Source organism: Eschrichtius robustus, chromosome 4 (assembly GCF_028021215.1).
Source record: "Eschrichtius robustus isolate mEscRob2 chromosome 4, mEscRob2.pri, whole genome shotgun sequence".
Lineage (NCBI taxonomy): Eukaryota > Metazoa > Chordata > Mammalia > Artiodactyla > Eschrichtiidae > Eschrichtius > Eschrichtius robustus.
The window spans coordinates 88,199,837-88,488,194 of NC_090827.1; the positions used below are offsets into that span (position 1 = coordinate 88,199,837).

Consider the following 288,358-nt stretch of genomic DNA (forward strand, 5'->3'; position numbering starts at 1 on the left):
ATGTCTTTATAAATTAAAAAAAGATAAATGAAGAAATATATAACACTGAAACATTGAATAATTGTTTGGGTGGAAACATTGAATCATTTCCAGTTTAATTTATACATTTAATGCACTTTTAACCAAAGTCCTCTAATCCCAAATTTTACTTCAACAAAATTATTGTGGAAGTTCACTTAAAGAATAAATAGGCAATCATTTAAAAAAAAACTGAAAAAGAAAATAGTGAAGCTGTTTACTACCTTCAGATATAAAAACATTAAAAAATAATTTAGGGAGCATTGTCTGCAATAAGAATAAATAAAAAGAAATATTACAGACTCTATAGCCTCCAAATAACCTTGAAAAAAGTTAAAGTTTTAAATATTTGAAGCATCACATACTAATGAGAAGCAGAGTGGTTAATAGTTTGGCCCCTGGAATTAGACTGCCAGTCATACAGCTGTGTGACTGGGGACAAGTTCTTTCACCTTTCTGCTCCTCAGTTTCCTCTCATGTAAGATAAGGCATAATAATAGTATCGACTGCCTGAATTATTGTGAGGATTAAATGAGTTAATACATGTAAAGCACTTCGAACAGATACTGACACATACATAGTAAGTGCTCAGTGAACATTACTTATTTTTATGTGAAAGGGAAGGATTATTCAGGAAGTGGCGCTAGGATTTAGCATAAGAGACACTAAGTTCTGGCTCCTGCCTACATTTTTAGCTTCATTTCTCATCCGTTAACCACAAGTAACCCCCTTCCCTGCAGCCATAACAAATAACCTCTAAATAGCTGTGCACACATTGATCAGCCCCATCCCTGTGCCTTGGTACATGTGCTCTCTGCATAGGATGTGTTCTCCCCCCACTTCAACTAGCTCATGTCTACCTGTTTTTCAAAATTTCAGTACCTCCTCTGGAAAGCCTTTCTGACTCCCCAGTTTGATTTTATTTATTTTTAAATTTAGATTTTAAAAAGTTTTTAGTTTATCAGTCCTCTTGTGAAAAATCTTCACAATCGCTGCAGATATAGTCACTGCAGAATCTACTCCACCTGTGTCCAATCTCCAGTTCACATTTTGCCAGCCTTAACATTGGCCTTACAGTCCCCTGACTTTTCTTTATTCTGTTCTTGCATTCCTTTTGCTGTTTTCTTGAGGTATGCTTCTTCTCGTACAGGCCACGTCTTGGAAGTCTATGTCTGGGTTCATTTTTTTGGATGTAATCTAAGGAACTGTAAATCAGCTGTCTTGTTACCACCAAAATAGGTTCTGAATCCAAATACAAAGATGACATCTGGTGTGGTCTTGTACATTTTAGCTAGTTTTTCTCGAATTTCTGTCTTAGGTACTGTTGTGTTCCCAGGAAGAAGGACGTCAGTGACCAGTTGTTTCTGCTGAAGTAGTCATTTGGTCATGAACTTCCTGGTCCAGATAGTTGCAGTGTCATTCATGATGGCAGTTGATCCTCAGGCAGCCAGGGAGTGAAAAAAGCTAGTTTGAGATGATTTAGATGGATATTCTCTGTGTCCCCATGGCAGCCCATGCTTTTGCTGTTTTGACACTTAACATACAATACATTTATTTGTATCCTCTGTTTGACTGTCATCTCTCTCTCTTTTAAAAATAAGGACCGTTACTGTTTGGTTCCCTGTTGAATAACTGGGGCCTAAAGTATATGCTGAATGAAGGAATGTACCTATGGTAAACTATGTATACCTCTATCACATAATCCGGGAATTGTTTGTCTCCCTTACTAGACTGTAAGAATATCTCTTATCTAAATTTTTATCATCACTTATCAGAGTAAATGCTTAATCACTGTCTGTTAAATGAATGGAGTTGACGCAGTTAATTCCCTATTTTAAAATAAAAATTTTCCAGGTTTGGGACTTCCCTGGTGGTCCAGTGGCTAAGACTCCATGCATCCACTGCAGGGGGTGCAGATTTGATCCCTGGTCGGGGGACTAAGATCCCGCATGCTGTGCGGCGTGCCAAAAAAAAAAAATTTCCAGGTTTATTGAGATTTAATTGACATATAACATCATTTTAGTTTGAGGTATACAACATAATGATTTGATATATATGTATATATTATGAAATGATTACTAAAAATAAAAAAAATTAATGTAATAATTTGCACCCTCACAAACATATTTATTTCAAAAATATATAGCCACAGACATTTAAGATGGTAAATTTTATGTAATGCGTATTTTACCACAATTTTAAAAAAGTATATATATAGGGAATTCCTTGACAGTCCAGTGGTTAGGACTCTGTACTTTCACTGCTGAGGGCTCAGTTTCAATCCCTGGATGGGGAAATAAGATCCCACAAGCCACGTGGCACAGCCAAAAAAAAAAAAAAAAAAAAAATATATATATATATATATAGAGAGAGAGAGACAGAGAGAGAGAGAGAAAGAGAGAGCCACAGAACTCTAGAAGAAAACGAAGTAAATATGAAATTATATAAATACATATTTTGTATGATCTTATGTATATATGATCACATATAATTTATAATTAAAATATTTGAAAAAATAAAAATTGGAAGACTAATAACAAACTTGAAAAAGGAGCAGATCTAGAAAGAAAATGGCTAACTTTTTATTATATAAAAATCAATCAATCGCAAATCAATATGAAAAATACTCTAAATCAAATAAATGGACAAACAACATGAATGAAAAATATACAAAAGAGGACTGTGTAGCTAATGAAAAAAATTTAAATGACCAGTAATTAAAAACACATACAAAAATAACTATATAATATTTTCTTGTATAAAATTAGCAAAAATAAATATCAGTAATGAAAATCAGTGTTGATGAGATTGTAGGACGTTGCTGATTAGAATATAAATTTGTACAATACTCATGGAAAGCAATTTTTCAATATATCATGAACCTTAGATTTTGTCATATCTTTTAATCTAATAACTTCTGAAATGTATCATAATAAGTTATTACCAATATAAAAATGCTATATGTGCAAATATTTTTATAGCAGCATTATTTATGACAGAAGGAAATTAAAAATAATTTAAGGATTCATTCATAAGAGAATAATTACCTAAAGCATGAAATATTCATTTGGTGAAATGTTGTAGAGTTGTTAACATTTTCAAAGAATATATAGTAACATTAAAATGTTGAAGATAAAAAACTAACTGAAAAAATCCAGATAATAAATTGAATAATGGTATGATTATAATGATGTGATAAAAGCTATAACCAATACATAGAATTATAAGAAAATACCCACATTTTACCATATTGTGTTTGGATGGTGAAAAATAGGTTATAATTATTTCCTTTATTTTATATATTAAAAATTTTTACTTTTAATAACAAAAATGAACATTAAAAAGTCAATATTAGATATAAAACTTTATTGATGAGAAATTAGATAGTTTCCTGCTAAGATTAGGAACAAGGCAAGGATTCCTACTCTCACCACTTCTGTTCAACATCATACTAGAAGTCCTAGCTAATGTAACAAGACAAGAAAAGGAAATAAAAATTATACAGATCAGGAAGCAAGAAATAAGACGATCTTTGTAGACGATGATCATTGTCAATGTAGGAAATCCCAAAGAGTTAACCAAACAAAACAAAAAAAAAATTCTGGAACTAGTAAGCAACTATATATCAAGGTTGTAAAGTACAGTTTAATATACAAAAATCAATTGTTTTCTTATTTACCAGCAGTGGACAATTGGAATTTGAAATTAAAAAGATAATACCATTTACATTAGCACCAAATAAAGTTAAATACTTAGGTATAAATCTAACAAAATATGTGCAAGATCTATATGAGGAAAATTACAAAACTCTGATGAAAGAAATCAGAAAGATCTAAATAAATGGAGAGAGATTCCATGTACATGGATAGGAAAATTAAATATTATCAAGATGTGAGTTCTCTGTAACTTGATCTATAGATTCAATGCAATCCCTAAAAATCCCAGCCAGGTATTTTTATGGATATTGACAAATTGATCCTAAAGTTTATATAGAAAGGCAAAAGACCCAGAATAGCCAACATAATATTAAAGGACAATCCAAGGACTGATGATACTTGACTTTAAGACTTTCTCTAGGGACTTCCCTGGTGGTCCAGTGAGTAAGACTATGCGCTGCCAATGCAGGGGGCCTGAATTCGATCCCTGGTTGGAGAACTAGTTCCCACATGCCTGCCACAACTAAGAGTTTGCATGCCACAGCTAAAGGTCCCACATGCCACAGCGAGGATCCTGTGTGCCACAACTAAGACCTGGCACAGCCAAAATAAATAAATAAATATTAAAAAAAAAACAACTTTCTCTTAAGCTACAGCAATCAAGACAGTGTGGTATTAGGAAAAGACACACAGAGAAATGGTACAAAATAGAGAGCCCAGAAATACACCCCCATAAATATGGTCAGTTGATCTTTTTTTTTTTTTTTTAATTTATTTATTTATTTATTTATGGCTGTGTTGGGTCTTCGTTTCTGTGCGAGGGCTTTCTCTAGTTGTGGCAAGCGGGGGCCACTCTTCATCGCGGTGCGCGGGCCTCTCACTATCGCGGCCTCTCTTGTTGCGGACCACAGGCTCCAGACGCGCAGGCTCAGTAATTGTGACTCACGGGCCCAGTTGCTCCGTGGCATGTGGGATCTTCCCAGACCAGTGCCCGAACCCGTGTCCCCTGCATTGGCAGGCAGATTCTCAACCACTGCGCCACCAGGGAAGCCCTGGTCAGTTGATCTTTGACAGAGGAGCAAAAGCAATTCAATGGAGTAAGGATAGCCTTTTCAACAAATGTTGCTGGAACAACTGGACACCCACTTGCAAAAAAGTGAATCTAGTTAAAGACTTTACACACTTCACAAAAATTAACTCAAAGTGAATCACAGACCTAAATATAAAGTGAAAAACTATAAAACTTCTAGAAGATAACATAGAAGAAAATCTAGGAGACCTTGGGTTTGACAATGACTTGTTAGATATAACACCAAAAACATGACCCAACAAAGAAAAAAAATTGACAAGTTGAACTTCATTTAAAACAAAACAAAACAAAACAAAACAAAAACCAAAAAACCAAAAGCTTCTGCTCTGCAAAAGACATTGTTAAGAGAAGGAAAAGATTATCCACACATTAGGAGAAAATCTGTGCAAAACAGATAAACATCAATAAAGCACTAGTATCCAAAATGTACAAAGAACTCTAAAATTCAACAAAAACAATAATAAAAAAATCCAATTAAAAGGATGCAAAAAATCTGAACAAACATCTCAGCAAAGAAAATATACAGATGGCAAATAAGTATATGAAAAGATACTCCGCATTATATGTCATTAGGGAATTGCAAATTAAAACAATGAGATACTGGTACATACCTATTAGAATGGTCAAAATCCAAAACACTGACAACACCAAATGCTGACAAGGTTGTGGAACAACAGAAACTCTTATTTATTGTTGGTGAGACTGCAAAAACTTATGGACGATTTGGAAGGCGGCTTGGAAATTTCTTACAAAACTACTTATAAGTTTCTTACAAAACATACTCTTATCACACTATCCAGCAATCATACTCCTTGGTATTTCCCCAATGAATTGAAAATTTATGTCCACACAAAAACCTGCACATGAATGTTTGTAGAAGCTTTATTCATAATTGCCAAAACTTGGAAGCAACCAACATGTCATTTAATAGGTGAGTGGATAAACAAAGCTGTGTCATATCCATACAATGGAATATTATTCAGTGATAAGAAGAAATGAGGTATTAAGCCAGGAAAAGACATGGAGGAGCCTTAAATGTACATTACTAAGTGAAAGAAACCAATCTGAAAAGGCTACATACTGTATGATTCAAACTATAATATATGTTAAGCTGTAAAAAGATCAGTGGTCCCCAAGTACTGGGAGAGGAAGGGATGAATAGATGGATCACAGGGGATTTTTGGGGCAGTGAAAGGAATATTTTGTAGGATAGTGTAATGTTGGACCCATTAATCAAAATCCTTAGCATGTACAACACAAAGAGTGAACCCTGGGACTTCCCTGGTGGCACAGTGGTTAAGAATCCACCTGCCAATGCAGGGGACATGGGTTCGAGCCCTGGTTCAGGAAGATCCCACATGACACGGAGCAACTAAGCCCATGTGCCACAACTACTGAGCCTGCGCTCTAGAGTCCATGAGCCACAACTACTGAGCCTGCGTGCCACAACTACGCTCATGTGCCTAGAGCCCGTGCTTCACAACAAGAGAAGCCACCACAATGAGAAGACCGCGCACTGCAAGGAAGACTAACCCCTGCTCAACACAACTAGAGATAGCCCGCATACAGCAACGAAGACCCAACACAGCCAAAATAAATAAATAAATAAATTAATTAATTAAAAAAAAGAGTGAACCCTAATGTAAACTATGAACTTTAGTTAGTAATATATCAATATTGGCCTACCAATTGTAACAAATATACCACACTAATGCAAGATGTTAAAAATAGGGGAAATGTGGGGGGAGGGAGTGAAGGAGTGTATGGAAACTATAATTGCTCAATAAAAGTCTTTTAATTAAAAAAAGTTAATTGAAAAAGGCTAAGTTTTGAAATGTGTACTGAGTATTTTTTAAAATTTATTTTTATTTAACTACAGTTGATTTACAATATTGTCTTAGTTTCAGGTGTACAGCTTCAAATTCTTTTCCATTATAGTATATTACAAGATATTGAATATAGTTCCTGTGCTAAAAAGTAAATCTTTGTTGTTTATCTATTTTATATATAGTGGTATGTATCTGTTAATCCCTTACTCCTAATTTATCCCACCCCTTCCCCTTTCCCTTTGGTAACCATAGGTTTGTTTTCTATGTCTGTGAGTCTGTTTCTGTTTTGTAAATAAGTTCATTTGTGTCATAGTGTAGACTCCACAAATAAGTGATATCATATGGTATTTGTCTTTCTCTTTCTGACTTACTTTACTTAGCATGATAATCTCTAGGTCCGTCTATGTTTCTGCAAATGGTAGTGTTTCATTCTTTTTTTTTATGGCTGAGTAATATTCTATTATATATATATACTATAGTATATATTACTATATATATTATACATACTATTACATAGTACATAATATATACATTATATATATAATGGAATATATATATATCACATCTTCTTTATCCATTCATCTGTTGATGGGGCACTTAGGTTGCTTCAATGTCTTGGCTTTTTTTTTTTTTTTTAAAGAATGAAAGAGAGGGTGCTGGCCATGGCTGCAGCGTCCCTCGTATCCACTTTGGCCACCCTGCTGCTCCAGCCCGGTGCAGAGCTGTTGCCTCCACCATCGCCCCTTCCACCTCTTGGCAGTTCGAAATGAAGCTGTTGTCATTTCTGGGAGGAAACTTGCCAAGCAGATCAAGCAGGAAGTGCAGCAGGAGGTGGAAGAGTGGGTGGCGTCAGGCAACAAACGGCCGCACCTGAGCGTGGTTCTGGTTGGCGAGAATTCCACAAGTCACTCCTCTGTCCTCCACAAAACCAGAGCAGCTGCTGATGTGGGAATCAACCGTGAGACAATTGTGAAACCAGCTTCAATTTCAGAGGAAGAACTGTTGAATTTAATCAATAAACTAAATAATGATGATAATGTAGATGGCCTCCTTGTTCAGCTGCCTCTTCCAGAGCACATTGATGAGAGAAAGATCTGCAGTGCTGTTTCTCCAGACAAAGATGGTGATGGCTTTCATGTAATTAACGTAGGGCGAATGTGTTTGGACCAGAATTCCATGTTACCAGCTACTCCATGGGGTGTGTAGGAAATAATTAAGCAAACTGGCATTCCAACCCTAGGGAAGAATGTGGGTGTGGGTGGAAGGTTAAAAAATGTTGGAATGCCCATTGCAGTGTTACTACACACCGAAGGGGTGCACGAACATCCTGGAGGTGAAGCTGCTGTCACAAGTTCTCATCCATACACTCCCAAGGAGCAGCTGAAGAAACATACAGCTCTTGCAGATATTGTGGTCTCCGCTGCAGGCATTCCAAATCTGATCACAGCCAATATGATTAAGGAAGGAGCAGCTGTCATTGATGTGGGAATAAATAGAATTCAAGATCCCATAACTGCTAAACCCAAGTTGGTTGGAGATGTGGATTTTGAAGGAGTCAGGAAGAAAGCCGGTTACATCACTCCAGTCCCTGGGGGGTGTTGGTCCCATGACAGTGACAATGCTAATGAAGAATACCATTACTGCTGCAAAAAAAGTGCTGAGGCTTGAAGAGTGGGAAGTACTGAAGTCTAAGGAGCTTGGAGTAGCAAGTAATTAACTATTGTGTCTTCTGTGTCATGCACAGCACTCCAAGCTAGTTCACGAGGAAAACCAGGCCGATAGAAATGCAATATTTATTCTACTTAAATGGTTTAAAACAATGCTTTGCATTTATTTGTAAGCTTAAATGGGCGGGTGTTTGCACACATAGCTCTGCAGTTACCCACCAGGGAGCACGCCACTATCGTGCGGGGTCATGCGATCCAGCCGAGAGAAGCCATTAACCTATTGATTAACAGGCGGACACTGTCACATTGAGAATGGCTGCCTAACTTTGTCAAGCCACTTCAGTTAAAATTTGTCTTTTTTAGGAGGGCAGCTATGCTCACCACTATACCACCAACGCTGCACAAATTTGTCTTTTCTACGATTGCATTTCCCAAGTGCTATTCCAATAATGAGTTGATGCTCACTTTAGGTTCCAAACCTTTTGAGTTCCACTGGTCAAGCCAAAGGAAAAATGTTGCAAGAGAAAACTAGGGAAAAGGTAAGAAGAAAGAAATGATGGTAATTGAGTAGAAAAAAATTACCCTAATTTAATATATGTATTGATTGATAGCCAGAAGAAAAACTACATGTTAATAGTCTCTTAAGCTGTCATTTTGTAGCTTAGTCATTGGGAAAATGTTTGGGGTTGTTTCATTTGCCATTAGCCCTCGTTTTATGTTCGTTACCATTCCTGAGGTCTCCCCATTTTAGTTTTCTAGGATTGACAGTCTTATTTTATAAATTATTCATGTATGTTGTCATACTTGACTTTCCTACATACTTCAACTTCATTGTCAAATTTTTATACTGTTGGGGGTGTCTGTATGGTTTCTTTAGTGTATCTTGAAACCTGTATTTGGACAACATAACTTGGGCTTGATGATCATTAGGGCAGCTTGTATAAGTATGCAACTTACTTTTCCACCAAAGAACTGTCAACAGCTGCCAGCTTTTCTCTGATGCACCTGTTGGCTTTCCTCGATTGATTTTTGAGAACTTGAGTTAATACTGAATTTAATCAGACTTTCTGATTAAAGGACTTTTTTGCTTCATTTTGTTTTTTTAAATAAAACACTCTGACTGGTATAGAATGAAAAAAATAAGAATGAAAGAAAAAAACACATATGAAGAAATTTTATGATGACAATGACTTAATACTGAGATTAAAAATTTCTAAATATTTATGAAAACAGACTATGAATTCATGAAGTATTTATCATGACTTAGTGAATCAGGATAGGGCATCATCTTTCCTAAACAATTATCAAATATTTATTCAATATTTTACTCATAAAATGACCCATCTTAGGTCCTAGGAGAGAACTATATATATGTCCCTGCCCTCAAAGAGTATACAGTTTAGTCAAGGAAAAAACATAATAAAAACCATAAAATGTCTAAGAATATAAATAGCGTCTGCCAAGTACCAGGTAAGTGGGACAGATATACACACTCTAGGAATTCTACATTCAAAACATCACTTCATAATGCTTTGTACAAATGACAGAATTTTACAGCTGGAAGGGTCTTTAGAGATCATCTAGGTAAGCCCTTTATTTTATAGATGAGCGTTTTGGGACCAAGATACTAGAGGCCAGAATTCATCACTTAATCATTCATCTATTCATTCAACAAATCTTTGTTGACTATCGCCTATGGATCAAGCACTTTGCTGGAGGCTGGAATTTAAAACTGAAGATGTCACAGTATTCATAAATCTTATAGGTTTGTGGCCACCTGTAGAGGAAGGGCTGGCTGGAAAATCTATTCTCTATATTCAATGCTGTGGAAGGGAGAGCACACATTTTGGTGTTTAGCTAGCATCCTCTGCCACAGGAGAGTGCCCTGATCAGATCTGCACTCTAGGAGAATCACTCTGGCAGGGACTGGGTAATCCTGGGGGCAGGGATATTGGTTAAGAGGCTCTTCCGTTAATCTGAGTGAAAAATGATTTGGCTTGAACAAAGGTAGTAGTAGTGTAGGTGGCGAGAAACAGACAAGTTCAAGAACTAGTTAGAAGGGCTTCCCTGGTGGCGCAGTGGTTAAGAATCCGCCTGCCAATGCAGGGGACACGGGTTCGAGCCCTGGTCCGGGAAGATCCCACATGACGCGGAGCGGCTGGGCCCGTGTGTCACAACTACTGAGCCTGTGCTCTAGAGCCCACGAGCCACAGCTACTGAGCCCGTGTGCCACAACTACTGAAGCCCACGCGCCTAGAGCCGGTGCTCCACAACAGGAGAGGCCACCGCAATGAGAAGCCCGAGCACCAAAACGAAGGGTAGCCCCCGCTCGCCGCAACTAGAGAAAGCCCGTGCGCAACCGCGAAGACCCAACACAACCAAAAAAAAAAAAAAAAAAAAAGAACTAGTTAGAAGATAATATCGACAGGCCTCAATAATCAATTGGATGTTGAGACTGAGTTTAGGAGAAGGAGCCAATGGTGACCCAGAGTTCTGATTTGGGCAACTGGGTAAAACAGAATACAGAAGACTTTGGAAAGAAGATGGTGTTTTAAACATTTTGAGTTTGAGGTATGAGATATCTGATGACCAGGTAGTATTTGAGACTAAAGTTTGAGGAAAGATTTTTTCTGAAGGTATAGATGTGGGCATTATCAGTATATAAACAATAGGTGAAGTTTTAGAAATGAATGGAGATGCATCACACAAGAAGAAGTGAAAAAGTAGTTTTTCTCAAGCCTTTAAAAACATTTTTATTGTGGTAAAATATATGTAACATGAAATTTACCATTTTAACCATTTTTAGATGTACAGTTCAGTGGCATTAAGTGCATTCACATTGTTGTGCCACCATCATCATCACCCATCTCCAGAATTCGGTCATCTTCCCAAACTGAAACTCTGTACCCATTCAACAATAACCCCCCGTTTTCCCCTCCCCTGAGCCTCCAGTAATCAACAATCTACTTTCTGCATCTCTATGAATTTGACTTCTCCAGGTATCTCACATAAATAGAATCACACTATACCTGTCCTTTTGTGTTTGTCTTATTTCACTTAGCATTACGTTTTCATAACGGTTCATCCATTTGTAACATGTGTCAGAATTTAATTCCCTTCTAAGGCTGAATAATATTCCATTGTGTGGCTATACCACATTTTGTTTATCCATTCATCCATTGATGAACATTTGGGTTGTTTCTAGCTTTTGCTTATTGTGAATAACGCTGCTATGAAATGAGTATATAAATACCTGTTAGAGTCCGTGCTTTCAATTCTTTGGAGTGTATACCCAGAAGTGGAACTGCTGGATCATATGGAAATTCTATGTTTAATTTTTTGAGGAATTTCTGTACTGTTTTCCACATTCTCAATTTTTGCTATGCATCAGAATCACCTCTTTTTTTTTAAAATTTATTAATTAATTTATTTATTTATGGCTGTGTTGGGTCTTCGTTTCTATGCAAGGGCTTTCTCTAGCTGTGGCAAGCGGGGGCCACTCTTCATCGCGGTGCGCGGGCCTCTCACTGTCGCGGCCTCTTGTTGCGGAGCACAGGCTCCAGATGCGCAGGCTCAGTAGTTGTGGCGCACGGGCTTAGTTGCTCCGCGGCATGTGGGATCTTCCCAGACCAGGGCTCGAACCCGTGTCCCCTGCATTGGCAGGCAGATTCTCAACCACTGCGCCACCAGGGAAGCCCCAGAATCACCTCTTGAGTTTTAAAAAATACATATGCTCAATCTCCACCCCTGGAGACTGATTCAGAAGATCTGAATAGACACCTGACTTCCGTTTCTTTTCAGAATTCAAATTCTTTAAAATACTAGAAACAAATTATTAAGAGGTGATTTTAAAAGAGTAAAAATAAAAGAATATGGAGCAAAAAGCTGAAGTCCCCCCTGTTAACATTTGGAGTCTATCTTTACACACACATACACACACACACACACTTTTTGTACTTTTAAAAACCATAAATATGATCACACACCATACACAGTATACTACAACATGCTCTATTTTCTTTTAAATAAATTTATTTATTTTCTTTTATTTATTTTTGGCTGAGTTGTGTCTTCGTTACTGTGCGCGTGCTTTCTCTAGTTGCAGCGAGCGGGGGCTACCCTTCGCTGTGGTGCGCGGGCTTCTCACTGCGGTGGCCTCTCCCGCTGCGGAGCACGGGCTCAAAGCGTGCAGGCTTCAACAGTTGTGGCTGCAGGCTCTAGAGCGCAGGCTCAGTAGTTGTGGCGCACGGGCTTAGTTGCTCCGCGGCATGTGGGATCTAACCCCGACCAGGGCTCGAACCCAGTCCCCTGCACTGGCAGGTGGATTCTCAACCACTGCGCCACCAGGGAAGCCCTCTATTTTCTTAATAATTTATTCTGAAGCTCTTCCTATGTCAGTACACATGAATCTAGCTAAGTGGTTTCCAATAGATGCATAATATTCCATGGCATATATGCACCTATATATTTTATTTATTTAACTATTTATGAACTGGTAAACATTTAAGTTTTTCCATTTTTTCTATTACAAACAATTCTGCAATTAATAACCTTGAATCCATAACTTTGCATATGTGGGAGATACAAGAGATTGCTAAAACTGGAATTGTTGGGTTAAAGAGTATGTACATTTTCTATGTTCAGGGATATTTCCCAACTGCCTTCAGAAAGGCAGTAGATACTTTCAAGCTCCTACCATTAGTGCATGAGGGCCATTTTTCCCTATTTTCCTCAGTATTGGGTATTATCAATAGTTCTCTTTTTTGTCAATATGGTAAAAAATGTCATTTCATTTTTGTATTCATTTGGGTTTCATATTTTTATTGGTCCTTTGAATTTCTTCTTCTGTGAGTTACCTTTTCATCTCCTTTGTTTACTTTCTGATTTTTTCTTTTTCTAAAGAATTAGAGGAGGAAGCTCATTATATATAAAGTATTAAATCCCTTGTCTGATGTATATGTTGCAAATATTTTCTCCCAACGATCTAAGTCTTTTTAAAAACAGCTTTATTGAGATATAACCCCCATACCATACAATTCATCCACTAAAAATATACAATTCAACAGTTTTTAGTGTATTCAGAGTTGTGCAACCATTACCACAATCGATTTCAGAATATTACTGAACTTTGCTTTAAAATATTTACGTGTGCAAAAGGCTTTCACTTTGTACAATCAAATTATTCATTTCCTTTTGGGTTTCTGGGCCAGGAAAGCAGTCCCCACTCCAAAATTGTAAAGGTATTCTCCTATATATTGTTTTTAGTCCTTTTATAGTTTTGTTTTTCATGTGTGATCTTCTTAAAATTAATTTTTATTTTTATTAGGTATTTACTCCCCCATCCCCTCCCCCACTTTCAACTCTGTAGCTGTTCGTCTAGAATTTGTACATCACCACATTTGTATTTTGCATAATACTCAGGTACTGCTATCTTTCAATTTATTAATTTTAGACTATCTATTGATATCCTTTCATGGTAGATAAAGATTTAGGTTTCTGGTATCACCATTTTCTGTTGGTTAAAAAAATTACCTTTTTGTTAAATTGATATCTAGAGTTTACATTATTTTTTACATAAATATTATTCATTGCTGAGTACTGTAGTATACTATAATTATGTTCTCTCCCTTTCTTTTTGTTTTTCTTGTCGGTTAATAATTGCCTTGTTTTTCATTTGCTTAGTTGTCTGTACCTATTGCCAAGTTCCCACACCTGCCAATAGCTCTTAGTACAAGGTCAATCTCTTCTATTATTAGTTTCAATCTTTTTTCTTGGAGTTACTCCTCCTGCAGACCTTTGTTCCCCTCTATCTACTGATGCTCTGGGCCTGCTCCATTCTGCCTATTTGTCATTTTGGGACTTCCCTTTGCTGACAACTTAGGAATTCCTTTACCTTTTCCTAGTTTGGATTCCATTACATGAATCTCATTCTTTCATTTTTCCTGGTTTATCCCTTCCTTGTCATGGAGTAAATGTCCCAGTAGCTTTGTCCAGAGGGCACAGTGATGACAGCCCTTGCTATGCCTGTCTCCTAAGTGACACTGCTGCAGTCTGGACAGCTTGCCCTCTCTCTACACCTGGGGCACACCTGGGGATTCCCCTCCCTTTTCTTTTTCTGTGCTGGATTGCCTTTTTCTTTACCTGATATCTTCTTTTTTGTTTGCCCCCTCATTTTGATGAAGCACAGTTTCTAGTAGTTTCCTGAAAAAAGGTACAGAGGGAATATATTTTGGAGGACGGGAGGGGGGATTACATGTCTTTTCCCACAAACATTTGTTTGGTTGTTTGGCTGGTTTTAGACTTCTAGGTTGGGGATCATTTTCATATAAACTTTCGAAAGGAGACAGAGGTGATGCTTCCTGTGGTGGTAGAAGCTGATGGGCCACTTCTAGTACCACTAGTAGTTGAAGCAGCCAGCTCCACGTTCCCCGGACTGACTCCAAATTCCTAAGTGTGGGAGGCCTTGGCAGTGGCAGTGGTCATGAAAGCAGCAACAGTAGTTGCAGTTTCCAAGTGTGACCTTAAAGCCAAAAGTCTAGTGATGAAGCCAAAAGTCTAGTGGTGGTGTCTGGCTTCATTTCTTAAACCCCTGCCCCTCCAACAGATTAAGTACTAAATTCCTGTAAAAAACCAAAACAATACTCTTTTCTGAATGAAATATCCAGAGTGATTTCTGCTTCCTATACTGTTGGTCAATAGATGAAATGTTCCTCTCTGTGATTATGTCTGTAAATACTCCATACATAGCTGTGCTGTATTCTGAATCGCTAGTTATTGGGAACCTAAATCTGTTTTTTGTTGTTTTTTGCTGACTCTCACTCATGGTGCTGGTGTTTGGTCATCTTTGATTGTGAGTAGAGGCTTTGCCGTGGTGAGGGGGTGAACTGTACAGATAGTTGAGGGAAGAGCACTCGGCAGAGAGTGAGTAGAGAGTGAAACGTCCTTGAAGCAGAAGCATGTCTGGCACCTTCAAGAAATAATGAAGAGGTCAGTGTGGCTGAGGTGGAATGACTGAGAGTAGTAGGCAGTAAGTATAGAGAGGTAATAGGGCCAGATGGCACAGGGGAACAGGGAGGAATTTGTCTTATACCTTTAATGAGAAGAGGAGCACTAGAGAGTTTTCAGCAGAGAGTGACACGATCTAACTCACATTTGAAAAGAATCAGTCTGGATGCTGGGTTCAGGGTGTACTGTGAGGGGAACAAAAGCTGAATCAGGGCAATCAGTCAAGAGACGATAACCAGGTGAGAGCTGATGGTGGCTTGGACCTGCATGGTACTGGTAGACATAGTGAGATTTGTTAGGTTCTGGTTATGTTGTGAAGGTAGTACCAACAGAATTTGCTGATGGCTTGGATATGAGTGTCTGTGTGTCTGTGTGTGTGTGTGTGTGTGTGTGTGTGTGTGAGAGACAGAGAGAGAGAGACAGAGAGACAGAGAGACAGAGAGAGACAAAGTAGGATTGCTTCAAAAATTTTTGGCCTGAGCAAATGGTAGGATGCTATCAGTTGAGATGCAGGTTTGTGAGGGAAGATTAGGAGTTTAGTTTTGGACAGAGTAACTTTGATATGTCTATTAGACAGCCAAGTGGAGATGTGAAGTTGGAAAATGGATACATAAATCTGAAGTTTACAGGAAAAATCAGCAGTTGATAGAAATTTGGAAGTGTCAGTATTTATATAGTATGTAAGTCTATGAGATTGGATGAAATCACCAGGCAGTGAGTATAGAAACAAGCCCTAGGGTAATCAAATATTAAAAGGACAGAAAATTAGGAGCAATGAACATAAGAGTCTGAGGACTGACTACTGAAGAAAGAAGAAAACTAGGAGACTACAGATGTCCTTGAAACAAAGTGAAGAAAGTATTTCATCAAGAAATACTTCTCATGAAGAAATGTTTTGTTGAAATCATAAATATTTAAGTTCCAGGTTATTAATAATTTATTAATTATACCTTCAAGTTTTTTTTAAACAAATGATCTTCTTAAAAATTTCATTAAGCTTCATAGCCATGTTATACATTACTTGGACATAAATACAAATTTTCTAATTTCTTTGTTCATGACTATTTCTTTCATTCCAAGTCTAAAAGACATCTCAGATTTAACATGTCCAAAAACCAAATTCTTGTTTCCTACCTCCAATCCTGTTTGTTTAACAGCACAGCCATCTACTTTGGGGTCATCTTTTTTTTTTTTTTTTTTTTTTTTACTTAAAAATAGTTATAGGAAAGTTGCAAAAAGAGTACAGAGAGTTCACACGCATCCTTCACTCAGTTTTGCTTCATATTAACTTATTATAATCACTTGCAATGATCAAAACTGGGATACTATGATATGCTACTATTTACTAAAGTACGGATCTTATTCAAATTTTACCTTATTTCCTTCTAACGTCCTCTCTGTCCAGGAAGCCACATTGCATTTAGTTACTGTGTACTTTTAGTCCTCTCCAATCTGTGACAGTTCCTCCATCTTTCATGACCTTGCTTTCATGACGTTTCATGACTGTTGCTGAATCCTGGTCAGTTAATTTGTAGATGGTCTCTCAGTTTTGGTCTGTTTGATGTTTTCTCATGATCAGATTTAGATTATGCACCCATGGTGGAAGAAGGGAAAAGAGGTGAAATTCAACTACAGTAATGGTTTCAACATACAGTAATGTTAGGTTTTTGCAAATCATACTCTTAGACTAAAATAAACATTTCCTGAAAAATGTCTAGGGCATCCCAGGTATTAGTGATACGCTGTATTTACTTTGCCAGTTATAACGCTTCCCACCATCCCAGAGCTAATGATAATATTTATATAAAGGCATCAAACTAGGTATAATATTTTAAAATATAGAGTCCAAAGCACCTGACTTTGTCTTAAAGCAAGGTTAGCTCTTCCTATAGGAAGTAGCAATTTAAATGTATATGTTAAAAGTATTGTTTATATCCTTTTTGTGGCAATAAATCGTACTTCATATGAATAAGATTTTGCTGTATATTTTATGGAAGATGAGAATTTATGGGAATTCCTTTTTCACGCATCTTTTCTATTCTGACTTGTGTTCATTTACAAGATTTTTTTTTTTTACCTCTAATATACACTACTCTGTATAAACAGTGATTACATTCAATTCTGTTTAAACTGCATGTTGAGAAAGATGACCCGTGAGATTTCCATGGAAGTTCAAAAATGTTTTTATTGCAAACTTTGTTGAAATATGAATAACAATTCTAGGTGTATCTTATTATAGAAGCTCAGATTCTCAAGAGTCTTAAAGGTCTATAATATCCAAGTATGTGGTCATTCTTACTATAGCTGCAGTTCTCAAATAACTTATTGTAATTTCCTTTATTTGCTATGCCTCACATTATTCCTATGAAACAACAAAAAATTCTAGAATTACTTTGATTTGTAGGACTTGGAGAATGAAAGATTATCCTAATCGTAAAATCTACCATCGCTACAAAATACTGTTGGCATTCCTGTTACTCTGTCTATAAACACCTTTCAAATTGCCAATGAATATTTTAGGGAATTAATTCACAATTTGAGATACATTACATATATAATCAAATGTGTATGTCAATAGTAAAGTTATATGTTTTTTGTTAAATTTACTTTTTTAAATGTAAATGTTTCTTCTAACTTAAGTGAAGAGACATTTATTAATGTAACAAACTTTATTATTTGTAAAATATCATCAGTCAAGTTTATATAAATTTAGATTACTCAAGCATAATCATATTAATGATTGATCATATTAATATGATTAATATGATAATCTTAATTCATCCAAGAATTAAGATAAATGACATAGTGCCTAATTTCTTAAGTCCACTTTAATGGTGACAGATTATGACTTAATGATTATGTTCATAAATGGATTACAAGGTCAACATCATTGTTCTGGATCTCTGCAGGTATCACAAACACAGAAAAGGACAAGCTGCCTAACGGATTGTTTTCTATAAGGAAAATGTTCCAAAAAACCCTGACAAAGCAGGACATGCTAATATTTATCCAGAGGGCAGAAAGTCACATTTGTTGTTGCACAGTGAAAATTCGATTGATTTCTGCTGATTTATGAAAGTCTATGTGAAAGACAATGTAACTATTGTGCTCTTGAAAAGCATTTCCAAGTGACTCCAAGTAAAGAGTTATTCCCATCACACAGGTAGGTTAACTAAGGCACAGGCATTAATGCTGAGAATTTATACTGCCCTTTGCAATTGTTTTTCACTTATATATGGCAGTAGTTAGATTATAAAGAATGACCAAAATTCAAGTCATGCACTTTCTAACACACAGCTTTTAAGTCATTTTGGGGAGGGCAATGATTTAACTCCCTGTATATGTTATGGAAAGAGAACCAATTATTATTCGCTTAATCCAACTATTCACACGTTTAGAAACATACTAGTAGAGATGTCACTGTCAATATTCTAACTTTTCAGGTAAAGAGTTCTTCAGGGAATGTCAATAATTCTTCTACCAGTGATATATCCCTAAGTGGAGGAGGGAAAGAGATCCCTAACTTTCACAAAATTGGCTTTGTTGACAGTTTTGCTTGAAGCCCTTTCTTTTAAGGATTAAGAGAAGGCCAGTGAGCATCAGGTGATCAGATCCAATACATAATATATCCCTTAAAATGGGTCTTCTCTGTGATAGGTCTCAAACCATTATTAAAAGAAAAAAATGTTTAAAAAAATATTTTAGGCTTTTGAAGATGCTCTTAATTCTGGAAACTGCAGTGTTTGTTCAATTGCTGTGTTATCTGTTACCAGTGTTACTCTACAAATGAATTATTGGTCTTATTTATTCATCAGCTGGTTTCAGAAACATTTATACCAAGAAGAGCTGAACTAAGGAAAGCATGACTAAGGAAAACATGAGCAGACAGTTTTTATGAAAATACTTTCAAGAAAACATGCAAAGAATCTTTGTTAGCTAATGTTTTACATCACTGATAAATGACTTTCTGGGCCTCTCTAAAAAAACTATCTAAAAATCAACAGCCCTAGTTTGTTGTATTCTTCCTTTGTGTATCCTCAGTTTCTTGGAGATGCATTATTGTAGTCTTTCAGTTAATAGTGAGAGATGGGGGACTTCCCTGGTGGTCCAGTGGTTAAGACTCTGCACTTCCACTGCAGGGGGCACAGGTTCCATCGCTGGTCGGGGAGTTAATACCGCTTGGCGCAGCCAAAAAAAAAAACCCCTGAGAGATGGGAGTAGTTATGACCTATTATCATTTTATTCTCATTGTCGAAGAAAGGCCACATAGAGATGGAAAGGGCACACAGGCTGGTCTTTTGCCTGGAATAAATTCAAACTAGACACTGTTATAGAATGGTGCCCTGTAAAGGTTAAAATCCAGATGCAGTTATTATGCAGAAACAAACCTAACAGGAGACTCTGCTGCTCTCCTACAGACAAATTAAAAAAAAATCATGTTTGGGAATCTTTTTAGCACACTTCAAATTTCTCTGCCATGGGAAACAAAAGAGAATCATATTTTGCCACAAAACACATAGCAATCTTTTTTTTTCTTTTTTTGGCCATAAAATACAAAGTGTAAAATGATGGGATCATAGCAATCTTTTGGCTTAAAGTCTCATGAAGCCTTTCTTTATAGCACTTACCCTTATCTGAAAGTACAGAATTTATTTTTGTCTACTTACTTATTTTTCTCTTTTCCTCAGAAATATGAACTTTAGGGAAGCTCGGACTGTCTGTCTTGTTTACTATGGTTTCCCAGCATGCACATAAAAAAGTGCTGACACACAGTAGATGTTCAATAAATATTTGTTGAATGATGCATCAAAATCACCACAGTGGAGAAAATAAGCATGAATATTCTGTTCCTGCTTATTTTTTGGTTACACTTTGGGTTCTTTAAAACATTTCTGTTTATCTATTACTTTACAACAATCTACCCCAAACTTAGTACCTTAAAAGAACAATAATTTTATTATGCTCACACTACTGTGGGTCAGAGAATTTAGGCAAGCCTTGACTAGGTGATTTTTCTGCTCTACGTAGTGCTGACTGGGGTCACTTAGTGGAATTCCACTAGTAGCTGGTATGGTGGGTCCAAGATGGTTTCACTTACAAGCCTGGTACCTGGTGGAGATGGCTGTAAGCCTGGGCTCAACTGGCCCCTTCTCCTGCTTTACATGGTGGCTCAGGGCTTCAAGAGAGCAAGATGAGAGTTGCTGGTCCTCTTAAAGCTTACATTTGGAACTGTCATAGCATCATTTCCACCATATTCTTAGATCAAATCAGTCACAGGCCAGCCCACGTTTGGGGAGAAGTTTCAAAGCATATACAGCCATTTTAAATCTGGAACATTTAAAAAAAATTTTATTTTATTTATTTATTTATTTATGGCTGTGTTGGGTCTCTGTTGCTGTGCACGGACTTTCTCTAGTTGCAGCGCGTGGGGGCTACTCCTCGCTGCAGTGCGCAGGCCTCTCACTGCGGCGGCCCCGCCTGTCGTGGAGCACGGGCTCCAGGCGCCCGGGCCCCAGCAGTTATGGCATGCGGGCTCAGTAGTTGTGGCTCACGGGCTCAGTAGTTGTGGTGCACAGGCCTAGCCTCTCCGCGGCATGTGAGATCCTCCCGGACCAGGGCTCAAACCCATGTCCCCTGCATTGGCAGGCGGATTCCTAACCACTGCACCACCAGGGAAGTCCTGGTACATTTCTGAGATAGAATATTTCCAAGTAAATGTTCCTAAAGAAAACAATCCAATGTCACGGAGCAACTAAGCCCGTGTGCCACAATTACTGAGCCTGTGCTTTAGAGCCCACGCACCACAACTACTGAAGCCTGTGGGCCTAGAACCTGTGCTCTGCAACAAGAGAAGCCACTGCAATGAGAAGCCCATTCACTGCAGTGAAGAGTAGTCCCCGCTCACCACAACTAGAGAAGACCCTTGTGCAGCAACAAAGACCAACGCAGCCAAAAATAAATAAATAAATAAATAAACAAATACACAAATAAATAAATAAATAAATTTATTGAGGAAAAAAAAAAAACAATCCAACAAATTCAGTTCAGTATCTTTCTGGAAGTTACAGTCTTCTGACTTAATTCTCACCTGAATTCAAGGAAGTCTTCAAAATACTAAAAAAGGAATGAAAAAGTTTAAAGTAGTATAATGTAAAAGATATGTAAAACATTTAATATACATCTTATTTGCTTATTTACAACACAATGAACATTGTAAATTGGTTTAGGTTCTCTGAAGTTATAGGCAAAAATTTATGTGATGTGTCTGCTATGTACAGTTTTCTGGGGAGTAGCTTCATAGCTTATTGATTTCTCAAAGGATCTAATGACTCCCCTCCTCCCCAATCAAGTATTTCCCTGAGTAAAATTATGGTGTAGATAAGTTCTTTTTTGGAAACATCTCCCTTGATAATACCTAGCCTTGTGTAATAATAATGATAATAGCTGACTTAAAAAAAAAATTATTATCTGCTTATGTGCCAGGAACAGTTTCATAACCTTATGAAGAACATAGTACTATTATCCTTGTTTTACAGTTGAGGAAACTGAGGCATAGTAACTTGCCCATGGTTACACAATTAGCATGTGGTGGGGCTAGGAACCCTAGCATATTGGCTTCAGAGAGTCCCATGCAATGAGGCCCTGTTCATGAGCTATAGTTTACTCCTTTGTAAATTGGGGACAATAATAGTAGCCAGTGTCATTGTGGGTATTAGATGAGTTAAACTGGGATAGTCCATAGCTGCATGCCTGGCACATACTACAGTGGGCAGTTAATAAATAGGAGCTCTCCATGCTTAGCCTCTGTTTTATTCCTGAAGTCTTTGCTATCTTTCACTGTAGCGATATGGGTGTGATAAAATGCAAGACGGAACAGGGGGTGGGTGGTTAAGTATTTGAAAGTCTAGGGCCAAAGCTGGAGATATTGCTCTTCCCATTAAACTCTTTAAGGCCTCATGTTTTCTCTTAAAATTGTATGCAAATGTCACATGCTATTCCACAGTTCAATTGCTTATCTATTAATATAAAACTTGTTTACTCCAAAGCTTTCGGGATCATTGTTCTTCTACGGAGAAGATGTACCTTATTTATGCCTTGGTTTCACACACACCCCTTTGAGGGACTCAGCCACGCAGGTTTGGGAATTTGGAGGCCTAGATTCCCAGCTAGGACCCTTAGCTTGTTTGGGCCTTATATTTTTCATTTATAAAATGGTGTGGGTAGTAATGACTATTTTACCAAAGTCTTTTTTGCCCTGGAATTATACAACATAAAATTGTCCTAAAAGTGTTTTCAAACTGTGGGTCTCCATTTAAAAGTAGGCGAAAAGACCAATTCGATTGGTCAAACATTAAAAAAAAAAAAAAATCAGGGTAAGTACTGTTTGGTGAAATTTTTGTTTCAGAATAGATATTAAAATGTAATATGTGAAACGTACACCTAAAAGGTGTCTTACTGCGGCTGGTAATAGAAACATTTTAAAGCTACATTTAAAGGAGCAGCAATGCATCCTCTAAACGTGCCCGCCCTCGGGGGAAATCAATCTCGAAACCTCCCCACTTGAGAGCCCCCTAGAGAAGCGGAAGACGCAAATCTGGGTGCGGCCCTGGGCCCCGCCTCTCCTCGCGATTGCGGCGGCCCGCGGGTCTCGGGGGCTGCACCTGGGCCCACGTGGCGTCTCCCGCCTCCCGCCTCCCGGCCCCGGCCTGGGCCCACAGGAAGCTGCGCACCTCCTGACGTCATCACAGGGCGTCGCTGCCTCGACCTCCTTCCACTTCGCGGGAGAAGTTGTTGGCGCGAATGGATCCCGAGCCGCGGTAACGGATTCCCCAGCCGGCCGGCCTGCCCGCCCGCGCCTTCATCCGTGGGCTGCAATGGTGAGCCCCCGGGGGAGGCTATGCGGCCAGGGGGCTGGGGAGAGTTTGCAGGCTGGGCGTGGACCTGGCATTCCTGGCATGGAGGGTCGGGGAGGACCGCGATGCGTGGCTTCGGAGGGGAGCGAAGGCAAGAAAGGGGCCACAAACTGGGCACTGGTCTCACAGCTTTCCTTGCACCGCGGGCTTCAGCTCTCAGCCGCAGCCAGCGCGCAGGGCTATTCGTGCTGCGCAGCAGTTTTAACTTTTTTCCACTCTTGGGGGAAGGGAGAAAGGAAGGGAGTAATGAAGGTGATTTTGGGGGCTCAGCGGTACAGTTGCTTTTCCTGTTCAGTGTTGCCTCGAACCTCGGTTTGAGTCCTGCCTAAAGCGTTGATTTCAGGCCTTGGGTCTCGAAGGAGAAGAATGTCACAGACTTTCCTTTCTAGTGAAAAAGTTGTCTTAGGCCTTCAACTTTCATCATTAACAGCTCTGCGAAATGCTCATCACAGAGCCGTTTTGAAATCGATGGCATGGGAAGGATGTTTTATTTTGTTTAGATGAGTTCATAGAAATCAAAGGGATAACACGGTTTACCAGGAAAAAAACAAAGCAAAAAACCTGGTAGAAACAGCTGTAATACATTTGACAGCTGTCATCGCTTATCACCTGATGTTAAAAAAATCTTAAAAAAAAACCCCTCGGTGCATAATTCTGCATAAATCCTTTAAATAGAGAGTGAAATAATTATGCAGCCGTCAAAACAGACATTTACACTGGAATGGCAATAGATACAAGTATGTGTTTGAAATATTTTAATTTAAAGGACAATTTATGATGGTCCATTAAGCCAGAATCTACTTAATAATCAGACATAATTTTTTCAGTCATTTTATCTTCAATCAGCTTATTTGTCTGTCACAATGCCAACATTCTGAGCTGTGTGTGTGGAATTTTATGCCAAATTGGGAAACCTTACAGCCCTTCGTGTTTCTTCTCAGAGAAGGATGAAATGATGATAATAGCCACCTTGTAACAAGTATCTTCTTCAGGTGGATATGCAGGCTGTTTGTTTTACATGCCTTTCTTCATTTAAACCTCACAGCAATCCAGTTTTACAGATGGCAAAGGAGACTTTTAGAGTTTGAACAATTTGTGATATGACTAATAAATGGTTGAGCTAGAATTAGAACCTAGGTTTTTCTGACCACTACATTATACCACCTCCCTATAATTATCATAATTGCATTTTGGACTTAAGGCACTATGGTAATTGTGTAAAGTTCATGAGATTTGGAGTCTTGAAGGTGAGAGTGAGGCAATGTTTTGGTTTTGCTCTGCCATTTAATGGTTAAGTGGTTTTGATTAAGTAAATATCTTAACTTTAACCTCTTAAATCCTCTGTTTCCTTACTTGTAAAAGGGGGGAAATATAGCTGCCTTAAGTGATTGTCTTGAGGATTAAACACGATAATAAATGTAAAGCTTCTATTCTGTTGCCTGGCATGTGGTAGGAAATATACAACTACATTACTAATGATCTAATTTTCTCAGGAAGGACTCTGTGGAACATTACAAAGAGTTTAAGGGACATCAAAGATGCCTCTGATGTTGTCAGTTATGGTGAACAACAGCTTATATAGTCAACTTTTGATTATTCACTTACTTTGAATGATTGGTTCTTTTCCCTCTGAGTACTCCTGTTCATAGTGCATATGAAAAATGAAGCCCTTCTCAGAAAAGAAGTGGGGAAAAGGTTCTATAAAGTACATAAGAGTTTTGGATTATATTAGTGTTTAATTTAGTCCTTCTGTCTTGTAGTACAAAAATTAGCAGAATCCTAGACCAGAATTCTGTTCAACCTATGTTTATTGAACACCTATGCACAAGTTATATTGTACAGTAGTTCTTAACTTTTGCTTGGGTCACAGCTTTCTTTGATGTTGTGGTGAATGGTATGCAAGTTTTCTGCCCACAGAAATACATATGGATACATACCATTTTAGGGGATTCACATATTTTCTGAAGCCCTTCTACAGGTGCAAGGTTAGCAACTCTTGCCCTTGGAGCTGCATCTTTTTCTCAGATCTTTTCCAATTAAAGTTATCAAAGGAATAAAACACTATATATATCCACAAAATGGAATACTATGCAGCCACTAAAAAAGAGAAAACTTTATGCCCTGATGTGAAACAGTTGCCAAGATAAGTGAAAAAAGAAGGTGCAGGACTATATGTAAAGTATGCTACCACTTTATGTAGAAAAGGAGAGAAAAGAATATGCATATTTTACCTGAAGATGTGAAGGATACACAAGGAACTAACTGATAACATTTGGTGCCTCCAAAGATGGGAGATGTGTGTCTGAGAGGCAGGGTGGGAGGGAGACGTTTTACCCTTTTGAGTTTTTGAACCACGTGAATATAATGTCTGTTAAAGGAATCTAAATGAAATTAAAATAAACAGAATAAACAGTAGCCATGTAAATGATTTGAATTGCTACGAGGATTTAATTATTTGCTCAAAATGTGAATAAAACTTGAAAGATGCCGTTTTTAAGAAATCAACATATATAATTCATTGGCTGGCACAGTTATTTATTGAAAATATGCATAAGTTTGAATTAAACATGCATGAGACATAAGGGAAAGCCTTTTTGAAGAGCTGTCAAAGAGAGTCTGACTACATCTAAGCTGCTTCATTGCAGCATTCTGGGGGAGACCTTTCACATTGTAGTTTACTATGTGAATGCTCTCCCGGGGCAGTGTTGTCACCCTTTTATAATGTGTTGGCTTTTCGTTGCTGCGCGCGGGCTTTCTCTAGTTGCGGCAAGCGGGGGTTACTCTTTGTTGCGGTGCGCGGGCTTCTCATTGCGGTGGCTTCTTTTGTGGGGGAGCACGGGCTCTAGGCGCGCGGGCTTCAGTAGTTGTGGCACCTGGGCTCAGTAGCTGTGGCTTGCGGGCTCTAGAGTGCAGGCTCAGTAGTTGTGGCGCACGGGCTACAGTAGTTGTGGCACACGGGCTACAGTAGTTGTGGTGCACGGGCTCTAGAGCGCCGGCTCAGTAGTTGTGGAGCACGGGCTTAGTTGCTCCGTGGCATGTGGGATCTTCCCGGACCAGGGCTCGAACCCATGTCCCCTGTATTGGCAGGCGGATTCTTAACCACTGCGCCACCAGGGAAGTCCTGGAATTGTTTTCTTAATTTCACTTCTGGATTGTTCATTGCAAAAGTATAGAAATATAATTGGTTTTAGTATATTGATCTTGTGTGTCATGCAACCTTGGAGAACTCATTTCGTAGTTCTAATAGTTTTTTTAGTGAATTCCTTAGGATTTTCTCTATTTAAGATCATTTCATCGGCAAATAAAGATAATTTTTCTTCTTCCTGTCCAATCTAGGTGCCCCTTTTATAATTTATTTTTTTCCTAATTAGTTTTTTTTTTTTTGCCACAGTGTTGAATAGGAGTAGCAAGAAGGATCTGTATTTTTCCTGACCTTAAGGGACTACAGTCCAACAACTTACCTGTTGTTTTTAAAGTATAATATAATTTTAACTGTTTTAAAATTATTTCATTTCATTTGTCTCTTCTGTGCTGCTATCAATATACAATATTAGTCAGATGTATAATTTTGCATTTAAGTGGTTTTAAAGATAAAAGATTTTTACATTTGGATAGGTTTTGTGAAGTGTGTTGGTGATAATCAATTTCTGCTTGTGGATTTGGTGGAGGACTTAAAAATATTAATCAGAAATATTTATATTTCTTTACTTTCAAAATAGAGAAGTAAAGCCAAAATGTAATATTTTGGCAGCTACCCCACAGAGCACTGCAGTACTTATTTTGCATAAAATCCTGTACTCTTCAAAGTAAGTGAACACAGTGGCATGATTTGCTTTCTCTTTGCATTTTTGGTAGGCACATATAACTTGTTGGTTGGTTGAGCCCATCAGCAGTGAAAAAAAGTTATTAGAGCTGTTTGGTTATACTTCAAAATAGATATATATCAGCTTTTGTACTTTGACTTTTTAAAGTTAAAAGGTCATTATGATGGCTTACTTTGTGCAGGTTTAGGAGTATTTACTGCAAAAGAAATTTTTTTTTAAATCTCTGTTAATAGATTTATAATCAACCAAGTTAGAAAATTCTAAAAAATGCATGATTTTTTTGAGTACCAGCGAGGTCTGGTACTTTGTCTTGACTTATGCATATTAAAATTGCATTTGGGTTGCCTGATAGGCGATGCTTCTCCTTAATAGTGTTGTAGAATTGTTAGTTACACCTTACGGTAGGAGAGTGCAATAAATCTTTTTTTTTTTTTTTTTTTTTGCTTACACTTAAGAGCATTTAAATTTCAAAACTTTTACTGGAAAATGCCTTGTTGTCATTCACAGTTTTTTCATCTGTCAATTAAAGTTAAAGAATGTCATAGATTTGTTCTGTGGATTAAATTAATTTTTTTAAGTGTTTAAATCATTGTCTGGCACAGAGTAAGTCCTATTTAAGGGTTTGTTAAAAAAGTAAATAAATGAAGCCCTAAATCAGGGCATTGGCAACAGAAATAGAGGAAAGAAAACAGCAGTATTTGGGAGATTAGGTTGGGTTGGTTGATTAGGTGGAGGGTCAGAATGAGGAGGAAAAACAGCGCTCATTTTTCTGTTTTCGGTGAATGGTGGTGCTATGCATTGAGGTGGGAAATAAAGAGAGAGAAGCAAGCCTCCAAAATATGGGCTTAGTTTTGGATATTATGAGTTGGAGGCACCTTTGGGGCATTTGGTAGAGGTGGAGATGACAGACTATTGGCTACATGGATATGGAGCTCAGAGGTCTTGAGTCGAGACAAGATTTAGGAAGTAGCAGTGTGTTTTTAAGTGGTACTGATATTGGGCTTCCCTGGTGGCGCTCGCCGCAACTAGAGAAAGCCCTCGCACAGAAACGAAGACCCAACACAGCCAAAAATAAATAAATAAATAAATAAATAAGTGGTACTGACATTGAGATGGATGTGAGTTAGCTTGTGCAGTGTGAATATGTGAATCAGAAGTTTTTAACTTAAGGTTCATGGAGAGCCATTAATAGCCTTCAGAAAAAAGCCCTGAAGAAGAGGAAGTATTATACTAAAAGTGAAAGTGTTTTGCTTTTTGTAGCCACAATGTTGTAATATGACAAGAGAGTACCATATGGTAGAAGTAATAATACACAGTAAGTGTTAATTTAATACCCACTTAAAGTTTCTTAAAACAAAGTGCAATAGGTAAAGTGATGGCAAAAAATTAATCTCAAGTAAAGATTATTTTAATACACAATCTTTAAAAACAAATTTACCATGAATTTCATTTTACATAATTAAGAACTTCTCTTTCTGAGCCCAGGTGTGAAGGTCAGTGACCTTAGGAATAACCACTCATGTGTTTAACCATTATTAATTAAGCATCTGCTTATCTGAGGTGCTGGCCCTGTACTTGAGATACAGAGGTGAGTAAGCTAGACAGGCCTGCTGTATGGAACTTACAGCAATGTTTTCAAACTCAGATTTCTATGACTGTCAAAAGTATCTCCTGCTAATCATTTTGGGACCCATTTCAGGTGTTGCTTCTTTTGGTAAACTGTCCCTGAGGCTCTCTGTGTTAGGTGCTCCTGGTGCTCTTACAGTTTTGTGACTTAGCTCTGTCTTAGCACTGTTTTGTATTTAATTCTTTATATACTAATTTGTCTCCCAGGTAGCCTCATGAGGGCATTTTCCTGTTTGTGTCCTAAGTGTCTGCCTGTAATCACACAAGGATCAAATGTATCAGGAATAATGAGAATGGAAAGGCCATATTGCTAGTTGTGGAGTATGGCTACTTTTGCATAGATCCTTAGAATTATGGTAAAACTATGAGGGGGCGGTCATGGTCAAGTAGAGAACTATGAAAGGGATTTGGAGTCAGAGGACCAGGTTCCATTCTGTTGTGCCATCTCTTCTAATCCCCACAGGAATCCTGTGGAGTAAGTGGCATTATGAGGAAACTAAGGGCCAGAGAAGTTAAGTAATTCATCCCAAGTGTCTGGAAGTAGGTGGCAAAACTGACAAAAAGCTTTTTTTTGTCTGACTTAATTCCACTTACTTACCTATAAAATGGAGATAAATCATTCTATTTGCCTTTATACCTCACAGAATCATCAGAAGAGATAAATCTCTATGTCCAGTAGCTGTAAGTAAAAGCGTGAAAAACTTACTTGTTACTATTAGCTGTGTGTGCTAAAATTTGTTTTAATTTTTATGTGATTTTTGCCTAAATCTTTTGCCTTATTTGAACTGACCTGTTCACTTAGTAACTATTAAAAAAGAAAGTAAGAAGAGTGAATTACTACTCTCTTTTGGTTCCCGAAATAAAACTATTTCTTTTACCATTTACTTTAGAAATGAAATTACGGGGACAAAGGGTATGCACATTTAAAATTTTGATAGATATTGTTGGATTGTCTTGGAAAGGTTATACCAATTTTTACTTTTATTAGCAGTGTAGTATGTGAGCATGTTTCCCCACAACTTTGACATATCTGGGCATTATCAATCTTTTAACGCTTAGGGAAGTATAATCAAGTTCTAATTTATCTGTTTATTATTTGTGAAGTTGAGCATCTTTTGTTACGTTTGTTGGTTATTTGCATTTCTTTATAATTTGTCTACTGGTAGCTTTTACTCATTTTTCTACTGGGTTATTTTTTATTGATTTGTAGGAGCCTTCTTATATATAACATGTTGTAGATATTTTCTGTTAGTTGCTTATATTTTAACTTTGTTTATGGCATCTTTTGTTTTATTTTTATGCAGTCAAATCTGTCTTTCTTTATGGGTGGCTTCTAGCCTTGATGTTCTGCTTGGAAGGACTTCCTGTTGCTAAGATGATAAAAGTAAACTTAAAAATTTGTTCCTTTTTCTATTCATATACTCAGCAAGAATTATTCCGCGCAGTTAAGAGTGATGTCTAGATCCATTACTTGGGAGTTTGATTAGTCACTAGTCTTCGAAGACCTGGAATACCAGACAGGGAATGTTAATTAAGAGTAAGGTGAAGTCACACTATAAATTAAAGTCAAATTGGTGACCTTTGGCTCTTAAATGTTCATACACCAGATGGCTGCTCACACTGGAGATAATCCCTAAAAAGGTGTGAGTATAGAATCGCTTTCATTCTGATGTAAATTCTTTTCCGAAAGTTTAGATTTTTAATGTATATTGAGTTAGATCAGGATGCTGTAATTTAATTGTTCAGCTGCCATCAGAGTATAAGGGCATGGGGAGTGGAAGAGTAGGGTGAATAAAGGGAAGAGAAAAGAAAAGGGTTGTGAATAGGAAGAATTACTTAGGGAGGAAAGGTTGCAACAATGCTAAGGATTGGCAGTATGGAACAGGCAAAAATCAGAGAGCTCAACGTTACCAACAATTCCATTTCCTGAATTGTATTTTGTTTTCTTTCTCTTGCTTTTTTAAGTATTTGTGGTTCCAACACAGATGGAAAACCACCATTGACTTTAAGCTGATTATTAATATTTAGTTTTGATATTTCCATGGTGCATGTGTGCTGTGTGTGTGTGTGTGTGTGTGTATGTGTTTGTATGTGTTTTAAAAATCACCACTGTTTGAATGAAGACTCACTTGGTAATTTCAAAAATGAAACTCCAATGTGAAACTCTCATTTCCTCCAGAAGCAATAAAGTAAGTAGTTGTTAGCCTCAAACTCAATTCTTTGCAAATTATAGGGAAGACTGCGGCTTTCTGACTTTCTTATTCATATATCTTTTCTTTAGCACCTGACACAAATGTCTCAGTTTCATAGCTGAGGTATCCATTCTGCAAACAGTATTTTTTAGACTTAGATTTTATTAGGATGGATTTGTGACTTTTTTATATTAAGAAATTTACAAAAGAGGGTATAAAACTAGGGAAGTCTGTAACCTTTCAAAAAAAATTTAACATGTCTGTGTACCTCATTTATCTGTTTTCTTTATTGCCTTAACCACAAAGCTGTGTGTGTGTGTATGTCTTTCTATAACACACTTGTTTGGGATTTTTGACATTTTAAGGGTTTGACAATTACTGCGAGGATCTAGGAGAAAAATTGTTACCTTTCTTACACTTGGTAAAGTACTTTTAACAGGCATTTTCCTCACTACAATAGAGATAGGTTGGAACAGGTTAAAAGAATTGAAGACTCAGGCTTATGACCATTAAGGATAGGAATAGGGAAAACAGTACAACAGGCTCTTGAGCCCATCCTTTGGAATTCAGATCCTAAATTCTCACTATTCTTTGTTCCTTATACCCTTGCCTGTGAGCAGAGACAACTGTAAATGGAGATGTTTCAGTGACATGAAGGGATAATAGTTCATAAATGAGGGAGAAGGGAAGCTTTTTACTGAGCCAATATTGTGACAGATGCATGATTAATCCTCATAAAGTGTAGGGAGTATTAGTCTCACTTTACTGATGAGAAAACAGATTAAAGTAACTTGCTCAGGGTCACCCAGCTAGAAAGCACTAGAGCAGAGATTCATACCAGAGGTTTCTCATTCTAAGGTCCGTTCCCTTTTCTCTATACCACAGTTTCTTCAAAGCTAAAATCTAAAAGGGTAGGGAAGAGTATGTATGCAAAGGATAAGAAAGGTGAGTGATATTAATTGTAAATTACATTGTAAATGTTTCAGTATGATTAATTTGATTCTGTTGTTTAACACGGGGTAGAGTAATTGAAGAAAGTATTGTAGTCAAAATTTTTTCTTCAGAATTTGGAAAAATCATGTAAAGGAAAATAATTTCAAGGTTCTTAGTTATTAAGGTCTTAAATGATCAGGGTTCTGAGAGTTATTCTTCTCTCAAACTGGAGTATAAATCCCATAGGTGGGACTTCCCTGGTGGCACCGTGGATAAGACTCCGTGCTCTCAGTGCAGGGGGACCGGGTTCGATCCCTGGTCAGGGAACTAGATCCCACATGCATGCCGTAACTAAGGAGCCCTGGAGGTGCAACTAAGGAGCCTGCCTGCTGCAACTAAGACCCAGCATAACCAAATAAATAAATAAATAAATAAATATTAAAAACAAAATCCCATAGGCAAGGATTATGTTCTTCAACTCTTTGTCTTTTCACCTGCTATGCCTGAGATGATGGGGTGTGTGCATGCATGATCAATAAATGCTTGTTACTTACCCCTTTAGTAGTTGTGCTGTCGTTAGGAAAAATTTCCTTTGTTTATTTTTGCCCTGTTTTTGGCCAGATTCTGAGAATTAATATTACTTTTCATTAGGCACATTATTTTTTTAATCTTTTTTTTTGGGGGGGTGATGCACACCACGTGGCTTGCGGGATCTTAGTTCCCCGACCAGGGATTGAACCCGGGCCCTCAGCAGTGAAAGTGAGGAGTCCTAACCACTGGACCGCCAGGGAAGTTCCCGGACACATTATTTTTAACTGAGGTAATTTTATCAGTTAACTTTTGCATATAGAAAGAATGCTGCTGCACACATGGAACTCTCTCATTATGAAGAAATTACCTAGAGTAAACCAGTGTGTGTGGAGAGTTGTTCCTTTTTACAATTGAAATTAGAATTTTGTGCAGTTAATGTTTGTTTATGATTCTCCTTTTTTGCTTCTAGGATATTCGAAAATTCTTTGGGGTTATACCAAGTGGAAAGAAAGTTGTAAGTGAAACAGCAAAGAAGAATGAGAAAACTAAGTCTGCTGAAGAAACTATAAAAGCAAAGAAAGGAATAAAGGAAATCAAGGTCAGTTTTCCAGATACAATATTGAATTGTATAAAATAAACTCAGTTCTGAGATTTGATTTATTTGGAGCCTTGAGTAAATATAGATTTCAACTCATTTAGCAGAGGAAGAAGAAAATAATAAGGTATTACTTATTTCTGGTTAATATATCTTACTGCATTCATAGCTTGGTGTTTTCCTTCACTAGACATGGAACCCTTTTTAGTTGTTAAAACTGTGTTTTAAGACCAAAATTTGCTTATAAAGACAGGAGTGCCAGGTGAATGGTATTGGGCTTCTGGTGAGGGAAGGCTTTGGAGGAAAGCTTTATTCTTTTTCCTGTCCTCCTTGGGCCTCAGAGAAGTTAAGATACAGCGTCACTATGAAAAGCAGACAATGACTACGATAGTGTATTTGAGTTAATATTGTTCCACTTTGTGTAAAATGTAAGAATTCTGCAACTCTACAGGTCTGTTTACCACCACCCCATCCTTTATGCCCTAATTGGCATATGTATTATATCGACATATATTAATACTCCACATTCAGTGTAATAATTATTGCTGTAAACTGACATTATTTTGAAGAAGTTAAAAGAGGAAAATTGATTTGTAACCACGTGTGGTGATGGATGTTAATGACTTGTCATGATCATTTTGCAATATATACAAATATCAAATCTTCATGTTATACACCTGAAACTAATATAATGTTACATGTCAATTATTTCTCAATAAAAACTTACCTTAAATTAATAAGATAAACAAAATTAAACATTTTAAAAATATGTAAGATTAAAATTATAAACAAATACATATAATAATTTAAAATAAGCAAAGCATCAAAATCATCAATAAATTATAATTTACACACATAAATAATTTTTTTTTATTTCTTAGGTGAGACTAAAATAAAAACCTCAGTTTTCTGCTCTGCAAAAAAAAAAAAAAAAGAGGAGAATTGATCTTTTGTACTTAACTATGTATTTGCTGCTTCTAGTGCTTTTCATTTCTTACTGAAGATCTGAATTTCCATCTAATATAATTTTCTTTAAACCTGAAGAATTTTTTTAAGCATTTCTTGTAGAGTAGGTCTGTTGGCAATGAATCCTGTAAGTTTTTGTTTATCTAAAATGTCTTTATTTTGCCTTCATTCTTGAAGGATATTTTTGCTGGATATAGAGTTTTGGATTGACAGTTTGTTTCAGCACTTAAAAATGTCCCATTCTTTTTTTGGCCTCCATTTTTCCTGGTGAGATGTTAGCAGTCATGTTGTATTCTCTTGTACGTAATGTATTATTTTTCTCATGCTGCTTTAAAAGATTTTCTCTTTATCTTTGGTTTCAGCTTTGCCCATGGTGTACCTGTGTGTGATTTTCTTGTGTTTATACTGTTTAGGGTTTCTGAGATTCTTGACTCTGTAAATTTATATCTTTCTTCAAATTTGGGAACTTTTGCCATTATTTCTTCAAATATATTTCTGCCGCATTCTCTCTCTCCTCTTCTTATGGGATTCCAATTATATACACATTAGAATTTTGGAATTGCGGGACTTCCCTGGTGGTCCAGTGGGTAAGACTCCATGCTCCCAGTGCAGGGGGCCCGGGTTGATCCCTGGTCTGGGAACTAGATCCTGCGTGCATGCCACAACTAAGAGTTTGCATGCTGTAACAAAGAAGTCCTCATGCTGCAACTAAAGATCCCGTGTGCCGCAGCTAAGACCTGGTGCAGCCAAAATAAATAAATAAATATGTAAAAAAAAAAAGAATTTTGGAATTGCATCACAGATCATTGCAGCTTATTCATTTTTATTCTTTTTTTCCTCTGTACTTCAGATTGGATAATTTCTCTATTACTATCCTCAAGTTTTTTGACTTTTTTGTCATCTCCAATTTGCTATTAAGCCTATGCAGTGAATATTTTGTTTTAAGTATTGTATTTTTCAGTTCTAGTATTGCCTACTAATTCTAACGTCTGGATTCATCTCAGTTTAGTGCCTTTTATCTTGAGTCTGTGGGTCATGTATTAGTCAGTTTGGGCTACCATAAAATACCATAGACTGGCTGACTTAAAACAACAGGAATTTATTTTCTTACAGTTCTGGAAGCTAGAAGTCTATGATTAAGGTTCCAGTCAATTCAGTTTCTCTCGAGAACTCTCTTTCTGGTTTGCAGATGGCTCCCTTCTTGCTGAGTCTTCACATAGCCTTTCCTTGGTGTGAGCACGTGGGGAGAGAGGTTGAGAGACAGAGTGAGTGAGTGTATGCACGTGAGTTCTCTGGTTTCTCTTCTTATAAGGACACTTATAAGTGTCAGATCAGGGCTCTACCCTTATGACTTCATTTAACCTTAATTACCTCCTTAGAGACTCCATCTCCAAACACAGCCATACTGGGGGTTAGGGATTCAATCTATGAATTTTGGGGGGATACAAGCATTCATTCCATAATATTCTGCCAATGGTCCCCCAAAATTCATGTCCTTTTTGCATGCAAAATACATTTATTCCATTCTAAAGCCCCCCAAAGTCTTAATTCAGTGCATCACCAGTTCTAAAGTCTGAAGTCCAAAGGCTTATCTAAGTATCATCTAAATCATATATGGGTGAGACTTGAGGTATGATGCACCCTGAGACAAAATTCTTCTCCAGCTGTGAACCTGTGAAACCAGACAAAGTATGCGCTTCCAAAATATAATAGTAAGACAGGCATAGAATACACATTCCCATTTCAAAAGGGAGAAATCAGAAGAAAGAAGGGGGTGACAGGTGCCAAGCAAGTCTAGAACCTAGCAAGGCAAATTCTATTTGATCTTGTTTGATGAAATATCTGGGCACCTTGTGGCCCAGTCAGGTTGACAGATAAAAGTAACCATCGCAGGTCACATTTCCTATTTCTTTGTACATCTGGTTATTTTGGATTTACCTTGCATAGTGTGAACTTTACAATGTAGGAACTTTGGATTCTGTTATTTCCTCCAAAGGGTGTTAATTTTTTTAGTTTAGCAGGCAGTTAACTTGCCTGAACTCAAACTCCAAACTCCTGTCCACTCTGTTATGGGCAGCATCTGAAATCTTTGTTCAATTTTTTTTAACCTTAGCTGGGCACTTCGAGTTTTTGTGTGCATATATAGTTCAGGAGACAGGCACAGATTTGGGCTAAGTTTATTGACAGAATTTGGAACACCCCTTCTGTGGCTCTCTCCCTCCTGGGATACCCCTTTCTCTCACTTTTGAGTTATTGTCATTGTTTCTAACCCTGTCCTCTAGTCTGGTGGTGTATTTGAATTACAGTGGTTTATTCATCTCATTTTCTTCCAAGCTAGTTGATTGTGCTTAAGTTTTTGAAGTTTTATTATAATGTATAGAAACATATTTCTACCTTGTAATTGATTATAGTCATTTTTTTTGCTGTCTGCTTTCTTGATTTTTGGGGGGGGAAATTTGAATGTGTTAGAAATGTGATGTATAACTACAAAATATTAGTAATACCTTATGAATATGTTAGAAATGTGTATATAACTAAAAAATATAAATATTAATACCCTTTGCCTTGGTTTTATTTAGTTTTCCACCAGGCAATGAGTAGTGATAGGCCCACAACTCCTTAGCTTTTATTTCTGTCTCAATTTTTCATTTTCAGGAAGCACTTGCCTTGTAATATCTGATATCCTTTTACTCTTTGTTATACATAGGTTAGTGTTGAAAGTGGAAATGAATAATAATATAGCCTTTTCTACAATCCTGCCTTTGCCATCTGATGCAATTATTATCCGGCTTATTCTCTCCCCTGCTGCTTCCCGCCCCCCCCCCAAGTTTTATTGAGAAATAATTGACATACACCACTGTATAAGTTTGAGGTGTACAGCATGATGGTTTGACTTACATATATTATGAAATGATTACCACAGTGATTACCACATGTGGGTGCAGATACCTTTTCAAGTTAGTGTTTTTGTTTCCTTTGGTTATGTTCTCAGAAGTGGAATTGCTGGGTCATATGGTAGTTAGTTCTATTTTAAAGTTTTTGAGGAACCTCCATACTGTTTTCTGTAGTGGCTGCACTGATTACAGTCCCACCAACGATGCACAAGGGTTCCCTTTTCTCCGCACCCACACCAGCATTTGTTATCTCTTATCTTTTTGATGATGGGTCTGGCCTGTTCTTTAGCATAATTCGGGCATTACTGACATTTGGGGCAGGATAATTCTTCGTTGTGGAGGACTGTCCTGTGCATTGAAGGATGTTTAGTAGTATCCCTCGTCTACCCACTATATGCCAGTAACACCCTCACCCCAGTTACGACAAGCAGAAATGTTTCCTGGGAGGGCAGCGTTCCTCCAGTTGTGAACTATTGCGCCCAAATCTAATGAGGAAAAAACAGCTAAGTTATATGGGCTTCTCTGTGTTCTAATTATACTGTGATGTTTATAGGTAAATAGTTCTTGTAAAGAAGATGACTTCAAGCAGAAGCAACCAAACAAGAAAAAGAGGATCATCTATGATTCAGGTAATATTTCTTTTGAGGAGCTTTCAAGTTTACAGACTATTTTATATCTGTTAGAACAGGGTTTTCCAGACTGACGTTCTGAGACACACAGCTCTCTGTGATGTTAACAGGTGCTGTGAGAAGAGGGCTCTATGTTCAAGTAAAGTTGAAAACAACTTTATTATACTACAGAATTTATCAGAGCCGAAATATGTTAATATATTAAAGTTTTGTTCGGGAGGGGAGATAGTATATACAGCGTGTCTGAAACTTACTTTGAATATGGTATACTTATTTTTTAAAATATTCATATTAACTTCTCTTTCAGCTGAGGTTCTTAGAAACTGAATTTGAAAAATAGTGCCATAAAATGTTGCTTCAGAAACAAAGATCTAAAATATAATTTTTGTGCTTTTGATCTGGTCCTTTTTTGTTGCAGTTAGAAAGGAACAAACACAATTTAAAAACTTTGAATATACAGTTGACCCTTGAATAATGCAAGGGTTGGGTCTTCAACCCCCCTTGTAGTTGAAAATCTGCATATAACTTTTGACTCCCTGCAAAACTTAAGTACTAATAGCCTACTGCTGATCAGAAGCCTTGTCAATAACATAAAAAGTCACTTAATACATATTTTGTATGTTATATATATTTTTTACTATATTCTTACAATAAAGTAAGCTAGAGAAAAGAAAGTGTTATTAAGAGAATCTTAAGGCAGAGAAAATACCTTTACAGTACTGTACTGTATTTATTGATACTGTAAGTTTATGTCATCTGTTTACAAGATGAATCATCTCTCAGTACCTACATCAGTATCGTCTAATATGATACAAAAGACTGTAGATGTTATATGTATTACTAACACTAGACATCAAAAATGAAAAGGTAATGTGAAAAGGAAGTTAGTATTTATTTACAGATATAACGATTCATGCATTGATAATGAAGAAGCAGCAGTATGATTGCTTTATGGTAGCCTAGTGTTATTGATACAATTGCTTCATGATAGCCTAGCCTATGCACTAATGAATGAATCTGTTATAAAATTTTGGCATACAGTATTAGTCATATTCATAATACAGTATTGGAAACATTGTTACATTAAAAAAAAACTCACCTGTGATGATAGATAGGCTGATATGCAGTTTCTCCAGTTACAGAGAGGCATACTGTATAGTAATGTAATTCTTTGAAAGCAAAGTTATAAAACAAAACTAACACATTAATTTTATATTAAAGATCACCTTATACCTATGTAGGGATAGACTAGTATCTACATATATTTTATGCATTCATAACATACTTTTTTCTTAACTTTTTCGATATTTCTAGGCTACGTGGTTTGTCTCTTTTTTCAAATTGTTGCAAATCTCCAAAAGTTTTTCCAACGTATTTATTGAAAAAAATCTGTGTATAAGTAGACATGTGCAATTCAAACCCATGTTCAAGGATCAACTGTACTTTTAAGATAGGGAACATACATTTTTATGCATGCCTTTTATGATATGTTAAAATAATGGTAGAACTCAGGAAGTTTTAGGTTTTGCTTTTTTTGGAGAAGATCTATTTGGTATGAATTCTTAAAATTAGAAATGTAACCTAAGGAAGCATTTATAGATTGTCAGGATTTTGACAGTGACAGCAAAGATTCTCACTCATTTTCTAAAAGTACTTGAGTGTTTATCGTGAGTCTTTTACTGCTGTATAGAATTGTAAAGAATTTGAAATAAGTACATATCACCATTCCCCAGGAGTTTCCATCTTTTGGGAAAGTGGAAATTTAATTGTTTGATACATTTTAGAACAGTATGAGACAGGATTTAAAAATGCATGGTGAGGGCTTCCCTGGTGGCGCAGTGGTTGAGAATCCGCCTGCCAATGCAGGGGACACGGGTTCGAGCCCTGATCTGGGAAGATCCCACATGCCGCAGAGCAACTGGGCCCGTGAGCCACAACTACTGAGTCTGCGCTTCTGGAGCTTGTGCTCCGCAACAAGAGAGGCCGCGATAGTGAGAGGCCCACGCACCGCGATGATGAGTGGCCCCCACTTGCCGCAACTAGAGAAAGCCCTCGCACAGAAACGAAGACCCAACACAGCCAAAATAAATAAATAAATAAATAAATAAATAAAAATAAAGGAATTCCTTTTTAAAAAAAAAAAAATGCATGGTGAGAGGAAGAGGAAGAACACTAAAGTTTCTGAAACTCCTCTATTGTGTACCAGACGTATACGAGGTATTTATACTTTGTCTTGATTTATATTTAAGTGCTCTGGGTGATTAGATTGTGGTAGACAGAATAATGGCCCCCAAAGATGTCCACACCCTAGTTAATAGAACCTGTGTATATGTTAGGTACATGGCAAAAAGGAATTAAAATTGTAGGTGACATTAAGGTTGATAATCAGATGACCTTAAAGTAGGGAGATTATCTAGATGGGCCCAATGCGGTCACAAAGAAGAGGAAGGCAGAAGAAGAGATTTAGAGAGAGATTGACTATGGAAGAAGGTTAGAGAATTAGAGAGATGGCAGCATGAGAAGGACTTTGCCTAATGTTGCAGGCTTTGAAGATGGAGGAAGTGGGGGCCATGAGCTAAGGAATGCTAGCAGTCACTAGAAACTAGAATGGTGAGGAAATGGATTCTTCCCTATAGTATCCAGAAAGGATCACAGCCTTCCTGATGCTTGATTTTAGCCCAGTGAGACCCAAATTGGATTGCCAACCTCCAGAACTGTGAGATAATACATTTGTGTTGGTTTGTTGTTTTTTTTGGCTGCTTCATGCGTCATGTGAGATCTTAGTTCCCTGACCAGGGATAGAACCCGTGACCCCTGCAGTGGAAGCATGGAGTCCTAACCACCGGACCGCCGGGGAATTCCCCATTTGTGTTGTTTTAAGCCACTAAGTTTGTGGTGATTTGTCACAGCAGCAACAGAAAAGTAATACAAAGGCTTAACACTGGATAGAAGGCAACCTATGAGAATTTATAAAAGAGATTTGCCTTGAAAAGGGTCTTGAGGAATTGGTTAATAATAACCACTTTGAGGGGATTCCGTGGTGGTCCAGTGGTTAGGACTTGGTGCTTTTACTGCTGTGGGCCGGGGTTAACTAAGATCCCGAAAGATGCATGGCACAGCCAAAAAACAAACAAACAAAAAAACCCACTTTAAAAACACACTATATTATACTATTTCTTTTCAAAGTTTTAATTTTCCTGTCATTTAGATTCAGAATCAGAGGAGACAGTGCAGGTAAAAAACTCCAAAAAGCGACCAGAAAAATTGCCACTGTCTTCTAAACCTGCTAAAATTCGACACCAGGATCCTGTTACATACATTTCAGAAACAGGTAAGGGTACTGAATATGTTTATTGTTTTAGAAAAAAGTGCAGTGTGTGTTATGTTCTTGAGCTTCTCGTTGGTATCTAAATGTACCTCCTTCACTTTGAACTGAATTTCTGTTGCCTTTTTTGGTTTGTTGAATTATATTTACCAGGGGAAGGCTGTGATTATCTTTGGCATTTTCTGTGAGTTAAGGGCCAATTACAGGGGAATTGGTTCTTAGAATTTTTTTAAAGTGCTGTATATTGAAGCATATATGTTGAAGCTCTGTCTTGAATCATATATTCAAATATTATTGGGTTGTTTTAAAACTTTTTAATGTAAGTTTTTTTATCTTGGGTGTTAAAGTCATAACAATCTTAAGTATATAATGACCATTCATATTTGTGCTTTATAATCTAGCACAGGTGTGACCTAAATTCCTTATATTCTCTGGTGACACAAAAGATTTTAGCATTGGCTTTTAAAAAAAATAATTGTCAGTGTATTTATATTTATTTGAGCTGTTTTGACTGGTCAAAAAATAAGACATTTATAAATGTACACTAATCTTAAGATTTCATAGTATAAATAATTGTTTCATAGATAGTATTCTTTTATGGTGAGGAGCCCTGAATTATATTGTCATCTTAGGAAAAAAACTTAGATGGGTGCATTATAAAGTCATTTAGATTTTACCATTGTTAACTCCTAGAGGAGACCATCTTCAAATTCACAGAACCTGTTTTATCAGTTCCTATATAGAAATGCTTAAAGGGGCCATGAGAGCATCTGATACCTCACTGGTTTGTTCATCTTAAGGAAAACCTCTGACACCATTATTTTTAGCACTCTGCTACTTGTATTGCTAGTGAAGTGAATACACCTGGTTTGAAGAGACAGGGTAAAAACCACAATTATTTTGACACAGCATGTTACAACTTAACATTCAACAGACATTTATTGATTGTCTTTTCCGTCCTAGATACTAGGTGCTGGGGGTACAAAGATGATTAAAGACTCCTAGGTACTATAGGAATTGCCTGAGGCTGCAATATGCAATAGTCAGGGAGAGGGCTTGATGGAGAGGGTAAGATTTGATCTAACCCTTGACAGATGAGCCCGTGATGGAGGGAAAGAACATGTCTGGTTAATAAGATGGGATTATTTAAAGCACAGCATCCAGCACAAGGCTTGATGTATTCCCAGGACACTGAAGAGATTGCTTGCCCACATGATGAGGAATAATGAGAGGTAATGAAGCCAGTTTAGGGAAGATCTTGAAAGCTAGGTAGAGGAATTCCACATAGCAGGGAAAAGGGAACCATTAAAGTTTTTGAACAGTTATAGAATGATGAAAATAGTATTTAAGAGTGATTGCTAGTATTTAAGGTGGGAAGGAGAATAGAAAAATCATAATTGGGGAGGCTGAGGCATTTATGGTAATCTACGAGAGTGAAGTAATGAGAGTCTTAAAAGTTAGCAATAGTTAGGGACTGATCTGTAAACATTTTGGGAGATGAGTTATAGGTTAGGTTTTTGGATTACCTGTGGGCTTCATTCAGCCATGCTATCTATGGTTTACTATTAGGATAATTGGAGAGCTGATGTTATTAGCATGCTTACATATAAAATTTTTTTATTTTTTAACATCAGCTTTACTGAGATATAATACACCTTTAATGGTTTTTTAATATAATTTTTTAAAATTTGTTTTATTTATTTTTGACTGTGTTGGGTCTTTGTTGCTACATGCGGGCTTTCTCTAGTTGTGGCAAGCGGGGGCTACTCTTTGTTGCGGTGCGCTGGCTTCTCATTGCAGTGGCTTCTCTTGTTGCGAAGCACGGGCTCTAGGCGCGCGGGCATCAATAGTTGTGGCGCGTGGGCTCAATAGTTGTGGCTCGCGGGCTCTAGAGCGCGGGCTCAGTAGTTGTGGCGCACAGGCTTAGTTGCTCTGCGGCATGTGGGATCTTCCCGGACCAGGGCTCAAACCTGTGTCCCCTGCAGATTCTTTTTTTTTTTTTTTAATAAATTTATTTACTTATTTATTTATTTTTGGCTGCGTCGGGTCTTCGTTGCTGCGCACGGGCTTTCTCTAGTTGCGGTGAGTGGGGGCTACTCTTCGTTGTGGTGCGCGGGCTTCTCATTGTTGTGGCTTCTCTTGTTGCGGAGCATGGGCTCTAGGCGCGCAGGCTTCAGTAGTTGTGGCACGTGGGCTCAGTAGTTGTGGCTCGCGGGCTCTAGAGCTCAGGCTCAGTAGTTGTGGCGCACGGGCTTAGTTGCTCTGCGGCATGTGGGATCTTCCCAGGCCAGGGCTCGAACCTGTCTCCCTTGCATTGGCAGGCAGATTCTCAACCACTGCGCCACCAGGGAAGCCCCCCTTGCAGATTCTTAACCACTGAACCACCAGGGAAGCCCCACCTTTAATGTTTTAATGTTATTGGAATTTGCTTACATGTATGGGCTGTTACTTGAGAGTATGAAGGTACTCATGGTAGATAAATTGGTCAGTAAGTAGGGAATGAAACAGGAAAGAGGTCCTTGTGTTGTAGAAGGAAGCTGAGACTGGAAGGTCAGAAGCCCTGCCTGGAGGGTACATCCTTGGTTCCCATCTAACAGCTGTGTGACTGGGCTAAAGGGCAGTGAGTCTGTCTCCCTTTCTGTAAAGCAGAAACACTAATTGAATAGGCTAGTTGGGAAAACTTAATGGGATGATGCGTATGAAAGGGCCAGACCCAGTGCCTGAAACAGATAAATAACAGGCTGTCAAAAGGAAAACATAAAAATGAAAGAAGCCCACAGATGAAGCTTTGTAGGCTCTCTGAAACATTTACGTATTTGATAAAGTTGTTCAAATGACCAAGGAGAAAATCTAAGTGACATGAACATATTTTCTGTAAAATTTTTTGTAAGCTGAGATAAATTTCTTCATTATGGCCTGTGGCAGATTGACTCTTGAACCTTTCTATTCTGTTGCTAAATATCTGCTCAGGCACGTTGTGCAAATGCGCTCTTCCATTAAAAGGCTCCCTCTTACATCTGGCCACCTTTGTCAAGTTTTGAATATGTGGGAGGGATACTAAAACCAGTATGGTGATAGGTTTATTATGTAACCGAAGGTGGTGTGATCAAGCTTTCCAGTGACACCCTGAAAACGTCAAAGTTAGTGTGCAGACAGCGATGGCCTTCAACTGTGGATCAAGGCTATCGTTATCTTGTGACTTTAGGTACACAGAAGGGTCAAACAATTTAAGCTCTGATCACAGGTTTTCTTAAACACGGGACTGTTTATTTCAGACCAGGTATTTTCGAATGTTATTTTCTGAAGAGATAACTATCATCTTATCTGAAATTTTTATGACCATTAGACAGTAGTTATATCACCCTGCCAAGGGTATATACATGTGAAAGTGAATGTTGTCGTCTTGTCTTAGCAAAAAATCTTGGGGTACAGTATATCTATCTCATATGATGTTCAGTATTACATAGTATTCTGCTTTTTCCTGGATTTGAGATGCAGGAAAGAAGTTAGCTGTTTTTTTGCCTGTTTTATCTTCTCATAATTTTTTATGCCTTGGAATGATAGGTGAATGGGAGAAAAGCCCTTTTCCTTCCCATCATAAAAGAGAATGAGACTGTTAAAAAGAAGTCTGCAATAAAATTAGCATAATAAAATCAGAAATATGATGAGTTTCAAAAAAAGAAAAGTGCAGATTCTTGAAATTAATAAACTAACTAGAAATTTCTTGACCATAAAATAATTTTTATTCTTTTTTTTTAAAGCCAAAACTACATACAAATTTTCAATGCTGGTTATGAATAAGTATTCATATTGTAGAAATAAATATTTATCAGTATATTGGGACTTGCCTGGCGGTCCAGTGGTTAAGACTTCATGCTTCCAATTCTGGGGGCATGGGTTCGATCCCTGGTCAGGGAACTAAGATCCCACATGCCACGTGGCCAAAAAAAAAAAACCACAACAACAATTTGTCAGTATAAGGTTAAATAAAATATTTGTGGTAATAAAATTGTACTTTTTTTTTGGAGTTTGGAGCTTCTTGTGGAACAGGATTATATGATATGATTCAGTTTTAAAAACCTGTCAATTCCAAAAGAAACAATTTTCTTTACTATTCCATATTTTATCTTTTATAAACCAACTTTTTTTTTTCCTTACAGCCTAGCATGTGTAGTGTTTAAGAGCATGAGCTCTTGAGTAAAACCTCCTGCCTGGGTTAAACCTTCATTTACCTTCCCTGTGTCTTAGTTTCCTTGTTTGTAAAATGGGGGTATTACTAGTGCCTACATCAGAGGCCTTTGTGCTTGATCAAATGAGATAATGCTTGAAAAGCAATTAAAATAGGGTCTGGCACATTACTGAAAGCTCAGTAAGTATTAACTGTTATTATTATATTTTGACCTGATCGTATACCTACATCTGCCTTTAAGATTATGCTAAAGACATTTGCTTTTGCTTAGATACTTAGGGTTTTTTTTGATTATATAACTGTGCTTTAGAAATTTAGAAATTGTATTTGACCCACTTATGTTATAGATGTTCTTTGTCCAGTATGGGAACTACTACATGTGGCTTTTGAGCGCTTGAAATATGATTAGCCCAAATTGAGAATGTTTTATGTGTGAAGTATAGATTTCAAAGACTTACTACAAAAAAAGGATAAATTATCTTATTAATAATTTTTTAGCATTGATTACATGTTGAAATAATCTGAATATGTTGGGATAAATGAAATATTAAAATTAATTTCATCTGTTTCTTTTTCCTTTTTTAAAATGTGGCTTGCATTTTATTCCTGTTGCACAGTGCTTTATAAACAATGAGAAACATATTTAGGAAATAACCTTACTTTATTTATTTATTTTTAAATATTTATTTATTTATTTACTTTGGGTGTACCAGGTCTTAGCTGCGCCATGCGGGCCCTTAGTTGTGGCCTGCGGACTTCTTAGTTGTGGCATGCATGTGGGATCTAGTTCCCCGACCAGGGATTGAACCTGGGCCCCCTGTGTTGGGAGTGCAGTCTTACCCACTGGACCACCAAGGAAGTCTTGGAAATAACCTTACTTTAGAAAATAACCTACTAAGCAACTATACTCCAATAAAAATTAATTTAAAAAAAGGTTAAAAAAGAAAAGAAAATACCCTACTTAACCTCCTTCAGGTGCTTTTGTTTGTACTATTACACAGTTCTTCGGGCTGTATTATTATACAGATCTTTAGGCTTATCATTTAGCTCCATGACACACTTTTCATCATCACTTTGTTTGATTAAATTTGTCTTCTATTACGTATTGATTTTTTTAAAGATTTTTTTGATGCAGACTATTTTTAAAGTCTTTATTGGATTTGTTACAATATTGCTTCTGTTTTATGTTTTGGTTTTTTGACCACGAGGCATGTGAGATCTTAGCTCCCCGACCAGGGATCGAACCTGCACCCCCTGCATTGGAAGGCAAAGTCTTAACCACTGGACTGCCAGGGAAGTCCCTTACTGATTTTTAAAGTACTTTAACTACATTAGTTTCCCATATTACAGGAAAAGGAAAAAAATTGCTTATACATATCTTCATAGCTAACCATTGACTGTAGTAAAATGTTCTTGTAGGTTGGTAAAAATCCAAATACCTGTTGTACTGGGTAAATATGTTTACTTTTAGTTGTTTAATGAAGTGAGAGACCTTGAGTTTTGTTTGACACAGATGACCTTTTATTATGCAGTTTCATCAGGGGCTGCTTGTGTTTGGTTGAAATGGTGGGGATTTTCCCTATCTTGAGAATGACGGGTAATTTTAAAAAAATTTTTATTGGAGTACAGTTGATTTACAATGTTGTGTTAGTTTCACGTGTACAGCAAGTGAATATATGCGCATATATATATATATATCTCTACTCATTTTTAGATTCTTTTCCCATATAGGTCATAACAGAGTATTGAGTCAAGTTCCCTGTGCTATACAGTAGGTCCTTATTAGTTACATAGTAGTGTGTGTATGTCAATCCCAATCTCCCAATTATCCCCTCCCCACTTCCCCCCTGGGTAACCATAAGTTTGTTTTCTACATCTGTGACTGTTTTTCTGTTTTGTAAATAAGTTCATCTGTACCATTTTTTTGGATTCCACATATAAGCGATATCATGTGATATTTGTCTTTGTCTGACTTACTTCACTCAGTATGACAATCTCTGGGTCCATCCGTGTTGTGGCAAATGGCATTATTTCATTCTTTGTTATGACTGCATAGTATTCCATTGTAAATATGTACCACACCTTTTTATCCACTCCTCTGTCAGTGGACATTTAGGTTGCTTCCATGTCTTAGCTATTGTAAATAATGCTGCAGTGAACATTGGGGTGCATGTATCTTTTCAAATTGTGGTTTTCTCCAGATATATGCCCAGGAGTGGGATTGCCAGATGATATGGTAGTTTTATATGTAATTTTTTAAGGAAACTCCATACTGTTCTCCATAATGGTTGTACCAGTTTACATTCCCACCAACAGTGTAGGAGAGTTTCCTTTTCTCCACACCCTCTCCATCTCTCTACCCCCCTCTTCAGCATTTGTTATTTGTAGACTTTTTAATGATGGCCATTCTGACTGGTGTGAGGTGGTACTTCATTGTAGTTTTGATTTGCATTTCTCTAGTAATTAGTGATGTTGAGCATCTTTTCATGTGATTTTTGGCCCTCTGTATGTCTTCTTTGGAGAAAAGTCTATTTAGATCTTCTGCCGATGTTCTGATTGGGTTGTTTGGGTTTTTTTTTTACATTAAAAAATGTACAAACAGGAGCTGTTTGTATATTTTGGAGATAATCTCTTGTTTGTTGCTTCATTTACAAATATTTTCTCCCATTCTGTGGGTTGTTATGACTGGTAATTTTTATTGAGCATATAATTCCAGAGGCTGATAGTGTTCTTGAAGTTATAATTATTTTGGGGACATTAAGTGGGAAAAAATTGGGAATGTAGTGTTCTCCAGGTTACCATGTAATATCAGTGACTTGTGACTCGGGAAAATAGCAGCAGAAAATATTATTGGGGAATGTGTGTACTAATTTTCAGTGACATATAGCTTTGTGTACCAGACAAATAGGAATAGATTTCTGTATAGGATAGAGAACTTCTCTTAGATATTTTCAGGGAAACCCAGTGTGACTGAGACAGAGAATTTCCTTGAAGTGAGAGGAAACCTAAGAACTGTGTATTATATTTCTTTCATTATACTTGTTCAAAAATTAATATGGATTTAAAATCAATATTAATTAAAAAAATTAATACTATTAATATTTATAGTCTTTATAAGACTATAAAAGAAACTAAGTTTAGATTTTTGAGGATGAGTATTTAGATTAATATTATTCAGAATTACCTAAGTAACACATTTTCACTGAAAAAGAAACAATTCAGATAAAAAATGTTCCATTCCTTCATCCATCCCTTTTGCCTTACATAGCTATATAAATTAAAAAAATATATATACACACACATATATATTTACATATATACACGTATTTGAGAGTGGCATCTTGTAACATTTCTGCAGCTTGCTTTTTCATAACTGAATGTCTCCTTCCCTTCCTCCTTCCTTCTCTCCTTTTCTCCCCCCCCCCACCCCCCAGCCTCTCTTTCTTTCAATACAGAAAAGATTCCTATCTCATTCTTTTAAACTTCTGCATAGTAAATTTTAATAGTATGCATTTAATTTTTCTCATACTCTTATTTTGGATATTGGATTATTGATGTGAACATACTTGTTTATGCTTCATTGTAATAGAACATATTTAACTATCAATAAGTGGACAATTCACAATGAAGAATATTATCACTTAAAAGAGAATAGAATTTCTTGAGGTTAAGTGGCATTTGTTTTAAGGGTGTAGTTTATTCACCTGTATTATGGAGAATAGAAGGGTGTTCCACTTTGTGCTTCTCAGGTTCAGAAAAGGGACTTTATGTTTATCCTTATTAAATTTTTTTTCTGAAAATTTTTTCTGAAACTCTTACGTTTTTATCTTGTTAGATTCCAGGCTTTTGTGTTCTGATTCTGTCATCTATTTTTTTTTTTAATTTTACATTTTAATACTTTCATTTAACAATATTAAATTCTCACTGATTTATTTATTTAACAAACACGATTGTTCACTGTTTGTGCCCAACAGCATACTGGACAATCTATGAAATAGATAAGAGAATAAAGCTCAGTCCTGTTTTCAAGGGCTTAAACTCTACTGGGGAGATAAGCCTTTTACATAAAAATTGTAATACAAGGAAACAATTAACAGTGATAAAAATATCTTCCAAGGATATTTGGGCATAAGAGAGGTAACTTTTATTTTGGAAGTTCAGGAAACATTTCCTGGGAGAGAGAGAAATTTGAGATAAACGTCAGAGGTTTTGGTAGGATTTAACATGGAGATTTAGGTACTGTGTATACTAGAAAGGAGAATAATGTGAAGTTTGGAAATCAGTAGTGCTATTTCATATGCATTATTCATTACTTTCTAACTTATAGAAAGAGAAAATCTACTTTAAAAAATTCAATTTATAAACTTTCACAGATTTACTTACACCAGATTAATACTACCTAGTATTGTATTGTCCCTTGTATTTTCTTAATTACAGATCATCTGTGTAGGAATCCCTTACTTTACTTGAAACCTCTGTGTCCACGTGAAAGGCAGAGAGAATTCGACCTTAATAATGTTAACATAAATTTTGTCTTGTATACTATTATAAATTTTTTTCAAAACACTTTTAGACTGACTTCATGGAATGGAATAACATTATTTATTATATGGCTTATATTTCCTATCTGTCTCATTTGATCTTCAAAACTACCTAATATTAGGGCTGACTTACCTTAAGAAAACTTACTCTCAAAGAAGCAGTTTTCAATCTAAGGTTGCACAAAGCTTCAGTGTGAAAGAATCCTATAGTTCTTTGGATGCCCCTCATCCACTTATTTTTTATATCATCTGATTTCATATCTTCTACAAATTTGATAAACCTATCTATGTATTTCTTTCTGAATCATTAGTAAAATTGTTTAGTATTAAGGGGCATGTAAAGAAACCTTTTTCAAAATTGACGTGATCGAATATCAGCATCCTGGATACAGCTTTTCAGTTTCTTCTGAAGAGCTTTTCAATTAGTTATGAATCTCAGAAACCACTGTTACGTATCTTGTATTTCTCCATCTTGCCATAAATCAGTGCTTCTTAATCAAGAGTGATTTTGCCTTCCAGCAAAAAATCTGGCATATCTGGAGTGCTATTTTTGGTCATCGCAACTGGCGGATGCTGCGGCATCTAGTTGGTAGAGGCCAGAGTTGCTACTAAACATCCTACAGTGCACCAGAGAGCCCCCTGCAAGAATTATTTGGCTCAAAATGTCAGTAATGCAGAGGTTAAAAACCCTGCCATAGCCTATCGGAAGACAATTTGGTAGGTGCTTTGTTACAGTCCAGACATCCCTGTTTCTAATATTCATCTCATCTACTAGTCCTGTAACTCAAAGAATAAATGATGGCTCAGGCCAGCATAGTTTAATCTCAGTGAATCTCTGTCTGCTTCTGTTAAATACTCTCTTTTTGGTTTTTGTTTGTTTGTTTGTTTTTTATTTTAATTTTTTATTGAAGTATAGTTGATTTATAACGTGTTAATTTCTGCTATACAGCAAAGTAATTCAGTTACACATATATGTACATTCTTTTTCATATTCTTTTCCATTATGGTTTATCATAGGATATTGAATATAGCTTACTGTGCTATACAGTAGGACCTTGTTGTTTATCTATTCTATATATAATAGTTTGCATCTGCTAACCCCAAACTCCCGCTCCATCCCTCCGTCACCCCGCTCCCCCTTGGCAACAAGTCTGTTCTCTGTGTCTGTGAGTCTGTTTCTGTTTTGTAGATGAGTTCATTTGTGTCATGTTTTAGATTCCACATATAAGTGGTATCATATGGTATTTGTCTTCTCTTTCTGACTTACTTCAGTTAATATGATAACCTCTAGTTGCATCCATGTTGCTGCAAATGGCATTATTTCATTCTTTTTTATGGCTGAGTAGTATTCCATTGTGTATATGTACCACATCTTTATCCATTCATCTGTCGATGGACATTTAAGTTGTTTCCGTGTCTTGGCTATTGTGAATAGTGCTGCTATGAACATTGGGGTGCATGTATCTTTCTGAATTATAGTTTTGTCCAGATATATGCCGAATAGTGGGATTGCTGGGTCATAGGGTAGTCCTACTTTTAGTTTTCTGAGGAACCTCCATGCTCTTTTCTATAGTGGTTGCACCAACTTACATTCCCACCAGTAGTGTAGGAGGGTTCCCTTTTCTCCACCCCCTCTTCAGCATTTGTTATTTGTTGACTTTTTAATGATGGCCATTCTGACTGGTGTGAGGTGATATCTCATTGTAGTTTTGATTTGCATTTCTCTAATAATTAGCCATCTTGAGCATCTTTTCATGTGACTGTTGGCCATCTGTAAATACTCTCTTTTTGCCCTGCTCTTGATATTGTTGTGTAGAATTGTTACCAAACCTTTCTCCTTCTATATTTCTGTAGCTGGGGATCTGCCTTTCTCTTTTTGACAATTAGGACTCCATTTCTCCTCTTTAATCTTTAGAGACTTCTTCCATTTTATATGATGATTCAAGGTCACTGATATCCTTTAGCAATTTCATTCCCAAATTCATTTTGACTAAAGCATCATTATAAGAGCTAGATGCTTTTTTATAGTCTTTTTTCCCTAGTTTGCTCTTCAGTCCCCTTTCAGTAGTGCCTATTATGAGACCTGAAAAAAAATTCAGTGGCATATGAAGAGGGAGAACTGAAAAGGACGTAGTGAATAATGAAGCACTAGAGTATCTGGAATGATTATTGAGTGTCTGAAACATCTTTGAAAATGAACAGACTGTTGTTTTCTGGTGACACATATTTTGTTGTCAGGTACTTGTGAAAGTATGAGAGATACAGGATTGTACTCCAGAATGCTAAGGAAGTAGGATTATGTTATGAAAATGTCATTAAGCACTAATAAAACAATATACAGGTGAGTTATACTTGGTCTTAGCATATAAACCAGCGTTGTTATGTCCTCTCATGTGCGGGGAAGTGGAATGTGAATGGAAGTGGAGAATTGCATTGCTGAACCACTCCCTTAACTCTTCCGGTCAGTCGAGTTTTCCTTCTATTGCCCGTTTCATGCTTTAGCGTTGTACGAAGCTCTGGATAATGTACCTGTGGCTAGTTGTGTAAGCCCTCCCTCCCCTAACCCTGAACCTCCTTTTTCTTTTCCTAATTGGTGCAGTGGAGATGGAGGAAGGAGGCGAGTAAGTAGTAAAATATTCCACTTTCTTCTCCTGCGTTGTTTTCTTAGTAATTGAAACCAGCTGTGACTTTCCATGGACTGTTATTCCTGCTCTGGGGAGGACTCTATATGGTAGATGACATCACAGCACAAGCCAGTACTTTTTTCTCTTAATGATAAATATCATTACTTACCTACCTCACTAGACCTCACGAATTATTGAATAATTTTATTCTTAAAATATAACTGACTCCATTTGATTCTAAGAGGATTTATTAGTAAAGAATCATGATATCTCTAAATTTCTTGATTAAGGATGAGCAGGCTCAGTTTTATTTCATTATACTGAAATATATCTGATTCACCACGTAAATCATTCAGTGATTCACCCCAGAATGTCTGATTCTCACACCCTATAAGTGGTGCAAAGATGACATGTGTAGTTTCTCTTCCGTCTACTTAATTAACAAATGTTTATTGAAGACTTGGAATATGCATGAACCTTTCTCTATGTCCACAACCAAAATGACAGTTTGGATTTTTGACTCAAGGAAGTATTGAAAAGGAACTTAGTAGAAAAAGGCTCTAAAGACTCAGATTCCCTTTTTAGTTTCTGACTTGTTGCAAAATAAATTCTTTTTAATCTCTGTAACCAGATTCTCTCGGATGGTCTCCATTAATTTGGTTTCTGTGTGTTTCACACTGAAGGAAAAAAATCAGAATCCCAAACTCTCAGCAGTAGGAACTTCAGAATTAGATTTTTTTAGAGACCTGCACATTATTTTCTTGCTCTATCATTTGTTATCCTTTTAAATAAATGAATGTATCTAACTCAGAGTGGCAAAGCAATCTTCTCTTCCAGGCAATTCCTCTGCTGTATGTTGGATAATGCTAGTTTACGTGGTGATTCTTACCACATTTGAGGTTATGTTGTATATAAATAAAAATAAATGGTGTTTTTATAAGGAGTCAGATATCCTGAGGGGAGATTCTAAGTGTTCAGTTGCCCATGATTTTCAACTAGGTCACAGAAATCTGACTTAGACCTGTTTATCATTATTTTAAGTTAATGCCAAGAAGAGAACACAGTTTTGCCCTTGGCTTCTGACAAGGCAGAACAAATTTAGGCTCATTACAAAACAAGAACAAATGTTAAAAAAGAAAAACAACCATAACTTTATTTGGGATGTTCCATCTCTACACACTGTGTAGAATTGTAAAATATTTATTTTACATAAGGATGGTCACAGCCTTATAGTTACAGGTCCATGTAACTATAAGGACTATGGAGAAGTTCACAAATCACAGGACACTAAATGAGCATTAAATCAAGCAAGTCAATATTTTTTTTCCTTTTTGCATAACTGTATTTCACTAGAATTGGTCCTGCTTTCCAGGGGGACTTGGAGAACCATTTATTTTGTGGTTAGTAGAGAACAAAGGACCTTGTATACAATTTTTACTTAGTACAGTGAAAGCATACTTGAAATTTCATGCAGAATATTTCCATATTTTTTCTTGAAAATTACATTTTTACTCAATATTTATGAAAATGTTTATAAAATTATGTCTATGTTTAGATGTAGTATATTTTTGGGATCTGTAGCTTGAAGACATTGTTAACTTTAAACCCATTGTAAAAAGATCTCTAGTAGAGAAGGCTTTGGAAAGAAGCTCTCTTTTAGGAGTGATGTTTAAGGCTAACCTAAAGAACAAAGTGATGCATTTTTGGTTTTTTGCCAGTTTAATTTTACTGTTTTCATAATTTTTTTTTGAGCTTTGAAATTTGGGCTTAATTTTTTTTGACTGCATGAATTCATTGTATGACTAGATCACAATGTATATAGCCCTTCCAGTTTTAATTATTTTTGTTGCCTACATTTTTAATGTTCTTACTAGTGTGATGAATATATTTGTATATAAATGTTTGTCATCACCTCTCATTATCTCTAAGAATTACTATGCTAAAGGTTATGAACTTCTTTAAGGTTCTAGATATATTTTGCCAAATTGCTTTCTAGAAAAGTCATACTATTGGGTTGACCAAAAAGTTCATTCGGGTTTTTCGTAAGGTGTTATGGAAAAACCCAAACGAACTTTTTTGGCTAACCCAGTAGTTTACACTTTCATAGTTAGTGTTTATATTAGTACAGACTTATCACATTCTCACCAGTATTGAGTACAGTAGCTACAAAATCTATGTGACTATCCACAGATTTTTCAGAATTATAGAAGGGAAAATCTTAAAAGAGTTTGTCTGGTCCAACATTTTGCAGAGGACAACGAATCCCAGATAATTAATTAAAATAACAATAGAAAGTCGAAGTCAGGTTAGCATTTTAGTTTTCTGGACTTTTGGTTCAGTATTGTTTTCACCAGAGAATACTGCTTTATTGTTTATTGAATGTTTATTATAACATGGCGAGGTACTATACTGGGCACTTTGATTTTTAAAAATCTAATCTTTCCAATAACCCAAATGGTGAGTGGTTTGAAACTTTACCATTTGTAGGGAAGAGGAGCTAAAGAAGAAAACGAAGGCAGTCTTCAAACACTGAATGTGAAAAAAGATTAATTAAGGAAAATAGGTGGAATTCACAGGGAAGTGTTTTGGCTTAATATAAGGAAGAACTTTTCTAAAGAGTACGGTAGTGCTGTTCACCAAAGAAAGAGGAGGTCACGTTGAATTACACTGCTCAATTTTGAAAGTATTTAAGCCCAGTCTGCATTTGCCAGGAATGTGGAAAATGGAATCCATGTATGGAATAAGAGAACTAGTCGACTAAAGATAATGCATTATAAAGAATGTGGTAGAGTACCTGGCATGGAGTTTAATGCTCAATAATGATAACTATTATAAACTAATTATATCATAAATTAGATAAAAAGATACCATGAAGTCCCTGAAGCTAGTGACAGAATAAGCAGAGAGGCTAATAAATAATGAAAGAAGTAAGCAAAGAAAAATGGAGAGGAGGGAGAAACTAAAGCCAAACCTTTTCTGTCTCAGAAAGCCAAGGGGACAGAGTTTCTAGGAGATAGTCAATTTGTTGTAAAATATGAGACGTAGGTTAAAAAGAAAGAGAAGTGTAATATACAGATGAAAAAGATATGATGAAAGAAATGAAAAATCACCCAGAATCCCCTATCCAGAGATAAAAGTTGGTAACATTTTATTCTTTTCAGATCTTTGAACGTGAATTTAAAAGCATATCTATAAATACATAGATGGGTAGATTTAGATATATCACTAAACATCTTGTAATATCTCTTTTATCACTTAATACACATACGAATATCTTGATGTCAGTAAATATGGATATGCATTATAATTTTCGGTTGTTGCATAATTCATTACATGGTTGAACATAATAGTAGGTATTCAGGTTATTTGTTTTCCCACTTTATAAACAATGTTCACTTATTTCTATCTTTGGTGCAACTGTCATAGTTGAGGCTGTCTTTTTTGTCTAAACTGTATTAGTCCCTTAATTTTTCCTTCATCTTTTCTTGCCCTCTTGCAGTCTGTTCTCCATACTTTTGAATGGACAAATGCCATGATAAGCATTTTTGTACATATATCTTTGTGTACGTGTTCATTTGTTTTGTTTTTTTTGGCCTCGGTGTGCAGCATGTGGGATCTTCGTTCCCCGACCAGGGATCAAACCTGCGCCCCCTGCAGTGGAAGCACGGGGTCTTACCCACTGGACCACCATGGAAGTCCCTGTTTTAATTTATTTATTTACGTTAAATTTTATTTATTTAATTTATTTATTTTTGGCTGCGTTGGGCCTTTGTTGCAGTGCGCGGGCTTCTCATTTTGGTGGCTTCTCTTTTTGCAGAGCCCAGGCTCTAAGCCCGTGGGCTTTAGTAGTTGTGGCTCGCGGGGTCTAGAGTGCAGGCTCATTAGTTGTGGTGCACGGGCTTAGTTGCCCCGCAGCATGTGGGATCTTCCTGGACCAGGGCTCGAACCCGTGTCCCCTGCATTGGCAGGCGGATTCCTAACCACTGCGCCACCAGGGAAGACCCCCCCTGTTTTGTTTTTAGACTAATTAGTTAGAAGTGGAATTGCTGGGACTTTCCTGGTGGTCCAGTGGGTAAGACTCTGTGCTCCCAATTCAGGGGGCCCGGGTTGGATCCCTGGTCAGGGAACTAGATGCCACCTGCATGCTGCAACTAAAGATCCTGCGTGCCGCAATGAAGATCCTGCGTGCCGCAATGAAGATCCTGCGTGTAGCAACTGAGACCCGGTGCGGCCAAAGTAAAAAAAAATTAAAAAAAGAAGTGGAATTGCTGGGTCCAACTAATGGGTATGCATATGTGAGGTTTTGATACATGTTGCAAGATTGCCCCCTGTAAAGATTTTTTTTAATTTACTATTTTAAAATACTATTGCGTATGTAAAGGTCCCATTTCCCTACACCCTTGCCAACAATCTTTTTAATCTGGTAGTCTTAGAAATTCTTGATCTCACTAAATTTCATGCTCATCTGTTACCTGTGAATATTTATGAGATTGCTGGAGAAAGTGTTAAGCTAGGGATTGCAAATATCTACAATACCATTGTTTCCCTTTCTGAGTCTATACCAAATATCAGTGATTGATCTTGTTTGAGTTAATTGCTTAAGGACAATTACAATATTTTATATACTAAGGAAGTTCTTGAGTGAAGGGGAAGAACTATAACAGAAAAACATAGTGGTTGACTTGGTCCATTCAGTTCTGGGATTTTCTGTCATACTGCTTGTACACATGGTTAGGGGTAGTGGAAATGGAATGTTACTGCTTTTGGCATTTTTAAAGTGAGGGAAAAACTAGTAGAAGACTGTCATTTTGCAGATACAATTTAATTTTGTTCTTTCTCCATTAAGGAAATCCTTCCTCCCCAGAAGTACAGTTGTTGAATTCAAAACAAACCAAGTAAAAATTATAAAATTTAATAAGCTCTCAGATAAGATCGGAAGTCTTGTCTTATATATACTAGATCTGCTTTTAACTTTGCACTTACTGCCTAAGGAGATATATTGGATATCTATACTTAGGAGGTTCCAGTTTTGTGGCTTTCTTATTTTATTTTATTTTTATTAAAACCAGGATATCAGCAATGTTGTTATTATTTTTAAAAATAAATAAATTTATTTATTTATTTATTTAGGGCTCCATTGGGTCTTCGTTGCTGCACGTGGGCTTTCTCTATTTGCGGCAAGCAGGGGCTACTCTTCATTGCTGTGTGCGGGCTTCTCGTTGTAGTGGCTTCTCTTGTTGCGGAGCACGAGCTCTAGGTGCGCAGGCTCAGTAGTTGTGGCTCGCGGGCTCTAGAGCGCAGGCTTAGTAGTTGTAGCGCACGAACTTAGTAGCTCCATGTCATGTGGGATCTTCCCGGACCAGGGATTGAACCTGTGTCCCCTACATTGGCAGGAGGATTCTTAACCAGTGCGCCACCAGGGAAGTCCCAGCAATGTTAATTTTGTTTTGAATCTTCTTTTAAGGGCATTTCGTATAATTTGTTTTGACTGCTAAGGTAGAATAGTTTGTTGTTGAATGCTACTGGTTTGGTTATGCTACAGCTTAACTGTGTCTAGGGATTTAAAATAGACAAACCTTAAATTATAAAAAATTGGATTTCAATAATATAACAATTCATTATGTTGTTATCTTAGAGAAGAGGGAAGGAGTTTCAGATTATATTATCAATGGTTACTAGGATGGTTATGAGTGATTTATGTGGCTATCGTACCTAAGTGGGATGGGGATAATGTCACCTAACCTTTGCAGAACCATCTGAATCAGATGGCAGAGGCAGAGAAGGACTGGTTGTCATGTAGGAAGAACAGATATATGAGTGACTAAACTTAGTCTGTTGACTCTTGTCAATACATGGATTGAAATCTGGTAAGTGTATCAAGCCTTGGATGTGCTTAGAAGGATTGATGAATGAATTTTTAATTTAATCTTGAAGGTAGATTGGCTATAGTTGAAGATAAGAAAACAAGTATGCTTTAACTAAAATTTTTGGTTGCAGGTTAAGAAGAAAACCTAGCTTGTTGTAAGCAAAATGGAATTTATTAGAAGGCCATTGCTGAATGTCATTGCATGCAAAAATAAACCTTTAGCACCTTAGTTTAAACACATTAGTTCAGCAAACTGATCAAGGGTAAGATTCGCCCCACCTTGTTCAAGTGCCCACTCCTGGTCCGGTTTGTGATGGCAAGGGATATGGAACCATCTAATAAATATATCTGTGGTTATTGGAGGCCCCTGGAGGGTGGAGTGGGGTGTAAGTCCTTAGGGAAAGTAGGCTTATAGTGAACTGTATGGACATCCTCAGAGGTGTCTACTCTGCTCTTGCTTTAAATAGTGGATTACTTTTTACATTTAGTACTCAGAAACCTGTAAGAGTTATTTATGCTTTGTAAAGTTTATAGTTTAATTTTAATATAAATATAATAATTAGAGAGTCAGACTAAATTCTTCTTGATTTTTACATATCTTGGATACTTTTTTGTTTGAGATGGCAGCACCTAGGAACAGCACAGTGCTTGGCACGTATGACCCTTAGCAAATACTAGTAGTTGAATGAGTACTTGAGAGGAGGTAAAGACCCATTCATATGTGGCCTTGAATACCAAACATATAAAGTGAACCCTCCCTCGCCCACAGTGACCTGACCTAGTCTTCACGACTGCCTTTTAGATTTTTCTTTTTATTGGATTTCTTTTGTTATTAGGCCAAAGTAAAAAGCTTTTTATCTTGTGAATCACTGAATCAAACAAAAAAGTTTACTGAGGCCCTTTTGAGGTGCATTTTTGGGGTCTTTAATTATCTATGCATTGTCATGAATGCTTAGAAAGACTTTTAAAACCAGATGTTCAATGGAAACTTTTTGGTAAGAAAATGTTATAAGACAAAGTGTTTAAAGTCTTCAATGAATAGTTAGATATTGCTAGATAGTACACCTTCGATGTATAGCTAGACTCTGACAACTTCTTAACACCTCTGCAAATACCACCCTAGTCCAAGGCTTCAGCATTTCTTCTGGAACTATGTAGAATAGCTCCCTAAATGGTCTCCCTGCATTCGCTTTTATCCCTTGACAGTGTGTTCTCCAAAGGACGTGACTTAAGTTGGATGACGCACAACTCTGCTGAAAATTCTCTGGTGGATTCCCATTCTAAAATAAAACCTAAAATTCCTTCTGTGATCTACAGAGTTCTATGGGATTTGGCCTCTACCTCTCTCACCTTAACTCTTGTGGTGTACCCACTTCATTCTGCTGCAGTCACAGGAACCTCCAAGCACACTCAGTTTAAGGCTTTTGCACTTGTAGTTTTCATTGCCTGAACATTCTTGCCTGAGGTAACTTCATTTCAGGGCTCTCTTCAAATGTGGCTTATCAAGAAGCTTTCCCTGACTACCCTATCTAAAAGAGCCCCTTCATCACTCTCTAATTCTTTCATTCTGTCTTACTTTTCTTCATAGCACTTATAACTTGACAGTATATGTTTATTTCTGTATCTGTTTCCTCTTCTAGGTTCCAAGCTTCATGAGGGCAGGGATTTTGTCTTTTTTATTCACTGCTGTATCCTCAGTGCCTAGCACATAATGGATGCTCAGTAATTATTTGTTGAATACATGAGTAAATATACACATTTGTGTACTCTGGGTAGTAACTGGGGGAGATGGTGTATTACAGACCTGGCACTGGTAAATGTGAGGATAACTGTTGAATTTAGGAGATAGGAAGAAAAGAAAATCATTAGCATCCCATAGCACTTGTGTATTTTTTATAAAGTTGGTGGAAGTGGTTGCTTTTGTAATTAGAATTGATATTTTATCAAGCCATATCTGGTCATATTTCATTTAAGATGAAGAAGATGACTTTGTGTGTAAGAAGGCAGCCTCTAAGTCAAAAGAGAATGGAGGATCTCCAAATAGTTATCTTGGAGCATCAAACATGAAAAAGAATGAAGAAAACACTAAGACACTAAACACTAAGAATAAGCCTTTGTCACCGATGAAACTTACCCCCACATCAGTGCTTGATTATTTTGGAACGGCAAGTGTCCAAAGATCGGATAAGAAGATGGTGGCAAGCAGAAGAAAAGAGGTGAGTGTTCTACAGGCAAGCAGGAATGTTCAGGATTTGTACCCGTTCAGTTATTAATAAGAGGTGAAATTGGATTTTATGAATAGACCAACATTTTATTGATGAAAACAATTTTCCTATGATTATGGGTAAAATGTATTGCTATTATGTTGGAGGACGACCAAGTTAGAATATCACACATTTAAGTTTTTAATATTTGAAAGTGAGAAAAGATCATTTAAATCATAAGAATGAATTGTGATTCTTAGAATTTAAATACTCAGAATGCAAACTCATTTTACTCTTGACCTCAGACAACATAATTGTTCCCAAATGAGGTCATGAACACATAACTTAGAATAGAGCCTCCCTATGCTGTACTTGTGACCTTCTCTATTTTGGCTGATGTTGGCTTCATCTTTTCCTGGACATTTAGGAAACAAATACAGATAAGTTAGTGAAAGTAGTTCCCTGCGTGGAAGCCTGCCGAGCAGTGTGTGTGTTGATTTCTTTAGTACCTCCGTTAGACAATGTAATCTTTCTCATATATTGGTGTGCCAATGTTCTGGACTACTTCTGAAGCCAAGACGTTAGTCTCTAGGGTTTTGGGGGGTACTTCTTTTGAACATTTCAATAGAATTAAGTGAGAATCATCTGTCTGTAGGATATTTGCTTGTTAAGAAATTGGATGTGGTCACGGAGTAGCCATGAACATAATTTTTTGGCTGCTGTGCATGGAGTCTATTTCATAACTGATACATTTATCTCTCATTGGTGTATTTATTCAGCTAGTTAAGAAAAAGCACCTTACTTTGAACTTAAGGTTTATGCTGATCTTGCTTGATTTTCCTTGAAATATAGCCTTCACAAAATGCAGATGATTCCAGATTAAATGATGAAGCCATCGCCAAGCAATTACAACTTGATGAAGATGCAGAGGTATTAGCATTTTCTTTAGATATCATTAGCAGCTTGATGTTGTCACTTGCTATTTAGTCTACCCAGGCAGACAATTAAGATAGTTCTAGTTTCATTTTGGATTGAGCCTCATTGTAAGAGTTATGTGTAAAATAAGTTAAAATCTAATACTATATGAAAATCTAAGTTTATGTAAAAGATAGATGATGAGAGCAGAGGATAACTAAAGATTTATTATTAGATTTCTTTGAATGGAAGCCTCCTTTAGATAGTTAAAATAATTTAACTTGGTCATATCTCTTCTCTTTCCACTCTGGGCAATCTCATCTACTCCTGTGGCTTTAAGTACTATGCATATGCTGGTGATCTCTAAATCTATCTTCAGTTCAGAGTGCCCTTTGTAGTGAACCTGTTATATTCATTCAGTAAGTATTTATCGAGCACTTACTGAGTGCGTGGCACACTTCTAGGTGTTAAGGATACCAAAATTAAAAAAAAAAAAAAAGATCATTATAAATGCTATGAGGAAAAGTAAAGGAATGATCAGTGGTGTTATGAGTGTTCTATTTGAAATACAGGGGTTAGGAAAACCCCTCTGAGGAAGTGACATTGGGGCACATAATTCATGATAATGGTGAGCCATGGGGCTTCCTTCTACCTGGAGGAAGATTTCCTCTAAACATAGAGAATAGCAGGTGTAAGCATCCTGAGGTAGTAATGTTTGAGTTTGATGAGTTTGGAAGAAATGGCCAGCAGCAAATCCTGTTATGTCATGACTGGTCTTTGGTACCTACCGGAAGGACTTGGGATGGTAAGGAGTTTGGATTTTCGTCTCTGTGAGATGAGAAGCCATTGGAGTATTGAATAGAGAAATGACATGACTTTTGATGGATCTTAAAAGAAAATTATTCTGGCTGCTGTGAAGCTAAAGAAACCATGGTGGGCAAGATCAAAAGCAGATCATTTTGGAGACTGTTACGGTAGGGGAGGTGAGAGAAGATGTCGGCTTGTACCAGGATGGGGGTAATGGAAGAGGTAGTGAGAAGTGGTCATCATCTGTATATGCTTTGAAGGTGCAACCTTCAAGTTGTTGCAGATAGACTGGACGTAAGGTATGAGGGAAAGAGAAGATTCAAAGATGACTCCATGTTTTTCGGCTTGAGCAACTGGGTGAATGGTGATATCATTTATTAAGACTGGAACACTGGTACAGGGATATCAAGAATTCTGTTTTGCACATAAGTTTGAGATGCCTAATAGGCTTCCAAATGGAGATGCAGAGTGGGTAGTTGGGTAGAGGAATCTGGAGCTCAGGGGAGAGGTCTAAGCTGAAGATATTTATTTGGGATCATTAACATTTGAATGGTATTAAAACCAGTGTAACTAGATGAGATCATGGGGAGAGAATGTAAACAGAAAAGAAGTCTCAGGATTGAGCTCTGGGGCACTGTTAACAATGAGAGGTCAGGAAGAGAAGGATGATCTAGCAGAAGAGATTTAAAGAAAGTGGCTAGTGAAGTAGGACAATCAGGAAAGCTTGGTATTTAATTTTAATTTATTTATTTATCTTTTTTAACATCTTTATTGGAGTATAATTGCTTTACAATGGTGTATTTGTTTCTGCTTTATAACAAAGTGAATCAGTTATACATATACATATGTTCCCATATCTCTTCCCTCTTGCATCTCCCTCCCTCCCACCCTCCCTATCCCACCCCTCTAGGTGGTCACAAAGCACCGAGCTGATCTCCCTGTGCTATGCAGCTGCTTCCCACTAGCTATCTGATTTACGTTTGGTAGTGTATATATGTCCATGCCACTCTCTCACTTTGTCACAGCTTACCCTTCCCCCTCCCCATATCCTCAAGTCCATTCTCTAGTAGGTCTGTGTCTTTATTCCCGTCTTACCACTAGGTTCTTCATGACTTTTTTTTTTTTCCTTAGATTCCATATATATGTGTTAGCATACTGTATTTGTTTTTCTCTTTCTGACTTACTTCACTCTGTATGACAGACTCTAACTCCATCCACCTCACTACAAATAACTCAATTTCGTTTCTTTTTATGGCTGAGTAATATTCCATTGTATATATGTGCCACATCTTCTTTATCTATTCATCCGATGATGGACACTTAGGTTGCTTCCATGTCCTGGCTATTGTAAATAGAGCTGCAATGAACATTTTGGTACATGACTCTTTTTGAATTATGGTTTTCTCAGGGTATATGCCCAGTAGTGGGATTGCTGGGTCGTATGGTAGTTCTATTTTTAGTTTTTTAAGGAACCTCCATACTGTTCTCCATAGTGGCTGTATCAATTTACATTCCCACCAGCAGTGCAAGAGTGTTCCCTTTTCTCCACAACCTCTCCAGCATTTATTGTTTCTAGATTTTTTGATGATGGCCATTCTGACCGGTGTGAGATGATATCTCATTGTAGTTTTGATTTGCATTTCTCTAATGATTAATGATGTTGAGCATTCTTTCATGTGTTTGTTGGCAATCTGTATATCTTCTTTGGAGAAATGTCTATTTAGGTCTTCTGCCCATTTTTGGATTGGGTTGTTTGTTTTTTTGTTATTGAGCTGCATGAGCTGCTTGTAAATTTTGGAGATTAATCCTTTGTCAGTTGCTTCATTTGCAAATATTTTCTCCCATTCTGAGGGTTGTCTTTTGGTCTTGTTTATGGTTTCCTTTGCTGTGCAAAAGCTTTTAAGTTTCATTAGGTCCCATTTGTTTATTTTTGTTTTTATTTCCATTTCTCTAGGAGCTGGGTCAAAAAGGATCTTGCTGTGATTTATGTCATGGAGTGTTCTGCCTACGTTTTCCTCTAAGAGTTTTATAGTGTCTGGCCTTACATTTAGGTCTTTAATCCATTTGGAGTTTATTTTTGTGTATGGTGTTAGGGAGTGTTCTAATTTCATACTTTTACATGTACCTGTCCAGTTTTCCCAGGACCACTTATTGAAGAGGCTGTCTTTTCTCCACTGTATATGCTTGCCTACTTTATCAAAGATAAGGTGACCATATGTGCATGGGTTTATCTCTGGGCTTTCTATCCTGTTCCATTGAGCTATAGTTATGTTTTTGTGCCAGTAGCATACTGTCTTGATTACTGTAGCTTTGTAGTATAGTCTGAAGTCAGGGAGCCTGATTCCTCCAGCTCCTTTTTTCGTTCTCAAGATTGCTTTGGCTATTCGGGGTCTTTTGTGTTTCCATACAAATTGTGAAATTTTTTGTTGTAGTTCTGTGAAAAATGCCAGTGGTAGTTTGAAAGGGATTGCATTGAATCTGTAGATTGCTTTGGGTAGTAGAGTCATTTTCACAATGTTGATTCTTCCAATCCAAGAACATGGTATATCTCTCCAGGAACACTCCCCAACTCATTCTATGAGGCCACCATCACCCTGGTACCAAAACCAGACAAAGATGTCACAAAGAAAGAAAACTACAGGCCAATATCACTGATGAACATAGATGCAAAAATCCTCAACAAAATACTAGCAAACAGAATCCAACAGCACATTAAAAGGATCATACACCATGATCAAGTGGGGTTTATCCCAGGAATGCAAGGATTCTTCAATATACACAAATCAATCAACGTGATACACTATATTAACAAATTGAAGGAGAAAAACCATATGATCATCTCAATAGATGCAGAGAAAGCTTTCGACAAAATTCAACACCCATTTATGATAAAAGCCCTGCAGAAAGTAGGCATAGAGGGAACTTTCCTCAACATAATATAGGCCATATATGACAAACCCACAGCCAACATTGTCCTCAATGGTGAAAAACTGAAACCGTTTCCACTAAGATCAGGAACAAGACAGGGTTGCCCACTCTCACCACTATTATTCAACATAGTTTTGGAAGTTTTAGCCACAGCAGTCAGAGAAGAAAAGGAAATAAAAGGAATCCAAATCGGAAAAGAAGAAGTAAAGCTGTCACTGTTTGCAGATGACATGATACTATACGTAGAGAATCCTAAAGATGCTACCAGAAAACTCCTAGAGCTAATCAGTGAATTTGGTAAAGTAGCAGGATACAAAATTAATGCACAGAAATCTCTTGCATTCCTATACACTAATGATGAAAAATCTGAAAGTGAAATTAAGAAAACACTCCCATTTACCATTGCAACAAAAAGAATAAAATATCTAGGAATAAACCTACCTAAGGAGACAAAAGACCTGTATGCAGAAAATTATAAGACACTGATGAAAGCTTGGTATTTTATGTAAGCCAAGTGAAGAAGGTATTTCAAGGGGGAGTGATCGTCTCTGTCAGAGGCTCCAGACCTTGGTTCCTGCTGTTTGAACGTCCTTCCTGTTTATTAGCTTAAGTGTCACTTTCTCATATTCCCTAAACTATGTTAGAAATCCCTTCTGTATGCCCTGTAGCTACTATTAACGTTTATTTGTGTCTTCTTAAATTGCTATTTCAGTGTCTTGCTGTATGTAGACTTTAAACTCTACCTCCCAGGGCTGTTTATGTCTCAACTATTGTGACATCAGTGTTCATCTTAGTGCTTGGCAAAGAAGAGGCTCTTTTTTTTTTTTTTTTAAACATCTTTATTGGAGTATAATTGCTTTACAATGGTGTGTTAGTTTCTGCTTTATAACAAAGTGAATCAGCTCTACATATACAAAGATGAGGCTCCTGATAACAATTGTTGTGAGAGAACAGTATTCTAGTCTTCTGAAATATACTGACTGTTCACGTTTTATTAATTTGGCAGTTTATAGTATGTGTTTTCAAAATCTTTTTCCATCTTATTGACGACACTGAATTTTATAAACTACATACAGATATCCACATGACTCAGGGTAGGACAGATGGCCTAGGTAAAATCATGAAGTGATTTTTTTAGGGACCTGACTTCTTATCTGTCTGAAATACTGGAGGCTTACCCTATCCTTTCCAAACCAGGTGTGGCACTTTGTATCACAATCCTCTGTTTTCCCATTTCTATCACATTCTTTCAGTATCCTGTTTGGGTAACTTATTAGTCTGATGAAGGACTTTCAGAGTGTTAATAACTGACTGATGGTGTCTTTCCTGATTATCCCTCTAAGAGCATCTATTTCCTTTTTCCCCCCTCACTTTCACCTTTTGGTTTATTCATTTAGTGAATGTGTGCCCAGAATCTAACATGCAAGTCAGTATGTTAAACACTATCTGCTGTGCTAAACATTGTATTAAAATATAAGACTTTTGGTCACATGATGCCATAATTACCAGTAATGAATTTCTAATGGAAGTATTTAAATTTCTTCTGTCTTCTAAAACATCTAGAATCCTCTTTACTAGAAGTATACTACCTAGTGTGAAATTTTAGAAAAATGGTGTAAAGTTCAACCAGAAATCCTTGCAGGACCACTGGAAGTTTAGAGTTTGAAGGACCTTTATATGATGAAGATTTTCATATTGTTTTTAGAAATTAGATGTGTAATTCAGTTATGGTGAAGAAATTATTAGGCAATAGAGAGTATATTGATGTGCATCTGTCTGGCTTGCTTATAGTTCTTTGTAGCTTGAGTTAGTTCATTTTATAGACAAGAGGAGGCTTGGTTACTGAGCTCTTATCAGGCTTATACCAGTTTCTAAACCTTTTCTTTTGGATTGGGTGGATTTTGAGGTCCTTTCCTTTGTTGGAATAATAGATTGTATTAGGCCATTTTATCAGGGAGCATAAAACCGTTTAGTTTATAATGAGAAATATATTCTACTTCCACACGTTCTCTCTGGAAGAGCTCCATTTTACTGAAAGTAAAAATATTTGGAAATAACAGCCAGGTGACTAGAATGTTTGCGTGTTACATTAGCATTTTAGGAAAACTTCTGATATAATGACTTAAATTTTCAAAAGTCAGGACAGATAAATTACTACTGTGTTGTACCCCTTAAACTAATATGCTATTGTTAAGTCTACTATACTTCAATTTAAAAAAAATCAGAACAGATACATTTGAATTAGTAATTGAAAATAGAAGTTTGATGAGATAGTTGCATTAGTATGTATCTTACTGTGTGTGCAAAGAAGGTATATAATTTTCTTGGTTTATAGATTCAATTCTATGTGTGCCCCCCCATCCCCCACAAGGCTGTTGTTTTTCTGTTAGGATAATGATTCTCTCCTGAACTCTTTTTACAGTTTAAAATTAATAGAGATGAGAGATCTGTAAGTGTTGCATTGGGACCATTAAGAAAAAGCTAAAGACTTGGAACTTTATGCTCAATTTATCTATCATGCCTGCAAAACTAGAGATATATGTTCTGCAGTCTAATTTGGCTTAGCGAAACAAACTTGTGATACTCAGCTATTAAGTGAAAAAATGTCCTAGTTACTTTCTGGAAAATGTTTTTCCAGTTTCTTTTAAGTATCATGAACCACACATTTTAAAACTTTTCATTTACAAAAAAGAAAAAAAGCAGCTCACTGTGTTGACGCTTTTTACAGCTAGAGAGACAACTGCATGAAGATGAAGAGTTTGCCAGAACATTAGCCATGTTGGATGAAGAACCCAAGACCAAAAAGGTGGTGTTTTACCAGGCTGTTTGCACTCTGAATATACAGTACAGATCAGTGTTCCCTTTCAGACCTGTGTAGTCTAGGCTCTGGAGATATAACCATGAATAACTCTTCTAGAGAGAAGCTAAATTATTTTCATTTATAAAAATGTTTTTGGAGAAGCTCATTGAGAAACTTCTTCTTCCTAAAGGAAGGTTGATAGAGCCAAAGCCAACCAAAACCCTTCTTCACAAAACAACAAGTTGTAGCTTTTACTTACTCTCTGTCACAAAGGGGTTCTCATGTACTTGTTCAGAGAATAACACTTATAAAGATTCCGATGGAATCTAAAGTTTAATAACTTTAATATTAATTACTGTCTTTTTAAAAACATAATTTTGCTGTCTCTAGTTAGCTAACTTTAAGATCTGTATTAGGACAGTCTCAAATAATAATGAGTGTATTTTTGGGAATCTCTAAAAGCATCAAGATTTTTTTCTTTAAGCACTTGATCTCCAAAAAATTAGCCTTATTTCTGTTGAATCACATTCTGTTAATATTGTCATGATCAATATCTGACTATTTTAAAAGATTTTACAGCAGGCAGGTGTAAGACAATAGGGTATGGTGGGGACTTTGTTATTTGAAAAGGCTTACTTCATCTAAAGGCATTTAAATTAGAATTATTTAAAAAAAATGCTGTGTCATGCACCCCAATTTGTGACCTCTTTGTAAAATGGAGAGTTTTAAAGGAACAGTGAAGAGAATGGACAATTTTTTCTCTTGAGAAAATACTCTTTATTTTTCTTTTGATCTTTAGATTGTTTTTAATTTAGTCTTTTGGGTTTAGATTTTAGTTTTTAACTGCATAATGCTAACAATTTGAGAATGGAGATGAAACCAGCAGAAACAGGGCTTTCATTTTCAGACTCACAAGTGGGGAACAACTGGCACAATTTTTTATAGATGTATTTTATATACCCTTTCATCTGTTTCCTCATCTGTAAAATTAAAAGTAATAAAACATGTTTCATTTGCCCCAGAAATTTTGTGTATGAATGAATGAAAATTTATTGTATTGTTCCTCTACTTTGGAAGATGACCCTTAATCTTTGGTTGATTTTAACAACATATTTTTTTTTTTTTTAATTTTTATTTATTTATGGCTGTGTTGGGTCCTCATCTCTGCGCGAGGGCTCTCTCCAGCTGCGGCAAGCGGGGGCCGCTTCTCATCACGGTGCGCGGGCCTCCCACTGTCGCGGCCTCTCCCGTTGTGGAGCACAGGCTCCAGACGCGCAGGCTCAGTAACTGTGGCTCACGGGCCCAGTTGCTCCGCGGCACGTGGGATCCTCCCAGACCAGGGCGCGAACCCGTGTCCCCTGCACCGGCAGGCAGCTTCTCAACCACTGCGCCACCAGGGAAGCCCTAACAACATATTTTGTAGTAATAGTTTTCCTGTTGTTTGTCACATTTGACTCCTTTTACGTTTTCTTAGGCTCAAAAGGACCCAGGAGAGAGAGAGACGTTTTCATCTGTACAAGCCAGTTTATATAAAGCAGAAAAACCTAAATATCCTCATAAAGGTAAAACTAGCAGAAGAAAGTAAGCTGGAACATTTATCTTTATCGAAGAAAATTCATGTAACCATTTTTAAACGTTCTGTTCAGTAATTACCTGGTATTCTTAGATAGATATTTCATAGGAGTGCTGGAGCGTGTTCTACTTAGATACCTAGGAAGCTGTTTGGATATTAGTTGGTGTAGAATGCCTGTCTGCTCTGATTGTGAGAAATGTATCATAGCTCTTGGCTTCATGTTTATTTCCAAGTGTAGTGCAACTGTGTGGACTTCAATACATGAAGACAAAGGACTAGCTGTTTCAGGCTCATAGAGTTGGCTCATAGTTGTCCAGGTCATCTGAAGCTCTTCTGCTGGTTGTCTGTAGGTTTTAGTTTTTTTTTTTAGTGGTTCTGATATCTAACCATCTGTTAATATAGATGGGCTTAATCTTATAAGTATGTCTCTGTTCATATAATTTTAGTCTTGAAATCCCAAGATTCTTTCAGACTTTATTACAAACAGAATTTTTTATGTGACATATTTTAATTAGCAACTTTTCTCTGTGTGAATTTCAGATCATTGACATTTAATCTGTGGAATAAAGTCCATGTTCTCAGATGTAGTTTACCATATTATTTCAATTAGTGAGTAATTTATATTTAAAAAGGCAGATCCCTTAATTTGAACTGGTTATACAAAGAAGTAATATACAGATGTTTAATTTTTAAAAATAAATGTTCTGTATAGACTGAAGAACTAAAATCTTAATGTGCATGTTATGAAGTCACCATATGACGTTGTGTCCTACTAAGACTATTCAGTTGAAAAATGAAAAAATAATCTTGATATTGGGTATCATTTTCCAAAAACAACAATCATAATCTTTTCTTTCTTCCTAATAAAAACAGAACAATTTTCAGATAACAGAAAGAACTGCAGTCCTAAGAAGCAAACTAAATGTGAAAGTTCAAAAGAATCTCAGCAACATTCCAGGTCATCCACTCATAAAATAGGAGAAACTTCTTCTCCAAAAACCAGTTCCAAGCTGACACTTTTGAAAAAAAAAGAAGAAAGTTCTAATAAAGAAACAGAGCCTATGGCCTCAAAAAGAAAAGAAAATGCCATTGAGTTAAAAGAGACAAGAACTCCGAAGAAAATCAAAAGTTCTCCAGCTAAAAAAGAGGTATAAATTTTCTAAAAGCATATCATTTGGGGGCTGTGTGTTGATCTTGGTTTGATTGTTTTCAAGTTTTATTTCTAACTTTATAAGTCATTATAGTACTTTTTTTTTTTTAAATAAATTTATTTATTTATTTATTTTTGGCTGCGTTGGGTCTTTGTTGCTGCACGCAGGCTTTCTCTAGTTGTGGCGAGCAGGGGCTACTCTTCGTTGCGGTGCATGGGCTCCTCATTGTGGTGGCTTCTCTTGTTGCGGAGCATGGGCTCTAGGCGCACAGGCTTCAGTAGCTGTGGCATGTGGGCTCAGTAGTTGTGGCTCGCGGGTTCTAGAGCGTAGGCTCAGTAGCTGTGGCACATGGGCTTAGTTGCTCCGCGGCATGTGGGATCTTCCCGGACCAGGGCTTGAACCTGTTTCCCCTGCATTGGCAGGCGGATTCTTAACCACTGTGCCACCAGGAAAGTCCCCCTTTTCGTTTTTTTTGCTTGGGGCTAGCAACTTGGCTTATACACCCAGTCTACCCTGAGGTATGTGCCTTTAGAGAGTCAAAAGGTTTGAGAAGGGCTGATGGCAGGGATATTTATAAGCCAGGCACGTGTAAATTGGGGAGTACCTCTGTAGCTAAAATTGTTAATATCAGGATCAAACACTGAAGTGACTTAATGTTTATTTATTGATATGTATTTTTAATTTTACATTAAATTTGCATGACTTTATTCAATTTCCTCTCCCTCTCCCCGAAGTCTATAAGTCCTGAAGATTCTGAAAAGAGACGCACTAATTATCAAGCTTATCGAAGCTACTTAAATCGAGAAGGTCCCAAAGCTCTGGGCTCCAAAGAGATACCGAAGGTAAGAGTACTGAGAGGATATGTCATGGCCTCTGGTCTGTGGGTCCATGTATGTATTTACTATGTTTACAGTAGCAGAGAATTAATAATTAAAAATGAACAGAAAAGCCTTAGTCACCATCTTTACGAATTAGGAGATAGGCTGTGGCAGTCACAAGATTCATGCTCTTTGCCTTCATGGTGCTTATGGTCTAACTCAGGAAAGAGACATTAAGTAAATTATTATTTAATTATAATTGTGATATGTGCCATAAGGGAAAAATCCGAGGTTCTTTTAGGGGGTGTGACAGAGGAACCTGGCCCTAAGAGGAGTTGTAAGTGGGGAAAAGTATGACCAGATTTACATTTCAAGGAGAGCACTCTGGCTGCTGAATATAGAGTGCAGTGGAGGGGGAGGAATAAATATAGGGAGATCAATTAGGAGAGATAGTGAGAAATAATAGTGACTTGTCTAGGCTAGTAGCGGTGAAAGGGCTGAGAAGTGAAGTAGCTTCGATGGAAAAGGCAAAATCTGTAGGACTTGGCTCTCTTTGGCACGTGTCTTTTGTATTATCAAGTTAACTTTCCAATCAAGAGATTATGTGCTGTTGCCTTTAAGTTGCTCGCAGGTTGTTAGATTTACTATCATAGGGTAAACAGCCAGAGAGAAGGGCAGGAGCTCAAACTTGTTTAGTTTTTTCAGAATTGAAACTTTCATTTTTTAACAATAGCAAGATATTCTGTAGGTGCATTGCATCTGGTTGTTAAAGTTTTACAAGTTAACTAGTAGTTTAAATATTTAAAAAAATGAGAATGGTATGAATGGATAATTTTAATACACTTTCCTAACCACATTGGACGTATATTTTTTATTGCTGGTTTTATAAGTTTATTAAATGTTAACCTACATAAGAATTTCTCAGGATTTAATTTGTTCCTGCTTATTTGCTGTAAATTTCCTGTAAACTTTTTCATGCTGAGATTATTTATGATGTCGAATGAGAAAAATCAACTTCCTGCAGCTTTGATGCCAAATATTTCTTTGGAAAGCTGTCATGTAATTTCCTCTCTGCTTGAACACTTTGGTTTTTAGGGAGCTGAAAATTGCTTGGAAGGCCTTACATTTGTAATCACAGGAGTGCTGGAGTCCATTGAACGAGATGAGGCCAAGTCTCTAATTGAGCGTTATGGGGGAAAAGTAACAGGAAATGTCAGCAAGAAAACAAACTACCTTGTCATGGGTCGTGACAGTGGTCAGTCCAAGAGTGATAAGGTGGGTACTGCTGTGTTCTCAGCACAGTGAAGTAGCCTGCTTGCCTTGGCAGGCTCTTCATGTGACCATATGTAGTAATGTCCTTTACACAGAGTGAGATGAAGGAAAAAAATGGAAAAATAATTTCTTCATTATTTCTTCTCCACAGAAATGTTGTTTGGCTTTGACCCTGGGATTTTGGTTTTCTAGTTGAAGGCACAGTTCCTATTTACTTGGCTTTCTTAGTGTAGTATTCTAGTCAAAATCTTTTTTTGAAGGTAGAAGCAAATGCAGTTTTCCTCTTTTTCTAGTCCTAAGTATTCCTATATATGCTGCTGTGGACTCCATCTTAAGTTTTTTAACTGGAAGATCTTTTTATTGGAAGGTCTGTTGCATTTAATTCCAAGTAATAGAATACCTGACTAACTGTGGTTTTGACAAATAGCTGCTTATTTCCTTACCTTATGAGAATTCCAGAGGCAGGCAGTTGCGGGGGATGGTTCAGCACCTCGGTGACGTAGCTAGACTTAGTGCCATCCTCCACTTCTGTCTTCATGCACGTTGCCTTGTGTTGCAAGGTAGCTGCCACTCTCAAGTTCACATGTAAGGCAGGAGATAGGGAGCAGTGACAAGATGTCATACTAGCTGTGACTGACCTTATAAGAGTTTTCCTGGAAACACCTCTTACAGAATTCCACTTAAGTCTCATTGGCCGGAGCTGTCACATGGCCATTCACAGCTACACGAGAGGTTGGGGAGGATGAGGACTTTTCCGATTCTCAGACCAATCATAAGTCATCACTTGGAGATGGACACATTGGAGTTCTGTTAGCAGGGATAAGGTGGAGGAGAATGTCTGCCAGCCGATATGGCTTTGACCCTAGTGGCTTTGACCTTTGTAGGGCAGAGGGAAAGGTAAAGCAATCCACAGAAGTGGCAGTGTGATACCTCAGGTGCCAACCCACCACTCTTAGAGGAGGTATCTGTTATTTTCTTTCTTTTTAATGGTACTTTTTCATGAACATGGTTTTAGAAAATATTCCAGTGTTATCTAATTTACAAATGTGGTTTTTCACCTTCTGACAAGCCTGAGAATCATATTTTTTTTTTTACAGAAAGTAATGGTTTCAATGATTTGCATTTTTAATTAATAGGCAGCAGCCTTGGGAACAAAAATTATTGATGAAGATGGCCTATTGAATCTGATTCGAACTATGCCAGGCAAGAAGTCCAAGTATGAAATAGCAGCTGAAGCTGAGGTTTGTATACAATGAACTTGACTTATTTAAGTTGGTGTATAGCAACTTCCCTGTTTCACAGAGACATTTCTTGGGTGGATGAAGGTCTGTGGGCTAAAAAATTAACTTTTCCCTCTACCACAAATGAACTTACCTTATTTCCTTTTGAGTGGTGGACTCTGCTGTAGGCTGTTGTCTTTGATGTATTTCCTTACCTTTTTCAAAGGAGTATGAGGAGGGAGAGGGGACCTTGTATTGCACTTACCATATCTACTTAAACCATCCATATTTTCCATATTCTTGCAATAACATTGTGCAAAGGTTCTTGCTTAAGAGTTCTTTGAAGGATATACTATAGGTATCAGCATGATAATATTTTCATTTAGAACTATATTAGGACTTTTCCAGTTGTGACAGAAACCAAGCCGATATTAGCTTTAGCAAAAAGGGAAAAATTTTGACTCACATAACTAAACTCTGGGCAGTCGGATGTAGGAACTACTGCATGTACAGACTGCAGTGCTTTTAGGACCCTTTCAGTTTCTGTCTCTTTACTTCTCCTAGTGTTAGCTTTATTCATTTCCACTGTATACAGGTCTTTTCCATGTGTAGGACACAGGGGTGCCAGCAGCCCAAGTTTAATGTCCCCAGCTCTGTCACCCAAGTGGTGAGGTGGTCTTCCGATTTATTCCAGTTAGAAAAATCTTGGGGAATGATTTGGATTAGCCTGTCATCAGTGTCCCCTAATGTTGACAGCTTACATAGCCGTAATACAGTTATCAAAACCAGGAGGTTAACATTCATGCCATGCTGTTAACTTCACAATTCCCGCCCGTTATCCTTAGGATCCCACACTGCACTGAATTGTGTCTTCTTAGTCTCCTCCAATCTATGATAGTTCCTCAAGTCTTTCCTTGTCTTTTTATGACCTTGGTTTGATGAGTACTAGTCAGTTGTTTTGTAGAATGTCTCTCAGTTTGGGTTGTTGATGTTTTCTCATGGTTAGATTGAGGTTATGCATTTTTGGCAAAGAAGACCACATAAGTGATACTCTGTCCTCCTCAGTGCATCGTATCAGCTGTGCATGATGTCGATGTGTCTTATTACTGGTGATGTTAACCTCTGTTACTTGGTTAAGATGATTTCTGCCTGGTTTTCCCACCGGTGAAGTGACAGTTTTTCCCCTTTGTAATTGATAAATATCTTGGGGAGATACTTTAATACCTTGTTTTTCCTCAAACATTCACCCACTAATTTTAGCACCCACTCACTGGTAAAGAGGCACTTTTTTTTTATTGAGACATTATTCACACATCATAAAATTCACCCTTTTAAAATGTATGTTAGTGGTTTTTAGTATATTCACAAGACTGTGCAGCTGTCACCACTGTCTATTCCAGAACATTTTCATCACTCCCCACAGAAACGCTGCACCCATTAGCAGTCACTCTTCATACCCACCCCTGGCAACCACTACTCTACTTTCTGTCTATGTATTTGCCTGTTCTGGAAATTTTCTATAAAGGGAAACATGGAATAATGTGGTCTTTTTTTCTGGCTTTTTTCACTTAGCATCGTGTTTTCAAGGTTCACCTATGTTGAAGTATAAATCAGTGCTTCACTCCTTTTTATTGGTGATTAGTATTCCATTGTGTGGATATACCACATTTTGTTTATTTGTTCATCTGTTGATGGCCATTTTGGGTTGTTTCCATTTTTTGGCTATAATAATATAATTATTTGTATATATAAAATATAATAATTCTGCTATGAACATTTGTGTACGAGTTTTTGTGGAGGAATTAAATATTAACTAGTCAGAAAACAAATTCTTAATCCTTTACCTTTTTTAAAACTGATTTTATAATACTTATTACTTTCAAAAAACTAATATCTTCTCATTTTAAAAATTGTATTTGGGTACTTTTTGGTGTGCTGTTAATTTTTTTAAAGTTTGGAAGATGGGGATTTCCACAAACAGCAGGGTCCATTGTGAAAAGACAGACCCAGGTTGGGTAGCTCATTTGGATATCTCAGATTGCCCTCTAGAGTACATTTAGAAGGATGGAAATTCTCTATATCTCATCAGGTTTCTTTTTTCCTCCAATTTTTAAGATGAAGAAAGAAAAATCCAAATTGGAAAGAACACCCCAAAAAAATGACCAAGGAAAACGAAAAATTAGTCCAACTAAGAAGGAATCAGAATCTAAAAAGTGCAAACTGACTCCCAAAAAGGAAAGCTCTATAAAGTCAATAAAAAAGGAAACAAGTATGTTTCAGAGAGGCCTGCACTTCAAGGAGCAGGTGGCTGAGGAAACAAATGGTGACAGCTGGGCTAGGAACTTGGCTGATGACAGCAGTGAAAACAAAGTGGAAAATTTGCTCTGGGTGGATAAATATAAGCCAGCCTCGCTCAAGACCATAATTGGACAGCAAGGTGACCAGAGCTGTGCCAACAAACTCCTACGCTGGCTCCAAAACTGGCACAAGAGTCCATCCGAAGATAAGAAACACGGTGATTTTACAGCTTCATTCATTTTTCTGTGTGTCTGTCACCATGTCATTGCTCAGTGACACATGTGTTAGGAAGTGTAGGAGTTGGTTCATTGATCTCTCAGCAAGCATTTATTGAGAGCCTGCTCTGAGCCTAAGTGCTGTACTAGACCGCAGGAGTGCTATTGTGAACAAAACACAGTCCCCTTTAAGGCACTCCCGGTCAGTGAGGGAGACGTAGATAAACCAGTAATTAAAATGTATTGTGCTAAGTACTGTTACAGGGTTAAGTATAGGGTCCTCGGGGGTGGAAGTGTGTGGTCAGGGATTCCCATCCCTAGAGGAAGAGATATCTAAGCTAAGACTTGGAAACTAAGAAGGAGTTAGCTAAGTGAAGGGAGGGAGGGGAGTGTCAGGTGGGAGAGCATACATGTACCAAGGTCCGAGACATGTGAGAGCAAGACCCCTGAGAGGGCCAGAGAGACTCGGGAGGAAAGGTGCAAATAAAAAGCTGAGGCACGCTTACGGAGTAGGCAGCCTGAAAATCCCAGTAGCATGTTTGCTTTTGGTAGGCACCGAAAATGAACAGTCACAATATATATTTAAGGTCCAAAGTATTTATTATTGGAACTGAAGTTTCCAATCACGAATGTTAGTAGTGTTGTCTTGAGCTCCAGCCACAGCCCTGGGTGATACTGTGTGAGAAATAAGAAGGAAAAATTTAGTGAGCATCATAGTGAACTCCCAAAGCAATGACTGGGTTATTAATGTCTAGGTGGTCACTAGACATTGGCCAACAATGCCAGTTTATTTTATTTATAACAGTTAGATAATATAATTGTAATAATACAGGGTTAAACTTAAGCTGACCCCTTTTCTCTTTCCAAAACCAAATAGAAGGTGGTATAAGTGCTTTGTGTACCTAGAGAAGACTTAAGGCTTCGGGTGAACTATAGTCCGTTTTCCCATGCCTGAAGTAGGTTTAACCATCTCTCTCTCAGTCCTTGTATATGAATTGAGAACCCATTATGTGCCAGGTCCCCACGTGATAAGGGGAGGAGTTGAGCTGGGCAGGATAGTTGCAGATACAGCATCTTCAATTCATTCTTTTTGTGATCATGTAGGTGACTGTGCTTGTTAGTATTTACTGAGACATGCCAGGCTCTGTGCTCAGCATGTCCGTCCTCACAACATGCCCACCAGACGCATTACTATTGTTACCCTCATTTTACAAAGGAGGAAACAGATACAGCGGGGTTACGTCACTTCTGAAGTTCTCCCAGCTGGTGAGCGGTAGAGTTAGGATCAGAGCCCAGGCAGTCTGCTCCAGGACCTGTGCTTTTGTAGGAAAGGAAACTCATTAGATTATTGTTTCAAATCAGGGTTTTAAAGTTAGTTATAGTGTTTCATTTTGAGTGGAGGTGAGGTAGGGAGTAGAATTTCACTAAATGCTCTGGAAACTGTTGTTTATACTTTGTAAAAAATATTCTGCAAATTTCGAACTAAACTGGAGGTGCTCCTGATGCTAACTTTATGCAGCTATTCCTGCCATTCCTGCATTTCTCTTAGGTAGTAGAGGTTAACATTCTGGAACTTCTTTTTTCCTAGCAGCAAAGTTTGGTAAATTTGCTGGCAAAGATGATGGCTCCAGTTTTAAAGCTGCATTGCTCTCAGGCCCTCCCGGTGTTGGCAAAACAACCACAGCTTCTCTGGTTTGTCAGGTGGGTATTCTGTCATTACTTTTCTAAAATCAAACCTCTAGAATTTGCTTTGGTTCTGGGCATATTTGTCATTTTCACCCTTTTTTTAATATTGGTTATTATAATAATAGGTGATATTCACTTGTGTGCCAGACAGTGTGCAAATAAGCCCTTGGGTGTATAATCTTATAGATAATATGTCTTACAGACTCTTATAGATACAGATATCTTATATACCCTTGTAGGAAGAATTCTGTGTACTGAATATAGATACTGTTGCCATCCTCATGTGACAAATGAAACAGGCTTATAGAGGAGGGTGGTGGCACGGTGTGAACCCAGGTAGTCTACCTCTTCACTGCTATGGGATCCTGCCTTTGCTCATGTTGTCTCTACAGCTGCCATATCTCTGGACAATGAGAGGATGAGGCACTAGAGCCAACCAGGGCTCATGTATCAGGATGGTATGAAACGATACATGATATAGTATCAGCATAATAAAATGAGAGGTTTTAAACTTACTTTAAATTTATTGCTGGATTGGGACTGCCCTGGTGGTGCAGTGGTTAAGACTCCATGCTCCCAACGCATGGGGCCCGGGTTTGATCCCTGGTCAGGTAACTAGATCCCACATACATGCCGCAACTAAAGAGTTCACATGCCACAACTAAGGAGCCTGCGTGCCACAACTAAGACTCGGTGCAACCAAATAAATAAATAAATATATATTAAAAAAATTTATTGCTGGATTTCCCAACCCTCTGTTGGATAGGCTGGTGGTTTCGTTTAGTCTTTGTTGTATGGACCAGACCATAAATTTTTAGTTGGTGTAATAACTATATATTTTCTACTCTATTATTTAACATTTAAAAAAACAAAAATTTTTTTCCCTAGTCTCTACAATTGTGAAGATGGCTCTTATTTTCCCTTTATTATTATCATTACTTTTTTTGGGAATTAAATTATGGTCTTTCATAATGCCTTATGATCAACATAATGATCAATTTTGGGAAATAAGTCCAAATTACTTTTCACAATTTGAGAGGAAGATTGTGTATAGGGATAGTTTGACAAAGAATGATTTAACTCTATAGTTTATCTTAAAGAGTCAATAATTACTTTTTGGTATCTTAATAAAGATTAATTCTAGATCTAGTATTGAAATTTTAGGATGGTTATATTTAATTCTTTTGGGGACTTTAAGAAGCAAACTTATTAAAATTGCTTATGTTCAAATATACTCTTCCAGATTAGTGATATGTCAGCTAAGGTTTTAAGACCAAACTTGTGTCTGTTTACGTGTGTGTGGTATGTTATGCATATGATATTTTAAAAAATCTCTTAATAATGTGAGGCATATTATAGTTAATCTTATTGTCTGTTAGTATCCTACTTTATCTTTGCACCCATGGTTACTTATGTGACTTCTCTACCCTCTTTCTTCCTTAATTGCCTTGTTTTTTGGGGGTGAGTTATTAATTTGTATTGTGATAGTAATGGTGTCCAACATTTTGATTAGGAATTGGGATATAGCTACGTGGAACTGAATGCAAGTGACACTCGGAGTAAGAACAGTTTGAAGGAGATTGTTGCTGAATCGCTGAATAATACCAGCATCAAAGGCTTTTATTCAAGTACGTGGATTTTTAAACTGGTTTTTTGGGTGAGGGGGGGAGAGGTTATGTAAGAAAAACAGGTTAATTTCAATGTTCAGTAACCAGTATTGCACATCACTATGTGCCAGGCACCCTTCTAAGTCCTAGGGCTAATGAGAGAATAAGAAAAGCCTCTGACATAATTCTGATAGAACAGTAGTTAACTTTCTTTTTGGGTCAGGTCTTAGTGGTTTCTGAGAATGTGATAAAAATGTATATGTGGACATATTTATGCAGATTTTGGAGGATTCAAAAGTGAATCCTGTGAAGAGAGAAAGTTGATGAATAATACAGTGCGATGAGAGAGGAGATAAAGGCTGTAGGTGAAGGAATGATTCTATTTGAGACATCGGGGAAAACTACCAGTAAAAGGGTGACGTTTGTTCAAAGGGTCTTGAAGAATGAGAAAGAGAATAGTTTGTGGGTGGAAGAGGTTATTTCAGGCAAAGGTGGTAGAGGAGGAGAAAGGACATAGTGTGAAAGTGCCACTGTGTTTCAGGTTGTAGCTAGTGGTCTGGCGTGGCCAGAGTTTATGCGGAAAATAAGATACCCAAATTACAGACTATACTGCATATTTAGAATCTATGGTATATTGCATGGTCACCTGAACGGTAGAAGATGATAAAAAGAATTTGCTCAGGAAACGTCACTCTTATACATGATTGGTGGGAGTATAAATTGGTACAGTTCTGGAGAGCAATCTGACAGTATTGCTCAAAGTTAAATTATACATACCCTTTAACCCAGAAAATCCAATTCCTGGAATTTAGCAACCGTTATACTTGTATATATGCAAAATGACATATATGTGTAGGGGTATTCATTGCACACGATTCATAATAGCAAAAGATTGAAGGCATTTCATATTTTATCAGTGGAAAGAGGTTAATTATGATGTATGTGTAAAATGGAACATTTAAATAGCCTTTAATAAATGAGGTGTTCTGTATGTGCAGATACGGAACAGATCACAAAAACATATTAAATGATAAAACCAAGGTATATATTTTTATGTACACGTTTTTAATATGTATAGAATGTCTCTTAAGGGATATACGTACAGGAGACTGTTCCCACTGTTTGCCTCTAGAAACTGTGTATCCTAGGGGACAGAGGTGGGAAAGAATTTCTTTTCACTGCTTACTCTTGTGCCTTTTGAATTTCACGCCATGGACCTGTGTTACATAGATACATTTTTAAAGCAGCTGTGTTTGAACAATTGTGATTTTGTTTGTGTCCCATCCCATTGCTTCTCAACATGGGGTAGGCGGAGCAGCCCATTCAGTAGGCACAAAACATGCTCTCATCATGGATGAAGTAGATGGCATGGCCGGCAATGAGGACAGGGGAGGAATTCAGGTAATGAAAGCACCGTATTTTTGAAGTTATACTGTTGATTTTTATTTAAAAAAAAAAAAAAATTTAAAGAACTAATTATCATGCTGTGATATTTACAGCAATTCAGGCATGTTGCTGAGGAGGTTTTAAAACCTAAAATACATACGTTGTGTGGTATTTTGTTGTTCTTTTATAAATTTTTTATGTTGCAAATTTGCCTTTCAGGAATTAATTGGCCTGATAAAACATACAAAAATTCCCATTATTTGTATGTGCAATGATAGAAATCATCCCAAGATTCGATCTTTGGTTCATTATTGTTTTGATCTTCGTTTTCAAAGACCTCGGGTTGAACAAATTAAGGTATGATAATTGGAATATTTTTCTCCATCACACTATCCTATATATTTTTGGGTCAGTGTTTTTTTTTGTTTTTTTTTTTTTTTTCATTTTAAAACCTCGACAATATATTGTGTTGTCTAGGGTATGGGAAAGGGTATTTTCATATGTTAATGACAGATGTATAAATGAGTACAATTTGGGGAGGGACTATAGCTATTACAGTTTTAACATAAACGTAACTTTTGAACCAGTGCTTCAAGTTCTGAGCTTTTTTTTTTTTTTAAAATTATTATTTATTTATTTATTTTTGGCTGTGTTGGGTCTTCATTTCTGTGCGAGGGCTTTCTCCAGTTGCGGCAAGCGGGGGCCAGTCTTCATCGTGGTGCGCGGGTCTCTCACTATCGTGGCCTCTCTTATTGCAGAGCACAGGCTCCAAACGCGCAGGCTCAGTAGTTGTGGCTCACGGGCCTAGTTGCTCCGCGGCATGTGGGATCTTCCCAGACCAGGGCTCGAACCCATGTCCCCTGCATCAGCAGGCAGATTCTCAAACACTGCGCCACCAGGGAAGCCCAAGTTCTGAGCTTTATCACAGCATATACACAGAGAAAATATGATTTCTTTTTTTGTTTGTTTGTATTTATACTGCAGGTTCTCATTAGTCATCAATTTTATACACATGAGTGTATACATGTCAATCCCAATCAACCAATTCAGCACACCACCATCCCCACCCCACCGCGGTTTTCCCCCCTTGGTGTCCGTACGTTTGTTCTCTACATCTGTGTCTCAACTTCTGCCCTGCAAACCGGCTCATCTGTAACATTTTTCTAGGTTCCACATACATGCGTTAATATATGATATTTGTTTTTCTCTTTCTGACTTACTTCACTCTGTATGAAAGTCTCTAGATCCATCCACGTCTCAACAAATGACTCAATTTCGTTCCTTTTTATGGCTGAGTAATATTCCATTGTATATATGTACCACAACTTCTTTATCCATTCGTCTGTCGATGGGCATTTAGGTTGCTTCCATGACCTGGCTATTGTAAATAGTGCTGCAATGAACACTAGGGTGCATGTGTCTTTTTGAATTACGGTTTTCTCTGGGTATATGCCCAGTGGTGGGATTGCTGGATCATATGGTAATTCTATTTTTAGTTTTTTAAGGAACCTCCATACTGTTCTCCACAGTGGCTATATCAATTTACATTCCCACCAACAGTGCAAGAGGGTTCCCTTTTCTCCACACCCTCTCCAGCATTTGTTGTTCGTAGACTTTCTGATGATGCCCATTCTAACTAGTGTGAGGTGATACCTCATTGTAGTTTTGATTTGCATTTCTCTAATAATTAGTGATGTTGAGCATCTTTTCATGTGCTTCTTGGCCATCTGTAGGTCTTCTTTGGAGAAATGTCTATTTAGGTCTTCTGCCCATTTTTGGATTGGGTTGTTTGTTTCTTTAATATTGAGCTGCATGAGCTGTGTATATATTTTGGAGATTAATCCTTTGTCCGTTGATTCGTTTGCAAATATTTTCTCCCATTCTGAGGGTTGTCTTTTCGTCTTGTTTATGGTTTCCTTTGCTGTGCAAAAGCTTTGAAGTTTCATTAGGTCCCATTTGTTTATTTTTGTTTTTATTTCCATTACTCTAGGAGGCGGATCAAAAATCTTGCTGTGATTTATGTCAGAGAGTGTTCTTCCTATGTTTTCCTCTAAGAGTTTTATAGTGTCCGGTCTTACATTTAGGTCTTGAATCCATTTTGAGTTTATTTTTGTGTATGGTGTTAGGGAGTGTTCTAATTTCATTCTTTTACATGTAGCTGTCCAGTTTTCCCAGCACCACTTATTGAAGAGACTGTCTTTTCTCCATTGTATATCCTTGCCTCCTTTGTCATAGATTAGTTGACCATAGGTGTGTGGGTTTATCTCTGGGCTTTCTATCTTGTTCCATTGATCTATTTTTCTGTTTTGTGCCAGTACCACACTGTCTTGATTACTGTAGCTTTGTAGTATAGTCTGAAGTCAGGGAGTCTCATTCCTCCAGCTCCATTTTTTTCCCTCAAGACTGCCTAGGCTATTCGGGGTCTTTTGTGTCTCCATACAAATTTTAAGATTATTTGTTCTAGTTCCGTAAAAAATGCCATTGGTAATTTTTTTTTTTTAATTTTTTATTTATTATTTATTTATTATTTTTATTTTTGGCTGTGTTGGGTTCCCGTCTCTGTGCGAGGGCCCCCCCCAGCCGCGGCGAGTGGGGGCCACTCTTCACCGCGGTGCGCGGGCCTCTCACCATCGCGGCCTCCCCTGTTGAGGAGCAGAGGCCCCAGACACTCAGGCTCAGTTGTTGTGGCTCACGGGCCCAGCCGCTCCGCGGCACGCAGGATCCTCCCAGACCAGGGCTCGAACCCGCGTCCCCCGCACTGGCAGGCAGACTCCCAACAACTGCGCCACCAGGGAAGCCCCAGCCATTGGTAATTTGATAGGGATTGCATTGAATCTGTAGATTGCTTTGGGTAGTATAGTCATTTTCACAATGTTGATTCTTCCAATCCAAGAACATGGTATATCTCTCCATCTGTTGGTATCATCTTTAATTTCTTTCATCAGTGTCTCATAGTTTTCTGCATACAGGTCTTTTGTCTCCCTAGGTAGGTTTATTCCTAGGTATTTTATTCTTTTTGTTGCAATGGTAAATGGGAGTGTTTCCATAATTTCTCTTTCAGATTTTTCATCATTAGTGTATAGGAATGCAAGAGATTTCTGTGCATTAATTTTGTATCCTGCAACTTTACCAAATTCATTGATTAGCTCTAGTAGTTTTCTGGTGGCATTTTTAGGATTCTCTATGTATAGTATCTTGTCATCTGCAAACAGTGACAGTTTTATTTCTTCTTTTCCAATTTATATTCCTTTTATTTCTTTTTCTTCTCTGATTGCCGTGGCTAGAACTTCCAAAACTATGTTGCATAGTAGTGGTGAGAGTGGACATCCTTGTCTCATTCCTGATCTTAGAGGAAAGGCTTTCAGTTTTTCACCATTGAGAATGATGCTTGCTGTGGGTTTGTTGTATATGGTCTTTATTATGTTGAGGTAGGTTCCCCCTGTGCCCACTTACTGGAGAGTTTTTATCATAAATGGGTGTTGAATTTTGTCCAAAGCTTTTTTCTGCATCTATTGAGCTGATCATATGGTTTTTATTCTTCACTTTGTTAATATGGTGTATCACATTGATTGATTTGCATATATTGAAGAATCCTTGCATCCCTGGGATAAATCCCACTTGATCGTGGTGTATGATCCTTGTAATGTGTTGTTGGATTCTGTTTGCTAGTATTTTGTTAAGGATTTTTGCATCTATATTCATCAGTGATATTGGTCTGTAATTTTCATTTTTGTAGTATCTTTGTCTGGTTTTGGTATCAGGTTGATGGTGGCCTCATAGAATGAGTTTGGGAGTGTTCCTTCCTCTGCAATTTTTTGGAAGAGTTTGAGAAGGATAGGTGTTAGCTCTTCTCTAAATGTGTGATAGAATTCACCTGTGAAGCCATCTGGTCCTGGACTTTTGTTTTTTGGAAGATTTTTAATCACAGTTTCAATTTCATTACTTGTGATTGGTCTGTTCATATTTTCTATTTCTTCCTGGTTCAGTCTTGGAAGGTTATACCTTTCTATGAATTTGTCCATTTCTTCCAAGTTGTCCATTTTATTGACGTAGTGTTGCTTGTAATAGACTCTTAGGATGCTTTGCATTTCTGCAGTGTGTGTTGTAACGTCTCCTTTTTCATTTCTAATTTTATTGATTTGAGTCCTCTCCCTCTTTTTCTTGATGAGTCTGGCTAATGGTTTATCAATTTTGTTTTATCTTCTCACAGAACCAGCTTTTAGTTTTATTGATCTTTGCTGTTGTTTTCTTTGTTTCTATTTCATTTATTTCTGCTCTGATCTTTATGATTTCTTTCCTTCTGCTAACTTTGGGTTTTGTTTGTTCTTCTTTCCCTAGTTCCTTGAGGTGTAAGGTTAGATTGTTTTGAGATTTTTCTTGTTTCTTGAGGTAGGCTTGTATAGCTATAAACTTCCCTCTTAGAACTGCTTTTGCTGCATCCCATAGGTTTTGGATCGTCGTGTTTTCATTGTCATTTGTCTCTAGGTATTTTTTGATTTCCTCTTTGATTTCTTCAGTGATCTCTTGGTTATTTAGTCACGTATTGTTTAGCCTCCATGTGTTTGTGTTTTTTACATTTTTTCCCCTGTAATTCATTTCTAATCTCATAGCGTTGTGGTCAGAAAAGATGCTTGATATGATTTCAGTTTTCTTAAATTTACTGAGGCTTGATTTGTGACCCAAGATGTGATCTATCCTGGAGAATGTTCCGTGTGCACTTGAGAAGAAAGTGTAATCTGCTGTTTTTGGATGGAATGTCCTATAAATATCAATTAAATCTATCTGGTCCTTTGTGTCAATTAAAGCTTGTGTTTCCTTATTTATTTTGTTTGGATGATCTGTCCATTGGTGTAAGTGAGGTGTTAAAGTCCCCCACTATTATTGTGTTACTGTCACTTTCCTCTTTTATAGCTGTTAGCAGTTGTCTTTTGTATTGAGGTGCTCCTATGTTGGGTGCATATATATTTAAAATTGTAATATCTTCTTGGATTGATCCCTTGATCATTATGTAGTGTCCTTCCTTGTCTCTTGTAACATTCTTTATTTTAAAGTCTATTTTATCTGATATGAGTATTGCTACTCCAGCTTTCTTTTGATTTCTATTGGCATGGAATATCTTTTTCCATCCTTTCACTTTCAGTCTGTATGTGTCCCTAGGTCTGAAGTGGGTCTCTTGTAGATAGCATATATACGGGTCTTGTTTTTGTATCCATTTAGCCAGTCTGTGTCTTTTGGTGGGAGCATTTAATCCATTTACATTTAAGGTAATTATCGATATGTATGTTCCTGTTCCCATTTTCTTAAATGTTTGGGTTTGTTATTGTAGGTCCTTTTCTTCTCTTGTGTTTCCCACTTAGAGAAATTCCTTTAGCATTTGTTATAGAGCTGGTTTGGTGGTGCTGAATTCTCTTAGCTTTTGCTTGTCTGTAAAGCTTTTGATTTCTCCATCGAATCTGAATGAGATCTTTGCCGGGTAGAGTAATCTTGGTTGTAGGTTCTTCCCTTTCATCACTTTAAGTATATCATGCCACTCCCTTCTGGCTTGTAGAGTTTCTGCTGAGAAATCAGCTGTTAACCTTATGGGAGTTCCCTTGTATGTTATTTGTCGTTTTTCCCTTGCTGCTTTCAATAATTTTTCTTTGTCTTTAATTTTTGCCACTTTGATTACTATGTGTCTCGGTGTGTTTCTCCTTGGGTTTATCCTATATGGGATTCACACTTCCTGGACTTGGGTGGCTATTTCCTTTACCATGTTAGGGAAGTTTTCGACTATAATCTCTTCAAATATTTTCTCTGGTCCTTTCTCTCTCTCTTCTCCTTCTGAGACCCCTATAATGCGAATGTTGTTGTGTTTAATGTTGTCCCAGTGGTCTCTTAGGCTGTCTTCATTTCTTTTCATTCTTTTTCTTTATTCTATTCTGCAGCAGTGAATTCCACCATTCTGTCTTCCAGGTCACTTATCCATTCTTCTGCCTCAGTTATTCTGCTATTGATTCCTTCTAGTGTAGTTTTCATTTCAGTTATTGTCTTGTTCATCTCTGTTTGTTTGTTCTTTAATTCTTCTAGGTCTTTGTTAAACATTTCTTGCATCTTCTCGATCTTTGCCTCTATTCTTTTTCCACCGTCCTGGATGATCTTCACTATCATTATTCTGAATTCTTTTTCTGGAAGGTTGCCTATCTCCACTTCATTTAGTTGTTTTTCTGGGGTTTTATCTTGTTCCTTCATCTGGTATATAGCCCTCTGCCTTTTCGTCTTGTCTATCTTTCTGTGAATGAAAATATGATTTCTGGGATATATGAGGCTTGGGAAAGGTAATATCCAAGATCCACAGCGGCTCTTCAGTTCCACAATTCTACAAGCTCATGAAGATTGGAAGTGTGGGCAGAGCCTCATCATAAAGAGGAAATCTTTTCAGATGAAAGCTTTGTAGAAAAATGCCCCATAAGATCTCCAATCTTCAAAGCTTGGAGACTGAAACTTATAATGTTCCTTGGGAAAGTGTCATTTTATTTTTTAAGTGTTTTCTGGGTCAGTTTTTAAAAGTACCTGATAAATATTTTTTTAAAATCTGATTATATGAATTAAAAAAAAATCATTGAAGATTCATTCCCCTTTGTCAATTTCAGGGTGCTATGATGTCTATTGCATTTAAAGAGGGTTTAAAGATCCCCCCTCCAGCTATGAATGAAATAATTTTGGGTGCCAATCAAGATATCAGACAGGTAAATTAGATATATATTATATAACATTGATGATTATTTTGAATGGATGCCTTCAGTGTTTTGGGGATGGGGATTGGCAGTATTTTCCTGTCTTAAGAGTGTCTTACTTGTGTTTCTTTCAGGTTTTACACAATCTGAGTATGTGGTGTGCACGAAGTAAAGCACTAACCTATGACCAGGCTAAGGCTGATTCTCATAGAGCCAAAAAGGATATCAAATTGGTAAAATAAATTTCCACTTCTTAAGTGCCAAAGCCCTTCTTTTCCTGTCAGTATTAATTTTTTTTTTTTTTTTTTTTTAATGATATTCTTGTCTGCTTACATTCTTTTTATGTATGTATGTATGGCTGTGTTGGGTCTTCGTTTCTGTGCGAGGGCTTTCTCTAGTTGTGGCAAGCGGGGGCCACTCTTCATCGCGGTGCGCTGGCCTCTCACTATCGCGGCCTCTCGTTGCGGAGCACAGGCTCCAGACGCGCAGGCTCAGTAATTGTGGCTCATGGGCCGAGTTCCTCCGCGGCATGTGGGATCTTCCCAGACCAGGGCTCGAACCCGCGTCTCTTGCATTGGCAGGCAGATTCTCAACCACTGCGCCACCAGGGAAGCCCCAGTATTAATTTAATTGAAATAGTTCTTATAGTTCCTTGAGACACCTATGGAACCTATGGATATTTATAGTAAGAGATATAGACAGCTGCTAAAAGTGTTTCTAATTCAAATGAATTTTTCCTTAAGGACTGTCAATGTAATTGTAAATTTTGAGAAAGGGAAATTTTATGCCTCAGTAGTTATGAAATGGCCTTTCTAGAGTCCCTTATGTATGGATTTCATGTTTTGAATGGTTTTGGAACTGTTCAGAATAATCTTGTTTCAGTTGGCTTATAGTTTAAATGACCTCTCTGAAACTAGAGGTCTGTATCAATTATCTCTGTGTTGTTTCACCTAGTCACCAGTCAGAATTTATTATTACTGTTAGAGCAATGATTAAACAGTATTTTTCCCCTCCCTTCCTCTTTTTAAAAAATTAGTAAACATTTTCAGAGCCATTTTAGGTTCACAGCAAAATCGAGATTGCCTGCATATCCCCCTGTATAATGTCCCCCACTGTCAACACCCACCACCAGAGCGGCATATTTGTTACAATTGATGACCTACACTGACAGACCATTATCACCCACAGTCCATAGTTTAACATTAGGGTTTGCTCTTGGTGGTGTACATTCTATGTATGGGTTTTGACAAATATGTAGTGGCCTTTATCCACCATTGTAGTATCATACAGAATACTTTCATTGCCCTAAAAATCCTCTTTGCTTTGCCTGTTCATCCCTCCCTTCCCCCAGCCCCTGGTAACCACTAATCTTTTTACTGTCTCCATAGTTTCACCTTTTTCAGAATGTCATATAGTTGGAGTCGTATAGTATGTCATCTTTTCAGATTGGCTTCTTTCACTTAGTAATATATGTTTAAGGTTTCTCCATATCTTTTCATGGCTTTGTAAGTCATTTCTTTTTATGTGGATATGTTTTCAGTTCACTCGGGTAAATACCAAGGAGCGGAGTTGTTGGATGGTATGTTAAGAATATATTTAGTTTTGTAAGAAACTACCGATCTGTCTTCCAAAGTGACTGTACCATCTTGCACTCCTACCAGCAGTGAAAGAGAGTTTCTGTTGCTACACATCTTAGCTAGCATTTGGCATTGTCAGTGTTTTGGATATTGGTCATTCTACTAGGTATGTCCTCTCTTTTTAGGGCCCATTTGATGTTGCCCGGAAAGTGTTTGTAACTGGAGAGGAGACTGCTCATATGTCACTTGTGGACAAATTAGATCTCTTTTTTTATGATTATTCAATAGCACCCCTCTTTGTCCAGGAGAACTACATACATGTGAAGCCTGTAGCCGCAGGGTGAGTGTTCAGAGCTAGTGAGGGGTAGAATTAGTACCCCTCCCAGCCCTACAAAGGCCAGATACCTGGGAGGGAGGGGTGTGGAGTGTGGACAGTGGTGTAATTCGGACTGGTTTATTCCTGCAGGGGTGACATGAAAAAGCACTTGATGCTTTTAAGCAGAGCAGCAGACAGCATATCTGATGGTGACCTAGTGGACCGTCAGATCCGGAATAAGCAAAACTGGAGTCTTCTGCCCACACAGGTAAGCATAGGGCTTTCCTTAAAGCGCAGACCCTGCTTTAGTTAGAACAAAATAGCTTTTAGCTCCTGTAATTATTTGAATTACCAGATAAACATTATGGCTCTTAATGGCAAAAAATATAATATGTTATAGATTAAAGTACCTTGTGGTCACTATTGTCTATTTCTTAATCTACTCTTATTTTTCAACGTTTTTAATGTAAATGGACATACGGAAATAGGAATGTCAGAGTTTGATCTTAACTAAGATGTGAGTCAAGAGTTTCATTTGCTCTCTTTTACCTTAAGAATCCATTTCTTTTTTGTCATTCTTGGCTCTCCCAGATTGTTACTAAGTAGCTCATCCCTGAAGAAATGCAACCAGGGCAGGTCCGCAGCCAGTTTTCTGACATATGAATTCTGATTTTCTTTATTCTTCCTTGCTACAGAGGCAGCTTTGTATTGGGTACTTTATTTAGGTTGATATCTTTTACTCAAAACAGAGTTTTGCAGACTTTCGTAATTAAGACTGGTTATTTATTCTTGAGTTTTGCATATTTATGTAATATTGACCTAACAAGCAAGGGACTTCTGGAGGTCTACTCTTCTTTTACAGATTCCTTTCTCTTACATTTTAAAAGTGTTCATTTTTTTTTTATACCTAGTAATTATACCTATGAGAATTTATCCTGAAGAAATAATGTTAAACACAGGAAGAGCTTAATGTGCAAAAATACTTCCTAAAGCAGGGGTCCCCAGCCTTTTTGGCACCAGGGACCAGTTTCATGGAAGACAGTTTTCCCACGGATGGTGGTGGTGGGTGGGGGATGGTTTTGGGATGATTTAAGCGCATTACATTTATTGTGCACTTTATTTCTATTATTATTACATTGTAATATATAATGGAATAATTATACAACTCACCATAATGCAGAATCAGTGGGAGCCTTAAGCTTGTTTTCCTGCAGCTAGACGGTCCCATCTGGGGGTGATGGGACCGCCTCAGCTCCACTTCAGATCATCAGGCATTAGATTCTCATAAGGAGCACGCAACCTAGATCCCTCGCGTGCACAGTTCACAGTAGGGTTCAAGCTCCTATGAGAATCTAATGCCACCACTGATCTGACAGGAGGTGGAGCTCAGGCGGTAATGCGAGTGATGGGGAGCGGCTGTAAATACAGATGAAGCTTTGCTCGCTTGCCCGCCGCTCACCTCCTGCTGTGCAGCCCGGTTCCTACGGATACCGGTGCGTGGCTTGGGGCTTGGGGACCCCTGCCCTAAAGCATTAATTTTGATAGCAAGAAGTGGGAGAAAATCTCCATGTTCAGCAATAGGAGTCTGATTAATTATGGTAAATCCTCTTGATGGAACATTATGCAGCCTTTAAAATTACTTGTAAAGATGATCTAATATAAAAAATACTTATGAGAGAATATTATTAGAACAAAGCAGGATACAAGATTTATGTGTAATTCGAACCTTTAAAAAAGTGAAAACCCTGGGACTTCCTTGGTGGCGCGGTGGTTAAGAATCCACCTGCCAATGCAGGGGACACGGGTTCGAGCCCTGGTCCGGGAAGATAACACATGCCACGGAGAACTAAGCCTGTTCGCCACAACTACTGAGCCTGTGCTCTAGAGCCCATGAGCCACAACTACTGAGCCTGCATGCCACAACTACTGAAGCCCACACACCTAGAGCCCATGCTCCACAACAAGAGAAGCCACTGCAATGAGAAGCCCGCACACCGCAATGAAGAGTAGCCCACGCTCACCGCAACTAGAGAAAGCCCACAATGAAGACCTAACACAGCCCAAAATAAATAAATTTATATATATAAAAAAAGGTAAAAACCCTGGATATAAAAGATATCCAAGGATACCTTTAAAAAAAACTTTTCTCAAGTGCCAGTTTACTTGATTCCCTAATTAGATTTTCCATGCTTTGATCCACCTGGTTTATTGATACCTTATGTTGAAGACAGTCATATTCCTCTTAAACAGTTTTTTCTATAACACTGGCATTGTGAGGTAACTGGTGTATGTTGAGATCAGTTGGCTGAGTCTGGGTTGGCAAGATGATCTGTGAGGGCCATAACATGTTTGGGACCAAGGCATTTACTGCAATTAATTGTTTTCTCAAGTTGAAGTTTCCCACACCAACAGATGAGAGAGAGAGGGAAGGGGCCTATCTTGGAATTAGGTACCAGGGGCAATGTTACTGCATTTTCCGGAGACTGCTTGGAAGCCAACAGCTGCTAAAGAAGCAACTTAACTCAGTACTGAATTTAACTTGTGGACTGCAATTAATTTTTTCAGGCCATTTATGCCAGTGTTCTTCCTGGAGAGTTAATGAGGGGGTACATGACCCAGTTTCCTACCTTCCCAAGTTGGTTGGGGAAGCACTCATCTATGGGCAAACACGATCGTATTGTTCAGGACCTAGCACTGCATATGAGTCTCAGGTAAGCGGGGTATTACTCTATGTGTGGCATTTTATCAGGGTCGTATATTTAGCCTTTAATAAGGGTAGCATGAGTCACAAAGATTTGTGTTTTAGTTTTGATTTCATTACTAACTAGATAAATGAACATGGATAAGTTCATGGCCCTGAGTTTTATTATCTGTAATTAGTATGACACTCGTTTTATCACTTAAAAGGATACTTTGGAGAATAAAGCCAGATGGTAGATGTGCCATAATGTTAAGATAAGTTTTAAAGCTATATAAATCTGAGGTAGTGCTATTATTTATTGTTATTGTGACTATGCCTATTACTAGTAGGCATACATAATATCTTGGCCTCCAAATAAATTAGTAGGAAAAAGGGAACTATTTAAGTAAATGAACTAATTTTTGCCTCCTATCCTAATAGTAAACTGACCTAGTCATTTGGGACAGGGGGATACAGTTTAGCATATTACAGAAGGTGGATACTCAGATGATTGAAAACCAGTATCTTTGGAGAAGTTTAAGGAAGTTCAAAAATTCTTATTATTTGGTTAAATTTTTTACAGTTTAGAAACTTAGAAATGTGCTTGCACACAAATATTAAGTGAACTTTAGGGATTCGTTTTTAACCATGAAGAACTACTTAAGCAATCTTATTTTCCTTTCTAGTCCCTGGAGAGAATATTAATATTAGTCTAACCTTAACTTTTGTTTAAAACTGAACTGAGATGTTCCTTTCTTCTGTTCCTGTAGAATTCTGCTTCCTACTATGATCCCTCTTCGTAGCCTATGGTGTGGGTCTTAATTTTTTGCTACCCCATGTTAGTTTTTCTATTGCTGCTGTAGCAAATTGCCAAAATTTACTGGCTTAAAACAAGACAAATTTATTTCCATCTTGAGATGGGAAGATTACCCTGGATTATCTGGATGGGCCCAATGTAATCATAAGTGTTTTTACAAAAAAAAAATAAATAAAAAGAGTGGTGGAGGTAGGCAGCAGCTGCGCTCCCACTGCTGGCTTTGAAGATGGACAAAGCAACCATGAGCCAAGAGATACAGGTGGCCTCTAGAAGCTTGAAAGGGCTCTTTTCCCCTGCTCTTCTCATTGCTCAAGCTGAAGGCCTGCCTTTCAGCTCCTTTCCTATTCCCTGCCCACCACTTTTTCAAGGTGACGTATCACTTTGCCCTGGGGTGTGCCTCTTTGATGCTTCCACTATATTTGTGTAGATACGTTGGTATGTATCCATTACCCTAGTGGTGTAGTGCTAAGCTTTCCCTACACCGGCTGTTCCTTAGTAAGCATTCCATTAAACATTATTAAAAGTGGATTAAACTCCAGCAAACTATGAGTTGGTGGTAGTTTGCCATTGATTACAGTGTATCTCTTTTGTTTTGGTTTAAGAACTTACTCCAGCAAAAGGACTGTAAACGTGGATTATCTGTCACATATAAGGGATGCACTTGTACAGCCCTTGACCTCACAAGGGATAGAAGGAGTACAGGATGTTGTTGCTCTTATGGACACGTATTATTTGATGAAAGAAGACTTTGAGAATATCATGGAAATTAGCAGCTGGGGAGACAGACCTAGTCCCTTCTCCAAGCTGGATCCCAAGGTAAGCTGTGTACCCCACTGGTTCTTCATCACTTTGTAATTACCGTGTACTAGGAGTACTTCAGAGATGTTTTAGATGCTTTGAAAAGTTTAATTTCTTTTCTTAAATGCTTTTTGCTTATGGTCTGTGCTTTCCAAAGATACTATTTGAGTACAATATTAAGAGTAGACTTTGGGATTTGACTTTTATAATTTATAGTTTTATCTTTGCCTTATCCTGCGTGGAAAAGCAAGGTGTGAAATCTGAGGAGCAAATGTAGATGTATTCCTTACAAGGGTAGGCAGATGAGCCTGGGGAAGTAAAAGTGAGGTGGTGGTAATGCATTATGAAAAGAAGTGTTTACTGGCTGAGCATTTTTAGACTTTTTCTAGTCTGCCTAATCTGTGTTTTAGTGTATTTATTACAGTTGGACAATCTATTATGTAGTAATGTATCCCCTACTTTATATAGTGAACATGAAAAAACTAAAGTGACATAAATGAGTTTGTGATATCTAATATGTCACCCTTGTGCTTGTTTACTTGGTGCTGTTCTAGAAGCATGTTCTCTGTGGCTTGCCTTCTCTAGAATTTTGACCTGACTACGGGTATGACTATAGGTAAATTCTCACAACAGACATCCATTGTTAGAATTTGTGGACTAATTCTACAGTTAGGTTTAGAAGCTTGAGGTTAAGGCTTTTCAAGTTACTTAGTATTTTGAAATAGCCTATTTTTGTGGTAACAGTAATTTATATATTTTGTGGTAATTAAAGGACAACTTTAACTTGTACTTTATTGTAAGCCTTTTTTGATTTATTGGCTCACTGACTAACTTCGCTTGTCACTTTGTAGAACTGCAGAGAACACTGAATAGAAAAAATTGATGACTTAGAGTGACTTTTTTTTTTTTTTTTTAAGTTTATTTATTTATTTACTTTTGGCTGTGTTGGGTCTTTGTTGCTGCGCGCGGGCTTTCTCTAGTTGAGGTGAGCGGGGGCTACTCTTCGTTGCGGTGCACAGGCTTCTCATTGCAGTGGCTTCTCTTGTTGCAGAGCATGGGCTCTAGGCGCACGGGCTTCAGTAGTTGTGGCACAAGGGCTCAGTAGTTGTGGCTCGTGGGCTCTAGAGCGCAGGCTCAGTAGTTGTGGCACACGGGCTTAGTTGCTCCGCGGCATGTGGGATCTTCCCGGACCAAGGCTCGAACCCATGTCTCCTGCACTGGCAGGCGGATTCTCAACCGCTGCGCCACCAGGGAAGCACCCACTTAGAGTGACTTTTAAAAATCTGCCTAATGTTCCCAAATACTGATTCTTACTTTTTGAGTCATGGCTCTATTAAGAATGTCATGAAAAATATGGAACTTCTCCATAGGAAAATGCATATAGATATACTTACATGTACATGCATACATATTTTACAAACAATTTCAAGGGGCTCCTAGGGTCTCTCAGAGCCTCTAGGCCTACAGAGTTTAAAGGGGTTGTTTGGCAGTTAGAGTTTTAAAAACCTCCCTCTATTCCTTTTGTGTAGGTGAAAGCAGCCTTCACAAGAGCTTACAATAAGGAAGTCCACCTTATTCCGTATTCACTCCAGGCAGTAAAGATACACAGACACAGCACAGGCCCAGCGCTGGATTCTGAATACAATGAAGAGTTAAATGAAGATGACTCTCAATCTGATGAGAAAGACCAGGATACTTTGGAAACTGATGCTATGATCAAGGTAGTATTTTCATCTGCAAATAGGAGAAGCTATGGTACTCCCTCAAAATAGCTTATCTTCTGTATAACTTGCCTTTTGAAATTATTCAGAGCCTGTTTAGCAAGTAACAGAGGAAGCCAAAAATACTTTTTTTTGTGTTCATCACAGTTCCGAGGGTGAAGAAGGTGTAGATTTCATTCTTATAAACAGTCAGCTTCTTGTAACAGTGGAAGAGCAAGACAGCAAAAAAAATAGGCCATCATATTGATGGTCATATGCTCTGTTGGAAAAAGGACTATTTTTTTTTATTTGCCATTGGTGTGTGCTTTACCCACAGACACATTTTCATAGCATAATCAAGAAAAGCATTTTGAATGAAACCATTTCTCCTTTCTGTTATTGATTTTTTGCTACAGCTGTTGAACTGCCCATAGAAGTTTCCCAGGGCAAAACATCCTCATCTTTTGCTAGGAAGGATTAAAATCATTTATGGTGTCAGCCCCCTGTTTACCATTGGCTGAGGCAAAGGAATCTAGTTTGTATCCTCTTCTGTCCTGAGTGTGTGCGCGTTTATCATTCTTGCCCCTCGATTCTGTTTTGTATGTGCAGGGGTGGGAATAGTGGCCTTCTCCAGTGTGGCTCTCTCTAGTCTTGTGCAGACGTAAGAAGTCTACTCCCTCCCCTGCTCAAACTGAGTGTGTTTGGATCTCTAATCTGAAACTGAAAGAAAAGGAAATTCTTCATGAAAACATTACCGTGTGTGTAAATTATCTCTTGCTTATTTTGCCTTTCCTAAATATATCGGTGTTCTGGGGAACATATCCTAGTTCTAGAGTCTAAATAGCTTTCCAATAGTTCAGAGCTACAGCTAGCCAGTTGTTATTAGTAAGCTCATCGGGGGTAGCCGTAGTTCAAGATCTAGGTGTTTGCAACCTTTCTTCTTTATTAAGTTGCAGGTAAAGATTTGATTTATTGTAGAGATGAACTTATTTCATTTACTCATAAACACAGCTACTAACTATTTTGTGCATCTTTCCCTCCCAACAGAAAAAGACAAAATCTTCAAAGCCTTCAAAATCAGAAAAAGAGTCCAGAAAAGGAAAAGGAAAAAGTTCAAAGAAATGAAACCATTTTTCACTTCTGACCGCTACTTTTTACTCAACCTGCTGACCAGTCTAGCTGGTCTTAGAGAATGCCTTGTTTTTCCAAAGGAACCATGTTTTAGTGTAATGGGGCAACCTCATGGTCCCATTACAAATAAACGGTGGTACAGCTAGAAGGATGTAAACAGTAGGCTGATGTACACCTCTTATAGAGGTTGATAGGACTGCTTGGGTCCTCCACTGTCCCCTGTCAATCTAATGAGATTGTACTTCAAAATGACTGTATATTCAGAATTAGAAACTACATGTGGGCTTTGGAGTCAGATTTTTTTTTAGTTAACAGTAATATGTCTGGGAACAGAGGTACTAAGGCGGCTTTTGTAGGCTTAAGAATTTATCCTAAGGGCCATTATAGGAGCAATGCCGATTTTTAAAAAAGAGTAGTTAGTTACTATTATGTGGAGAAATTTTGTAAATAAATCAAAATACAAAACAATCACCACCTAGAACTGGTTATTCTTTGTACATTGTCAAATATCTTGCAAAATAGAAATTAGAAATAAAAATGTTTCACATGATACATGTACAAATTCTTAAGATTGTCATCTTGTACAGTAAGATACTATGTTGGTATATTTTTTCCTTATTAATTTGCAAATGATTGGATACAAAAGCTAACTGTATTCCTACTAACCTGTTCTGTGAAACATAACTTTGGCAGTTGAAGAGTCAGAACTCTGTAATTCCCAAGTTCATTACCCCTATGAGTGTCAACCACACCTCTGGTGTGAACAGAATTTCGTGGAGAGGCCTGTTTGTTATTATTAGAGGGTATTGTGGCTGCAGAAAGATTGTCAGACGTTCCTAGCCTTCCAGAGTTTCAACTCATTAGTTTAAAACCAGTGGGGCCTAGGCTGGGTCAAACTCTTATCCTCACTCTGGTTTGGGACTAAATGAACACTGGCTTTTGTTTACTTTGTCCCTGAGGGATCCAGTTCTGTCCTGACAGATTCCACAAACCCTACTGGAACTTCAGATTGTACCTGTAACTGCTTGTTGAGGGGCCTGAGGCTGTGGAACTAGTCTGGAATTTGGGTGTCTAGCAATTTCTTTAATCTTGTCAGTAAATGCTCAAGGGTATGTGCTGCTTCTTCGAGGTATGTGCTAAAAGGAATGTAAAATCAGGATTCTGTTCCCTGCCTTTAAGGAACTGATAGTCTTGTTTGGGAGGTGAGAGGAAGGTCTTGAGACATTTAAAATGTATTTACCGGTGTGTAAAATGTCTTTCATGTAGATTAAGTTCATTATGGGAATAAAATGTTGCCTTAAGCCTTTGCCTACTAAGCCACGTCCCTCTCTTTGTTAAAAGCCCTGCTTGAAACTTCTGCTTCAGTGAAGATTTTCTTGATTGACGACTGCCTCACCTCACCAGTGGGGTGAGCATAAATTTCTTATGTGTATTTTTCCATTTCTATTGCTTTTTGATATGCAAGTCACATCTGCCTACTTGCTCTATGCTTCCCAGGAAAGGGACTGTAATCTCCTTGCAGCCAGAACAACAGATAGTGTCCTTTACTTGTTCATTATGATTTGGAGCAACCAGTAAATCCTTATTGGAGCCACTGGATGCCTCACATCATCCTTGCAGCATAAAACTGTATACATGCTTTCTTTGCGATCCATTGAGTCTTGGCCATTTGGTAGTCTATAACAAACTACTACTTTATTACTAATACTACTTCATCCTTCATTTTTTAAGTTTTATCAATCAGTGTATTATTTACAGCAACATTATTGGGCCTCTTGAAGTTATTATTAATAAGGAGCACATAGTTATGTGTACTAGGAGGAGTATCTTCCTAAATAAGTTCTGGTACAATTATGCTCATTAGTGAATGTCTAAGGCCCATAACTAACTCCCAAAATATAATGTGCTTACCCTTACAGATCCCAAGTGCCTATGGCTCTTATTATTCCTGTAACCTTACAACATCCCTCAAGTGATAACACAAAACAAAGGGACCACGGGTGGGTTTAATGGTAATGACTTGTATCACTTACTTAGGAAGGCCAGGGCCTCTAGCCAGCCTTTGGGAAGGAAAAACATAAAGCTGGAGGCATGCATACGGATACCTGGATGCTGTAAAACTTTATTGGCACTTTGGGTCCTACCCTAGGCTTCTAGGTACCTCTGTAATGCTCAGAATGCTGGTGGCTATACTGTAAAATCATATCATCTGATGATACACTCAGAGTTAGGCTACATGATTCTGTCAGCTGCTCAGACTTTGGTACTTTGGCTTTGGATGGCAAGGAAGCATATATACTGATATGTATAGTATTGGGTGTGTGTGACATGGGAAAGGAACCCTCCGACCACCTTGGGGAAGATTCTGAATAATGTACGTCTTCAGGGGAAGTCAAATGATTTAATCTTGTGACAGGAATTCCATACTACGTAGTTAGTATGATGACTCAAGAAACATAAGCTTATAGTGTCATTCTTTAAAAATGCTGATTTTACTGATTTTTGATGTTTTTATTCTCAGACTGATTCTGCTAAATAGCCTTGATTTGTGTAAGCCTCTCACTCACTTCGAACTTTTTAACACTGTTAATATCTGTGCGGCCCAAACTTCACGGTATGGTTTAAAGCTATCTTCCTTTATTTCTTTTTCTGTCTTTAAGTCTGGGAAAACATTACAAATATCTCATCAATAAGTTTATTTTAAAGTAGGTGTTTCAAAATAGAAAAAAGATATCAAAAAGCTGAATATTTACAGTTATGTCATAGGTTACTATTAACAGTATAGAGCATAGAATATGTAAGACTCAGAAGAGGAAACATACAGAGTATAATAAACAGCATGTTACGTGTCACTGTTTGTTTGTTTGCCACTCTACAGCGGTTGAAAGTGGTGACCTTGTTTTTTCTGTATTCAGGAAGGACCATCTTGAAATCTGCCAGGGGTAGAAACACAGCCTCCTGTGGAAAAATGGTATCTCCTCAGGACCATAATACCTCGAAAGGACAACAAACTAAAAAACAAACACCCATCTGCTTTTAGAAGGGTTTCACGTAACTACTAGCATTTAGTAATAAAGCCAAGCATAATAAAGCAGATATTAGTTTTGCTCATTTCTGGAATGTGGGGCAGGATCACTACATTCAAGTAAGAAAGAAATTTCCAGTCTGTAATTGAGTCTCAGTCTTGGCTTTTCCGCCGACTAAAACTGTATGGGCAAGCTGCTGAACCTCTGTATATAAAGTGAGGATGATGATAAGAGCCACCTTACTGAGAAGGATGAGAAAGTGCAAAGTTAGTGCTCAGCAACTCAACCCAAAGAGGCCCATACCAAGACAAGTGATAATTAAACTGCCAGAAGTTAAAGACAAGAAGACAGTCTTAAAAGCAGCAAAAGAAAACAGCTTGTTATGTACAGGGGAACCCCCTCCCCCCCCCCCCCCCATAAGACTGTCAGCAGATTCTTCTTCTGGCAGAAACTTCGCAGGCTTGAAGAGAGTGGCCTGCTGATACAGTCAAAGTGCTGAAAGAATAAAACTGCCAACCAAGAATATTCTACCTGGGAAAGCCATCCTTCAAAATTGAAGGAGTGAGGAAGAAGTTTTCCAGGCAAGGAAAAGCTAAAGAGGTTCATCATCACTAGACTGGCCTTACAAGAAATGTTAAAGGGACTTACTTACTTCTTTAAGCTGAAACACAAGGGCACTAATTAATAATATGAAAATATATGAAATTGTAAATCTCAAAGGTAAAGTTTAATACATAAATTCAGAATAATCTAATGTTGTAATGGTTGGTAGGTACTTATAAATCTAGAGTGAAAGTTAAAAGACAAAATAGTAAAAATAACTATAATAATTTGTTAATGGATACACAAGATAAAAAGATATAAATTGTGACATCACAAACAATGTGGATGGTGAGAGTAAAAATGCATTTGAACTTAAGTTGTTATCAACTTCAAACAGGCTGTTGTATTTTATGTAAGTCTCGTGGTATCCACAAAGCGAAACCTATGGTAGACAAAAGAGAAAGGACTCTATCTAAGCATATGACTACAGAAAATTGTCAGATCACAAAAAGAGAAAAAGGAGCAAGAAAAGAAGAAAGGAACAAAGGAATTACAAAACAGCAGAAAACAATGAACAAAATGGCAGCAAGTCCCTACTACTTTAAATATAATTATAAATTCTCTGATCAAAAGACAGAATGGATAAAACCCAAGATCCATCTATATGCTGCCTGCAAGAGACTCACTCAGCTTTAAGGACACACAGACTGAAAGTGAAGGAATGGAAAAAGATATGCCATGCTAATGGAAACCAAAAGAAAGCTGGAGTAGCTATACTTAGACAAAATAGACTTTAAAACAAAGACTGTAAGAAGGGACAAAGAAGGCCATTATATAATGATAAAGGGATCAATCCACAAGAGGATATAACGTTTGTAAGTATTTTTTATTTACATTAGCAGCACCTAAATATAAGCAAATATTTATTAACATATCTAAAGGGAGAAAGAGCAATACAGTAATAGGAGGGGACTTCATTACCCCACTTTCATCAGTGAATAGATTTTCATTTGACAGAAAACCAATAAGGAAACACTGGTCTTAAATGACATGTTAGACCAGATGGACTTAACGCATTTACAGAACATTCCATCCCAAAGCAGGAGAATACACATTCTTCTCAAGCACACATGGAACATTTCTCCAGGATAGATCATACGTAAGGCCACGAAACAAGTCTTAATAAATTTAGAAGACTGAAATCATATCAAGCATCTTTTCTGACCACAAAAGTATGAAACTACAAATCAATTACAAGAAGAAAACTGGAAAATTCACAAATACGTGGAGATTCAAACATGCTACTCAACAACCGCTGGGTCAAAGAAGAAATCAAAAGAGAAATAAAAGAAATACCTGACACATGAAAATGGAAATAGAGTTGGCCCTCCATATCTGTGGGTTCCATATCCACAGATCCAACCAACCATGGATCAAAAGATTCAGGAAAAAAAAAAGTACCAGAAAGTTCCAAAAAGCAAAACTTGAATTTGCTACATGCTGGCAACTATTTACATAGCATTTACATTGTATTAGGTAATGTAGGTAATCTAGAGATGATTTAAAGTATACGGGAAGATGTGCATAGGTCATATTCAAATACTACACCATTATATATAAGGGACATGAGCATCCGTGGATGTTGGTGTCCACTAGGGATCCTGGAACCAATCCCCCACGAATACTGAGGTACAGCTATACAGCACACCAAATCTTCTGGGATGCAACAAAAACAGTTTCTAAGAAGGAAGCTCATAACAATAAACAAACACCTGCATTAAGAAACAAGAAGGATCTCAAATAAACTTCACACCTTAAGGAACTAGAAAAAGAACAAGCTAAGCCCAAAGTTAGTAGAGGAAGGAAATCTCAAAGAGCAGAAATAAATGAAATGGAGACTAAAAAGACAATAGAAAAAAAGTTCAATAAAACTAATAGCTATTTTTTTTCCCCCAAAAGATAGATAAATAGACAAACCTTTAGCTAGAATCACCAAGAAAAGGGACTCAAAATCAGAAATGAAAGAGGAGATTATTACATTCGATACCACAGAAATACAAAAGAGACTACTACGAAATACTATAATGCCAGCAAAATGGACAACCTAGAAGAAACGGATAAATTCCTAGAAACATACAACCTTCTAATACTGAATCATGAAGAAATAGAAAATTAGACCAATTACTATCAAGGAGATTGAATCAGTAATCAAAAACAACCTGACAAACAAAAATCCAGGACCAGATGGCTTCACTGGTTAATTCTACCAAACACTTAGAGAAGAATTAATACCAATCCTTCTCAAACTTTTCCAAAAAAACAGAAGAGGAAACACTTCCAAACTCATTCCATGAGGCCAGCATTACTCTGATACCAAAACCAGACAAAGAAGCTACAAGAAAGAAAATTACAGGCCAATATCTCTGATGAACACGGTTGCAAAAACCCTCAACAAAATATTAGCAAACTGAATTCAATAATACATTAAAGGAATCACACACCATAATCAAGTGGGATTTATTGGAGGAATGCAAGGATAGTCTAACAGCCAGAAATCAATCAAGATGATACACCACATTAACAAAATGAAGGATAAAAATCACATGATCATCTTGATATAGAAAAAGCGTCTGACAAAATTCAACATCTGCTCATGATAAAAACTTTCACAAAAGTGGGTATAGAGGGAACATACCTCAACATCATAAAGGCCATATAGGACAAGCCCACAGCTATCACACTCAATGGTGAAAAGCTGAAAGCTTTTCCTCGAAGATCAGGAATAAGACAAGGATGTCACTCTTGCCTTCAGGCGAGAAAAAGAAATAAAAGGCATTCAGATAGGAAAGGAGTAAGTTAAACTGTCGCTGTTTGCAGATGACATATTATATATAGGGAACCCTGAAGACCACCAAAAAAGCTGTTAGAACTAATAAATTCAGCAAAATTGCAGGATACAAAATCAATATACAAAAATCTGTTGTTATCTAATAATGAACTATCAGAAAGAGAAATTAAGAAAACAATCTTATTTACAATTGCATCAAAAAGAATACAATACCTAGGAGTGAATTTAACCGAGGAGGTGAAAGACCTGTGCACTGAAAAACTATAAGACACTGATGAAAGAAACTGAAGATATAAATAAATGGAAAGATTTTCTATGCTTATGGATTGGAAGAATTAATATTGTTAAAGTGTCCACACTACCCAAAGCAATCTACAGATTCAATGCAATTCCTGTCAATTTCCAATGGCATTTTTCACAGAAATAGAACAAACAATCCTAGTATTTGTATGTAACGACAAAGACACTGAACAGCCAAAAAGCAATGTTGAGAAAGAACAAAGCTGGAAGCACCACATTTCCTGATTTCAAACTATATTATGCAGCTATAGTAATCAAAACAGTATGGTATCAGTATAAAAACAGACACACAGATTCATGGAAGAGAATGGAGAGCCCAGAAATAAACCTGTGCACATATGGTCAACTTATGACAAAGAAGCCAAGAATATACAATGGGGAAAGGCAGTCTCTTAAATAAATGGTGTTGGGAAAACTGGACAGCCACGTGCAAGAGAATGAAACTGGATCACTGTCTTACACCATACACAAAAATTAACTCAAAATGGATTAAAGTCTTGAACATAAGGCCTGACAACATAAAACTCTTAGACGAAACCATAGAGAGTAAGCTCCTTGACATTGGTCTTGGCAATGTATTTTTGTATGTGACACCAAAAGCAAAGGCAACAAAGCAAATATAAACAAGTGAGACTACATCAATCTAAGAAGTTGCCATCAACAAAATGAAAAGGCAACCTATGGAATGGGAGAAATATTTGCAAATCATACATCTGATAATTTGGGTTAATATACAAAATATATAAAGAACTCATACAACTCAATAGAAAAAAACATCCAATTAAAAAAATGCGCAAAGGCTCTGAATAGACATTTTTCCAAAGAAAACATACATATGGTCAATACGTACATGAAAAGGTGCTCAGCATCACTAATCAGGGAAATGCAAATCAAAACCACGATGAGATATCACCTCACACCTGTTAGAATGGCTATTATCAAAATGACAAGAAATAACAAGTCTTGGCAAGGATATGGAGAAAAGGTATCCATTGTGCACTGTTGGTGGGCATGTAAATTGATGCAGCCATTATGGAAAACACTATAGAGATTCCTCAAAAAGTTAAAAATAGAACTACCATATGTTCCAGCAATTCTACTTCTGTGTATTTATCTGAAGGAAACAAAATCACTACCTTGAAAAGGTATCTGCACCCCAGTGTTCATTACAGCATTATTTACAATAGCCAAGACATGGAAATGACCTAAGTGTCCACTAATACTGGATAAAGAAAATGGCACTGGATAAAGAATATGTGGTGTATATGTATACATGTGTATAAACATATAAAAAAGAAGGAAATACTGCCATTTGTACCAACATGGATGGACCTTGAGGGCATTATGGTAAATGAAATAAGAGACAGATACTATATGATCTCACTTACATGTTTAATTAAAAAAAAAAAACCCCACTGAACTCATAGATACAGAACAATTTGTTGGTTGCCAGAGGATGGGGGTGGGCAGAATGAAGGTGGTCAAAAGGTATAAAATTCCAATTACAAGTTAAGTCCTGGGGATGTAATATACAGCATGGCGATTACAGTTAACAACACTGTATACTTGGAAGTTGCTAAGAGAATAGATGTTAAAAGTTCTCAATTAAAAAAAAATTGTAACTGTGTGGTGATGGATGTTAACTAAATTACTGTGGTAATCATTTCACGGTGTAAACATATATCAAATCATTATGTTGTACACCTAAAACTAATACAAGGTGATAATTATACCTCAAAAAAAAGTTGTGAAATATTAAATGTATATTGTTTTAAGATGCTAAATATGTCATAATATGTGGCAACAGAAAAATAAACATATCCCAATCATAATTTGAGCAAGATTTTAAAACAGAATTTGACAAACTGATTCTAAAATTTTAGAGAGAAATGGAGAGAAGTAAGAGTAGTCAAAACAGTCTTGGAAAAAATGACAAAGTTGTAGAATCCACAATACCTGGCTTTAAGATATGCTATAACGTCACAGTAATGAAGACAGTATAGTGTAAAAATAGGGGACAAATAGAGCAATGGAAAAGAAGAGAGGGTCCAGAAGTAGACCCATTTTTAAAACCCAGCTGATTTTCAACAAAGGCATGCAAGCAGTTCAATGGGGAAAGGAAAGACTTCTCAACAAATGGTGTTGGAAGACTGGATATCTACTTAAGGGGGAAAAGAATCTCAATCCCCACCTCATACTGTAAACAAAAATAACTTCAAGATGGATCACAGACCCAGAGCTTCTAGAAGAAAACATAGGCGAATATGCTCCTGACTTTTGAGTAGGCAAAAATTTTCTTAGACACAGAAAGTAATAATAAAACAATGATAAATTATAATTCATCAGAATCAAAATCTGCTCATCAAAAGACCATTAAGGTATATGTATAACTGATTCACTTTGCTGTACACCTGAAACTAACACATTGTATAGTTGATAAATCAACTATATTCCCCCCCCCCCCAAAAAAAAAGACCATTAAGAAAAAGAAGTGGGAAGCCACAGAGTGGGAGAAAATATCGGCAAAATAAATCTAAGATTTAGATCTAGAATATACAAATAAAGAACCTTTGTAACAATAATAAGACAATACCCAGTAATAATAGGAAAGGAACAGTCTTTTCAACAAATGGTGCTGAGACACCTGGTCATCCACACACAAAAGGAAATTGGGTCCCTACCTCACATCATACACAAAAATTAAATGGATCAAAGACGTTAAGTATAAGAGCAGCAACTATAAAACTCTTAGAATGAAACGTAAGTGTCAATCTTTGTGACGCTGGGTTAAGCAGTGGTTTCTTAGACATGACACCAAGAACACAAGCAGCCAAAGGAAAAAAAATAAATTGGACTTCATCAAAATAATAAAAACTTCTGTACATCAAAGGATGCTATGAAGAAAGTAAAAAAATACTTCCACAGAATAGGATATTTGCACATCATGTATCTGATAGAGGACTTGTACCTAGAATATATTAAGGATTCTTACAACTCGATAAAAAGACAAAATATCCAGTTAAAAAAATGGGTAAAGGACTTGAAGACAGTTATCTAAAGAAGATACACAAATGGCCGACAAGCACGTGAAAAGATGCTCAACATCATTATCATTAGAGAAATGCACATCAAAACCACAATGCGATACTACTTCACACCTACTAGGATGGTTATAATCAAACATGCAGACAACAGCAAGTGTTGGTGAGGATGTGGGAAGACTAGAACCCTTGGGTGCTGCTGGCAGGAATGTGAGAGACTGCAGGTGCTATAGAAAGCAGTTTGGAGTCCGAGGAACAGCCAAGAGGCCAGTGGGGCTGCAGCGTAGTGAGCAGAGGAGGAGGCTGGGGCCAGTTCATGTCGAGTCTTTTAGGCTCTTTATTTTTGCAGGTGCAATAAAAAGTCCCCCTGAGGAAGGGAACCAGATACACTGCAGGGGGACTGAGAGGACTTGCCCATGGACTGGGGATTGGTGGTGTCCACATTTCCATCCTGATCAGCTGGTAGGATGGAGCTGCTGTTTACTGATGGAGTGAAGATTGTGAGAACAGGTTTCGTGTGAAAACCTAGGGTTTCGTTTTAACTATGTTTAGTGCTGCGTCAGGGACTAATCTTACTTTTTCCTTTTAATTAAAGAATCTTAAAATTAAAGAGTTTTTGGCAGGGGCTTTTGGCTTTCCACCTGGAGACTATGTTTCCCTGCCTCTGCTTGCAGTATGTGTGGCCCTATGAGTAAATTCTTGCCAATGGAGTGAGAGTGGAAGGGGTATTGTGCTGCTTCCATGCAACAAAAATGACACTTGGAAAGAAAAAGAAATGGGGATTTTTCAAGCCTCTGGAAGCAAAAATTTTTACAATATATTCTCCTGAATTATAGAACTCAAAAACCCCACTGTTAATAGCTAGCTACAGTTTTAATGGACTGGTTAAAAAGAAGCCCATGTGATTTGATAATATACGTTTTGGTTGGAATCCATGATGCTGCTTGGCCAAATAACCTTTGTCACCATGGAGACTGTACAACCTGCGTTTTAGCTTTTTTTTTTTAAGTACATCAAAGGTTTGTTTCAAACCTGACAAGTTTTGTTTGTTCAAATCTGACAAGTTACATGACGCACAAAAAGGAGCCAATGGCAAAACACACTGTAAAGCTGTGTCCACCCCGTGGATCTCGTGCCCTGGGAAGGTAAGTGGATGGTCTGGCACTTACCTGCACATGCCACTCACTGCTCCACTTCTGTCCGCAGGTACTGGGTACAGTCTGAGATTTTTTTCAGCTGAGCAAAGTTTAATCTTTCTGAACACATAGGACATGTGCTTTCAGTGTTTAACATGCTGTTTGGAGAGGAAAGACAGAGTAGATTAAATATTCCTTTACTTTTGGGTTATTGTGATGTGAAAAGCAACTATTCCTTTCTACTTCTTAGTACATGTTCATCATGAGAATTAAGAATTAGGAATATTCAGTCTCATGTGAAATCCCCTTTAAGGAAAATGTTCTCAAAGATCACAGAAGGTTCTTCCAAGAAGACAATTTGAGTCTTTAGAGATTTTTAAGAACATGAACAAATAAAGAGACCTCAGTATAAAAGTGGTTGAATAAAAGGCCTATTATTCGATAAATCTGTATGGCTGAGTGAAATGATGCGCACTTACATCTTGAATTCTGAATACAGTGCAGGGAAGTCGCAATGTGGACACACTGTCCAATCATCCTTTAACATATGTCGACCCTGGAAACAGTACATTGAAGAATAAAATTCATCTTTATTTTTAAAACTCCCCCCATTATTCAATCAGAATACATGGTTACAGTTAAAAGCCAGATCTCTAAATTATGAAATTATTGATATTTCACATAGGTGGGTAATTGATTAGAAAGAAATGGCATCAAAAGGACTAAAGCCAAATTTATCAGATTCATGTATAAAGAGAATAATCTTCAATATTGTGACATTACCTAGATTTATTTTCCTTTAAAATAAAGCTTATGTTAGCCTAGTGATGAACAAATAATCTGATATTTTAAAATTTTCTAATAATAGGTCTTAATATTAAAGTGTATAATAAAAGCCATCACTTATTAAGTGCTACAGCATGCCGGGAATTGTGTTAAGGCTTCAAACATGTCCTCTCGTCAACCTGCAGTTTACCTCAATAGGCAGGTACTGTTAACCGATGGACCTAGCAAGGTAAAAGCAAATCGCACCAGGTTATGTAACCAGTAAGTGGCAGAAAGACGATCTAAGCCTAGGACCATCTGATCCCCAAGTGTGTGCTCTCCTGCCCCACAGTGCCTTCCTAATACTCACTTAGGTTATTATGTGAGTATTATGTGAGTGCCTTGAGTGTAACTTTCAACTTTGTTGACCATGAAATTGTATGCTAAATGTTGCAGGAAATTTGAGGGATAAGATTATTTCAGAAGTGAAGAAAGTATTGACACACAACAAGTATTCAAATGGGCTATAGATATATATGCAAAGAAAGGGAAATGATGATAAAGAAACTTACTGTTGCAATGCAATATGGGATGTTATTTTTACATCCAGGACAGAGAAGTTCACACTCTGGGAGAAGAAATTCGCAGAATGGACATGGGGTTGTGGCCTCTTCTGTCTCGGATGTATCAGGTCTCCTGTGAGGAAGAATCACATGAAATGCACCTACTTCTTCATAGTCAGACTCTGAGACTAGAGATACACGCCCCGGCCCACGGAGGAGCGAGAGGAATGAGGACTGCTCAGACTAGCATTCCATGGCCACCTCTGGGAGCTGGAGTTCACAGCACATTACGTGGGAGAAAACACGGGTGGGTCTGGCTGTCTCGTGTCTTCCTTGCCACTGGAGTAGTGAGCTTGCTACTTCTCTGTCTTTCCCTTTGTGTACTGAAGTCGTAAAGGCTGTCCAGGGCTGTGCAGCACAACTTTCTGTGACAATGGCACTGTTCTAATTCTGCGCTCTCCAATACGGTAGCTGTGAGCCACATGGAGCTCAAAGCACTTGAAATATGGATAGTGTGAGGAACTAAGTTTTACATTTTATTCACTTTTAATTAATTTAAGTTTAAATAGCCACATGCAGCCAGCAGATACCGTATTAGACCTCATAGCTAAGAGTACTCTTGCATGGGGAGAGAATAACCAGCGCCTCTTCAAGCTGGCACCTAGGCTGGTGTGGCACGAAACTGGGGGATAAATGTGCTCTAGCTTTTTCTCCCCACCTCACTCTCCCCGATGGCAGGTATGTTGGCTCGGACTGATTTGGTCTGAAGCTACTTAGGCGTATCAGCTTTGAAAAAAAAGGGGAGTGTTCCATGTAGCCCCTCTCCAGGTTAGAGTTCTCTGCCATGAGCCGAGCTAACAATAAGTAATATTTGCTTCCCTTTGCCATTACTGGTGTAGCCATCTCCCTTGGCTGAGATGAGAGAGTTCTGGGTCAAGATTCAGGTACACCTGAGTTCCCTGGTCAAAATGGGACTAACAGGTACCCCAGATGTCATCGCTATGAACAAGTGGTAGTACAGAACTACTACAGGATTGCAGTTAATTTTTCCTTTTGTAAAGATGAATGCTACTTTCTCCTAGTTTTCCTGTTGAAAACCAGGCTTTCTGAAGTGAGGATATGCCTTATGTGCCTTTGGAGCTACACAGGATTTCGAAATGGAGTCTCTTTTGGCAATAGGCAGTATAATTACCAAGTTTCTTACACTGAGAAATATCCACTCTTTGTCTGTCTGTGGCAGACACGCTGTTTGCTGCCTCCCTAATGGCCATCTTTTCCTTCTTCCTTGCCAACAGAACTTGGTTTTTACTCAGCAGTATGCTTTTCAGCTAGAGGTAGCCACGCGGCTGAGTAGTGAGATGTAAATGCAAGTCCTGGGGGTGGTGTCCTTCCTAACTAAAAAGGCAAAAGACCTTTTCATCTTTTAATTTCCCTCCTTCTTCCTGCGTTGAATGGGGTACATGATGTCACCCCACCATGACAACCACCACTGTGCAGCCATGAGGAGGAAACCTCTGTGCTCTGGATGGTAAAGCCAAAAGGCAGAGGGATCGGCCCTTGGTGACATCGGGACACGGCACCACCAGCCCTGGACTACGACACCTTGTGCATGAGTCAGATAAGTCAGATAAAGCCGTCGTTGGGTTTCCAGGTGCTGGTAGCTGAATACAATCCTAATTGCTACCCCCAATCTGTGTTCTTGTTCAGCCCACAAAATAGCAGCTACGTTCTGAAAGATACACTTGTGAAGTGCGATTAGATGGTAGAAACAGCTGTCGCCGCCTACCTGACCATTGCCTCGATCTTCTTTTTGTATTTGACATCTATCTTGTTGCGGTACTCGGGCCTCATCAACATGGCTGCAAAGCTGAAGGCAGAGTTCTTCAGGCCGGCCCTGTGACACTCGATCACGGTAGACGTCAGGATCGGCACGATGTCTGCAACGCAAACAGGAGCAGGAAGAGCACGTTGCCTCTGCTGGCGTGACGCCAGGATTGCACCTCTCTAAATTCGCTTTTTCTGACCAAGAACCAGAAATGGACTGTTTAACGAGGAAAGGGCACAGCAGTGGAGTCAGGTAACTGCTCACTGCAGTGTCTTTCCCCTGATGATACTGCGTTTTGCCTGTAACACCAGGACCCACACTCCCTTGCGGTAACCTTTTGCGTGCGTCCTTCCCTGCCTCTGAGAGAGTTTTGCATTTGACAGGACTGCTCATGAATGGGTGGGGAGATTAACAATTTCATGCATTAACCTCTCTGCGTGCACCTGTTTCTTCAGGACAGATACCTAAAAGTCAGATTACTGGCTCAAAGAACGTGACTTTAAAGAAAAAATACTCCTAGCACAAATTGCCAAACTGCTTTCTAGAAAGGCCACAACAATGTCCATTCCCACCAGCAGTCATGAGAATGCCTGTCCTATCACACCCTTTGCCGGCATGCTGTACAATTATTTTAGTCTTTTTCATGTAACAAAAAAGAACACATTTAGAGAACAGGGGTTGGTGAATTATGACCTGTGAGCTAAATCTGGCCCTCTGTTTCTGTACGGCCCATTTGCTAAGAAAAGACTTTTACATTTTTAAACGACTGGAAAAAAAATCAAAATGAGAAGAATATTTTGTGACATGAGAAAGGTTTATGAGGTTCAAATGTTAGTGTCCAAAAGAGTAAAGTTCTGTCGGAACAGCCACGCTCATCCGTTTATGTACGGGTCACGCCGAAACGGCGGAGTCGAATAGTTGCAGCAGAGACACGTGGCCCACAAAGCCCCGAACGTTCGACATCTGACCCTTTACAGAAAACGTTTGTTGACCCCGTCATGGAATGTGACAAAATCTAATCACCGAAAAATGTTATAATGACATGTCTTTTAGAATACTGGGAACTTTTTCAGAGGCAATGGTCTACAATGGTTGAGAACACAGAGTCAGACTTACTGGCTGACAGTATGGTCTTGGGCAAGTGTTACCTCACTTCTTTTGCCCCAGTTTGCTTATCTGTAAAATAGGGAAAATAACAATAGGCCACTTGTGTGCAATCTTGAGACTGTTTTCCTTAGAAGGATCTGCCTGAAACTGGGATCTGGGAACTTGGATTTTGGGAGAGTTCCCGCCATTTCCAGAACTGAGAAGAGTGGCTGCCTGTGCCTGACCTTTTTGTACAAACAATAGGGTTTATGCGGAGCACCTGCTTTCTGGGAGTCTGAAAACTTGGTACAGGCCAAGCAGGGGGTGCTGACGTGGCCAGCTCCCCAAGACCACCCCTGGGTACCGAGTCTCTCACAAGCACCCTGTAGATACCACCTTCCACGTGCTGCCCGGAGGTGCTGAGTGTGTCCCGTGCGACTTCACTGCGGGGCAGGGGGGTGGCAGGGGGGCTGTGGACGCTCACCCCTGACTCCGGGCCCCCCCCGCACCTTTCCCCGCTGCCGATTTTGCTTTGTATCCTTTCCCTGTAATAAATCTTACCTTTAGCACTACTGTATGTTGAGTTATGTGAGTTCCCCTCGTGATTTATCACACCTGGGGGTGGTCTTGGGGACGGACGCCGGTTACACCGCTTCACGGGGTTGTTGTGAGGATTAAATGAGTTACTACGTGTAGAGGACAGCGGCTGGCAGAGTTAGTGAGGAGGATCTCGTCATGCTACAGTCAGGCAGAAATGGGGACCACGGGCTCCTCTCAGTACTCACGTGACGGAAATTTGCTGATGTTGTTGGCCACCCGGATAAGCATACGTGCCCCTTTCATATGATTTCCATTTTTAACGTGAATCTGAAATAAATGATAAATTTTACTCTTCTTAGAGACTTTAACCCTAATCCATGTTTCATTCACCCAAATAAACAACTCCTTGATTGTGACCCTGAACGGGTGGTCACAGGCTCCTTGCAGCCTTACTTTAATGCCACTTGGGGTTTCTCCCTTACCCTCCTTCCAGCAGCTGCGACTTGGCCCCCTGGCGTCACCGGCCTCACCCCTGCTCTACACTCTGCTTTTTACTTTGCCTGAGACCACTCAACATGAGTTCAAATCCCTGGTCCATCTCTTACTGGCCATTATGGGGGGACTAACAAGTTGTTGTGAGACCTGAAAGCTGAGTTCTGAGTTAGGCAGGCGAGAGGATGAGTTGCTATAGGAAGAGGGCGCTGCCTGTGTAAGGGAAGGGGCAACGATGGCTGGAGGGGCCTGAGCTTAGGTAAGTACGAGTGGGATCTGTGATGAAAGGAGGGGGTCCACTTAGGATGACATGAGGCTGGGGAGTCGGCAGGGCCGGACCACAATGTCACTACTGTCGTCCAGTGAGAGGAGGCGGTCCACAGAGGGCAGGCAGTGGGGATGGAGAGAAGTAGACAGACGAGGAGTCAGAACTGATGATATTTGGTGAGAAGGTGAAGGGTGAGTACAAAATAACTCCCAGGCATAACATCCATCCGGTCTAAGCACGTGGATGATGATATAATTTACTGAGCACTGCAACGTAATTCATAAATATTAACTGAATCTAAAGTCACCCTCCACTGACTCCCTGGGCCTCAGACTGCCCGGCTCAGCCACCCATGTGCAAAGGCCCCAGGCTGTCCTTCAGCCAAAGTCCCTGTCTCAGCTCTGGGGAGGAAGCATCCACCAAAGCCAGGTCTCCATTTCCCCTGAAATGTGGCTGACTTTCTCCAGTCCTTTGTGTCAAAGAGGGCTGTGACATTTTTACATCAATTCTTATTTGATAAGGTCTAATAGTTTCCCTTTTGATACCACAAGCAGTTAAAAATCTTGAAAATATCTGGTGCTTGAGTAAGAGGCTAGAGCGGAGGGGAAAAGTCACATGGGTGCTCTTCAGTGGAAGGGGAAGAGATGTCTGGTCCAGTGGAAGTGATGGGCCAGCTCTTAGGGCCGGAGGAAAAGAAAAAGACTCGAGAACCATCCCTGTGGCTTTTGGTGGAAGAAAGCCCTGGTCCTGGAGCGCTTCTTACAGCAATCCCTACTTTTGTTCCCATCTTCCACTAACTTGTTTCTACCCTCCCCTCCACCCCTAAAAGCTGGATTCTGTGCCCCCAGCACATTGGCACCAGCACTGATGTCTGAAGCTGAGAAAGTCCTCCCTCCCCCTTTCTATTCCTTTCTGTACGAGAGAAGGGACCCCCTGCGGCTCCGAAGGGAAATGCACTCCTGGTGATTGCAAGTTGGAATTCTAAGTTTTCTCTTACAATCAGGACTATAGACCTATGGGGCCTAAAATGGCAGCCACTAGTCACATGTGGCTACTTAAATAAAAATTAAGATTATGTAAAACTTAAAGTTTAGTTTATCAGTTGCACTATCTGTATTTCAAGTGCTCCACAGCCAGGCTAGTGGATACAGAACACTTCTAGCACTGCAGAAAGTTCTATTGGGCAGTGCTGTTATGGACCATAATTAGGATCTAAACCATTCATAACGTGATTGCTGTAACCTAGAAAACTTCAAAATTGCATAAGCTCTTATGGTCTGGCCTGAAAACTGACTTAGCATTAATATGGGAAGATGTACTTTGACATAAATGAAAATTTGGAAAAGTATGTAAGTTGGCATCTACCTGTATTTTTACAAAGATATGTGTCTGTATATAAATATGTGTGTGTGTGTATATACATATATATATGTGTGTGTGTGTATATATATATACACACATATAACATTTATGTAAATTATAAATAGAAGTATTTCAGGTTTGCATGTTCTATTTTGTTTTTATTGAAAATCACTGATTAAAAAATATCAGTGATTTTTATGGACATAAATATATTCCTAATGTAAAAAAAAAGGGTGCACACATGTATTTTAGAAATATGGAGGATATATACAACACAGTGTTAACAATTGTTATATCTGGTGATGGATTTAAAGGGGGCAAGTTATTTCTTCATTATACTTTTCTATATTCTCTAAATTTTCTCAGTGAATATCTATTTTATATTCAGATGAAAACTAAATAGTATTAAAACACAGTAGAATTGTATAAAATCCACTATTCTAGAATTAATAAACTTAGGAAGCTCTGGTTAAACAAAAATGTTTTCTGTAAATCTTTTTTTGACCAAGTAATACATTTATATGCTTCAAAATCAAAACAGTATAAAAAGATATACTATATGGAGAAACCTGTTCTTCCTCTTCTCCCCTGACTGGGTTTGGTGCCACGCCTCCTCTGCCCCATGCCTTGATCCTTTTAGGAAACTATTTTTCCTAGGTTTTTTTTAAAGTATATTTCTAATTTTATTTGCAATGAAAAAAATATATATTTTTCTGCCTTTTGGTACACAAAAGGCAGCATATTGTATAATTATTCTGTATCTTGCTTTTTCGGTTAATGCTACAGAGATCTAGGAAATGGCTCTAATCCAATGGAGAGGTGCCCAGAAGGAAAGCCCTTCAGGTGATTAGCGCACCTGGCAGACTGGGTCCCAAGTCACTCAAAGGGCCTCACCTTCACTAGTATGTAACTGTGCAGAATCATGAGGTTGGTGGCCATCTCAGAGGGAATTTTGATCTTCTGAGATTTAAGTTCTGCATACATGCTGAAGAGAACGTCATGTGCATTCCGATAGTTTCCTTGAAAAGAGGTGGTAAGATGACATTACTGCAAAGGATGAAATCTGAGGACCTTCTATGGGCCACCATTTTACAGGTGGATTTTGTTAATCATTAAGTTACTAAGTAATAAAGAATGACATTTAATTCCATATTTTCCAAAAGTGTATTCCATATTTATGAACATCTAAAAGAATCAGCTTGCAAAAATTAGTGAAGATGTCAGACTAATTCTGACTTTTTCAATGAGTATTTACAGAGCATAGACATGAACAGAACCATTCTAGAGATTCTATAAACAGTTCCTGCGTGTTATAAAGAACTAGGTCAATAAGAATACCACACCATCTTCCACCTTGTAATATGTTTTATATTGTTAAGGCCAAATACCTGGGATGGAAAGAAAGTGTAGTGAAAGTGCAGGGGGGTCTGTGGGCTGGAGAGGTCAGAGAAGTCGCCATCCAGGAGACAGAACTGTGAGGAGGAGAGGAACTAGCACCTAACATGAGAAGGCTTCGCTGGAGCTGTTCTGTGATGGTGAATTATTTCACTTCCCTGAAGCCCAGAAATGGCCATCCGCCTAGCCTTTTGGGTTCAAAGCAAGCCTAGACTAGAAATGGACAGAGAAGGGGCTGGAGCTGGCTTCTACTGCTTGTTTGGGGAGAAAAGCATGCCTACTGGGGACCTACCTGCAGACTGCTCTTCCCTGGCAATGATGATGGCAGTCCGGGCGGCTTCTCGGTACTGCTTCAGGGCCATGTACAATCGGAACAGGTACTTGGCATCCTGACGTACAAGCCGTTAGAGAAACATCACTTTCTGCATTTGCTAAGTGGAGAAACATCTAAAATTTTGCATTTCAGTTAGAATCACATTCACTTTCCAGTAACTGAGGGTTGAAATTGTTTTCTTTAAAGCCAACAAAGAATTATTTATCAAGTATTTATTCGGGGTTTAATATGTGCCAGGTAAGTATTCTAAGTATCCTTAGAAGTAATAACTCGGTTAAATCCTCATACCCTCCCTGGGAGGAAGGTGCGATTCTGTACTAATTTCATTGATTGGAAACTGAAACACAGCAGCACCTCTCTAGAGCCAGGATCTGAACCGCAGTGGTCTGGCTTCAGAGTCTGCGTGCTAACCCAAGTCCACAGAGTTCTCTCTCGTGTGCTTCAAACGGAAAGGTGCTCTTATACAATGTACCAACTTCGCAAGATTTCGAAAATTTTTACACCTATATAAATTTTTCTGGCCTATAAAATTTTCTTTGGCCCATTTTCCATTCCTATGTTAACTCTAAACAATTTCACATACTTGATGCTGGTTTGCTGATTATTAGAATAAGTGGACATAAGGTGAGGTGGTTTGGCACAGTTTAAGGGCCTGTGCCCTTTGGCAGATTAACTTAGCCTCCCTGGGTCTCAGTGTCTTTATCTGTAAAATACAGAAAATGGACTCAGGGATCAGGATGGCTACAATCCTCTCCAGCTATGACATTCCAGCACCTTGTATCCAAATCACTTACAACTGACCCTTGAACAGTGCTGGGGTTAGGGGACGCCGACCTCCACGCAGTTGAAAATCAGTGTTTAATTTATAGTCACCCTTCTGTATCTGCAGTTCCTCTGTATCCTCGGATTCAACCAACCTGAGATCGGGTAGTACTATAGTATTTACTACTGAAAAAAATCTGTGTATAAGCGGACCTGTGCAGTTCACACCCGTGTTGTTCAAGGGTCAACTGTACTCGAGTTTCCTTCACAAGCAGATCCCCTTAAAACACCAAAGCAAAAGTGAAAAAAAAGGCTCTAGGGGCATTCTGAAAGGAGTCTGTCCTCGTTAGGACTGAGAGAAGACCAACTTCTGCACAAAATCCAAGAGTCACCTATTTCGAAAACATGTTCTTAATGATTTATTTCTATTTTATATTTTCAGTGAGTTACTTTTACGGTAAATAGGATTTTTATTAAGTCCCCAAATTTCTGAAATATGAACAAAGTAAACTGATTTTTAGGGATTAGTGCTAACTCATGGTTTTAATAATCATTTTCATAGTTCCTAGAATAAATAAAACTCTATAACATTTGAGAAAAATTGTGGGTGGTGAGGATTGTTACCCAGAAGGGCGTGGCTATTTCACAGGGGGCAATGCCAATATCAAAGAGTGAATGTACACAATATCTAAAATTCAGGGTCTGCCTAGATGACCTAAAGCTGCACCCAGAAAGAAAATTTTTTACATCTATGATGCAAAAGTCCTAACAGATAAAAACAGAATAAAGTAAAACCATAACTAAGATACTTGAGAATCTCAGTGGCGAAAACACTTTTAGTACCTTAGGCATGCCGTCACTCTCCCCCATAAGGTGGTCTATCAGTTGACTGGTCAGCAGTTCATCTTTGGCCTGACCAACCTGTTTAGGAAGAGAAAGAAACAATAAGTCCAGCATCTTAAACTTAGGAAGGGGTGGTCGTGGATGGCGCGGGGGGGAGGACAAATAATCTACTGAGGAGACGAAATTTAAAAATTGTGGAAAAATACCTATAGTCAAGTGCCTGAAACATGATGTAAGCTCAGGGTATGTCTTCATTCATTTGTAGAGTCTCCATTAATAAAAATCCATCCTTAGAAGCTATAGCTTTTCTAAGTTACCGTATCAAAATACTGTGGTATTTTTTTTACACACAGAGAGAATGTACTTCTTGGATGTTTCAATAAAAACTTTCTTAAGATAAGTGACTGTGACATGGAGAGAGTGCCATCTTGAGCACAGGAGCTGGACCTTGTACAACAATATACCACCAAGTGCCTCATCTCCAGCAGCTCCCTGAGAAAAGGTGCTTGCATATGGCTACGTGTAATTTAAAGTAGAAATAAAAGTACGGCCAGAGGATCCCAGAAGAGGGCAGGCAGCTGGAAATGTGGGGTGGAGTTCTGGAGAGGACTTTGGCCTGGAAATCTGGATTTGAGAGTCATCTCCATAAAGCTCCGAGTTAAATCACTGCCGTGTTGGGCGGTGTTGATCAGGGAAATTATTTATCAAATTGGAGGACGGAAATGTTATTAGATTTAGATAGTAGGAATAGTTACTGACAAGATTAGGAGGCTTAAGAGTCTTGTGTCTATAAAAAAGAGGTGAGCCAGGAACCCAACTGGAGCTCAGCCAAGGAGAAGGAACACTGAACAGCGCAGTCACATTAGCGATACAGTGAGAAAAGCTACCGGAAAAGGAAGGAAACTCATTAGGGACAGAGCAACATGTGGCCTAGCTTGCCACCCCTCCGGGAAAGTGTAAGGAAAAGTTCGGAAGTTCTTTGTGCAGGAGAGGAAGGATGAGATCAGTAGACTTGAGCACAGAAGAGGTGGCCGTGAACCTGTGGGGACAGAGGCTCTCGGGCTGCAGAATTTCTACACGCTCCACTGACCGTGGTGGTCCCCGGTGTAGGAAAGCTAAGCTTTGACCAATCTGTTGCCTCTGCTCTCGCCACTGCTCTAAGGAAGGAAGAGAAGGTAGAGCTCATCACCTCGACGGCTTTTGTGCGTGGCTTTGGGTGAATAAGCCCGTACGGAGAAATGGTTAAAGCAAGGGCTTTGGGGTCAGCCTGCCTGAGGTCAAAAGATAACCTGTGTGATCCAGAGCAGGTCACTCTTGGGACCTCAAAGAGGATAAAAATAATACCTAACTCACAGAATTGTTGTAAGGATTAAATAAGTTAATACACATAAAGGGCTTGGACTGGTGCCAAACAGGCGGTGTTGCCAGATAAAGCAAACAAAAAATATAAGATGCCCAGTTAAGTTTGAATTTCAGGGACTTGAGCACACCCAGGACATTAGGACAGATGGAAAGGGGAGCCAGCAGGAAACAGATGTGTCCACTCAGAATTAAAGTTAAAAGAAGGGTGGAGACAGAATGCTGAGGACACTTCCACGACGGGCAGAGGAGCCAGAGAAGAAGGCTGAGAAGGGACCATCGGAGGAGTACCTGGAGAGCAGGAGGGCAGTGTTCTAAGGGAGTAAAAAGTTCGAGAAAGATGCGCTGTAATAGTGTAAAATGCTGCCATAACATGGGGTAGGGTGCAGGCTGAGAAGGGACGTCCGTATTTAGCAAGGACGAGATCAGTGGGGACCTTTTAGAGAAGGTTTACGGAGTGGTGAAGGCAGAAGCTGACTGCAAGGAGGTGAGCAGGCCCCCGACAAAGCTAACCGTCAGATGCTGTACAGACCCATCTTACCCATCCCTATCGTGGGTTCTCTCAGGTGATAATTCCCAACTAGGGGTCTATTACTGGCCCCCTTCTCCAACACACACACCAAGAAGGTATTTCAGAACTCTGAGGTGTAGAGGATGGGGGTGGGGGTGAGTGAAGTATGAACATTTTAAAGATGTTCTCAAATGATTAAGGGCTATGCCTTCTGGTTGAGAATCAGCAGGTACCACTGCACAGGTTGTGAGAAAATGCATGTCACAAGTAAAGGTGATTTTTTTTTTTCAGGGGAGGGGTCTCAAGGTGGAAAGAAGATAAAGGAATAAAGGAATGGGAAGGAAACTAATATCACCTACATAGTAGTTTCAATAAATATTTATTGAGTGTCCACAATGTGCTAAACACTCTATAAAGAGATGGGCCTTTGACCTTGAGGAACTACTAATCTGAAGGGGGTTAACTGCAGCAGTAAGTAAGGTTCAGAGTACTTACAGGATTCTAAGGAGGGTGAAATTTCATCCAGAGGACAGTTCAGAAAAACTTTACAGGGAGTGGCGTGTGAAGTGGGTCCTGCATGTTGGGTAGGAGGCAGGGGTGCAGGAGGGAGGGCGTCCAAGGTGTGGGTAACAGCAAGAGCGAAGGAGCAATATCAAGAAATTATTGTTGGAGAAACTGGAACCCCAATACGTAGTTGCTGGGAATGTAAAATGGTGTAGCTGCTTTGGGAAACAGTTTGACAGTTCCTCAAAATGTTAAACATAGACTTAGCATATGGCCTAGCAATTCTGCTCCTAGGTATATACCCAAGAGAAATGAAAACACATGTCCACACAAAAACTTGTACACAAATGTTCACAGCAGCATTATTCATAATAGCCCCAAAGTGGAAACAACCCAAATGTGTATCAACTGATGAATGGATAAATGTAGTGTGTACACATTCAATTAAATATTATTAGGCTTTAAGAGGCATAAAGTACTGATACATGTTACAACAATGTATCTATCTGATGAAACAATTTGTATCCAGAATATATAAGACAGTCCTACAAATCAGTAAGAATGAGATGATACAATTAAAAATCAGAAAAAAGACTTGAACAGAACTTCATAAAAGAGGATATTTGAATGGCTAATGAACACATGAAAAAATGCTCACTTTCATTATTCTTTAGAAAAATGAACTAAAACCATACAAGATACCACTGCACATCTATCAGAATAGTTACAATGAAATAGACTGATAAGTGCTGGTGAAGATGGGGAGCAACTACATTCTTTTACATTGTTGGTAGAGTGAAACTGGTACAACTACTTTGAAAAAAATGTTTGGCAGTACCTACTATTGCTGAAGATATATATATACTCTGTGACCTAATAATTCTACTCATGGATATATACCCTATAAAACTGAGGGCTTATGTACACAAAAAGACATGAACAGCAATATGGCAACTTTATTCATAATATGCCCAAACTGAGGCAACATAAATGTCCATTAACAGAATAATGGGTAAAGAAATTGTGACAGTCATATGGTGGAATACTACACAGCAATGAATAAGAATGAACTATTGCTACACACGATAACACAGATGCTTTCGCAGACTTAATGTTGACTGAAAGAAACTGGACACAAAAGAGAACATATGTATGATTTCATTTACGTGAAATTCATAAACATGTAAAACCACTCTATAAGAATAGAAGTCAGAACTGTGGTTACCCCTGGTGGGGAACACTGATTGGGAGGCAGCAGTGGGCCTTCTGGGGAGCTTGATCTGGATGGTGTACACAGATTTTATTTGAAAAAACTAATTGAGTTGCATATTTAAGATTCGCGCATTTTACTGTATGCAAGTTACACCTAAAAGAAAATGCAAAGGTTCTTATCTTTTAGAGATAGATTTTGTATCCACAAACGAAATGATATGATGTCTGTGATTTGCTTTAAAATAATATAGGGAAAGAGGGTGGGTGTATGAATAAAATATGACTGGCCGTGTGCAGATAGCTGTTGAAATGACATGATGGGTATCTGGGGGTTTGTTATGCTGTTTGGTCTACTTTTGTAAATGTATGGAAATTTCCTCAAAAAGTTAAAAGAATAATTAGCATTCATGAAAGTTTCATTCCAGAGTTAACTTACAGTTTCAATTGCCATTTCTATTGCTGCATTGTCTTCTGAGCTTGGGCATTTCAGCAAGTGTTTAAGTGCCTGAAATGAGAATTGTATAGAAATTAAAAATTTTCGGACTGCTTTCACATTGGGAAAATCAAAGTTTTCACACAAACAAAGTAATCACAGTTTGTGAAAGTGTCTTCATCTCAACCAGGAGCTTGCACAGTGCTGAGTCTTAAAATATATACTTAAAAGGCTGAGTGTAGTTTAAAAAGTGGAAGGGTCCAGTTGACCCTTTGAAGAATCTAGTTCTGATTTCAAATGAAATCAGAATGAAAAATGTGCCCTCTTTCAGTAGGAAGATTTAATTATTTTCATTCATTTATTCACTCAACAAATATTTACTGACAACTTGCTGCTCTGTATATGAGACTGTGCTAGATGCTATGGAAAATACCAGGCCGTCTCTTTGTATCATGTACAATCTAACTGGAGAGATCTATGTGATGTGATGAAAATATAATTATTATAATCAATTATTTTAAGCCATAGTTGTCTAACTCCTGAATGCCACACCACCACACCTATGAAGACGTTTAAAGTTATAAAAGTTTCAGAGGCAAATGGGCAGTATTGCCAGTTGGCTTTATAGGTGGTCTGAAGAAGAAAAGATGATTAGACGTGAGGATGATCTTGAAGATAACACAGAAGAAAAGGACTTGAAGATGAACAGGTCTGTGGAAGGTGGGGAAGAGGGCAGAGAGGAACCCAGGTGGAGAACAGGGACGGGAAAAGGCTAGCGGGAGCGTAGGATTCTTCAGCGGCAAAAGCTAGATGCCAGATTGGGAAGTTCAGGCTGGTTGGTCAGTTGCGGAAATTCTCTTGAGTGCCAGCTAAGGAGTTTAGACTCAGTAACTAAGAGGCCAGAACAGCAAATTGATGGCCTGAAGGCTGAATTCACACACAGACATGTTTCTTTGGCCAGTGAGATGTTATACAAATATCTGGGCCTATATTTTAATATTGACCCAGACTTGTGTTTCTTGTGGAAAAATCCTATGATCTGAGCTAGTAGGCCCAAACTCCTGAATGGCAACACTTTTTTGGAGGTGAGCAGCAGCTGTTCCCTTCAGATGAATCGCGTCCCGTCCAGCAGTCCCTGCCCTGTCACTCAGTGAGTGCACAGCCTGACCCTGCAGCTTCACTTGTTTACGTCCATTGCTTGAACACCGTAACCCCTGCTTTAAGGGCTCTTTGTCAGTCAAAGTTAGTACCATTTGGGGAACAAAATGAAGAATGAGTTATAGACAGAGAAGCTAAAAACTAGGAAAATAGGAAACCATTGCCATAATCTAAAGCGAGGTGACCCAGGTTTGGATTACATGGATGGTAGAACGAAAAAGAGAGAGCTGTGAGAGAGGTTACGAAGGCAGAATGTGACTGGGTGTGGGAGAGAGGGGAAGAGTTTAAGGCTGACTCTGAGACTTCAAATCTGGGTGTCTGGGAGCGTAATATATTTTAAGATATTACTTAAAATAATATCGTTATTTTAATGATTATCATTATTTTAATAATATCATTATTTATTTTATCTGATCATTCCTGTGGAGTCCAAAGTATGTTTTCTTGGCAAATACTCACTCGTGAATACTGGCCACACAGCAAGAAGAATTTTCCAGCCTGAAAATGTCTTTTTTCTCCTTCGAAATATAAGGCAATGCTTTGATAGTCCTCATTAGTAGTGTCTTCAGAACCTACAACAGAAATTCATTGAGTAAAATATTTAAGCAAAACTTGTTTACCTCTTATTGCTAATCTAAAAATAGGATCTAAAAACAGGTGATCTAAAAAGAGGTGATGAAAACCTTTTCACAGCAAATATTATTATCAGTGTCTTTTTCATCACAAAACACATTCACCATAATAACCCCACATATCAACTCTGTTCCATCTTCTTTTCGCTCTAAATAACAATCAGGAGAGGAAGTTATGACGCTTTGTGAGAAGCTGGGTTATGGTTTGACATTACCCTTAGTGACTTTTATCTTTCTTTAAGAGTCTCAATCTTATTTCCTAAAACAAGGAACAATCCAGGATTTCCCTAGGGTTTCGGAACAATCAGGAGCAAAGTTAACCATAATCCAAATGTAATCCATCTCCTTTCTCCAATGCCCAGTTTAAACAATAGTCTGTATGTATTTGTCAGACAAGGGAGATGATACTCAAATGGACAACAGATGCTATTTAAAGATAATTACTGTTTTTCCTTTTTTAAAAAAAAAATTTATTTATTTATTTTTATTTGGCTGCGCTGGATCTTAGTTGTGGGATGCAGGGTCTAGTGTCTTGACCAGGGATCAAACCCGGGCCCCCTGCATTGGGAGCGTGGAGTCTTAACCACCAGGGAAGTTCCTTTTCTGTTTTTCTTTTACAGGCTTAAACATATTAAGCACAGAAGACCCCAAAGCTGCTGGAATTCCAATTCATTGTTTACGTTTACCCATGGGAGTTGGAGGCCCAGTAGGGCACCAAAGTATAAGAACAGCTCCGTGTCTCCAGACCAAGGCAGATATGGAGTTTATAAAAGAAGGGAGTAAAGAAAGGTGAAGAAAAGTGTGTGTTATGTTTTGGGAGTGGGAGGGCATATGTGTGTATATGTATGTGTGTGTGTATGATTTAGGATAAGCCACATCCTTCTGAAATTAGAAAAACTTAAATGCTTTAGTGCAATGATGATTTGCAATTGTTAGGACAGAAATGTCATCTGTCATGTTAAACATTAATATTTGTAATGTTGCTTTTATCTGTATTTCCTTTTTTTCTTTAGCTCTTTATTTTCTCCAATTACCTGAATGACTTCCTAAGATATTAGAAGATGCTATTACCTATTACTTCCCTTGAAGACTGAAACAAAAATTTTCTCGTGAACCCCACCAACAGTTCTTATGGTCATTTTGTGAGTTGTAAAAAAATGAAATAACAGGACAAATATTATAATTCCACTTATAAAAGGTACCACGAATAGTCAAAATCATAGCGACAGAAAGTAGAACAGTGGTTACGAGGCTGGGAGGTGAGGGGAATGGGAGCTATTGTTTAATGGGTATATAGTTTTAGTTTAGGATGATGAAAAAGTTCTGGAGATGGATGTGGTGATAGTTGCACAACAATGCGAATGTACTTAATGCAACCAAACTGTACACTTAAAAATGGTTGAAATGGTAAATTTACGTTATGTATATTTTACCACAATAAAAAAAGGAAAGAAAGAAGAAAAATCACACCACAAATAATGTTAGACGTGGCCCATGAAGTGAAAAATCTGAAAATTACTTCAGTAATTTCTAAGACTAATTACAAACATAGGAAGAAAACCTATAAGCCGGTATTCTCAGAATATAAAATTTTCTTTTGTACTTTCAAAATCTTTAAAAACCACATCATATATTCTTAATTTATAACTCAATTTTAAAAATTTATGAAAACATTTACTTTTTCAAAAATCATTCTGCATTTCCTATTACCTTCATCTTGGAACCTTGCTTTACCAGGTTCCTTGAGCAGTAGCAGGATTTGGGAAATCTGGCCTCTCGTGGAAGTCACCCAAAACACCTTAATTTTTGAAAATGGTCTTATAATTCCATCTCATCTTTAAGGTATAGTAGGGATCTTGAAATCTAACAAGTAACATATAGCTGGTGTGTGTGTCTGTGTATAAATGGTGTGTGTGCATGTCCTTGTGGATATACAAATCTGATCATTAGACCATAAGAGTCAAAGTGTTCCTTTGATAAAGTCTTTCAGAGAAATTAGCGAAAACGATATTTACCAATAATGTCCGCATAGATTTCCATTTTGTTGTGCTGCTGAGCCAGTGTGAAAGCTTCATTATTACATTTGGACATAACAAGAAACTGGATGGCAGACCCGTAGTCACCTAGCTGTAGAAAAAACCTGAAACAAAGTACTTTAATGAACTTGACTCATTTAAAAGAAGTTTGTCATTTACAAAATAAGATCTTTTTCAACCAGGAGAAACCATTTAAAAGTAAAAATGTATTCAGTAAACTGCAGTTCTATACCATACGTTTATATTTGGAAAACATACTCTCATACGTTGACCACAACAAAGAGCCTTTGAATTTAAACACTTAGATATAATTAAAAAAAAAACCAAAAAACAGAATAAGTATTCCATTTGAATTGATTTATTTGATAAGAGGAAGCGGGGGCTCTCTTTTGAGGTTAGTTTTTGGAAGTCCAAAAATATTAATGCGTTATGTTACCGGGCTACCATCTTGGCTCCATCCAGGGACTGGGTTTCTCTGACAACACTGACAGCCTTTTCTGGATTGTTGAGGTGGTCCAGGTAGATGCGGATCACGCTGTTCCACTGTTTTGCGTTCTCATAAGCCACAACAGCTTCTTTGTATCTATAAGAGATACTTATTTCAGACAAACTTTCTTAACACTGTCACATTTGGGGAAAAAATGTCAATAAACGTTTGGGACACTTTTTATTGACGGTGGTTGCTTATTTTTCTTGAACTTCTTCATTTTTTATCAGAAAGAATACCAGGAACCATTTCACTAAAATATGTTCTTTTCAGAGGTTTGATAAACTAACAGTAAAATACCAATTTTACTGTTTTCTCATCTGAACCATATATATACAATTTTTTACATTTTATTGTTTTTGTTAGAGTAGAAAGATTATAATAGTAATACAGGCTTATTTTAGAAAACAGAAAATAAGGAATTTTTCACAATTAGAGATATAGCTTAACAGTGATATATAAAATCATTGTGTGCTGACCTCTAGATGGAGCTCAAGACTTCTGTTCAGTCCCCATGAGCTCTCTAGCTCTTTCCATTTTAACAAGACATTTAGCGTATATCTCTTAAGGTTACTTTTCTAAAAGTGGAAGGAAGTAACCTTTAAAAATCTCAATACATATTGCTAAATAACTTTCTAAAGGCTTTAGAAATTTACAGTCTTATCAGTCATGTAAAACAAGTGCTTTTTGACAATATGGTTATTAGTTTAAAATAAATCTTTTCCCAATATGATGCTAAAATGATACACTGTTTGCTTTAATTTAATTACTGTTAGTGAGATAGAACTTTTTCACATTTGCATAAAATATAATTTCATAACTGTATTTCCTCCTTGTCTTTAGCCCATTTCCTCCTAGTGCCTTTGAGTTTCTTGTATTAAAGTTCCAGGAAATATCTGTATATTTAGGATACCAACTATCCATTGCTATATTTTAATACTGTTTTGTGGCTTCAACAGTGTTCTTTTCCTCTGCATCTGTAAGTTATCGTCCTTAATAAAATGACTATTGCCTAACTTCATTTTCATGCCATATTATATCAAAATTTCAACTTATAATATTTAACCCTCAAGTAAAAATGAGATTTTAGTCCATATATGAATACATAAAGGATTGACTGAGGTATATAAAAGTGTGGGAAAAACTTTATAGTCTGGCATTTCAAGCCAGGTGAGGAGTAAAGATATTTTCTGTCTTTCTGTGCTTTGCCTTTCTTAGAGGGTTGCAAATATCAATAGTTAATTTATAAAACATTCTTTTATATTTGTATAAAATTGAGAAATTGTACAAACCTTCCATCTGCTTCTTTAGCTTTGGCATACTGCAAGTGAATCTTTGGAGAAGAAACATGAGGCAGAAGTTCACCAACTTTTGCCCTAGAAAGGTAGGTTTAGGAGAATAATATCAGCACTACATTTGATCTAAAAGTAGCTTCCTACAATCAGATATTAGTTTTTAGGATTCAAAAAACAGTTATCATGATCTTTAAAAAATCTTGGCCTCCTATAGGTAAAAGATTTAATTTTTTTGGTAAACCTATTTTCATTTTGGAAAATATTTATGAATAAATAGTTTTATATGACGGCTGGCAAAAAAAAAAAAAAATGCTCTTTCTCCGGCCCCCAACCCCACTAGCCCACCCTCTGTGGGAAAATGAAGGTTAGTTCATTAACTCTTTGGGGACAACAGGGCTTTTTTATTCTAGCAATTTATCTGATCAGGTATTTCCCCATATTAAACCAAGGAAATGTGCTGTTCTTTGGAAAAGAAACTATTAATGTGAACTCATCTAAAAAGAAAAAGAGGAGATGGAAGGAAGGCCCAGATAGAGGCAATAGTTGTACAGCTGGGAGGAGCAGCAAGAAAACCAGTGGGGGGATCATCGACACACATTCATTTCCACACCTGCTCAGAACAAATTTTAGCAATTTCTTACCAATTCTTACAGCGGATGTAAACAGATGCTGCTTTGTCATAGTAGAGACCTTTTTCATAGAGTTGAGCTGCTTCTGAAAATTGCTAAAATAATATGAGATTGTCAAAATACTAAATTTATTATGTATGAGACCACATGAATATTTATTCACAGAAAAGTCCACCTTCATATTCTCCAGTATGGCGCCACAGTCTCTTTTAAGGACCCTGCTGGGGTGCTTGAGGGCTAGGCTAACCCCTCGGCGGATGTCTCCCATTCTTATGGACATCTGGGCCACGCCAGCCAGACATACCTCATCATGTTCCTGAAATTAGAAGGCAAACAACTAATGAATCAGACCCTAACTTAAAATGATGTATTCTAGCCAAACAATTTAAATCTAAAATGAGCCCAAAGGTTATGGTTTACTTTCATTAATCCTTTTCTGGCGAATCTCAAGATTTTGAAATAACATTGAGTCTTTTTTTAAAAATCACCTGTTATAAAGTTATATTTTTTTCTTTAGAAGTCTAGATCTTTTGTGCTCAAGACCAAATTTTTACTGCCCCTTTGTCGTAATACCTTGCATCTCTTTGTATGTCTTCTTGGTATAAAATTTTATGTGAGAGGAAATATACTTGGCACATAGCATAAATGCTATGTATGAATAACATTAAGAGAGAAAATATTTATCAAACTGAAAATTTCTCTACTAGGCCTGATGAAACAAAAAAACCTTTATTTATTTATTTTGTGACAGAGGAACTGAATTTTATATTTTATTTAATTTTAAATAACTTAAATGGCCGCATGTGACTAGTGGTGACTGTCTTTAACAACACAATTAAGGATGAACTTAAATAGATGCAGCCAAACAAAGAAAATGTCAAAACCCCAAGAGATAAATGAACAAAGGATATAATCAGGCAATTCATAAAAAAACATACAATTGGCCAATAAATAAATAAAACATGCTTGACTTCACTAATAATCAAACACACGCAAAGTAAAATGAAATACCGTCTTTTTTTTTGGCTGATCAAATTGGTCGAGATTGGTAGTGTTGAAAATGTGAGGGAAACAGACACTTTCCTACACAACTAACAGCTGGATGAATTACTACAAGTTCTTTTGGAGAGCAATCTAGCAGTATAAAAAATTAAAAGCACACATTTTATGACCTAGAAATTCCACCTGTAAGAATATATCCTGCAGAGATACTATTTTAAGTAACTAAAGATATATATACTAGGTAGAATATTCACTGTGGTGTTTTTGATAGAAACAAAACCCCAACTACAATATAATCAATAAGGGAGTGGATGAAAAAACCATGGTACATCCAAACAACGAAATTTTAGAAGCTCTTAAAAAATTAAAACATTCATAATGTATTGATTTGGAAAGACCATAAAGCAAAATGCCGCTTTTCACAGAATGGAGTCTCAGTTGATCTTTGCTGAATGAATGGAAGTGAATGATTTCATTTTTAGTAAAAATCCCTATTATATACATATCTGTATGTTTAGCAGAGATTCTGGATGGAAATATATAAAATCATGAACAGTGGTTACCATTAAGGAGTGTGGATGGAGGAGAGAACGTTGGACTCTCACTTTGCAGGTTAACATACTTTGGTGATTTTTCAAATTGACTATACTGAAATTGTATTACTTTTGTAATAAAATGCTAGATATAATATAGAAAAGAAAAAGATTTTCAATCTTGGCATCACCTAACTTAAAAACATCAATTTTTATCGCAAAATTTAGCTTCTTGAGCTAAAATTCTGGGATCGTCTGGGATGGGAGAATGGACTGGAATGGTGGGTAAAGTACATGCTTACCAGGTTCATCATAAAAGATACAGCATAAGGAATGAAATGGCAGAACAAACTTTTATGGACTGGGAATTCACTTTCAAAGTGGTTATTGAAACTTTTTAAGAGTAAAAGGAACAGCTTTATGAAAATCATAGCTAGCCTGTAACTGGGAAGGGATAAAAATCTTACTCCCAACCTTAATATGAAGCTCATAATTAGGGTGTAATGGAAAACATAGCTTTTTCAGACTGATAAAAATATTGTCAACTTCAGTTTTTAAGAGTTCTAAGTGTTTTAAAATGATTTAACCATATCCTTGCAAAGCTGTTAATGAACTGAAAAAAGGCTCACCTGCTATATAGGGAATAAATACAATGCAAATAAGATTATTTTTTAAAGGAAACTAACAATAAACCCAAAGGTAATTATGCATATCTTATCTTTATTCAAGGTTACCTTATTATCACCTGTTATTCCTTTCTCATAATGAGCCAAAGCATTTACATAATCACCCCTGAAAAAAAAATGTGAATTTTAATACACATTTAAGTATCTTATTTACATATACAAGATTTAAAAGATCAGCTGTCACTGAATTGCTTAAGCACATAAAAGTTGTGATATACGACATTTATACATGCATTCTTTCAAGTGCAGTCCATTATTTTGCTACTTTAAAAATATTTATTGTAAACAGAGCTGCAATGAACATTTTGGTACATGACTCTTTAGATTGTGCTAAGACTATAAGGTACTAACTTTGCAGTATGCTAGGCATTTTGGGGAGGTACATTAAATTTTATGGGTCACTTTTGCTTAATTATCTCCTTTGGGGCACTAAAGACAATCATGTGACCATAAAAAAGAATGTTTTTTCCAAACACCCAATATTTATAAGTACAATATGTATTGAGAGAATCTGGGTAGAAATGAAGGAAAACACTGGGGATGACAGTATTAAGGGCCCTGGTTCTTATTCTGATAAGAAGTATTATACGTGAAATAAATAATACCACTCCCTATTCCCATGACCAATGCTAACATGGATCTGCATATCTAGAAGTCATATTTATTACCTCAATTCATTTTTATTGCTTGGAACAGAATGGATCAGTGATTTGCTTATGATCCATTTGGAGATCCACTGTCCTCTGAGAAATCATCTCCTCCATAATAAATTAATCAGCTCTGAAAATGTCATTATTTGAGCTCCACCTTATCAGCTTAGACCAGTTATTCAACCTCTCTCAGCCTCACTCAGTTTCCTCATCTGTTGGTTACAAGGAATTTTCTGGAAGAGAAGCCGATTGAGAACCTTGTTTTGGACAGCCCAGGGCTTCACAGTCAGCAGTGTTCCTCAGTGGGAATTTCTAATATTTGGACCCAATTACATCAACACAGCTAGAGATGTCTCCTGATAGTTCCTCCTTCAGGAACCTGAGGTTTTCCTTAGGCAAACCCAGTTAGGAGATGCTAAATTAAGACTTTGGGAACTCTCACTTTATTTTTATGGTATTTTAGTTCACTCACTTTATTATTATTTTATTTTGGAACGCTCATGTGGATCTAACTCATGATTCTAGTGCCAGACTGGAGAGCTAAATCCCTCCCACAGGTGACAGACTGGTCCTGCTTTGATCTAATCAACGTCTTGGATGCAGAATAAAACAGACTGATGGAACTGAGCACAGGCCTAGGGCCTTAGCATCAAAATCAGCAGCTGGTGGCTACTGGGATATCGGATGATGATGAGATATACTTAGTTCATTACTATTATCACAAGGGAAAGTCTCCTGATTTGGGGGGCTGGGGTGTGTATCTAGATCAGGGTCCAGGGGTCAGCACAGAAATAGCAGTGAAAGTTTTGGGAATTGGTGGCTTCACAGTGAAGTGTTGAGCAGAAAGGGTTAAAAAATATCAACAACATCACAGGCTTTCAACTGGCTCAGCTCATCTGACTATAACGAGACAGTTTTTGAGGGTCTGCTACAAAAACTTTGATTCTCCTGAAAGAAGAGACAATGGAAGTTTTCTGGATGGTTCCAGGGCTTACTTGGGTGTTTGTGCTCTGACAGGAGATGGTGGGTCATCTCCCAATGTAATGACCCTTTTCTCTTTACTCGAAGACCCAGTCACTCTCAGGACAGACACGGAGGGCCTTGTCCATTGTGTTATGTACCAAGATTCTTATTTGACCTTTTCAACATATGGATTAACTGTATAAGAGGCAGAAATGCGCCAAATTTAGATCAAGGTTGACTAAGAAGAAATAAAATCTCCAAAAAGTTTTTACTTGCAAAATGGAAAATTTTAAATAAGGTATCTTGGTTAGAAATGAAAGAATACTTTTGATGGAATAATTTCTACAACTATTAGCTGTCAACATTCTCAATGAATCTAAAGTCTATAGAAAACAAAGTGGAACTATATAAAAATGTTTTTTTAAATGCTAGAACCATATTTTCTTTGCTCAAAAAACAGTATTTTTCCCATTTTATAGTTTTTGAAATTGGAATGTATCCTATAAATGTCAAAAGAAATTGTCCAGTTGTGATATAACTGCCATTGCACATATACCTGTGAACTTATATTTGCAAATGAATTATTCATTTTTTGTCTCTGCACGTATCTCCATTAGTGGCATTAACCATGGCTGAAGGTGAGCTTACAATTGGATCTTGAATGCCTATAAAATTGCACTTTTATGCAGCATTGAAATAAAAATGTATAGTCTGTCAATTAAGACTACTGACAGTTAAGACCATCTAGCAATTAACAGCACTAGAAAATTCTAAATCTCTCAGAATAGATTATGGCGTTTTCAAAGGTAGGAAATATCTGTGAAGCCTATTCATCATGCATCATGAAGGATTATTATTCAAGCACCACATATCCACCTGTGAAAAATTTCTGGCTTGATTTTCAACATTAGCTATTGAATTTTTATCCATGTGCAATTCAATTTACAAAAGAAAAAGTACAAATTTAAGCAAATAGAAGTTGTAGAACAAAGCCTGGTATTTTTCGCCGTGCCTTGAAATCACACTGCAAATCCTCCAAGTGTTCAAAGAGGTCAAGGTCATGGGCGTAGGTTAAGAAAAGCAGAGTCACCCCAATGTTTATGTGTAACTGTTGTTGGCCAAATGTGATTCAAAATAATATTTAGACTCTAAATATAGAAAAGGCTTAGACCCAAACTTGACTTTGATGCTGAAAATGCAAGTGGATAAATACATGGATAAGACATCATTAGTTGGAATAAAACACTTTTTGGATGTATAATTAACATGGCTTTTTCCACCTAAGAAGCAATTATTAAATCAATGGATTTAATTATTAAATCAATGGCCTTATAATGAACAGCAGTTTAGAATTGAAGATATTCAATAATTAGATACTGACTGAAACATATAAAGACAAGTACTTACGTGAATTCAAGCTGAATAGCATATTCTTTTGATATAAACGGTATTTGGTCTGGGGCTAAACGCTTTGCCAGCTGTAGAGCACTGTCCCAGTGCTGTAAATCCCTTCTCATCTATTAGGAAGAGAGAGATACTAATTTCAAATAGCAAATTATTCTGCACAGTCACCATATAGTTTTTAATAAAAGTGATTACAGATACTTTTTGTTTAAAAAATGAAACTTGGTCTTTCCAAAGACAATAAATTACTATAGCATACATTCTCAATGCAGGTGACAGAGCCTCCAAAAGGGTGAAAATTGGTTCTTGGGGACCAAAAACATCTTGGCTGTTACAATGGTTTGTGGCCCTCCAAAACTCAATCCTAAACAAAATCTTATTCTCTTTAGTATTTAATTTTTCTCCATAGGAAAAAATTACATTGAATTAAAATTAATTCAATCAGCTAAATTAAAATTAATATTTCTCCTTAGAGGGGAGATGATAAAGAAGAAGTTGAGAAATACTTTACTGTAGGAACTGATGTTATTTTCTGAGAAAATCTGAACCTATATCATGAGACGAATAGTAGCAAACATAAATAAAACGTGAACGTGTCTTTCTCTCTGGCTCCCAAGGTCTTTTATCTGTGTCTGGTACATAATTCCACATAAAAACTAACCATGAAAGATTAAACCATTAATTTTTTAGAGTTCATTCCTCACTTTATTCACTCTTTGTAAAGAATTAATAATGGCTAACATTTTGTAAGTGCTATTTTCTGCCAGGTACTGTTTTAGGACATTAGCCTATTTACTTTTCACAACTAGGCTTTTTGTAATGAGCTGCTCTTGTGCCCATTTTAGGGATCCAGAAACTGAGGCAAAGAGAGGCTAGTTTTGCACACAAAGTCTCAAAGTTAGTGTGTGGCAGGGCTGGACGGCAGGGCTTTGCTTCCAACCTCTTTATTTAGCTAACCTATCAGTCTTCAAAGTGAGGTTAAAGGAACAACGGGGTGCAATCACCTCTTTCCATTGGGAAGCCATCACCTTAAATCCTTTACAAATCCAGCAGCACACAAGTGTCCACAGCTAATGCAGAAGAGCTGGGATGACACGTTGCCCTCACTCAGTGCAGCCATGTTCCTACTTCAGTGCTTACCAATCCAAGTTCTGAAAATTTCTCAGGGTGTCCCCAGTGATCTCAAATAGTGTTGTAAAATTATCTAATTTTTTCTTAAAACAAAAGTAATTTAGTCCACTTAAAATTTAAAAATGAAAATTTGCTATAGAACAATTTGAAAAGAGAAGCTGTGAAATCAACAGCACATATGCTTCCCTCTATGTGGTTGTAGAAATGCGGGCTGGGGTGAAATAATGTGTCAGCAGCCACCATCTCTGTCTTTACAGCCCGTCAGGCACTGTCCCAAAAGATCTAATCTCATTCTTAAATCTTTACAACACCCTGTGGGCTAGATATTGTTATCCCTCCTTTAAATGGGATCTAGGGCACAGAGAGATGAAATAACTTGTCCGAGGTTACACAGAGCTGGGATCTGGACCCAGCCACGTCCGACTCTAAAGTCCACGTTCTTAACCGCTACTCGACACCGCCACAGCTCTCTCCTTCCTTGCGCTGAACTAGGTCCTTCACTCCGTTCTGACCCTTCCCCTGCAACACTCACCTCTGGGAAACTAGTGATGATACACAAGCGTTAGCCCCCTCTTCATACACAAGAGAATTTCACATAATAAATAAAAGACAAATGTGCCCCTATTTTCCCATTTGGAAAATAGAGAAAATAATAGTATTATCTCACAGGACTGTTGTGAAGATTACATGAATTAAAATATGTCAATGCTTAAAAAAGTGCCTGGCACGTGTGAGCACTCAATAAATGGTGGCTGTTCAGAGCTAAACCCATGCACCTATGGTCACCTTATCTTTGATAAAGGAGGCAAGAATATACAATGGAGAAAAGACAGCCTCTTCAGTAAGTGGTGCTGGGAAAACTGAACAGCTACATGTAAAAGAATGAAATTAGAACACTCCCTAACGCCATACACAAAAATAAACTCAAAATGGATTAAAGACCTAAATGTAAGGCCAGACACTATAAAACTCTTAGAGGAAAACATAGGAAGAACACTCTATGACATAAATCACAGCAAGATCCTTTTTGACCCACCTCCTAGAGAAATGGAAATAAAAACAAAAATAAACAAATGGGGCCTAATGAAACTTAAAAGCTTTTGCACAGCAAAGGAAAACATAAACAAGACGAAAAGACAACCCTCAGAATGGGAGAAAATATTTGCAAATGAAGCAACTGACAAAGGATTAATCTCCAAAATTTACAAGCAGCTCATGCAGCTCAATATCAAAAACACAAACAACCCAATCCAAAAATGGGCAGAAGCTCTAAATTGACATTTCTCCAAAAAAGATATACACATTGCCAACAAACACATGAAAGGATGCTCAACATCACTAATCACTAGAGAAATGCAAATCAAAACTACAGTGAGGCTTTTTTTCCGGTCAGCGGCCTGAGGTGACCTCTCAAAATGGTTCGCTATTCACTTGACCCAGAAAACCCCACAAAATCATGCAAGTCGAGAGGTTCAAATCTTCGTGTTCACTTTAAGAACACTCGTGAAACAGCCCAGGCCATTAAGGGTATGCATATCCGAAAAGCCACCAAGTATCTGAAGGATGTCACTTTAAAGAAGCAGTGTGTGCCATTCCGTCGTTACAATGGTGGAGTTGGTAGGTGTGCCCAGGCCAAACAGTGGGGCTGGACGCAGGGTCGGTGGCCCAAAAAGAGTGCTGAATTTTTACTGCACATGCTCAAAAATGCAGAGAGTAATGCTGAACTTAAGGGCTTAGATGTAGATTCTCTGGTAATTGAGCATATCCAGGTGAACAAAGCCCCCAAGATGCGGCGGAGGACATACAGAGCTCATGGTCGGATCAACCCATACATGAGCTCTCCCTGCCACACTGAGATGATCCTTACTGAAAAAGAACAGATTGTTCCTAAACCAGAAGAGGAGGTTGCCCAGAAGAAAAAGATATCCCAGAAGAAATTGAAGAAACAAAAACTTATGGCCCGGGAATAAATGCTGCAAAAAATAAATGCAAATAAAAGTAAAAAAAAAAAAAAACTACAGTGAGGTATCACCTCACACCAGTCAGAATGGCCATCATCAAAAAATGTACAAACAATAAATGCTGGAGAGGGTGTGGAGAAAAGGGAACCCTCTTGCACTGTTGGTGGGAATGTAAATTGATACAGCCACTATGGAGAACAGTATGGAGGTTCCTTAAAAAACTACAAATAGAACTACCATATGACCTAGCAATCTCACTACTGGGCATATACCCTGAGAAAACCATAATTCAAAAAGAGTCATGTACCACAATGTTCATTGCAGCTCTATTTACAATAGCCAGGACATGGAAGCAACCTAAGTGTCCATCGACAGATGAATGGCTAAAGAAGATGTGGCACATATATACAATGGAATATTACTCAGCCATAAAAAGAAACGAAATTGAGTTATTTGTAGTGAGGTAGATGGACCCAGAGTCTCTCATACAGAGTGAAGTAAGTCAGAAAGAGAAAAATGAATACTGTATGCTAACACATATATATGGAATCTAAAAAAAAAAAAAAATGGTTCTGAAGAACCTAGGGGCAGGACAGGAATAAAGACGCAGACTAGAGAATGGACTTGAGGACACAGGGAGGGGGAAGGGTAAGCGGGGACAAAGTAAGAGAGTGGCATGGACATATATACACTACCAAATGTGAAACAGATAGCTAGTGGGAAGCAGCCACATAGTACAGGGAGATCAGCTCGGTGCTCTGTGACCACCTAGAGGAGTGGGATAGGGAGGGTGGGAGGGAGAGGCAAGAGGGAGGAGATATGGGGATATATGTATGTGTACAGCTGATTCACTTTGTTATAAAGCAGAAACTAACACACCATTGTAAAGCAATTATACTCCAATAAAGATGTTAAAAAAAACAAAAAAACAAATACTCTTAAAATATACATCTTTGTCTATAAAATAAAGAAAGAAAGAAAGAAATGGTGGCTGTTTTTATTTGTATGTGTTTTTGTAAGTTATGGAATCTGTCCTCTCTGGACACAGTCTGACTTTAAATTATTTGGTAATGTTACAATACCATGCCTTTCATGGCTCCACAGAATGCAGAGTGAAAATATTTCTGAAGTTAATGAATACTCAGGAATTCTTAAAGCTGAAGTCTGAATTCTAGGAGAGGGAAGGCATGTGGTATCTAGTGCTGAGAGATTTTAACTCTACAAAAGGTGAGAGCCTCTTTGCATGTTTTCCCCCTCATTTGCTGCCATACCTCCAGGGCAGCAATGGGACAGCTGGATGCCAGGTACAGGTCCTGAGCCAGGTTGAAATCATTAGTAAACATGGCAAGATGTCCTGCCAAAAGATTGTAGTCCTCTATTCCCTACAAATAAAAGCAGTTTTAATGAGAAGAAATACCGGGTTTTTTATTTAAGGACTGTACTTAGGAGGAAGTGGTAGTGATCTATCAATTAATTTGTTTACGAGTTAGGTACGAGTAACTGCAGAAAGTTTAAATGTTTGGCTAAACACCATTTAAATGCTAATCTGATAACTCCCGTAAGATGATGTTTACCTTTATTTGTTCCAAGGACATCACCATGCCAACGTTTCCAATTGTCCGATAAACACGGATTGCAAACTCCACTTCCATGTGGTGTAGACAAGCTCTGGCCAACTCATTCCAGGCAGCATGATCATTCAGAGTCTTGCACATTTCCCAAGCATCAGAAAACCTGGCAGTTGAGTACATAAGCTTAATCAGGGAGCTCTATTTGCCCCCATTAGGCAATTTTCAGATTGTATATAATTTAATGTTATGCCCTAGATAAATTTTGCAGAAACATTTCTTAATCTTTAAACATTTTCAAGTGAGGAAAAGCTATATAAACTTTTCTTCCAGTTTTATGCAGATGTTTTTTCTTGAATTTCTTGAATTAATCTGAATCTATTCTGTATAACCACCTTCCCTCATCAACAACTAATTCTGTTTATTTATTTTTGGTTTACTTCACACACAGATGAAAATTATTTTTGTTCTCACATAAGTCTAATAAAATTAGTACTCTATTCCTATAAATTGGGAACTTTTAAAACAGGGGTCAGCAAACTATGGCCCACAGCTGCCTGTTTTGGGGAATAAAGTGTGAGTGGAACACACTCACCCGCCCGCTCTTTACGGACTGTCTTGGCTGCACTTGCACTGCAACAGCTGACCTGAGTAGGTGTGACAGACCCTATGGTCCTTAATGCCTGAAAATACTTACCACCTGGACCATAACAGAAAAAGCTTGCTGACCTCTGGTATAAAACTTAACCATAAATGCCAGTGAGACCTTTTTGTGGAACCCCTACATTAATGAATGTTACGCCTTCCCCTCTATTCACTGATGCATTTTTCCATCCAACACACATTCACTGAGCACCGTTATGTGCCAGGAACCAAGACGTAAGGCTCAAATGCAAATCACTGTCCTTTAGGCAGTCATACTTGGGGAAGGTGGAAGAGACAGGTAAGAAAACAGATGACTATGACACAGTATGACAAAGGTACCGGAGTGCCTACAATATGTGAATCTTTGTGCTAAGTGCTTTGTATAAATTCTCTCGCTGGATCACCCTAATGACACTATCCACTATGTATTATTATTATTTCTCCTTTAGAGATGAGGAAAGTGAGGCTTAGAGGCCTTAAAAATCCAGCCCAGGTCACACAGCGGTAAGAGATAACGTGTTCTAAACCACTCTCCACACGGGATCCTGGCTCTGAGGCAACACATTGGAAAGGCCCTGACCGAGACTGACAGTGGTCAGGGCTTCTGGGAAGGCTTCCTGAAGGAGGAGAGGGCTCCGCTGTATGGTGAAGAATGAGGAGTTACTATCTACAGAGACAGGGAGGGGCATCCCAGGATGAGAAAGCGGCTCGTGCCAAGGCAAGAAATCATGAAAAATACTGAATCCAAGCAGTCAGCGCACAGAGAGGCATGGAGGAGTGGGGACAGATGAGGCTAGTATTAAATCATCATGAGCCTAACGTGTCATGCTGAGGTCCCGAGAAGCAGGGGTTTCTTCCTAAAGGCAACAGGAAGTCACTGGAAGATCTTCACCAGGGAAATGAGAGGTCAGATTCACATTTTCCAAAGTGTGTAGAGAATAGATTAGATTGTCATGAGGCTACCAGCAGAGAGAGCAGTCAGGAAGTGGTTCCGATATACATTACTCCACGTGAGGGCCTGAGTTAAGGTGGGGGAATAGCAGAGGACAAAAGGACCTGGGGTATGTGTGTGTGTGTGGGGGGGTGTGTGTGTGTGAGGGTGTGTGTGTGTGTGAGGGTGTGAGTGTGTGTGAGGGTGTGTGTGTGTGAGGGTGTGAGGGTGTGTGTGTGTGTGAGGGTGTGAGTGTGTGTGAGGGTGTGTGTGTGTGAGGGTGTGAGGGTGTGTGTGTGGTGTGTGTGTGGGAGGGTGTGTGTGTGTGAGGGGGTGTGTGTGTGTGAGGGTGTGGGGGGGTGTGTGTTTGTGTGTGTGTGTGAGGGTGTGTGGGTGTGTGTGGGTATGTGTGTGGGTGTGTGTGAGGGTGTGTGGGTGTGTGTGTATGAGGGTGTGTGTGGGGTGTGTGTGTGTGTGTGAGGGTGTGTGGGTGTGTGTGGGTATGTGGGTGTGTGTGTGTGAGGGTGTGTGTGTGTGGGGTGTGTGTGTGTGGGTGTGTGTGAGGGTGTGTGGGTGTGTGTGGGTATGTGGGTGTGTGTGTATGAGGGTGTGTGTGGGGTGTGTGTGTGTGTGTGAGGGTGTGTGGGTGTGTGTGGGTATGTGGTTGTGTGTGGGAGTGGGTGGGTGGTAGGGCATGTGCACCATGTGATTAGGGCAGGGGGAGAAGAGGAGGCTGGGGAAGATGATGAGGCAAGTTTGAGGAACTCCTGGACTCCCAACTACATATGACTGGGAGGCAGTGGTAAACACAGGTTTAAGTCAAGGATGCACATTTTGGAGTCGGCCTCGTATAGATGGTACTGAAACCATCTTTGAGGAGATTCACTCTGGAAGAATAATTAGACTGAGAAGAGAAGAAAGGAGCTCAAGGGACCCTGAGGAAGAGCAACATTTCAGAGATGGTGAGAAGAATCAGAACCACAAAGGAATTCACAGTGGCCCTAAGAGGTGAGAGGAAAAAGCAGGAAAAGGAAATCTCAAGTAAGGTAAAATCAAACTTTGTTATGATGAAATTAAGAGTGTTGAAATAATTACGTTTATTAGAATTTCACAGTAACTGTGCTATTTGGGTGATGAGAAGCCTTTTTGTTCTGAAGGGCTTTTCCTGGAATAAAGCACCGATAGTATTGCACAAAAGTACTTCCCTTAGAATTTATATACATTCTCATATCCATCATCTTATCTGAGCCTCACAATAATCCTGTGAAGTAAACGAGTTAAATACTATTATCTCTATTTTAATGGAAGTTGACCTTTAAAATCACAAAAGCAAATGAGAGGCCCCATGAGAAGTGTTTAAAACCATACCTTTTTAGCATTAAAGTCTGCGTCAGCATCTGCCTCAGATCATTAAGCCCCACATCTTTTAAACTGTAGAGGAAGCTGTGGGTGCTAAGGTAGATGTTGTTTATTTTTCCACTCTGCGTCTGGCAGGTCAATTCTCCGTTATATAACAGCAAAGGTTTATGACAGAAGGGAACTTTGGTGCCACCAGCCAAAATGACCTTGGATCCTATATTATAACACAGACATCTTAATGCTGAAAGCTAATAGCACACAAATCAGAAAGGAATGTTTTAATTTCACTGCAATGGAAATGTATTTCTCAGTAAATGTACAAAAAAGTGATTAAGTACCTTGTATAGTGTCCTTGTGAAAGACATAAGTGTACACCTTATCATCATCGTAGGCAATAAACACACCTTTATCCATTGGCCAGTTTTCCCAAAGAACACCTTTAATGGTTGGTGAAAAATCTGGAATCTCATAGGTAGCATCATTAACCTACAAAATAAGGATTTACAGATTTGCCCCAAGTCTGTACTTAAACCATTATCATTTGCCTTGGTAGGAAGGAGTCTGTCTACAGCCTTAGCTGGCAAAGCTTACCAAACCACATTCAACTCCGCAACACCCCAAGATAAAGGAAGAAAAGTTTCTTTTCCCATTCCTATAGGTCTGGCTTGAAAAAAACTGTAGTTATATGGAAAATCAAGGATTTTATCTAAAATTTGGTGAATTTGCAGGAAAAACTTCAAGTCTGGACACAAAACTTCAGGTTAAGAAAAAAAAGTTGAAGTTGCTCAAGATGACGGAAATTTAAACTATGAACACATTTGTGCTTAGAAAATTTTCGATAATACTGGGTACAGAAATGCTCCAACTAGAGAAGAAACAAATTAATTTGTATATGATTTGAGATCTAAATAAATTACACTGGGTATGTTTTATTTCAAAAACTTCTCTACAGTGCAATTCCAACAAACATAAACTGTAGTTACAGTAATAAAAGCTATTAAAAAAAATCAGTCCACATATTCCGATTCCACATATTCCTCAGGCAGATAGGCTTATATATATCCTCAATGTGGAGCTAAGAAACACCTGCCTCCTCTCTAATCTATCTTCCTCTCAAAATAAGAATGAAATATAAAATTCCTACAAATAATAATAACTAATATTATACAGCCATACAATACAGTATGGCCACTATTTAATATCCACATGTGGCTCTTAAGCACTGAAATGTGTCTAGTCCAAATTGAGATGTGGGGAAGTGTAAACTACCCACCAGATCTCAAGGAGTTAGTATGAAAAAAAGAGTGTAAAACATCTCATTAATAATTTTTATGTTGATTACATACTGAAATGATAATATTGGGCTAAATTAAAAATATTATTAAAATTAATTTCACCTGTTTCTTTTTACCTTTTTTAAAAAATGTGACTAGTAGAAAATTTTAAATTATATATGTAGTTCAAATTACATTTCTATTGGATAGTGTTGCTTACCAGGTAGTGTACTTATATTTAATTATACTTATTGTACTTATATTTACTTAATTTACTTTATAAATTACTTTTTGTAAATTATACTTATTGAATTTAATATATAGAATTACTTTAAGATATGTAAGTATATATATAATTTAATAGATTATAATTTAATATATTGAATTCTAATCTCTTACTCTATAAGACAGATACTATTATGCCCATTTTGCAGATGAAGAAACTGAGGCACACAGAAATCTGCCCAAAGTCACACAGCTAGTATGTTGAAGAGTCAGCATTTGAACCAGGCAGTCTGGCTCCACAGTCTATGCTTCTAACCACTATGTCATACTGACTCTCAGTTTGTAAGGATGAGCACACCAGTGCTAGATGGTAGAAATGTTTTAAAGGGGGTAACCATTTGTTAAATGCTTACTATGTGGCAGATGCTGTACTGAAAGCTTTATGTGCATTATCCCATTTAATTTTTATACAATCTACAAAGTAGGTCCTGGAACCATATTCATTTTATAGATGGGGAAACTGGGAATCCAATCAAAGTGAGAGCCCTGGAGGAAGCCAGCCTAGTCTCACACCTCTGATACCATGTGCTGACTGTGTGACCTTGGACAAGTGACTTACCTTTTCTATGCCTTAATTTCTCCACCTGTAAAATGGCAAGATAGGATTATTTATCTCTGGGGCTGCTGTAAGGATTAAAAGAAATCCCTGATATATGTACAGCATACTCAGCACAGAAATATTAGTTGTCATTATTACTAATCTCAAATCCAGGTTTGTCTGTCTGCCCATGCACTAAACTACTATACTCTATTGCCTCTGTTTATGAACTTCCTACAGTATATCACAAGTCATCCTTTATGGGTATATAGGGAGTGATGCGGTGCAAGGTTTTCATTAGGGCACATGTAAGAAAAAAGCCATCTCTCCCAATTCTAATGTATGACAGGAGTCACTTCCTTACCATCCACACAGTGAAGGAAAAGAGGTTGAATAAATGTACATATGAAGAGAAATTGCGAGTATATATGAGAATTTTAAAGAGGAATAGTTGTAGTTCGAATTATTATATACTTTCATATATGTACATCACAGAAGCAATGTTTTTCTCACTTTGAAGTTGGATGAAAAAGTAAGCTGCAATAGTAGCACACTATGACAGGGTGAGTGTTAAAATAAAAAAAAAAAATGCACAGCACTCTGGTCAAGAGTCCAAGGGCCTTAGCATAGCTTCCTCTTGTGTCTGAGGTGTGGGGAGGCTTTGCACCACAAGCTCTCCTTTCCCTTCCCTGCCAGGCTGGCCTTACTCCTAGGCAAGACTGGGTATTATTTAAAAGAGGGACTGCTCCCGTGGGTACCACACGCCCCTCGGATATCTTGTGCAACAGCCTAAAATTCTAACCTACCAATGAGACCCTAACTTGGAAAGAAGTTCACACCCAACCCCATGTTGGGTTAGGGAGGGGCTATGCCCCCGTGGAGTCATTCTTTTGTGCGGATTTGTTTCACCAGGGTTTTTCTTTTTAACTTAACTGAGTTGCAGGTTAGACTTGGAAAAGGGATTGGGGATGAGCAGCAACAGGTGCCAAAATTCTGGAACGTGAGGGTTTTAAGTTGTGATAAAGAGGTAAAGAGGGCAGAGCTTTAACTAACCCCTGCTAAACAGCTACCCTATGCCTGATAATATGTTTGGAAAAATCAGCTCACTGAAACCTCGTCCCAACCCCAGGAAGGAGGTCACACTAGCCTCTTCGACAGAAATTATCAAGGAAAGGAGAACTGTAAAAGGAGAAAGAAAAAAACATCAACTTGTCCGGGACAGGTCTTACCCCTGGCCCTTCTCCGAGCCGTCAGACCCCTCTTCTCACTCTCAGTCCTGTCCGTGCCCGCTGCACCCTGCTACCCTCTTGTGCACCCTGTCTAAACAGCAGACTCCACCCGGGGTGAACCCACATAGGAAGCAAGGCAGCTTAACTTCCTTATACCCTGTTCCAGAAAGGGAATCTCTACAGACCGAATTTCCTTATTAAGTAGAGGGAACGCAAGGTCATCTTTATATTTAGGTCATTTTTCCTCATTTGTTCTGTGATCGAGAAATGGGTTGAATAAGAACTAGAATATTAGGAACTTGGCATAAATAATTCAGACACCCATGGAAACCTGTTACATTTGTCAAAGAAAGAAAAGAAAAAGAAAAAAAAATGAAGGGAAGATAAAGAAAGGAAGGGAGGAGAGGAAGAGAGAGAGAGACAGAAACGGAAGGAAGGAAGTCTTTATATCTAGGAGAGTGTATTGTGAGGGGAGAGCTGTCTTCATTGAATCATGTCTTCACTGTGAAGCACAGACGAACAGTTATTAAGAGTGGGTCCAAGAGCAGCTGTAGGCTGTGTGAACTGTGACCAACAACATACAAGTCATTAACTGGATATCAAAAGTAAATGAAAAATTCAAGTACAGTAGATGATGTAAAAGCACAACATTTCCTTTATCTAAATCTATTCTCAAAAAAGTTAAGGATGTTTAAAAATAAGAGTAACTAAGTCTAAAAATGGGTTCATCTGTTTTCAATCACCTAATACAAAAATACCTTTCCTTTATGTTCAGGATCTTTAAGGGAAGAGGGAAATCAACTGAGGTGGGCAGAAAGGACAGAGAACAGTCCCTGCCCTCTGAAGCTATTGCATTTCTAGAGAGAAAACTCATGTACCTGAAGATACACTGTAATATTGTGCAGTAAATAAGGTTAAAAATGGTGCAGAATATAACAACTATTCTTTCCACTAAAAAAATCTCTCTGAAGATTTTTAACACTGAAAAATGGCAAAATAATGGAAAAACTTTTCTTGATGTAAATAGTCATGAAAACGGATCACAAATATGATATCACAAACATGATAACAAAGTACTACAATCCTTGGCAAGGTTTAAGAGAAAATGATCTTACATATGGAATATATTTTAAAAACACTTTTTTCTTCATATGTTGCATGTTTTAAAAACAAGCATTTGAAAACTTTTCTCGACTTACTGGACAGTAGACATATCCATCACTTTTTTCATCAATGAAAACTAATCTGGTCCCATTTGGGTCAGGAAAAATCTTTTTCACACTGACAGGATGTCGATAATCATTAACAAATTGCCAGTCTTCAATGTAGAAATACTGAATGACACCAGTCTAAAAAAAATACAGTCATAGAAATAAAAGGTTGTCAAGAAAATACAGACTTTCAGCATTTATGTTAAACATATTTCCTAACGTAAAGAAAAAAATGTCATATTTTTGATCAAGGAAGAATCTAAGAATAATATTTACTATATGAGCAAAGTACAGACCTAAGAAAATTAGTAAAATGAGAATGCACATGTGATTCAACAGTCTATTAATTCTAACATTCTTAGTGATATTAAAGCTTAATTGATTTTTCAGATTTTCCACTTGCAAGAAATACCCTTATTGTTTAAGAGTGACTTTCAAGTCACGTTACTTTAAATATTTTTGCTGTTAATTAATAAATTAGAAAATTAAGTTTAAAATAAAAAATAAACCAAAACCCACCAGATACAATCAATTGTAGTTCTATATGTTAGCAAAGAACACGTAGACATCAAAATTTAAAAATGTATCATTTACAATCACTCAAAAAAATTAAATACTTAGGTGTAAATTCAACAAAGCATGCATAGGATTTGTGTGCTGAAAACTAAAAAACACAAATGAAAGAATTAAAGAACATCTGAATAAATGGAGAGGTGTACTGTATTCATGGATTGGTGTCATAGTAAACATGTTACTTCTCCTGAACTTATATACAGGTTTAATATAATTCCAACAAAAATCTCAGGAAGATTTTTTTGTAGACACAGACAAGATTATTCTAAAATTTATATGGACCAGCAAAGGAACTAAAATAGCTAAAACATTCTTGAAAAAATATAGTGGGAACATTAGTCTATTAAATTTCAAGACCTTTTTTTATAGCTACAGCAATCAAGATTCTGTAGTACTGGTGGAGGGATAGACACATAGATCATTGGAATACACCAGAAAAGCCAGATTATTTGTTACCAGGGATTAAGGATGAGGTGGGGGCAGGAGGAAAGTGGATGTGGAGATAAAACAGCAACATGAAGGATCCTTGTAGTGACAGAATTGTTCTGTATCTTGACTATTAATGTCAATACCCTGGTTGTGATATGCAATGTAATATTACCATTGGGGGAAACTAGGAAAAGGGTTTATTAGGATCTCTCTGTATTGTTTCTTACAACTTCATGTGAATCTACGTTGATCTCAAAATAAAAAGTTTAATTGAAATAAAAACACATGATAATATCTTGATTTCTATTCAGGCCAAGATGGAATAACAGACGTGATTTAACTTTCCCACCCAAAATGACCAAAAATAACAGGCAAAATACATGAAAAAACAGTTTTTACGATATTGGAATAAGGCAACAAAGGAAAATGATCTCTGAGAGATGGGAAACAAACAAACAAGGTAAGTCCTGTGAATGCTCCAGCTTTCACCTTGAGAGAGTTTTCAAGCCATGGCAAAGGGAGGAACATGATTCCCTGAGGTGGGACATGATTCCCTGAGGTGAGGAGATAGAGCTGAGAATCCAGTGGGGGCAGGGAAGGAGGCGGCTCGACTTTGCAGGGTATAGTGCCAGAGAGGAGAAAGCTGCACTGAGAGAGAACCTTGGAGATCTTCAGAGGGTCTACCTTGAGTCTTCAGCAGAGAACTAATCACTGCATAAATATGAGAAAACTGCTGAAGCCAGGAAAAAGAACCATCCAAAAGGATTAGAGTGAACAGTGACTGGCACTCACACAGGACTGGGAACAGTGACTGTTCCCAACAGCCAGACAGGAAAACATAATTCATGGGATATTGGGTAGAGTATTCAGGAAGATCTTGCCTCAAAAGTGGGAAGTAATTAGCTGTAGACTAAGCAGTGTTTCACACCTACCTAACAAATCACAAAAGCAGACTCAAAAGGGTCAAACTGTTTCCAAGCAAATTAACTGCATCCCAGAACAAAGCTCAAGAGTATTTTTAGGAATACAAAAACATCCAGCACCCCAAAAGGTAAAAGTACCATGACTGCAAAGAAGTAGGAAAACATAACCCATATTAAGGAGAATAACTGATCAATCAAAACTGACCCGGATATTAGAATTAGCAGACAATGTAACTAAAACAGTTAATATCACTGCATGGCATATGTTTAAAAAGGTAAGTGGAGACATGGAAGATACAAAAACAGACTCTAATATATCTTCTGCAGGTGAGCTACCATGTCTGAAATGAAAAATACGATGGATGAAACTACTGGCAGATTAAACATGACAGAAAAAAAGGCTAGTGAGGGCTTCCCTAGTGGCGCAGTGGTTGAGAATCTGCCTGCCAATGCAGGGGACACGGGTTCGAGCCCTGGTCTGGGAAAATCCCACATGCCGCGGAGCAGCTAGGCCCGTGAGCCACAACTACTGAGCCTGCGCGTCTGGAGCCTGTGCTCCGCAACAAGAGAGGCCACGATAGTGAGAGGCCCGCGCACCGCGATGAAGAGTGGACCGCACTTGCCGCAACTAGAGAAAGCCCTCGCACAGAAACGAAGACCCAACACAGCCAAAAATAAATAAATAAAAAATAAAAATAAAGGAATTCCTTAAAAAAAAAAAAAAAAAAAAAAAAAAGGCTAGTGACCTTGAAATACAGCAGTAGAAATTATCCAAAATGAAACTGAGAAAAAAATTTAAAGAGCATCAACTGTGGGATAATTTAAAGTGGTTTAATATATGTATAATTGGAGTTTCTGAAATTGGAATGCAAACAGAGGGAGAAAACAATATTTGAAGAAATAATGGCTGAAAATACTCCAAATTTTATTAAAACTATAAACCTGTGGATTCAACAACCTCAAGCAAAGAAATATGAAGAAAATTACATCAAGACAGATCACAATCAAATTGCTCAAAACCAGTGATAAAGTATTAAAAGAAGCCAGAGGAAAAAGACAGCTTACACACAGAGGAACAAAGATAAAGATGACCAATTTCTCATTAGAAATAATGCAGAGTCAAGAAGACAGAGGAGCAACATCTTTAAAGTACTGAAAGAAAAAACTGTCAACCTACAATTCTATATCTAGCAAAAATATTTTTCAAAAATGCAGGTGAAATAAAGATGTTTTCAGACATGAAAGCAAAAGAATTCATCACCAGCAGACCAGCACTACAAACAGTGATAAAGGAAGTCCTTTAGTGGAAGGAAAATGATACCAGCTGGAACTATGGATCCACATAATAGAATGAAGGGCACCAAAAATGGTAACTATATGGAGAAATATATAAGATATTTCTTATTATGTAAATCTCTTAATTGATCGTTTAAACAAAACTAATATCAGTGTATTATGGGGTTTATAATACCTGTAAAAGTAAAATGTATGACAGCAACAGCAGAGGTAGGAGGGGACAGATACTATTCTAATAAATGAACTTATACTATTCACTATACCTTACAAGGTATAATGTCACTTGAAGGTAGCCTGTGATAAATTAAGGATGTATACTACAAAACCTAAAGCAACCACTAAAATAAGAGTTGTAGCTAATAAGGTCAATGAATGAGATAAAATTGAATAATAAAAAATACACAATCCAAAAGAAGGCAAAAGAAGAGGAAAAAAGCAACAAAGAAGAGATGGGACAAATAGAAAACAAATAGCGAGATGGTAGATTGAACCTAAACACAGAGATAATCTCATTAACTTCAAAAGTCTAAACAACATAATTGGACTTCCCTGGTGGCGCAGTGGTTAAGGATCCACCTGCCAATGAAGGGGATATGGGTTCAAGCCCTGGTCCAGGAAGATCCCACATGCTGTGGCGCAACTAAGCCCGTGCGCCACAACTACTGAGCCTGAGTTCTAGAGCCCACGAGCCACAACTACTGAGCCCATGTGCAACAAATACTGAAGCCCGCATGCAGAGCCCGTGCTCTGCAACAAGAGAAGCCACCACAATGAGAAGCCCGTACACCACAACGAAGAGTAGCCCCAACTCGCCGCAGCTAGAGAAAGCCTGCGTGCAACAACAAAGACCCAACACAACCAAAAATAAATAAATAAATAAATTTATTAAAAAAATAAACACTGTAATTAAAAGGTAGAGTTTGTCAAATTGTGAGAATTAATATGGTGCCTACAAGAACAATATTTTACATATAAAGACACAAATGGTTAAAAATAAAAAATGGAAAAATATATACCAGGGTAACATTCTAAAAAACTAGAATGGCTATATTAATATCAGGCAAAGTCAATTCCAGAGCAAAGACTATTGCCAGGGATAAAAAGGGTCGTTTCAAAATGATAAAGGGGCTAATTTATGAAGAGAACATAACCATCCTAAATGGTTATGTACCTAATAACAGAGCTTCAATACACATAAATAAAAAAATTTACAGAACTGCCAAGAGAAATAGATAAATCCACAATTGTAATCTGAGTTTTCAATACCATTTTCTCAATAATTGACAGAACAAGTATATATAAAGTTGCAGAAGTCTTGAACATTATCAACCACCTTGATCTGACATTCTAGAACAGCATATTCTTCCCAAATACACAAGAACATTTACCAAGATAAATCATACTCTGTACCATAAAGTAAGTCTCACAAATTTAAAAGGATTCAAGTCATACAAAATATGTTCACTGACCATAACAGGACTAAATCAGAAATCAATAACAGAAAGATCTCTGTAAAATCTCGATTGTTTGAAGACTAAACACGGGACTTCTAAATAACCCATGAATCAGAGAAGAAATTAAAAGAGAAATTGTAAAACATTTTGAACTGAATAAAAATAAAACACAACATATCAGAATTTGCGGGATGTTGCTAAGATAATACTTAGGGGAAAATGTCTAGCACTAAGGGAGTATATTAGAAAAGAATGGTCTCAACTCAATGAACTCAGCTTCCATCTTAAGAAACTAGAAAAAGAACAAATTAAAGCCAAAATAAGCAGGAGAAAGGAAATAAAGATCAGAGCAGAAATCAATGAAACAGAAAACAACAGGAAAATCAATGAAACAAAAAGTTGCATTCTTCTAAAAGACTGATAAAACAAAATTGATAAACCTCCAGGCAGACCAATCAGGAAAAATGACACAAATTACCAAAATCAGGAAAGAAACAGGTGATATTACTACAGATTCTACAAATATTTAAAAGGATAATAAGGAATATTATGAATAATTTTATGTCTATACATTTGATAAGTTAGATAAATGGACAAATTCCTTGAAAAACACAAACCACCAAAGCTCACTCATGAAAAAAACAGATAATCCAAATATTTTGATATTGATTATAGGAATTAAATTTATAGTTTAAAACCTTCCCACAAAAAAAACTCCAGGCCCAGAAGGCTTCGTAGGAGAACAGCTCCACCATGGCACCTGGCTACTTTGCAATGCCACAGAGTCAAGGCTCAACTGTAGTCTGACCCATGTCTTGGCAGAATCCTCTGTTATCTTACAAGGAACATGGTGAGATGGGCACTCTTGTGAAAATCTGTCACCGAGTCATTTCTCATCCACCTCTCTGTCTTGTGGGAGACTTCCATAAGGAATTTCTCAGCTGCTTCCCTGGTTCCAATGATGTCCAAATCATCTTGGATTGTCCAATTCATCTTTCTTAGTGTATAGCTGCAGAGTATAAACTGCTTAGTTGTAGCAGAGTTGAGTCCTCCACCACAGAGTGCCTAGAAGAGCATCTGACCCCTTCGGTTTGGTATTATCCTGTGGCACTAAGGGTGTGGGGAGCTCTAATAACATGATCTTCCCTTGCTGTATACATCTATTTGGGACTGTTTCCTCCTTACCAGCTGAATCTATGGAAGTGCAGCAAGCCAACCTAGCAGGTACTACTCAACTGCTGCTAGGAATTGCTTGATCACCCAATAGGCTTCACTGGCACATTCTTTCAAACATTTAAGCAAAAAACAAACAAAAAACAAAACACTAATTCTAATCAACTCTTCCAGAAAATTGAAGATGACTAACTCATTCTATGATCATTACCCTGATCATTACCCTAAAATCAGACAAAGGCATCATAGGAAAAGAAAACAGCAGACCAATATCCCTCATGTACATAGATATAAAGATTTGAAATAAAACTTTAGCAAATGAATTCAACAATGTATAAAGAGAAGAATACATCATGATCAAGTGGGGGTTATCCCAGGAATGCTGGGTTGGCTTAACACTAGAAAATTAATTAATATAATCCACAAATTATAAACAAACTAAAAAAGAAAACCCATGTGATCATTTTGATAGATGGAGAAAAAGCATTTGATAAAATCCAACATCCATAGAAATTCTTAGTAAACTAGGAATAGAAGAAAACTTCTTCAACCTGATAACAGGAATCTGTAAAAGACCTACAGCTAACATCATACTTAATGGTCAAGAACAAGACGAAGACATCTACTCTCATCGCTTCTATCCAACAATGTACTGGAATAGAAGGCAGATTGAAAAGGAAGAAGTAAAACTATCTTTATTAGCAGATGACATGATCATCTATATAGAAAATCCAATGGGATCTACCAAAAAAAACGCTACTATAACTAGTGAGTTTAGCTAGGTTTCAGGATACAAGATGAATACACAAAAGTCAGTTGCATGTCTATATGCTAGAAATGAATAATCAGAAACTGAAATAAAAAAGCAATACCATGTACAGGAGTACCCAAAATACGAAATACTTAGGTATAAATCTGAAACAAGATGTGAAAGACCTGTACACAGAAAACTCCAAAACATTGCTAAGAGAAATTAAAGAAAATCTAAATAAATGAAGATATATAACTTGTTCCTCGGTGGGAAGACTCAATATTGTTAAGATGGCAGTTGATCTGTAAGTTCAACAATGATCCCAATAAAAATCCCAGCAGGCTTTTTGTAAAACTGGACAAGCTTATTGTAAAATTTAAATGGGAATACAAAAAATTGAGGATAGCCAAAACAACTTTGAAAAGGAAACACAAAAGTTAGAGGGCTAACACTACCTGATTTCAAGACTTATTATAAAGCTACAGTAATCAAAACAGCGTGATACTGATGTAAAGATAGATAAACAGATCAAGAGAATGAACAGAGAGTCCAGAAAAAGATCTGTGCATTTACGGACAATTGATTTTTGACAAAAGTACAAAAACGGCTCAACAGAATAATAGTGTTTTCAACAAACATTGCACGGAAAAAACCCACAATACTTTGATCCATATCTCACAGCATAAACAAAAATTAACTCAAAATGGATGACAGACCTCAATGTAAAACATAAAAGTTGAAAGCTTCTAGAAGAAAACATAAGAGAAAAACTTTGTGACCTTGGGTTAGGCAAAAATTTCTTCGATATAACACCCAAAGCACAACCTATAAAAAAATTAATTGATAAACTGGACCTGGTCAAAATTTTTAAAATTCTCCTCTTTGAAAGACACTGTTAAGAGACTGAAAAGACAACTCACGCACTGGGTGGAAAATACTTGTGAAGCATATATCCGATAAGGGACTTGAATCCAAAATGTGTGAAGAAACATCAAAGCTCAATAAGAAAACAAACAATCCAATTAAGAAATGGTCAAGGGCTTCCCTGGTGGCGCAGTGGTTAAGAATTCGCCTGCCAATGCAGGGGACACGGGTTCAAGCCCTGGTCTGAGAAGATCCCACATGCCACGGAGCAACTAAGCCCGTGCGCCACAACTACTGAGCCTGTGCTCTAGAGCTCGCAAGCCCCAACTACTGAGCCCATGTGCAACAACTACTGAAGCCTGCGTGCCTAGAGCCTGTGCTCCGCAACGAGAAGCCTGTGCACCACAACGAAGAGTAGCCCCTGCTCGCTGCAACTAGAGAAAGCCCGCGCGCAGCAATGAAGACCCAATGCAGCCAAAAATAAATAAATAAGTAAATTAAAAAAAAGAAATGGTCAAAAAACTTGGACACTTCACCAAAGATATACAGCTAGCAAATAAGCATATGAAAAGATGTTCTACATCATTAGTCCGTTAGTGAAATGCAAATTAAAATCATAATGAGGTATCACTACACACTTTATTAGAGTGGCTAAAATGTAAAAGACCGATCATATCAAGTGTTAGTGAGGATGTAGAGGAGTTGGAGCACTCATACACTGTTGATGGGAATGTAAAATGGTACAACCAATTAATTTAGAAGAGTCTGTCAGTTTCTTAAAAGGTTAAACATACATTTGCTATATGACATATCATTCTACTTCTAGGCATTTATCCAAGAGAAAAGAAAGCTTATGTCTATACAAAGACTTGAACACAAATTTGTTTACAGCAGCTTTATTTGTAAATATTCCAAACTGGAAGTAACACCAATGTCCATCCACAGGTTCATGGATAAGCAAATTATGATATATGCATCCTGTGGAATACTACCCAGCAAGAAAAAGGAATGAACTATTGACACACACACCAACATGGATGAATCTCAAAATAACTATACTGAGCCAGACAAAAGGAGTGCCTACTATATGATTCCACTTATATACAACTCTAGAGAAGACAAACTCATTTATAGTGACAGAAAGCACTCAGTGGGGAGGGACGGGAGGAAGGAATCATAAAGGGTCATGAGAAAACTTTTTGGGGTGTTGAATATGTTCACTATTTTGATTAAGTTGATGGTGTTTTCACAGGATATACATATGTCAAAACTTATCAAATTATAGACTTTCAATAGTGTGGTTTATTGTATAACAATTATACTTCAATAAAGCTGCTAAAAACCCCTGATATTTTCAGAATCACTCAAGAATGAGATATTTTATAAGAAAAAAAGATTTTGTAACTATGTGTGGTGATGGATGTTAACTAGAGTGTTACCATTTTGCAATACGTACAAATATTGAATCATTATGCTGCACACCTGAAACTAATATAATGTTACATGTCAATTATATCTCAATAAAAAAAAGAAACTGAGGGCTTCCCTGGTGGTGCAGTGGTTGAGAATCTGCCTGCCAATGCAGGAGACACGGGTTCGAGCCCTGGTCTGGGAGGATCCCACATGCCACGGAGCAACTAGGCCCGTGAGCCACAACTACTGAGCCTGCGCATCTGGAGCCTGTGCTCCGCAACAAGAGAGGCTGCGATAGTGACAGGCCCGCGCACCGTGATGAAGAGTGGCCCCCGCTTGCCACAACTAGAGAAAGCCCTTGCACAGAAACGAAGACCCAACACAGCCAAAAATAAATAAATAAATAAATAAATAAATAAATGAAAGAAACTGAGATAGAGATAAATGCTACGTTATTGGCAGATTACTGCACTTTGAGTTCTTACTTCACAATGCTGTGTGGCACGGTGGGAAGAGTAGCTTTTCCATTAGAAAATCTTGCTTGTTAAGTCCACCTCTTCTACAAACTTACTAACCTCTCAATCTTCAGTATCCTTATCTCTAAAACTTTCCTGCTTATATATTTACGATTATATTTACTACTTATTTACCATATCATTTACCACTTTACCTGATACATGAAACCTACCCTACTTGTGTATATTAGCTCAAAGACTCATTATTTTAGGTCAAACTTAAATTTAAAAAGTCTCTCTTCTGGCAATAAGCATGTTTAAAAATATGCTCGGTTTAAAAAACAGTATGAGGAAATGGAACCTTTGAAACAGTGAATAATTGTTCTCTAATGTGGAAAACAATGCCTTTTTTTTTTTTTTTAAACCAACTTTACTGAATTCTTCTAGAGGCTAAGCAAGGTAAGAGGTATGATATGCTTTGAAAAACTCTGAAAACTTTTTACAAATATAAGATGCTATTACTAAACTATGTTTTATGTATATGTGGCTAATGTAATATTTAGGAGTACAGGGTATTGGTGGTTCCAAAGACCAAAAAATTGAAGTGGGATTCTCAATATTCAATTAATTTTAATTAAATGCCCACTAAATGTAGGCACTGGAGAGCTAAAGTTGAATGACGTGTCTTACATTTGTCATCAAGTTAAATCCTTAAAGCATCTAAATGAGGAAAATGAGGCTGGGAGGCGTCAAGCAGGAAGTAGCAAGTAAGAGAGCTAGTATCTGAGCCCAGATTGTCCAGACTCCAAAGCCGCTGTGCCATCAAAATTGCTTATAGTTACAAAAGCACTTGACACTGGCAAATCATGCCACCTATGTGCTCTACATAAGTATATAATGTTTATAATTGCACATATGATATCTATATATGTATATAAACACATATATAATAAACAAATTACAAAGTAAAAATGAGAAATTCCCCCATGTCCTATATTAAGGAAGACAATACGTACATCTGTGCCATAGATGAGGAAATCACCAGTTAAGGCATGACATAAAATACGGCACTTATCATCCACTGTTGGGAAAAGTCGAGTCTCACGTTCTTCTTGAGCATCCAACATTTCACTTTCTATCTAAAACATAAAGAATAATAGTGGATCATAGATTTATCTGAATAAACCTGGTTTGCAACATCTAAGGGGTAGGGGAGAGTCTTTCTCTTAAGTTCAGCTAAACATTCAGACTCACCAAACTATCACAGACCAGTTTACTCAGAAAGATAACAGGAAGGAACCCAGCTTGCCAGCAGGGCACATTAAACATCCCTTTTAATGGGAATAGTCTCCGCAGCAGGCTCTGCAGTTGTCTAGTAGCTAGTCTCTTTGGCTTCTCAGAAGCAAAGAGCCAAGAAACAGATGTGGGAGATGCCCTGGTTGAGAAGCCCCATATTTTAGGGGCCAATATCTCTTGAGCAACTCAACAGGCATAGTTTCAAGATCCCCACAAGTGACATGCCCAAATACATGGGTCAGTGCATTCCAGGAAGCCAGACGTATGGCATTCCCATCAGTTTTTACAATTTACTTATAGTTCCTCCTAGATGCAGTTTACACAGTCATTTTTACCATAAGCAATGTTGTGAGTAGCACAGCTGAAACTCTGTCAGGTTTCATGGGAACAGAGCTTGGGAGTTAACTGAACAGCTTGTGCAGAAGGGTAAGGAGTTCTGTTAATCCTTTATCCGTATCTGGCTTTCTAGCTAGTCTGTCATATGGTTGCTTCTTTATTTTTTTTATTTTTTAAAAATAAATCTTTATTTTAGAATGCTTTTAGATTTTTAGAAAAGGTGTGAAGATAGTAGAGTTCTCATATACCCCAAACCCGGTTTCCCCTATCATTGACACATTACATGAGTATGGTACGTTTATCACAAATAATAACGAATATCGATACATCATTTATAACATAACTCCATACTTTATTCACATTTCCTAGTTTTTACCCTAATGCCATTTTTTTCGTTTGTTTGTTTTTTTAACATCTTTATTGGAGTATCATTGCTTTACAATGGTGTGTTAGTTTCTGCTGTATAACAAAGTGAATCAGTTATACATATACATATATTCCCATATCTCCTCCCTCTTGTGCTCCCTCCAACCCTCCCTATCCCACCCCTCTAGGTGGTCACAAAGCATATGGTCGCTTCTTGACCAAAGTTCTTGATAATAAAACATTAGGCTGTTCATCACTTACCTGAGCAGGCCTCAGGACATCAAAATTATACTTACCAAATGTAACTGGACTTTGCCTTCAAAAAGTGCAGCTGCATAGTCAGAATGAAGGCAAACGCTGGCTACTGTCCCCAGATACTCCACATCTTTCAATTTTTTAACAGCTGCAGCAATTAAATCAAAACCAAACACATAAAATATAATGATCTAATTAATGATTTGCAAATAAGTTTTAAACGTGTGCCTTTGCAAGAATATTCTGAACCTAAAATTTTTATTTTAGCCATTTTAAAGAAAATCTTAGTTGCCATATAAATTTGCCTTCAGGAATTTCATAGTGGTTCACATGAAACAAAGTAATGTAAAATAAAATCACATGCAAAACAACCAAAAATTAAACCTTAGTGACAGTAAGCTTAATAGAACATCTAAGGATAATTCTCAGGTTGGCTCTGTTCCTGAGGGATATCTGACCTCCAGTGGGGAAAGGGGTGGAGAGGAGGAAGGAGGGGAAGAAAAAGCAAGGCTCCCTTCAGATGCTAATGGTCATTTTTCAAAGAATAAAGCGGGGGAGGGAATCAACATTTACTAAGTACCCACCAGACCAAGAAGTGCCTAAGAAAGACCGTGTGCAAAAGCAGATCACACATTTTATTTCATTTTTTTTTTTTTTTTATAAATTTATTTATTTTATTATTTTCTTTTTTCTTTATTTATTGTTTCTGGCTGTGTTGGGTCTTCGTCGCTGTGCGTGGGCTTCTCATTGCGGTGGCTTCTCTTATTGCGGAGCACGGGCTCTAGGCACATGGGCTTCAGTAGTTGTGACGCACGGGGTTAGTTGCTCCGCGGCATGTGGGATCTTCCCGGACCAGGGCTCGAACCCGTGTCCCCTGCACTGGCAGGCGGACTCTCAACCACTGCACCACCAGGGAAGCCCCCATTTAATTTTCCTCATAAGTAGAAGAATCCTCATTTTCCAGATGAGTAAACCAAGGCTCAGAGGGGTAAAGAATTTGTCTACAGGCACCCAGCTAAAAGGGGCAGAAGGGAATTTGAACCCAGGGCCCAATTCTAAAGATCACACTCTGCCCCACTATACCATGGTGTCTTCACAACAAAGGTAAAGAATAAAACCTTTCCAAAATTTATGCAAATTTTTTAGAAGATTTGCAAAACCATTTAAGCTAAGAAAGAGATGTCTGAAGAAAAAGAGTGAAAGACTTGGTCTTAAAAGAAACTATCAGTGCTTCCCAAATAAAAACAAATTATATGCTAGATAAGAAAACAACTGGATTTAGACTTGCCGTTCTCTCCAAGGACATAAAACCAAGCTCGATTATTCATTCCCACAGCCAGATGATAAAGCCCTACTGCTACAAAGTTGGGTTCCACATCCACAGAAACTGTGATTGGTAGCTCCTATAATAGAGAAAAATAACAGTAGTTAACCGCTGAAACTGTTTTGATTTTATTAATAAATAAAAGTAACACCGTTTTCATACTCCTTCAACAGGATTGGCTATGGTGACTTCAAGGAGGGAGGTGAGATATGCAATCCTGGTGCTGCAGGCATCCCCGAGGATAGGGAGCTTGGTCAGGAAAACATGGAGCGATCCCCTCTGGGTAGACAGTGCCAGCAACTGACCATCATCTGTCCAGGACAAGGTGCCCAACCCTGAAATAATGGACATAATAAAGGATTATTCAAAAACAGAGATACTGTTGCAGGCAAACAAGCAACTGTCTTCACTTAAGCTGCCAGAGGCATAAAAATTTTCAAATTTTAGAAATAGTTTAAATAGTCTTTATTTAGACTAGGACATTCATCATGGATTGGCTTATGAACATGAGCCCTGATTCATTCAACACTGGCTCAAAGGGAAGGTATGTAAGAATTTAGTTTTTGCAACTGGATTTGGGATAAAACGCACCAGAAATCTTTGAATCAAAGTGGACTTATATGCTTCTAGTCAAGGAGTATGACTCAACATAATTACTAAAATAAGGAGGCTATCTTAGGGAACTCTAGTAAAAGGTGTTCATTTTATTCCTCTTATAATTAATGCAAACCATACAGTAACACATTACTTTCTGTAATCGAAACGATAAAATGTCAATCTGCTACAGAAAAATCGGTACCTTTATTTTCATCATCCAGGTTGATTATAGCATACATGTCTTTTAATTCTGCCAAGTCATGGATTTTAATGCTGAAAAATAAAAAAAAGTCCTTTAAATATGAGCGCTAAGTTAAATTGTTTTTGTTCACAAACAATTATAAGCTATGGAACAGGTCAGTGTTCTTCAAAAAGGGATGTACAGGAGGATCCACTGGGTTAAGGTAAGAAAATATTAAATTTTCTATATTTAATTATATTTTATCCTTTAAATTTTTGTTTGTTTATTGGGATGTGGGGTAGGGTTGTGCCTAGTACATTTAAGTCCATGATGCATTGAGTTAAGTTTTGATTAAGGTGTGAGGTTTAGGTTCAGGTTAATTTTTTTGGTGTATGCATCTCCAACTGCTCTAGCACCATTTGTTGAAAAGGCTATTTTCATTCTATTTAGTTACTTTTGCATTTCTGTCAAGAATCAGTTGTGCATATTTGTGTGGGTTTATTTCTGGCTTCTCTATTCTGTTCCCATTAATCTATGGCCTTGATTACTGTAGCTACATACTAAGCTTTAATATCAGGTAGAATTTTATTGTTCTTTTTAAAAGACTGCTGTTAGCTATTTTAGGGCCTATGATTTTGCATATATATTTTAGAATAAGCTTTCTCTATCTACAAAAAACCATGCTGGGGTTCAGATATGAATTTCATTAAATCTATAGATCGATTTGGAGAGAACTGGAATCTTTATTGTGTTGAGTCTGCCACTCAATGAACACAGTATGTCTCTCCATTTATTTGCATCTTCTTTGATTTCTTTCAGCAGCATTTTGTAATTTTCAGCATACAGAACTTGTACATATTTTGTGAAGTGTGTATCTAAGTATTTCATTTTCTTTGGATTGATTAAAAATGGTATATTTTAAATTTGGTTTCCACATGTTCATTGTTAGTACATAGACATGCAATTGATTGTGTGTTGATCTTGTATCTTGCCACCCTGCTGAACTCACTTATTAGTTTTAGTTCTAAGAGTTTGTTTGTAGATTCCTTGGGATTTCCTACATAGACTATCATGTCACCTGCAAATAAAAAATAGTTATACTTCTCCCATTCCAATCTGGATGTGGTTTATTTCTTTTTCTTGCCTTACTGCAGTGACTAGAATGTCTAATATTAGATTGAGTTAGAGTAATGAAAGTGGATATCCTTGCCTTGTTCCCAATCTTAGGGGGCCAGCATTCAGTCTTTCACCGTAGAATATAATGTTATCTATAAGTTTTTTGTAGATGTTCTTTATCAAGTTGAGGTAATTCCCCTCTACTCCTAATTTGCTGAAAGTTTTTATTATGAATAGGTGTTAGATTTAGTGAAATTTTGTGTGTGTGTGTCATTTGATGTGATCATATGATTTTTCTTCTTTGACTGATGATATGGTAATTACATTGATTTTTGAATGTTAAGCCAGCTTTGCATACTTGGAATAAATCCCACTTGGTCATGAGGTACAATTTTTTTTTACATTGCTGGATTCAGTTTGCTCAATTTTGTTGAGGATTTTTGTGTCTAAGTTTATGAGAGACAGTGGTCTCTAGTTTTCTTTCTTTTTTTAATACTATCTTTATTTGCTTTGGTATAGGGTAATACTAGCCTTATAAAATAAGTTGAGAAGTGTTTCCTCCTCTTTCTGAAGAGATCTTGTAAAATTGGTGTTAATTCTTTTTTAAATGTTTGGTAGAATTCTCCAGTGAAACCATCTGGATGTGAAGATGTATTTTTCAGGAGCTTTAAAATTATTATTCAATGTCTTTAATGGTTACAGAGATAATTCAGATTATCTATTTCATCTGGGTTGAGTTTTGGTAGTTAGTGGCTTTTGAAAAACTGTTTCTTTTTTTTTTTTGGAATATAGTTGATTTACAATGTTGTGTTAGTTTCAAGTACACAGAAAGGTGAATCAGTTATACATATACATATATCCACTCTTTTTTAGGTTCTTTTCCCATATAGGTCATTACAGAATATTGAGTCGAGTTCCCTGTGCTATACAGTAGGTCCTTATTAGTTATCTATTTTATATATAGTAATATGTATATGTCAATCCCAATCTCCCAATTTATCCCTCCCCTCCCTTCCCCCCTGGAAACCATAGGTTTGTTTTCTACATCTGTGACTCTATTTCTGTTTTGTAAATAAGTTTATTTGTACCATTTTTTTAGATTCCACATATAAGCGGTATCATATTTTTCTTTCTCCGTCTGACTTATTCACTCAATATGACAATCTCTAGGTCCATCCATATTGCTGCAAATGGCATTATTTTGTTCTTTTTTATGGCTGAGTAATATTCTATTGTATATATGTACCACATCTTCTTTATCCACTCCTCTGTCGATGGACATTTAGGTTGCTTCCATGTCTTGGCCATTGTAAATAATGCTGCAATGAACATTGGGGTGCACGAATCTTTTCGACCAACAGTGTAGGAGGGTTCCCTTTTCTCCACACCCTCTCCAACATTTATTGCTTGTAGATTTTTCTGATGATGGCCATTCTGACTGGTATGAGGTGATACCCCATTATAGTTTTGATTTCCATTTCTCTAATAATTAATGATGTTGAGTATCTTTTCATGTGTTTTTTGGCCATCTGTATGTCTCCTTTAGGAAAATGTTTATTTAGATCTTCCACCCATTTTTTGATTGGGTTGTGTTCCCTATCTTCTAAGTTGTCAAATTTCTGAGTATAAAGTTGTTTGTAGTATTCCTTTCTCCTTTTAATGGTTTTCAGATCTGTAGTGATACCTCTATTTCACTCCTGATATTGGTGATTTGTGTCTTCTCTCTATTTTTGTCATCCTTGCTAGAGACTTATCAAGTTTTTTCAAAAATTCCAGCTTTTTAATTAATTTTCTTCCTATTTTTAAATTTTCAATTTCTGCTCTTTATTACTTTCTTCCTTCTGCTCTGGGCCTATTTTGCTCTTCTTTTTCTAGTTTCTTGAGGTAGGAACTTAGCTAATTGATTTGAAATCTTTTCTTTCCTGTGTATGAATTTATACTATAAATTTTCTTCTCAGAAATGCTTTAGCTGCCTCTCATATATTTTGATATGTTGCATTTCCATTTTCACTAAGTTCTATGTATTTTTTAATTTGAGATTTACTCTTTGACCCATGAGTTATTTGGAAGTAGGTTGTCTACTTAAGTGTTTAGAGAATTTCTTGTTGTCTTTCTGTTACTGATTTCAAGCATGATTACATGATGGTTAGAGAACACATTTTGTATGATTTCAATTTCAATTTGCTGAGGTTTGTTTCATGGTCCAGGATATGGTCTACCTTGGTAAATGTTCCATGGGTGCTTGGAAAAAATGTGCATTCTGTTGTTGTTGGGTGGAGTGTTCTGTAGATGTCTGCTAGGTCTGGTTGGTTTACAGCACGGTCCAAGTCTGTTGAGAGTTTAGCTAAGCTACACCATGATGTAGCTGCCTTGGCATCTACTTTGGCCAAGTGGCTTGCAGGGACCTTAAACTAACACTAGTCCTTCCTGCACATGCATGTCCTACATAGCAGCCCACAGTCACAAGCAAAAGTAAGTTCCTTATGTGACTTCTCCAATAGCCCTTGTGACCAACAGTCTCCCCTGCCTCCACCTTACCTACCCAGCTATTTACCATTACTGTTACTTTTCTTTTATTCTTGATGTTCCAAATTTCCTTCTGTCATCTGTTTTCTTCTATCTGAAGAACTTCCTTCAGCAATTCTTTTAGAGGAGGTCCACTGGCAGTAAATTCTCTTCATTCTCCTTCATCTGAGAACGTTTTTTATTTCACCTTCATTACTGGTGGATATTTTTACTGGATATAGATAGAGGTTTGGTTAACAATTCTTTTCTTTCAGCACTTTAAGAATGTTGTGAGTTTCCTTCTGGCCTCTATGGTTTATGGTGAGAAATCTGCTGTCATTCAAAATGTTCTCTGGCTGCTTTCAAAATCTTTTCTTTGCCTTTAGTTTTTAGCAGTTTGATTATGATGTGTCTGGGTCTAGATTTCTTTGGATTTACCCTTTTGGGGTTTGCTGAACTTCTATAATATATAGGTTTATGTCTTTTGCCAAATGTGAGAGTTTCCGGCCATTATGTCTGAGATTCTTAAGACACAAATGTTAGACCTTTGGTAGTTTCACAGGTCCCTGAGGCTCTGCTCATTTTTTTTTTTTTTTCCCGATCTTTTTTTCCTCTGGGTTCTGAATGGATATTTCTATTGCTCTACCTTCAACTTCACCAACTCTTTTACTCTGTATTTCCATTCTGGTGTTACATACACTGAATTAATATTATTTTTTCAGTCCTAGAATTTCCATTTGGTTCTTCTTTATAGGCTGTGTTTCTTTTCTGAGACTGTTCCCATCTGTTTTGAGAATGCTAGCCCTTACTTCTTGGAGCATTTTTATAATAGCTGCTATTTCCATCATCTTGGCATTGGTGTCTTTTGATTGCCATTTCTCAAGTGAGTTGAAATTTCCCTGATTCTTCATATGTCAAGTAATTTGGGGTTATATTCTGGACATTTTGAATATTATATTATGACACTCTGTCTTGTTTAAATCCCACAGAGAAGGTTAATTTTTTTTTTCTTTTTTTAAGCAGGCAATCAGCCCAGTTGGGTTCAGGCCACACATTTTAACCAGCCTTCTGTGGGTTATGATTTCAATGTCAGTTCCACTTCCAAAGCCTTTGCAGTGGTACTCGGATATGTCCCTGTATGCCTTACTCTTTGGCCAGTATAGGACCTGGGCTATGATCTATCCCTTATTTCAGTTCTCAAAGTCTTTGGTATGTGTTTAGGATGTGATACACACACACAGCTCAGGGATGAACCTGGGAGTTCATAAATATCTTTATAGGGTTGCTTTCCAGAGTTTCTCCTTCTCCAGGACCTCCCTGGTATATTCTGGTTCCCTGGGGCTCTGCTTTTTGGTCTTCCAGCAGGAAAGCTGGGGCTCTAGTTGCTCTGCTCTGCCTTGTATCTCCTACAACTGTGCCTGCAGCCAAGTAGTGAGAGGACAGAGAGAAAAATAAAGAACAAGGGTAGGCCCCATCTTCTTGGGACCACAGCTCCTCCAATTGGAGAGGAAGGTTACCCTCCATCAGAGTTTTAGGTGCCTGTGGGTCCTTGCTGTCACTGCCATGGTGAGACTGCTTGGTGGCTGGGGGCATGAGAGAACAAAGAAAGACAAAAAAAAAAAAAATAGGGGGATTTCCCCAACTTTCTCTGAGTGTTAGTTCTCTTTCCTGCAACTTGAGCCAGAACTAAAGGGCTTCTCTCAGAGTTCTCTCTCTCTGCCCCGGTGCTTACATCCAGGGTCCGGGTTTCAGGCTGCCTTGAGTCCTGGCTGAGAGAGACCAGAAGACAAATGGGAGGCTCGCCGCTGGCTCAGTGATACTTCAAACGCTGGCCTTCTTCTCCAATCTGCCTGCTACTGTTTACTTTTCAGTCTTTAAATAGCTGTTCCATGGATTCTGTTCAGGTTTTATGGCTGTATTCAGCGAGAGTGACAGGGTGGAGTGTGCCTATTTTATTTTTAAGATTGATTTTCAAGCATACTCCATTTTAGGTTTTGTATTTAGCACGCATTTAGTATTTTAGGTATTACCCCGAGTGTTAAAGGCAAAGGTAAAGGCATGTTAGGAATTTTCAATTGCGAACATATTCTAACAGTGCAACTATGGTTGATAGATTCACATTAGTTAACAATGTCTTGTTGAATCTCTTAAATATTCCTTATATAAGCTTTCCTGGGAATATGTGAATATAACTTACCAGTTATCACCACATGTAGCAGCTTTGTTAAGGGTCTGTGATACTGCAATACTGGTTAGACTATCTTTATGGTCACGAGCCTGAAATATCTCTTGACCGATCTCTCGAATATGAGTGGAAATGACCACAAAAATTCCACGTGAAAAACCAATCAAGATGTAGCCATCACCATACCTATAGCAATGAAGGCAATAATACAGTAGAAAGGGATATTAACTATCATTTGCAGTACAGTAAATAAGCAAATACCTTAAAACTAAGGAATTCGAGAATATAATTTATCAAGGTCCTATTTGCCAGATAATATGCTAGGTCGTTCCACATAATAAATCATAGACTATAATCCAGAAAATGTTACACAGAGAAGTGAAAATGCTACAGACAAAAATTAAATATATTATAATTAGTAATGGAAAACACAGGGGTATCCTTCTGTAATGAGCTTTTGTACATACCAACTATAGCAGACAATGTTGCCGTAGCGCTGCTGAAACTCCAGATCAATTGGGCTATCTGGCTCATTCAGATTAAAAAGAAACAAAGTTTTCTTGCCAACCACTACACTTATCTGCCAGAAAATAAAAGAGATTATGAAATGAATTACTCAGTACTTCATGAAAAGACTAATAAGCAAATCCAAACAGCATAAACCTAATTTAGAAAAACAATGAGCCAAATTTAGCATGTTAAATGTTATAATTAGTAAGGTAACAATATGACTAACTCAAAACATTTGTAACATTTTACTAATATACAGTCTGGGAAGGATCCTTGGCTTCACATATATGCAAATACACCCTTGGAAGTACACTAAAATAGCTCGATGGAATAACCTTTTAAAATTCTCTGTACCTCTAATATGAGTCCTGTGCAGTACAGGAAGGTAGGTCTGACATAGTTCCATTAAAACTGAATTCATATCCGGAGTATAGAGAGTCTTCTATCCTAAGGCCGTCTGATTTTGATTTTGGGCTATCTGGGATTACAGGTCCACACCTGTGTGGATAATCTAGCTCGGCTTTTTATATCATCACTCTTCCCATCACCTGCAGGGCACTGGTCAATGTGGCTAGACTACTATCCAGCTGGTACAAGTCAGTACTTAACTATAATTCTCAGTTGAGGGTCTAACTGTGTTGGGGAGAGAAAAGAGTGCATTACTTATTTGGGTTCATTAAGGGTAATGGATATATATATGTAAAGAGAAACACTTTGATATATTTCCTTGATTCTAAGACGCTACCAGTTAGGAGTTATTATCACTTTAATAATAGCTTTTAGAGAAATAAAGGAACATTACTTCATTAAATATATTCTTGTTGATTGTAAAAATCATCTGGATTTCAGAATGCTAAAATGTGGCAGGGAAAACAATCTAAGGTATTAAAAAAATAAAACTATAATTTCCAGAGCTCTGGTCCCCACATCTGATAGAGTGAAAATAAAAAAAAAGATAGAGAAATCAATACTCTTGCTTTTCAAGGTGCCCCCACTGTTTTTGCTACCATAAGAATAAGAAAAGCAGCAAGTGTAACAGGAAGCTGTCCTCATTTGCTGTGATATTAGGTGGCAGCAGAAAAAACATTTAGGCCTGAGAAACTGGGGCCTGCATTGGTTTAATAAGTGAAGGACTATAATTTATTTATCACTATAGATTCTGAACCATACTAGGAGACAGAATATCCTAAAAAATTACCAAAATAATTTGGGCCTGGATTTGATTTAGAACTCTTACTGTGCTTTCAGCAGTGGAGGTGCGGTCATCAGTCTTCATCATGGAAAACTGCATGTCGCTAGGCTCTGATCTCACTGGTGTCTGCAAAGGTGAAAATACTATCACTATGAATAAACCCCAAACTCAAATTCATTCTATTACTAAAACAGGTAACTTGCTTTCATTTCTGTTACAGGTTGGACTAACAACCTGAAAATCCCACTGCTACAAACTTCTAGAAATTCTGGATGAAACTGAACACGTTATCTTATTAAATGGCTAAGATAAGCTTGAAAGAAGGTTAGGAAGATTTCCAGGGACCGTAAGCAAAGATCAAATTGAAAACCAAAGTGTGTGCAGAAACTGATGCTGCAGATATCCAGAGCAGTAGCTGGTAAAGGGAGACAATAAGGAAGCCCATTTGGCTCAAGCTGGGCTTTGGGTCAGAAAAAATTCTTTTCAAATCAAAGACTTTCCCTCCTATGCTCATTGTGGTCTAAGGTCCAAAGTTATACTTTGAGTGGTCTAGAAACTCCCTGCAGTGTTTGGCCAAAATGAATCTAAAGCCTCTTCAAAGGCTGCAAAAAACTTCCACAGTCAAGTCCTGCTGGAGATGAGCTCACAATTCAAAATGAGAAAACTCAGAAACAAACAATGGATCAAGAGGAAGAGTCACCAGATCTAAAAAGAACAGAATTATCAGAAAGAGATCATAAAATAAATACATTTAAAATGGCTAAAAACATAAAAGGACTCATAAATATAAGAAAAGACAACACTTTCTTTAAAAAGTCCAGGCAGATTTTAAAAAGAACTACAAAGTACTTTCTACAAATAAAAAGTAGAGCCATTAAAATAAAGACTCAATGGGATGGACAGAAGATTAGACAAATTTGAAGAAAGAATAAGTTAACTGATTTGAGGAAATTATCCTGAAGATTGCAAAGAGCGACAAAAAGAAACTATGAAAGAGAGATCAAGAGATATAAGAAGATCCAACATATGTCTAACAGTTGCTCTGGAAAGACAGAATAGAAAGGGCGAGAGGTGAATTTCAAAGAGATAATGACTAAGAACTTCCCAGGATTGATGAAAGACAGCAATCTTCAGATTCAGGAAGCAAGACAAGTCCTCAGCAGGATAAATAAAGATAAATCCACACAAGTTACAATGGAGTGCTCTGCAGAATAGCCAAGTCAAAGCAATGAAGAGAAAATACCAGACAAAACAATACTTACAACGTATGTTTTGTTTACTGCATCATAACTTAAGTAGTATGCCAAATTCTGGAAGCATACTTCTTGGGGATTAAAAATGGGAAATAGTTGTCTTGTATGTTAATAATGGCTCAGTGGTAGTGGCTTCCTTGGATGTTATGTGTGGAAAAGTATTCTAAGGTCTTGATTCAGTGAAGAAAAAAAATGCCAATATCTACTGATGATGTGTGATATGGATACAAGGGGGACCTGTAGCATTCTAATTCTAAAGGACACCAATATAGATGGACCAAAATTACAAGGTTTCTAGAAACTATTTTTTACAGTAATGCTATATATATATATGTTTTTAACATCTTTATTGTAATGCCATATTAACCTTCCTTAAGAACCACTGTAATCATGCTATGGTCTGCTCAACATAATTGAGTTACTTCTATCTCACTTTCAAAGCTTTCCAGATATAAGAACCAACTTTCTTCTTCAGACTTATCTTCTATAAATTCTCAATCAAAGCCCAAATCTTCAGTCAGTCCAGTCTGGAATAAGCCATGAACAAGCTGTAATAAGTTTTTCCTCTTATCTTTGTTCTGTTCTGCTTGGAGTGAATGACAGCGACTGCTAAATGTCTTACAACACCCATTAAAACAAGTTTTAGCAGGGCACATGATCACCGAGGCAGACTAAATTTGCAGCTTCCCTGGCAGCAGCAAGGTGTGACCATATAACTAGGTTCTGGTCATATGATATGAATGGAAATTATGATTGCATCTTCCAGATTAGGTCGTTCACAAATTTCTTGCACTCCACTTCTCTTTTTCCCTTCCCTGGGGCTGAAATGAGGTGCTGGTATGCTTGCTTTAGCCATGCACATGAGGGCAAAACACCCTAGAAAATGGCAGAACAATAAGATGGAAGGAAGGGAGGGGAAGGAAGGAAGGGGGACTTTATACAACCTTGAGAAGCAGAGATACATAGATGACATGCTTACCCCTCTCTGTTTTATGAGAAAAAAAGAGGAAAAACTACCCAAACTACCATATTCTTAGAGTCCTTGTAATTTTGGGTCTCGTTGTTACAGTAGTTTAGCCTATACCCTAACTGATTTAGATCATCTTCTCTCTTACAGATTCACAATCCAACTTTCATTTATCTCCTCTATCTCACAAATGTTATAGGACTTGTAAGCTATATCACACAATTTGATAATCATATAAGACGATATATGTTTAATCATGATTAGTTTTCTCTTCTTGAGAGTAGGGGGCCTATGGTGGGCAGCCTCTAAGATGGTCTGGAATGATCCTCACCTCCTGGTGTTCATGCCTTTGTGTAATCCCCATCCCGGCCCCTCAGTGTAGGCTGGGCCTAGTGACTCACCTCTAGAGAACAGAATACAGCAAAAATAATTTTGAGATCAGGTTATTTATTAATGATTGCAGCTTAAGTCTTGAATGACTATTCTCACTCTCTTGCCAGCTGCTTTGTTGTGGTCCCCAGTCAAGCCTTCAGATAAGACTGCAGTTCAGACTGATAAAATGATTGCAGCCTCATGAGAGACCCTGAGGCAGAAGCACCCAGCTTAGCTGCACTTGGATTCCTCATCCACAAAAACTGCAAAGCAATGTTTGTTGTTTTAAACTGCTAAGTTTTGGGGGTAATTTATTATGCAGCAATAGATAGTTAATATAGGGCCATATTTCATATTTCTTCTGTAGTCATATTTCATATTTCTTCTACAGTACATAGCACAGTGCCATGTAACTAGCAGGTATTCAAAGAATGTCAACATTGCTCTAGAAGTAATAAATCATAAGCCAAGTCATCCAAAGTGAAATTTTGCCACTGGTGAGCTTCTATAGCTATGGGTAATACAAATTCCCTTGAGAGGAGCCTCTGAAGATCTAATCAATCTTGGGAAATTTGAACATCAGTAAAATTTAACCCTAAAATTAAATTTAATTAGGATTAGTTTGGAAGCAATTTAACATATCTGCTAAAGGAGTGGGCTTTAGAATCAGGCAGCTGATTACATTACCTGACTCTGAGTCCAGTTGTTAACATTTACGTTGTAAATATACATATATAAAATAAGAGTTATTTCACAAATATACTGTTTGACTATAACCACAGAGCTAATAATCCATGCTAATACTAGCCAATGGGAAATGTACAAAGGAGGATATTTGGATAAAGTATTCATATTAAAGAAAAATGTCCTAATACATTAAAAAAATTTGATGTTCAGAATGTGAAGTTATTGTATACATATCTCACAAAGAGATTTTTAAATTTTATAGATCAGTTTGATAGGGCAAACTTTGTTTTGGAAGAAAATTTGAATATAGCAGACCAAAGAGATGTTACTGTATTACCTGTCTTATCGTGTCACCTTCCTGATTACTAACTGTAATCATTTTATCTTCACCACCTAAAGCAAGCATGTTTTCTGCATTCCAACATCCACATGTGATTCTCTTAGTATGTTTTCCTGAAAAAGAGATGATTTTTGTACATATTGATTTCTCAAAAAAAATTTTAGATATCTGTGATGTTAATCTGAAAGTTTAGGTAATATACTATGGAAATTAAACAGACAAGAAATTTTAAATCTCATCAAAGCAGTTAGTGTCTAAGCAACCTTATTTAAAACAGTTTATTACCAAGTTGTAAATCAAGATACAGGCATATGAGGGCAATCCTGTTTTCCAATTTTTTATGTGCATATGAGCATAGGTCCTAACGTAAAAAGATATTACACCCCTTGACAAGTTTGTTTGTTTACCATATAACCAAACCTATCACAATAATGTCTTAAGCACAAAATGTGCTTAAATCTCAAAGCACCAAAGCTATCTTTACTATATTCAGCTTCACAGTGTGGGAGACCCTTGGCATAAGCAGATTCAACGTCACAGTTTTGACTATTTGTATATAACTAAAGGACATACAATGATTCATGATGACACTGAGGTACAAATATGAAGGCACCCTAGTGAGACTTGTGTTAAAAATTGACTCATTTAGCTAGTGAGGGATATTAGATAGCCACTAAGTATCAGGACTTTTTTTATTGAGCAATCTAGACAGTGCAAAAAGCACATTTTGGGGTGGAAATTGCATGCCTGACACTGAGGGCATTTGTTGAAGGTCCTGGGATAGATAAATACTCAAGAGCCCCAAGGTTAATTAAGTATACAGATTCCAGAAGCAGACTGCCTATTTTGAATACGTGGCTCCACCACTTACTGCAAAACCATGGGTAAGTGACTTAACCTTTCTATTCCTTAGTCACATCATCCAAAAATTGGGGATAATAGTAGGAGCTCTCTCATAGGGGTTGAGGATCAAACGAGTTAAAGCACTTAGAAGAGTGCCAGGCATATAGGAAATGCTATATAAATGTTAGCTATTTTAGCTGTTATTGAGACAGAGATCATGTTTATTTTATTCATGTGCCCCTTACAGAACCTAATACAGTATGTATGCAGAAGGCAGGCTCTAAATAAATAGTCGTTAAGAGAGTAGACCCTGAGGCCAGAGTTTGCCGAGTGTTAGAGGCTCAGGTAGGAGGACAGTATGTATGGCTGTGAAGTCCCGGAAGATGAGTAAGAGGTGAAGTCAGAGAGTCGCCAAGGGCCAGGTCACAGAGGGCTTGGCTGGCCATAGTGAGGACTTTGACCCTGGGTGACATGGAGAGCCACTGGAGAGTTCCGAGCAGAAACCTCACTGTGGCCTCCGGGTTGAGGATATTCTATAGCAGGGCAAGATCTGAAGCAGGGAGACCAGTTAAGATATTCCAGAAATTCAGGTCAAAGATGTCTGAGCCCCACACCACGGTGGCAGCAGTAACGGTGATGAGAACAGTCTTGATTCTGGAGATATTTGGAGATAGACCCTACTAGATTTTCTGGCAAATTAGGTATGGAAAGTAGGAGAAAGATAAGGGTCAAGGATGACGATAAGGTTTGGCTTAAATATCTAAAAGGATGGAATGCCATCAATGATGAGAGGGAAAACTATTGGTTTTGGTGATATTAAATTTGAAGTGTTTACTAGAAATCTCATTGGAGATGTTGAGTAAGCAGCTGGATGTATGAGTCTAGAGTTTGGAAGAGATAAATATGGGACTACAGAGGTAGTATTTCAAATCAGAAGACCAGAGCACAAAAGTGAAGGGAACATTCAGAGAAGAGACTGGGAAACAGGAGATTTTGCTGATCATAGATTAAGTGGCTTAAGTGGTACACTGGAACTGGGTGTCCAAAGTAATGGGTGTTAGAAGGGAAAAAAGGAGTACGTGAAGAGAGGTGGAAAGATGCCAAAGACAAACTTCTTTCTATACTCAAGAAAGGGAGAAGAAAATCTCTCCTTTTCTTCTAGTGCTCAGAATTCAGGTTAGCCTTAACTTCACTGATAACAGTTAACATGTTTTGCGTGCTTACTTAACAGTGTTCTGGGCACTTTACATGTATTGACTCATTTAATTAGTATTAACTTATAGTTACCATACTATGGCCACTGAAATGTAAATCATGTTATTGGGAGACTGGCAATATTAGGTACACTGTGAACAATGAAATTCATGCATGTTAGAAGCATGCAAAGTGAGAACTGCCTATATCTAGTCTAGTTCAAGGAAATAAATCAGAGCATGATGAAACAAGGTAACAGACATTAGCTACTGTAAAAACCATGCATTTGTGCAGCTGCTGTTGGAAGTGAAATGCCTTGGTTTTAGGAAAGTAAATTATTTCAAAGGAAGAAAAGCAGAGCCACAAATCACAACTAACTCTAAAAGAGGCAGCTAAAGGACCTAAAATATATAATTAGCCTGAATCTTTTCCATTTTACACAGTGAATTAAATTAGCTGAGATTAGAATCAATATTCATATTAAATACAAAGATCACATATAAAATCATGTATATATGACAGATACTGACACAAAATAATCATGCTTTGACAAATTATTTTCTTATACCTCAAGTGTCAAAATTTCTAGGGCTTATAAGTTAACTGGTAGAATATACCTGTAAATGAAGTGGGAGACAGAAAATGCCTACTTAAGTCAAACTAATTTATATGGTGAAAGCAGAGTTTTGTAACTCAAAAGTTTTTAGTTTAATTTTTCAAGTGGATCAATGACATAACTGTTTAGGTAGAGCACTAAAAATATTCCTATGAAAGATATACATATATGTGAAAATAATTTGAAATGAACAAGTGTCCTTAATTGAAAGGCACTTTCTCAAGTATTCTGTGGGCACTATTATCTCCAGGATTTAATTCTTTCATTAGTGGTAAATTATATTGGCCACCTGTATGTAATTAAGCCCACTGTTTCACCATTCACCAGCATGATGTTACAATAACTGAAAAGAATCGATACTGTTTCCTCCTGGGGAGTCCGAGGGCAGATGCTAGGTGACCAGAGGCTGGGGGAATCAATGAGACTGAACCAAGAAGGTCAAAGGATTAGACACACATACCCTCCAGTCATACACCCTGAGGGAAATATAACTCGAAGTCCACTCCTAGATTAAATTGGTGTTTGGAGAGAGTGAGGGGTCAGAATTAGGAATCTGGACATACTCTGTCCAAGAAGCCACCAAATGTTTTAGCCCATCTACTAATGTGTTGATATGCATCTGAGCTATTCCATGCCAGAGGCACAATCTGGGTGAGAAAGGGACAGTTGGAAGCCATGCTATTAATGTACTGGTGTCCAAAGGCACAGGCTCACCCTAGGGCAACCAGTTACATAGCCTGGGAAACTCTTAGTAGGTAGTGAAGATGGATCTTCTAGTTTAGATAGATGTATGGCTTGACCAGGGAAGTCTTAATTTTAAACTACAAAATTTCTCTTGCAATATCAGGGAAATCTGAGGTGGTAAAATTTACATTTATGTAAAGCATCTCAAATATTTAGCAGTGTTTCCAGCTACAACCTACCAAGGACAGGAATCTTTCGAGATGTCTGACGATTATAAATAAGCAAATTTCCTTTAACAGTTCCAACAGCCAGGAAACTTCCAAATTTTGACCAAAGAAGGAAAGACAATTGATCCCTGTAACATTAAGATACAAATTACTAAATAATTCACAATTATAACCCCCTAAGTAGTCCTTTTAAAAAGTACTTCATGAATAGTTTTAACATCTACTTAGAAGCTGAAGTACAAAATTACAACTTAATGCTTTAGGACAACGAAGAAGTGCTAAAGACATTCTGAGACACTATAAAATGATCTTAGGTGAGTGAGACTTAAAATACAAATGTATGATGAATATAGGCTTCAATTCAGTCATGATGGAATCTCAAATTTCATCAGATGACTCATGATGAGATACTTATTAATTTGTCTACTAATGATAGTTGTAACTCTAATTGTGGTAAAAATCTTCATGGATGATAACATCTCATGCTTTAAAAAAAAGTAGTGTCCAACTATACGATATACTAAATTGGAAAAAGCATTGGGAATTCATGATTCATGAAAAAGGACATATATTTCCCAGCTCTGTCACTGTTAAGAGTAGCTCAGAAGGAGGTAGAAAGCACGTTTGCCTACCACCAGTTCTTACTGTGCATTCTAGGACCCAAAGGTTGAACTTGTATACAATCCTCTACTAAAGGGAATCAAGACTCCTTGGAGAGTAGCTCATTTATACATTGAGGAAAGAAATCACAATGGATCTAGAAAAGTGGTTATGAAAATACAATCCCAGGACCAGCATCATCACCTGGGAACTTCAGAAATGCTAGTCCCCAGATCCCACCCCTGTCCTACTGCATGAGAAACTCTGCGGGTGGTGCCCAGCTGGCTGTGTTTTCATAAACTCTCCAGGTGATTCTGATGCAGCTAAACTTTTCGAGTCTGATAGATCAAGCTACTGTTTTCAGAAAGCAGCACAGCTTTCAAGAATGTTGAGGGCAGTAATAAAAGGACAAAAGAGTCAGCTTAAAGGGTACTCCTCTGGCTAAATTAGGGGAATTTGAGCATTAAAAATTACATATTTAATTGAAACAAGTTGAGTTTGTGACAGGCCATAAAACCTAATGATACTTGGAAGACAAAAGTTCACTTAAAGCATAGGAAAAGTTAGTTGTAATAATAAGTGAATGTAATAAAATGTTTAGTAAAAATTAATTTTAATAAGAAGTATTAATATACCGGGCTTCTAGGTTTCTTCAATTGAGTATATATTTACAATTATTGAATATATTAAGTATACAGTATACTTTATAAAAGATATTAAGTACATATTTTATAAAAGATAAATATGCATTTATCTCTCAGTTTAAGTAGGTACAGCAGCCCTGAGAACGTGCCTCTCAGATCTCTAACTATAGAAAGTGTAACTGACCAAGGCCCCCAGCTGCTAGGCATTGGAATCCATCACCTCAACATGCTGGGACCACACCTTCCCACGGGTTGCTCCCAGACAATGACTGCGCATGGCAGGGGTCCTGCTGAGGCCCATTCCTGGGAGGTACAGGGCTCCTTTGATGGTAACCTTGGCTCAGACTGGGCCTAGCTGAACTTTTTAGAACTGTGCTGCGGTCCCAGATGTTTCTACCCCCCCTTTCTTTCTTCCCTCTCTCCTTTACAAGGGTCAGACATGCACTGTGGTCTGACGGCTCTTCTAACCTCTTCTCCCTCCCTGTTCCCTCACAGATATTTCCTGTGATAAACACCTTACACATTTAATCCTGTTTTGGAGTCTGCTGCTCAGAAAACATGAATTTAAAAAATTGGAGTGAGCTAAATAGTACCAGAGAAAAGAGGAACTATATGACAAGAACAAGGTCTGATTAGCAACTGTGGTCACATACAGTAAGAGTAGTGTAACAGTATTAGTCCAGTCAATAGTTTATCAGTACTAACAGTCACACAACAACCAACTAGAAAGAGGGTTAAATAGTGTATTCCAAGAAGATCAAGTAATCAAATGTCTTCAAAAGAAGAGTTAGCTGAATGGGCTTCATCTTTCCTCTCTTAGAAGATAAGACCTCTAGAAGGTCCTACAAAGTACAGTAAGATCCTAAGACATACATATGTTTCCAATTATGCTAACAGATCAGGCCAACATATAATAATCACACATATTTCTGGCCAAGAAAAATGTAATGAATATATTATTATAGGAAAATGCACCTGGCTACAAAAAAAGGCAACCTATGTGAGAGGCACAGGTTTATAAAATTCTTGCTGATATGACAGTTGAAGGTCAATTAGAAAAGAAGCTGAGTAGGGCGACTAGTACTCGGGTGTGAATGGCCTTGGGAGAAGCAACCATGTCCCATGATCCAACCAAGAATCAACTGGTTGATGAACCAGATGCTGTACTCAGAGATTCTCTGAAAAGACTGATGTATCCCAGGTAAAAAACTAAGTGATTACTGCTGTAGGCCTAGGTAGGATCAGGGTAAGTACCACTATAATCTTAAAAAGGTAGAAAAAATACATTTAGTAAAAATGATGAAATAAATTCAACCCATTGTGCTAACCTAATAATTTAAGATAGTTAAGTGGCATTGCAGCAACTTTTGTAATAATTATATTTGACGCTTTGTGAATTATTTGTTTGAAGTGCACAGAAGAATCTAATCAGATTAAATTTGTAAATGAAATTTTAATTGTTTAAAGGAAACTTAAGTTTGCAAAATATTTAAGAAAATTTTGCAAACTTGATATTCAAAATTGTTAACTATCATGATATATTAGATTGATCATTAACAAAAAAACAAATAGTAGTAGGTATACCTTTCTATAGCCAAAGGCCTTTAGACATTAAAATATTAATAGCAACAGTAAAACACCCTTAATTTTACCTTATTGATAATTACAATAACATCTACTGTTCCCTCAGTTCTTATTTTGGTGCCTGGCCACTGCATACAATTAACTGTCACAACAATCCTGAGATGATGTGAGAAAATGGAAGCGGGGGAAGATAGACAGTGGGAGGGATAGCTGCCAATTCGAAACACCTGGGATTAATTATGCATTTTTCTCTGGGTCAGGATGTGGCCTCACTGATGCTCAATTTGGTTCAAGAAGCAACACTTGATGTTTATAAACATCCTCTTGAATGGAAGTACACAGGGTGTGTAAAATCCTTCTGAAAAGTGATGTACCGAAGTGTTAAAGGACAGAAATAGAAATGAAGGTTCTCAGACCTAGCAAGACTTGATGTTGTTCAGACACTATTGCCTGTGGATGCATGTCTCGTGCGTCACTTTGGAGGGTCAAGAGAACCTGCGCTAAGGTGATGTTTGGTCCTGCTCTGTTATTCCTTGGTAAGTAAGTTGGAAAAGTATAGTCTAATCTTACGGTATGTGTGTGATCTCTTCCTGCCCACCTGCAGGCCACATGATGCCATGAAGCAGATTATTATTACTATACACTCTTTACATATATGAAGAAATTGAGGCTTAAAGAGAGGTTAAGCAATTTGTCCAAGGTCAAAATTGCAGTTTTAGTTGTAAATACCTACAGGTTTTTCTTTTCCATATGGCAAAATGGTTTCCATTTTAGCAGAGACCTGCAATTTATTCTGTCTGCCCAGGATTTTTCCCACTTGTGAACTGCCCCACCCTCACTCCACTCTTCACTGGGTAGGATTATCAACGCCATGGCCCTGCCTACCTTATTCAGAGACCTTCTGAAGAAATGAGTGGACACTAGTAATGTGACAGGGGCATGCTCTTTTCTCTGGCATAACTTGCTGTGAAGAATGGTATAAGCTGATACCTGCCAGTAGCCATCAAAAGAGTCTGACTTACATATATAGGATGGATAAACAACAAGGTCTTATTGTATAGCACAGGGAACTATATTCAATATCCTGTGATAAACCATAATGGAAAAGAATATGAAGAAGAATATATATATGTTTAACTTAATCAGTTTGCTGTACAGCAGAAATTAACACATTATAAATCAACTACACTTCAGTAAAATTTAAAAAAGAGAGAGTCTTAGAAGAAGTCAATACAGAGAAAGGAAGAGCCGAGAGATGGAGACAGTCTTGACTGCATCATTAGAACCCCTTGATCTAGCCATGCCTGCAGCCAATCCCATCTCCAGATTTTCCCAAATACATTTTCTCTCTTCTTTGGACATTTTAGTCTGTTCCATTGAAAGCAACTTTTTAAGAAGTCATATTTTATAATCATAACAACTTTATTCTAATTAACTGAACAAAATTAATAGGATTATATATAACAATTAAAAAAGAAATGAACTTTTTCCTTTATAAGAAAATAACTTATCAATGCATCTTTATAATAAAAGTAGTATTTGTAGCATCAAATCTGCAAATAATGATATTTCTAAGTGAAGATTTAAAATATAAAAAAAGTTATCCTTACCTCATGCCACTGTCTAACTGGCTGGTTTTGTTTGTGTTGGCATCCCATAGATAAATGCAACTGGATTTCTCAGCAATCACTGCTAGGATATCTCCATCCTTATCCCAATCCATAGCAACACAGTTACTTTTTAAAAAGAGAGCAAAACATCACTATGCATTTTTTTCAAGTAGGGAAAGAAATTTAAACACTCAACTATTTGTGATTTTTGTCTATAACAAGACCATTCAATCTATTTTTGAATACGTCATAAACTTTCTAAAGTGAGAAATATAACTCACCATTCAGTGCCTGGATAAAACTAACACCAATTATGTTGTTGTTGAGGGGATGGAAACATTTTTAATTCTATTTTAAATATCATTTTCATATACTATATTAAATATAATTATACCTAATAAGTTAGCAGATTTTCTCAACACCTATAAAGAGCCTGGCCCTTTGGTAAAACAAACTCATCAAGCACCTCTGGAAAGGAATCACATCTGGAATCAAGAGGAAATTTGTATGATCAACTTTCGAAAGGTTATTTCAGATTTACAGAGGGAAAAAGTAGGTACTGATAAGAAATGATGTTATAACTAGATAAACTGTGTATTGAACAGATCAAGGCTGGGTAGACGTAGGACTGCAAACAACAAGAAAAACTGATTTCTGAAATAGTGAGTAAGAAAGTTTATTTTCATTTCATATCTTAATAGAATAAGAGTGATTCAATTAAGATAACAAAATAGTTATAAATAGGAAATGCTCTATTTAACATGTTTCTTACTGTTTAAAATTACTCCAAATGTTTATTATAATTTAAGAACTTCCTTGAAGATTAACCTTTCCTTCCTTCTCTGATGCTATATTTCATTTGGAGACCCTCTGTTCTTGGGTATTGGCTAAGCCATACTCAGCTTTACATTTAAGATAGCTGGGTATTACTTCAGTTATTTTATTCTTCGAACTGTTAAAATATGTTTTGGGGGACTTCCCTGGTGGTCCAGTGGTTAAGACTCCGTGCTCCCAATGTAGAGGGCATGGGTTCAATCCCTGGTCAGGGAACTAAGATCCCACAGGCCACCCTGTGTGGCCAAAAATAAAAAAAGTTAAAAATAAATAAATAAAATATGTTTTGGGATCTTAATTTTCTATAATATTTTCAGAGATTTTGCGCGTCTGGAGCCTGTGCTGAGGCCGCGATAGTGAGAGGCCCGCGCACCGCGATGAAGAGTGGCCCCCGCACCGCGATGAAGAGTGGCCCCCGCTTGCCACAACTAGAGAAAGCCCTCGCACAGAAACGAAGACCCAACACAGCCATACATACATACATACATACATACATACATAAAAGGAATGTAAGCAGACAAGAATAGCATTAAAAAAATAAAAAATAAAATTTTGGTTGACTGGATAAAAAAAAATTAATAATAATAAAAAAAAGAGAGCAATGGGAAATGCTAAAATGGTGGCATTAGGTGGGTGGGAGAGAAGTAAAGCAACCTGATTTGCAAAGATGGTGGCGATAAGCTACAGAAAGCAGATGTGAATTTAAAAAGCTTGGCAGCATAAGACCATTTAGGTGAGGGACTCTACACATCATAATAACCACTAAGACTATCAGTAAAATAACTAATACAGGGAATGATCACACTGAATCATTAAAAATGCTTATGTTATGCTTACTGTAGTCTAGAATGACTTCCTTAAAATAAGGTTTTTGTCCTTTAAGAAGTATGCACAAAGTAACTATTAGAGAGGAAATACTACAGCCATATGGGCTTATCTGCATATACACACACTAAAGCTTGTTTATAATTAAATAAGAATTCTTTCACATGGACTCATTTATAATTCTGTCTTACAGCTTAACTGTGAATGTATGAATGTTTATAAACGTTAAATTCTAATTCATATACTATATATATACATATTTCATTAACTGTTTATGGTATAAAAAACCAAATCTCTTTGCAAATGGAGAAAGCAAAATAGGAGATACAGGTGAGATATGTTATAAAATTCTATTTGATTATAGTTTTAAGACAGTGGTTTTTTAGGCCACAAAGCTTGAAAAAGTTTTGGATCTACCACTGTACTTACCCAGATAAGTTGATTTCACTTCTTTTTTGACCATGGCGATCAAAGATTTTCACAATATGATCAGCTCTAAAAGCAATCAGAACACAAAGATACGATTTAAATGTTTCTTCTTATTTCTCTAAAGAGTTTCTTTTATACACCCAAGTGATTTTATTTTCTCACGATAGTTTCATAATTTATATGTAAAAAGTTATTACTAGGGAAAAGGTTCTATGAATTGTGATGTTAATGGAAATATATTACTTTTCCCACCATTCAGTCATCACCCAAGAATTTCTACTGAACAGATAGTGTAGTTAGGTGGGCATACAACCATTTGGAGTCAGGATGATTTACCAACATCACTGATTTCTTACCCTGTTACTGCAAGGTAGTTTCCTGATGTTTTCTGCCAGGTAAACTTTATTGGTGTGCCAAGCCAAGTCTTTTCTAGCAGTGAGAAAACACGCTAAAAAACACAACACAATTTCTATATTTTCAAAACATACAATTAAGCGTTGGTCAGAAAAGATGTCAAAACATGATAATGAAAACAATAGGATTCAGGATGGTGAAGGCTTATGCTAGAGCTTACCCAAAAGAAGTCAACGATGTAACAAACAAAATGACCAATCAACCAACCAACCAAATAACCACAATCTGGTCAGTAAAGTATGGACCTCGATATATATGGGAGCATTTACTATAAAACGTTTTTGCTTTTGAATGTTTTTGAATATTAATTTTATAAAAATGTATGGCTTTAGTGTTTAATAGCTATTAAAAATTTAAATAATTTGAACTTGAACTTAGCTAATTATTAATAGCATAGATTTGGGGAGATTAAATTTAACAAAATTGCTATTAAAAAATATTAACCCTGATAGAAATACAAAATGTCTATACTTTCTTCAAAATTATTATTTTCCTTTCCCCATCAGTTACATTTACTTTATCATTAGGTGTTTAATTTGGCTATTGGGTGGACACTTTTTCAACTGAAAAATCATTCTTTTCACTTAGACAATAAAGAACTGTGTACCCAGTATGGACGCCACAAACCACATGTGGACTTGGAATTTTATTGAGGACTTGAAATGTGGGTAGTCCAAATTTAGATGTGCTGTAAATATAAACTACACATGGGGTTTCAAAGACTATAAAGGAGAGAATGCAAACTATCTTCACTGATAATTTTCATACTGATTACATGTTGAAATGATAATATTTTGGATATACTGGGTAAAATAAAATATATTATGAAAAGTAATCTTACCTGTTTCTTTAAAAACATTTTAATTTGGCTACTAAGATTGTTACATTGGCTCACATTATATTTATACCGAAACAGTGCTGATCTAGAACATCTAGGAACATACGAGTTTGGATGAATAAATGTAGATTTTAACATTAGGTTAAATTACAGGTTAAACAATGATGCCTATATGTAGGCATGTGAAATTTAGAGACTACTGCAGGTGGCTTGACAGTCTGAATAGCAACACAAAACTCTTCCAATGGTCAAAACTGAACACCAATCACAGGCATTCACTATGTTAAAGATTAAATCCACCTCTACTGAAAAGAGGTGCGCTAAAATCACAGGTGCATCCAAGTTTTGTGGAGCACGAAGACACCCTTAAATTAAAAAAAAAGGAGTATAAAAGCATCTTACTTTTGCAATTTTATGACCACATTGCCCTGGAACCCCTGCATGCAAGTGAAGGGTCCCTAAACTTGAATTTTACCAGCTTCATGGTAGACCTCCTCTGGCTGTGATCTTATAAACTATTTTTCTTCAAAGGAGGTTTACACACGCTCCTTACACATACAATGGACCGGAAAAGGTGCTAGCTTCACGACCAGAAAACCAACATTTATATTTGGCTTTTTATTTATTAGCTGTAGGGCTTAAAGCAGGTCGATTAATTGCCTCAAACACAGAATTCTCAACTGTAAACCAGAAATAATAATATCTCCTTACTTCTGGTACTTCATAAATTGTGAAGAGCTTTAGAAATGAGTTAACATTACCAGTCTGTCAACTCCAATCTCCACATTAATAGCCACCAGAACTTATAAAATTGCGTGTGTGTGTGTGTGTGTGTGTGTGTGTGTGTGTAAGGGGATATTGCTCGGTAAAGCGAAGGGTGAATGATCTGCAGCCAGTGACCGGGGAATGGGATTCACGAGAAGCCCAAGCCTAGAAACCCTGTGTGCAGAGGATGACGCTCTAGAGCTTGAGACCTGCGTGTGCAGATTTCCCCGTGAATCATGTACATCGCCACCAGGTGATCTGTAAATTGCACCAGTCACAGGCAATACAATTTGAGATTATTTTTTCGCAGGCTTTTCACACGTTTTAAGGCGCTGAGCAGTCGCGCGGCTTGCCAGGTGTTTAGCTGCAAGAAATGAGGCAGTTCCTGACACCCGAACGAGTCAACTTCACCGCGACCCTCCAAGCGCTTTCACACAACTCGTTCTTTCCACCGTGCGAAGTTCGGGCTCTCTTCAGATCCAGTCTGCTCATTTCCAGCCGTGGCGGGGTTCCCTCTTCCCGCAAAGCACCAACTCCATCCGCGGTCCCAGAAATGAGAGGCCTCCCTCCCCGCCTTCTCCTCTTCAATTTTCCTTCCTATTCCCTTGTTCCTTCAACTTCGCCCCTGCTCTCCCCTTCCCTGTTCGCCCCGCTCCCTTCCCCACTTCTCACGCACTCGGGAGGACGAAGGGAGGTCACAAGCTCCTATCCTCAAAGCGACTCTTGGCGGGCTTCTTCCCGCTCCCCCGGGGTTCGTAAGTTATTTACCTTCATCTCAAAGCTCAAGCAGCAGCCGCGCGATCTAGCAAGTGCGCAGGCGCACCCAGTCTCCTCCAAGAAGGCTACCGCGTTCCCGTCACCCAGGAGACCGCGCGAGCAATGGCCAATCAGCGAGCGCCAGCTGAATGACAGTGCCTAGTAGCGACCTCCGCAAGGAAGAGCGGGAGGCGTGGACTGAGATCACGTGATGCGCGCGAAGCAAGGCCCAGAGAAGTTGAACCTCGCGAGGGCTTCCTGCGCCCCTGCTTTCTGGCTGGGCCTTGATTGGATGCGACCCAGGGGAGGCTGACTCTGTGAGACGTTGGAAAGCGCCTGCGTAAATTTCGGCCCCGGCTACTAAGAAGTCAATAGTAGCCAGAGGAGGGCGCTGAGAATTTCAAGAAAAGAAAGGAGCTGAGTGTGGATAAAAGGAGGGGAGAGTTGGTTCATGGGGCAATACTCTTAAGCAATCCACGCAAAGAGATCACTCTGAAGCTATTAAAGGGATGTTAAAGTTGAAGACTGATTTCTGCTGGGGATATATTTGTATCTTCAGATGTTCAAATTTGGGTGCAAGACCTGCACATTTAAACGGAGATGTTTTTAATAGGTGATTGAGTGAAGGAGAAAAAGGTTAGAGAAGTAGAAACTCAGAAATTGTCCTTGTAGTATTTAAAACAGAGTGAATGGGACTTTCTAGATTTAGGGAATGTGAGACAAAATTTTACTTTTACCTTTACGGCCTGAGAATTAAACTGACGTAAGACCAATTAACAGGAGAAAAGCGTACAAATTTCTATGTATTATGCTCACCTGATATGGGAGAATTAGTTAAAAAGAAAGAAAATAAAAATCCCACATCAACATATTAATTTGGGGGGGCATATTTCCCTCTATTTTTTGCCCCTATCTATACCAATTTTACTATGTATTTATAATTATGGTATATATGTGTGTATTTAACACATTTATTTAGGTCAAATAATATAACACATTTATTAGGGTGCTTAGTACTGAGCAATAGAAAAGCGTACAATCCTAATAAAAGTTCTTAGTTTCCCCATACCAAGAAAATTAACTTTTTCAACTCCTTCCACTGCTTCTGAGGCTGAATCATTTAGAAAAATTCGTTCTCTAACTTTACTGTGTATCTGGTAGTTTTAGTGGGTGTCAGACTCACCTAGAGGGCCTGCTGAAACACAGATTACTCAGTTCCATCTGGAGTCTCTGATTTAGTCCTTCTGGGGTTGATGTGGAGAATTTGCATTTCTAACACGTTTCAGGTGATGCTGATTATGCCCATCTGGGGATTACACTTTGAGGCCACTGTTCTTTCCATATTTGTTTCCTAAATCCTCTCCACTTTTTTGTCATACTTGTTATACTAAAAACAGTCTGTATTCCTTTTTATGTTGATTAAATTTACAAAGCAACAATTCTTTTCCAAGTATGTGCCTCTGAAAGTCACTTTTCAATTCATTATTTTTAAGCTGCAAGGAGCATTTGGTATTATTATTTTAGATAAAACAGGGATCCTAATTAATGCCTAGTTTTTTGTTTTTTATTATTCTGTTTTTCTCATTAGGCTAACAGAATAGGTAGGATTTCAATAGGTGGATAAAAGAGAAAGGATACTTAGAGGTAATGAGGTACAAGGTGGAAGATGCAGACAAACTGATTTGAACCCAGTAACAACCAGTTAGTAACAGATTATGTCCTTAACTTTCTCAGCTTCACTTTTGTTTTTTAATTGAAACATATATTTGACATATAGCATAGTGTAGATTTAAGGTGTACAACATGTTAATTTGACACATTTATATACTGTAATATGATTGCCTTGTAGCGATAATTATTAGCTTCACTTTTCTTTCTTTTTTTTTTTTGGCTGCGCCTCGGCTTGCAGAATCCTAGTTCCCCAACCAGGGATTGAACCTGGGCCATGGCAGTGGAAGTGCCAAGTCCTAACCACTGGACTGCCAGGGAACTCCCCCTAAGATTCACTTTTCTCATCTATAATGGAACTTGAAAATTGATAAAAATATTTTTAGTTGTGGTATTCTTCTGGAAGTTTTTGTATACCTTGGAAATATGTGTATCCTCACCTGAATACAAAATTTTATGTAAAATATTTCAGAAAGAAGAGAAATACAGCTTCCCATTCTAAAATTTAAGAACCAGGAACATGATTAAACCTGTACATCTGGGAAAGGATCTGGTGTCCATTTGTTGGGAGAGATTCACTGAAGAGTTAGCCAATCTGTTATACAATCTATGGGAAGGGGTAATTCTAGAGTGCACAGAGCTATTTTTTAAAATAAGCTATACAACTTAAAATTGATTCCTTATTTAAGTATAAATAAATATGTTATTATAGTAATCTTCAGGAACCTCTAATTTATCTGGAAAAGTATGGCATTATGAGAAAGTATTTGTCAGAATCTGCTATAAAAGCTGGTAAAAATGGTATGAAGCTTCTCAAAAGGATATTGAGAAAAATGAATAACATAACTTGTTATAATATCAGAAAAATGTTTTTCCAAAGAGAGAAAGAGGAGAGCTTCCAAGGAGAAGGGAAAGAGGGATAGCATGGGGTTGGGGATGGAAAATAATGACATTTAACACTAAGTACAGATAAAGAAACTAGGAAATTTAGGTGGAATTCAGATTTTAAAGATAAATAGATATAAATTCAGAAAGTTTTTATTGCATACTACACTTCCAGGAAATGCCAATATTGTTTGATCATCTTATAATTTGCCTCCAGTTTATCATTTACACTTCCAAACTTTAAAATGATAGCCATTTGAGGAAATAAATAATTTCCTACCAATATTATATACAAAGGAAGTCTAATAAGCCTAACAATAGCTAGAGAAAGATAGTGTGTTCAAAAATAATATCTGGGGCTTCCCTGGTGGCGCAGTGGTTAAGAATCCACCTGCCAATGCAGGGGACACGGGTTCGAGCCCTGGTGCAGGAAGATCCCACATGCCACGGAGCAACAAAGCCCATGTGCCACAACTACTGAGCCTGCGCTCTGGAGCCTGTGAGCCACAACTACTGAAGCCCACATGCCTAGAGCCTGTGCTCTGCAACAAGAGAAGCCACTGCAATGAGAAGCCCACACACCACAACAGAGTAGACCCTGCTCGCCGCAACTAGAGAAAACCCGTGCACAGCAACAAAGACCCAACAGCAGCCAAAAATAAATAAATAAATAAATTTATTTATTTTTAAAAAATATATATATAATTGAATATTCAAAATTAAGCCAATTATTTTTGTCCAGTTCTGTGCCAAGCATGATTCTAGGTGCAGATACATGGCTATGAATCAAATAGCCAAGGAAATTAAGAAATTAAAATTAGTTTTAATTTTAATTAAAATTAAATTTAATTAATTTAATTAAAATTAATTAATGAGTTCATAAGTGAGAAGAGAAGCTATACACCAACAATGAAAAATCAGAAAGAGAAATAAAGGAAATACTCCCATTTACCATTGCAACAAAAAGAATAAAATACCTAGGAATAAACCTGCCTAAGGAGGCGAAAGACTTGTACTCAGAAAACTATAAAACACTGATGAAAGAAATCAAAGATGACACAAACAGATGGAGAAATATACCATGTTCTTGGATTGGAAGAATCAATATTGTGAAAATGACTATACTACCCAAAGCAATCTACAGATTCAATGCAATCCCTATCAAACTACCAATGGCATTCTTCACAGAATTAGAACAAAAAAGTTTACAATTCGTATGGAAACACAAAAGACCCCGAATAACCAAAGCAATCTTGAGAAAGAAAAACGGAATTGGAGGAATCATGCTCCCCGACTTCAAACTATCCCACAAAGCTACAGTAATCAAGACAGTAAAATACTGGCACAAAAACAGAAATATAGATCAATGGTACAGGATAGAATGCCCAGAGATAAACCCATGCAGCACATATGGGCACCTAATTTATGACAAAGGAGGCAAGAACATACAATGGAGAAAAGGCAGCCTCTTCAATAAGTGGTGCTGGGAAAACTGGACAGATACATGTAAAAGAATGAAATTAGAACACTACCTAACACCATACACAAAAAATAAACTCCAAATGGATTAAAGACTTAAATGTAAGGCCAGACAATATAAAACTCTTGGAGGAAAACATAGGAAAAACACTCTTTGACATAAACCACAGCAAGATCTTTTATGACCCACATCCTAGAGTTACGGAAATAGAAACAAAAATAAACAAATGGGACTTCATTAAACTTAAAAGCTTTTGCACAGCAAAGGAAACCATAAACAAGACAAAAAAACAACCCTCAGAATGGGAGAAAATATTTGCAAATGAAACAACAGACAAAGGATTAATCTCCAAAATATATAAACAGCTCATGGAGCTCAATACCAAAGAAACAAACAATCCAGTAAAAAAATGGGTGGAAGACCCAAATAGACATTTCACCAAGGAAGACATACAGATGGCCAAGAGGCACATGAAAAGATGCTCAACATCACTAATTATTAGAGAAATGCAAATCAAAACTACAATGAGGCATCACCTCATGCTGGTCAGAATGGCCATTATCAAAAAATCTAGAAACAATAAATGCTGTAAAGAGTGTGGTGCAAAGGGAACCCTCCTGCACTGTTGGTGGGAATGTAAATTGATACAACCACTATGGAAAACAGTATGGAGGTTCCTTAAAAAACTAAAAATAGAACTACCATATGACCTGACTATCCTACTACTGGGCATATACCCTGAGAAAACCATAATTCAAAAAGAGACATGTACCACATTGTTCATTGCAGCACTATTTACAATAGCCAGGATATGGAAGCAACCTAAGTGTCCATCAACAGATGAATGGATAAAGAAGATGTGGCACATATATATATAATGGAATATTACTCAACCATAAAAAGAAAAAAAATTGAGTTATTTGTAGTGAGGTGGGTGGACCTAGAGTCTGTCATACAGAGTGAAGTAAGTCAGAAAGAGAAAAACAAATACTGTATGCTAACACATACATGTGGAATCTAAAAAAAAAAAAAGGTACTGATGAACCTAGTTGCAGGGCAGGAATAAAGAGGTAGACATAGAAAATGAATTTGAGGACATGGGGTAGGAGGGCGAAGCTGGGGTAAAGTGAGAGTAGCATTGACATATATACACTACTGAAGTAAAATTGTTGGCTGGTGGGAAGCAACAGCATAGCACAGGGAGATCGGCTCAGTGCTTTGCGATGACCTAGAGGGGTGGAATAGGGAGGATGGGAGGGAGGCTCAAGAGGGAGGGGATATGGGGACATGTATGCATATAGCTGATTCACTTTGTTGTGCAACAGAAACTAAAACAGTATTGTGAAGCAATTATACTCCAATACAGATCTATAAAAAAAAACCCAACCCAAACCAAAACAAACAAACAAAAAATTAGTTCTGGGTCCATGACAATTTAATGATTTCTATTCTCTAGGGGAAATTTTTTGCATTACGCCCCGGAGTTCATATTGTAGTTCTTAATCCTGACTGCCATTAGAATGACTTGGGGTCACTTGGGGTGGCTCAGGCTCAACCCAGATTTATTGAAACAGAATGTCTAGAGATGAAGCCTATCTTTTCTTTCTTTCCTGCTCTGTCTCTCTCTCTCTCTCTCTCAATTCTGTGGTGTACAGAGGTGAGAACCATTGGTTTATTCTAGAGTATGCCAAATGTAAAACAGCAGATGGAATGCCTGTTTTGTTTCTGAAAGTGGAGAGCTAATTCTGGTAAAAACCTATGCTCACTAATGTAAAATAGCTCTGTTGCTCTGGAAACCAGTTTGACGGTTCCTTAAAAAGTTAAACATAGAATTACTTATATGAATCAGCAATCCCACTCCTAGGTATACACCCCAAAGAATTAAAAACAGGGATTCAAACAAATACTTGTACACATATGTTCATAGCAGCACTATTCACATTAGCCAAAAGGTAGAAACAACCCAAATGTCCATGAATGGATAACCAAATTTTGGTATACACATACAATGGAATATTGTTCCAAAATAAAAAGGGATGAAGTGTTGCTACATTTCATGCTACAAAATGGAGGAATCTTGAAAATATGCTAAGTGAAAGAAGCCTGACATAAAGTCACATGTTGTATTATTCTACGTGAAATACCCAGAATAGGTAAATCCATAGAGATGGGATGCAGATTGGTGGTTGCCAGCAGCTGGGGAAAGGAGGGATGGGGGGTTACTGCTTACTGGCTACAGGGTTTTCTTTTGGGCTTATGAAAATGTTTTGGAACTAGATAGAGGTGGTGGTTACACAACAATATGAATATACTAAATACTACTGAATTGTTCACTTTAAAATGGATATTATGTTATATGAATTTTGACTTAATTTAAAAAATAAAGCCTATGCACAAACACTGAATCTTTACATTTAATGTGATTTTCTTGATAAAACAAAACTAGCTTTCCTGAAAATCAGATTAAACCTTGTCATAAAACAACTATTGAATCTACCTAATCACACAATCCAGGCTTTTTGTTTGTTTCATAAAGAGCCTTAGGTAGAAGCTCTGACTTACCTATATTCTGAATATACCTAAGAATATACTGTATCTGGGGATTTGAATTTTTTTTAAACTGGGTGTTTAGGTCCTCAATGAGGAGCATGCAGTGACCAAAGGGTATCCCTTGTCTCAATTATTAGTGATTTTTTTTAATATTATGTCTTTATTTTTTTAATTTTTATTTATTTATTTTTTGGCTGCATTGGGTCTTTGTTGCTGCACACAGGCTTTCTCCAGTTGCGGAGAGCGGGGGCTACTGTTCGTTGCGGTGCGTGGGCTTCTCACTGCGGTGGCTTCTCTTGTTGTGGAGCACAGGCTCTAGGCGCACAGGCTTCAGTAGTTGTTGCACATGGGCTCAGTAGTTGTGGCCCACGGGCCCTAGAGCACAGGCTTAGTAGTTGTGGTACATGGGCTTAGTTGGTCCGTGGCGTGTGGGATCTTCCTGGACCAGGGATGGAACCTGTGTCCCCTGCATTGGCAGGTGGATTCTTAACCACTGCACCACGAGGGAAGTCCCTTAGTGTTAGTAATTTTAAAACTTCTGGATGGGCCTGTCCTCCAAGGGTAAATGATTGAAAATAATGCTTTCTCTAAAAGGGCAGAAGAGAAGCATACCAAAGGCAAGGAAAGAAATTAACAAAAATAACAAGAGAATAGGAAAAATCAGAGTAGTAGGGTTGAGAAATGTGAATATTGTCTTAAGTAGCTGCAGACTTCAAGATTTTTCTTGAAAACACACCAGAAATGTGAATTTTTCTTAAAAAAAAAGAAAAAGATATCCTATGGTATTTAAAAATGCCAAGCCGATGGGATGTATTTGGAACTAAGGGAAAAGTTACTATTTGAGAGTGAAAAGTTACTATTCTGAAAGACTGAAAATAATGGATAAGTAATGTAACTGTTATGCTGCAACATTCTATGATAAACACACAGGATCAGACTTACAGGGCAGAAGTGGTCAGGGACCCGAGACCTGCCCTTAGATTTCTTCTAGCTGATACTTCTATCTATAGGAGGACCACTAGTATAACACAGAGCTAAGGCCCTAACACACTCTGGTTACATCAGGTCTTTCAAACCCTAAGGCTATCCCTGAATATAAACACCTTTTTATCTTCCTAGTTAATGTGTAAAATATATGCTACTCATTTCAAAGGTTTCAGCATTTCTTCCCATGCCTTCTCTCACTTTATCTAATCTCTTCCACAGGGAAGGGTATCAATTTGCTTCTAAGAATTTCTTGGAAGGAAGAAATTGAAAACTGAATTTTGTCTGCTTCATTTGCAATATGGATCATTTTCATAAAATGGATCTCATACTGATGGAGTTATATGCGGAGAAGCTATCATTGGCAAATCTGAGATCAGATGTGCAGTTTTCAATAATCAATTACTTGTAGATGATTTTCAACTCCACTAATGTTTCCTATACATCTGAGGAAGGCAAGAAATTTGCTTTGTGGAAAACCAGAAGGAGGAGGCCTAGAACACAGTGAACATGTGTTAAGCCTAAAATGGGCCTATTTTTTAAAAACCACTTTCCCAAATTTTGAAACAATCAGAGTTACAGAAAAGTAACTCCCCCCACCCACCCCCCACCCCTGACTCCTGCCCTGAATTGTTTGAGAGTAGGTTGCCAGCATGATGGCCCATCACCCCAGAATACACTGTATTTCCTACAAAGACAGTTATCTACAAAACCACAATACAACCATAAAAATCAAGAAGTTAACATTGATACATTACTATCATCTAATTCACAGAACCATTCAACTTTTGACAGTTGTCTCTATAATGTTGCTTACAGTGAAAAGAATTCAATCCAGGATCATGCATTGCATTTAATTGCCATTTTTCTTTAGTCTTCAACCTGGTATAGCTACTCAATCTTAACTTTCATGCCTCAACATGTTTGAAAATTCCAGGCTAGTTGTTTTGTAGAATGACCCTCAATTTTACTTTGTCTGATATTTTCTCATGATTAGATTCATGTTATGCATTTTTGGCAGAAGTATCACAGAAGTAATGCTGTGTTCTTCTCATCCCATTCTATCCTGTGGCATAAGATTTTGATTTGTCCCATTACTGATGATTTTCAGTTTGATCACTTGATTAAAGTGGTATCTGCCAGGCTTCTTACCTGTAAAGTTATCCTTTGCCCTTTGTAATAAATGAGTATTTTGGGGGGAGATATCTTAGAACCATGTAAGTATCTTGTTCCTCATCAAACTTTCAGTTTGTGTGTTTATTTATACCTGTATGGATTCCTGTGTTATTCAAAGGGGTATATTCATTATTCTCATGTATTTTTATGCTTAAATTGGCTCCAGTTTGGCCAGTGGAAGCCCCTCGAAGCTGACTTCTGTGTACTTTTGCTATGTCCCCAACATTCTTTGAGCACAGCCTTGTTTACTGGCACAATAAGATGTTCCAGGTTCACCATGTATTTTCCCTGCCTCAACTCTGGAACCAGCCATTTGCCCAAGGATCTGTCATTCCTTTTGGTAGAAAGTGATGTTTAGCAGTCAAGATCTGGGCACAAGATGTGATCACTGCTATTCCCAGACTCTCTGTGGACTGAGCTAGGGAATATATCTATTTATCTATTTATTATCTATCTATCTATCTATCTATCATCTACCTAAATTTATCTTGAAAACTGAGTTCATACTAGTATGTCCAATTCCAATTCAACACTACAGTGTTCATTCTAGTTTTTTTTTCCTTTTCTGTATTCATAACTCTCTTCTCCAACAGTAAGAATCTGGTCTTTCATTATCCTTAATATAATCACTAATATGATTAATCCCCTTTAATAGTTCTGGGACCAATTCCAATGTCTGCAGGGTTTTTCCACACCACCAAGCAATTCTCTGATACCAGCTGGGTGTCCTACAATTCAACTCAACTCTGACACTACCCGGGAATATCCTGGCAGATCCCACAGGTTAAGGGCTCAGTCCTTAGACTGTTACCCCCTACTCACCCACCCTCACACTTCTGACACCAATCTCAAGCCCAGGCGTCACCTGTGATTCTGACCAACCAGCTATAGATTGGAGGTTTCAACAACCTCCTCCTTGGGTTCCATCCATTTGCTAGAGCTGCTCACAGAAACATTTTATTTACCAGTTTATAAAAGGATATAACGCAGGAAGAGCCAGGTGGAAGAGATGCACAGGGCAAGGTATGGAGAAAGGGTTCAGAGCTTCCAGTCCTTGCTGAGCATTCCATTCCTCGTATCTCCACGTGTTCACCAACCCAGAAGTTCTCCATCCTTTTGGGTTTTTATGGAGGTTTCATTACAAAGCACGATTGGTTAAATCATTGGCCATTGGTGATTGATTCAACTTCTAGCCTCTCTCCCCTCCCCTGAGGTAAAGGAGGTGGGACTGAAAATTCCAACCCTCTAATCACTAAGTTGGTTCTCCTGGCAACAGACCTCCATCCTTAGGTGCTTTCGGAAAGTTACCTCATTAGCACACAAAAGACACCTTGATGCCCCTCAGGTCAGGAAATTCCAAGGGTTTTAGGAGGCTGCCAGAAACTGGAAGACAAATAGTGATACATATTTCTTATTATAAATCACAACATCACACCCTTGTATGCAAACACTCTCTAACCCCTGCCCCCATTCCCTCTCTGCCCGGATGCCCACGCCTCCCTGCTGGGCTCTAAGTCCTCTTTCCAGACTTCCGTTATGTGTCATCCTCCCCACACACACCTTCCTCACTGCTCAGGCTCTGACTTTCTAATGCCAGGCTGCCCCCCGTGTGGTTACCCTCCTTACCTTGCTTGGGGTCTGACATCCTACCCCAGGCCATCCCTCTCCTCTGTAGGATGCCCTCTTCACCCCACTTGGACTCCAATACCCCACATGGGGCTACCATGACGTCCCTCAACACCACTGCAGGTTCCATCCTTGCCATATTCCACCTAATGGCTTTAGATCGCATTATTAGGATAGGAAAATGCTTTTTTAAAATGAAATTTAAATTACTTTTTTTAAAAAAGTTTTTTTAAAAATTTATTTTTTATTTTGGCTGAGCTGGGTCTTTGTTGCAGCTCACGGGCTCTCTAGTTGTGGCGTGCAGGCTTAGTTGCGCCGAGGCATGTGGGATCTTAGTTCCCCTGACCAGGGATTGAACCCACGTCCCCTGCATTGTAAGGTGGATTCTTAACCACTGGACCACCAAGGAAGTCCTTCATATGTTTTTATTTGAATTAGATTAATTTTACAGTCAGTCATTCTGATTCTCTTACCTACTTTTAAATTGGCTTGGCAACAATATCAGATGGTACTTAAGGTTGAAATTACTGGTAAACAGTATACATTTTCCAAGGGCTGTTGTTTTTACTTTCAAAAGCCTTGTAAATCTTGATAGTTTGTTCCCTATTCTTTACTTCCCCCTTCTCTGTTCAACTTCATAATATCCCCTGTAAACCATTTTTTCCCCATTGCCATGTTCTATTTCTTTCTTTTTTCTTCTATTATTTAGTCACTCATTTTTTCTTTTCTTTTTTTCTTCATTTCTCCAAGGAAGGTTCCATAGGCTGGTATGACACAGTCTAAGATGGCCACAATAGATTTTGTTGTTATTGTTAGTTCATGCAGAAAAGGAAAAGAACACCCTTTAGCGTTCTCTCAATTGACGTTTAGGTAGAACATGAGATGTACCTCCATGTCTCTGTTGAACTTCTGAATCTGAAGTTTAATTGGGGCTGGACAAGGGAATCAGATCATGGAAGGAATATCAGATGCTACACATTAATTTTAAAATTTGAGACATAGTTTAAATTCAGCATTGCCTACCATTTACTACAAAAGTAGTGGATTCCCCAAGTCAGGGAATTTCCTACCTGGGATCTTCCACGTTGCTCATGTGGGACTTGGGAGGCAAGGGGAATTAACCCAAAGATGACAGTCATACTGCTTTCTACGCCTTGAGTAATAAAGTCCTTTTTCTCTGATCCAGGAGTTTTGTGTCTTCAGCCAGCATCCATGAAACAATAACAGGCTAATTTACTAGCTTGCAAATAGGGCAGAATCAAATTCCACATCTTCATAACCAGCCAATCCTTTGTGAGCTCAGTCCTCTACTATAGCATTTAATTCTTTATATGAAACCTCCCCTGTTCAAATTATTGTGTGGTTTCTGTCTCCTGATTGGTCCCTGACTAATACATCATAACTACAGAATCATATTCCTCATATCCTTAGAATTTTTAAGCATTTGTCTCTCTTAAATTATACTAAACTTCTAATAATGGATTCATGACTTTCTACTAATGGCTCATCTTCTCATTTCCACTCATTACTGGTCTACTCAGCATCCCTGCTCTTCACTCTATTGACAGCACCAATTCTTCTCTGTACCCAGGACATTAAATATGCCATCCTTACTAAAATGCCCTGCTTTTGTCCTCTCACCACTGAAAGGTACTTAGTAAGGATCAGTTTCTGCATGTGTGTGTGTGTGTGTGTGTGTGTGTGTGTGTGTGTGTGTATGCAACCATGCACATAATAGGCAGAACTACCCAGCCTGTTTCTACTCATTAAAAGTAAAAGCTTAAAATGTAGCACAGATGTGATGAGGGCACTATCACAATATCTAACCTTGGCATCAAATAGGTATCATCATCCTATGTAATCAGGACAGCCAGAACTCACCTGCATGTGGCAATCTTGCATAGATTTTTGTTAAAGGCTCTAAGGTCATACACATCTGGTTGGTTTTTAAATTTGGCTCTGTTATTTGGCTCTGTTAGTTTCTACATCATTAAGTGGGAATAATCATATCTACTTCATAGGGCTATTGCAAAGATTAAATGTATGAACATATACATAACGTACTCAGCACACAGTATCTGCCACGTAATCAAGTTGACTCAACCTCCCTATATTTCGGTAAACAAATGACCAAGTCTGAGGCAATTTAATAAAACATGAGCTTTTAGCCCAATTTCATTTAAATGCTTCAACACCTAAGAGAGGCTCTGCTTGTCTTCAGGCCCAGAGACTCGGTGGGGAGACCTGACATACTGAGTTCAAGGCCTCATTCCTCAGTCTTTCATCTTCTTTCAATCACTTCCTTGATGTTGGAAGCTCCACCTTGGTTTACCATTTTCTTTGCTATGTAATTTCTCCACATCCTCTCCAACACTTATTTTCTGTTTTTAAAATTATAGTCATCCTAGTGGATGTGAAGTGGTATCTTATTGTTGTTTGGATTTGCATTTCCCTAATAACTAATGATGTTGAGAATCTATTCATGTGCTTGATGGCCATTTGTATATATCTTCATTGGAGAAATGCTTATTCAAGTCATTTGCCCATTTTAAAATTAGATTGCCTTTTTGTTGAGTGTAGGAGTTCCTTATATATTCTGGATACTAGACTTTTATCAGATATGATTTTCAAATATTTTCTCCCATTCTGTGGGTTGTTTTTTCACTTTCTTGATAGTATCCTTTGATACAGAGGCTTTTAATTTTGATGAAGTCCAATTTATCTATTTTTTCTTTTGTTGCTTGTGCTTTTGATGTCATATTTAAGAAATCATTGTCAAATCAAAGGTCATGAGGATTTATGCCTATGTTTTCTTCTCAGTTTTATGGTTTTAGCTCTTATAGTTAGGTCTTTAATATTTATATATGTTGTAAAGTAAGGATCCAAATTCATTCTTTTGAACATGAATATCCAGCACCACTTGTTGAAGAGACTATTTTCTCCATTGAATGGCCTTGGCACCCTTGTTGAAAATCAATTGACCATAATATGTTGACCACAGTTTATTTCTGGACTTTCTATTTTATGCTTTTGGTCTATACGTTTATCCCTACACCAGTACCACATTGTTTTGATTACTGTAGCTTTGTAATAAATTTTGAAATAAGGAAATGTGAGTCCTTCAACTTTGTTCTTCTTTTTCAAGATTGTTTTGGCTCTTTTGGGTCCTTTGCAATTTTACACAAATTTTAGGATCAGCTTTTCCATTTCTGCAAAAAAAGGCCATTGGGCTTTTGACAGAGATTACATTGAATCTACAGACTAATTTGTGGAGTATTTCCATCTTAACATTAAGTCTTCCAAACCATGAACATGAGCTGTCTTCCATTTATTTAGGTCTTATTTAATTTCTTTCAGCAATGTTTAGTACTTTTCAATGTATAAGCCTTGTACCTCCTTGGTTAGATTTATTTTCAAGTATTGTAAATGGAATGGTTTTCTTAATTTCCATCTTAGCTTTTTTTTTTCTTTTTTTGGGCCTGTGTATAGGAATCAACTACCAATTGTGTGTTGATCTTGTATCCTGCAACATTAATGAATTTGTTTATTAGCTCTAATAGTTTGTGTGTGTATTCTTTAGGATTTTTAACATACAGGATCATGTCAGCTGCAAATGGAGAGTCTTACTTTTTCCTTTCTAATTGGGATTCCTTTTATTTATTTATTTATTTTCTTGCCTAATTGCTCTGGCTAGAACTTCTGGTACAATGTTGACTAGCAGTGGTGGCAGTGAACATTTTCCTGATCTTAGAGGGAAACCTTTCAATCTTTCACCATTTAGTATGCTGTTAGCTGTGGGTTTTTCATGAATGCCTTTTAACAGGCTGAGGAAATTCCATTCTCTTCCTAGTTTGCTGAATGCCATGAAAGGGTATTGATTTTTGTCAAATGCTTTTTCTTATCAATTGAGATTCTAATGTTGTTTATGTTCCCTTCATTCTATTTTTCTTTTTAAATAACAAAGAGCTTTACTTTCATGTCACTGTTCTAGTTTCTTCTAGCTGAGTTCTCTGCATTTTATTATGTGGTATACCGCATTGATTGATTTTTATATGTTGAACCATCCCCATATTCTTGCAATAAATCTTAGTTTGTCATGGTATATAATCTTTGTCTGGCTTAGGTATCAAGGTAATGCTGGTCTTATAGAAGGAATTAGGAAGTGTTAACTCCTAATCTATTTTTTTGTAAGAGTTTAAGAAGAATTCGTGTTAATTCTTCTTTTAATGTTTGGTAGACTTCACCAGCGATTTCTACTAAATTCTGGTTCTGTACTTTCTTTGTTGAGGGGTTTTTGATTATTGATTCAATCTCTTTACTTGTTATAGATGTGTTTAGATTTTTTACTTCTTCTTGAGTCAGTTTTGGTGATTTGTGCGTTCCTAGAAATTTGTACATTTCATCTAGGTTACCTATTTTGTTGGCAATAAAGCTTATTTTTGATGAATAAATTTGTTTATGGTTCAGCCATCCAAAATACCATGCAATTTATCTAATATTTATAAAACCTGAAATGTATGTTTTCTTACATTTACTCTCCTAAAGCAAAATGTATATAAAATTCCATAAGAGATTTAAACAAAATTTCCCAATAGTAAGAAACAAAAATCTTCTGATAAGAGTGTGACTGATAAATTTCACTTCTAAAAAGCATAAGCCTTCTTCACTTTTCTTTTTGTTAAAGTAAATGATTTCTCACATAAAAGGAAACTTCTTTTTCTACCTAGAAACAGGAGTGATGACAGAATGGACTCCTGAGCCACTGCCTGTGTTTGAATCCCTGCTCTGCCACTTATTTGCTATATAGAATCTTGGGGTTAAACTCTTCCTGACCCGGGTTCCTCATCTGTAAAAAGGAGAATAATAACAGAACATACCTCATAAGGTTTCTGTGAAGATTAAGTGCATTAATACACGCAAAAACTTGGTTCCTAGTTCATAATAAGCATTCAATAATTATAAGAAATATTATTTTTCATAAGGTGGTCATTAATTGGGGTTAAAATTAAGAGCAGCTAGACATCTCAGTGCAGAAGCTAACAGTAAAAGTCAAGGCAGCAATGTTAGATGATGCACACAAGGAAGGGCCATGTTTTCCTCTAGATTTATAAGATCCCAGACTAGAAGAATGAATGCTTTGGTGAATGCTCTGTCACTAGAAAAGAAATAGTTTTCTTCACTAGTACCCAGAAGAGCAGAGCCTATTGATGACAAAACTGCATTAGAGAGGCCCCCTTCAGTGGGATAAAAAATCAAAGGGACTGTTCTATGAATCCCATAAAGGAAAGGAAGATCCTCAGAGAAATGAATTAGTTCCTTTACTTTAAGATGAGTCTGACTCCATTGCGGGCACAGGGGACAAGAGAGTGGATAATGAGTGGAGATGAGAAATGATCACAAGTCCAAAATCACAGGTCTAAGCCTCCACAAGAAGGGATGATGTACTGACACATTTCTGCTTTTGAAATTTTTGCTTTGTTTCTTATAGCTTTTCCTCTTCCTCTCTCCCTTACCCTAAATACATAAATATACTCTACCACTGATCCCTCCTTGTCAGGAAAGTAACTGAATTCATAGCCACACTATAATGAATATATGAAATATTAATGTATTTGTCACTATCACTGCTATTTTCTTAGTGGCCACACCAGTAAAATGCCCATGGAATTTGTTTTGTGAATAGACGTACTAAGTTTCTTGGTTTCCTGTGTAGAAACATTTCACGAGCATTCAAAATCAGCTAAAAAAAAAAAAAGTTTCTTTTAATTTTTAAAGGAAGCAACTAAAGTCTACCCTGATATTAAATGTAAAAACACATTAACCAAAATATGGACTTTTAAAAGGTGGGAATTTAGTTTATACTCATTTTACATTAAGATATAAGTTAATGACTTATACCTTAAAGGATTTATCATAAAATGTTACTGCCCAGTGCATTTTTGCAAACAATAAATAATTCACTGAGAATATTAACATTCACATGTGTAATTAAGAGTGTACAAATGTACAAAACTTTGGGTAATAAACACTTTAAACTTATTTTTCAAACATTCAATAAGCCCATTCCCCCCAAACTGTTTGATTACAAAGAAGCACAAAGGATTAACTAACTCCGGCAAAAATTAGCAAACAAGGCAGGGGAGGCAAACAGAGATCTGAGAACGTAAGAATATCCAAACAGTTCTGTCAATATAAAGAGACAAAATCAAAACATTTTTAACAATATAAAAGAAAGCAAATTCACACGATTAAATGCTAATTAGGTGAAAGAACATTAGAGGGTATATAACATTTATTTTCTCCACAAAATTTGCATATCTTAAATTTAATGCAAAACACCATGTTTCAATTCTAATTTAAGAATATCATAACGTGGAGTTCTTGGTTAATCTAGATGGAATGAATATTTAAATAGATCCCAAAGGTCATATCAAGTTTTTATTTGGTCTTTGTTGTTCTAACTCTTTAATATTTTTCTTTATTCATTGGACTAAGCCGATTTTAGAAATATATCCACAAGCGAAGCATATATAATGCAGCTATTTCTGAAAACAACTAAATGCATAGTCTTTAGTAATATCATTAAAACAGTGGTTGTGGTTAAGTAAAAGAATAAAAATTACCATAATTCATGTATGATAAAGTTACAAATCAAAACATTAGAAGTTTTATCTGGGGTATTTGCACTGTAATAAAAGAAATGTGGATAATATGAGCAAAATGTGCTTGATTATTAAAAGAAATGAAATTCCTGGTTAACACTGGGTTGTGTCAGGAGCAGTGCATTTGTCCTCATATTTTATATCAGGAACATACGTTCACAATCCACCAGCTGCAGTTTTGATTTGTTAAGAAATAAAAGTATTTAATCCTGGTTCTTCCTTGTTTTAACATCTTCCCTTAGAGACCAGGCACTTCGTGCCCCGGAATGTGGCCTTGTAAATTTACTAAAAACATATCCATTGATAGTAGAACAATTATACTAAATTCATAAAGGAAGAGAACATCTTCATTTAGAAAACAAAGCACTGTTATAACTTTACAGTCACAACGCAAGCCCCAGCTCTTCCTAGGCACAGTGGAGCAACCTAAAAAAAAAAAAAAAAAAAAGACACATGTTGGGTTTGTGGGTAAAAACGTTGATAATACCACACCAGTCGGTGAAATATTGAAATAGTTCATACTTGTTGGCAAAGAGCTGCTGCCCGAACCCTAAGCTGGCCCAGGTCTTAAACAAGGCTCTTCCTCCTGATGCCAAAGCTTCATAGACTAAATTGTTTTGGGTATATAACATAATTATGTAGTATTTACTTCTCTTTAAGTGATTTTTAAAGATAGCACAGGAATTGTTCTACATGAAACACTATTTTGGCCAACATGATGCACAATATGGATGTGAGGAAATGCTGAACACTTAGAGTAACTTTGTGACTAATATGGAGAAAATACCAAGTATTATCCTGAGAGGCCATGCAGCGGAAGTGCTATCTCAGAGAGAGTACACAGAATATACCACATGTCCTGGGTCTGCCGACTCCAGAGGAACCACTAACTTCACATTCACTGATGACCTTCTCAGCGTGGCTGAAGAGTCTAAACCCATTCTACTGCTTTTTACCAGAGTGAATAAATAATAAATACCACTGATTGAACTCCTTAGGAGTGGAAACAAACCTGGTGAATAAACTCCATGACAGTGAGATAGAAGTATGAGGTACTACGGGAAAAGTATAATCTTGACTTATGCATTAGGAACAATTCTTAAATCTTTCACTTCTTGTCTTTTTTTTTCTTAAAGTACTCTTGACACTGGGCAATTCATAGCGGAGGTAAGTGTGGACAAGGATAGTTTTAAAAGAAGGATTACTTGGAGCCCAGTAATAATCTATGCATTTGAGCTAACAGAATTAAGACATTAGCATTTGGGAAGGGGTGACTAATATAAAGTACTAAGAAAGTTTGTTTTGTACTTATGTATGTGGGTGTATGTCATAAAGTATTTTTGTCAAATACATGATATCAAAGTGACTTTCTAGTCATTTTGACTCCTCCTCCCCAGACAAATGAGTGGATTTTAAGAATACATCTGGGGCTTCCCTGGTGGCGCAGTGGTTGAGAGTCTGCCTGCCAATGCAGGGCACACGGGTTCGAGCCCTGGTCCGGGAAGATCCCACATGCCACGGAGCAGCTAGGCCCGTGAGCCACAATTACTGAGCCTGCGCGTCTGGAGCCTGTGCTCCGCAACAAGAGAGGCCGCGATAGTGAGAGGCCCGCGCACCGCAATGAAGAGTGGCCCCCGCTTGCCACAACTAGAGAAAGCCCTCGCACAGAGACGAAGACCCAACACAGCCAAAAATAAATAAATAAATAAACAAAGCAAACAATGCGTTTAAAAAAATACATTAAAAAAAAAAAAAAGAATACATCTGACTTCAATTGTAAGAGAATTCTTGGTTGTTCTCCATCTGAATCAGTTGTTTTGATCACTGTTATATCTTTTTGAACAAATAACCTATTTAAAAACCATATCTACTTACAGTATTCTAGAAGTAACCTCTACATCATTTAAATCAAAATGTCTGTAATTAGCAGCTTTTCTCAAAACACTCAAGACACTAAGTCTCTACATTGTGAATAGCTGATGCTGTCACGGCAACCAGCTAGAAAGTTTAGCTTAGAGAATTTATTAAATACAATGCAGTCACCTCCTGCTTTGGGTCAAGGCTGGTAGTGGGGTGGGTGGTGGCTTAAGACTTTGTAATCACATTTCATTCCCTGTACAAATAAATGTCCTCTTGTCCATTTGTAGAAACATTGAATGGAAAACATTTATTTTTCAGATACTATAGTTGTAAATTCACATTTAGGAGCTTTAAAATCACTTATATGTAGAATCTAAAAAATACAACAAACTAGCAAATATAACAAAAAAGAAACAGACTCACAGATATAGAGAACAAATTATTGGTTACCAGTGGGGAGAGGGAAGGGGGAGGGGAAAAATAGGGCTAGGGGATTAAGAGGTACAAACTATTATGTGTAAAATAAGCTACAAAGATATATTGTACAACACAGGGAATATAGTCAATATTTTATAATATCTATAAATGGAGCATAACCTTTAAAATCGTGAATCACTATATTGTATACCTGTAACATAATATTGTACATTGACTGTACTTCAATAAAAAGAATTTTTTAAAAAGTAATGGAGATAGCATGTAAACCAAAGAGCTATGTGGTCACAGATTATTAATTTTGATACAGGGTGATTCAGCATAAGGTATTAATTGTCTGTAACAGCAAGTCTGAAATACTGGCTAATAGGTTTCCTTATAACTGGCCCAAGGGCTTAATAAAATACATCTCAGGAAAAGAGATTCTTCTATCTCTTCTTGGATTCCTTGGTTATCATTCACAATTGCTTCTGCCATGGTAGGAGGCTGATGGTAGGTAATCTCATAATTTCTATGAAATCCCGTAGCTCTAACTCAAGCTCTCAAATTATGCCTTCTCACCTTCACCAAGTGATCTCACTTACTTAAGAAACAAGATCAAGGTCATACAATCTAAGTCTCTTTTTCTATCCTTCTCTTCACTTAAAAACACTTTGTATCTTTCTACACTGATATTCTCATTTTTCCTTCCAGCTTTGGAGGATAAGATCTTTCCTCCAGTCTAAGGAGGACCTGCCTTTGCTCTCAATTCTGTTTCTGTCCTTCTTTCAGAAAAGTGCCCTTCAATTTTGCTTTCTCCTTCTAGTATCTGGAATCCCGTTCAACTCTCTTGTCTTCATCTCTATTGTGAAAAAGATCCTAGGCTCAAATTCTAACTCCACCATTTATCTGCTGTGTGACGTTGGGTCAGCTATTTAACCTCTCTGTCTCAGACTTCTTCATCCAACATAGTGAGGAAACAATAGTACTTTCCTTATAGGGTTGTTGGGAAGATTCTTTAATGTAAAGTACTTAGACCAGAGTCGGGTACATAAAATGGCTCAGTAAGTATTAACTTTCTATCATCATCATTATTTTAAAATTGTATGCCCCTCTAGCTCCCACATTTACTTTTTACTCTTCTCTTTACTTTTTACACTGTGTGGTGGCTTCTGCTTCTATCATATTCTCAAAGGTCCTGACAACTTCATGAATGACAAATCTTCTTCATTCTTCCTTATGCTGTTGAAATTCCCCTCTCCTTTTTTTTTTAAACATTTTATTTATTTTCTTTGGCTGCGCTATGCAGCATGTGGGATCTTAGTTCCTCCACCAGGGATTGAACCTGTGCTCCCTGCGTTGGGAGCGCAGAATCTTAACCACTGGACTGCCAGGGAAGCCCCCCGCTCCCCACCTTTCTTTTAATGCTCTATTTCATTATCTACTAAGACACTCTCTGATCATTCTTTTGCTGTTTCCTTCAGAAGCTGCACCTCTCTATACAACCTAGTAAGTGTATGAATTAAAAATAAACAGGACTTGGTAATATCTCTTGAATCCATCTGTATATTTAACACCTCAAGCCTTATAACTGAAGTAACTTTATAAATGTTTTCCTTTCACCCAGGTTTCACTTCCCCTGCCCCTAACCCAACTTACCCTGTCCCCAGCTGCTGACATGTGGACTTTCTATTACTGCATTGCTCTCTTGGTTAAAAGTCTCCACTGGATTCTCATTACCAAACTTTTTAGGTTGACCATTGCAGACCTCCATCCTGACCCCAACCTTCCTCTCCAATAAGAACTCCTACTCTTCTCAAGCATGGAGCCTTATAACCCACCACACTTCCTCAACAGAGCCTGCATATTTCTGCTTTAGTGACATTTCTTTCATGTTTTCTCACACAATTTCCTTTTTCCTCCTACCTTTTATTTTTTGGCCACGCTGCGTGGCATGTGGGATCTTAGTTCCCTGACTAGGCAGCGAACCCTTGCCCCCTGCAGTGGAAACAAGGAGTCTTAACCATTGGACCACCAGGGAAGCCCCTTCCTTCTATCTGTTTGAATTGGATCAATTCATTAAGGCTTAGATTAAATCCCACTTCTTCCTTACTGAAGCCCTCTCAACAGCCATTTTCTCTCTTCTCCCTGATTTCCTAGGCCACTCACTGCCTATACCATGGGACACTTCATACCAACTGCTCCACACTGTGGCTCCTCCCTTTACATGAGCAGATCTCACCTACCGAAGTAGTTAAGCTCTGTGACAGCAGGGATTCTCATAAGTATTGTTTTCTTGACAGTACTTACCACTGCTCCTTGTATGTAGGAAAACCTTGGCTCAATTAAACATTTGAGTGCCTTTTATGTACCATATACTGAATTGGATGCCAGAGGCAGAAAATTCCTGGTTCTGTTCTGGGTGATGATGGAAACAAAGATCTCAAAAGATCATTCTTAGAAGCGCTAGGCCCTCTCAGAAATAGACAAAGAGGGAATTTTTTCTGTTAAGTTTGTCAGGTCAGGTTTCTTACTTGTTAATGTAATTTAGGATTGCCATCTTTACTAGGTTATAACCAGACATTTGATCTGCTCCCAAATATCTGTGGCTTGAGTATTTAAAAATTATTGCTCATGTATGGGTAAGTGGTTCATTTGTTCCTGACTACTATCTTTGTTTTTAATTTTCCACAATCTCCCTCCCTTTATTACAGCCCTCTTGTGGTCCTATCAGCTCTATCAATGCTAGGACATCTCACCAATTCTCAGCAAGTAAATGGTGGCAGCTAATAATAATAATAATAACCAACTAATAAGAATTTCTCTGAGTACTAACTTATACTTTAAAGGTAATTTTGGATTTTAACTATACTATAAAATTAAATATTCCCTCTGTTTTCTTATATTTAGTTAAAAGATGACTTTATCATGTTTATGCTATATATTTTGATACTGGACATAATTGAGAGGATCTGTTTTACCAAAACAATTGTTTGCAATAAAAACAGAGTAAGTGTAAAAATGAAAAATGAAATGCCATACCTGGGTCCACTCATTTGTCTGGGGATCGTAAGCCTCCACTGTATTAAGGTAAGTCTGTCCATCATACCCTCCGACAGCATATAACTTATCACCAAGTAAACAGACTCCCACGGCATCTCTGCTGATGCTCATAGATGCCACTGCAGTCCACATATCCGTTTTGGGATCATATCTGAAAGAAAATTTTAGAACTGGAGCTGATACTGTTCTCACGATATTTTACATAAAAATAGTTTCGTCCTTTAATCTTGTATCTTATCTGCTATATAAAATACATTTGAACATATTTTAGAGAAAAATATCAACATTTTCCTGAAAACTTCTAACTTACAACATAATAGAGTTATTTTGCAGATGCATAACACTTAAACAAGTCAAAAGAGCTAATGTAAATGTTGAAAACTGCTTTAAGGTTTCAGGTTGCCTACTGAAAATCTGAGGAAATCAATTCATGAAGCTCTATGTAAGATGACTTACAGCCTCAATCATTGCTAACTGTCCATTTTTGGAGCTTCTTGTTCCTTTCATGAAGTATGTTAATTAGAACTGCCCCAAATTGTCTATCTAAGAGCAGATACATCATGCTAAGATCACTTATACTGCTTCCAATACTTCTTGTATCAATGAACAATTTTTCACTGGGTGCAGTCCTGTAGTGGGCCTGTAATTTATGGGGCAAAGTATATAAAGACTCCTATATCCCTTTCCTGGATTATAACATGTAACAAGCATAGTCTGAATTATTTTCTCCCCAATACAGGTGAAATGCAGGTGTAACTATCATGCTCTCTCAAAAAACACCAACCAACTCTGCTTATTATTTCATAGAAAGCACTTGTTGTCATCAACAAACCTTCATTTCACTTTTTATTCTTCTTCTAGTCATTTATAATTTATTGAATAATATACACACACATTCACTAACTTCCCATTGCTCTTTAAAATCCAAAGTTTTTAATAAGGCCTCAAGACTCTGTATGATCTGCCCCAATGTCCCCCCACTCCTTTCCTGCCACTCTCTCCATCATTCTTTGTTCTCCAATGACAGTGGCTGCCTTCCAGTTTTCTGAATGAAACATATTCCTTCCTGGTTTGGAGTGTTCATACACACTCCTATTGACTCTACCTCCTAAAGCCCTTCAATTCTCCCCATTCCACTGACCATAGCAGATGGGAGCCTAAGCCACTGTCCAGAGCTTCCACTGATGTCGGGCTCTTTACCTAGGCCCATATTTGAGTTTTGAACAAGGATGACTTGTTCAAGCTTTCAAGCCTTACTAGCCCTTTATTTTCTTTTAGTATTTCATACTACTTCATTCTATATCAAAATATGTCAGGAATGTCCCTCTCCTTTTTGCTTCTTATTTGGCCTCCAGCCTGTAATTAACTCTCTGTGAAATTTGTCAAACCCCTTTTCTTATTAGGTACAACGTCCAGTACAAAATAGGTACACAATAAATGTTTGTCATATGATTCAATTAATAAACTGTATAATCAATTCTAAGGTCAGATTGAGAGAAGACTGAGTAGGCTCTTGGTGACAGACTGAGAGATGGCCTGAGCAGACCACCCAGTGTTTACAGAGCTCCTAAGGGAACTGCCTTGCACATGGTGGATGCTCAATAAAGAGTTATCAATTTGTGTGGAAGTGTCAGAGGCTTAGGTTTGATTTTTTATTCCTAGTTTTCCTTCACAGGAAATTACCTCTCCACACAGTCTGAGAGTCTGGAAGTCAAGTTGGATGCAGGTGCGTCGTGGCCTCCGATGGCATACAGCAATCCATTCCAGGTAGTGACTCCTACTCCCCCTCTCCTTTTTGACATTTGTGCACAGAGTGTCCATTTATTAGTATGAGGGTCAAAGCATTCTACTGACTTGAGACAAGAACTGCCATCACGACCACCAACCGCATAAAGTCTGTAAAAACAACAAATGGGATGATAAATAAGAGATGGTGCTATTATTATGCATAAGACAGAGGTTATTCTTATGGTATTTCATTGAATTCAAGGTACCATCAACGATAAGAAATACTGTCAATTTATGTACCATTAAGAAAGAAGATGGGACTTCCCTGGTGGTGCAGTGGTTAAGAATCTGCCTGCCAATGCAGGGGACATGGGTTCGATCCCTTCTAGGAAGATCCCACATGCCGCGGAGCAACTAAGCCCGTGTGCCACAACTACTGAGCCTGTGCTCTAGAGCCCACGAGCCAGAGCTACTGAGCCCGTGTGCCACAACCACTGAAGCCCACGTGCCTAGAGCCCGTGCTCCACAACAAGAGAAGCCACTGCAATGAGAAGTCCGAGCACCGCAACAAAGAGTAGCAACAAAGAGTAGCCCCCACTAGCCGCAACTAGAGAAACCCCGCGCACAGCAACGGAGACCCAATTCAGCCAAAAATAAATAAATAAATAAATTTATTAAAAAAAGAAAGATGTGCTACCAATTAAATGGCACATGTATATATCATATATTATTCTGTACATATATAAAAAAGAAAACATAAACTCACATGAAAACAATGACAACATTTTCACAGCTGCCATCTGTTTGACAAGTTACCATTGAGTGTAAAATGCATCACAATTTTAGAGATGTTAAAGTACGTCTTAAAATAGATAAAATATTGTGTATAAATATATCATGACATTTCTTAAATAGCTAAGATAGGACTTGGTGATAAATGAAAGAAACTAACCTTCTCTGAGCACCTACCACAGGTGAGGCACTTTACATGTATTAATTTAATCATTATAATGATGCTATGACAAACCATTTGTATCCCTGTTGCACAGGTGAAGAAACTGGGATTCATGGAGATTAAGAGACTTGTACATGGTCACCCAGGAAGAAGCAGAACCAGGACAATAGTTACATTAATGAGCAGTTGGACAGTCAAGAGTCATCTGGTATGTACTTGTAACAGTGAAATATGAGAATAAAACTATAGATTCAGGGCTTCCCTGGTGGCGCAGTGGTTGAGAATCTGCCTGCTAATGCAGGGGACACTGGTTCGAGCCCTGGTCTGGGAAGATCCCACATGCCGCGGAGTAACTAGGCCCATGAGCCACAACTACTGAGCCTGCGCGTCTGGAGCCTGTGCTCCGCAACAAGAGAGGCCGCGATAGTGAGAGGCCCGCGCACCGTGATGAAGAGTGGACCCCGCTTACCGCAACTAGAGAAAGCCCTCGCACAGAAACGAAGACCCAACACAGCCAAAAAAATAATAATAATAAATAAATAAAGAAGTTCCTTTAAAAAAAATAAAATAAAAAGCAGACAGACAAACCATATGTACCTACAGGCAGACCTCATTTAAAAAAAAAAAAAAACAAAAAAAACTACAGATTCAAGTATATTGATTTACTAGGCAACGTTTAGGACGTTAACATACCATATTTATATTTATTGGTATGTTAACGTCCTAAACATTGCCTAGTAAACCAATTTATTATCAATCAATATACTGCATTAATTTAAAAGTCTTTTTACTCTGAACTTAAAATATATATAAAATATTTTAAATATTTAAACATTTGAATATTCTTTATTAAGCACAAAATCTTCTTACTATTCACTTAGGAAGCTCTTTGTAGATATTTTTTCTATCATTTAAAAAAATAATAATAACTTCAGTTCACTGCTTGTTCAAAAGCTCACACATTTTGAATTTATGGATGCCTTAGTTAATATTTAGCTATTTTTAATTCTTGAGAAATAATATTTGAACTATATCAAATTTCTGCCCATTAAAACTCTAAGTATTTATATTTGGGTAAATATACATATTTTAAAGACAGGTTTCATAATTTTAATTCATAATTTAAAGTACCTATGCCACTCAAACTGGTTCTTAAATAATAAGACGACCATATCTTAAACAGCAAAACATGTTTGTAGCAGTGTCTTGTTCTAAACTTAAAATATATTAATAGTATGGAATTTGAAATTTATTTGAAACTTTAATCTGTTAAAAATTTTATCTGTTAAAAACTATTTTTTTGTGCTACTGTTCTTAATATTAAGCTGTCCTCATCTTTAACTAATACTTGGAAGAATAATTACCTAAATATGGATCATAGAATATTAGAAGGAATCAACAACTAGGTAATGTCAATAACTAAAAATATATGTACACACGCACATATAGTATCATAGGCTTCCAACACCCTACCCTCTTCACAGTGAATTCATGGGTCTTCCTTGTGAAAAGTGGTGTAGTACAGTGATTTAGAGCATGAACTCTGGAGCCAGACTCTCTGGGTTTGAATCCTGGTTCTACCACTTATCACTTACTAGCTGTGACTGTGGACAAGTTATTTAATATCTGTCTGCCTGAACTTCATCATCCATAAAATCTAGAAGCCCTGCCTCACAGGATTATTGGTGATCAAATTTAAAGTGCTTTGAATATTGCCTGGCACATGGTAAACATGGTATAAAGTGTTAAAGGGGAAAAATAAATTCTGTCTCTATTTGCATTCTTTTAGAAAACGGTATTTTAGGAGATGTTAAATGTATAAACAACATTCATACTGAGATAATATTAAGGGCTAAAATGTATTGTAACACTTTCTGAAGAATCATATCTCACACAATGGTTTTCAAACAGTATTCTAAGACCAGGACTCTGTGGAGAATGTTAGGGGGCCCCCAAAAAGGTTCATTTAAAATTAAAGATTAAAAAGTAGTTTTAATTTTCAAAAATATCACCTGGCTCAATTAAACGTCATGCAAGATTCAGAACTCACTTTCTTCCCCATGACAATATCTATTACAATAAAAAGAGAAATATTATGTCAAATTGCAATAGTATTGTACTACATATTTAAAAATAAGATTTAGGTCTCACCTGACTTCTAAAATTATGATCAAGAATACAAGTGGTTGGTAGATACTGTTTGAGATTCAGCTGAGAAAAAAAATGTCTACTACTTTCAAACTACTTGAGCAATTTAACTGAAGAATTTCCTGTGATTCCAATTAAATTGCTCTAGTAGTTAAAATAACTATTACCAATTTCAGCTTCTTATCTGTGAATCAGGATTTTCTTCATACTGGACAACCAAAACAAAACAGAAATAATCTGTGTTCTTTAAAACAGACTTATTCTTCTACATTGATTTTTACAGTAAGTAAATATTATAAACTCAAACTTATAATAAATTTAAAATAAGCTTATTATAAACTTGAACCTCCATTTGCCTTAAGTATTGAGGTTTTTGTAAGATTTCACTTGAAAGAAAGATTCTGTTGCCAAAAGTATTTGCCAGCCAATGGCTTAAAAGTAGCCTGAGCAACTGGAAGTTTAGACAAAGCTTCTTTCTGTCAAACATGGCAGAAATAAAAATTTTAACACTTTCAAAATTTTAAGATACAGAGTGTAACTCATAAAACATCAAAACAGTTCTTCCCTAAAGAAACGAACTATATTTTGCATCAGGAAGCATTGTAAAATAATTTAAAATAACAAAAACAGTATTTAACTGGGCTTTTCATTTTATAAATTAAAAAAATTGAGGCACAGAGAAATGATTTGTTTTAAATCACAAAGGACTGGTAGAGAGAAGATACATAATTAATTTTTTCAATCAACTGCATATTTAAAATATTAAAAACATAATTTTTTATTTTTTCCAGGTTCTGGATTTGTACCCCAAAATGGAAACTAACAAAATATTTTAAAACATTGCTACTTTATTGTAGTGCAAGCTTAGAAAAATGGTGGTTGATGGATTAACACATCCTCTTCTTGGGGTGATTAAAGCACTACTGCATATAATTGTTACCAGGATATTCTTCACTAAGGTTGCACACTTCAGATTTATGTGCTGGATACTGTGCTAGGTGTAAGAAACAAGAAGTCAGATCAGGTCATTCAAGACCATGATCTGCTATAGGAGATGGACCAGTCAATAACTACAATAATAGAGTGGTACATGCTGCAATACAATTATATACAAATTATATACAGTAAAATTGCTGAGGATGGAATGGACAATCAGTGCAGGGGGAATGAAGAGATAAGAGTGGGGACTGGAGGTTTCCTGGAGGTGATTTTTAAGCAAGTTTCAAGGATGCTGAGTTTGCCAGGAAGGAAAGTGGGGGAAACAATATTCTAAGAAAGATCGTGTCGGTTAAAAGATAATAGGAGTGTGAAACAAAATGTACTTTTCACAAATAGATTAGTTTTGCTGGAGTGTATTATGCATGGGTAGAGGAGAGAGAAGAGGCTAGAGAGGTGGACAGAGGCAAGATCATAAAGGAGGCTTGGTCAGATAAGCTACTGAAAGGTTTTAAGTAGGAAAGTGACATGGTCCTATTTGTGTTTTAGGCAGAACATTAGGTGAGTCTCTAAAATGAAGAATGAAAGGGAGAGAGTTAAGGTTAGGGACAAAGTGACCAGTCTACCCCAGTAGACCAGTTAAAATCACAACGTAGATATATGATACTTTCAAAATCAACTGTCTTACTATTTAGTAGATAAGAAGTCCTTACCTTCTGATATTATTAGGTACTCTCAGAATTATACTCAATAAATTGTGCTTCAGGTAGGTTAAATACAGAAATATTTATTTCTCATTAGAGAGAAAGAAAAGGTAGGAAAGTAAGATACTTCTATGCCTAGAAGTCCAGGATACTGTAGGTCTGGAAATCAGGTTTTAGAGAAGGCATTTATTCTTATGTCTTCTATTAGAAATAAATATTTCTAGCCAGAAATAGTAATTTCTTTTTTTTCACTTTCTATACTCTTTGGTGGCTGACTCTTCTCCCAAAGAACTAGGAAAGAAATGTAGTGATAAAATTTGAAGTTATTTCTTTAGCTAAAACAAATGAGGGGAGGTGTATTGAGATCAGATATATTTAAAAAATGGGTTTCTATTTCTGTATCTTATTACTTGTAATCGTGCTAAAAATTAACCAAAAAAAGGACGCAACTAACAGGTCCTGAGGAAACAAGACCTTAGGTCATAAAATATAAAAATATTACTAACATTTTCTCATTTTTTTGATAATCAGTAACAATCCAACAAATAATTTTAAGTCTCTATATTTTAACCTTGGTTCTTTCCTCTTCCTGGAAATGATGATAAAACATTTTAAGTGAGTAAAGGTATGCAACAAACAACTTTTATTTAATAACCATAAGGGCTTCATTTTATGGAAGAAAGGCCTGAAAAAGATACTATGTATTTAGTATTTGAGTGGTGGCTCTATCCAAATGTTTACTCTATTTAGAGCAGATAAGAAGCAAGAAAGCACCTCTTTCTAAATGCATTCTAGTTTTCAGCAGTTTACCAAGATAAGGAAGTGAAAGTAAGGAAAAATCAGTAGAAGAAATGGAAAGAATTATTTAGGGAAACATGAGAGAGACCATACAACTTTTAAAAGACCATATACTTTTAAAGCTATATGAACCACCAGATTTTGACTACATTGAATATTCATATAAAATTTATTCACTCAAAATGATAACTAGAAATTTATAATATCTGCACATTAGAATAAAAGACTAACAATGTTGAGCCATTTATATTTAGGCTATTATAAAAAGAGACTATTTAAAAAGTTTGTTTACATCACTCAGAGTATTTCTCTCATGATTTCTATATATCTTTAAGTTGGACAAGATATAGCTTAATACATTTAATTTATTGTGTTTTAAGTGGAACCTTAAGTATTTCCTTACTTTCCACTTAGTACTGCCACACCTACTGTGCTTCTGGGAGTGGACATAGTGGCAACAAAATTCCACTGGCGAGCCTGAGGGTCCCATCTTTCCACTGTATTCAGATAGCTCCAACCATCATGCCCTCCTACTGCATACATAGGACCTTCCAATACAGCCACACCTACAAGGAGACAGGAAAGAAGCAATGACTTAAAAATCTTTTAACTGAAATGTAAGTACAATGAACCTTTAACATGCAAATTTAACTAGGCAAGAATTTATGATAAAGATATCTGGCTTCCTCATAGCTCTTCTTGGTAGATAGGTGGGTGGGTGAGGGGAAGCCATAGTACTGTAGCCCTTACAAGTTTTAGAGGCAGTATTTTGAGGTCCAACAGGGGAAAGGTATTTTAAAAAAATACAAGATGCACACACTGCCATATTTAAAACATTTTTCAATAATCTGGATTTACAATATATTAGAAAACAGCAATTTTATTCTTCTCTCCCTTTAATTCAAATTCATGAGATTTTGCTGTAGACTTGATACCACAATCTATTGGTGTGTTTCATCATGAGGGAACCAAGCCAAATTTCATTTGTTCATTTATTCAACAAATAGCTATTGAGTTTCTACTAAGTGTCAGGCACTTAGTAGAACATAATAGATAAGGGCTCTGCCCTGATGGACCTAATATTTTATTTTATTTTATTTTAATCATTTATTTATTTATTTATGGCTGCGTTGGGTCTTCGTTGCTGCACGCAGGCTTTCTCTAGTTGCGGAGAGCGGGGGCCACTCCTCGTTGCAGTGCGCGGGCCTCTCACTGTGGTGGCCTCTCTTGCTGTGGGGCACAGGCTCCAGGCATGCGGGCTTCAGCAGCTCTGGCTCGCGGGCTCCAGAGCACAGGCTCAGCAGTTGTGGCGCATAGGCCTAGCTGCTCCGTGGCATGTGGGTTCTTCCTGGGCCAGGGCTCGAACCCGTGTGCCCTGCATTGGCAGGCGGATTCTTAACCACTGCACCACCAGGGAAGCCCCGACCTAATATTTTAGTTAGGAAACAGATACAAAGTATATTTCAGGCATTGATAAGTGCTAATAAGAAAAAAAAGTAGCAGGACTTACCTGGTGGCGCAGTGGATAAGAATCCGCCTGCCAATTCAGGGGACACGGGTTCGATCCCTGGTCTGGGAAGATCCCACATGCCGAGGAGCAACTAAGCCCGTGAGCCACAACTACTGAGCCTGTGCTCTAGAGCCTGCGTGCCACAACTACTGAGCCCGTGTGCTGCAACTACTGAAGCCTGCGCACCTAGAGCCCGTGCTCCGCAACAGGAGAAGCCACCGTAATGAGAAGCCCACTCACCGTAACCAAGAGTAGCCCCCGCTTGCCACAACTAGAGAAAGCCCTCGTGCAGCAACAAACACCCAACAGCCAAAAAAAATAAAATAAAATAAATAATTATATCTTAAAAAAAATTTTTTTAAAGATAAAAAAAGGAGCAAAGTAAAAGAGTAGAGAGGATCAAGGGAGACCTCTCAGATAAAGTGACATTTGAACAAAAATGTGAATGAAGTTAGGAAACCAGACATGAAGGTATCTGGGGGAGAAGAAGGTGAGATAAAGAGAACAGTATGTACAGAGGCCCTGAGGCATGCTTAGTGTGTCTGTGGTACATACAGCAAGGAGTCCAGTTGGCTGTGGAGGGTGAGTAAGGGGGAGAGCGTAGGAGATGAGAGGAAGGGTGGAGTCAAATCACATGGTGGTCGGGATTATTGTAAGGACTTTGGATTTTATTCTAAATGAGATGGAAAGCCAGCAGAGGGTTTTGAGAAGAGGTATGACATGACCATAGTCAGGTGAGATATAAATATGTATCACTTGAAGGCCAAAACACAAATATTGTGATACGAAGACATTTACTTTTGTGAAATCATGGCCAGATGACATAAATAGTCACCATTCATGTATGACCAAAACCAACATATCATTCCACTCATCTGTGTCCTGCCAGTACTGGCTATAGGAGATCTACTTATCTATCTAATCTATCTATCTCCAATTATATATAATACATATTCAATTATATATATGTGTGTGTGAGTGTAATTAAGTAATTTAAAATTTACTTAAAGATTTCTTTTATAAGTTCAAATTTAAAACATTATTTATTATAAGGTAAATTAGTTACAACAAAGCTGTTCTGAATGACACAAAAATGGAAATAAAGGCTTAAAGAAGACACTTTGAGTGATATGATCATTCTCCTCTGAACTTGCTGCAGTTCAATCAAGTCTTTTGTATGGTACCTAGAACTAATGATAGTATTCCATGCACAATCTCATCTGCACAAGACATAGCTGGATCATGGGCATTCTCATTCTATGTAATACTATATCTGTAAGATTTACCTTAAGTTAGAATTGATTTTCTTTTCCCCATAGTAGGGGAAAGTTTGCAGTTGAATCATACTTTTGACCCTGGATTTTATGGTCAACACAAATTTGTAAGTCCTGTTCATGTTGCTTTTAAGATATATCTTCCCGTTCTGTGCCTACGTAATGGTTGATTTTATGGACTCAAGAGTAATGTGTTATGGTTTTCTTTGTTAAATTTCATACAGTTAATTTTAAGCTCTTCTCTCAGTACCTTAGCCCCAATTGTCTGGTTTTACTCACTTACCTAACTTGAAATTTAAGATCATCTTTCATTGAAACCTAAATGCAACTAGTAGAATCCCTTGTCTCTTTGATTTTTTGCTGTACCCACTACCATACCAATCTTCATGCCTAGATATTTTTCATTGGCCATTTGGGCAATCTCTACTGTGGTGCTCAATATTAATAAATTGAGTATAGTAGAAACCTATGCTATCCAAACTCAACTATCCTTTTTCACTGCTACTCATTCATCTTTTAATTCATCTTTTATGATAACCTATCAAATTCTTTATTGCAACTATTTTAAACATTTTCCAAATTGTGATAAATTGACGATATGGTCACATATTCTTCCTTTCCCAGAATACATGCTTATTTTCATGTGATTCTTGTAGGTCCTCCCATCAAGAGGAGGAGTCTATTTCTCTATCCTTTGAATCTGGGCTTGGCCATGTGACTTGTTTTGGCCAATGGGATGTTAGCAAACATGAGGCAAGCAGAAGCTTGAAAAGTGTTTGTGCATTGGAGCCTGCCTTCTCTTTCTGCTTTTGAAACCCTGTGACTGCCACCATGTGCAGAAGCCTGGGCTAGCCTGAATGATTAGCGTCATATGGCCCAGTTGCCTCTGCTGCCCAGGCTGACAGCCTGTCTACCAGTACACACGTGAGTGAGGCCATTCTAGATCAACCAGCCAACCAGCCTGCCTGCCCAACCTAGATTCATGAGAAAACCCAGCAGAAATCTTCTAAGACAGTCCAGACCAGAAGAACTGCCCAGCTGATACACAGATCCATGAGCTAAATAAATGGTTCTTGGTTTAAGCCTCCAAGTTTTGAAGTGGCTTGTTATGCAGCAAAATCTGGATGATACACATACATTGCAAGCCTCATCTTCCTCATCTTTGTATACCTACAGAACACAGAGCATGGCATATAGTACACACTAATCAATATCTGCTCCGTGAATTATTCAATTAAAGAATAAAAAGCCTCTATCATTACATTCTCTGTGCCACCTCAAAATTTTTCTGTGTCGTACTCATTTCTGCTTAAAAACTAAGGGATATAGATGAAAAACAATAATGCTAAAGGATTTTAAATAAGTATGCATTTCCATTAGGTTAGATAACACTAATTGTCAACATAGAACCCACATGTCAAAAGGTGGCTTGTCAGTCCATCGTGGTACACCACAATTCTTAAACATTCACGTTTTCACTTGTGCTGGTTGCACAATATACGTTTATGTACAGGCTTGTTTTCTCTGTTTCTGCTTCTCAGGTGACAGGGAGCATGTGCAGGAATGCTTGGTGACTGCTGTTGGCCCAGCAGCTGCCACACTGCTCTTCTGCCTGGTAAAGAATGTGAAAATGCCGTGCAAGCCTAGGGTATGACCTTATGAACGAATCTGCAGTTATGCTTACCAAGGCCATGCCTATGTGTAGACATAGGAGGCATCACACTCCAAGTTTTTGTTTTGGGGTTGTAGCATTCTACAGTATTCAAAGTCTTCAGTCCATCTCTTCCTCCAACCACATACAGTTTGTCATCTAGCACCGCAACGCCGAACTGCAGCCTCCTCCCATTCATATTGGCTACAGGAGTCCACATATTTGTACGGAGATCATACTTTTCAATGCTTGTTGCTCCTTAATAGTGATAGACAGAAGTTAGGCAAATAAAAAGCTCACCATGCTTGAGTGTTTTATGAAATTAGACATATAAAAGTATATTATTAGCAGTGACAGTAATACATTTAATATATTACAATAAGCCCCTGCATGAGCTCATCCTTGCTTGTATCTCTGTCCTCATCTCCTACTATTCTCTAGTACCACAGTACACCTGGCTCTGGTACTAAGAGGTCAAATGAGAAAGGATTATCTGTCAAAGGGGGCTGAGTAGCAACAGCCAGAAGTGGGAGGAAAGCAGGGTAGTTTAGCACCGTGGAAGCCAAAGTAAAAAAGTGTATAGCTGCTGAGAGTATCAAGTAAGATGAAGACTAAAAAGTATGACTGGATTTAGCTGCATGGAGGTCACTGAAGACTTTAGGCAGGGTCCCTTGTTTGAGCAGTTGAGACATGATTGGGAGGTGACGAAATGGAGACAGTGAGCATAGACGATTCCTCTAAGAAGTTTGGCTACAAAAAGGAAGAGAGAGGTAAGAATTACTCAGTGGGTTGAGGGAGGTTTCGTTTTGTTTTGCTTTTAAAAGTGGAAAAACTTGAGTCAATGGGAAGGATCTAGTTGTGGGGAAGGAAGCTGAAAAGACAGGAGATGAAGGGATCCTCATAATGGTGGGAGGTTCCTGAAGAGGCAGGAAAGGGCAGTATCAGGGCACAGGGGAGGGGCTTTCATAGGAGGAGGGAGAGGATACACACTATACTGCAACCAGGAAGGACAAGAGCATAAGTGTGCATCAAGTGCTTTGGGAGCTATGAGAGTGGAAAGTTTAGGGAATAACTGCTGGGCAGTGTCTACATTTTTTTAAGAATTAGAAGAGCCAAGGAACTGTTTTGTTCTCTTTATGAGGTAAGAATAGTGGAATTAAGAAAAAAAAAAGACCCACTCCTCTAAAACAAACAAACACCCAACCCCCAGGTATGAAGAGTTCAATTAGTATCTACTTTACTTCTCTCTTCTAAGCCTCTAATACAACATGCTATCAGTGCTATTCTTACAAAATTACAATCAAGACAAACATTTATTCTAAAGTATTTGCTACAATTAGGTCACCAGAGCACAGATGCTATTGATGCCTCCTAAAATTTAGAAACAGTTTTGCCATATACATATATGGCAAGAAACCTTTGAAGGTTTATATATATGTGTGTGTGTGTATATATATGCATATATATAAAATATATCTTTCTTATATATTTGGGTTTTATTATTTTTTATTTACTTTACAAAAATTTTAAGTTATTTGCAATAAATACCAAGTCTCTTTCCATCTTTGCATTCTCAGTGGCATATAATAGACTCCACTGTATACAGTAGCTGTTCAAAAATATTTTTGAATTTGAATAATATTCTTTGTAATTTTTAGCTATAATGAGATTTTACTCACACACTCAGATTATTTTATGTAATAGTATACTTGAATCATCACTCTAAACTTGACCTTAAAAACTTCTTCCTTCCTCAAATAAAAAGGCATTGCTAGGGCTTCCCTGGTGGCGCAGTGGTTGAGAATCTGCCTGCCAATGCAGGGGACACGGGTTCGAGCCCTGGTCTGGGAAGATCCCACATGCCACAGAGCAACTAGGCCCGTGAGCCACAATTACTGAGCCTGCGCGTCTGAAGCCTGTGCTCCGCAACGAGAGGCCGCGATAGTGAGAGGCCCGCACACCGCGATGAAGAGTGGCCCCCACTTGCTGCAACTAGAGAAAGCCCTCGCACAGAAACGAAGACCCAAGACAGCCATAAATAAACAAATAAATAAATAATTCCCATTCAAAACAAAACAAACAAACAAACAAAAAGGCATTGCTAATCATCTCTCTTCACTAATGAATTTAAAGAAGATTTTTAATCTGAATTTTAAGTTATTCCTTTTAGATCTAGTTCACTAAGCAGTATCATAGTCTTATGAACTAGTAAATAAAAATTCTTTTGCTAATATCAAACATAATTCTTAAAAACATAAGATTTTAAAATACAGTCTAAAACATATATCTTAAAAAATATATCTCCAAATAACAAAATCTTAGTAATTGCAAAATCCTATGTAAAAGCTTAGAACTTCCCTAATTTATACTGAAGGATTAACCTTTAAAAAAAGTAAGCACAAATACATTCTGACATTTTTTTAGTGGCTATTTAGAACCATTACTGGCTTATTCGCTGGAGTCTATACTAATCAGATATATGAAGGGACCAAGAACCCAATAATCAGACTCGCATCCAACTGATGCAAATTGCTCTTCATTATGAAGACGCTGGGATTAAGATAAATTAAGGCCTGGGAAGATAGCTTGAATAGGATAGAACCTCAGAGTATTTGATGATTAAGAAAGACTTAGAAATAAAGTTGGTCAAGTAGCAAAGGTCAGATAACAGAAACTCTTGAAACCTAGAAAGAGGAATTTATAACTTATTAGTAAGAAATAAAGATTGCTGGAGTTTTTGAGCAGAGTAATGGCATGTTAACATGAGAGTTAAGCAGTCAAAATGCCTGTTTGAATCCTGATCCCATCACTAATTAGCTGTGTGATCCTAGGAAAGTTAGTTAACTTCTCTAAGTCTCAGTAACCTCCTCTGTAAAAGAGGGCAATAATAACATTCAGCTTTGAGAGTTGCTAGGAAGATGAAATGAAATAATGTAGGTCAAGTGCTTAGCATAATGCCTGGCATCTATTAAAAGTATAATGAATGCTATTCCCACAAAATAAACATGATCAAAATTTGTGGGCTGATAGAAGGCTAACTGGAATTAGCAAGACAGCAGTGGAAATTTGGAAGAATAAGAGTCATTTGAAAGAAGTCACTTGGTGACTGTCAGAGTTGAAATTTGAGAGAGAGAAAGAGAGGGAGAGAGGAGATATGTATTGTTTACTTGGCTACTTAGTATCTGAGTTTCCTTCCCATGCTTGGGGAATTTTCCACTGTATGTATGACCTTGATGGGAGGCAGAAGCCTATCTTCCAGAAACCTGAGAAGACAGATATTCTTTTTGTCCTTGGAATTTTAGGGCCAGGACTCACCTAAAGCTAGTCAAATGGATGCCTGCACCGGAATTTAAAGTCTAAAGCAGGAATTATAAAGAAGCAGGGACAGTGGGTGTAGTCCTACCCGTTTCTCAACAGCCTTCCAATAAATTCCATATTTGCTTAAATGAGCTAGAGTTGATGTCCACTGGAGAGCACTGAACTATGATCCCAAGTTCTCAAGTCTGGGAGACATGGTCAGAGAAGACTTCGATACATGAAGCTTAAGGTGAAAGCCAAACATCAAATAGATATTTTATACCAGTTGGAAACATGAGAATAAAATCAAAGTGTAATACTTATATGTGGAATCTAAAATATGACACAAATGGACTTATCTATGAAACAGAAACAGACTCACAGATGTAGAGAACAGACCTGCGGTTGCCAAGGGGGAGGGCAGGTGGGGGAGGGATGGATTGGGAGTTTGGGATTAGCAGATGCAAACTATTATGTATAGAATGGATAAAAACAAGGTCCTACTATAGCACAGGGAACTATATTCAATATCCTGTGATAAACCATCATGGAAAAGAATATGAAAAAGGATGTATATATATAACTGAATCACTCTGCTGTACAGCAGAAATTAAGACAACACTGTAAATCAACCTACTTCAATAAAATAAATTTTAAAACATCAAAGTGCGAGACTATAATTAATACAGAGATAACAGTTAAAGCCTTGAAAAAGAGAGGGAAAGATAGAGGGGAAGTGGAAGTGCTAGTAATGACTACAAAGCCAAGCACCAGTTCCAGGCACATAGTGGATACTTAATAAGTATTTGCAGATTGATTATCTGGACAGTGGAGCTCTCCAAAAATGTTCAAATACTTAAACTATAACTCCAATCAGTTATCTTACTTTATGTATCTCTGTAACATTCAGTCATCAAGCCTATATTTAGAACTTAAGTATCCATACGTACATAGTACTATGTTACATGCTATGTGTGATAATAGCTATATTCATATCTGTATCTGTTTCCGTGAACCTAAAAGTTAAATAACAATGCAAGATTTTCAATTAGAGCTCATATTTTTATATTCTTTTGAGATGTCACATAGAAGAGAAACCTTTAGATGTGATCACTGCATCAAGTGCTTTAGTCATACAAGTAATACAAGAGATGGCAGAGAACAATCTTCCTTCATTTGACCAATACTTACTGATGCCGTCTATGTACGAGGCACTGTTCTGTAAATATATTAGTGAACAAAAAAAGTCCTTGCTTTCCTGGAGCTTATTTGGGGGAAAGAGGTAGACAGACCATAAACAAATGTAAGAGGTGCCATGAAGAAACATGAAGCCGACTAAGGAGAAAGTGATAAGCAAGATTAGAAAGTGATGGGCAAGAGGTTGCTACTGAATGGTCATGGAAGTCCTCTTTGGTAAACTGGTGTTTGAGAGGAGATCTGAGTGAAGAATTTCTGCTGGACATTGTGATATCAGGGCGCAGAGCATCCTAGTGAGAGGAAACAGCTAATGCAACACTCCTGACATGGGAGACCGATTAGCATGTTAGATGAACAGGGAGGCCAATGCAGCTGAAACAGAAGGATGGAGGGGAGAAGTAGAATGAGCTGAGATCAGAGAGGTAGCCAGAAGTCAGAGGTTTTGTCAAGGGATAGCAGATTATTAGTACTAGGAATTCAGAGGAAGAGGAGATCAATGTATATTGAGAAATAATACACAGAAACCTCTTGGCACAATACCTGGCACTGAGTAGGCACTGTGTATAGTGTCTGTTGCTATTATTGTTACTATGAGTAACAACGCTGCAAGAAGAGTACAAAGAATTTCCAGATACTCTTGACCCAGATTTCGCACATACTTATGTTTTACATTTGCTTTCTATGTATGTATATATGTATGCATGTATATAGGTTTTATGTATGTATGAATTTTTTTCTGAACTGTTTCAGAGTAAGTTGCACAAAAGATGCCTCTGTACCCGTAAATATTTCAGTGTATCTTTCTTCTTTTGTAAGAAATCCTCTTACAAAACCACAATACAATCATCAAAATTTGGAAATTAACATTTATACAATGCTGTTAATCTAATCTACAGAGCTTATTCGGATTTCGTCATTTGTCCCAATTATGTCCTTCATAGCAAAAGAAAATCCAAGATGATGTGTTATAATAGCTGTCATGTCTCTTTAGTCTCTTGTAATCTGAGACAATTCCTAAATCTGTTTGTATTTCGTGATGTTGACATTTTGGAATACTTCAGACAAGTTATTTTGCAGACTGTCTCTCAACCTGAATTTGTTTGTCTTTTTCTCAGGATTAAGTCCAGATTATATACTTTTGGCAAGAATACCACAGATGTGCAGCTGAGTTCTCAGTGCATCATATAAGAAGCACAGGCTGCTAGTTAGTCTCATTACTGGCAATACAACTTTTGATTATTTGGTTAAGGTGTTGTGTGTCAGGTTTCTCCACTGTAAAGACACCATTTTATGCTTAACTAGTAAGCAAATGTTTGGGAGATACTTTGAGACTAAAGATCCTGCTCTTAGACTTTCGCCTACTAGTCTTAGAGAATTAATGGTTATTGACTGAATTACTTATAAATATGATGATTGCCAAATGATGATTTTTCTAATCCCATCTTTGCTTCTGTTTTAATTAGTTGGCATTCTACTGTAAGGAAAAGCATTCCTTCTCCCTCCTTTGTTTGTATCAGTATGAATTCATGAATACTTATTTATAATCTTTTACTATCATTGTTTATTTTGATGCTGAAATTATCCCAGGTTTGGACAGTGGTAGCCCCTACAAACTGTCTCCTGTATCTCCTGACCTGTCTCCATTATTCTTTGAGCACTTCCTTACTTTCTGGCACTACAAGTCATTCTAAGCTATCTTGTACTTTTCCTACCCCAGGGCTAGAACCAGCCATTTCTCCAAGGAGCTCTTTGGCCATATTTATTAATAATTAAAATTCATTTTGTTCTATACTTTTTGAAACGATACATGCACCCCAGTTTTCAATGCAGCACTATTTATAATAGCCAAGACATGGAAGCAACCTAAATGTCCATCGAAAGATGAATGGATAAAGATGATGTGGTACATATATACAGTGGAATACTACTCAGCCATAAAAAAGAACAAAATGATGTCATTTGCAGCACCATGGATGGACCTAGAGATTGTCATACTGAGTAAAGTAAGTCAGACAGAGAAAGACAAATATTGCATGACATCACTTATATGTGGAATCTTAAAAAATGGTACAAATGAACTTACTTACAAAACAGAAATAGAGTTACAGATGTAGAAAACAATCTTATGGTTAACAGGGCGAAAAGGGGAGAGGGATAAATTGGGAGATTGGGATTGATATATACACACTACTATATATAAAATAGATAACTAATAAGGACCTCCTGTATAGCACAGGGAACTCTACTCAATACTCTGTAATGAGTATTACTCTTTTCTCTGTATGGGAAAAGAATCTATAAAAAGAGTGGATATATGTATATGTATAGCTGAATCACTCTGCTATATACCTGAAGCTAACATAACATTGTAAACCAACTATACTTCAACAAATAATTTTAAAATATTCATTTTTCCATTCCTTCAAATAAAAGATTATTTAATACCTTTTGTTGAATCCATTCCTCCAACTGCAAATAATGTACCGACAGTTGACTTCCTAGGTTTTGTCCGAGGACTCTGTAACATGGGCCGTCTCTCTGGTAGTAGGTGATACTTCATTGCTTCCATAATTAGTTTCTGACATTCTATATCATCTCGAAAAAGTGCATTATTTTCCATGTCTGCTAGGAACTAGAAGAAATAGTGAGTATGTGTATTGAATGACCACGAAAATAGTAGGGTTGAAAGAATAAACTAGTTCACAAATGGAAATGATCTCATTAAAAAAAATCCAAGGGACTTTTCTGGTGGTCCAGTGGTAAAGAATCTGCCTTCCAATGTAGGGAATGTGGGTTCGATCCCTGGTCAGGGAACTAAGATCCCACATGCCGTGGGGCAACTAAGCCCGCGTGCCACAACTACTGAGCTTGCGTGAGCCTCAACTAGAGAGCCTGCATGCCACAAACTACAGAGTCCACGTACCCTGGAGCCCGCGTGACACAACTAGAGAGAAGCCCGCACGCCACAACGAAGAGCTTGCGTGCCACAACGAAGAGCTTGCGCACCACAACGAAAGATCCTGCATGCCTCAGTGAAGATCCTGTGTGCCGCAACTAAGACCCAATGCAGCCAAACAAATTAAAATAAATAAATAAATAAAAATTTTAAAAAAAGATAAAGCAAAAGTTTAAACAAAAATCCAAGTCTGGACATCTATTTTTAACTAAAATATTCAACATTTACAAAATTTACATTTTACATTTCATTGAAAAACAGAAACTGAGGAGAAGTGGTATGCTTTAAAATCTTAATAGCGCTTATCTCTGGGTAGTGGGGAAACTGGTGTTTTAAATAATCTTTCTTTGTATGTTTCTATATTTTCCAGATTTTCTAAAATAAATCATTTTACTCTTTAAGTTAGAAATAGTTTTAACTGAAGAATAATAAGTAGGAGTTGACTAATTAGACTGCATTTACCTGACCTCTCTAAAGAATGTTCAACAAGCAACCAACAGCAAAAACAAAACTTTCATATTTTTTTAAGGGGCAAAGAACTCCAAATGGTGATTTATTCTAAACAAATTAAAATTCCTTGTACTTCACTGAATCCTATTTTTTTACCTATGTAATTTTATGTAAATGTATAAATATGGTCATACCTTGCCTTTTAAAAAATGATTTTTTTCCTTTTGTACTTGGTTCTCCATTCCCCTCCCTGCCCCTTTACTGCCTTATTTCTTTCATTTAGGATATTGATCCATATGAAATTAATTTTTAAACAGAAGATGAGTTGAGAAATATTTTTTCTTCCAAATGAATAGCTAGTTCTGTACCGGCACCATTTACTAAATAATACCCTCCATTTCCAACTGAATTGAACCTTGGTCATAAATAGTCTCAGGATATATGAGATCTGCTCTTTGATCCTCTAATCTGTTTGTCTATTCCTTTTCTAATACTCTATTTTATTACAGCATCTTTATGGCATTTCCTGCTTATATGATATAAATCTACCCTCACTATTCATTTTCACAGTTTTCTCGGCTATTTTTGAGTCTTTACTTTCCATATAAACTTAAGACAGATTTACCTAATTCCCCATCACCATCTTGATCCTGTTGGCATTCTAATATGAACTGCATTAAATTTATTAATTTGGGGAGAAATTACATTTTTATGATGCTAAGTCTTTTTGTTCAAGAAGCCTTTCCACTGTTTATAGCTTTCTTCATATAGGTACTATTATGCCTTTTATTAAATATACTAATTTTATATTAAATGTATTAAATAATATATATAAATATATTTTAAAAATTATTTTTATTGCTACTGGAAATGGATTTTTGAATTTCCACTTTGCATATCTTTTGTCATTGTATACTTGTATCATAACCTACAACTTTACCACATTCCCTTATCAAACTCTAGCTATTAGGCATATAATCATAATAATCACCAAATAGGGATAGTTGCATCTTTTTCTAATATGTATGCCAATTATTTCATTTTTATTTTATTATTGTAGTTGCTAAAACCTTCAAAGCAATGTTAAATAATCATGGTGATATAGAGTATTCATTTTTCTGGTTTAAATTGATATGTTTTTAGTGTTTCACTATTTAAGATAATAGTTACTAAAGCATTTAGTAATCCATCTTTATTATAGATAGGTTGTTTTCTTCTCTCCCTATTTTACTTTAGAGTTTTAAAATTAAGAATGGTTGCTAATTTTTTCCAGTATCTTTTATACATCTATTAATATGATCATATGGCTTTTTCTCCTTGAAGTTACTGATATAATTACCTTGACAGATTTCCTAATACTCAACCATTCCTGTATTCCTAGAAAAAAACCTTCCTGGTCATAGTGTATTATCCTTTTGATACACTGAAGGATTGTATTTGATAATACAAGGTATATTTTATGTATTTTATAATTCACCATTTCAAGTATACAATTCAATGATTTTTAGTAAATTTACCAAGTTGTACAACCATTATCATAAAACAGTTTTGGAACATTTTCATCACCCTGATTAGATCCCGCATGTCTGTTTACTATTAATCTCTGTTCCTATCTCCTGTTCCAAGCACTAATCTGTCTCTGTAGATTTGCCCTTAGATGTTTCGTATAAAGAGAATCATACAATACGGGGTCTCTTGTATCTTGCTTTTTTTCATTTAGCATGTTTTTGAGGTTAATCAACGTGTAGCATGTATCACTACTTCATTTCATTTTACTGTTGAATAATAATTCATCGTATGGATACACCACATTTTGTCTATCCATTCACCAGTTGATGGACACTTATATTATTTCCAGTTTTTGGCTATTAGGAATAAAGCTGCTAGGAACATTTGTGTGCAAGTCTTTATGTGGATATATGTTTTCATTTCTCTTGGGTGTATACCTAGGAGTAGAATTGCTGGGTCATGTCGTAAACTTATGTTAACTTTTTAAGAAAGTGTCAAACTGTTTTCCAAGGTGGCTGCACTATTTATATTCATTCCAGCAATCTATGAGGGTTCCTGTTTCTCCACATTCTCACCAACAATTATTACTCTCTTCTCTTTTTAGCCACTTGAGTGGGTGGGAAATGCAGTTTTACTTTGCATTGCCTTAATGGCTAATAATGTTGAGAGTATGTTCATATTTTGATAATGGAAGAGAAGGAAGAGTCTCTAACAAAAGTCACTGTAAAATAGTTTGTGGCATTTGGAAACTGAGAACAGCATGCTAAAAGCAAAAAAGCCAAATTAAGACAAGTCTCAGGACCTATGCCAGAGTATAAATTCTGGTATTAATTATTCTATATTATTCTGTGTACACAAATAGTTATACTTGCTAGAGAAGCTATTAATGAATATGCATTGAGCTGGTTCATTTGTTTTTTATGTATTTATTTTTTTGGCTGCACTGGGTCTTCATTGCTGTGCACAGGCTTTCTCTAGTTGCAGCTAGCGGGGGCTACTCTTGGTTGCGGTGTGCAGGCTTCTCATTGCAGTGGCTTCTCTTGTTGCGGAGCATGGGCTCTAGGCGCATGGGCTTCAGTAGTTGTGGCTCACGGGCTCTAGAATGCAGACTCAGTAGTTGTGGCACATGGGCTTAGTTGCTCCACGGCATGTGGGATCTTCCTAGACCAGGGCTCGAACCCGTGTCCCCTGCATTGGCAGGCGGATTCTTAACCACTGTGCCACCAGGGAAGCCGAGCTGGTTCATTTAGATTAATCTTAGTGTTTATATTACTTCTGTTATATATAATTGCTTTAGTCCTTTGTAAAAAATAAATAAATAAATGTGAAAAAATTGTAGAAAGTAAAGTCTTGGAAGACTCAATAGTTACTGCAATATGAAGTAAAATATATTTCTTAGCATGCTGACACTATCTATAATTTTTGAACAAATGGGATTAATTATATGTAAGTAGAGAGATGAAAATAATGGAAGGAAATATGAATCCATTAATCTAAGTATCAGATTAATCAAATGGAAGGTACCAGATATCATTTGGAAAATCATTCAGAAGGCACTGATAAAGCACTACAAAATATAGACTCTCATATACTCTTCATTTTAGGTGAATACTATGTACCTTCTCTGCCATAAAAGAATGGCAAATTATTAAAATGGAAACATTTAGAAAATAGAAGAAACATTTTCCATTTGTAAATTTTTATCTTCACTCACATACTTGTTCACTATATGACTATTTCACTAAAACTGTCCCTTCAACTACTACTAAGAGTGAAAAACAGAATGTGAATGATTTATGAACTCTACAGCCTTTAAAAAAAGTTTTGGTATCCAAAACTTGTAAAATAAAAGAATACTAAATGTAAATACTGACTCGTTTTATATTTCTGAATTTTAGTAAAAAACAATAATGAGAATTGAGAACAGAACAGTGGAGACCAAGATACTTGTAATACAGGGTAACCATTGGGAACAGTAAGAATTTAGGTGTCAAAATCTTTAAAATAATGTCCTAATGCAGTTGACCCTTGAACAACGTGGATACAAAACACACAGGTCCACTTATACACAGATATTTTTCAGTAGTAATACCACAGTATTACACAGTCCACTGGTTGAATCCACAGATATAGAGGAACCTCAGATATGGAGGTTACACGTTAGCACAGATTAATCCCCATGTTGTTCGAGGGCCAATGTGCACATTCTATGCACATTATTTAAAATGGGATCAAAGAGAAAAGCCTGAAATGCTTTCGAAGGTAAAATAAAACTACACACACACTTGTCTTCTGGATTATTCAGAGTTTAAAAAAAAAAGCCACACTAAAATGATCATTTGGATGAGGATTACAATGATATATATGATTTCCTCTATCATTTTAAGGAAACACTACAATAAAATTACTATATGTCAGTTGAACTCTTTCTAGTTAGGGTAAATAGAATGTTTCTTATCAACGGAGTAGGGTAAAACCTCATTGAAAAAGGAATTATTTCACAGAAGTAAATTCGTTAGGTAACTGGATCTAACGTCAATTAAAAAAATATTAGTCATTTATTTGATAGGCACTAGACTTCTTTTGTTTTCATTTTTCAGTTTTGTTTTTTATTGAAATATAATTGAGAGAGAACATATTAGTTTCAGGTGTACAACACAATGGTTTGAGATATATATATATATGAAAATGATCACCACAATAAGTCTAGTTAACATCCACCCCCAGAGAGTTACAATTTTTTGGTGTGTGATGAGAACTTTTAAGATCTTAGCAACTTCATCCTTTTCCTAGCTTTTAAAATAAAACATTCAGAATACAATCCAACATTTTCTTGATGATTTTAGAGTCTACTTCAATACTTCATCACTTGACAACTCTAAGTCTGCAAACTTGCCCTTTACTTTTAGCAAGGGAAAAAAAAAAAAAACCCTGCTAGTATCTCTAAATGCCATAATGGTGCAATAGAGTATTACCACTGTAGAAAAGAAAAACAGTGCTCCAAGAGGTGTTATTAACTTGTTTAAATTATACAGAGCAATGTGGCTTCCATCACTGCTACGCATCAAGTTAAGACGGTGGTTCTCAAACTTGAGTGGGCATCAGATGCACCTGAGGGCTTATTAAAACACAGCTGGCTTGTGTTTTAATAACCACCCAGAGTATCAGATTCAGTAGGTGTAGAGTGGGGAACTAATAATTTTCATTTTAAACAATTACCCATGTGGTGCTGATCCTGTAGTTGGGGATCACACTTTGAGAACCATTGGGCTAATCCAGTGGTTTTTCCATCCTTATCTGTCTTCTCTGTAGCATGTGATGATGTTAAAATTTCCTCCTTCTTGGGCTTCCCTGGTGGCGCAGTGGTCCAGAATCCGCCTGCCAGTGCAGGGGACATGGGTTCGAGCACTGGTCCGGGAAGATCCCACATGCCGTGGAGCAACTAAACCCGTGCGCCACAACTACTGAGCCCGCGCTCTAGAGCCCGTGAGCCACAACTACTGAAGCCCACGCGCCTAGAGCCCGTGCTCTGCAACAAGAGAAGCCACAGCAATGAGAAGTCCATGCACCGCAAGGAAGAGTAGCCCCCGCTCGCCGCAACTAAAGAAAGCCCACGTGGCAACGAAGACCCAACATGGCCCCCCCCCACAAAAATTTCCTCCTTCTAGAACTTGCAATCTCTTTTTAATGGTACTACAGGTATTTAGGCAGCTTTGGGACTACCACTAAATATTAGTAATTCTTAGGGTTCCACCCCTAGTACCCTCATGTTCTCTTTGATCGGTGTCACTCTCTTCCCCTTGCCTTCAACAACCTAAATAAGTAGTTTTCAAAACTTCTTAGACTCTAAGAGGATTAAAGGTGTCAAGAAGCTCTGGGAACATGGTTCTTCTACTTTCTTCCCCACCTTCAAAATCAGCTCTTCATCCTGTATTCTGTCTTAATCAACAGCACCTTCATCAACCTAGTTGCACAAATCAGAATTATTCTGGACCCTTTTTTTTTTCCTTTTTTACCCTGCACCATTCAATTGGTCATTAAGTTGCATCAATTCTACCTTCTAAATAGCTCTTGACTCTGGTAATTAATTTCTCTACCTCCACTTCCAGAAAGTGATTAATTCACTGGTCTGAATCCAATAGCCTTCCTAGTGTATTTCTACTTTGACTCCTCCAATCCATTCTCTGCAATGCAGTTATAGGATCTTTCTAAACTAAAAGGATAATTATGCCATTCCCTACTTAAAACCCTTTAGTGCTTCCTCACTGCTTTTAGGATAAAATCCAAACTCCTTGGCATGACTGAGTTCCTTCACGATCTGGTCCGTTTACCTCTCCAGCCTCATCTCTCAACATTGCCCTTTTATTTCTGTACTCTAGCCATGCAAGCTATCTTCAAATTCCAGAACACGATATATTTGCTCATGGCTCTATAACTAGAACCCCTTCTTCCCTGGGCTATTATGCCCATTCTTTTGGGTGGCGAACTCAGCCTGCAAACTGAGTGACACTTCAGAGGTTCTCCTAGCTTCCACACCATCGGTCTGGGTGGGCCACTCCAATTATTTTCATAATACCATGTTTATGTATAGATCACAGCCTTCATCTCATTATATTGTAATTACTGATTTATTTTTTAATCTATTTCTTCCTCCACCTGATGTCCCTCCCCCCACCTCGCAAATTTACCCAAAGTACATTCAAAAGGCAGAATAGTTCAGTGGAAAAGGCATAGAACTTTATTTGGGTTCAAGTCCTACCTCTGTCTCATAACTCTAATATATGATGTTAGCCAAGTAACAAAGCCAAAGAAACCTACAACGCAGAAGGGATTTATGCAATCACTTTGTGATTCTGTGCATATGGTTTTACTTTTTTGGTCTGTTACTTCATTTGTACAACAGGTGTTAGACTAAATGTTCTCCAAAGTGCCTTTCAACTCTAAGATCTTATGGCTATGATTATCAGCAGTATCCTGGATAAAAGAAATTTTAAAGATCTCTTAGAGTCATGCAAATATAGTATCATAAATATTTGAAGCTACAGGACTGAAGTAAATTGTCAGGTTACTTAATTGCACAGATTCTTTTCAAAGTCCACTAGGATTTTTCAGATTTTATTTTCTTTCATTTAGAAAAGGATAAGAAAAAAATTCTGTTGGATATCAGCAAAGATAGTCCTCTCATCTTTAAATCTGATTTTAAGAGAAATGTTTTATGATGTTATTTTTCCTGAATTGTCATCAATTCATATAGTTTCACTCCTATGAATTCATACAATATTCTATCTGTGAAGAGAGGTCTTTCTTATAAAGCATCAGCACTGATTTTTGTTTCTATGAGGTAGAGAACAAACAGTAACTTTTGCTCACAACAGATGGAAATAATATATAATGCTCAAGATAAATACAAATAAAATAAAACTTATGGCACTTTAAACAACAACAACAAAAAATCTGATCTCAAGCAGTAACAGCTCATTCTTTCTTTACTGTCAAGGACTCTATTTAAGGCCTCAAAATAAGTAGCAAAGTATGCAGAGGAAATTTTTGTATATTCCAGCTGAAATTGTAAAAAGGGGAAACAATGCATGTAAATATGTTACTGATTGCTTTGAATATACCAACTAGATATCTCTCAATTCTAAAATAATGATAATAATTATACTAATATTATTTATAACACATTTTATTTCACAGAGCACTTTTCTGATCCTCATAAAAGTCCTGTTAGATAGCAAGGATGTTATCTCCACTTGACAGATGAAGAAACCGAGGTATGTGAATTTGCCAAGTCACAGAGTTTTAGATGTCAGAGCCAGAACTATTAACATGTTATTAATTTATATACCACCAGAATCCAGCATTTAGTGGATACTTAATAAATGTGTGGCAAATGAATTAATCTAAATTTTCTGGTTCCTAGAGTCCAGTGTTTCTTTCATTAGCAGCTTTATTAATTCTTCAGTTGCTAGGATAGGTCTGCAGTTGCTAGGATAGGTCTGCAGCTGAGTCAAATAAAATTACTAACCTCAAAGCAACAATGTTACTTAATGGATGCAATTTAGATAGTCAGACCTTCCGGGTTGAAAACAGAATTTTTTTTTGCTCACTATCTTTTCACCTTAACATTTCATAGGAATATATATAAAATAACCATATTGAATAGAATAAATAAGCTCATATTAATGTAATTAATAGATAAGCTCATATTAATGTAATTAGCATAAAGTGAATACAGTAGTCCCTCAGTATTCTGGGGACAGGGGGTTGGTTCCAGGATTTGTGTGGATACAACATTTCACCTCAAATATGTAGTATTTGCCGATAACCTCTGCACAGTCTCCTGTATATTTTACATCATCTCTGGATTACCTACAATACCAAATACAATGCAAATGCTATGTAAATAGTTGTAAATGCAACGTAAATGTTATGTAATAGTTGCTGGTACAGGACAGCTTCAAGTTTTGCATTTTGGAATTTTCTGGAATTTTTAAAAAAATATTTTCAATCTACGCTTTGCTGAATTTGAGATGCGGAGCCCACAGATGTGGAAGGCTGACTACTCAAAGTCGCAGCAACTACTGTTGTTGAAATTATGACATTGATTTTAAATAATCAAAAATAGTTTACCTGTGGCGCAAGGAGAGGTAGCCTAATATAAGCCAAAAGTTTACTGAGATCTTTCCGTCTCTGTTCCAAATCATGACGGACCCAAGTAAGAAGTGCATTCAATATTGTCTCCTCACTAGGAATGTTCATGTCATCACTGGCCAAGAGCTTTGCAATTTCACTGGCTGGTAGTAACACAAATTCCTGGTTTCGAATTACTTCCATGAAATGTTCCTAGAGGGAAAAAGAGCATATAATTGATATTGTTTCTTCCGTCCATCACAGTTTAAAAGAAACTAAACATTTTTTAATTAGATGCCAAAACACAGTTTATACTTCTGCCCTTCCTTACAATGTATTATTGCTTGCAAGGGAAAAAACACAGCAGAAAATAACATTTAAACTGTAATTATGTTAAAATTCTTATTTCTATGTAAGTAGAATTAAAGCGTTGTATCATTTATTACATTAAAAAATAAATTTGGGACTTTTCGGTATTGCTTTGCTCAAGTTAGGGAATAGTTTTGGCAAGTCTTTCAAAGGAAGATAGAAAAAATGACATAGACACTTTGTATGATTAACATCAAAAGTGAGTTTAGATTTGTGGTGCAGAAGATTTTGGCCAAGAGGGAAGCAAAATACCTGGGTGAGAATGAAGTTATTTCTCTTACCCAGAAATGGCCTCTAGGGTGGCTAAATTTCCCAAGACCATTCTGAACCACGGAAGTCTTCTCAGACTCTGCCTGGGAAGAGAATGTGTCCTTAGAGCTATCCGTGAGCCAAACTGGCCTTTAAAAGTATTTTAATATTATTTGTAAGACCACCAAGGATTTTAGGTCTGATTTGAAAACTTTAATCTCTTCTTACCTGATTTATGTACAAAGTTCTTTTGGTCTCATAGGAAAAACAGCCAAAACAAAAATGTTGACCTACAGTGCACTGGGACTCCAGGGCCTTAGACAGAAGATGACTCAGTTCTGGCCACATTCTAGAATCAGCCTCTTTATAATTTGAAATGGAAGATAAAAATGCCCTTAGATAACTTTTACTAGGCTATTATGCTAAACAATCTAAAGAGAAAAGAAATAGTCTTCTGTTGTAAAAGGTTACAAGTCTTAATGCATGGGCTGCTTACATAGTTATAATACAAATACAAATGCTAGAAGTATTGTCCCTTAATGTTTTGCTTATGCTTCTTAATGTACTATGGCTGCCTCAGCATACAGTTTTAATTAAAAAAGCTAAGGCTGTTTAAATCAGAGCTATTTAAAAATAGCTCAAGCTATTTAAATTAGAGTTAGAGATAAGGACTATCAACAATTATCTTCTATATCAAGATGAGAATTGTATTTTCCATAGAGCCTCCAGTAACCCAAGTTAGCCACTGATCTAAGATATATCTTGGGTTGACATTTCACTTCTTTCCAAGAAATTCTTAAGAGGAAAACCATACGTGAATAATTAACTACATTCAATTGCCTCAACTCATCATGATTTGTTAAAGATGCCCAAATGAATCTATTTTAAAATGACTGATTATCATTTTTCAGAAATATATTTTAATAAAACCTCAGGGCTGGAATGGCTTCAAGCAAATTGTACTACTCAATTGTATACCGACATTATAAAATGATTTGGTAACACACAGCAAGAGCTATAAAAATGTTGAAGCTCTCAACGCATAGTTATACCACAAGTAGTTTAATCCTTAGTAAATAATTCACAAGAGGGGGGAAAAAGAGCTGATGCTTCTCTGATGGTGCTTCTTTGTATTATTATTTATAATAGTAAAAAAAATGGGAAATAGCTTAAATGTCCAGCTCTAGGGGGTTGTAACTCAATTGGCTATTATTCAGGCATTAAAAATTTTAGGGACAAAGACCACATAGATAAACGGAAAGATATTTATTATATAATGTTAGATGAGATTCTGAAGAAATCAAAATAACATACATTTCTAATAGTGCAAAAGTATATAGTACAGTCAACAGTTATACAACACTGAAGTAACTACTGCCATACTTTCAAATGGAATTAATTGCATTTCATCAATGAGAAAAAGATTATATAAATATTCATTTAATTAATAGTTTATTTGTTGATATATCTATTTCAGAACAATGCCCATTCCATTCTGGTAGAATTTGTATTAAGTGAAATTGGAGTTTTTCAACACCTTATGGAAATACTACTGAACTCCAGGTTAAACACAAAGTGCTTTTCAAAAGTATTAATTTGGTTTTGAAGCAAGTATTTTAGCAAAATTCAATGTTTTTTACAGGTTTTCTAGATCAAGAAACAAAATTTAAAATTGTAAAATCAAATGTTTGTATTTATTTTATAAATCCACAATGACATTCAATATTTGTAATGATATAACCAGTCTTAGATTTTTTTGGTAGAGGTTACATGATGGCTTCCAGGTCACGTTTGGTGGCAGTCAGAACAAGAACAAAAGTTTCCAGATTTCAGGATTACAAGAAGGAACTTTTCATCCTTTCCTATTTGTATTCATGCAGGATGAGTGAACATCCCAAGTACGTGCACTATTTGCTAATTGTGACAGTTGATTTCACTCTGTGGCATGTGCTTACTTCATATTTTAAATCCATTTTACGATACAAACAGCTATCATGCTACCAGACACTTGCTAGCATTATGCTCCTTCCTCCTTTGGAATAGTTTTCAAGCACATGAAATTACTGCGGGATTTATTTAAATTGAAGATTGAATTCTGCTATACATTTTCATTCAGTTCCCACAGCAACAACTCAAATCACACAATCTGCCTCTAAATACTTATTGTTATTAGAATTCAATTTCAGGTCTCTGTTGAAACTGAATAATGTCAAATAATGGCCTTGGGGAGAAAAAAACTACCACAACTAATGGGCTATGAAAATAGCTTTATAAACATCAAGCTAATTTAAATTTAATTTATATCTAAGCCTTAAAGGAGCAACTGTGCCTCTACTGTAAAGAACAGCAATGACCTAAATGCATACAAATGTTTGCATGTGAATAAAACTCCTTCTTAGGTAAGAGATATTATGTAAATTATGGAATGATTACAAAGGAAAAAAAATCCAGCTTTATTTTATTTATATTTATCTTATTCCAAAAAATATTTGAACCTAAGCTGTAAAAGTTAAACTAAGAAATCTACAGGGAAGAATAAAGACTAGGGGGGAAGACAGCCTCATCCACCAGAGGGCAGACAGCAGAAGCAAGAGGAACTACAATCTTGCAGCCTGTGGAACGAAAACAACACTCACAGAAAAACAGACAAAATGAAAAGGCAGAGGACTATGCACCAGATGAAGGAACAAGAAAAAAACCCAGAAAAACAACTAAATGAAGTGGAGATAGGCAACCTTCCAGAAAAAGAATTCAGAATAATGATAGTGAAGATGATCCAGGACCTCGGAAAAAGAATGGAGGCAAAGATTGAGAAGATGCAAGAAATGTTTAACAAAGACCTAGAAGAATTAAAGAACAAACACCTAGAAGAATTAAAGAACAAACAAACAGAGATGAACAATACAATAACTGAAATGAAAACTACACTAGAAGGAATCAATAGCAGAATAACTGAGGCAGAAGAACGGATAAGGGACCTGGAAGACAGAATGGTGGAATTCACTGCCGCAGAACAGAATAAAGAGAAAAGAATGAAAAGAAATGAAGACAGCCTAAGAGACCTCTGGGACAACATTAAACGCAACAACATCCGCATAATAGGGGTCCCAGAAGGAGAAGAGAGAGAGAAAGGACCCAAGAAAATATCTGAAGAAATTACAGTCGAAAACTTCCCTAACATGGGAAAGGAAATAGCCACCCAAGTCCAGGAAGCGCAGAGAGTCCCAGGCAGGATAAACCCAAGGAGAAACACACCAAGATACATAGTAATCAAACTGGCAAAAATTAAAGACAAAGAAAAATTATTGAAAGCAGCAAGGGAAAAACAACAGATAACATACAAGGGAACTCCCATAAGGTTAACAGCTGATTTCTCAGCAGAAACTCTGTAAGCCAGAAGGGAGTGGCATGATATACTTAAAGTGATGAAAGGGAAGAACGTACAACCAAGATTACTCTACCCGGCAAGGATCTCATTCAGATTCAACGGAGAAATCAAAAGCTTTACAGACAAGCAAAAGCTAACAGAATTCAGCATCACCAAACCAGCTCTACAACAAATGCTAAAGGAACTTCTCTAAATGGGAAACACAAGAGAAGAAAAGGACCTACAAAAACAAACCCAAAACATTAAGAAAATGGTAATAGGAACATGCATATCAACAATTACCTTAAATGTGAATGGATTAAATGCTCCAACCAAAAGACACAGGCTCGCTGAATGGATACAAAAACAAGACCCATATATATGCTGTCTACAAGAGACCCACTTCAGACACATACGGACTGAAAGTGAGGGGATGGAAAAAGAAACTCTATGCAAATGGAAATCAAAAGAAAGTTGGAGTAGCAATACTCATATCAGAGAAAAGAGACTTTGAAATAAAGAATGTTACAAGAGACAAGGAAGGACACTACATAATGATCAAGGGATCAATTCAAGAGGAAGATATAACAATTATAAATATATATGCACCCAACATAGGAGCACCTCAATACATAATGCAACTGCTAACAGCTATAAAAGAGGATATCGACAGTAACACAATAATACTGGGGGACTTTAACACCTCACTTACACCAACAGACAGATCATCCAGACAGAAAACTAATAAGGAAACAAAAGCTTTAAATGACACAACAGACCAGATAGATAAGGTACTTATAGGACATTCCATCCAAAAACAGCAGATTACACTTTCTTCTCAAGTGCATACGGAACATTCTCCAGGATAGATCACATCTTGGGTCACAAATCAAGCCTCGGTACATTTTAAAAACCTGAAATCATATCAAGTATCTTTTCCAACCACAACGCTATGAGATTAAAAATAAATCACCAGGAAAAAAACGTAAAAAACACAAACACATGGAAGCTAAACAATACGTTACTAAATAACCAAGAGATCACTGAAGAAATCAAAGACAAAATCAAAAAATACCTAGAGACAAATGACAAAGAAAACACGACGACCCAAAACCTATGGAATGCAGCAAAAGCAGTTCTAAGAGGGAAGTTTATAGCAACACAATCCTACCTCAAAAAAAGAAGAAAAATCTCAAATAAACAATCTAAACTTACACCTAAAGGAACTAGAGAAAGAAGAACAAACAAAACCCAAAATTAGTAGAAGGAAAGAAATCATAAAGATCAGAGCAGAAATAAATGAAATAGAAACAAAGAAAACAACAGCAAAGACCAATAAAACTAAAAGCTGGTTCTTCGAGAAGATAAACAAAATTGATAAACCTTTAGCCAGACTCATCAAGAAAAAGAGGGAGAGGACTCAAATCAACAAAATTAGAAGTGAAAAAGGAGAGGTTACAATGGACACCACAGAAATACAAAGCATCCTAAGAGATTACTACATGCAACTCTATGCCAATAAAATGAACAACCTGGAAGAAATGGATAAATTCTTAGAAAGGTATAACCTTCCAAGACTGAACCAGGAAGAAATAGAAAATATGAACAGACCAATCACAAGTAATGAAATTGAAACTGTGATTAAAAATCTTCCAACAAACAAAAGTCCAGGACCAGATGGCTTCACAGGTGAATTCTATCAAACATTTAGAGAAGAGCTAAGACCCATCCTTCTCAAACTCTTCCAAAAAATTGCAGAGGAAGGAACACTCCCAAACTCATTCTACGCGGCCACCATCACCCTGATACCAAAACCAGACAAAGACACTACAAAAAAAGAAAATTACAGACCAATATCACTGATGAATATAGATGAAAAATCCTCAACAAAATATTAGGAAACAGAATCCAACAACACATTAAAAGGATCATACACCATGATCAAGTGGGATTTATCCCAGGGATGCAAGGATTCTTCAATATATGCAAATCAATCAGTGTGATACACCATATTAATAAATTGAAGAATAAAAACCATATGATCATCTCAATAGATGCAGAAAAAGCTTTTGACAAAATTCAACACCGATTTATGATAAAAACTCTGCAGAAAGTGGGCATAGAGGGAACCTACCTCAACATAATAAAGGCTGTATATGACAAACCCACAGTCAACATCATTCTCAGTGGTGAAAAACTAAAACCATTTCTTCTAAGATCAGGAACAAGAAAAGGTTGCCCACTCTCACCACTATTATTCAACATAGTTTTGGTAGTTTTAGCCATGGCAATCAGAGAAGAAATAGAAATAAAAGGAATCCTAATTAGAAAAGAAGTAAAACTGTCACTGCAGATGACATGATACTATACATAGATAATCCTAAAGATGCCACCAGAAAACTACTAGAGCTAATCAATGAATTTGGTAAAGTAGCAGGATACGAAACTAATGCACAGAAATCTCTTGCATTCCTATACACTAACAATGAAAGATCAGAAAGAGAAATTAAGGAAACAATCTCATTCACTATTGCAACAAAAGAATAAAATACCTAGGAATTAACCTATCTAAGGAGGTAAAAGACCTGTACTCAGAAAATTATAAGACACTGATGAAAGAAATCAAAGATGACACAAACAGATGGAGAGATATACCATGTTCTTGGATTGGAAGAATCAATATTGTGAAAATGACTATACTACCCAAAGCAATCTACAGATTCAATGCAATCCCTATCAAATTACCAATGAATCTTTTACAGAACTAGAACAAAAAAATTTTTTAATTTGTATGGAGACACAAAAGACCCCGAATAGCCAAAGCAATCTTTAAGGAAAAAAACAGAGCTGGAGGAATCAGACTCCCTGACTTCAGACTATACTACAAAGCTACAGTAATCAAGACAATATGGTACTGGCACAAAAACAGAAATATAGATCAATGGAACAGGATAGAAAGCCCAGAGATAAACCCATGCATGTATGGTCAACTAATCTATGACAAAGGAGGCAAGGATATATAATGGAGAAAAGACAGTCTCTTCAATAACTGGTGCTGGGAAAACTGGACAGCTACATGTAAAAGAATGAAATTAGAACACTCCCTAACATCATACACAAAAATAAACTCAAAATGGATTAAAGACCTAAATGTAAGACAAGACACTATAAAACTCTTAGAGGAAAACATAGGAAGATCACTCTTTGACATAATTCACAGCAAGATCTTTTTTGACCCATCTCCTAGAGAAATGGAAATAAAAACAAAAATAAACAAATGGAACCTAATGAAACTTAAAAGCTTTTGCACGGCAAAGGAAACTATAAACAAGATGAAAAGACAACCCTCAGAATGGGAGAAAATATTTGCCAACGAATCAACGGACAAAGGATTAATCTCCAAAATATATAAACAGCTCATGCAGCTCAATATTAAAGAAACAAACAACCCAATCCAAAAATGGGCAGAAGACCTAAATAGACATTTCTCCGAAGAAGACATACAGATGGCCAAGAAGCACATGAAAAGCTGCTCAACATCACTAATTATTAGAGAAATGCAAATCAAAACTACAATGAGGTATCACCTCACACCAGTTAGAATGGGCATCATCAGAAAATCTACAAACAACAAATGCTGGAGAGGGTGTGGAGAAAAGGGAACCCTCTTGCACTGTTGGTGGGAATGTAAATTGATACAGCCACTATGGAGAACAGTATGGAGGTTCCTTAAAAAACTAAAAATAGAATTACCATATGACCGAGCTATCCCACTACTGGGCATACACCCTGAGAAAACCATAATTCAAAAATACACATGCACAATGTTCACTGAAGCATTATTTACAATAGCCAGGTCATGGAGGCAACCTAAATGCCCATCGACAGACGAATGGATAAAGAAGATGTGGTACATGTATACAATGGAATATTACTCAGCCATAAAAAGGAACGAAATTGGGTCATTTGTGGAGACGTGGATGCACCTACTAGAGACTGTCATACAGAGTGAAGTAAGTCAGAAAGAGAAAAACAAATATTGTATAGTAACACATATATGTGGAATCTAGAAAAATGGTACAGATGAGCCAGCTTGCAAGGCAGAAATAGAGACAAAGATGTAGAGAACAAAAATATGGACACCAAGGAGGGAAAGCGGGTGGTGGTGGGATGAATTAGGAGATTGGGATTGACATATATGCACTAATATGTATAAAATAGATAAGTAATAAGAACCTGCTGTATAAAAAATAAATAAATAAAATTCAAAAAACAACAAACAAACAAACAAGCAAAAATTTAAAAAGGGTGCCAGTTTCCTTAAAAGAAAAAAAAAAAAGAAAGGCTTGGGGGGGAAATATTTCAAAGGACTTTATTTAAAAGATGTTAACCTGGGGCTTCCCTGGTGGCGCAGTGGTTGAGAATCTGCCTGCTAATGCAGGGGACACGGGTTCGAGCCCTGGTCTGGGAAGATCCCACATGCTGCAGAGCAGCTGGGCCCGTGAGCCACAATTACTGAGCCTGCGTGTCTGGAGCCTGTGCTTCGCAACAAGAGAGGCTGCGATAGTGAGAGGCCCGCGCACCGCGATGAAGAGTGGCCTCCGCTTGCCACAACTAGAGAAAGCCCTCGCACAGAAACGAAGACCCAACACAGCCATAAATAAATAAATTAATTTAAAAAAAAAAAGAGTGCTTTCTTTAAAAAAAAAAAAAAAAAGATGTTAACCTAATACGATGCTAGGTCTAAAAGATGTTAACGTAATACGATGCTAGGTCTGTACAGTACTGCCCTGTCACACAGTCTCTATTTTTTCACTTGAAGCCCTTTGACATCATAAATAAGAAACATTTCTAAGAAGCGATTACACCACGGGGAGAATAACGAATCCATAAAGGTTCTGCTTTTGCCTGAGTGCTTTTGCTCACTCACATAGATCCCTACTGTGTTGAACAGAGTAAATCTAAATAATGATGATGATGATGATATCATTTATTGACTGGGTATACTATGTATCAATCGCGGTTTTAAGTGCTAAACTTCTATTAACTCATTTAATCCTCACATTAAGCTCATGAAGTAAGTAGAATTAATCTTCCTAATAGTTACAAATATCTATTCTTATGATTTTTTCCAAATCTCTATTTCTCTAGTAGAAGATTTCTAAAGTACTGTTCAATCCCTTCACCTACAAACCAATTCAATGGAAGGAAGGGGGATGGAGGAGAGGGTAGACAAAAAAAATATCTCCTAAATGTTGACTAAATCAGTAACATGGATAATGATATATGTGTATGTGAATGTTCACATTCTTCCTTCTCTCAGAAGCTGTATTGCCCTAAATGAAGCAGTTAAAGCAAAAATTTCAATCACTGCCCAGGTGTGAAGACCCACGTGTAGCAAGATGGTCATTCCTTAAAGATCCACACACCTCTGTTCCCCAAATCCCTCTACTGTTGAGATGGTGGAGGCTGGTCCCAACAGTATGCCCTCAACATGCCCTTATTTTCTTGCTGTCCTAGATCAATCTATATCCATTACCTGCCAGGCTTCTGAATTAGAACCCCCTGTGTTTTACTTTGAGCACATAATTTGCTACAATTAATAAGAACATTTTTCTATGTAGCTAAAGACACTTCCAACGTATAGTCAGATTTATCCTTAATAAAAAGTCTCCCTTTCATCCTCCTATCTTCTGTACTAGTACTGCACCATACACTACAATCACTATCACCAACTTCCATCAGTATGTGGACAATTCTGAAATTCATCCGTGTGCTACAAAATAAACTGTCTGGGGGAAATCCTGCTTTAAAAAGCAGCAGATCTGAAAATCTTGAATGGAATAGTCCTAGGCTACTGCTCTGTTTCTTAGTGGCTATAATAACTTAAGGCTTGACTCATAAATCAGGAGAAATATGACTTGATGTTTTTTCCTCATAACTCAATGAAAATATGACACACTACACAGTGAGCCTGAACCTCAAGACATATGGCAGAGCCATGGGGAAGACAGCAACATGTAGATAAGCCTGCAACAATAAGGGATAAGGCAAAGAGCATATACCTTCCTGCTTTTCAAAAAATACATACCATAGTATAATTGTGAGCCACTTTATGCAAATCTGTACAACCTTGAGCATCAGCAAAAGAACGGATTCCAAGACAGTTGGATGGGTGAAGCTGTTTCATTAAAAACTTACAGCATGCTTCCACAACCTGTGAAAGCTGAAGAAGGCAAGCTGTAGATAACAGGCACTCAATATTATCTTCTTTTAATTCAAGGCGGCCTTAATGATAAAAAGAAATTCCATTAACTATGGAATTATATTAACTTTAGTTTATAAGATAATTGGTGTTAACAGTAATAATTCTAAACAAGAGCTCATTACATGCATTCCAGACATAGATGATTTAAGACATTCCAAAAAGAAAAAAAAGTACTGAACATGAAAAAAAACTATTAGCACTTTGTGACTTCTACTAAAATTTAAAAATTAATAGCTTGTTTCCAGAATTTTTAAAGAATGATTTAATTAGTAATACATCTATTACAAATAACTCAAATTTTAAATGCAATAATAAAAAACATAACTCATCAAATTATTACATTAACATTTAAGAATATCATTCAATAGCTTATTATGAAAACCATTTTAAAGGTTCTAATATAGAGATTTTAACCTATATACATACCACCAGGGGTGGTGATTATAACAGCATAATTAACTGTTAGCTGTGGCAGGCTTTATTAAAAGCAGAAATCTGAAATCTAATAATACAACTTAAATCTAAGAAGTTTTAAATTTATATTTTCAGATTTATTACCTGTATATGCATACTGAATCAAGGACCACAGTGAATTTGGTTCTACACCTTCCATTTTTATTTCTTCTTGCCTTGCTTCCCTGACATCATTAGTAAACATGGCAGCAAAATAATCTGAGACAGAGGAGAGCACCAATCTAAGAACATATTAGAAGAAAAACAACAAATTAGTGACAACATCAAAGCTGATGTTCATTAGTAAATGCTGCTGCTTTCTTTTTCCTTATTTTTCTTTTCCTTTTTAAAAAAAATTTTGTTACCCATAGAAAGTGTCTGGTACTAAGAAATGCATTTTAAGTTTGCCAAATTGCTTTATGCTCTAGCTCCTTCCTTTGAGTAATAAATTACCATTACTGAAAATTTTCTGCTGACATAAATGATTTACTCATTCACTACTTAAATATCCCTTTTTAACATCCTGAAAAAAAGCTACAAGCTCACAGCATTAAACTGATGATATAAAAAATGGGGGGGGAAATGTAAAGGTTCTTCTTTTTATCACTTTTGAAAATAACCTAAGTTTTTTTTTTTAATTGTAGAGGTAGTCAATATATGGAAGACGTTTGATACTGGTTTTAGGTTATTATTATTTTTTTAATTAATAGCTACTCTATTTATTTATTTATTTATTTATTTATGTATTTTTAGCTGTGTTGGGTCTTCGTTTCGTGCGAGGGCTTTCTCTAGTTGCGGCAAGCGGGGGCCACTCTTCATCGCGGTGCGCGGGCCTCTCACTATCGCGGCCCCTCCCGTTGCAGGGCACAGGCTCCAGACGCGCAGGCTCAGCAGTTAGGGCTCACGGGCCCAGTTGCTCCGTGGCATGTGGGATCTTCCCAGACCAGGGCTCGAACCCGTGTCCCCTGCATTGGCAGGCAGACTCCCAACCACTGCGCCACCAGGGAAGCCCTTAGGTTGTTTTTTTTAAAATATTTATTTATGTATTTGGCTGCACCAGGTCTTCATTGCCACGTGTGGGATCTTCGTTGCGGCATGTGGGATCTTTTAGCTGTTGGCATGCAAACTCTTAGTTGCAGCATGTGGGATCTAGTTCCCTGACCAGGGATCGAACCCGGGCCCCCTGCATTGGGAGCACGGAGTCTTACCCACTGGACCACCAGGGAAGTTCCTAGCAGGTTATTTTTAAACTTCATGATTTTCAAATTATTATAGTATATTATAATGTTTGTATTTTGTTATAAAATTATATCGTTATCACAATACAAAACTATACTTTGTATTTTGTTATAATACATTATTATATATTAGGTATGTCTCTGTCCAAATTATTGATAGTCACATATAAGCAAAAATAGGTTATAAATATATGTATTTGAAACGTGCATTTTTCATTTGATAATATGTCTTGAAGATATTTTCCATATCAGCACACTTACACAGATTTACTTTATTCATTTGTTAAAGAAGTAGAAATTATGATACAGATAATAGTTGAAGCTCTCTCTGTGCTCCTCTCTAATTCCCTTCACCTCTCTCCCCAGGAGGGCATTGCTGAATCTTATGGTTTGCCAAACTGCTCTCCAAAGAGCTGTGCCAGTTTAGTCTAGCACCAGCACTGCAAAAGAGTTAACCTTTCCCCACAATACTGTCGATGTCAAAATTTTGGCCACCTGCAAGGTGTTAAATGGTATCTCATTGTTGTTTTAATTTTCATTCACCTGATTGTTAGTGAGGTTGAAGGTGTTTTCAAATGTATTTTGGCCATTCAGGTTTCTTCTTCTGAGAACTGCCCATTCATTCAGTTACTCACTGAACAAATAATAATGCACACCTAATAAATACTGGGCACTGTTCTAAATACTTGAGATGTATTAATACCTTCTCTTACGGAGTCTTATATTCTACGGGGAGACAAACAATATCCAGCAGAAGTAAATTCTATAGTACATCAAAAAGTGATAAGTGCCATGGGGAAAAAAGCAGGGTAAGGGCAAATGGGGAGTGGGTTTAAATAGGTGGTCTCATGGGAAGGTGACACTTGAGAAAAGACTTGAAGGAGGTGCAGGAATTAGTCACACAGGTATTTGGGAACAGCATTCAGGCAGAGGAGCAGCCAGTGCAAAACTCCAAAGGCAGAAGTGGCATGCCTGCCACATGCTAGAAACCACAAGGGGGTCAGTGTGGTTCAAGCAGAGTGAGAACGGAGGGCAGAACGGTAAAGAGGTAATGGCAGGCTGGGTCACATAAGCCACTGTGAGGACATGGGCTTTCACACTGTGACATGAGGAGGCACTGGAAAGTTTTATCAGAGAAGCAACCAGATATAAGTTCCATTTTAAAGGATCACTCAGGGAGCTGTGTAGAGAACAGAACGTAGGGGAAAAAGTGCAAACAGGGAGACTAGTTAGGAGTTTCTTGCACTGGTAATCCAGGTGAGATGGTGATGGCTTTCACAAGCGTTGCAGGTAAGGTAATGAGTTCTGTTTTGGAAACAGGGAATTTGAGACGCCTGTATGAAATTCAGGTTGGAATATCTTTCTAATAAACCCATGCTCACAACATGGACTTTCTGTCACAATATATAGTAGCATCTCAATAAATGTATGCTGAACTGAGTAACTGAAAACTTTAAGACCAAGCCCATTTTTTCTAATTTTACTTTCGCTTTGGAGGGTTTAACAAAACTTTTGGGACACAGTATTAATTAGTTTTGAAAGGTATTAAAAAAAAAACCTTTGGGATCATAATGGTGATTAACCCTGAACAATTAAATATGTAATTATTAGGAGAAAAATAATGAATTGTTATTTATTTAACAGCTTCCATTTCCTTTTCTTACATCAAGAAGTAATACTTCATTTCTGTTAAAGGCCTTTATTCCCTAGCACCACTGCTTTTCATATTTCTTGGAGGCAGGCAAACAGAAGTTGGAATAGATGTGGCTATTTAAAAGCTCAAGTTTTGCCACTCCGTTCCACCAGCCTTTTTGTTTCTAAATACTCAAAGCTCTAATTTCTACTGAGCTTATTGACAGTTATTTAACAGGGAGAATTAGGTGGAGTGCTGCTCATAGTAGCTGAAATCTATACCAAACAATACTAATTTCAGGCTGGTATGTTTTGTTTTTATGCTTCTACAGAGGGAAAGTGATCCTTTTGGAGTCATTTAATGTGTAATAATTTCATATGCACTGTCTTCTTTGCAGAAACTCCATGAAATATACCACTTTACCAAAATAGTCCATTGCATAATCAATTAGAACAAGTTACCTCAACATACATAACTAAATGATCAAGGAAATATTTCACACATATAGAAATTTAGAAAACAATTACCTATGAGCTGGAATTCTGCGATCACCAGCAACTAGAATTACATCGCATAACTGTTTGTGTCTCAAATAGTTTTCCATCTTTTTGAATGTTTGTTCAGCATGATTAAGGGCTTGGAAGAATTCATCTGATGAACATGGCTCCATAGTATGGCAGGCTGATAATGTCTGACTGCTATTGGAAGTCCTGAAAAGAAAGAAAACACACATTTTGAAAAGTCGCTAACACATTAAAAATATCTTTCCTATTAAGTCCTTTTAAATCCTTTAGATGTAATAGAAGCAATGCTACCAGTCTATATTAATGAACAATCATTCATCATTTTTGCCTTTGAAAATCAAATGATGGCTCAAATCATGTGTGTCTTGCAAACATTGTGAATGTGATACCGTCTAGTTAATAGCTACATATATTCTTTGCCTGTTCTTGAGGTCTCTTCTCTGGTCAATACGACGTCTCTGCTGAAAAAGAGCCAAACTATATTCATATTGATAGTCATAGCTCCAACATTATATTTAAGGGCATAAGAGATCATTTTTTGAAGGCAGAAAGGGAATTAAACTCTTTTGGAGATATAAACCCAAGCCATCCTTTACTTAAAAATGGGTTATGTTCACAGTTCATTTATAACTGTTTAGAATACAAAATATATTATCATAAAATTATAAATGAATTATAAATAATTATAAATTATAAATAATAATTATTAACAGATTATAAATAAATCATTATAAATTATAAATAAATCATTTGATTCTCTGACTAGTCTTCAATAGCCCAGGTAACCTATAACTTAGATTATAGCTTAAAAGAATTTGATGGCCTAACCCAGGTATCTAAAAATTATTTGAAATTTCCAAATTATAATTTGAAGAGTATGAGTTCTATATTTTCATTATGATTCACTGATGGAACTGGTGAAAAAGTGAAAAGATTGGGACTAAGAATGAAATCCTAAATCCACCCCTCTCCCCCAGATCCCTTATCCAAGATCACTTGGATCAAGTAATCAACATCCCTTGGTTATGCAATTAACTACAAAACCACCGACTATGCCATAACTTAGTTATCATTTCTCATCAGATCTACTTTTAAGGATATAATGATTCTTATTTATTTATTTATTTATTTATTTTGGCTGTGTTGGGTCTTCGTTTCTGTGTGAGGGCTTTCTCTAGTTGTGGCAAGCGGGGGCCACTCTTCATCGCGGTGCGCGGGCCTCTCACTATCGCGGCCTCTCTTGTTGCGGAGCACAGGCTCCAGATACACAGGCTCAGTAGTTGTGGCTCACGGGCCTAGTTGCTCCGAGGCATGTGGGATCTTCCCAGACCAGGGCTCGAACCCGTGTCCCCTGCATTAGCAGGCAGATTCTCAACCACTGAGCCACCAGGGAAGCCCGGATATAATGATTCTGATAAATGCTTTGTTGAATCAAGCCTCACTATATCTTAAGAGAATTTTCTTAATATAAATATCTAATAATCTTATCAAAAAGAAAAAGTCTTTGAATCTTTTAAAATAAAGGGAACTGAAGCCAAGGAGATTAAGTGTTTTGCCAAAAGCCAGAGAGTTTGTTCATGGCAGAAATAGGGCTTTCATAGAGAATGCTATGTGTTCACCAAAACCCTTTTTCTTTTTCTCCTGGCAATATAGCTAGACTACATTTCCCAGCCTCTCTCGTAGATAGGTGTGGTCTTATGATCGAAATGAACTGTGTCAACTCCAGGCTACAGTGGCTAAGAGCAGGTGTGTATCTCCCATTCTTTATTTCTATGTCCATGTGGACTGAGGACTTATATGGAGGAAGAGGTAAAATATACACAGGAGTGTTCTTAACTGAGAAGACTGTATACACAGACTATACTCACAAGGACTCTCATGTTGATTGAGATGTATCAGTTTCGAAAGTTAGCAGTGCCTCGACTAATATATATCTCTACCTAAATCCTCCCAGCCCATTGCATTTTTAACGCCATACAAATATGGGTCCTAAAATATGTTCTTGGGGGATAACTGTCAATAATGATAACAGAAGCAAAATATATATTATCTAGAAGGTATATATTGCACACTATGAATATTATTGGTGTAATGACTTGGGAAATCTGGTATAAAATACTCAACTTTACATTTAAGATCATTAGTATAAAAATGTATTGAGTAATGTGTAACTATATGTTGCTTATATAAATAAATGAGAATTAGAAACTATTTTAAAATCTAGGAAAAATGTAACATAAGCAAAAACAAATAATGTTGATCTTGATGAATACCAATTTGAAAATTTAAAACATTTCTCAATAAAATGAAGTTTTATATTGTCAAAATACTGACAAATGATTGAGTATTAGTGATCTAAGGATGAAGGAAGATTAGAATACCTGATTTTTATAAGTCCAAATTCTTTCAAGAACAAGAAAATATGAGGTAAATAAATCAAGTACTTTTTTTTAGGGCCCCTATATTTTGTATTACATTTCTTATACTTTATAATAAATTCTCAGTAATGACTAGTCAATGAGTTAGTTGAATGTTTTTGAGTGATGAATTGCCATCATCCAAACATAAATGTTAATCAATGTTAAATTTTGAAAGAACAACAGAACTTCATAATACCAACATCATTAAGTTATTACAGGCCAGCTTTTATGTTGGTATAAGCCCAATTAATAAAGAGACCATCTCTTTTCTTGTCAAGAACTTTCAGAGTGTTTAGTTCTTCAGTCTATGACATGAATCAGGATAATCTGGAAAGCAGTTTAGCATTTGCGTTCAAGGTCTCATTCCTTAAGACTGATTCAGTAGGTCTGAAGTGAGAACCTGAACATCATATTTTTTAAAGCCCTACGTGCGATCCTAACACATCACAGGCTGAAGACCACCAGTACACTTCAGGCAAGAGATGGATACATTACACAAATCAACATGCGTTCGACTTACAGATTCAAAACATTGATATACACAATAGATACTTTACTTCAGATTTGTAAACTGAATTTCTTTGAATATTTTAAATGCACTAGTAAAACTTAATAGAATATTTGTTATATTCAAAATGAGCATAAAGGTAAAACATCAAAATTGTTTACATACATACACATTAACAAAACTATTTATGATTCTAAAATAATATTTCAAACTTTTTTTTTTAAAGATGTGTTTAATTTTTATTGCATCATCCACCCCTTCTGAGAATCTGTTGAAGTTTTTCCCAAATAAATGCATAGTTGCCTTACACAATTTTGCATACAATTTCCGAGGAGATTGTTAGAGCCCCCTGAAGCCTGTTCACTAATCTACAAGTTAACAACCACAGCCCTAAAGAGATAGGAGGACCTGTCTGAAGGCATCCAAACACCTAAAAAGAGGTCACATCAAGTGGAGGAACAGGATTTGGAGGTTCTGGAAGGCCTTATGGGCAGGCCTGTCCAAGGGCTGTCAGAGAGACAGCCTCGGCTCCAGGACTTAAGACTGGCTCCCCTGGGCCCACATCCCCTTGTGGCAACTCTGGGTTGGATTTGGGCAGGTCCTAGAAAAGAGGGACCAGCTGTCCTCTTGACCACCAACCTTACCCTCTTTGCTGATTTGTATTAGCTCTCTGGCTCCTACGAATTCAAATTTTCTACTCCTATTTACACTCTCTGCTGAACATTTCGAACTTCTTGATTTGCTTTCAAGGCTTCAGTTGCTATCACATGTTAAATAAACATGTTATTTCAATGAGACAATTAATTCAGAGATTTCTGAGTATAGCAATCACTCCCACTGCTCCAAATGAAGGATCAAAAGAAGTGCAGGCTTCTGATTTGTAGTCTATGGAAAAGCAAAGCTATCCATTCACAAAAGGAACATGAAAGAGGTAGGAACAGAGCTACTCAGGCTTAAAGAGCTGCACAGCTTTCTAGCATTTCTTGTTCCGTTTTAAGAAATTTGGGACCTTGCACATACAATGTTAATAATGCAAGAATTTACTTAAAAAAAGAATTTACTGCATATCCATACAACTGTAGAACCTAGGTATCAGAACCATTATACACAGAACTTTTACATCTAGAAGGAACCTATGTAGTCATTTAATTCAACTCCCTTATTTTGCAGATGAGAAAATTTTGAGGCCCCAAAGGGCTCAAAGTGATCAACCAAGGACATATAGGCAGCTGGATACAAAACCAGGATCAGGAGGCATTCAGAATGTTGGTCAAATCACTCACAAAGAAATGGAAATTTTTGCTTACCTTTACCCTAAGGCATCAGTGAGTGCAAGGACCAAGGGTATGAAGGGAGAATGATAGTACAATATGAATGAGGATAATTTAACAATAACAACAACAACAACAAAAGACATGAGAATTCAGGATCCTAGACAAAAGTCTACTGCTCTGTGACTACCCCTTAGCTAGGGTTAAGAGAGCAAGAGTCTCTTAGGTTTCCATGGGGCAGAGATAACATCTCTATCTCTGGCTTATCAAATGTTTTTAATACTCTGGCTCTGTGTAATTTATAATGTCAGTACTTTCTTACTCTTTCTTTTCCTATTATGTGTTTTGGTTTGGAAGCTTGAATTGGAGAGGTATGGGGTAGTGATTAAGAGCACTTTAGGAAGGTTCTAGAGCTGTGCTGTCCAATACAGTAGCTACTATCCCCCATGTGGCTATTTTAATTAAAATAAAATAAAATTAAAAAGTTCTTTAGTTGAACTAGTCATATTTCAAATGCTCAAGTAGCCCCATGGGGCTAGTGGCTGCCAGATTGGATGGTGCAGATATAGAACATTTCCATCACTGCATAAAGTTCTATTGCATAGTGCTGATTCAACTCTGTCACTATGTATCTGGATGAGTTAAATAACTTCTCTAAGTCTTACCTATTATTATTTCAATAATAATACAGGAATAAGTAATACATAGTACTTTCTTTTAGAGGATCCTTCGTGGGAGGATTATTAAATGAATGCATAACCCTAGCACAGAATAAGTACACAATCAAGGTAAATAAACTCCTATTAGTAGATCCTTGCTTTTTAAAGGCCAATGGGAAGGCCTGTAATCTCAGTCTTTTGTCTTATACAATGTTGTTTGTTTGGTTGTCTTCCTAAAAAATGATCGCCAACATTATCAATTTTTATAACTAAATTTCCTGATTCCTAATTAAAATGGCCTTTAACAAACCCAGTAGACATCCTAACCCACAATATAAACAACTGGGAATAGGCCATTTATGGAGCATTCAAAACACATTTCTCTGTGATTTCTACTAGACCTTTACATGGTAACAGAGGAAATATATCTAACATTTCTGCTTAGTTTTATTTCTTAGATGTTACTAAGATGGTAAGTCATATTTCAAAGAATTACATCATGAGATCATTCAAATCTTTTGTAATAGATGTTCACTGTAACGAACTCTACATTGCTGGGTATTTCCAGGCTACCGGGAAACATTTAATTTTTAGCTTATTGTCCCTCTGCAGTAGGCTATGAATTTGTAAGTCAGAAAATGCCTAAACATAGAAAAGAGGCAAGTATCAAACAAATCAAGTCACCAACTATTTATAGAGTAACTCCTCAGATGTAGCATTGCACCAGTTGTTAGAAACAGGGGATGCAAAGAAGATATGATTTTCTTTTTTAGTGAAGGGACTTAGAATTTGAAGACTTAAGTTTTATAAAGTGGAAAAAAGTAAACAGCAACACTAATACTTGCAATTCTTCAGATTTCACACATCTGTGCGCACACACAATATGCACCATGGCCAATACTATCTTTTTATTAGAAACTATTTAGATTTCCTCACTATTATCACCAGAACGTGCATTAGGCTTTCTTAATGGAGAAATTTTTCAAAAAGAAGTTTTAAAAATCACTTCACAAGAATTATACTGTATATGATTTTGAGTAGAAAACAAAGCTGCATTGAAACTCTAAGTGGTCTGTTTGGCTCACTCCCCAGGTAAGTGATAAGCTGCCTCATAGCTTCTGGCATTCAGAATTCATGCTTTTGCCAAAGTGCAGATTACTATATCATGAATCTTTTGACATCTTTTACACATATTCAAAGCCACAAATGTAAAGTAAGAATGTAAGTTGCTTAGTATAGGCTAGCAGTCTCTAAAAAAATTCTTATGCGTATCCTTTTCAGGGAACTTTCAAGCATGTGCCCCAATATATATTTATGAGTTTATAAAAGATATAGATATATCATTGTACAATTATTATTTACATTATAAAACAGAAAAAAATAGAGATTTAAAAAATAAAATGTAAATAAACATTCTAGTATATATACATATAATTACCATTTCTCCAACAGATCATCTTGTACATCCCCAATTGGAATGTAACTGCGACAGAATTTACAGAAAGGAAAGATCAGTATGGGCTGGTGTTCGGAAAGGCAACCAGCAGCAGGTTAGATCTGAAATACATCTTAAGGTTTAGATGAGCAAGGAGGAAGAGGAGTTGGGGATGTCTCTTTTAAGGAGAGGACAAGGCAGGTGCATAAAGAGAAATGGCAAGAGGCAAAGAAAAAGAATACCTTCACCTCTTCCCTTCTCAAGAGAAATACTTTTTCATTTTGGAATTTAAGGAGTTCTCTGCTGGGTCCTGCGGCCAAAATATCTGTGGTGAAAAGAGTCAAACGTTGTTTACATAAGAATCAGATTTTCTTAAACAATAACCAGTGTGAAGGAGAAGGGCCAGTGGGCCCTCTCATACAATGCTGCTGAGAATTAAAAGAGGAGTAATGTTCCTGAAATAACTTTGAGAATACAGATCAAAAACCCTAAAAATGTGCACACCCTTGGGACTTTATCCAGAGGAAATGGTCATCTGTATGTAGAGATCTAGCTACGGGGAAGGGGTTATCACAGGTTGTTTCTAACAAGAAAATATTGGAAACAATCTAAATTCCAAAAAAATTAGAATATTGGTTAAATAACCAAAAGGTATGTCTGTGCATGGGAGAATGATGTAGCTATTCAAAAAGATACAGGAGAACATTTAATGACATAGCAAGCTGTTTTACTGGACACCGCTTTTTCCTATTCAGGATTCTTTCTATGACGACAGACCCATCTCGACCTTTTGGGAAACCACATATACCCTACCTCAGTTCACAGGGCTTGGGCAGAGTTGAGTCTTTCCCCTGGGCAGAGGTGAGCAAGGGACTGAGGCCTGGCCAACAAGAGTATCATATCTTCTGGTTATAATGATTTATTTGGGTGGACATAAGATCCAAACAAGACCAATGAGAGTCCATTTCAAGATGTTTGTTGGTACTCTTGGAAAAGAGTCACTCTCTTTCCATTGAGGAGGTTAAGCTGATAAAAAGTAAACTTGGAGCTGCTAGTGGCTTTTTGCTACCACAAAGAAAGCCTGCCTAAGGAAATGCCATCACAAAGGAAAACAGATTCTAAAGAGGGGGAAAAAAAGGATTTCTGGTGTTATTTGAGTATCTGGATTCATCAGGTCTAAACTTGTTTGAGTTTTTATTTACTTATGTGAATCAAAATTTTCTAGTCTTTGCTTGTCAGTTTGAGTTGGGCTTCTGCCTTTTTTGACCAAAAGAATCTTAATTTTATGTTTACATTAGGGCAAAAAAGGTTACAAAATAGTATGTACAGTAAGATTCAGATTTTTATTCTAAAAACATAATTTTATTCTATACTTACCTAAAATATACTGGAAGGATACTTCCTCAAATTGTTAATGGTTATTATTTTGGGGTGGCAGGGTAATTTGTAATTTTTGTTTTTCCATTTTTGCTTATCTCTATTTGCTCACATCTCAGTGGTAAAAATAGTAAATAATATGGGAAAAAACTCATTAAAAAATTAGATCCAAAGAATTCCAAAGAGTTCTATCCAGCTGTCTTCACCTCTTGCACCCTGTTGATTACAACCTCCAAACCATTCTTCACAGTTACCACAGTAATGAGTTTTAGCTGGACACACGGCTACCCAGGCAGAGACCACAGCTGCGCCTCCTTTGCTACTAGTTGTGGCCATGTGACTAGGTTTTCAACAATGGCACGTGAGCAAAACTGATATATGCAACTTGTGTTATTTGCTTAATGTCCTCCCTTTTCCTTCTTTGGTCCTTCCCATAGGCTAGAATGCAGAGGGGGGAGCTGAGGAAGCTTTGACCATAAAGAAATAACAACACCCTACAGGATGGAGAAACAATATGGAAGGAATCTGGGTCTCTGAGGGAACTTGTGTAGCAGAGCTACCTGTCTGCCCTGGGCCATTTTCCCATTTGTTAGGTGATAGAGAAATAAACTTCTATTTTATTTGAGCCACTATATTTCTGAATCTCTTTGTTATATTATCTTAGCCTATTCTCTACTAATATATATTCCCTAAAGTTACATGGCCAAATTATATGGCTCTGTGCATATGAGTGTTTATGTGGGGTGTGTGTATGTGTGCATGTGTATCATTGTTTTCATGCCTAATATATCTAATTCTAAAAATGTAAAACTTCACTATCCAGTTCCAACTAGATGAAAATAAAATATAAGCAATAAGTGTCATAAAAGGCTCTTTTGCCTTAAAAATCTGGACTTATAAAGGCCAGTTGTGCAACTGTAATGCTCAACCTTTTTCCTAAGCTGATTCTTTCTAGGAACTAATATGATTCCAATAAATTCCTACTCTGTTTAAACCAGCCAATTTCAGTTGCTTAAAACTAAGAACACTGATTGATACAGTGTACAGATAGGCTTTAGAGGGTTCACGAATTCCTTGAACCCCATATGAAATATTTAACACACACGTGTACATATGCACATGTATGTGCACACACACATACAGACGGTTTTCTGGGGAGAGGTTCCACGGCTTATGTCAAGGGAATCCATGATATGACTTGGGCATACATGTGTGAGGGAGGACAATGCAATACATCCTTCCCAGATACAAGTACAATATAGTTGAACTTCTTTGCCATCTCTGGAAGCAAAATTTTTTTCATGTGGAAACATATAAGATTTTAATTTTAAAGTGAACCAGAATTAATAGAATGGTTCAAACAAGGATATGTAGAGACAACCTAAAGAGGGTCAAGAAAAAGGAGACAGCACTTGAGAAATGGTATATTATGAAGATAACCCCTTGTTGGGAGAGGAGAAGGACCTAAATGCCTTCAAGATGAGTCAAAGAATAGCAAATCAACTGACAAGGTATAGAAGAGTTCAAGGGTATCTGCAGTTGAAACACAGAGTAGCAAACAACGGATAAGACGGATCAGATGACTGTGGGTAAAGGGTTGTGGGTGTGTCGAGAGATTATACCTGTATGCCAGCCAGGGTTGCCTTTTTCAAGAACCGGGCTGAGAAAATTAGTTGAGGAGAGAAAGTGAAACTGGATAGATTGAATCATTAACTGTTATGTTGATCCAAGTTGAACTCGGTGATTAAATGAATAGTCACAGAGAACTGCTTACTGGTATGTGTGCATGAAATCTACATGTTAATCGTTTGGGTTCAAAATGTAGCTATTTCCAAGTGATCAAGGTCAATATCAACAATGATAAGTTAGATTGATGATATGTATCTGTGATATGATGTGCTGAAAATGGCACTTTACCGTTGTGGTCTTCCTCCCTAAAACTCATTAACCCCCATCTAACCATGAGAAAAATATCAGACAAATCCCAACTGAGTAAGACATTCTACAAAACACCTGACCACTACTCCCCAAACTGCCAAGGTCATCAAAAACAAGGAAAGTTTGAGAAACTGTCACAGCCCAGAGGAGCCTAAGGAGATATGATGATTAAATGTAACTGGTATCCTGGACTGTAACAGAAAAAAAGGATGTTAGGACGTTTTCTGTAACAGAAAAAAGGAAATTAAGGAAATCTGAATAAAGTATGGGCTTTAGTTAATAATAATGTATCATACTGGTTCAACAGTAACAGATACACCATATTAATATAAGATATTAGTAATAGGGAAAACTGGGTGTGGGAATATAAGGAACTCACTATACTATCTTTGAAATTTTCCTGTAAATCTAAAACTATTTTAAGAATATAAACTTTAGCTTTTTAAAAATGCGGTTTTATTTTACTTACTAATCTTGAGCAAGTTACTTACCCTTTCTGTGCCTCATTGGCCTCATCTCTACAATTAGAATGATAATAATAGCAATCTAACTCAGAAATTTGTGAAGACTAAATGAAGTAATATAGTACTAAAATGCTTAGAACAGTGTCTCACAGATAGCAAGCACCCAATCAATATTAGCTATTATAATTTTTGGATATTTGTATAGTAGTATTTGATACATATTGACTAAAAATAGTCTGATATATAAAATAGTAAACCCTAACTTTATAAACAAAGGTTGAAATAATGAAAATTTCTCCAATATGTCAAAATTACATAATTTCAAAATTGGCAAATCCAGTAAAGTGTAAACCATGTTTAAGCTATGGTCACATGGTGAGCCACTATGTAAACCTGGCTGGCCCTGGTGAAAATTCACCCTGAGTTAAAGTCATTGGAACCTACTGCTCACATAGGTCACAACTGTTACTTAGGGTCTAAAATTCCTCACGGTATAAAACACAAAGTTTGTATTTTAATAACAAGGTAATGACTTAGAGATGATTCCATGGACAAAGAGTGGCTAGGCTACAGACCCAAGATCAAAGTTAAAAGATAAGAAACTTTCAAATCACTTAGATGTGTGACAGCATAAATTACCATAAGTCAAAGGCTCAGGCAGACATTTCTTCTACTTAGAATACAACTGATCAAACATATTAGCAACATATGCTGCCTCTTAACTTCTGCTTTAACTTGTCTGGACCCACTGTAGGGGTTATGATTCTGTGTATGTAAAACCACTAAGTTGTCTTCCCTTTTTTCTAATAACTCAAAATTTCAATCTAAGTTCTGAGGTCTATACAAGTATTATGACCGTTTAAATGAGAAATTCTTCGTATATTGTATGTATTTCCCCACCATGTGATATCAATCTATAGTATATGCAAATAAAATGTTTACTATATATTTTATTATTTGCAAATATTATATAATGAAAAGAACTATATCCAAGTTATATACAAAATCTGATGAATGTCAGTGTAGCTTCTTTTGACATTAACAGTGATAGTTTTTGATTTGTTTACAGTAGAAGGGCAAACACCTAGAGAGACTGCTTACTTAATCAAAAAGCTGGGGGCAAATAAATTTATCCTCATAACGAAGATCAAACACTCAGAGCTGGAGGACTGAAGGAGGATGTGAGAATTAGATATATTTAATCTAGGGAAAAAATGGAAAAGTAGAAGTATACACACAAATGACATTTCTAAAATCTAGAATGCTTTTTACTTTTTTGCAATAAGATGTTGGGATAGAAATTTTAAAACACCAGGAATATTAAATTTCTTTGACAGATTTCCCCTCATATCTAAAAATCAAAGACATGTTCTCTAAGTACATTTTATTTTTGAAATAATATTTTAGAAATAGTTTGGTCACTGCAGATGTGAACTGTTTACTCCCATCTTATTATTTACTTTCTCAATCTTCTTGATTAGCATTTTAAAAACAACTACATTTATTTTATATTTTAAAACATATAATTTTCTTATTTTTATAACTCCTACAACTAAAAATGACAATTGTATTTTCTTGAAGTATGCACATAGCTACCTCAGTAAAAAAAAAAGAATCTTTTTCTGTCATAATGAATATCCCATCAAGAGGACACTTTAATATGGATACTAAAGAATAGATTAACTTAATTTCAGTAATCATTAGCTATGCAAACTACTTCTGTTGAAGGAAGTAAATTATAGTGACCTATGTGTGTATAACCTTTCTAAGGTTATACATGTATATAAATTTTATAATCACATATGCATAATCTCTCCAGGTAGTAGATACATGTTAAGATTTTCATAACTAATGCTGGTAAATGAATGAATGTTTTGATTTTTTTCTAATTTTGTTAGAATATTCTTGATACGTTGCATTGGTTTCAAATAAAAAGATGATTACTCTTTGGTTTCCACCAAATGGGAATGGTTTTATCCCAAAAATGATAAACCCTGAACCTTTTAATATATACTTTATTCTTTTTATGGCAACAAGTATCCAAAGAAAATACAAAACAATGAAACCATATTAATTCAAATGATCTCCATATTAAAATTATTTGTGGCTCCTATTCCCTTAAAATAATGCTAAATCATGAACTAATTAAATTTAAAAAAATTAAATACACTAGTTACCTATGTAAAGATATTCCCCTCTCTCCATTACACAAATGATTATAGAGGACTGTTCTATATTTGTTATTGTTCCAGCATCACAGTTCAGAATTCCATATTGTGAAGATTAGAAGAGAAGGCGGTAAATATCCCCAAGTAAAAGATATTTGAATATACGAACTCATTTTGTCTCCATCTCTTATGATGCCTATATTAATAATAACATACAAATTACAAGTGTTATCAAAACCTGTAAAGAAATTTTAAAAGAAAAAGGATCCAGTAATTAATCTAGAAAAATAATAAGCCTTTAAATATTTTTAAATGAAGATGAATCAGAAAGATGACTTTCAGGCCCTAATTTGTTACATAATATGCTATAGTATTGATAGTTTAAACTGATTAAGAAGAAAATTCATTTCAAAGGTAAAGCCTGGTTCCACGGGTGCAGGTGGATAAAGTCATTATGAAATTACCAATTTATTAATTTTCTCTCCTCAAACTCATTTCCCCTTCTTTTTGCCCCCTTTTCACCAGCTGACCACATCTAGCTCCTCTATGTTCCCTTACACTCTCCTGAAGGAATGTCCTTCATTTCCCTAAATAGCACAATTTTCAGAGAAGTGAAGGTAACAGGAATTACTAGCTGTCATCTTAGAAAGAGACATGTTACTGTATTCTCTGAATTAGTCTGGAGGGCTGCAACATAGGACAAAGAGAAATAACCATAAGAAAAATATTATTGACAACTACAATGGTGCAAAAATTATTGGCAACTACAATATGCCTCTCCTCATAAAACCTTTCATTTTCACAAAAATTTAAAAATGACTCTATAATCTGTTGCAAACTAAAATGTCATAAAAATTTTTATACTATAGAAATGTCTTCTATAGTTTTGCTATGACTGTAGAAGATAAACGAATGAAGCAAAATGCAAGGCAATGATGCATAAAATTGCTACCATGTATTATTTTCAAGGCAGAGCCAGATCTATATAGGGAACACAAGATATTTCAAAATGAAAGCTATTCGTTGTCTTTATAATTTTACAGAATTAAAATCAATATTAGAACATTAAAAAAAATCCCAGCAAAAGTACCACATATACATACCAAGATATTACATATGTGTATATATGTAGAGGTATATATATATATATATATATGTGTAATCATAGATTTTAAATAATAATACTAAATTATTTTAAACAGTATATAGAATATACCCCCACACCCCATTTCTATCAGTAAGAAAATAATCAACCTGCATGAACTGGAATCAGATTCATTTTCTTCTTCACTAGTGCCATCATCCACTTCTGGTCTATCCAGCCAATGTGCACCGCCACAATCTTCTGCTGTAAACTCAAACGCAGGGACTTCAGAGGTGGATGCCATTGGCCAAGAAGGTGAATTCTGAAAATCCAGTTGGCTGGACCTTCGGTAACCAATTGAAGCCAAAGGCAATTGTAGGCTACACGGATCTAAAAACTTTCTCCCACCGTTTGCTCCAGTCTGTCCTCGATTCCAAAATTCTCCCTGCTGGCTGTCAACTGTAGAACTGGGAGATGATGCTTGATGGCTAAACCACCTCCATCTGATTTTCAAAATCTGCTTCACATCAAACTCTTTACGAGAACCAGACATCCTCAGAGAAACCAAGTGATCGTCTAGGCAACGGGCAAAAAGCACTGCACAGAGATTTGTGCATCCAACCAAGACAAGAGAAGTATTTGCCCTGTTGTACACAATAAACAAATTGAAAGGAAAATAAATCACATTCACATATATATCTACATTTACTTTTATACCAATATATCAGATTATAGAGAACAAAGGACAATGAAAAAAAGATGAAACACGGTGGAACATTCCATTCAATCAGAGCGAACTCTCATCCACCTATCCTGAAACAGCTAGACCACTGTCCCCTACTCTCCTTTCCCTTACTGACCATTAGCTCTCACAAACACTGACAGCATTCATTAAAGTCCTTTTAAACGCAGAACACCACCCCCTTTTCTTAAACCACAAATGACAGAGACAGAAACCACTATCCCGTCGCAGTGTCTCAGTCTCTGCTGCTTAGTATATTAACTCTTTTATTGCTGAAACAAGAAATGTATTCCACAGCATTTTCCTTTGTACTTAAAAAATCACTGTAAAACTAAAATGTTTCTATTTTTATACTAGGTTCCTAAATGAGATATCACAAAACAACAGGTTGTTTTAAAGTTTTTTAAATTAGATTAGTTATAGTGATTTTCAAGCTGGCTCTTTGGATGCGGGGTCAGGAAGGAGGAGGAGTACAAAGGTGGGGTTCCCGTTCACTGCTCTCCACTTCTATCTTCTCCCTTCAGGAAAGGAGTGTGTTTCACTAATACAGTAAGATCTGGGTAAGACTTCATCTGAGCAAAGAATACTGAGAAGACTAAGAAGAAAGAAAAGGTCTGAAAACTACAAAGGATCAAAATATGACAGTACTTATTCTTTCTCAAATAAATGACCTGAAGTCCATATTGTTCTATAATTAGGATTGAGCCACTCTGAATTACTACAATAGCCAAATTTCTATGACACTACTTAGGAAAAGGAAAGTGTGGCTCAAGAAAGCTACCTAGGACTGGGATAGGATTATTTCTTGGGTGTATAAGTACCCTGATGGTGCCCTCTGTTGTTGGCAAAACAAAGCAATGGTCTGAACATGGTTACAGCTAAGGAGAATTGATAAAGCAAATAAAAATCTATCAAATGCAATCAAATTTTAAAATATTGAATGATTATTGTGAGCAAGACACTCTATAGGCATTATGGGGGACACAGATACATACATCTTGGTTCCTACCCTCAAAAATAATTAAATCGAGTTACTGAAACAACAAAATTGATAACTTAAGTGTAAGAAATATTATAATGCTGCAGTATTAACATTTTGTCATCTACAAAAACAGAGTTTGAATTTTCAGGGTGCTCAATATCTAGTGCTACATCACAATGACAAATGACAAAATAAATGACAAAAAAAGCTGCTTTGGAGGGTTACAAAAATATTGTGAGGTATATCTTAATCTCACACAGCTCTTTAGGAGAATAAAAATTATTCAGAGAAATAAGAATAATAGGCATGAAAAGCCATATATAATTTTGTGCCAAATACTGTAGGACAAACCATAAATACTGTAAGAAAGAGAAAGGAGATATCAGGATGGTGTGGAGTGCTATGGGCCAGTTTCATTAGGGAGAAGGCTTCTAAGAATAGTAAGAAGTTTTACAGCCAGAATGATGAAAGATTTTATAAAGGAAGAAAGATATTAACAAAGCATGAAGTGAGCATACTGACAAAGAAAGAGGGGGGAATATCAGTTTGATCAGCCAACCAGAAATACCTAATTAATATTAAGGAGTAATAAGAGATAAATTTGGATGCATAAGATGACATAAAATGCCCTGAACACACATCAGAGGTGTAAAGCTAGCAGGCAATGTTAAGTGGACTGTTGAACAGGGCAATGTTTTAGAAAATTAATTTGGCAGTAGCATGCAGGATGCATTAGAGAGTGAAATGACACCATTCCCTCTCCTCTCACCTCTGTCAGACTCCTTTTATCAACACCCTTCTAACTCCACTCTACCTATACAACTTTGTTTCTAACTATTTTCCAAATGGACACACTGCTTCATCAGTTAAGACAGAGTCTACATTATAGTGCTTCCTGTTTTACATGCTGTTTGTGTCCCAATTTCTCTGGTTTTGAAATCCCACTCATCCCTCAAGGTTTAGCACAGATATTGCTGCCCTTAGAAAGGCTTCTCCAATTACTCCAGCCTTGTGGTTCTCAACAAAGGTAGCACCAACCCTCTGCTCCCACACCCCAGAAAGGCTTCTGGAAGTAGGGGGCATGGATTTTTAGTTGTTGGAATGACCAGAGAGGGCTATGGGCATTGAATTGGCAGGGGCCAGAGATGGTAAACATCTTGCAGTGCACGGTATAGACCCACACAATGAAGAAATACCACTGTAGTAGTTCATAATGATCTTGCCATTACTGTCTTCATGCAAATAAGTACCAAGCGTTTACATGTTTAAGGCACCACAAAAGGTAGAAAAATAAATAACAAAGATCTTTCTTTAAAGAGGGCTATACTCTGGTAGAGAAAAGGATAATTAAGTGAACATTACAAATAAAGAATACATTTTAATGTATATACTTTTATATAAATATAATTTCAAATTTTAAATTCAATCTGTCAATATGAGAACAATTACCAGAGAGTTCATTTACACTGTGCCAGCTCCATAAGCTAATTTTAATTGTTTTGCTGTTTAGTTGATTGGTTGGAGCCTGAACACAAGAGTGGACTTCATTAAAGACCACTGAGATGGGCTTCCCTGGCAGCGCAGTACATAAGAATCCACCTGCCAATGCAGGGGACACGGGTTCGAGCCCTGGTCCGGGAAGATCCCACATGCTGCGGAGCAACTAAGCCTGTGCGCCACAACTACTGAGCCTGCACTCTAGAGCCTGCATGCCACAACTACTGAAGCCCGCACGCCTAGAGCTTGTGCTCCGCAACAAGAGAAGCCAGTGCAATGAGAAGCCCATGTACCACTACTAAGAGTAGCCCCTGCTTGCCCCAACTACAGAAAGCCCACGTGCAGCAATGAAGACCCAATGCAGCTATAAATAAAATTTAAAAAATTTATTAAAAAAAAAAAAAAGACCACTGATATGCAAGACATTTCCCGATATAGAGAAGAAATCCAAAGACGTGAACGTTAAAATGTTGAACAATGCCTCCACTCCCAAGAGGGGCCAAAGACCCTCTTCACCAAGATAGTGAGATATACATTAAATAAATACCTCTTTAATGTAGTAGCTCTTCTGAGTAGGCTAGAGATGCAGGTGGGAGATTAGCCACTGAAATAGGCTTTCTGATTTTAAAGGGATACTAGGATCTTGGGTTGACAAAGGCCAAGTAGCAGCCTTTAACCACTGCTGTAATAGTCACGGGTTTGGTTACATGCATACATACATACATACACATGTATATACAAAAGCTCACCACCACCCCAACCTTTTGTATCAGTGGACTTATACTGCATGCTTTTTTCACTGAGACACTTATTTTGTCAATCTTCCTCCTCCTTCCTGGTAATCAATGTTGACAGCTTGGTGTAGAGCCTTTCACAACTTTCTCTTTCTTTATAAAACTCATATCCAAACTTATATACACATATATAGGAGTTTTTGTTATTGTTTTATAAAAGAGATCATACTGTATACATATTTTGGCATTTTGCTTTTCCCACCAAAATTATATACATGGAAATATAAACTAATAATGATCTTTTTAATAGTTGTGTAATATTCCATAATTGTAAAACACAATTTATTAAACTACTTCCTTGCTAGTGGGCATGCAGATTGAGTTCAGGTATTTTTGTTTTATGCTATTAAGATAATGTTGAAATAAACATCCTTGTGAGGCTTTTGTGTCTCTGGAATTTATTCACAGGAGTGGAACTGCTGGGTTGCAAGTATGTGCATTTTAAATTTGAAAAGATAGTTTACTTTCCTGAAATTTATATTTTCAAAAGTAAAGTGAGTGTATCCTTCTCATTCATTTTCACAGGCCCACCAGTCAACAATAAGTATTATAATTCTTTATATTTCTAATATGAGCCCTCTATTATCAATATCATCTTGATATAAACCACCCTTTTCCCACTGAATTGAGGTATTATTTTTGTTATGAATTTTAACAATTCAGGATGCTAATTCTGTTGCACCATTTGTCTATTTTTATGCCAATATTAGTGTTTTAATTACAGTACATTTACAATATGTTTATTATTTGTTAAAGCAAGTTCCTATCTCCCCATATATTCTTTTACAATAAATTTTAAACTAATTTTGAATATGTACTCTTCTATATATACTTTAAAATAATATTACCCAATCCTCTCAATAAAAATCTCCAACCCTAGGGACTTCCCTGGTGGTCCAGTGGCTAAGACTCCATGCTCCCAGTGCAGGGGGCCCAGGTTTGATCCCACATGCTGCAACTAAAAGATCCTGCACACGACTGGCACAGCCAAATAAATAAATAAATATTAAAAAAAAAATCCAACCCTATTGAGATTCTAACTGGAATTGCATTAAATTTGTGTACTAATTTTAAGATGGTTGGCATTTTATGATATCAAGGCTTCACATCCAAGCATATGTTTTTTAGTTTGTTCAGATCTTATGCTCATTAATAAGATTTTTAAATCTTTTAACTATAGGTCCTGTGCCTTTCTTATTAAAATTTTTATCATGTTCTTTTATTTTCTCTTTTTTCACTGTTGTAAATACAATAAATTTTTTCTAGCATTTCCACATGGTTATTACTATTATAATAAAAGTATTAAGTACATTTATCTTATATCCAGTCCTTTTATCATACTTTCTCATTAGCTATGATATTTTTAAAATTAGTGTTCATTTCTTGATAAGTTAGAGGCAACTTTGAGACATCTAGGTGGAGATGTCAGGTAGTTGGATAAATGTTCCTGGAGCTCAGATCCAAGCTCCAAGGAACTGTAACAGATAAAGGCAAAGGACACTAAGAAGGAACAACCAATGAAGTAGAGGAAAATCAGCAGCCTATGGTGTTAGGCAAGTCAAGGGATAAAGGTGTTTCAATGCAAAAGGCATGGTCACAATGTCAAATGAGAGGTCAGGTACCATGTGCAAAGAAAAATGTCCACTGGAATTGGCAACATAAAAATTTTGCCAAATCAGATAGGAGCAGTTTCAGTAAAGGGTTGGGGACCAAAGCCAGACTGCGGTGGGTTGAAGAGTTAACAGAAGATGAGAAATAAGAGAGAGCATGTACAGACAACTCCTTCAGAAAATTCTGCTCAGTAGTGAGGCTGTGGAATGAGATTACAGCTGGAAGAGTTGAGGAATCAAGGCAATGGATTTGTTTTGCCTGCTTGTTTATTTGTTGATTTTAAAAAACACAGAACATATTAGAATGATGAGAATGATCCAACAGGAAGGTGAGATTGTTGACTGCAGGCAGAAGCACTGGAGCAAAAAAAGTGAAGACTTTGATAAAAGAAAAAGAAACGGCACCTAAGCACAGTGGATGGCTTGGATAATCATTGTAGGTGGGATATTTCCTCTATTGTAAGATTTATGACTTTCTAAATGCATTGATTATTTAAAAAGGAAAGAAAAGACATGCACTAGTCAGTCTATTCAAATTGAAAACCAAATAAGCCCTCTAAAAGGAGTCATGAAATAATAAAGATTAGAGGAGAAACTAAAGAATTAAGAAATGAAATGACAGAATTAGAGATCTAGCTCTTTAAAAATTTGCTGGTACTGATTAATTGGCAGATTGGGATTGACATATACACACTAATATGTATAAAATGGATAACTAATGAGAACCTGCTGTATAAAGGAAAAAAAAAAGAATCCACCTTTCAATGCAGGGGATATGGGTTCGACCCCTGGTCGGGGAACTAAGATCCCACATGCTGCGGGGCAACTAAGCCCGCATACCTCTACCACTGAGCCCGTGTGCTCTAGAGCTCACACGCCACAAAAAAAAAAAAAAAAAAAAAAAATTTGCTGGTATCTTCTCTTACCTCCTAGCAAGTTCAAAGAAAAAACAAATTAGAACTTAGAACGAGGATAACATGACCATTAAAATAGAATATTTAAATAAAAGACTTAAAAAATAAAAGATCACTATTGCAACAAAAATTTTAAATGTCATATTGAATAATGGAAATGATGACAAATGGAGAGAATTTAGGCAAGCAAAGTTGGAAAATACTCCTCAAAGACAGAATTTGCTCAAAATCCTTTATAGCTAGGTCTCTAACAATTTTCGCCTAAGCTTAAGCCTGTCTTAAGCATGGGTATTTTGGGGAAAAATCTTTACTCTAACAAAATACATTAAAAAATGGTCTACTGATAAAGTAGCTTGTTATAGCCCCCCGATAGAAAGGGGTTTACAGAAATATTTCCCGGCTTTAACTGAATTCTTGGGCCAAATGCTTTATGAAAAATATGTAGTAAACTTAAGCATTAAGGTTTTCATGGCATGGAATTCAGCATTTATTTAAATAACACTTTTTCTTCTGTCCCATCAACTTTTACTACACAATAATATTGTTTCGCTCAAAAATTTATGCATTTCTGATGAGAAGTCCTTCCTAGGGTAATTATTTATGAAAGAGCAATACATACTAAAAGGCATTACATTGTTAAATTATCAAAATGGTTTGCACAGGCTACTCTATATAAATTAGATCCCTCATCATTCTCTATCCCCTTGACCTTCTTGATTTTTTTCACAGCACTTATCACCCCCTGGCATATTAGATGCTATTCCCTTATTATTATCTTTACCCTCACCACAAAGTCAGCTGCAGTACAGCTTTGTTTGACTCACTGCTGTAGTCCTAGCACTTAAAACAGTACCTGAAAGACAGGTGCTAAATAAATATTTCTCTAATGAATGAATGAATCCAATAACTATAAAAGCAATAATAAAAGATATATACTTATTATGTACATTTTTGAAATTATAAAATAAACTTAAGAACCAAATGTTAAAAGAATATTAGAAAACATTTACCTCTGGTGACAAAACCTTTTTAGTATTTTTCAACTTAAGAGAAAAATCACAATATATTACTCTAAGAACTTCTCTTTTCTATTTCATTCTTTAGGCATAAAATTTGTATCACTTTGAAATCTACTGGCTAAACAGCAGATATCTTTTCAGACTGACATTTCTTTCTTAAAACTGATTATCAAATTATATTCTGTACCTCTTTCTTGTTTTAATAACTTCGCTTTACTTAAATTTGAGATACAAAAGCTCACACAGTATTTAAAATAGGTAAGTGTCAATTATGAATACATTTTTAAAAATGTAATTAAGGAATCCACATGCAATTTCTGCTTCAAAACTGCTCAAATGTTAGTCTGTGAATTTAAAAGATGACATTATTCAGTATGACAATAGCAACACAGATGTCATTAAGATAGACTGCAGATGAGCTCACTTCAACAGTATGGCTTTCAAAGCTATGGCTTCACTCAACAATTTAAATTACAACCATTTAGTAACTGGTTTATATGTGTAATCATTATTATACAAACCTCTCTTCACATAGAGTTTTTAAGAAAACAGTATTTGTTTTATGAGTAATCAATTTTAATGAATCTATTCCTATAGTTTTAAGTGTGTACTACATATTGCATAAAACACATCAAGAATTAATTTTACTGTACTAACTTAGCAGCACTTCACCTCCCCAATTTTCCCCTCAACTATAAAAAGAATAAGTTACAACACATGATTTCAAAGAACCCTTTAAAGTTTGATAATTCCAGGACACTTTTAAAGCTCTGTCAAATTAAGTCTTTTATGAGAATTTGGCTTATTTTAAAAATTTGAAGACTGATATAATTCCACTAACATTTAAAAATGTATGACAGCAGAAAATGTCAGTCCAGTATTTACCCAGGTTAGGAAAGATTTGAGATTTAATTTTAACTTTAATTCCAGAAATAAAAATTCTGTACCTCTTCCCCAAACTCATTAAAAGCAAACATTATAAATGTAAAAGAAATCCTGTATTTATATAAACTCAATAAATTTTGCTATAAGCAGAAAGAACTCAAAGATGAAAAAATAGACAGTACAATCCATCAGGGCAGGGGCCACTATATCTGTAACAACTTGTATAGTGCACGACATTCAAACTTTTACTGAATTTAAACCAAAGAATAAATGAATAAATTAATGGCACAGACCTTGAACGATCTTAAAATATAGCAGAAGAGGGTTTTGAATGAAACCCTTACTAATTATCAAGAGGTAAGTATGTCCTTTATTCGGGAGAAGATGAGGTTCCTGAGTTAAGAATTTTGAGGTATACCCCCAAAAAATTAATTTGGTAAGTGAAGAATGGATTTGTGAGGGAAGATGCCATTGGTAGGAAAATCAGAAAACTCTTTGAGGTGAGAGGATAGTAACCTTGGCAGGAAGCAATGAGATCTGAAAGGGGGGTGGCTGTTAAAGATACTACAGAAACAGGCCTGATAAAATGTCTGTGGCAAATGGACAGGAAGAAGTCAAAGAGGACGGCATTTTCCAATGTGGGGGGCTGGAAGAACGGTAATATTAACAGAAATAAGGAAGTAAGAAGGATACAGTTTCAGGGGGGACTGAGGGTAGCTTTAGACAAACTTAGCTTTAATTATGTACTTAGCAACAAAATAGCTAGGAATATGGAGTCTAGAGTCATATTTAGCTTATAGTTAAAAATCAATCTACAATCTATTTAAGAAATCAGAAATTTAAAATGTGGGTAGATGAACCCTGGGCTGTTAACATTGCTTATCTTTGCACTCTTTCCACTCGTTACTACAAACACATGGCATCAAAATCTCTTTTGTAATAAAAACAAGTTTAGAAACACACTCTGATATCCAAAATTAAATTTCTAGCACAATGTTAAATCTTTCACTCTGTTAAAAATATTTGGGAAATATTTCTGATTAAACAGTAAATGAAGAGGATTAACCAAGATGGCGGAGTAGAAGGACGTGCTCTCACTCCCTCTTGCGAGAGCACCAGAATCACAACTGGCTGCTGGACAATCATCGACAGGAAGACACTGGAACTCACCAAAAAAGATACCCCACATCCAAAGACAAAGGAGAAGCCACAGTGAGACGGTAGGAGGAGCGCAATCAGAGTAAAATCAAATCCCATAACTGCTGGGTGGGTGACTCACAGACTGGTGAACACTTATACCACAGAAGTCCACCCACTGGAGTGAAGGTTCTGAGCCCCACATCAGGCTTCCCAACCTGGGGGTCCGGCAACGGGAGGAGGAATTCATAGAGAATCAGACCTTGAAGCCTAGTGAGAATTGATTGTAGGACTTCGACAGGACTGGGGGAAACAGAGATCCCACTCTTGGAGGGTGCACATGGAACAGTGTGCGCATCGGGACCCAGGGGAAGGAGCAGTGACCCTGGGGGAGACTGAACCAGACCTACCTGCTAGTGTTGGAGGGTCTCCTGCAGAGGCGGGGACTGGCTCTGTTTCACCATGGGGACAAGGACACTGGCAGCGGAGGTTCTGGGAAGTACTCCTTGGCGTGAGCCCTCCCAGAGTCTGCCATTAGCCCCACCAAAGAGCCCAGGTAGGCTCCAGTGTTGGGTTGCCTCAGGCAAAACAACCAACAGGGAGGGAACCCAGCCCCACCCATCAACAGTCAAGTGGATTAAAGCTTTACGGAGCTCTGACCGCAACAGCAACAGTCAGCTCTACCCTCCACCAGAGCCTCCCATCAAGCCTCTTAGATAGCCTCAACCACCAGAGGGCAGACAGCAGAAGCAAGAAAAACTACAATCTTGCAGCCTGTGGAACAAAAACCACATTTACAGAAAGACAGACAAGATGAAAAGGCAGAGGGCTATACACCAGATGAAGGAACAAGAAAAAACCCCAGAAAAACAACTAAATGAAGTGGAGATAGGCAACCTTCCAGAAAAAGAATTCAGAATAATGATAGTGAAGATGATCCAGGACCTCGGAATAAGAATGGAGGCAGGGGCTTCCCTGGTGGCGCAGTGGTTGAGAATCTGCCTGCCGATGCAGGGGACACGGGTTCGAGCCCTGGTCTGGGAGGATCCCACATGCCGCGGAGCGACTGGGCCCGTAAGCCACAATTACTGAGCCTGCGCGTCTGGAGCCTGTGCTCCACAAGAAGAGAGGCCGCGATAGTGAGAGGCCCGCGCACTGCGATGAAGAATGGCCCCCACTTGCCGCAACTGGAGAAAGCCCTCACACAGAAACGAAGACCCAACACAGCCATAAATAAATAAATAAATAAATAAATAAATGAAATATTAAAAAAAAAAAAAAAAAGAATGGAGGCAAAGATTGAGAAGATGCAAGAAATGATTAACAAAGACCTAGAAGAATTAAAGAACAAACAAACAGAGATGACCAATACAATAAGTGAAATGAAAACTACACTAGAAGGAATCAATAGCAGAATAACTGAGGCAGAAGAACGGATAAGTGACCTGGAAGACAGAATGGTGGAATTCACTGCTGTGGAACAGACTAAAGAAAAAAGAATGAAAAGAAATGAAGACAGCCTAAGAGACCTCTGGGACAACATTAAACGCAACAACATTCACATTATAGGGGTCCCAGAAGGAGAAGAGAGAGAGAAGGGACCAGAGAAAATATTTCAAGAGATTATAGGCAAAGACTTCCCTAACGTGGGAAAGGAAATAGCCACCCAAGTCCAGGAAGTGCAGAGAGTCCCATACAGGATAAACCCAAGGAGAAACATGCCGAGACACATAGTAATCAAGTGGCCAAAAATTAAAGACAAAGAAAAATTATTAAAAGCAGCAAGGGAAAAATGACAAATAACATACAAGAGAACTCCCATAAGGTTAACAGCTGATTTCTCAGCAGAAACTCTACAAGCAAGAAGGAAGTGGCATGATATACTTAAAGTGATGAAAGGGAAGAACCTACAACCAAGATTACTCTACCTGGCAAGGATCTCATTTAGATTTGATGGAGAAATCAAAAGCTTTACAGACAAGCAAAAGCTAAGAGAATTCAGCACCACCAAACCAGCTCTACAACAAATGCTAAAGGAACTTCTCTAAGCGGGAAACACAAGAGTAGAAAAGGACCTACCAAAACAAACCCAAAACAATTAAGAAAATGGTCATAGGAACATACATATCGATAATTACCTTAAACGTGAATGGATTAAATGCCCCAACCAAAAGACACAGGCTTGCTGAATGGATACAAAAACAAGACCCATATATATGCTGTCTACAAGAGACCCACTTTAGACCTAGGGACACATACAGACTGAAAGTGAGGGGATGGAAAAAGATATTCCATGCAAATGGAAATCAAAAGAAAGCTGGAGTAGCTATACTCATATCAGATAAAATAGACTTTAAAATAAAGAATGTTACAAGAGACAAGGAAGGACACTACATAATGATCAAGGGATCAATCCAAGAAGAAGATATAACAATTATAAATATATATGCACCCAACATAGGAGCACCTCAATACATAAGGCAACTGCTAACAGCTATAAAAGAGGAAATCGACAGTAACACAATAATAGTGGGGAACTTTAACACCTCACTTACACCAATGGACAGATCATCCAAAATGAAAATAAATAAGGAAACAGAAGCTTTAAATGACACAACAGACCAGATAGATTTAATTGATATTTATAGGACATTCCATCCAAAAACAGCAGATTACACGTTCTTCTCAAGTGCGCACGGAACATTCTCCAGGATAGATCACATCTTGGGTCACAAATCAAGCCTCAGTAAATTTAAGAAAACTGAAATCATTTCAAGCATCTTTTCTGACCACAACACTATGAGATTAGAAATGAATTACAGGGAAAAAAACGTAAAAAACACAAACACATGGAGGCTAAACAATACGTTACTAAATAACCAAGAGATCACTGAAGAAATCAAAGAGGAAATCAAAAAATACCCAGAGACAAATGACAATGAAAACACGACGACCCAAAACCTATGGGATGCAGCAAAAGCAGTTCTAAGAGGGAAGTTTATAGCTATACAAGCCTACCTAAAGAAACAAGAAAAATCTCAAGTAAACAATCTAACCTTACACCTAAAGAAATTAGGAAAGAAGAACAAACAAAACCCAAAGTTAGCAGAAGGAAAGAAATCATAAAGATCAGAGCGGAAATAAATGAAATAGAAACAAAGAAAACAATAGCAAAGATCAATAAAACTAAAAGCTGGTTCTTTGAGAAGATAAACAAAATTGATAAGCCATTAGCCAGACTCATCATGAAAAAGAGGGAGAGGACTCAAATCAATAAAATCAGAAATGAAAAAGGAGAAGTTACAACGGACACCGCAGAAATACAAAGCATCCTAAGAGACTACTACAAGCAACTTTATGCCAATAAAATGGACAACCTGGAAGAAATGGACAAATTCTTAGAAAGGTATAACCTTCCAAGACTGAACCAGGAAGAAATAGAAAATATGAACAGACCAATCACAAGTAATGAAATTGAAACTGTGATTAAAAATCTTCCAACAAACAAAAGTCCAGGACCAGATGGCTTCACAGGTGAATTCTATCAAACATTTAGAGAAGAGCTAACACCCATCCTTCTCAAACTCTTCCAAAAAATTGCAGAGGAAGGAACACTCCCAAACTCATTCTATGAGGCCACCATCACCCTGATACCAAAACCAGACAAAGACACTACAAAAAAAGAAAATTACAGACCAATATCACTGATGAATATAGATGCAAAAATCCTCAACAAAATACTAGCAAACAGAATCCAACAACACATTAAATGGATCATACACCACGATCAAGTGGGATTTATCCCAGGGATGCAAGGATTCTTCAATATATGCAAATCAATCAATGTGATACACCGTATTAACAAATTGAACAATAAAAACCATATGATCACCTCAATAGATGCAGAAAAAGCTTTTGACAAAATGCAACACCCATTTATGATAAAAACTCTCCAGAAAGTGGGCATAAAGGGAACCTACCTCAACATAATAAAGGCCATATATGACAAACCTACAGCAAACATCATTCTCAACGGTGAAAAACTGAAAGCATTTCCTCTAAGATCAGGAATGAGACAAGGATGTCCACTCTCACCACTATTATTCAACATAGTTCTGGAAGTCCTAGCCACGGCAATCAGAGAAGAAAAAGAAATAAAAGGAATACAAATTGGAAAAGAAGAAGTAAAACTGTCACTGTTTGCAGATGACATGATACTATACATAGAGAATCCTAAAACTGCCACCAGAAAACTGCTAGAGCTAATTAATGAATATGGTAAAGTTGCAGGATACAAAATTAATGCACAGAAATGTCTTGCATTCCTATACACTAATGATGAAAAATCTGAAAGAGAAATTATGGAAACACTCCTATTTACCATTGCAACAAAAAGAATAAAATACCTAGGAATAAACCTACCTAGGGAGACAAAAGACCTGTATGCAGAAAACTATAAGACACTGATGAAAGAAATTAAAGATGATATCAACAGATGGAGAGATATACCATGTTCTTGGATTGGAAGAATCAACACTGTGAAAATGACTATACTACCCAAAGCAATCTACAGATTCAATGCATTCCCTATCAAATTACCAATGGCATTTTTTATGGAGTTAGAACAAATCGTCTTAAAATTTGTATGGAGGGCTTCCCTGGTGGCGCAGTGGTTGAGAATCTGCCTGCCAATGCAGGGGACACGGGTTCGAGCCCTGGTCTGGGAAGATCCCACATGCCACGGAGCAACTGGGCCCGTGAGCCACAATTAATGAGCCTGCGCGTCTGGAGCCTGTGCTCCGCAACAAGAGAGCCTGCGATGGTGAGAGGCCCGCGCACCGCGATGAAGAGTGGTCCCCACTTGCCACAACTAGAGAAAGCCCTCGCAGAGAAACGAAGACCCAACACAGTCATAAATAAATAAATAAATAAATAAAAGAACGTGAATTTCTAAAAAAAAAAAAAAAAAAAATTTGTATGGAGACACAAAAGACCCCGAATAACCAAAGCAGACTTGAGGGAAAAAATCGGAGCTGGAGGAATGAGACTCCCTGACTTCAGACTATACTACAAAGCTACAGTAATCAAGACAATATGGTACTGGCACAATAACAGAAACACAGATCAATGGAACAAGATAGAAAGCCCAGAGATAAACCCATGCACCTATGGTCAACTAATCTATGACAAAGGAGGCAAGGATATACAATGGAGAAAAGACAGTCTCTTCAATAAGTGGTGCTGGGAAAACTGGACAGCTACATGTAAAAGAATGAAATTAGAATACTCCCTAACACCATACACAAAAATAAACTCAAAATGGATTAGAGACCTAAATATAAGACTGGACACTATAAAACTCTTAGAGGAAAACATAGGAAGAACACTCTTTGACATAAATCACAGCAAGATCTTTTTTGATCCACCTCCTAGAGTAATGGAAATAAAAACAAAAATAAACAAATGGGACCTAATGAAACTTAAAAGCTTTTGCACAGCAAACAAAACCATAAACAAGACGAAAAGACAACCCTCAGAATGGGAGAAAATATTTGTAAACAAATCAACGGACAAAGGATTAATCTCCAAAATATATAAACAGCTCATGCAGCTCAGTATTAAAGAAACAAACACTCCAATCCAAAAATGGGCAGAAGACCTAAATAGACATTTCTCCAAAGAAGACATACAGACAGCCACGAAGCACATGAAAAGATGCTCATCATCACTAATTATTAGAGAAATGCAAATCAAAACTACAATGAGGTATCACCTCACACCAGTTAGAATGGGCATCATCAGAAAATCTACAAACAACAAATGCTGGAGAGGGTGTGGAGAAAAGGGAACCCTCTTGCACTGTTGGTGGGAGTATAAATGGATACAGCCACTATGGAGAACAATATGGAGGTTCCTTAAAAAACTAAAAATAGGGCTTCCCTGGTGGCACAGTGGTTGAGAATCTGCCTGCTAATGCAGGGGACACGGGTTCGAGCCCTGGTCTGGGAAGATCCCACATGCCGCGGAGCAACTAGGCCCATGAGCCACAACTACTGAGCCTGCGCGTCTGGAGCCTGTGCTCCGCAACAAGAGAGGCCACGATAGTGAGAGGCCCGCGCACCGCGATGAAGAATGGCCCCCGCTTGCCACAACTAGAGAAAAGCCCTCGCACAGAAACGAAGACCCAACACAGCCAAAAATAAATAAATAAATTTAAAAAAAAAAAAAGAAAAACTCATAGCTAACATCTTAAAAAAAAAAACAAAACACAAACTAAAAATAGAATTACCATATGACCCATCAATCCCACTACTGGGCATATACCCAGAGGAAACCGTAATTCAAAAAGACACATGCACCCCAATGTTCATTGCAGCACTATTTACAATAGCCAGGTCATGGAAGCAACCTAAATGCCCATCAACAGACGAATGGATAAAGAAGTTGTGGTACACATATACAATGGAATATTACTCAGCCATAAAAAGGAACGAAATTGAGTCATTTGTTGAGACGTGGATGGATCTAGAGACTGTCATACAGAGTGAAGTAAGTCAGAAAGAGAAAAACAAATATCGTATATTAACGCATGTATGTGGAACCTAGAAAAATGGTACAGATGAGCCGGTTTGCAGGGCAGAAGTTGAGACACAGATGCAGAGAACAGACATATGGACACCAAGGGGGGAAAACTGCGGTGGGGTGGTGATGGTGGTGTGCTGAATTGGGCGATTGGGATTGACATGTATACACTGATGTGCATAAAATTGGTGACTAATAAGAACCTGCAGTATAAAAAAACAAACAAACAAAACAACTAATACTAAACTTTCATTGGGTTATTTGTATGGAAATATGTTAATATAAATGTTTCGGACATTACATCAAATTTCTAAAAATCTTATATGTTCTGGTATAATGTTATAAGTCATAATCCTAGTTATTACTTTAAAATGTATATCTCAGAAATAACTAATTTTCTTGTCAACTGCATTATTATGAACTTTCATCAAATCTTTAACCATGGTCATTTTTAAGTCTTTTGTCATTTACAGACAGTTCTGGGTGTACTCTGATGCTTCTGCAAATATGTTCCTATAAAAGGGTTTCATCTTCAAGAAATTCATGGAAAAGACTGACAAGTACAGGTTTCTGGTAACTGACTGTACTGCTGAACTGAATGAATAAACATTTTCAAAACTCTAATGAAAAACTGATAAACTCATAAAAGTGCTAACAAAAGATCAAGATAAAAAAAAATTAATTACATGGGACTGAGTGAACTGATGAGGATGAGTATAATTTTTGTGGCTTTCTGTTTGAATTAAAAAAAAAAAAATCCCACAAGGACTCAGAGGCAAAGAATATACAAATCAATTTTCACTGCAAAGTAAAGGAGCTGTTACAGTGGAGGATTACTGGACTGAATGTCAATATTATGACATAGTATGAGTGTGTTTCATGTTTGGTAATTGCAATCATTGTTGCTTTTGTTGTGGTCATCCATGTACAATGCTTGGTGTCAGTCTATTTATCTCTTGTAAAAATAAAATACAGTGTGTGTGTGTGAAAAAAAACAGTAAATGAAAATTAAAAATAAGTATTGAATTTAAATTCAGCTGTAACAGGCTAAGAGATTTAGTTTAGCTTTGTAAGTTACACAGTAGATTGAAAACAGCAGTTGAGAACTCTCATATACAGTGAAGACTCAAGACTAATTTCATGGTAATAGCCATCTAATACAAGCATTTTATTTCTTTGTGTACCCTAAAAGTATTGTGATATATACTTATATAAGATCAAGGTGAAAAAAAAAAATGAGTGGGGTAAATTTTAACCTTTAAACTAAATTATGTCTCCTTGCTATATGGTCACATAGCATTCCAAACTACTTGCTCAGGTAATTCAATAATCTCACTGAAATTATTTACTTAATGTCTGCCTTCTTCCCAAGACTGGAAACTCTATGAAGGTTACAGAAAGGACTATGGCTTTTGAAGCACTTACAATACAGGCACTGACATTCAATTTTAAAACTGCAATACAGCATGGTAAAAATATACAGGGGCAAGCACAGGATGCTAAGATAGCTGCAGAAGTGGAAGATATATTTCCAGTTAAGCTGGAACGCTGAGTATGATAAAAGCCCCCTTGTTGGATGAAACCCATAGCTGGTCCATTAAATGAAAAAGTTAGTAAGCATAAAAATTATATTTACGTATTCTTAAAGGTTTTATTTCAACTTAAACATAAATGCACATTCATTCACAAATCTTTTCATATAGGGTTAATGCCATATATTTGACGTGGGCCTCCTACTGAGTTTGGGTCCTCTTTCTTACATAAGCCATGCTCACAATGACCCATCATCTATGATTTCCACTTATTGCTTCTATAAATGGAGAGAGAACTTAAAAGCACTTCTGAAAGAATATGAATACAGAATCCATTAGTCCAATGGTCTATCCACCACGACATAAAAAACTTGCACCAGAATGTAAATTAATGCACTGCTTCCTTCAAGGAGAAAGTCTTACCACGAAAAGACTCTCAGCTGAACCAAACGGTGTGCTTAATGATGTAGTTAATTTACTTTCTGGTGTGGGCTCCTTATTTCCTTGAGAACCACTAATAGTCTAATGACCAGTTAGCTGGACCATGGACTTGAACACTTTGACAGCCTCTGGTTTAGACTTTGATGATGTTCCCCCTAGTCTTTTACAGTTATCCAGCCTTCATCAAATTTCATAGCAAATTTGTTAATAATTCATTTATATTGAGATGACGTCCCAAAGCAGGCAACTTAATTTTCAAAGAATGAATTCTCTTTTCCTTACACTCTCATGAATTTACATGTTTACCAATGTTTTATAGTTACCATAACAAGCATAACTGTTAAAAACAGGTTTGTGAATAAACACAACCAACTTTTGGTAAGTACCCAACTCAACAGGTAGGCACAGAGTCATGCAGGTCTGCTGTGGAGTAGCCTACTCAGCCATGAGTGATCACTTGGCCCCTGGGATCAGTAAGTACATTTTACAGAGGGAAGAGAGTGCGTTAGGTTAAAACCATGAGTCAGTTCAGAGTTAGTTGGTGGGGGGCGCTTCTGCTGTCATTTTCCCACATGGTCACTTCTTAGTGGTAGCCTAAGTGGTAGAGCAGAGAGAACTTGAGTCAATAATTGAGCCACTCACTCAGCTGTATAATTCTAACAAATCACTTTACCTCCTCGATCTTCAGTTTTCTCTTAAGATAAATGGATTAAGTAAGTAGCACGTGGAAGAACTGAGTAAGAATCTGAATTTGTAAAAGCAGCTACCACTTCTTCAGTGTGCAAATGTGCAGGGTAATATGGAATACTTTACATTGAATGGAGCATTCAGTTGTCACAGACACTTGAGCAATGGGGGTCATTCCGCTTTCCCCTTACACGTGAGGACCCTGAAGTGAAGTAAGGCTACATATATCTATCTGGTGAGTAGCAGGGTTCAGTTTGAATCCAAGACTGGCTCTAAAGACCATACACTGTCAAGTACATCACATTGCTTCTTGCTTTTAAAGTATTCTCATTTGTAACCCACAGCTACCTTGTTAGAAGGTAGAGTAGGTATTTACCCTCATTGTCCAAATTGGGAAGCAGACTCAGGGTGTAGTTGATTTGTTATCTAGGTTATCAAGGTTAGCTATCTAGAAGAGAGCCATAGAGCAGACTTAAATGCTTTATCAGTAAGACTGACCAAACTAAAAGCAAAAAGACAATAAGCAAGAAAAAAAGAGTACTTACCACATCACTCCTAATATAACAAAATACTAAGTTCATCATTATTGCAATTAAGTGCCAATATGGCATTTATTCACCAAATACAAATGCCTCACAGATTTTGCCCCACTTGGCTCCCTCCCAACTTCTGTCACTATTTCTTATAGGGTGAAGTGCTGACCCACATTAACATCAAAAGTACCTTTTCATCCCTCAACTGTCTGTTGGTACTAACAGCTTGTAGTAGAACAAGCTACATTTTAAAAATCAGCTAAACTAATATTATATGGCCTTTTAATCCCCAACTCATCTATAGAAGTTATCACAATTGATACTCTGAAGACCATAGCATGATTATAACAAAATATTTACTTTAAAAAACAGCCCTTTGACTTGATGACAGGTCAAAACGAAAGATTTCCTTAGCACCCCCACCTCCTTAGATTCTGTGAATTTAAGCATGTATTTGCTGTGGCACAAGGATTAAAATCATACCATAAATATGACGGCAAACCACTGCTAAATTCCTGCTGGATACTTTATGTTTGGCATGTGCACATAGCCGTCTTATATACCATAAAAAGTAATAATCTGTATAACCGTAATTTTATCTTTTACTGACCTGAACCAAATCCAGTCAGTGTTTCTGTCTTCTTTGTAGCTTTATGGTGATGGAAAAAAGTAATCAATCAGTACTCTCTAGACACAAATATAATCAAGCAAAATTGCCTGAGTTCTCGGAACATAATGAGCCCATCACAGATCAACTTGACTCTGCTGTAGGATCAATCAGATTTTATGAACTGTATTTTATATTAGATAGAACAGTGTAAGCTGGGTAAGGAAAGGGTCAAAAGGGCAATGTAAGCAATAGAGAGGAGAAAAACGTGAAGCACTAGGTTTCTCAACTGCTCATAATTAGAAATGGTTAATCACTACAAATGTTAAACCAGTTAGCCATTAAAGAAACTCCCTGGCTTGCCCTACAACCAGGCCTAAAAAAACCAAACCAAACCAAAAAAAAGGGAAAAAGAAAGAAAGAAAGAAAAGAAGTGAAAAAGCCACCAAAAGACTGTTCTATAATTTAACTCTGGCAAAAAGCAAAATAAGGCGTGCTAGTGAGTCAAATGGCGATCAGTGGAGACGAGGATTATTTCTTAGTGTTAATCCAATTTTCTCAGGCAGTTCAGAGCAGTCCTCCCAAACTCTCAGTCTTCAAGTTGGGGGTTGGGGGGGATGGCGAATAAATTTAGAAAGACGAACTGGTTCAGGCCCCTCCATCCAGTGGACCATGCTGAAGCTGTCCAGCAATTCTAAACTCCTGCAGAGCACAGAATTGAGTATTCCCTCTTTCTGCTTATCAGAGAAATATCTCCCCAAAGAAAGGCAAATATTTACTAGAAATGAACCAACCAGCCTTTGGCTCTTCACACTATAGCCAAAGTTAACCTTCCAAAGTGTAATTCTTGACATCACGCTTACTTAAAACTTTTTTTTTCCCTGATCACCTACAAGATAAATAAAAGCCAAGATCTTTAGTATGGAATTCAGTGTTTTTGACAACCTAGTAGTCCTTGCCTTTAGTATGGAATCTTTAGTACAGATCTTTAGTATAGATCTTTAGTATGGAATTCAGTGTTTTTGACAACCTAGTAGTCCTTGCCTACCTTTCCAGTCTTCCCTTTCTCTCAAGCTCTCTATTTCACACTTTCTGTCACGAAGAGTTAAAACACACTACATTAACATAAGCAAAATGAATATTATTGAATACTTCCCAAATGAAAAGGACTACGGAAAACACTGTGGATAATGACAAGTGTGGGTAAAATCTTTTTGCCTTCTACTACTAACCTTCAGTTAACTCTCTTGGCTCTATTCCCCTGGCAATCTGATGGAAGTAGGTATGTCGACTATGTTACCTGGCAACATTGCTTATAGTAAAAATGATCCCCCGATTAGTAAATTTGCATCTGGACTCAGAGGAATGATGAATTATAAATACCTCTTAAGAAGCCATAGCTTTGACTTTCCTAAGTGTGGTGGCTCTTGTAATTGGCACATTCCCTGTGGGGACCCTGGAAGCTAAGTCTATGGAATCCTGTAAGAGAGAACTGTCTCCTGTGGGACACGAGGTTTTTAAGCCAACTCAGCTCTCGCATCTTCCTGTTGTGAGCTTTGTCTCCTTGCACCTAATCTTTCACGGGGAGAGATGTCTCCCAGGTGGCTACATGAACTGCTTACATGGCCTGCTGTGAGGATTACAGCCACTGATGAGGAATATGTGATGCTGCCTTGCTGGCAAGCTGTGATTCCTGTCTGATAGCCTTCTGAGTAAACAAGCCTGTGGTAGTTTTACGAGTCTGAACCCAAGAAGACCCATTCATTTGCACAGCAACAAGACTATAAGAATGTCTTAGAATGACGTTCCAGTTGTTCTACAATCTGAACCCAACCCCTTCCTCTTTTTTTTTTTAGCCTAACATGTATCCCTGTCAAATCCCACCTGATGTCTTATACAGCTTTTACTCGCCTTCCTCTGTGGTTATTTGTTCCTGGGGATCCCCTCTTCCAGGTAACATATACTACCTCTCCACAATCCATCCCTTCAGCCGTCTGCTAAGGTGAAGCTACGGACGTTTTTCAACCAAAACTAAAGGAGATATTGCATAGGTAAAGAATGCCAAGGGAACTTTTCTAGAGAAGCTAAGTACACAGTTTACAGAAAAAGAATGGAAATTTATAAAGAATAAAAATAGGTTAAGTTGGTGGAGAAATATGGCGATCATGTTAAAGGGTAAAACACCAAGTAGAGTGTCTAGACCAATTTGGAGGATAGAAAAGAAGAGCGTAGGGCTTCCCTCGTGGCACAGTGGTTAAGAATCCGCCTGCCAATGCAGGAGACACAGGTTCGAGCCCTGGTCCAGGAAGATCCCACATGCCACGGGGCAACTAAGCCCGTGCGCCACAACTACTGAGCCTGCGCTCTAGAGCCCGTGAGCCACAACTACTGAGCCCACATGCTACAACTACTGAAGCCCACGTGCCTAGAGCCCGTGCTCCGCAACAAGAACAGCCCCCGCTCGCTGCAGCTAGAGAAAACCCGTGCGCAGCAATGAAGACCCAACTCAGCCAAAAATAAAAAATAAATAAAATAAATAAATTTTTAAAAAAAAGAAAGAAAAGAACAGCGTAAAGCAGTCTATTAAGTGCTCCCTTCTTCCTGCATTATTAGCCAGGGGAAGAAACCAAGGAGCACTGCATTAGCATCAAAAGTAGGTGACTTAATAAGAGTTAGACAATTCAGTAGTCTGTACCTTGGGAGAGGGAGAAGGGATGGCTAAAAGGATTACAATGGAGATGGCATTTGCCAGTGTTCAGGGAGGGGATATTGTTGCCACAAGTCAGCTCCAGTTCTACCTTCTTATCCTGATTATTCTAATCAGCCTATCCCAGGAGATTTGCAAGCTGATGTTAATTATGTAGCAGAACTTTCACCAGCATCACAGGTTTCTTTCATCCTAAGCTATTAGAACTGCCTCCTTTATTACAAAGTTGTCAATTACCCTAACTTGTTATATTGATATTTTAGGGCCAACTCTATTATTTTCAAATTCTGATAGTGGTTAACTTAAGAACTAACCAAGATGTGGCACTTAGAAAAAAAGTAGTTCTTTTGGAATTGCTAAAGGCTCTAGTTAGTTTCCTTTAAGTGTATGAACTCTTAGGTTAAACACACCCATTTAACAGCAGAATAGAGAAAACCAGTCAACAGAGAAAAAGAGGAATGAAGTGTATGTGCAGAGAGAGACACTGGCAAGAAATCACATAGACCTGGAGGGGGCAAGCAGCCCAGCTCCTAACTTTCTGTTATTGATGCCAGTGGCCTCTGAGACTCAGCTGCACTTCTTGCCCTTGGATTCTTTGACATAAAGCTATATCCCTTTTCTAACAAAACACTCTTTTTGCTTAAATTAGTTTAAATAATTTTCTATAACTTGTCACCAAATAATCCCTAAGACCAAAAAAGATGGTTAGAGGCAAAGTGTAACGATGTATATATACATAATCAGGTTTTATCATATTGAAAGATTCTGTTAATTTTTTTTTTAATGTTGTTTTAAAGAGAAAGGGAAAGAGAGAGAACTCAATTATAGTTATTTTCTGTTGGGGTATAAACTTCCCATTCATCTTTTTATCCTCATGGTATCTAACATCCTGCCTCATACACACCACATTTAACAAATGTTTATTGAATGGACATATAATTAAAAAATAATGAAATCCACTTGGCCAAACAGTTTGTCTAATTGGGAGTTTTCAAAAGCATTTCAGTTCCAATTAATAAAACACGTTCTTTAAATTCTCATTAGCATAATTCTATGATTATATATATATACACAAAGAAATGCTGTTTTCTATTCTCTAAATGGAATACTGAAAAACATAATCTGGATTTGATTTATTCAGATTTTGTATTAACTTGTGGTACTATAAAGTCTGCTTAGATTGTTCTTAAGACTATTCCCGTTCTCCTCCTTCTGGGCACGAGATAGAATTGCAGTTCTCCACCTCCTCGAAGTTAGGTTGCAGTCATATGACTTGTTTGGCCAATGAAATGGCAGTAGAAGTTACTGTGTCACTTTCATGTAGAGCCTTTAAGAGCCAATGTGCAATTTATCACATCTTCTCCCCTCCCTAACAAATGTGGAAGCAGGTGTTGAGATGGAGCCTCTGACAACCTGGAGCTCTAAATGATTACTGGAACAGAGCTCTCCTGCTGACCCTAACTGGACATGTAGCCTGACTGAGCAACAAACCTTTGTTGTTTTAAACCACTAAGATGTGAGGGCTTTTGTTACCACATCATTATTTACCCTACCTGATATACTCTGCAAACCCCTCTCACTGTCTTCAGAATGGTAACGTTTTGTACAGCATTGCATCATTTATAGAATACTTTCTTATAGAAGTATCGCTCATTATCCAAACTCTCAAAATCCAAACACAACTGGATGGAGTCAAATAAATTTTTGGACTAATCCCTCATTCTCTCAACCCCTCACTACTTGCTATCTGAAACTCAGAGACCAAATATATTTGGATAGGATGATATTCCTTGCTGTTCAAACTCTTGCCATCTACACTCAAGAACAGAAAAAATTTGGACAGTAAAGGATTCCTGATACATTATTTCATTTGTGCCCTTAAAGCTGTTTTTCTACTACCGAGTACCTACTAGACTCTCAACATCTATTGAATGAATTGTGTGCTGTCATCATTCTAATCTTAAAAATAAGGAAACAGATTCAGAGAGGTTCATAAACTTACTGGAAACAACCCTGCACATTAGTAGCACAATCCCAGATTTGCCGGCTCCAAACCCCTTTCCATTATGTACCATGCTTTCCAAAAAGATCTCTTACAGCTACAGAATTCTAGGATTTGATAGTAATAGTACCAACAGTGTTTAGGATAAAAAGTAAATGTTAATGACATATTTACATCCAAGAATAATAAAAGTCAACCTTTAAGGAGTTCTACTTGCCTAAACCTAGTTTAATTCAAGACCCTGAGTACCCTGAAGCACAGAACAGGAAAAAGTTCTCGAGATCATTTGGCAATTTGCAGAACAACAAGGAACTATAAAAGAACTCCGGGGAGAAGTAGCCTTTTCTTTGATATATAGTATTTTAAAATTCTGACTTCTAGGGACTTCCCTGGAGGTCCAGTGGTCAAGACTCTGCACGTCCAACACAGGGGTCGAGGGTTCGATCCCTGGTCTGGGAACTAAGATCCCACATGCCACACAGCCAAAAAAAAAAAAAAAATTCTGACTTTCAGATTATCTTCAGTTTGGCTCTTAATAAACTGGCTAACCTCAAACCCTTTGCTCTCTAATTCTTATCAAACCTCAGCTGTAAGAAATATTCACAAAGAATCACCTGAAGGGGGCTTCCCTGGGGGCGTAGTGGTTAAGAATCCGCCTGCCAACACAGGTGACAGGGGTTCGAGTCCTGGTCCAGGAAGATCCCACATGCTGCGGAGCAACTAAGCCCATGCGCCACAACTACTGAGCCTGCACTCTAAGGCTCACGAGCCACAACTACTGAGCCCGTGCGCCATAACTACTGAAGCTCACACGCCTAGAGCCGGTGCTCCGCAACAAGAGAAGCCACCACAATGAGAAGCCCGTGCACCGCATCGAAGAGTAGCCCCCGCTCGCCGCAACTGGAGAACGCCCGGGCGCAGCAACAAAGACCCAACGCAGCCAAAAATAAATAAATTAATTAAAAAAAAAAAAAGAATCACCTGAAGGATAGGCAATCCACCCATTTCTACAGGTTCAGTGGTTCTCAATTTGTGTTCCATAGTCAAATAATTTTGGAAAAGGTCACACAATACATCCCCCTTTAAGACAGTAAACTTGAACATTAGCCAAGAAATTGAGGGAAAAAAAACTATTGAAATTTGTCTAACCCAGTTATCTCAAACTTATTTGAGCTCAGAATCTTATTTTAAGAAATAAACTACTAATTTCTGATGCCTAAGAACACAGTTCGGGAAATACTGTTCTAGGTAATTCTAAACGTTATGAATGGATCAAGTTAAGCCTTCAGAGAACTCACCTTTAGAGTCTTACCATTGTCCTATACTGAAGAACACTGTTATCCAAAAGTCATCAGTTTCTGTAGGGATATTTTAAAGCTGTTGTCAACTGCATCACAACAATCTTCCTTTTTATTAGGGCCTATGAGAAAATGTTCCTCTCAGGCCTCATTACTAGAAAATGTCGTGCTTATGCAGGAGAACTGGTTTGTTTTTATCTTGGAATTAGAAACACACTGAAACTTATTTTATTCCACTCTCTCTCTTTTTTCCGCCTGGCTGCTAGGGAAGCCCAGAGCCAAAACTGTGACTCACCTCTAGTACGGGATCTTATGCACTTGGTATTATCTTACCCTTGACTTTGTAGTCTTTTTTTCCCCTGCTCTGCCTCAGTTTTTCTCATTTAGTTTTGTTTTACCCTACAATGCCATATGGACACTAAGTTGCTTCAAATCATTTTTGAAACTATCTATTGTATACACTAAGTCCTATTTTCTTACAATTTCGTATTGATATCTCCCTACCTGTCCCATTACCCCAAAATATCAGTGTCACCTTTGTGTAAAAGTATCCACATAGTTATGACAAGCCAATAGAACATACACATTCACAATATAATCAAGTTCGCCACGCTTAAACCAGAAGAAAAGTTACTACTGGGTTTTCAGCGGTCTAATACCAAAAAGACTTATTAAACTCTTTTCTAAACGTAAGGACAACTACCATTTATTGGGCACCAGTAACTGCTAGGCACTTACCACACAACAGTTACATTTTATTATTTGTTTTTAAAGAAAGCAAGGACATTGGCATATACGTGATCCCTGGAAAGATGCACAAGAAACTGGTAATATTGGTGGGTTGGGCGAGAGACTTTGTGTATCTCTTTTGTACCGTTTGAATTTTACGAATCTATCACTCAAAAAAAATTTTTTTAAAAACGGAATGATAATAAAGACGTCAGAAATGCTTTACTCTTTGATTCCGTAAACTTTCTTCGTCAGCTTTTGATCCCTGCGTATGCACTGAAACGCCTAAATGAAAAAGTTTCAACCAGACACGCCGGTTTTTATTGAAATAAAGTCTCTTTCTGATTCTCCACACTCCGGGGATGAGGCAATTATATACTTAAAAACTTAGATTATAATCGCCTGCGGGTAACAATGAAAAAAAAAAAGTGGAAATAAGGTTTCCACTTTGTTTTACTGGTAGAAGAGTACGGGGAGGAAGCACTGATTCTGGACAGCAGCCGACGCCGCAGTCGGCCTGCCACAAACGCCGCGTCCAGAACTTTGCACAACTCGAGGGCGGCCCAGACGCAGCTCCGGACTCTCTGCTGCGCGGCGGGAGACCGGGCCGGGGTTTGAGCCCCGGGCGCGGCTCGGGGAAGTCCCCGCCTGGCCCACCCCTCCGGACTGAGACGCCCCGGGGCCGCCTCCCCGAGGACCCGGCCGGAGTCTGGCCGCCGCGGCCGGGAGGGAGGCTCGCGCGGAGACGGGAGCGGGCCTCGGCGCGCGGCCGGCCCGCTGCGGCCCCATCCCCGACGCCGAAGAGGAAGTCGCACTTACCGCGTCGGGCTCTGGAGGCGCCCGGGGGTCACGGCGGGGCGGGGCGGCCAGGCGGGAGGAGGAGGGAAGGCGGGGGGCGGGGGCCGGCGGGCCGAGGAGAGGGATGCTCGGCCCCTCGAGCGCCCCCAGCTCCTTCCCGGCAGCCTCACCCCCGGCGCCGGCCGGCCCGGAGCGAGCCACTCCGCCTCCGTCAGGCCGCACCAGGCCAGTGGGGAGAGAAATTCGTCTGGCAGCCCCGAAGAGGGGGCGAGCGAGCCGGCGGGTGGGGGTCGGGGGCCGGCTCGCCCGTCAGTCCGGGCGCGGCGCGAGCGGCTGCCCGCCCCGCCCCCTCCAGCCAGGCTCCGCC

At 37.3% G+C, this 288,358-nt stretch overlaps 4 protein-coding genes and 2 pseudogenes across 9 annotated transcripts; 3 read left to right on the plus strand and 3 right to left on the minus strand.

Moving 5' to 3' along the window:
* Positions 1–1,061: 1,061 nt before the first annotated feature.
* LOC137763495 (small ribosomal subunit protein eS24 pseudogene) lies at positions 1,062–1,442 on the minus strand (annotated as a pseudogene).
* Positions 1,443–7,255: 5,813 nt separating this feature from the next.
* On the plus strand, positions 7,256–8,363 carry LOC137763786 (bifunctional methylenetetrahydrofolate dehydrogenase/cyclohydrolase, mitochondrial pseudogene; annotated as a pseudogene).
* A 14,539-nt stretch (positions 8,364–22,902) lies between these two features.
* Positions 22,903–97,826, plus strand: RFC1 (replication factor C subunit 1). 2 transcript variants are annotated; one of them, XM_068543092.1, is made up of 25 exons: positions 22,903–23,142; positions 32,754–32,882; positions 37,293–37,368; positions 40,577–40,699; positions 59,888–60,129; positions 60,970–61,047; positions 67,496–67,573; positions 69,042–69,129; positions 70,014–70,288; positions 71,026–71,133; positions 72,205–72,384; positions 73,518–73,622; positions 75,717–76,116; positions 77,703–77,815; positions 79,314–79,428; positions 80,717–80,808; positions 81,013–81,150; positions 87,423–87,518; positions 87,641–87,739; positions 89,269–89,423; positions 89,550–89,667; positions 91,965–92,110; positions 93,499–93,712; positions 95,224–95,415; positions 96,442–97,826. In XM_068543092.1, the coding sequence occupies exons 1-25, from the start codon at positions 23,140–23,142 to the stop codon at positions 96,517–96,519; spliced, it is 3,441 nt and encodes a 1,146-aa protein (XP_068399193.1). In that variant the 5' UTR covers positions 22,903–23,139; the 3' UTR covers positions 96,520–97,826. The 2 variants fall into 2 exon arrangements, with proteins under 2 accessions (XP_068399193.1, XP_068399195.1); XM_068543094.1 differs by having other exon boundaries at positions 77,706–77,815.
* Positions 97,827–99,214: 1,388 nt separating this feature from the next.
* Positions 99,215–183,050, minus strand: WDR19 (WD repeat domain 19). 3 transcript variants are annotated; one of them, XM_068543090.1, is made up of 37 exons: positions 182,969–183,050; positions 180,540–180,631; positions 180,184–180,249; positions 178,096–178,221; positions 173,670–173,785; positions 170,091–170,206; positions 166,520–166,600; positions 165,240–165,352; positions 164,785–164,958; positions 158,988–159,058; positions 158,351–158,523; positions 158,153–158,267; positions 156,906–157,012; positions 155,628–155,750; positions 145,269–145,418; positions 141,082–141,229; positions 140,753–140,957; positions 137,815–137,974; positions 137,512–137,622; positions 133,152–133,261; positions 130,180–130,237; positions 128,086–128,226; positions 127,923–128,005; positions 127,279–127,362; positions 125,936–126,082; positions 125,479–125,603; positions 123,291–123,403; positions 121,677–121,745; positions 117,655–117,732; positions 116,008–116,104; positions 115,215–115,339; positions 112,444–112,525; positions 110,534–110,684; positions 108,757–108,880; positions 107,899–107,975; positions 107,453–107,577; positions 99,215–99,483 (listed from the first exon to the last, which is right to left on the minus strand). In XM_068543090.1, exons 1-36 carry the CDS (start codon positions 182,972–182,974, stop codon positions 107,466–107,468), a joined length of 4,029 nt encoding a protein of 1,342 aa, XP_068399191.1. In that variant the 5' UTR covers positions 182,975–183,050; the 3' UTR covers positions 99,215–99,483; positions 107,453–107,465. The 3 variants fall into 3 exon arrangements, with proteins under 3 accessions (XP_068399191.1, XP_068399190.1, XP_068399192.1); XM_068543089.1 differs by having other exon boundaries at positions 166,481–166,600; XM_068543091.1 differs by having other exon boundaries at positions 166,481–166,600; positions 182,877–182,969.
* LOC137764210 (large ribosomal subunit protein uL22-like) lies at positions 135,662–136,288 on the plus strand. Its single transcript, XM_068543088.1, has one exon. It carries the CDS (start codon positions 135,695–135,697, stop codon positions 136,247–136,249), a length of 555 nt encoding a protein of 184 aa, XP_068399189.1. The 5' UTR covers positions 135,662–135,694; the 3' UTR covers positions 136,250–136,288.
* A 16,244-nt stretch (positions 183,051–199,294) lies between the features above and the next one.
* KLHL5 (kelch like family member 5) lies at positions 199,295–288,346 on the minus strand. Of its 3 annotated transcripts, XM_068543095.1 has the most exons (12): positions 288,013–288,346; positions 260,666–261,139; positions 247,175–247,357; positions 243,882–244,018; positions 243,147–243,343; positions 233,071–233,283; positions 223,968–224,154; positions 217,062–217,286; positions 212,997–213,159; positions 207,008–207,220; positions 205,304–205,475; positions 199,295–200,413 (listed from the first exon to the last, which is right to left on the minus strand). In XM_068543095.1, the coding sequence occupies exons 2-12, from the start codon at positions 261,046–261,048 to the stop codon at positions 200,357–200,359; spliced, it is 2,130 nt and encodes a 709-aa protein (XP_068399196.1). In that variant the 5' UTR covers positions 261,049–261,139; positions 288,013–288,346; the 3' UTR covers positions 199,295–200,356. The 3 variants fall into 3 exon arrangements, with proteins under 3 accessions (XP_068399196.1, XP_068399197.1, XP_068399198.1); XM_068543096.1 differs by lacking the exon at positions 260,666–261,139 and having other exon boundaries at positions 288,013–288,093; XM_068543097.1 differs by lacking the exons at positions 260,666–261,139; positions 288,013–288,346 and adding an exon at positions 259,421–259,466.
* Positions 288,347–288,358: the final 12 nt, after the last annotated feature.

Bases quoted from the DNA above. Each gene is read 5' to 3' on its own strand.
- KLHL5 (XM_068543095.1), bottom strand. From the start codon at position 261,048: ATGTCTGGTTCTCGTAAAGAGTTTGATGTGAAGCAGATTTTGAAAATC. The intron at 224,155-233,070 runs GTAAACTATTTT...TATTTCTTCTAG, and splicing joins TACCTCTCCTTGCGCCACAG to TTCCTAGCAGACATGGAAAA. The intron at 213,160-217,061 runs GTAAGCATAACT...GTCTCCTTGTAG, and splicing joins TACACATAGGCATGGCCTTG to GTGTGGCTGTATTGGAAGGT.
- LOC137764210 (XM_068543088.1), top strand. From the start codon at position 135,695: ATGGTTCGCTATTCACTTGACCCAGAAAACCCCACAAAATCATGCAAG.
- RFC1 (XM_068543092.1), top strand. The intron at 70,289-71,025 runs GTATAAATTTTC...CTCTCCCCGAAG, and splicing joins GTTCTCCAGCTAAAAAAGAG to TCTATAAGTCCTGAAGATTC. The intron at 77,816-79,313 runs GTGGGTATTCTG...CATTTTGATTAG, and splicing joins CAGCTTCTCTGGTTTGTCAG to GAATTGGGATATAGCTACGT.
- WDR19 (XM_068543089.1), bottom strand. The intron at 170,207-173,669 runs GTAGGTTGTAGC...TCTCTTTTTCAG, and splicing joins TCGAAAGATTCCTGTCCTTG to GAAAACATACTAAGAGAATC. The intron at 121,746-123,290 runs GTGAGTATTTGC...TTCTCATTTCAG, and splicing joins TGTGTGGCCAGTATTCACGA to GCACTTAAACACTTGCTGAA.